At 40.8% G+C, this 288,358-nt stretch overlaps 8 protein-coding genes and 1 long non-coding RNA gene across 15 annotated transcripts; 4 read left to right on the plus strand and 5 right to left on the minus strand.

Moving 5' to 3' along the window:
- Positions 1-16,803: 16,803 nt before the first annotated feature.
- LOC133952241 (uncharacterized) lies at positions 16,804-27,905 on the plus strand. Its single transcript, XR_009920528.1, has 3 exons — positions 16,804-16,905; positions 25,456-25,591; positions 26,458-27,905. It is a non-coding gene; the product is annotated as an uncharacterized LOC133952241 (long non-coding RNA).
- Positions 27,906-32,937: 5,032 nt separating this feature from the next.
- On the minus strand, positions 32,938-45,539 carry abhd15a (abhydrolase domain containing 15a). Its single transcript, XM_062385149.1, has 3 exons — positions 44,648-45,539; positions 36,427-36,779; positions 32,938-35,123 (listed from the first exon to the last, which is right to left on the minus strand). The coding sequence occupies exons 1-3, from the start codon at positions 45,173-45,175 to the stop codon at positions 34,469-34,471; spliced, it is 1,536 nt and encodes a 511-aa protein (XP_062241133.1). The 5' UTR covers positions 45,176-45,539; the 3' UTR covers positions 32,938-34,468.
- A 16,302-nt stretch (positions 45,540-61,841) lies between these two features.
- On the plus strand, positions 61,842-74,152 carry LOC133952087 (NLR family CARD domain-containing protein 3-like). Of its 6 annotated transcripts, none has more exons than XM_062386370.1 (11): positions 61,842-62,243; positions 64,599-64,692; positions 65,806-65,928; positions 66,117-66,224; positions 66,873-66,922; positions 67,101-68,934; positions 69,764-69,937; positions 70,483-70,656; positions 72,675-72,848; positions 73,130-73,303; positions 73,602-74,152. In XM_062386370.1, the coding sequence occupies exons 4-11, from the start codon at positions 66,124-66,126 to the stop codon at positions 73,612-73,614; spliced, it is 2,694 nt and encodes an 897-aa protein (XP_062242354.1). In that variant the 5' UTR covers positions 61,842-62,243; positions 64,599-64,692; positions 65,806-65,928; positions 66,117-66,123; the 3' UTR covers positions 73,615-74,152. The 6 variants fall into 6 exon arrangements, with proteins under 6 accessions (XP_062242354.1, XP_062242353.1, XP_062242356.1 ...); XM_062386369.1 differs by having other exon boundaries at positions 61,842-62,235; XM_062386372.1 differs by lacking the exon at positions 65,806-65,928 and having other exon boundaries at positions 61,842-62,235.
- A 19,950-nt stretch (positions 74,153-94,102) lies between these two features.
- Positions 94,103-140,664, plus strand: LOC133951801 (cGMP-inhibited 3',5'-cyclic phosphodiesterase 3A-like). 2 transcript variants are annotated; one of them, XM_062385977.1, is made up of 15 exons: positions 94,103-95,045; positions 121,484-121,729; positions 125,076-125,221; positions 125,308-125,423; positions 125,527-125,770; positions 125,974-126,050; positions 126,602-126,798; positions 127,175-127,312; positions 127,948-128,059; positions 128,562-128,669; positions 129,626-129,825; positions 130,917-131,120; positions 131,260-131,421; positions 133,388-133,655; positions 135,050-140,664. In XM_062385977.1, exons 1-15 carry the CDS (start codon positions 94,116-94,118, stop codon positions 135,358-135,360), a joined length of 3,459 nt encoding a protein of 1,152 aa, XP_062241961.1. In that variant the 5' UTR covers positions 94,103-94,115; the 3' UTR covers positions 135,361-140,664. The 2 variants fall into 2 exon arrangements, with proteins under 2 accessions (XP_062241961.1, XP_062241962.1); XM_062385978.1 differs by having other exon boundaries at positions 94,260-95,045; positions 125,971-126,050.
- A 13,722-nt stretch (positions 140,665-154,386) lies between these two features.
- LOC133951399 (solute carrier organic anion transporter family member 1C1-like) lies at positions 154,387-180,827 on the plus strand. Its single transcript, XM_062385326.1, has 14 exons — positions 154,387-154,536; positions 162,740-162,881; positions 166,420-166,552; positions 167,261-167,382; positions 168,010-168,156; positions 168,701-168,799; positions 169,779-170,027; positions 172,091-172,255; positions 173,053-173,248; positions 174,849-175,014; positions 175,500-175,672; positions 179,334-179,398; positions 179,647-179,764; positions 180,470-180,827. The coding sequence occupies exons 1-14, from the start codon at positions 154,441-154,443 to the stop codon at positions 180,705-180,707; spliced, it is 2,109 nt and encodes a 702-aa protein (XP_062241310.1). The 5' UTR covers positions 154,387-154,440; the 3' UTR covers positions 180,708-180,827.
- A 1,545-nt stretch (positions 180,828-182,372) lies between these two features.
- On the minus strand, positions 182,373-186,219 carry bcap29 (B cell receptor associated protein 29). Its single transcript, XM_062385329.1, has 8 exons — positions 186,092-186,219; positions 185,374-185,480; positions 185,166-185,266; positions 184,543-184,690; positions 184,299-184,434; positions 184,062-184,164; positions 183,854-183,954; positions 182,373-183,602 (listed from the first exon to the last, which is right to left on the minus strand). The coding sequence occupies exons 2-8, from the start codon at positions 185,463-185,465 to the stop codon at positions 183,567-183,569; spliced, it is 717 nt and encodes a 238-aa protein (XP_062241313.1). The 5' UTR covers positions 185,466-185,480; positions 186,092-186,219; the 3' UTR covers positions 182,373-183,566.
- A 638-nt stretch (positions 186,220-186,857) lies between these two features.
- dus4l (dihydrouridine synthase 4-like (S. cerevisiae)) lies at positions 186,858-189,795 on the minus strand. The gene is made up of 6 exons (XM_062385328.1): positions 189,484-189,795; positions 188,933-189,054; positions 188,175-188,292; positions 187,792-187,914; positions 187,310-187,536; positions 186,858-187,194 (listed from the first exon to the last, which is right to left on the minus strand). Exons 1-6 carry the CDS (start codon positions 189,573-189,575, stop codon positions 186,920-186,922), a joined length of 957 nt encoding a protein of 318 aa, XP_062241312.1. The 5' UTR covers positions 189,576-189,795; the 3' UTR covers positions 186,858-186,919.
- A 1,721-nt stretch (positions 189,796-191,516) lies between these two features.
- Positions 191,517-194,994, minus strand: rflnb (refilin B). Its single transcript, XM_062386819.1, has 3 exons — positions 194,315-194,994; positions 193,739-193,833; positions 191,517-193,309 (listed from the first exon to the last, which is right to left on the minus strand). Exons 1-3 carry the CDS (start codon positions 194,645-194,647, stop codon positions 192,991-192,993), a joined length of 747 nt encoding a protein of 248 aa, XP_062242803.1. The 5' UTR covers positions 194,648-194,994; the 3' UTR covers positions 191,517-192,990.
- Positions 194,995-196,093: 1,099 nt separating this feature from the next.
- On the minus strand, positions 196,094-221,262 carry vps53 (VPS53 subunit of GARP complex). The gene is made up of 22 exons (XM_062385330.1): positions 221,138-221,262; positions 220,668-220,748; positions 219,649-219,698; positions 219,488-219,554; positions 213,919-214,005; positions 213,418-213,533; positions 212,448-212,567; positions 210,820-210,898; positions 210,554-210,697; positions 210,294-210,436; positions 209,642-209,783; positions 208,462-208,542; positions 208,119-208,213; positions 206,801-207,043; positions 204,742-204,889; positions 204,399-204,481; positions 204,236-204,314; positions 203,796-203,944; positions 203,624-203,693; positions 203,386-203,523; positions 198,495-198,599; positions 196,094-197,608 (listed from the first exon to the last, which is right to left on the minus strand). Exons 1-22 carry the CDS (start codon positions 221,222-221,224, stop codon positions 197,438-197,440), a joined length of 2,478 nt encoding a protein of 825 aa, XP_062241314.1. The 5' UTR covers positions 221,225-221,262; the 3' UTR covers positions 196,094-197,437.
- Positions 221,263-288,358: the final 67,096 nt, after the last annotated feature.

Below are 288,358 nucleotides of genomic sequence, written 5' to 3' on the forward strand. Positions count from 1 at the left end.
GCCTACTGTTTTAGCATTCCTTCTGCTTAAACCCTAATTGAATACAGAAGTCTTTGCTTTCTAGATAGCTTGGCCTCTGGTTACAGCCTGGAACTCCTGATAGAAAACAGCTCTTGTCCTGTGGGTTAGTTCAGTTTACAGCCGCCGCATGGGCAAGAATGAAGGAGTTTTCCTTCCAGTTTAGACACTTCCACTCCATTGGGTGTGTGACAGCTTCACAAACATGTCCAGTATTTTGTCATTTCATCTTTAGAAAATCTCTCAAATTTCCATCCTGATGAGTGTCAGTTTAAGAACGTTGGTAGAAGGATTAAAGATTTAAGAGCAAGGATTCAGGGACAATTTAGATCGTCATCTTTGTCAGAATAAAAGTGACAAGAAGTGGCCACCGTTTCAGGTGGCCACTGTGTAATACTCATGAGTAGCTCAGGATTTGTCTTGCCTGGATTCCGTTCAGCTGGACTGACTTCAACTATTGCAGTCAGTCGGTTTGAAAAGCCATTCCCTCGCAGCATTTTCTTTCACAGTTCAAGGACAGGACTTTGGGCAACTAGCTCTCAGCAGCAGTGCGAACCCAGCAACCCCTACAAACTCAACGAACCCCACGCTGCTCTGAGCAACAGCGGAAAGCTCTGGGCTGCAGACACACAGACAAACAAGCACATGCACACACTGAATCCACTGAGACTAGTTTGAGAATAAATTCTGAATGGGTTGTGGGCCTTGAACTTGTTCTGAATCCAGGAGGATTCATTGTGGGTGTGTAATATTCGACATGAGATCCAGGGCAAAGGCTTCACTTTTGTTTTCATTGAGCAAATTTGTAAAGAGGCACCTGATAGCTCCACTGGCCTTTTGTTAACAGAAGATTAGTTTCCTCTGCTGTACGACGGAACGTATTTAAACTGGCAAGTAGATTTGCAGAAGGATGGAAAGATAGGTAAACAGATGAAAAGGAAAAGGATAAAGAGAGAAAAGGGATAACAAGAAGAGAAGCAAACACCGACAAGGTCAGAGATTAGCATTGCTACATGAAAGCAAGCTGGTGTCCATGTTATAGCTCTTATACGACATAGGAGGAAAGAAAAATGCTAGTTCTGGCTTAACACAAGAATCCATACCTGTCGTATTAGCTGGAAAGACAGCGTGCAACGAAAGAAGGGCTTAAATCCTAAAGCATGCTCACCATTGCTTGCAGAATTATTCTAAAATCTGAGTTAAGTGTAAATATTAAGAAAATCGTCCCATAGTTTTGACAGAGATACACATTCAAACCTTACATTGTAGTGAGCATGAAAAGAACGAAACCATTATCATAAACGTATCACAATAAATTACTAACTTGTTTTATTACCTACTACACAATTTGTTTCCATTTCACAATAACATTTGGAGTTTTTTGGGGCTTCATGTGACTGTTAGGCATGTTAACCGCTAGTTATTCAGTCATTTCTAAACATTACTTTAGGTTCCTGTTGTTTTAGCTTCCTCTGCTACATCCAATCAATCATTATGAATTAGAAATAAATCTTTGCTTTCTATACTCTCAGGTCATGTAAGTCTGGAGAGGAAATTGAAAATTACACATGAATGAGTAATAAAAGGTAAAGCACAAAAACAAAAAAGGAACTTTATGACAAAGTTAGCCTCTGGCAAAATAATAAAATTCTGTTTTGACAGCTGCAGTTTTTTTTTTTTTCCCGTAAATGTAATTGTCAATCCCTATTATTCCTTAGCAATGTTCCTTCTCTGCTCACAATATGTTAAGCTTGCAAACAACACGCACACAGTGGCCATCCCAGGGTGGAGAACACAGTGTACCAGAGGAGTGATTTATTACACAGAGCTGACGATTCCCAGGACAATTACAGCCAAAGTAACTGAAAATGGCTGCTCACGGTGTCTATGCACAAACACATAAGGAGGTAACACTGCATACTCTGTGAGTTGTTCAAATGCTGTTGACGGTGCTAACTTGCGTCATGGAGAACAAGGCCTCCAGTCCCCAAATTGAGTCGATACTGGTTAACAGTTAAAAAATTAAATGTTGAATTTCAAGTGTTTTCTCTTTTTCCTGGGCAGCTCATAGATCACAGATGGCTTGTCTGTTATCTGCAAATATCTTAAACACATTACATGTATGTAAAAACAAGGCCAAAGAGTGTATTTGAAGTTTAAGAGGTGACTTTAACTTAGCAGGACAGCCAGTTGTCAACAAACCTTAGACCTGACCCTTAGCGCATTTCCCTGCAGAGAAAGGGAAACACCCTTATTAATTTCCGGTGCAGACTTAACAAATTTTGGGGCCTGACTATGGATTCAATTTGAGCTGTAATGGTCTTCGTCTGTTAATTTGACTGATATGTAATTGCTAAAGAAAAAAGAAAAAAAATACTGAGGATGGAGAATGGATTCAATTTATGAATGTTTGCCAATATCAACATTTTTCAGAGGGTGTGCAGGGAAAGACTTGGCAAGCACAAAAGACTTGGCAGCCTCAAGAAACATGCGAATAATTGTTGTTTCTTATCCAAATTCAAATGCAACAAAAGAATTCTGTACAGTCTCATTTGTACAGTTTTGGTGTCAGGTGAAAAGTGGAATTGAAACTCAAAAGTTTCTCCTTCAAAGTGACAAAACCCTAACATGGATATTTCGAAGCTTCTCAACACAAAGATCTGATGAAGATTTCATGCTGTTTGTAAACAGTTTTCCATTTTTGTTTAGCAGGATTAGCTCACATATGTGCTTGCTATATGAGGATGAGAGAGGCTTTGCAACAGACTCTGGGAAGTCTCTTATCTCTCCTCCAAAGGCATTGCCAATATCCATCTCACAAGCAGCATCACCAGGCCCTCATCCTTTCTGGTAAAGCAGAAATATCTAAAATATTCCCCTTTCAAAAGCTGCAAGCTTGGCAGAACAGCTAATGTTGGATATGTCACACCCCAGGGTAATTAAATCAATACTCACATAAAAATCACAAATGTCCACGTCCAGTTTGTCACATATAAAACACATGTCCATTATATAACGACCAAAAAGCCCTTAACAAAACTATTATTACATTAAAGAAACTTATGCAGGGATCCCATTTTGGAGAGAAAACAGATGCCATTTTCCCTTGCTGATACAGATTCTAATACCTGGTTATTGCCTATCGGCTGATACTTAGTACCGAGCTGTATGTTACTAACCCTGATTGGAAGTGAAGATTGTATGGCCTGGCTACGGTCAAAGACTTTGAAACAAATATATATGCAGACAATTAATGCCATAACTTAAAATGTGCACAAATAAACCTACGAATACACAACAACAATTACAATTCTTTGAATAGCCCGAAACGAAAGTCTTTAGATAAGGTGTACACACAAAGGGGGCCACCGCCCCAATTCTGACTGACCTGCACTCGATCATCTGTGCACCCCGACCTCCATAATCATTTCCCAAAGGCAATGACAAATTGCTTCGAGAGCGGATCAATATACTGTATTTGCCAGTGCTTTCCTCCTACAGCCTTGAATTTGATTAGATAGTAGAAAGGGAATGAATTTCAGGAGACATATATAGACACACAAACGCACACAAGCAAACATTGCTGAGGTGTAAGTCTGATGAGGGGCATTCGAAGAATTGCACTCTGTCACTGTGGTTCATCATTCCCACTGCAGGCGTCATGATGACCAAAGTAGGAGAGCATAGCTGGGAGTGAGTGGGACTGATCATTGTGTGTGTGTATGTGAGTGTGTGTACGGATCATGTGTATGCATGAGGCATGTGAGCGAGCAAATTAATGCATGCATGTGCGGAGAGGGGGGGTGGGGGTTAGTCCACGCCCTGTTTTAAAGAAACGCAACCAGCTCGTTCTCTCAGCACACGGCATGTGAATTATCAAATGCCACTTGACACAGCAGACAGAAAATGTGTGTACGTGTATGAGCGTACATGCATGTTATTGGATAACCTTTACATGTGGCCACCGCTGTTAATCTTAATATGAATTAATGATTAAAAAAATCTAACAGGAAACATGCATGAGGGATTCTTTAAAACGTGGACTGAGGCCCCATAAAAAAGGCTAAAAATGTCTTCCTCATAAGAGGTTTTGTCTGGTACAGCTGTTTCCCTGGCAGGAAACATCCAGTCCCAAAGTGCCGTAATAAGAAGGTTTCTTCTAATTTGGGGGCTGAAGATGGAGGGTTGGGGGGGGGATGCGGTAAAGACAGCAGTCGGGGTGGGGCACTTGGAACACGGCATTAACAAGTGACTCAGCGACATGTGTGCACAAATGTATCTCAACTAGGCAAAATACATGTCCAACAACAACAAGCTGATAGCAATTATGCTATACGGTCATTATCCACACAGACGTGAAATTCTGCAGCCCCCTTTGATCCAGAGAACAGCTCGTTAATGTTCTGATTTCCTTCAAGTGCACAGTGCTATTTGCTTAAGGAAGAAGTGATGTGAGCTCAGCAGGTGGGGACGAGGAAGAGGAAATGGCCCTTCCACTAAAGTCTTGCAGAGTGTCCAATAGGATTTTACACCAAGCATCTGTGGGCAGGAATGCATGGGAACAGCATAGAGTGTGTGCGTGTCAGAAGAAAGGGAGTTGAGATGATATCTGACACAGTGATGTCATAACGTGAGAAGCTGACAACCTGGTCTCCGTTTTCCCACCGATGCACATATGAGACAATGACGCAGCATGAATTGGAATCCGCATATATGTGTGTGTGCTCATGTTCCTGATGCAAGTTTCCTGCGAAGGACACATGCACGCTCACACACAGAGAGAAAGGATCATATCATCTTTGGAAAATATTATTTAACAAGAGGGAGAGAAAATCCTCTTGAGACAGGCAGACACAGAAACAGAGGGGTGGAAGTAGGGGTTGTGAATAGAACACTGGGTAAAGGGGCCCAGCATAAAGACAAGATTTGTGTGCTTCCTCTGGCTGTCATCTCTTCCTACCACTCGGAAGACGAGTGTCAAAGAGAACATTGTGTCTCTCTATGCATCTGTTTGTGTCCATCCTTTGCTCTGAGTAAATGTCGCTGTAGTCGCCGTGAATTCACCCGTACTCTCGCTCTCTTTTTTTCTGTGTAGAATATGTATACACATATAAATATACATCCTTTGTCACCCTCCCCCTCTAACTAGAATATAGTTCACATGCTAAAATACAGGAAATGCCTGTAGGGCAGATGAATGTGAAGCGGTAGCTGCCCATGCGTGGTGCAAATCCATAGAATCTTCCACATGTCGTCCCTTCACCCCGCCCATCCGCCCCCAAAACTAAAAGACACAGTGTGAAGAAACATGTCATGGATCATCTCCCCAGTGATTTGAATCATTTTATATTACTTTTAAAAACCCACTTATTGGACAACATACCAAAGTAGTCAAACAGCTAAAAAAAAAAGGATCTCTATACACCCACTGTACCCTACTTGCCTGGCGCCGAGCAGCACACAGACACTGATAGTGACTAACTGGTGAACACAGTGGAGCATTTAGCAGCTGCAGAGCCAGATATTTCCCTCAGGAGTTGGTGGAGACCAAAAACAGAGCTAAAAGGAGAGTGAATATTGGACTTGCATTCATCAGGTGGCCAGAGAGACTACTTCAAATGAATCATAATGTTGTTCTATATTAGATTTCCAATATTGGATTTCCATAATAACTGGAAGATGATAATACATATTTCCCCAGTCGGAAATCAGTTATCGCTGGTTTAACTTTAAGGGGGGAAAGAATAGCCACTATTTTACAGATTAAATGCTTAAAGACAGATGGAGGATGGAGGACTTATCGTGTATTCTTTTATTTGTTTAATGGTGGATCACTAATGTTTGGTGTTCTTGTGATGTTTTATTACGAGATATTAGGTGGTGGTTGTTTCAGGTAAGTTTAAAGTGTACTTGAAGAAGTGTTGAAGAGGGACTGGTTGGACAACTTTCATCAATAAAATCTATTTCTGTAATCGCCAAATGGCTCAGTCAGTCATGACACTCCACGGAACAGGGTGAGTACAGGGAGCATAGCAAGGGTTAAAAAAAAAAAGGAAGAATGTTTGCATAAGTGTGTGTATCTGTGTGTGAGTGTGTTTCCTGCTGTTTGGGCCCCAGCTGTACCCCGATGGCCTGAGAGAACAGAGTGCTAAACTAACAGAGACGAGAAGGAGACATTCGCCTGAGTTAGTGAGGTGGAAGAACACTGTGGTCTGACACCTCACAAAGAACGACAGCACCTCGACAACCTTTACCTCATGAAGCAAATTTCTGGATGCACATGCGCTTTGATCCACGTAAGACGCAGGCTATTAAATATCCTCTATAGCATTGTGGCTGTGTACTGAATACATTAGATATGACATGAAGTTAGCATCCAACAGTTTACAGGATTGAATGAAGCCTGTACTAATTGTTACTCAATGACTACCCTGTACTGACACATTTACTTAGCAGCTCAACACTAAATTGTTTTTATTTTAAGTTACTTGCAGACATATTTCCCCCTGCATTTTCAGCAACCTGTTTGCCTGGTAAATATTTTGGATTTCACATCTATCATTTCAAAGATAACTTCTTTCAAATGATATAATGACTTAAGAAAATACTTTAATGTTCAGAGTTTTTGCCAATTCATATTCTGTCAATTGACCAGTTGTTTCTGCTCTTGCTGAATTTAACTCCTCTTCAGAATACTGCATATGGTAAGACATGATGGAAAGTAGAACAACAGTAAAATATAGCAATAGAAAAGTGTAGTTACAATTATAACACCAGTCAAGTTAAATGTACAATTATGGAATATGTATCTACTTGTCTTTATGACTTTCCAGCTTTTAAACTTGTCCATTTCCCTTTTCTATGACATCTCCACCCTCCCATCTTCCCCACACTCATTTCCCATGCACTTTGTTGAGCCCTCTTGATATACCATCCGCGCTTTCATTTCCCTCCATCCCTCCATGATCTCTTTTCGTCCTTGCTCTGCCTTCAATTTCATCCCTTTTCCTCCTCCCTATCTGTGTCCTTAGGTTGGTCAGTTCAGCGAGGCCGAGTTACATTCTTGGGATGCCTGCTACATATGGTCCACATTCCTGCCGGTCTGCCGAGAGGCCCACCGCTCCTCACCGCCAGCCCTGCAGAGACCAGCCACAGCTAAGTGTGCTACAGCGCTGCTCCAGCCTAAAATTATCTTAAAGCAATTTAAGAGCAGCTCACCCTGTTCCTACATGAGGCTAGGCCTTATTTAGCTCACCAATCAAAACTCTGGAATTAACACCCTAACTGAGCCTAAAATTACTTTTTTTTGCTATCGTTGCATACAAACTGATATAGTTTCTTTCTGTGTTTCTGCATCCTCAGGCTACTAGCTTGGTCGCTTTCTGTGTGTGTGTTCAATTTGTACAAGCCACACTACACCCTGGCCTTTAATTAGGTCAACAACAGAAAACTGTTGTTACACTTGTATTTAACAGAGGTACATTCATTTGAGATTCGTTTTTTGATGCAAGAGAAAACTTTTCCAGTGGACAAGCACACATGGTCAAACATGTGCAGTCCATATTTGTATGTAGCTGGTCTAGTAAACCACACAGATCCCTGCTGAGGTGTGGTGACAGTGTCTCTCCATATGAAGCAGTTAGCATATAGTGTGGGACACACTTTGAATACCATTCGGCCGGCATCACCGACTATCATATCCCAGATTTCCCAATGCAGCACACACCCTCTTGTTCTCGTCCATTGCATGTGTGCACATGCAATTTACAGTATGTGCACATCAGTCTCTCCATCAAAGGACAATCTATATACACACACACACACACATCTACGCACAGCATGATAACTGCCAAGGAGCTTTGGGTTTTCCTAACCAGACACAGGCACACACCCTTTCAACCCACTCGCAAATTCCTACAACTGCATATGGATATCAGAGGTGACATTTAAATATCCAACAAACATCCTTAAGCATGTAAAATATTAGCTTATGCTAGTCGAAGTTAGACCTAGCCACACTCGCTGTATGGGTGTGGCCATGAAAATGTGCAACCTCACTGCAGCTACTGCAGTTCCACCGCAGATCCTCCCCTCTGTGATTGGCCGTCAATATCAGTCAATGTTCAGTCGTGCTCGGTCACAGCAAGTCACTTGATGATCTAGCAATTCATGAGCTTAAGTTAGTAGAGGAGTGACTCATAAGATCGTACATTTTTATACTCTATGGTTCTGATCAATGGTAGAAACACTGAGGTAAAATGGTCCCTTCTGTTGGTATTCTAGAAAATAAAGTAAAAAAAAAAAAAAATCTGGCCAAACCCTTCCCAATATGCTGACCCAGCAATGAACAAACATCTTCATAAAATATAACAAATACAAAAGCATTGATATGCACTTAAATAATGAATTTCAGAGTATGACAATTGACTCTAGATAACAGGACACAGGGACACAAAATTACTAGCAATAGATTCCAATCTTTCTCCCGTCGTACATGCCCTTTCTCTGTGTATAGTGTGGGTGTGTGTGTGTGTGTGTGTCTGGGGAGTGGGGAGTGGCGCAATGGACGTCACTGCTGGACGGCTGTGTTAATCACATCTAGCCATGCAGATATAACAACTGTGCCGGCAAACCACAAACACAAACAGGTTAATCCAATGTGGCTCAATAATCACAGCCCAGACAAAGCAAACACTCAAAAAAGATGGCAAAGGGGAGAAGTGAAGAAAGAGGGCGAAAAGAGTTTGTGAGTAATTCACTTCTTATTAGTCTGAAGAGTTTAACTATTGTGTGCAGTACATAAAAGCTGATTGTCTCTATTGATGAATAAGGATGCTACCATCCTTCAATTGATGATTCATTAAAGTCATTTGATTCTTCATAAATGGACAATAAATAGCCTTGAATCAGAAGAATATGTCTACTGACACTGCAGGTTCACTTCCTTTTTCTTTCTTTTTTTACATAAAAAAAATATGACATTGATTTGCACTTCTAACCCGGAGCACATTTCATTCTGTTACAATTCTACTCAATGACACTTCTAACAATCACCCAATTTTCACATCCTTTTTGTGTCCCAGTCTCTCAACACACACAATGTGCCATTGTAACCAAAGTCAATGACTTCTTGTAAATACGTTATCACACTCCATACGAGAAACTAGTTCCAACACAGCACTTCGTGCATGGAATGTGGGTGGGGCATGAGCTAAGACTCCACTGAGGATTATTCTCATTAAAAAAAAGGGACAAGGGCATGGACATTCAAATGGTGGCACCCAGATAATCCAGATGTGTCCAGTGGCCCGGATTCTGAGTGGCCTGCAGCATCATGTATAATAAAGTATTCAAGGCCAAAGAGGGGATAATTACAGCAGGCTGGGCACTCTTGAGGAAGGGTCTAGGCCGCGGGGGAAGCCGATGTGAATGCTGTGAAACTAAAAAACATCATCCTGAGCATCTCCAGCTGGAGACGTGCATCGTCAATCGGACATAATGTCAAAATGAGGAGGAATAAAAAGGTGGGGAAAATAGGACGTTGGTACTTTTGCAGTTTTACCCAGTCAGCTTTTTAAAAACCTCTAATGAATCCTCCAGGAATAATAATCTGGGAGGATCGGCAGCTATCCATCAGAAGCCGTTATGGCTTGCAGAGATCAGCCAAGACGCAGGTGAAAAAAAAGCCACTGGTTGCTACACAGCTCGGCAGCCGCATCCTCGCTGAATCCCAACCAGACTCTGAGTGGTTTTCTACCAAAAAGGAATTTGAACTTTGGAACCTTCACGGTGATAAGTTTGTCATTTGTTAACCCACAGCCTTCCTTAATGTGGAAATCTTTCAACTTGGATTGCATAAGCACTGAACACTGCCTCTAAAAAGATTACATAAGTACTGCCCAGTAGAATTAATAGAAAACGGGGAGGTGGGAAAGGAGGGGTGGCAGGGTACACCGAATGCTAAACTTGCAACAGGTTGATGAGCACATTGTATAACCAGGATAAAAAATTGGATACAGGAAATCAAAGCAGGTAAAAATTCAAAGTTTCAAAAGGTATAACCTTTCCTCAATATGTCACACGGACAAAAGATAGCTGTAAGAACTCCACAGGTTGACTCTTACCTCTGATAATTAACACCTCTGCAGACTCTGGGTAGGAACAGTAGATCCTGCTGATGAGACCTGATGTTGATCAAAAGAAAATAAGATCAACTGTGGAAACCTGGAGATACTAAAGAGGTAATAATATAGTTATAAGATACGAGTTAAAGGGGAAATTAACGACGTGGAGGAGGAGGAGGAGGAGGAAGGAGAGGAGGAGGAGGAGGGGAGGAACCCCTTGACATCCATGTTGCAGCTACAAAGGGTGGGGCCTTGAGGAATTCAAGCTATCTCTCTATACTTAAAGCTTCTGTTAATTAAGCTGCCCGGGGTCAGTCTGCCTGTGCACCCAATTATGATTGAGTTAAATGCGTCGCATCGCCACAGGATGACTCCTCCATGTTGTTGGACAGGAAGAAATCAGACAGCTAATAGAGATCTCTAACTCTGTCTGCCCTCCTCCGCTTCCCCTGTTGGATTTCTAGGTCCATGGAAAAAAGACACACCCTCCCTCATCACGCTACAGAAAAAGACAGAGAAGTGACCCAGGCCCATCGCCACAGACAGAACATTCTGTGAATTCCCTTTCGCACCTGCTGCTTCGTAGTCACGGTACAGTACTCTGAAGAAAATAGCCGTAGCACACCTTGTTCCTGGGTCCTACATGTCACCTCCGCTGGAAAAAAAAAAAGTTTCAAAACGCAATTGACACTCGCACTTACTTTGATCCACGTCAATCCACAACGAGGCTCTCGTCACATACGATAATATTGCGTAATTTTTTTGATGAGGATCATCAGCCTGTGTCCGGACTCTTCTCCCCCCCCCCCCCACGCCCAGTTTTGCGCCGGTGGCCTTCAGCAGCAGAGGGTCGGCGGCGGCGAAGTTGCCACGTCCGTTACATTTCGCAGAAACGGAGGAAAGCAAAGAAAACACGGGACTATCTTCTCAAACTGTGGAACAGTCCAGTTGATCTATTGCTGCTGGTGCAGAGGACGGACGCCGAGAGACACGCGCGTCGAGAGGCAAATACGTTAGTTATGTAATGTGTTCCTTAATGGAAATGAGTGTGGAGGCTGTTTGGAGCCGCTTGGTAGATGTTCGAGACCGTGTGTGTGTCCGCTCATGTTTCAGAGCCTGACACACACACACACACACACACACACAGTGAGAGAGAGAGAGAGAGAGAGAGAGAGAGAGAGAGAGAGAGAGAGACAGACTCAGCCACACCTTAACTCGGTTTTCTGACACTTCCAGAGGTGACGACGACACCCGAAGTTTCACCTTCCCCACGGCGCGGCCCCGTGTCCCCTGCACTCCGAGCACTAGCGTTTAAATATCTAAAGATACGAGCTTTCAAACGCTCCTGTGTCAGTATCCGGTTGTCCGGTCCCCTCCCCGCGCTGCTGGCCGCTCCTCGGGGCTCCCTCCTCGGTCTCCCTCTCTCTCCCTCTCCGGTCTAACTCCTCTGCTCGAACCGGCTTCTCACTTCGATCAGCTGGCAGGGCCCTGACGTCAGAGCGCGCCACCGGCCAATCACAATGCGACCCGGAAGAGCCCCGCCGCTGACGCCCGCGATGATGATCGGGCGCGTAGGCCAATGACAGCGCAGAGGTCTGTGAGAAGCGACGCGGGCTCCAGGAAAGGGAGGCCAATGGGATTGCAGCCGCCCATGGGAGGCGGCTCATCCTCTGACCTATGAGTTGTGAGGAAGTGTTGAGAAGTTTTAAAGAGCTGCAAACTGAACTGAGATTACAGTTGAGGTAAATTAAAAGTGTTAACCTGGTGCGACTGTGGGTAATGACAAGTCACCAGTCCACCCACAGAGGGTGATCACTGTTATTTTCAGCTTGTGTTTCACAACAAATGTCGATTAACGCCCGCCAGAGCAGATTTAAGATGTCGGAGCGTATACAAATTCAAAGGGACAGACGTGGACATTTTTATTAAAGTTAATCCTGAGAGTGATGTTAAAACCCTAACATCCGCTAACATCAACCGGTGATAAGAATTAATGAGAGGTAGAACATACAAGGGATATTCTCCATCTTCTATGCTCCAAAATGGGACAGCGTCTAGTTAAAAAAGGTACAGAGGAAATTATGTCTGATCTACTGAGCGGGCCACATGGCTTCCATGGAACAACTATTATGTCCATAATTTGGTGCGGATACTAATCAGGGGGCAGATCCAATAATTCGTCATCACTTTCTTTAGCAATTATAACATTTTTGTTGATTGCTTAGGGAATGATTTATGGATATTGACGCAAAATGTTTGGTACATTTAGGGGACTGATATCTATGAGTGTGTGAAATTTTGGGTAGCTTGATTGATTCTAAGGGGACTTTTGGGCCTTGGTGCAGATATGCACTCTTCTGATTCATTCTAGTTAGTCTTTAATCCTGGCAGTTAGTTCACTTTAGAGAAGCTGTGCCTTCTCGAGTTAATGAAGCAGCACAAGAGTTCTTCTCCCCTGAAGTAAAATATATCTGCATACTTGGTATAAGAGCCTTTTCTGATTTGAGATACACTCTAGGCTAGAACACCCCCCCCCCCCCCCCCCCACTCACCTCTACAGTTTGCATAAAAAAAAATGAGCATCGCAGATCAAGGAACCAAAACTCTAGCATTCTTAGTTGTTTTTCAGCATTTAGTTTAGCATCTTTTTAAAGCAAACATAGCATTCCTGTGGTGTAGAGTTGACTATAAATTGGGCTCTACTACCAAATAAGTGATTCTCTTGGATGGAAACCTCAATTGGAGGCTTGCTTGCTGAAGTCACTACAATACCACATTTGGAAAAAGAGAATGGAGTGTGGTGCATTTTCCACCTCAAACCGCAGACAACATGAGACATTTGTGTGCCGGCTGTGGAAATACTCTCTCAAGGTGAAATGAAGATGCACATGATTTCATCATTTACATAATAAGGCCTCTTTTGAGAAGACGAGCCACGCTACTGTTTGGACTAGAGCAACAGCGCTTGAGGAAGAGTTTGTGCATGAAGACATGCACAGCAGATGTATTCCTGAAATGCAGCAGAGCCTTGCATGTTTGATACTGACGGTGCCCAGTGATGCATAATTGATGATACCTGAAGTCCTTTCAAGCCACTGCAGTGCATGCATGAGAAGCACCAATTCTTGAGTGAATTTTCCAATTACTTTTTAATGTAGCTGGCATGTGTGTGCATTTTGTACAAGCATTTTGTCAAATGTTACCATGGGTTGTGAGAGTGAGTATTGTTTATGCTTCTACTTGCTTGTCCTCATGTGGTATTCAAACAATTATTGTTATATTTATGTACAAACTACTGTATGTGTGTCTATTCACATACAGTTCATATAATGCAGTATCAGCCCGTCTTTTAGCTCTGGCGCAGAACACTGAAGTTACGCAGATCAAAAGTGACAACCAGTCACCCACTTTGTTGTAGCATATTTTAACCCGGCAATAACACAATGCCACCTCAGCACGGTGACACAGCTTTTATTCCGTGCCTGAATTTATGTTGATGCATTCACAAAGCTGAGAGGGAATGCGCCACAGACAGACAACGTCCAGGAAACCAATCCTTCCTCCCCTCAGTGTTCTTACATGGTCTCAACCCACATTGTCAGGTGTCTGTTTCTTCACCGAGCAGACGGCAATTGTTTTATTTCCCCCTCTTCTTTGTGTCTGTTGACTTGAACCCATCAGGGCAGGTTGCACCATTAAGTTCATATCTCACGGATGGTGGATTCTCACACATACACGCATGTTTGCTACTGAACTAATGAAACTAGTCCTGGAGTCTTGGGTACATACACATAGAGGGTAGCACAAGCTAGTTCAGTTTACAATGAATGATGACCACAAAGCTGTCTATTCAGAATCTGATGGTAAATTCCACTTGAAAATGAATAAAAACACCATTGAAGACTGGACTGCAATGATTAGTAATGTGAATATTTTACATTTAACAGCCTCTGTGTTGTGTGGCATTAACAACAGTTTCACAGTGTTCTTACTCGATGTGACTTAAATTTGGAGCAACATTTAGTTACAACTAGTTAACTGTGAGCGGTTTTGGCTCATATAGTTAGAAGTAGAATTCTAGTACAATTATATATGTAGTTTTTCATTCATGAATAAATAGGGTTGCTGTTGTTTCCCACATTAAAACAGGACAACATACCTTAACAAAACGCTACCATCCCATCATTGAGCAGTGTAGCAACATGCTAACAGTTGAAAACTCAGCTATTAAGATGCAAGATACACAGTGTTTGCTAATCCTTTTAGAACAGTTTCCTCATCTATACATTATGAAAATATGTTAGAATGTGTGGTTACGGAAAGGGGCAGATTTAGCTTACACTTAATTACTACAAGTGTGACTTCACCACCATCTCAAATCAGCCAAGCATGACCACAAGATGTTTAATGAAAAGAAATGGTGGTGACCCTGAAGCATCCTTTAACTTGTATCGTCATCGTCATCGTCATCGTCATCATCATCATCATCATCATCATCATCATCATCATCATCATCATCATCATCATCATCATCAACATTATCATCATCGTAACAGTAACTGGGTTAAAGAGTATTGGTGAATAAGGGAACAGTTTGATCTTTCAATGCATTTGCGCTAAATTTGAGTAATTATTCTCTAGGGCTTGAGGTGGCATACTTCTAATGTAAATTTTAACAAAATGGTGAACAAATTGGTGTTATTAGACTCATTGATGATAGGAGCATATGTTGCTAACCATCTTTTAGACTCTCATCACAGAGTGAGTGTGATGTGTTTAAATGGAAACATAACGCTTCTTCTTTCTCTGTCTCTCGTAACTACACAGCTCAGAAGTGCAGTTGTACAACCTGTTACTTACGGTCACACATTTTCCATCCCTTTCTCATTCATCCTCTTTTCTCTCTAGCCCTTGCTCTCAGGCAATCCCAATCTTAAATAGATTCCATGAAGCGATCGGCACCTCTGCCAGGTAATGAGTAATCAGGAAACTATTCAAACCAGGTAATGGCTCTCCAAAGCCGCACAGAGGAAACACATTGTATAGTCACACACAACAACAGGTGGAGGACATTCTGCTCAGAGTGAGTGAGGCTGACTCTCGCAGATGAAACCGAGACCCTGAAGCCATGAGCCACAGGGTTCAAACCTGACAGACTGCAGAGGATATTACCAGAACCATTCTGACCACACAGGATCAAGGCATCCGTGAAAGTGCACTTCAATCATGAAGTGGTTTTAGTGAAGAACTTAGGAGGCTCAACTTTCCACCTTTAAGCTGAGTGAAGTAGACTGAAACAAGGAGGGCAACTGTAATAAGAAAGTGTATATTACTATTTGGTTGATTTATTTCTACACTTACATATATATATATTTAATATATATATTAAATTTGGTGAGTAGGTAAATCTCAATAGTGTGAACCTTTTTGAAAATGTTTGTGCAAGTCATGCTAGCAACTCCAAAAGGCCTTGCTTGAAGGCTTGGAGCTAAATGCTCATTAGCTTATTAGCATTCCAATCTTTTTTAAATACTACCATCACAAAGAGCAGCTGCTAGGAATGGCATTAGTTTTACAGGTACTTATGCAAAGGTACAATTTACTATTTATCATGATTGTGACAGTTGAAAACTTACCAATTTGTCAAATGACTGCACAATATTTGGTGGGAGTCCATGAAATAGCTGTTGAGATATTTTAATCCTCAACAAAGTGGGGGACTGACTGTTATTGCGTAATCTGCTGGTGTGGCTAAAAATCAGAATACATACATGTCAGTGTTGGCAGCATGAACATTAGCTGCATTTTCACAGCAACTGAAGCTGCTAGTCATTTGCCCTGGACATTTTCAGGAATGTTTCTAAAATCTCTGAGCAAGCATCATGTGTGACAGTGAAGCGGGACAATATACAGACAATTAACAATGAGAGAGTGGGCAAGCGAAATTGTAGAAATAGAAATATCTCGGATTGAAAACAAATATTGAAAACACACCAATGACGATGTCAGCCTGAGAAGATGTCAGGACTTTTGGGAGTAAAGGCCAACGCCAATGTTGATGTGATGTACCGAATCACGAAATTACATTATGTCCTTCATCCTGCATGCTCTATTACTGAACAATTTCTGATGTCGGGAGCGTACCTGCCCCTGACAATATCCTGCTGCAAATTTCATATGTAAAAGTCATCTTTGGAAAATGTCCAATCTTGACATTTTTTATGTCTGAAAACAGCTTGTCAAAACTGTTTTTATTACAGAACGCTCACCCTTCCCCACCTCTGTCTTTGATATTGCCACCATTATTGTCCATCTCCCACAACCCTTCGCCACCCGTTCTCTCTTTCTTTTTATGGTTGTTTCCTGCACAGCCCCTCTCTTTCTTCAATATGGCAACTCTTATGGGCTTCTTGGGGCTGGTCTTCTCATTCTGTCAGATAGATATCAATCTCAGGGGAGTTAGGGGAGTCCCTCTGTCACTTTAAGAAATGCCTCTGGCAAGAAGAAACTGATTAGTAGTGCTGGCAGCCAACCACGTGGAGTGCTGTGAGGAGTCTGAAGCCAATGAGAAGCTCTCCTGGGTGGAGGTTACAAAAGCAGTCTGAACCCAATGACTCAGCAAAGTTGGGTGCGTGTGAGATGACACTTTGCAGCGATTTAAAGGGCCAGCATGCCAGCTCGCAGCTCTCAGGAGGAAGCTGAAAAATGCATCTCCAAAATCAGGCCAAGTGTCGACTCCCTCCCCCCTGTGCAGATCACAAAGGTATGTGGCCCAGGTTGTTTTGCAGTGTTGCCGGTAAAGGCCGAAAAGAGTACATCACAGGGCTACACCCTCCTTTTTCCCCTAGAGACAGAGCTTGACTATGTTTTGGTCACTGGAACATATGGGTGTTGTTGCAGAATTACCCAGTGCAATCTTTGCTGAGAACCTAATGCTTAAATAAGTGTTGTCACATCACATTTTGTCATCAAAGTTTCTCACAAATTGTATAATTCTGGGTAAGCAGAGGGCTGTTTACTGAGAGATCATAGTATCCAACAACAAATGGAGGATTCTGTCTTTCTTTCTTTTCTCCACACGCGCGATTAGGATCTACTTCAAACTTTGCATGTGTTGGGCTGAGGACGTGCTGTAAAGTATTTGGAGGAAGAAATAGAAAATAGAAAAGCATTAAATTACAATCAATAAACAAGCGGTAGAAGACCTACACAGGATCATCTGAAGTGTGGGAGTATTTGGTCAGCACTGGAGCTCTGCAAATTGGAAAAATACTTGTCACAGCTTAAACTGAAGCGTCCCAGAACTCTTTTTTTATTAAGATAATAAATTCGCAGAACAAGTAAATTATTCACTGCCGTTGTTGCAATGGTAACGTAATGTTACACCGTGCGTCATCTGATATTGTTATATCTTGCATATTTTCTCTTTCCTGAAACAGCAATTTATTTGTGAGAAAATAGCTTGAATTCATTTGAAAGACTTTAACTTTCCCTTGTTGATGCTAAAATTCATGTGCCAGTGATTATTTTACTTCTTTATTACTTCAGTGATAAAATGAATCCATGTCATGGTGATCAAATTTCTATCAGCCATTCAATTAATCTTTACTCAACAGAAATAGAACATTATAACTGTAATGAAGGGGAGGAGTTATGGCATGTCTGTTGTATTGAATTGCATTAATGTTATATTAAGGTCTACAAATAGATTAGCAATTGAGTATATGGGTCCAGAATGTTCTGATCAGGTATCTGTTTCTGTTATTATTGTTATTAATATCATAACGCAACAGTGACATGGACAATAGAAGACCATAATAGGATAATTTAATAAAATCTTGATCTAACAGTGCAGTAGTTTTAAATAGATAAATGGCTGAACCTAATACCTTTAAGTTCAATCTTGAATATTTAATGTCTAACCTACAACACCCACAACAATATATCATCTACAACTGCTGCAAGTTCTGCAACAATGAGACCAATTTAACTGCTAAAATATCCTGCATTGCAGTGTTTCCCCTCAGCACTACAGAAACACTACACCTACACACCAGGTTTTTCTTAGGCAGGCAACCTTGTATGATTCTTCAGTTCCAGGAGCTCAGTTGGAAGCTAAGTTCAGTTTCAAATTGATGGTGGCTATGAATGGAACACCATGTCATGACAGTTGTTAATTTAGTTTTGAACCTGATTCATATTTTAAGTCATTCTCTGGAGAATATCACTCTAAAGATGGGTTTCGTTCCCCACAATCAGAATCTATCTCATCCTCCTCCCTCTATCAGTTTCTTCAAATAAGACCAGCCGAGTCCTGACAGTGGAACAATGATTTGTAGCTGATAATGAGTTTGCCCTGTCAGGTCTGATATAGATTGAATGACCCACATTATGATCTGGTCAGGCACTGTTCCTTCCTCCTCTCGATACTCTAACACTGAGCAGTATTGTGAATAAGTAAGGCCTGAGAGCAGCAGTGAATCTTCCATTAGGCCAAAAGAGAAGTATACTCCTCTTGTACTGAGTATTGTACTGTTCAGGCCTGCAACCGTCAGCATAGCACATCCCACCACTATGACATGACAGGGGCTATATATATACATATATATATATATATATATATATACTATGGTGAGCAGTAATTCAGCAACTGCATCCATCTCCAGCATCCTAGCTAAGACTACATTGAAGGGGCCTCTTAAAGACACAGTTCACAACTTAATTTCATTAAAAGTATAGGTATTCAGAGATATATGTCTAGGTGGTTTCTTGGCTGGTCTCTGCCATTGAAATTGGGTGAGGAGTTCTGACATACGGAGGGACCTAGGAACTGCGGCTGCTTCACATGGAAAGGAGACAGTTAGGGTGGTTAGGATGTCTCCTGGGCGCCTTTCATTTAAGGTTTACCAGGCAAACTCAATCGGGAGAAGACTCCAGGGTATACTCAGAACCTGCTGGATGGACTACATATGCCATCTGGCCCAGGAATGCCTCAGGATCAACCTGGAGGAGCTGAGAAGGTTGGCTTGGAAGAAAAATATAAAGAAAATGCTACCTGGCCGTGCCTTCCTCCATGACATAAGCCCAAATAAACAAAAGACAATGGATGAATGGATGAATGGATTGTTTTTTGCAATTGGATAAATGAAGACTACAGCTACTACTATCAGATCAGTAAAGGTAATTTTTTGCCATTAATAGCTCTACCAAAGAAGGCTATAAGTTGTTTTGGCTTAATGAGCTCTCAGTAGCATCATCATCACTGCCATCTGATCAGATGTGTGACCAAAGAGAAGCATCCAACCATTAGTATGATGTGTCCAGTGATCGTTTCACTTGCCCCTTGATAGACAAAGTAAACCCATCCCTGGTGTAAGTGGTGCATTGGGAGAACTAAGCTGGGGATGTGCGGAAATGACCCCAGCTGTTTTGAAGATAGTAGGCATAGCACATCACTTTTTACCACTTCTTCAGTTAAGAGCCAATAATACTAATTAAGACCAAAGACAGACAGGTGAATCCTTTGGCCAAATATCAGCAGACAGAAACACAGTTTCAGTTTCTGAAAAGTAATAATCCCCTGCTAGCAACATGAGCACTTAAGCTAAAGTGGTGCCATTTCGAACACCGGCAATATGGAGTGTACAGTTTTACTGCTGTAACATGAATTCTTTAAAATAGAATTGTTGAATATCTGTAGATTCTTTTCAGCAAATTCCCCAACAAATATGAGAATGTTTGCTAACTGGGATAAAGGAGACCTTAACGTGACACAGATAAAAAAAAAAAGTTGAGTTGTTCAAACTTGTTAGGCAACCAAAGTAATGTTATGAATGTTAAAATGTTATGAATGTTAAAATCAATATTTACACAAGACTTTTTCTTTATTTATTCATACCCACAGATGACTGGTCACACAATAGTCATTACAGTAATGCTGTTCCCAACGGATTAGACAATGGTCCAATGTACTGTCTTCCCTCGTTGTGCCCGTTGTACTCTTACAGTCAGTGAACTGTAACAGCTGCCCTTGCGCAACGTCACCTGTCTACATTGATGTTTGTTCCAGGTTCCAATATTCACACTTGAACTCTGAACCCTAAAGTCATCATACACTTTTTTCCACAGATGAAGGCAGAGAGAGAATCAGGTGTTCTTTATTGATTCATCTGGTGTTCAGGATTAACTATTTGGAAATGTTTTTAATGCATTGTCACAATGAGCATGAACCTCTGAACTACAGGATGTAAAGTGGTACTTTGGGCCTTGTGTCTCCTGTTGTAACATTCTCCTACTCATTACCCTCTACTCCCATCAGCAAACAGGGAACTATGACCCCTTTGCATTGCATGTGAGGGAGAGGAGTCCACGGCAATGTGCAGTCGTGTCTGAATTTCCAGAGAACAGCATTTACACAAGGTTTATCTTGGTTGCCACATGCAGCACCAAGGCCTTCTTACTGATATGATTGGCCTTGCTGGTGGAAAAGAAACACATTATCCTCTGTCAGTCTGAACCAACCTGCGCTTTTTTTCTAAACAACCTTATTTGTTTGACGCCCATAATGACTAATGATAACAGTAAGTTAAATACAACTCCCTTTCACAACAAAGAAAAAAAAAATGACAGGGTGAGTGTTGCTGAAGCTAATAGGTGGAGACAGGCTGGCAGAACAATGGCTGCTGAAAGTGATGACTTCACTCTGAGAGGGAGACTTTGAGAGAACCCATGTTAGTGGAAAGTGGTGGCTACTGTTTGCTGACAGGACACTCTCGGACACTTTCTTTTGCTCAGGGTCAAACTGGCAGCGCTTGTTTTTTTCCGACTCAAATATAAATTCAACCAAAATATCTTGCTTCATTTCATAATAAAATGTAACTCTCATTGGATTGGTTTGTGTCAGTCAGTTAGCCCCTGCAGTAATACTCTGACATGTCTGCTGTGCATGCTGTGACACCATGTGACAGCACTGCAGCGGGCACACCAGAGAACCGCCTCAGCTGTAACTGTCACTCGGTTTTCCAACATGCACATTTACAGATCAATAACCTCTTACATAACATTATGGTTTGGACTGGAGGCCAGATTCCAGCTGTCTGGAACATGTGACAGGGCTGTGACTGCGTTGACCCACATTTTCCCTTCCTCCCTCCCTACTTCCCTCCCGCTATCCATCTCCTCTTCCCACCATGTGCCTCCATTAGTCCAGACCCCTCTCTCCACACCCTCCCACCCCTCAGGAAAGCAGTCTTGTAAGGCACTCAGATCCAGTGTTGGTCAGGCCTAGCGATATGCTCAGGCATGCAGCCAGACAGAATGGAAAACACACAAGAAGAATAGCTGATGGCTGAGCAGCACAGTGTATAAGGAAAATGTTAGATTTTTGTCTGGTATTCCTGACAGATACAGTGTTGTGGCGTGATGCTGTTGCTGAAACCTCTTATTATCTGCAGTCATGTGTTAGCTCCATTGGGTCAACTTGTTTTCTGTCTTCCTGCGAGTTTGATGAAGGGTTAATATCAATCTCTTCTCTGTGCATTCAGAGGAGCGAGCGCTGTGGGATGTATTAGCTAGTCGCAGTGGGGGTAAGTGTAGGGAGGTGGTTATTCTGCATTCACACAAATTCTCTCAGCTGTGTTTGAAGAATAGAAAATGACTCACATTTTTCCAACTTGGGTGTATACAAGTATTTGGCAGAGGGGTTACCCCTAGTGCCTTATAGCTATATTATCTATAGCTAAGATTGTTTTTTCCTGTTATGTATTTCACAATATATGGTACACACATTGACGATTTGTCTCAACTTCCTCTATTTTATATCAAATATAACTAATTAGTAGCAAACTTAATGGAACATTTTGCACTCTAGCAAATACCAGTGTGATAAGTAGTACATCAAATGACAGAAACCATCTCTGAGAAAAATGTATGTCTTGTCATTCACTTTTGGGGAGCTTCATGTTGTCCATCCTCCTATACAGGCTATGATTTAGAGCAGTTTGTTAACAAGTGAATTATGGGGGCATAAAAACTGTGTAAAGCTCCTTTGACCTGAGTTAGCGTTTAATATATCTTATTAAATGATCCAGCCAGTGATGGTGGCAGACATTTTTTTCAGGTTTTACTGACACAATTTCAAATGGCAGCTGTCAGAAATCCCTTATGTCTCCAACTCAAAATGAAAACTGTGCGGCTGATAAGATGAGGTTATCTGACTGAGTAATACGATCAGAATGACATCCAGTATTAGCTTTTACTAAAGGATGAGAAATATACTGTGCCATCCAATAACAGGAAAGCTGCTTGCTGTCAATGCGGTCAGGCTAACACTATCTGTTTATGGTTAGAATGTACATCCTAAGTGCTAAAGCCTCAATTTCTTCCTGTGCTAATTACAGAATAAAGGATGTGTGGGTGTGACAGGTCCTTGGAGAGGTTTAAGCTGGGCTCAGTAGCAAGAACAAATAACCAGCATTATGGTCCGTTCTACTGCAGATGAATTATATGTCATGCACTAATAAACAGCTAATTACGTTTGCTGCATGCACTTATTACAGTGATGCAATGTTTTTTCTAATTAGAGGTTATTCGATTTATTTAATTGTCCAACAAGAATGAAGTTGTATTAGTGTGATTCTTTATTTGTCTACTGTTTGTCCAGTTTTCAGATTTTGTGTTCATTGTGTTCAAGGTGTAGGGGCTGTAGTGAAAACTCATATTTCAATACACAACATAACCTTATTGTGTCTTCAGCAGAGAGTATCTTTTTGTATCTGTGTTTGGGCAACACACACACACATACACACACACACACACACACACACACACACACACACCCACACACACACACACACACACACACACCCACCCACACACACACACACACACACACGCATATACAAGCAGGCCTGCCCCATGACTTCAGTGGACATTAAATTAATTTGAAGTCCCCATGATGTGACTGTTTATACTGGGTAAATAGGTCTCCACAACATGAATAACACAGCCTAACCCAAACCATTAGCAATTCATGTGTAACCCTAACCTTACCCAGGAGCTCAGAAATGACGGTTAGCCTAACTAGCACCAGGCTTTGGTCCAATGCGGTCCACTGGTCCTGACAAGGTCAGTGTTTATGATGGAAAAGGGTACAAAACAAGTACAGAGACACACACACAGACACACATACAGTATTCTGGACACTCTTTGGCATAATCCATTGCCTTGCCCCTTACGCAAACCTTAGCCTACCCAACACAAGTGCCTACCCATAACCTTTATTCTAACCCTAAGCTAAACCTTATTCTTACCCTAACCCTAAGAGTGAGTCTCAATGTCCGTCCAATGTTATGTGATGTTCCTAACACGAACAATCAGACAGAATTACAGTATGAGACAGAGTTTGGGTGAGGTGAACTCCATCCTGGTTTCCTGCCACATTAACCTGTCTGACTTCGCATTACACTAAGCTGATTAAGTCACCACTCATGTTCTATTTAAGTGTTTCACTCAAACATCCTCTGCCGAAGTGCATGTGTCTGAATCTCCTTCATATATATATCTATGTTTATATCCATATATCTCAGAGGCTGAGTGGTGATTGTTCTCAGAGCTGAGCGATCCTTGTCCATGCTGGGTGTATCAGCGCATAACTAGGCAAACCAGTCGAGGCTTTTCAGCACATAATCATGACTCATCCTGAGAGACACATTCACTCGAACATATCTCAATACTCGACATACAAACACCGAAGCTCTGATTCTCTTCTCTATGAATTTATCTGGTTTCTATGTCATTTGCTAGCTACAGTATGTGGGTAATTAGAAGAATGTGAATTGCAGTGGGCCCGCAGTAAGGTCTTTGGGAAGTAGCTGTGACTCATCAGGCTTGCTTCCTGCTTCTATAAATAGCCAGTTATTCACTAGATTGAACACGATGAACCAATAAGACGACAGAACCATCTCTTTTTTCAATGTTTTCTGGAAACCTAAGGATCTGTCTATGACTTTTTCGTTTCCTATTTAACAGAAAAGAGTGCTTTATAGATCCAGTATAAGAATTGATTAAGAGCCTTTTATTATCCAACCTGAGGCTGCAGTTTGAAAAGGATAGGGACACTTTCTGCAGCAGGAATCTTGATAAAGGATATTGTTGACAAAGATCTTTGGGTTGTTTATATAAAACATTTCTTTAACCTTATATAAGCGTAATTTTACTTAGTTTCCCTCATAGTTTCAAATCCACAGTCAATCACGTTCTCTCATTTGTCTTACCAGCTCCAGCTCTTTCGTTTAATAGGAAATAAAAACATTAAAGCTTCCAGAAGTTATCCAATGTAACTTTTTGCACATGATTGCAAATCAAAAACAGTGACATTCTGAGGCCATGCGACTTTCTTACACTCCCGTGAACGGAAAGCGGAGACCTGGGGGGAGAAGAAGAATGTGAGGAATGAAAGAATGGGGGCAGAGGAGAAGGGCAGGGTGCCACCACCACCGCCACCGCCCCCGCTGCACGCCGAGATGGTTGGTTGGGTGTTAGTAGTGGTGCTGGTTGGTGTGTGGGTGTGCAGAAGGACAGCCAAATGGACTGTGATGAGACGCATAAGTGAAGGAAGCTAAGGAGAGAGGCTGGTATTTTGCTGGAGGTTTGGCTCTCGCACAAAGCACTGCAGCCACACGCTCCTCTCATGTCTCCACATCCAACATCTTGCTCCTATATTTGCATCCAACCTCTTATTTTTTCACTCTCTTCCTTGCCAGTGCTTCCCTCCACTCCCTTTTCCTCTGTCTCCTTCCCCATTCCTCGCTTTCTACTCACCCCTCTGCCTCTCCTCCTCACTCTTTCCACTTTCATTTCCCTTGTTGTCTCCCGATTTCCCTTCTCCGGTTCTCGCTCAGTCCGTCCTCACTCCCGAGCTCCCCTTCAGTCCCCATCTGTGGCCTTCGTCAGAGCCGCCTGTAGCAGAGACAGACACCAAGGGCAAGGAGACATTGCCCAGGGACGCCCTGCTATCGCCCACTGATATGATGGTTTTAGACTGAAAAATCGAAGAAGGAATCTTTTATTTCCTGGCTGAGCATCTTAAGACAGCTTCAGTTTCATGTGTGTGTCTTTATCCGTGATTGTTTGTAGAAAAGAATGCATCCTGGATTCCATTTTGAAAGCAGCTGCTCTCAGGCTGTTTGCTTATGTAAGCCTGTACTGTAAAACGCAGCAGAACAAGAACAAACTGGCTGCCCGGGACAAAGGCCCGTCTGATGTGAGTGTGCGTGTGTGTGTGTGTGTGTGTGTTTGTCTGTTTGCGTTTTAGGAGACACAAAATGAGAGAGGCAGAAGATGAAAATTAGAGTCACCGAGTCCTCCGGAGATTAGAGCGCTGTATGGGTCACACTGTACACGGCCGGTGCGCTGCGGATGAGGGGAGAGATGAGCCCCACTGTGCCCTGGTAGGTCACCTGCTGCTCTCCGGCCTTCAACTACTACTGGCCTCTCACACATCACACTCACTTGCACAAGACTCCACGGGTTGCACAAGCAGAGGCAAAGAGACGGAGGGAAAACAAGATAGCATTACAGGCAGAGAGAACAGGAATACAAATGAGTGGAAATCAGAGAGTTTGATGTACCTCTCCAAACGGAGCCCTTTAAACATGCGCAGTTTCCTGTGACTGTGTATCTTTTACAGTCACAATCTCCTTCCGCCACAGACTTGGTTCACGAACCACGTTTCCTAATTTTACAGTAAAATCCTAATTTTCGTTCCAAGTGGAGGGTGCTGATCTGCAGATCGCTCATTCTTGTGACACATACACAGTCATAACATTGTTCGTTTTTTTTTTTGAGTGGAAAAGCAGAAATAACTCGACACGGTTTAAGTGGTCGCACGTGACAATCATTTCAAAGATGAAACGCGTTACAAAAGGCAACATTTTATTCCGCTGATTTGTTTGAAGGGCTTCTTTATTAAAGCAGCTGGCAGGTGACTATTGTCCTATTCTCTTATCTAGAAAGATGCTTTGCTTTCTATTTGCCAGGGAGGTTTGGAATGTGTGCAGAGACAGTTGGGCAGACCAGGCTAACTGCCGTGTTGCATTAGATCTTTCAGTGTTAGCTGACTCCAATTTAGCCTGAAGGAGAGGTGGTTACCTACCAGCAGCCGCAGATTATACATAGAAGAAGGACATGCATACACACGCAACATGTGCAGACCCGGACACACGCACTCACATGCTAACAAGCAACATGAATGTCTTTGTCCCCTCTCATGTCCCTCACTCATGTCTCCATTGTCCCCTCTCTCGCCCTTTTTCAGGCCTCAAACAACAAAACGACACCACCACACATCCTCCTACTGGTGGCTACGCCGAGCCGAGCGGCCCTGCTCCTCGCCAGCGTATAGCCACACCCAGTGTAACCCTTGTTGTAATGTGACAGCTGAGGAATTTGCCGCAGGTTAGCCACAAATACTTGCAGCCTGAGTCCGGGATGCTCGCACGTCACCGGTGGTGTAAATGACAGGAAAATTGCTGGGAGTCCGGCCTGCTGCAGCTTTTTGGACAGTTGCAGATGCTCAAATAAACATTTTTGAGATACTTGCATTAGTAAACAGATTCTCTGAAACTCAAAGATTTTGCATAATTTGACTGTGAGATAGTTAGGACTGGTTTTCATTTGAATGCTTTTAGAGGAATATTTACTGTAGCATGTTGTCACTTGTATCAGGAAATATGAGTTGTTGTTGCCTGAGGTGGTTCAGATACAAATTCTGTAAAGAAAACTGAAAACATATTTACTTAACAAGAACAAATTCATGTTCAATGTGTGAATAGAACAGCACTTCGACACATTGGAAGCCACATGACCATAAGGTCTGTGAACCGATGTTGTGCAGTTGAGTCTGGAAAGTTTGAGCTTCATGCATTTTAAAGTTGCTTGATTTTACACTTCCTCCATTTTCTTCAGGTTAACTCAAAACGACTTGTACATGTACTGCGTGTTAAACCTAAAACATTGTTTGAGAACATGTCTCCTCATACTTTCTGATGACCTTGGCATTAACCAGTTGATCAGCTCAGATTTACACCAGCATTTAATCTACTAAATCTACTAAAGCTGAAAGCTCAACAATCTGCCCTTGTGGAAACCTGGCACACACAGAACAGAAAAGAAGTTTCGGGATGTATTGCATTTTAACTCCACTGCATTCAATATTATTGAAATGTATTTTAACTCTACAGGTGCAGCATACTTATTTGATATGAGTTCAAAGAAGGTATATGAATTGTTCTGTGTTATAATTGTTCTGCTTCTCTTCAATTAATTCTCTCTTCTCATGTCCTGAATTGGAAATTGGGTTATGTTGCTGAATGTAAGACATCATTTCTCTCTTCATTGGATTTTCATTTTTGTCTTGTCGTGCTTTCAAGGTTCTTATTGACCTCCTCTTGCATTGTGCATTTTCCGATTCTGCAGAATGTCAGTCCTGCGAGCTCTGACACGCCACATGTGGCTCACTGTCCATTATCAGGCCATCAATATCTATTGAGTGATGGGCTAAAAGCAGACACAAACTGATGAATCTCTGTCAAACCTTTTTCAGATACTATTTGATGTGCTTTTTTTGTGATCAACAATTGCACAAACATACAATGCTTTTCCAGGGCTGTTTAATTAGATTTTACTGCAAATAAGTGTCAACATTAAATAAACACTAAAGTGGGTATAATATCATGATCAGAAAGGTCACAATAGGTGAGCATTTAAACTGAGGCTCAACCACACAGCAGGCTAACATGCGAATGAGCTGCAAGGTAAACTGTCAAATAAGATGATGTGACACAAATGCTGACACACTTCAAACAAAGGCTTCAATACCACAAGATAAGAGACAAACTACAAATACAGGACACCATCCCATACTGAGAAATATAAGAATAAAAAAAACTGATCATAAAATCCAATTATGAGGAACTAGCAACAATCCCCTTATGAAAAATACTTAGTGACTAAATCATAACCTCCTCGTTGGAGATGATTCTCAAAAGATTGAAAAGATCTCATTTTTCTCAAAAGATAATTTGAATTCAACTAAAAGTTTTTCTTGCTCAGACACAAAAGCTCCTTAATGACACATTAGTCTGTTCACACGGCACATTTACACATAAAGGTGCTGTCTTTGTGCTCCTCATGTCTCCTCTGTCAATATCAGCAACAGACATGCACATGAAACTATATCTCCCTTCAATCAATTTCATTATTTGGCTTGTTATGCAACAGTTTGAACTAATCAGTTGGCGCTAAACAGCTTAGTTTGTTCCTCTTTCTTCACTGTGGAGTCACGTGACTCAAAGTAACCTTTGTAACACATTTCATGAATGCACAATATACCCGGAACATGACTCCGCACAACTAAGGATCCATTTTGGATACGCAGCAAATTAAAAGCTCAGTCAGAAAGTTTTAACTTCTTCCCATCCGTCTGCACAGTAGTCTTTATGGACATACAGTATGTGTGAGCTGAGTCAAATTTCAATGACTTGGCAGATATCTATTTTAACTGCCAGCTAAATTTATTCCCCATGTGCTGAGCTCTAATTTTAAGCGAGGTGCTAAATATACAGACAGTTTCCAAGCCAAAAGCAGAGATAGCTGCGTCATTGTGTCTGTGAGAGCAGAGTCAACCCCTGGAGGAGTCGGAGCGTGGAACACGCCACAGAGAAACCTTTGTTGATGCTGCCATCTATGGGCCAACATCAGAAGAGGAAGAGGATGAAGAGGAGACGGAGGAGGAGGAGGAGGTCTCCATGGCGACGTTGGATGAGATGCTTAGATAATTTGGATGAGCAAGTAGGTCAAGTGGTCTTGATAAGGCATCATAGAAAAGGCAGACAGACCTATTTAAAGGGTTATGAATGTAAAGAAGTGTTAAATAACGATGTGACTCAGAGGTCTGCAGTGATTAAATGTATTATCTTCATTATTTATCTTCCAAAGCTTCTTTATAATGTCAGGGGCTAAACAATGTTCCGACTAACTTTTAAATCAAATTAACATTATAACGGCTTAATAAACCAACTATCTATGCCATTATATATCATATTACAATCCATGTAGTTTCTATTTGTCCCCATCATGCCATAATCTTACAATACTTACTAATACTGTACATAATCAACTAAAATAAGTGAAAGTATATATTAAATTCATAAATACATAATGATGCTTAAAGTCTCCTTTTTTAAGAAGCATCAATGAATGGGTCGTAACATGCTATAACATACTAGCAAGCAGATAGGATTTTTAACAACTCCCATAGATGGAGGCTGTTATATAAGATAATGAGGACGTTATAATATAGGAAATACAACATTAAATGTTATTATTATTATTGTTGTTGTTGTTGTTGTTGTTCCTGAAAATGCCCCTGTAGCTGCTTACAACCTCAATATATTAAATACATGTTTGTTTATTCACAGAGGGACTTGAAGTAAAGTGATCCACAAGATGGCGCCCATGATCAAAGTAGCTTTCAACTGTATCTCTCCGGCTGTACTGAGAGTGGGTATTTAAATGATTTAATTTCATACGCCGGTCTCTTAAGAGAACAACATTTTAAAACAGGAACAAGATAATTGATCCTGACGTCATCCAGAAACGATACCAGATTAAAACACAAAAGGAAGAAATTGTTTATTACATCAGCAGGAATTGACTCAAACCCTCACTCACGTAACAGTCCAGGACTGACATACATTTCTCTCATTGTTATCTCATCAGAAGGTGAAAGGTTAAACAACTAGAAGAAGGTTGTGGTAAAACACTTTCGAATCTATAGGACGATAACGATTTCAGATGTGAAACCGGCCTCTGTCCGACACTTGCCTATATAATCCCCCCCAACACCGATTAAAGTAATTATTGTGGCGGATCTGATAAAAATTTAACAAGGCTGATTTTCTCTGATACAGTTGACTGGACTATCTCACACAAGACTGTAACCTTATTGAAATAAACACGATGTGGCAAAATCAGTTTATAATCCCTCTGAACTGTGTTGTGGGAAATACTCCATCAGAAATACAGCAGGGTTTCCAACTCAAATTATAATGAAAAGACTATTTGTTTTATAAAAAGTAAATATCCCACTAAACGTATATGTTAATGAGGGTTTATTCAGTTTTTTTCATGTGCTAAAAACTGATGCCCACATTCAACTCAACTCTGTATGTCAAGGATAATAATCAAGTTTTCATGCTGAGCATTGGAGCTGCAGAGCCAACATGTCACACAGAATTAACATCAGCCAAAATGGATATACCACAGAGGAGCGACCTTTTCATAATAAACAGAAAACTGAGAGTCACATAACAAAAAGGAACTATCTCTGGTGTTTTATCTAAGTTATACGAGGATGTAAGCACCAGATATACCAAAAGTCCTCCACTATAAACACCACCACTGCTCAGTATATCTCTTACAGAGGAGCAGGGCCAACAACGAAACATGAACACTCCTATTCCTCGCTGGCTGATTATCATCCAGACTATAGTACAATTTAACTGTCAGTGACCCAAAGCTGGACATCTGGTTCGTATTATTGTTGGCCCGCTGGTTGCTATGATCTCTCTGATTACTTTTAGTTGTGTTGGCTCCAAGGAGACATCTGACAACGTAACACTTTTTAGCAAAAATGTCTCTAACGTGACTGTACTAACTCTCTGGCAGTCCAGCTATTTTCTGTTAAATCAAAGCAAAAACACGAACACTCCAGCAAAAATATACGGTAGATTTTCTTGACGAACTCTAGTTTAAGAGTTGGATCCTTTACAATTGACACTTTCAGGATTGATCTACTATGCTGAGCAGTTTCGAGGGTTTTGTTGCTCTTGATCCTCAATGAATTTAGGTTAGATTTTGGGGAGAGTGGTTTCGAGCTTCAAAGACAGCCAGTGAAAATGCAATAAAGGGATACTTCACCCAAAAGTGAAAATTATCTCATTAACTACTCACCACTATGCAGATGGAGGGGTGGGTTAATTGTTTGAGTCCATAAAACACTTTTGGAGTTTCAGGAGTAAACAGCATTGCAGCCAAATCCAATACAATTGAAGTAGGCACTTCTTCAAGTGTAAAACAACAGAATAAAACAGAAAACGCCTCCATACTGCAAAAGTGATCTCAACCAGGTGCCTGTAAGATTTAAAGACAAGTTAAATTTGACTTGAAACTGCATCATCTACACCATGTTTTCAGCCTAAATGTTCTCTGATATTGTTCTGCGTAAGTGAGCCTGTTTAGCGTGAGCTGAAGTGGAAATATTGGCAACTGTGAGATTAATGCTGAAAGAGCTGCTGTGTATCAAAGCACAAGAAGAGGACAACCATGAAGCAAACACAACTGACTCAGGTTCATGTATTTTAAGTTTGTTTGCTAGGTATCAGCTACAGCATGCAACTTCGCCACTAGATTTCACTGAATTTCACACACTGAACCAACGTATGCATTTCAAAATCGCAGAGACAGTTTCATCCCCCAGGCCATAAGACTTTTAAACTCCTCTGAACTGCAATAACTCCACCAAACTAGCACTGTGACATATTTGCATATTTGCACCATTGCACTATTGTTGTTTTATTTTCTCTTCAGCTGTTTTTATATATATTTAGATATATGTGCTTTATTTTCTATTTTAAATTTTGATGTTCTATTTTATTCTATTTTATACTATTACTATTTTATTTTTTAGGTTATAATTACTAGAGCATTGCTAGAAGAGAGGCTGTGACTCAAGCATTTCACTGCCAGCGACTGCTTAATGTTATTGTTGTGCATTTGATAATAAAAAAAAAATAATCTTGAAAAACTCTTTATTCCTGCTGAGATTCTAATGCAACAATCACTGTGAACGTACAGGAGGAAACACACATCAACAAATCCCCAATTAAGCTTGTACCTCAATTTAGTCAAACCCTTGATTAAGTATAATCAAAGTGATGGAAATGTCAGTGTCTCCGTTGATTGAATATCCTTCATTTTAATTAAATCAGTCGCCGAACATTGAGGCACTGAATTGAATAAGCAAATAAGCAAAAGGGCAATTCAATCCTAATGGATTAATTTGCTTGGGGCCAATGAAACAGTTTCTACTTTTGGACATAAATTATGAAACGTAATGTCAACAACAAAACAGGACAGGTTGTGCGAAGCCTTTTTTTTCAGTGTCCCCCTGAAACCCCCCCCTTTCTCAGCATGTGCTGTCCACAAGTATTTAGAGGTGTAAGGCACAGATGCTAGTCTTTGGTGCATGCTTGCAGTCTACCTATGTTCTCTATATGCATACTCTAGGACTAATGGTCCTGCTCCTAACAAATAACAATGTGTGCAACATCTGGAGTGTGTGTGGTTTGTGAGTCTTGTATTGTCTTTGTGAAGTCTTTATTATGAATCCAACCTAATACTTACAAAAAAAGAGTTTAAAACAAAGAAGAACAAAGTTTGATCAAGACTGAAAAATTGACAGTGAAGAGGATAAAATACATCTGCACTCCCCTGTCCCCTTGTGGATTGTTATGTCATTACAGTCTTCAGGCTTGAAAGGTCTACATTATTTAACAATGCCAACAAAGTCAGTAGAATGTGTACTAGAAAATGTATAGGAAATGAGATAAAAGGTTTTTATGTTTCAAGCTCCAATTTTTGAAAATCAGATTTTCAAAAATACTCCATATTTCAGTTGAGTTTAGAATGAGCCATATCTTTTTTATCTTAGTATCCCTCTTTCCCTCTTAGGTTACTCTTACATAATGGCCCTGCCTACAATACGAACGATGTCATTAACATGCAATTGTCACGTATCTGTGTCAGTGGGTGTGTGTCACAGGACAGTGAAGGCTTCTGTGGATAACGAGATAAAAATATCCTCCATCTATGTGACAGCTTCATTACTGTTGTGTGTCTTAAGTCTGTATTGTGTGGGGTCCTGATCCGTTTGTGTGTGATGGCAAAGATGTGGGTTGAGAGTGTGTCTGCCAGCACATTTTCTGGGTCTGTCTTTGTGTACACTGCTGTGCTCCAGCTGTCTGAGTGTATAAGGCACAGTGGGTGGACAAACACTGAAGTGACTTTCACACACACACAGACACACACAGCGGTGAATGGCTCTGGGGCCTTTGCTATAATTGGGAGGGAATGTGAGTGTTGACTATGCAGGAGTGTGAGAAGAAAACAGATTACAACATTAGTGCAAAGTGCTTTTAACATGAACATTGATTATAAAGATAATGGTAATCCAGAACAAGATAAATACAAATGCCATTTAACCCAAGTGTTTGATTGTCTGTCTGTTAGTCTGCAGAATGATGCTGCAGGACAGATTACAATGAAACGTGGTGTGGTATGGGTCAGAAAAGAACCCAATCAATTTTGATGCGGATCCGGATCAGTGGGACGATGGAAAATTTCCCCCCAACTATTTTAACATTGCAAAAAATAAGAAAATCTGCCATTCGGCGGTTTCACCATCATCAGATCTGAACAGAAAACCAGAGAAACCTCGGAGCACAGAGTTGAAGTGATGAGATGGGAAAGCTCACAAAACTCTCATTAACAGATCCTAATCTCATGACACAGACTTTCCTCTAAAAGCTGCAACAAGTTTCTCTATTCTGGGAATCACGGCCATTTCCCAATAAAGAAGAGAACATGGTGATGATTAACACAGTCAACGTTCTTTAATGTTTTCATTACAATAACACTAACACAGTCCTTCAGACTCATTTGACATTTTGCTCAAATTTATTTGAAATCTTCACGCGATTTTTTCCCTTCTACTTTCTAGGCACAGGACTTTTCTCCCGAATAATATCCCTTCAGAAATTCAAACATAAACAGTTAGATATAACACAGAGTCTCCAGGTTTCACATATCCAAAAGATGGCTGAAAATGTAGCAAACTGTGTAAAATGTGAGGCAGATGAACTGATGAATCAAAAACTGTAGAAATAAAACTGAATCTTTTCATTCTAACAGCTGGCAGTGAGGAGACCTGAATCAGTGCATAGAAAAATATACAGCCGCTCATCTTGAGGGTTTAGTATCAACTGCAGAGCAGCTGAACATAACAACTGCATGCCAACTTGTGGCCTGTCTGCTTTCTAAGTCCGAGTGTTTTACGGCTCAGGTTAAAGTACTCCATCACCTCAGCACTTTACAATCGCTGCCACTTTCTGGTTTTGTAATCATAAGACTTTGTCTCTGAGTGTCACACAGGCCCACCGTCACATCCCAGTGCATCAGTGCACTCCATTAACTTCCATTAAGCTCCCTCATCGTGTGTAGGACCTCTGCCAGTTGTAAATGGCGTGGATATTATGGGAACACGCTGGCACCTTTTTACATGTACTGACGCTGCGGTGCCGGAAAAGCCTGCCCCCTGCCCCCCCACCCAGCCCCCTCCTCCTGGCGGCGAGCTGCTTTGCTCTCTCCTCAGCGGCAAAGAAGTCTGTGGTCGCCCTGAAGAATTCCAGCAGAGCTCTGTGGCTCCAACTGGTCCCACGGCTCGGCACGGCTGGAGAGCCGGCTGCACTTAATGCACCAGCACCACTCCCCTCAGACTGGGTGGAGAAACCACAGTGACCTCCACGGTCCGTTAGGAGGAGAAAAAAATGTGGGTTGGTCTCAAAGAGCTCCAAGGGTATGGTGGTGTGGGTGTCCCCGCGGACCGGGTCATCCCGAGCGCACACGCTCAGAACAGGAATGGCCACCTCGTCCACGTCTCTCAAGGGCTCGTTATGTTCCCAGTAAACCTCCCAGGTACCGGATGTATTGGTGCTACCACTGCTTCCTGTAGCTGCTGCTGCTGCTGATGGTGCAGGGCCTGCATGTCCAGTCTGACAGAACATCGCCTCCTCCAGGCTCCGCAAGGAACAGCTAGAAAACAGGGTGTCTGTCTGTATAGTCTCTCCCAGCACCGTCCTGTACCTATGCACACACACGCACACACACACGCACACACACACACACACACACACACACACACACACACACACACACACAGGTAAACAGAGTCAACAAGACAAAAATACCAGTTAATCAATTCTGAGGAGCTGCACTGGTGTCACGTTCCCTATTGACATTGATTCAAGAAACTTCACCCGGGTCACGGTGTTTCTCAGAATCAATGACCTGCCCAGCTACAGAAACTTGATTGTTTCCTTATTTGTCTCTGCCTGTCCAATAAATGGTTAGTTAGGTTCTGCTTTCATTACAATCTCCTTTGAGCTGGTTTCAGAATTTAGACCATCCTGTTCATATCACATCCTTTGTGATTTCCTCCCGGAGTGAAGTGAAAGAAGAGAAGGAACCGTTTATCTCTTCCTTTGGTCCAAGACTCTTTATGCTCTCTTCTACTAATGCACCATTTTCCAAGAGAATAGGATTTGCATGTGTTATATATCAGCAGCCCCTTTTCATATTACCAATTTAATCATATTAAAACCAATATTTATAATTCATTAATTAATTTTCATGATAATTTCATTGTTCTGCCCTATATTGGTGAGTACTCTAGCCAACCGCTGATGTCTGGTTATGAGACAACATCACCGCAAAGATGTCTGACCTCTTCATGATTGGCTGACAACATGTATCAATGGGACCTTGCTACCAGGGCTACTTCACTTGATCAGTACTGTGCAGACACTGGTGAGTATTATGTTATTGTAACATTACAAAATGTAATAGAATTGATGGCCAAATCAATTCAATAAAATCCAAGCAGTAATGATCTAGATCTACTCTTTAAAGGTCTAGTTTGTAAGATTTAGGTGAAAGGAATCTATTGACAGAAATTTAATATAAAATATATCCAGTGATGTTTTCAAGAGTGTGTTTCATCTAAAACAATTTTATTTATTTATATTAGAATGGGCCTTTTATATTGAAATACTTTATATTTACATCAGGGGTGTCCTCTCAATGGAGGCCGCCATGTTTCTTGTAGTAGCCCAGACTGGACAAACTAAACACCCATTGAGTTTTTATGAAAACTATAGGTTACTACAGGTTCTCTTTCATGTTTGGAAGGGGAGGCTGAGGTAAGGGGTATTCATCTGCCACATGCAACTTCACCACTTTATGTGACTAAATTCTACCCACTGCAACTTTAATAGAAAACAAAGTAGATCAATCTTACATACACACTTTACTCCGAGCTTTTAGGACCATGTTTTCTACCCATTTCTCATTATCTTACTGATTAACAGCATCATCTTTATCTCAATACCTGCTGAGAGAAATCTTCTGGTAGAGCACCAGTGCCCACTGCAGGGGCCAGCACAGCCCGTTCTCAAACCAGCTCTGGCAGCGGAACATGGGCGACAGGCAGACGGCTGCCGTCAGATAACTGGACGATCCGCACTCCCCCAGGTACGAGAGGAGGAGGCCCGACCCGCTGCTCTCGCTCACTGCGTACAGTCTCCCCGCCGGCTGCCTGTGGCGAATGTAGCGCACGGCCTCGCGCAGGTCCGCCGGGTCTCCAAACTGCTGCAGCTTGAGGGTGGTGAGCGGGGTGCTGTTGTGGCTGCGGCGGTTGAAGATGGCAGGCAGGTAGCCGTGGGACAGTGCCGCTTCACACAACTGGAGAGAGGGGATAGAAAAATGGATAAAAGGATGAACATGTGTCTCCAAAAATGTGTCAGCTCAACGATGCCTTCCTTCAACATCAGGATTTATATTGGGGGAATATAAGACTGAAATGGTCGACTCTCCAAACACAAAAAGTCCAAAGTAATCTTGGATACATATCTTCCTGTGATATAATTTGTCTCCAAATGGTTAAATCCTGCTCCTTGTGTGTCCTGGAGCAAGTCCCCTTCACATGTTACAATATGTGATCTACTTCAACATTTCACTGGTTCAAAAATCAGGAAGGACATTTTGCTCAATAACGACTTAAGAAAGCTCTAACTGGTCTTTTGCCGCATTGCAAATTTTTGTTGGTAACTGTCTTCACTCTCATATTTTTCATGACAACAACCTCCAATGGGGAGGCCAACCAGTTTACTTCCTTAGTACCTGTCAGCCTCCAAGCAATTCACGATATCCAGAAACATTTGAATCTACCTGGCACACCTTTATTTTTCTATCTCCAGCTCTGCACAGCAATGCAAACTAATGTGCCTTGGAACAAATGGCTCTCCACACATCCATCTCAGACAGCTCCGACCAGCCCCAGTGGACTGGTCTTAACAATTTATTCTATTACATCCACATACTTTATTTATGATTTATCAACTTGCAAGATTGATCACGTGTGTAAAATGTGTCGCGGAGTGGAAGGACCTGCTGGGGAGCTTACTCTTTAAAAAAAACTAATTTAAATCCTGTTACATCTTACATACATCTCTTATACCAAAATTAGCACATATATGCAGATTTTTAAACACGGGTAAATGAAAGAGGAATTGGTTTTCTGATTCTTCATGTTGGATGTCTCAAATGCATCAAAAACTGAGACGCTCTCTCACCTCGCTTTCTGGCCATCCATCACTGTTTGTGTCCATTCCCATTGCAGACAAAAGCCAGATGTTAGATTGTGTTAGTTGGTTTTCCGACTGTAGAAGAGGGTGTTATTTGTTCCCTTTTTTTGCCCAATGGTTGATTTTATGTGTCCTAGTCATGTAACGTTGTTATATCTCCGAATTCAACAATGCTTCCTTTTGGAAGTCAGTCTTCCATTTTGCTCCCTGAAATGTCTTAGCTGCCTGCACATGCATGGTAGTGCTTTTTATTGCATGGGAAAATAAATAACCATTTGCTGGCAGGGTTAAGTGTTGCTCCCTTTCACTGAGTTGTTTACCCATGCTTGAGGTGTACACAGTCATTCAACATGAACTGGATACAGTGCAATCACTTTACTGACACAGTAAACATGTTTGGCATACATAACATGGAACCCACTGTTGTTAAACATATATAAACATGTACATATATACATGTATATATATAGACTCATCTCCATCAATAAATCAGGGTGGTGCCATGCACTAGGCAAGGCTAAGATGTACAGGCATTATAGAGGCAATTTTCAAACACAGTGGGGGAATTATGAAAGCTATTATGAACAATGTCATTTGCTTGGATGATGCCCATTCAGCCCACAGTCGAGAAAAGCCTCAACCTGCACGGTGCAGCGTTCCCTGAAAAGGACTTTGAGCTGTGTTGGCAGCAGGAGAGCAGAAAGGACTCGAGTGTGGAAACCTGTGATCTCATTTCTCTGGCAGTAAGAATTCACTTTCACCGGCGAGAAATATCACTACTCACTGTTTCTGCTGCATGAATGTGACAACATGAGATATCTGGGCTGTATAAAGTCATTGGGGCCGGACAAAAATCTGAATTCTTTACAACTGAATCAATACCAATTAAAATGTGTGCACAAATGTGGAATTGATGCAACATTCTTTCTATCGTTCTATTCAGCGAATAAATAAAAGTTTTACGATGGTTGAAATCTTTGGAGGCTGTAGGAGAATGATGTATCCTCAGAGGAAACAGCAGAGCCTCAGAGGCTCCATGAAACATGATGGTCAGGTTTCATGGAGCCTCTTGTCACATTGGGTTGCAACTTAGCTTACTCTACGTCATTCACTAAATTCTTGATCTTGATAAAGACAGTGTTTTTAAGTGTTAGTAACATAAATCCGCTCTGGAGGTACAGCGGCTTGTACTTTGCAGAGGTCGGCGGTTCAATCCCTATCTCCTCCAGTCCACTTGTCCCTGAGCAAGAGGCTCAACCCCATCTTGCTGTCTTTGAATAGTGTTTGATTGAAAAAGTCCAGCACATAGTAGCACTGTATGAATGTGTGTATGAACGGGTAAATGGTCGACTCGGGTGTAATGAGCCTTGAGCAGACGATAAGACTAGATACGGTGCTTTATAAATACAGTTCATTTACCAATAATACAAATATCTTTATAAGACTACAGCTTAAAACTGCACGAGCTGGGAGAAATAAATCTAGCAGAGCTTCAACGTTTTGATTTGAGCAGAAATTACATCCCCCATGTTTAAATTGAGACGCTCTCCCTGCAGAGAAGAATTGATGATTATTCCAGACGAGCCTCAGAAATGTACCTTTGGAATACATATTTCACGGCAGTGTCTGGTAACTAATGCAGGCAACTTGTCTCTCCTGTAAATGAGCAGCGTCAATCTGCTTCATCTCACCACAGAGAAAAGTAACCCTAACCCTTCTTCTTTTTCTCAGAGGTTTGGTGCACATAAAATGTCAGATTTGAACTGAGTTTAATTTTTGCTTTAGATTTACAGAAACCACAGAATACTTCAGGTGCAGCTGCAGAATCACGGCATTAAATATTTAACAGCTCAGAGACACTGCAGTCGCATTTTTGCCCCTTTCTATATAAAAAGAGGATTTACTCAGCCAGATACAGGCAGCGTGAGTAAGATCTAAAACACTGGAACCTCATTCATTCACCAGCCTCTTCCAAAGATAACATTAGATCACTGAGATTCAAGAGGAACATGTGAGGGGGAGTGGAGAGCAGCTCTAAATGAGTCTGAATCACTTCAGTTCACTTTCCTTCCCAAAGGTATTGAGAGATTTAACATTTCAAATGAGCTGCAGCCGAGTGACGAATGTTGTGTCTTAGATTGCATCAGGTGAAGTTACGTTGCCCCGGTTATGTCTGCATGCTCCAGTATTAGTAAGCTACAGCTGCACGGTGTAAACCACCATCCCACAGTGTGGTGATGCACTGTGTGACTCACCCAGGCTCACTGAGCGATGAGGAGGTACTGCACTGCGTTAACTACTAAACACAGAGCAGATCGAACACAAGAGGAAAGTGATCGGGGAGAAGTGACCACATCCAAGGATATTCCAACGGCTAAATCTGTTATATTGTGTGTCACTGAAAGTTTTTTGCTGGAGGTGAGGCAATGACTCATGACCAAGGAGGACTCATTTTTAAGATTTGATTAACTGTGAAGGCAGTGGTTATGGCACTGTCGCCTCACAGCAAGACCAACCTGCTTCTTTCAGTGTCGTGTTTGCATCTCTGTGTCTGCGTGGATTTTCTAAAGCCCCTTTTCTACTGCTCCAAAAACCCACTAACATCTGGCTTTGGTCTGCAGTGGGACTGGATACAATCAGCGCTCACTCCCAGCTCTAATGACTCTGCAGTAGAAAAGGGGTTTTAATCGCTGTCAATCGCCTGCTTTGAGCTGGTTTACCTGCGTATGAAAAATCTGCGTATACCCACTATATTTGTTGTAAAATAGGTGTAAGATCGGACTTATCTCTGCGATGGGAATGAAAACAATCACCATTAACTCCCTGCTCTGATGGCTCTGCAGTAGATGTCGGATTTAACGTGACACCAGGATTAACGCTTTAATTTCTTTTGCTGCGTGTCGTTATGATGTCCACTGCACTTTCGGACATTGTTGCATAAACAGCCACAAACATTTGTGTATTTATTGTATTTTACGTCTTGGTAACAACGTGCAACAATGTTTTTTGTACCATGCAAGATGAAAGGTTTCTGACGTGTTGGTTTCTGGCATATTCGTGACGTTATTACTCCCACGGGGAAATAAAAGGCAAACTCCTCAACTGGCAATGAAAGGAGTTAATCACAATTATTTGTCTGGTTTATTCATGTTTAATATACTTGTGTGTAAAAGAGGTATACAATGGCCCTGTGATATGATGGTGAACTGTTCAGGATGTACCTGATGTCAGCTGGGATTGGCTCCAGTCCACCGTGACTTTCAATGTTGGAGAATAGAAGGATGGATCAATTATAAAACTGATGTTTTCATACAACCTGTGATGTGCACATGACACATGCTGCTAAACACTCGTTACCGATCATGAAATGTTGTTTTAAAAGTTGTGTACATTACTGAAAAAAGAGCAACTTCAGCTTTGCTCTAAACTCAGATTTGCAGACAGAAGGTTTCAGGCCATGTGTCATTTTGAGCTGTGCATTTAGTTTTGTTGAGCTGATAAACTGTGCAGTGTCAGTGCAGTGATAAATTCCTTCAGTAGGGACTCCAGACGCTGCACAACATGCCAGGGCTGTCCCTCCCTCACACACACACACACAAACACACACACACACACACACACGGAGCACCGCATTTCTTTCTCTTATCCCCTTCCACTGAAACAATGACAAACATAAATAAAAGAGGGCCCCTGAAAAGTTCAACAATATTCCTCTCAGATCTGTTTCTGTGAGACCACCACTTCTGTCAAACTAACTTTGGCACAAATCAAGTTGATTTAAGGATGTTATTTGATTAAAAGCAACACAGTATCTCACTACAGTGCTCCATCTTCTATCCAGGTCAATAGTTTGCCTAAATACTCTTCAACAGGCCTGTGACAAGGGCCAGACATGGATTTACTGCAATGAGTTCAGAACAGGGCAATCAGTGCAGACATTTGAGAGGAATTATGGCGATCTTTGCTGAAAATCTATTTTGTTGAATATTTGTTTTGCTCTAAGAAACTCTCAGAAACTTCATACTGTATAGGCACTATACAGTATGAAGATGAAAAGTATCACAGACACACATTCGAAGTGGAGAGGAGCTATGAATAATTGAAGACAACATCACCACAATTAAAAACACCAAGGAGCACCAAACATGTTCAAGGTAGCTCCTGTTATACCAGCCTCCATAAAACTGTATTTTGTCACAGACGGTTTGCTGAATTAGTGTTTTCCAAGATGAATACGAATATAGTGGTTGGTAAAATGTCAATACCTTTTCTTTCTAGCTGAAAAAAAAAGCAAAAACATATCCAATAAGTCATTGACAGAATTGCTGCCAAAACCCGATGTAGGGCCAGACACTGATGTAGGAAAAAGTGGGGAGACAAATTTGCATTTTGCTGAGCGTGTGGGGAAAATGTCTTCAGTGTCCCCCGTGTCCACTGGACAAGCTCCCAGCTATTGTTGAATAGTACAAGAGGGCACCTATGGCAGATAGCTTCCACAGTGTTCACCAAAGATGTGTGTAAACAGCTTCAGACTAAATTCAGCTTTGTGCTTATTGATCACTGTCATCACTGAGTAAGTATCGCTGCTCTTAATGAACAGATTAGCCTCAGTGCAACGACACCAAGCTGTCAAATTCCGTAAGAGATGAGAAGAAGACATTGCACTGATCTAATCCCTGTTTCTTTGCCCGGGTTAAACTCTGACATGAACAGACGCTTGATAACCTGAGACATTCAGGCCTTGTCTGAAATGGATCACCTGTCTTTTGTCCTTGGTGATATTTACGCAATAAAGATATTTCCCAAACTAGGTTTGATGATGTATTACTTCCCTCGCTGATCCATTCCAGGCTGTAAATGTAAAAACTTTTACTGCACACTTCTGAAGCTATTATCACTTCCCACATGGAATTTTGGGAATTCCAAAACTCTTCCCTCAGAACTCATGAAGTGCTCCTTCCTACCTGCTCTTTCAGGAAACTACGATGGCCGTAACGCACAACATCTGACACAGCTGGATTTCTGCTTATGTGAACATATATGACTTTTCAGCATGTTGCTCTAAACGACACTAAAGTAGGATTAAACAAATAAGATCATTACCTAACATTTCCCTTGATGAGTTTTAGAGCTGTGGCTAGATGGAGGTTTGTGTTACCTACGGATTTAGCCAGGCGAGCTGTTTCCCTCTGTTTCCAGTCTTTATGCTAAGCTAAGCAAGGCAGCTGCTGGTTGTAGCTTCATATCTACCACAAAGATATGCTCGTGATATATCAATCTTCTCGTCTAACCCTCAGCAAGAAAGCATAAGACCAATTTTGGCTTAATGTTCAGTGACCACTTTAAGAAATGTAAAAAAAAAAGGGTTAGTGTTAGGGATATATAATGATGAAGGACAGAGATGGAGCAGAAGAAACTAGACAGAGAGACCAGTGTAAATTCAATGTAAAGTATCGTCTTTGCACATTTCAAACTGTCCAACGTGCACCGCAGTAGACTAAATAAGAAGCAAACGACAAACCAAGTGTAAAAATATGAATGATTTAAGAGGAAATGCTTAATTTATAAATGACATCAGTTCCTGCAGAGTGCTGTGAAAAGGAGACATTTCCTCTTCTGTCTCCTCTCTGTGTCACAGATAGAGACTCGTGTGTGTATGCCCATGCAAACATGACCTCTTTTTTATCTCTGTCTGCCACGCACACGCTGACTGCTTTATGCAGTGAAAATCCCCAGTGACAGAAGAAAATCTTAATTGGTGAACATCCCTTGTGGTGCCTCTGCTTCCTGTCCTCCGAAGCGTAACTGGATGTCTCCATCACAAATGCTCTCTACCTTGATGATGGCCCAAAAAAGAGGCACAAATCCGTCTGAACGTGAGCTACTCATCATCTCTTTATCATTTTCCTGGGTGCATATTTAAGTGACCACATGTTTACATTGTCATAATACTGTTATTTTTGCCTCATCACGTTTCCTCATCTTTCCTGCCTTCCCCTATTAATATAAGATGTAATTAACTCCAGGCTTTTATCAAACTCATTATGTTGTGTTGGGACAATCCAGTTGTTGCCCACTTGTTAGTTCTGACACGGAGCTGACAGGAAGCCGATGACTAATTTGCACACAGAGTTTACAGTTCCAGATGAAATGAGCTAGCTAGCGCGACGCCAGGTGCCCAGAGTGATGTGAGAGCCAACAGGCACTCATGTGGAGCAGCACTGCACTCCCACTGGCCCCTCGAGTCAAGGGATGCTTTGTAATCCCTCACTCGATTACCTCAGTCAGGGCATTCAAAGACCAGTTGAAAGACTCGTAATGCTTCTGCTTCTCTTTTCTTTCTTTTTTTTACCACTCTGCCCTTTTTCTTCAGACTGAGTGTACCATTGCTAAAAGTCAGGTGATTTCCTTTGACCCATGGCCATTGTTGATTTGCACAAGCATCTTCCCAATACTTCTTTAAATGATTCTTACATCTCTTTTGATTGGTTTCCTTCTTAAAATACGTGTGTATCATGTATTTCATGGTTTCTATATTTATTCACTTGAAATCAGTTTGCTCTTTTATCAGGGATCAGGTAATTTTTTTTATCTCTTTCTTTAACAGTGTGAGATTTTATTCTTCTAAGTTTTCAATTATTTCTCGGAGACTAATTCATGGACCTTGATTAAAAAAAAAAAAAAAACAGCCATCAATGTTAATCTTGTTGATGTCATAATAGATTCAAGACACATGAGCAGCTACTAAGTCATCTAGTGAGGGGATCTTGATTTTTATCAATGACGTGGACACAAATGGCTTTTTGTTAGCAGCATCATGACGCTAGAGTCTGCAGATGGATGAGATACCAGTTTGAAGATGAATAAGGTGCCCAATTTGATTAGCTCTGGTTATTTCTGGTAGTAAGTTCATCTCTGTAATAAAGTAAATGCAGTGGAGTCCATGAGTGAGACGCATGGATTTACCTTCAACACGTTTCTAGTGATTTTCCCAAAGGAGTTCGGGATGATGAGGAGAATCGGACTGGTGGAGTGGCTGGAAGTTCTGCGTCGCTTCTGGTAGGATGGCACAGCCCAGTCCAGGGCCACCAGCCCGTCATCGCTCAGCTGCAGGTTGTCCCGCACGAACTGGACCGGACAGTCGTAGGGCCAGCACGCCTCGTACGCGCTCTGGAGGAAGGCGCTGGCCCGCCACGTCCAGCCGACGCACGGCGAGTAATGGCTGAAAGTCCTGCAGTGTTTCAAGAGGTAGTTGGCCAGCGCGGACGGTTTGCAGACCAGTGCCACGGTGCGCGCGTTCTCATCGGCCCGGGCGCCGTCCCTCTCCTCCCGCTCCGAGACGCACCTCCCGGTCTTGTCCCTCGCCTCCTGCAGTGGAACCCCCAGTCCTTGGAGCAGATCATCCGGGGGGCTCTCGGTGCCAAAATATTTGGAGCCCGGCCATATCAGGACCACCAGGACCACAATGCACAGAGCCACGAGCCATCCCAGCATTTGCACGGTTAAAGGGGGTGATGAGCGCAACACGCACGTTTCCCACACTTCAGAGCACAATGTAATCAAAGATTTGCACGAGAGGAAACAGTCAGTGGGGAAATGCTCAGTCTTGCAGAGAAGGTGCTTCTTTTTATATATCTAAATTGATCAGCTCCTTACTGAAGTTTGGTGCCTCCGGAGCCAAAGACGCACCAGTTCCTCGTCGTCACCGGCGTGCGTTCTACTCTGCGTTTCCAGGTCGCTCCGTATTCGACGTCATTGTTCCATCTTTCTTAAAATAAAGGATGCGAGTCTCTCATAGTTTAGCTTAGTTCCCGACTGTGTGTGTGTGTGTGTGCGCTCCACCGCTGCTTCCACACCAACAGCTGGGAGCGCAAGAAATGAGTAGGAGCGACCCACGGCCGTGACTGGAGCCGCCTCCCACCCCGTCCACCCCCCCGTGAGAGAGCAGGTGCCGCGTGCAAGAGAGAATCCCTGCTGTTAATAACCCTTTTAAAAAGAGTAAATACTTCCAATATGAACCATGCAAGAAGGCAACTTCATCTGGTGTGTTTTTATGCGGGGACTCCCTCTCCATTCATTATTTCACTTCAAGTGTCTCTCTCTCTCTCTCTCTCTCTCTCTCTCTCTCTCTCTCTCTCTCTCTCTCTCTCTCTATCTCTCTCTCTCTCTCTCTCTCTCTCTCATTCAACATTGTGGTTCACAGCAGAATAAACAGAGAAGATGGTCTTTCACCTGATTTTTGGTCTTTATCTGATGAATTAATGACACAAAAAAATGGTTGCAACACTTTCTGTACGCTTTTCAAAATAAAAGCACTGTTGATGGAATCCATTCCCTTGTTTAAAAAGGGTTTATTGTTGTGAAATATTCGCAGGAGCAGGAGATGCACGGCTTCATACTGTGTAGTGCTGGTATTTATTTGGGTTTATTAAAGCCTATATGTAAAAACATTGTGCTGCAGTAGCAGCTCCTCTTCACAACATGTTGTGGCACTTACAAGCTACATATTTTGCATTGTAAATATTAATTTGTATTAGTTTGAATATTGTGCATTGAATGGAAACATTTGCAACTGCCCTTCTTTGTGTATATTTATTTGTTGTCCATTCAGTCTTTAACCGAAATTAGAAGAAATAGTAAGTATGAAGTGTTTTTTTGTGGAAGATATCAACAACAACACAACTGTTTGCTGTCCTGGCTCCTAAATGGTGGAATGAGCTCCCCAAGGACATCAGGACAGCAGAAAGTCTACACATAGTCCACCGCAAACCAATAACAAACCTCTTTCGACTATACCTTGAATAAAAGTTTAAACTAACAATTTAGTAGCACTTAAATGGCACATACTTATAGCAATTTGTAGTTTGGCTTTCTTGGAGAAATTGTTCTTTCTTGATTCTTGTTGTTCTGGGCTAAATCAGCTAAATGAAATGTAGATCTCGGCTTAAGTTTGGATTTAAAAAGTGGTCTTGGACTATGGTAATCTGTAACAGAACACAAAGTGGCACATGTAGCAATTGGTGATTATGGCCCAAATTGCACAAAACAAAGTCAGTCCACCTCTGGCAACTTTGGCCGGATCTGCGCCTAATGTGGCTCAGATCTTGCAAACAAGAGCCAGTTGCTTCAGACCCTCAAACAGCCCAGCATCCATATGTAGGCTCTGACGGGGGTTTACAAGTATTTGCTCATCACTCACATCATCTTTGTAATCGTATCTGGGGGGAGATAAAGTGATTAAGTCGGAGTCAAGATGCCAAACACTCACCTGTTCTACTTTTGCAATAAACCAGAGATTTCTGTATTATCGTGAACGCCCCTGAGTGGAGAATCTCCTGCTGCATTGTTTATGTTCGAAAGGCAACTTCCAGAGAATGTCGGGACCCCATGGTGCGGATATTCTCTGGAGTTCATGTCTGAAACGGGCTTGTGTGTAGGGCCTTTGAGCAACAGGTTAAAATAACATTTCCTATGACTTAGTCGCATTATTGTAAGTTTCACATTTTGATTAAACCCCATAGCTGTTATTGTGCATGACTCAAGGACGCAGCGATTTTCCGCCACCATCTCAGTCAGTCACAAACAGACTTTAGTGGTACTGCTATAGTAAGGTTGATGAATTCATGGAAAGTGAGCTTTATCATCTGCATGTCAGGAGCATGTTGTCTTGGACTCTGACAGCAAAGCAAAGCGCAGCATCACGCCGAGTGTAAATTGATGGCAGTGTGCACCGGTGGTGAGCAAGAGAGAGGAAACAAACCCTAATGGAAAAATAACAAGACAGTACATCATCATCTGTTTGCTCCAGTTTTCGATGCCACTCTGCTCCAGTGGATTAGCCAGTAGAAATTGTAAACAAGTGGGAGATGCCAAGAGCGAGCAGAGAATGGAGACAAACGAGTGGCTGAAGGACGTTAGCGTCACCTCAGAGAGGCAGCAGAGCAGTTTACAGAGCCACTGGGGAGAAGATGTGTTTTGTTAATTTAACCAGTGTACAGGGCACAGGGAAAGATAATCTCTCACTGTGTAATCAAAGAGGTTCTGCGGTGGTCTTTAACACAGTTTGATCATTAACGTTAATGAGAAATGTTTAATTCCTAGAAATGTTATTTGAATAACACAAATGTAATGCTCTTCAAGCTTCCAGGAAACAATAAAATGTTTTGCCCAAAGTAGAACAATGTAAAATGTACCTGACGGAGACATGTGGTGTTAAAAAGAGGAAAAGATGAGCAAGAACAAATCACGAGGCTTCTCTTCCAGGATAGACAGACGTTTTCAGAGGCTACAGTTTGTCTGAGAACTGCGGGAGCTGGATTTTCTTTTCTTTAATTGTCATATAGACCTTGACATAATGCAATTATAGCCAAAGCCAGAGTTAAATGACTGAGAGCCACCAGGTGACCAAGGAGAGACATATCCTGCTGGAAGTCTTCGACAAAATCATCTCATATGTGGGTGTAAAACATACTTATGGTTGTATATTCTTTGGGAAATAAATAAGTAAATATAGAATAAAGCTTTTTTTATGCAAAAATGACAAGTCTGTCGAGTAGCTAATCATATAAATTACTTATATCATCATGCTATATGTGTCCGCCAACCAGTGCAGTTTCAGACGACGCAACCTCTTTTACAGCCTCATTTGATGTCACTGTGACCTTTGACCTTTAACCACTGAACACAGTGAATTTGATCTTTGAGTACCGAAATCTAATCAGTTAATATGTTGGTTTAAGTGAATAAATGCTTCCAAATTTGAAAGGATTCTAACAAGAGTTTGCTGACCTCGCCCTTTGACCTCCAATTTCTAATCAGGTCATCTTTGAGTCTAAGTGAATGTTTGTGCAAAATGTGAATAAATTCCCTTTGCTGGTTGTCCCTGATATATCACATTCCTGAGAACATAAGGTCAATGTGACATTGATCTTTGACCTTTGAGGTAAAGTTACAGAGAATTTTCTCAAGAATTGATCCGAAACATCATCATGTCTAACCTGTGTTATGATTCGGTGGCATACTGTATATTTTGATGTAGCCTAGTAGATGTTTCAATGTATAAATGAAGTAAAAAACTGACTCACTAAAATAAAGAAAGACTGACCATATCAACTCGATTGTATTTCAACAATGTTTATCATAGATTTTCACATTGAAATGAAGAGGAATTTAATAATAAAATTATAATAAAATAAATGCTTTTTTCTCGCTTCAAGTAAATTAAGGTTTGCATTTAAAAACAAAATAAAGAGCTTTTGAAAAAGGCATCTTGAAATAAAGAAGAAAAATTAAGCTGTAGTTTGAGTTTCCCTTTTCCCTTACTCAACTAAAAACCTTTAACACTCCTTTTTTTCTCTTTCTCCCCACTTTTTCTTGTTCACTGAGAGAAGTACACTGTGCTGCCAGGATTCACTACCGTAAAGAAAAAAAAGAAGCTGCGTAGGTTAAAATAAGAAACACTTGCTTAAGCTTGCTCTGAAAAGGCCAGGCCAACTTCCATATGACGAGTCAAGGCACGCTATGCAGATCAACGTATTGATCGCCCCAGCCCTATAACCTTTGATATCACATTCTGTATCATATGTTCTGACGTGAATGCAAGGTTGTGGGGCTCCACACTGACTGCAGTCAAATGTCCTGTTACTGATCTAATTTGTGATGACTTGTTTTCAATCCCTCCTATAAAGATTCCATTTCTTGCTTTCCCTCATCTTTGTGCCAAAGTCAAAAGCCAAAGTAAGAGGCATGTTATTCTCAATGTTATTCTCGGCATTTCCCTGGAAAGAAAACATATTTGATGTTTAATCCTGGAAAACTGTTCAAGTTGCTCACATGCAGTCTCTGTTCAAACCATATATGATTTCAAAAAGGCAACAGGAGATCGAGAAACGTGAGAAACAATACCATGTTTTGCACTGACAGGAAGAGACGAAGAGGAAGAAAAAAAAGGTCACTAAATCAACATTAACTTTTGGACCAGATAGCAGAGCAGTCAGAGATCCTTGTCAGAGTGAAAGGCCACAGGGAAATGTCACACATGATTTCTCAAAACAAACAGTCACTGCTGTCCTGTGTTTGAAAACCCTGACCCTCATCCTTCTATTTATTGACAACTGAGAAGGGAAACAAAGAGTTGGATGGGACGAGATAGATGGTGGAGACAACACAGGCTGAATTTGACTCAATTACCTTGAGGCAGGTTAATTTATATTTAATTATCACTTGTCTGTGTTCAATTAATGCAAGCAGATGCAAAAGACTATTCCATTCGTGGCAGTAAGATAAGAAAGACTGAACCCAGTTACTTCAGGAGTTCAATAACCCCAGATAACAAAGGCACACACTCAGACACACACACACACACACACACACACACACACACACACACACACACACACACACACACAAACACACACACACACACACACACACACACACACAAAGCTACTCTGCGCACATTTTCCAAAATGTCGTGTGTCATTGCCTGATTTATTGTGTTTTTTGAGAATGATAGCAACAGTAGAATTTCAGCCTCTAACCTGGTGACCTGTAACTCAGTGAACGTTTGACATCTTTAAAGAAAACTTAAGCATGTCCGTCATCACATGAAAATGACAATCTAAGACAATTCAAGTTACTAAGAGCACAGCAGTGAGCAGGAGAGAAGAGGAGTGAAACAGGGACGTCATCAAGGAGGAGAGGAGAGAGACAGCATTCGATGCAGCCTTATGATCCTACCTCGCCCCTGTCCCCCCCCCCTCCTCTGTGGGCTCCTCTCGTCCTGTCACCATGGCACAGCCACAACCTCTAACATCGAAACAAACAGAATCTGCCTTACAGCTCCCCACAGATTACTGTTATTCAGTTGGCACAGACCTGGTTTAGCTTTTCTCAGGACTGATGTTTGATTGTTTTACGGCCAAGCTTATCGTAAATGAAAACTACAACGTCTCACCTATGGGTGAATTAAACAGCTGGTCCCCTCCCTTTCTCTAAGTGCAACCATGAGCAGAATCCATGTTTAAGTTGGCGTCAAAACATCAAACTTTATTTATGTTACAGTACATGTCCTCCCTTTGAACCTGGACTGTGACGTAGGCCCAGAGTTGAAAGAGTCTGAACCATGATCAAACAGATGTGTCCACTTCAGTCTTCTGGACAAATAGAGACAAGTCCAAACACACGTCTCCGGTTTCACTAACTTGCTTCAGTAATATAAATCATATATGAATACAGTGCATAAACATTGTCCTCCTGAAGTGTCCTGCAGAGAAAAATACAGTATATCAACTTAGCTGCAGCTTTCCAAATTCACGAGCAGCCACATCCAGCCGCAACGTTTTATCCCCGGCCTCTGACACAGATCAGTACATGACCACATCCTCAGGGGTGGCCTTCCTGCACCATTTACACTTCCTGCGACATAAAAATTAGCATTTCATGCAGAGGCATAAAAAGCCTGCTACTTATAACCTAATGGTGTGTGGAGGGACATGGCAGGCTGAGCCATCAAGGTTAAGATTGAACTGTAAATCAGATCTTGTAGAAGCCACTCAGGGATAGAAAACTGCAAATCGAAATTTTAATCTTTAACTTTCCTTTATGGCATAAGTCATGAAATAAAGTCGGTGGTCAACACATTTTTAATCATTTATTCTGTGACTCAAAATACAGCAGTTAATACACCACTCGTGATTTGTTCAAGTTTGTATGTATTACTAACTAGTGGCTTAAGGGGCTTTAGTCATGATACTTAACACAAACAACATGAACTCACTGTGTTTGTCTTCTTACAGACTGCTACTATCTTTACAGGAAAAAAGGCTTTTGCAAAAAAGATAATGATGTTATGTGGAGGATGAAACAGAGTTGTATTTTTTTTTTTTATAAGGTATACTTTAAATTAAGATGTCAGGTCCACAAAAGATAGGTCAAAGCGGCATTATCACCACCTGGTGGCTGGCTGCAGTACTAGTATAAACCTTTCCTCCTCCATATTAGTGGATGGGACGTGGATCAAACAAGAGTTAACATTGTCAAATCATTTTTTCTCAAAGATGGTTTCTGTCATCTTCGGTAATTATGTAAAATTTTATGATTTTAAGTTTGATTTTAAGTCCTTACTTGATGCTACAAAACAGGGTGACACATCATGATTGACAGCTGAGACTGACTCATGATTGGTTGAGTGCGTGCATCGGCTGGATCTAGAAGACTCTGGCTCACACATCCACGATATTATTTCTGTGTAGTGGGATATACAGCCTCTTGTTTAAAACATGAGCTTTTTACTTCAGTTTCACAAATCACAAAAGTGGTGTTCATTTGTGAGGATTATCTTATTGTAAAAAATATGTGAGTATAATAAATGTGTGTTTGTTACTGAGATTATTTCCTGCAATAGTTCCAAAGCCATTGTAAAAAATGAAAAAAGCTTTTTGTCAAGGGATTTAAATCCATGTAGCATTGTCAAGAAGATAAAATGAAAAATGGAAAAAATAGATACTGAAAGAGAAGGAAAGAATATAAAAATAGTTGCTGAGGCATTACTAATGACAGGGTCAAAAATATCAGAGAATTATGCAGATGTGCTTTTTAGGGCCTCTTGACCTTCTGTGCTGAGCTGAATGAGTTGCCGCTTGGAAAACAGATTAGATGGAGATTAGCGAGTCTCGGTGTAAGTACAACAGGTCATTTCTCCTGGTCTCTTTCTCCCAGCTAAACCATCGGGAGGGCATTTCAGGTCACATACTGAGTGCATATGACAAAGTGTTCTCAGGCATTAAATGTAGACGCACAAGTTAATCCCAATGGTACACTGAGGGAGTGAAGCTTTACATACCTTTCTGAAAAGGTTATCAGCTCATATTCTCAGTCAGCTCCTATTGAGTGATGATTGAAAAACATAACCTTCTGTATAGTTTTGGAGTTCAACAGTTTTGCTTATTTTCTTTTAATTAAGTATGTGTTTTGTCTTGGCTCTTGTCTTCTTGGTTTGAGCTTTGAAAAAAGTGATATCACACATTTCATTTCATCACTGAGCATCATTTGAATCAATCAGAAACAGAGTGATTTTGACCCCAAAATAAAAGTAACGTATGTGAAATTAGTACTGATAACAGGTTGATATTGTGAAGTGGGTTAGTATGGTAAGTATTGTAGTAAGTATTTCTGATTAAACTCATTGTTAAATTGATGGTGTTGTTCATTTAGTATCATCAACTCCAGGGCCTTTAAATCCTATGTGCATAAAAACCAATGATTACCTTTCCTCCATATTTAGCTTTAACTGTTACCTCCACCCAGGAGGTTATGTGTCCATCCCTGCATTTTTTTTCTTGTCGGTTGGTTTGTCAGCAGTATTAAGCAAAAACTAAACAGATTTTCACTTAGGCTGGAGGAGGGACAGGACACGGACCAAAAAATAACCCATTCGACTTTGGTGGAGATCTGGACGAGGACAAAAAACACAGCAAATGGTCACAGTTGGATCTCTGGCTTAATCCTCTATGGTCGCATTGGTTCGTCATGCGGGTGAATGAGGCATCAATAGCTTATGAGACTGTCCTCACGTAAAAGATCCATGAGCGAGTTAGTGACTTACTGATGGGAGGTTTTGATTCAGGCAACAGAAACGCATAGGAAACACAGAAGGATAATTCAACACAAGGATAATTCAACATAAATTTCATAATATTTCAAGGTAGTTTGATGCATGAGAGAAAGGCAGAATCAAAGATCATTGGACAGAAGCTGTCACAGCGTATTTCGGCCTGAATGATTATCTGGCTCACTGCCTCATTACGTCTCACCTGAGCTGACATGGGATTGTGCATCATCCGCTTCACTGACGGCTCTTTTCCAGGTGTTCAAACAATTTCTTCTAGACTTTGAATTCTGAACTGACGGCATCCTCAGGTCAATGAGAAAACACAAAACCCTGAGCCGGCTGTTCTCCAACTCTACTGTAAGAACGGTTTTAAAACACGTGAGAAATCCAGTGGGTCACAGCGCACTGGCCATCATTTGTAAACGATCATAATGCAGATGCGAAAGAAAGTGGTGAACTAAAAGTTAAAATAACCATAATGGAGCTGAATTTAAGTCAGTGAGTTATGTGAACTAATGAGTCAGTAACAATGTTCTCCCTCCTCAGAACACATTGTTTATTGTTGCTATTAATCCACCACCTGTTTGCAATTAAGAACCATCTTATCAGTTTAGCAAGCTGGGTAGAAATACATTTATCCAATAATTATCAATCGATCAACATTTGTGAGAAAACTCGGTTCTGCTGCAAGATGGAGCTTGACATGTTTTGACTTGTTCTCTTTTTACAAAAATAAAACTTAGCCACAAAAACATTAAGTGTTAGATTTTCTTCCCCTGTTGTGGGACTAATAATATTAAAAAGAAAATTTAGATCATATCAAAAAGGAATTTTTATAATAAAGCTCCAAATCAATTTTGAGCTTCCGTTGAAATACAAGAGTTCAAATGTTTAATGAAAATGTCATGTTTTTGTTCAAGTTGATTTTAAGCGATTCATATCAGATACAGTTTAAATCCCAAAATATTTAGATTAAATATGAATGATTACATTTACTATTAAAGGAACTTGCCGACACTAACATGTTAGTAAATGGGGCGCGGATTTTGCACAGCATGTGGGTGTTTACTGACTTTTATAGCGTTAATAGATGTTTTATAGATACAATAGAGTCATGACACTGACACTGTATAAATATTCAGATTTCTGCCTCAACAGTCCAGCAGGCATGCACCATCTGTTACTTCCTCTCTGCACTTCTTCTTAGTGTTTGTCTCATACTGTCACATTTTCTGGTCTCCTCATGAGATCGGTTCCATTAAAGGTTATTTTAAGACCACGTGATCCTCTGGAAAGGCCATTTTTACATGGTGCTGTTTAATGAGGGGGCATTTGGATTTGACATGCAGATCTCAATGTGCAGGTTACCATGGCGATGTACCACATACCCTACACTGGAAAGCCATGTTAAAAATGCAGCTCCTGCACTAATCCCACAGTGAAGCATTGTAGTAGACCATACCTCTCGACTTCTTAAAAAAAATAATGATTTATGATTTCAGGTCTATAGGTTATCAATGTCATGATCCATATGCAACTAACAAGATGAAAGCCAATCCTATATCTTTATACTGGATCTCATCCAATTACAGCTGAGGCGCTTCGGTAAATCTGTGCTGCTCTGTTTATCTGCTCCATGGATGGTCAGTCTCTCTGAGCCGCATAACTGAGCAGCTTCTACTTGCGGGTTCTGTGTGTGTGTGTGTGTGTGTGTGTACATGGCCCCTCAGCCCCACTGCTGTGACTGAAGAAGCCCCACATTGAAGAATGTCTGAATTTTCTGATGTATCCTGCGGACAAAATAAATCACAACTAGAATGACACTACGTAGAGCACTTACCTCCAGCAAGGCCTAACAGTCCACTTAAATTCAATCAAGCTGTACCAGATGGTACACACTAATAGATATCAGTTCCCTAATTGTGTCGAATTTTTTGAAAATTTAGAAAATGCCCTATATCGCAATCTCAGTAAAGTAATAAAAGAGATCCTGGATCCACACCACCATGTAATTAGTGCTTCCCCAACCCAGAACTCCGTCATCAGCTCAGTAGGTTTATGCCAATTCTTGTTTATTAAAAGAAAAAAAGAGAAACTTTAACTACCTCACATTAGAATACGAAACTTGTCCTGTGACTTTCACCAATTAATCATTTAATTGTTATCATGTTATGATTTGATCACAGTTGCCTGTGCAGACATGGTGCCCCGATAACAGAATGTTGGCAGAATCTGATGGTGACTAAAGGGCATGATAAGAGCTCAGGTAGCTTTCTAGCAAACCTTTACATAACCTGATGTTTGCCTATAATTTTGAACAACAAAGAGGTTTCAGAGATGCTATTGTGCTCAGATATATTTCAGGTCACCTGTTAATTCTCAGTTTTCCAAAAGCTGGAGGAAAAGTTGGTGATGTTTTTGTTTCACATTATTGTGAATACTGTATTTAGAGTGGCATGTGGATTGTGGCTCATTGTTTTCTTCTTCTTCCCGCAGATTTCACTTTGCTTTATCTAATATCTGCACACACCCGCCTCAGTTTCAACCCTCCCATGCACATCACCAAACATTAGTTTTTTTCACAACAGTTTCGTGATGTGCTCTTGAAATAGCTCCAGTGACATCGTCACTGAATGGCAGGAAGGAAGTCTCAGCACGAAGGCATCTTTGAATGTAGAAAATGGCCTTTAACAGAGCCTCGGACAACAATGGAGCCACACAAGCCCATCACATGGCACCGCCATTGCATGCAGGAAAACAACAATAAAAGCCCTGCAGGGCCACTTTACAGCCAATGGAAGAGAACCCACCAAACTCCAGAGCTGACCTGATTCACTGTGGAGATTTAAGAAACAAGAAGAAAAAAAACCTTTTAAAGGACCTTTATGTTCAGTTGGTGGTTTCATTTGATCTCACTGGACAAATACAATCCTCTGAGATGTTCCCTCATAACCCTGACATGCCACGAAGAGTGTGAGAACATAACTACTGGACATAAGGTCACTGATTTCCCCCATAATTTTATTACATTTTAAGATAAAACAAAACCTCTAACCTCTTGGACATTACTTTCTAGCTTTTATGAGATTAGTTTTCTTTCTATTTGCAGTTAACACAGTCAAACTTCCCAAAAGGGCCTGACTTCAAGTTTATGGATTTTCAAACAAGATTCAACAAAACAAATCATTCAGTTACAAGTGAGGCAGTCTGCTTTCTGTTTTCTTTTTCATATCATCTAAAAATACAGCACTGAGTCTCTGTGTAGTTGTGGATACGAAACACAAACACACACCAACTCCACTGCAACAGATACGAAGGTTGACACGGCCATTGTTGGCATGATGCCTCAGTAAACTATATATCCCGGTAACTCTACAATGCTCTCTCTCTCACTTACACACACACACACACACACACACACACTGATGCAGTGTTTATATTATTTAGCACCTATCTTAACTTTAGCCTGTTGTAATCTGAGCATAAACACACAGATCACATGAATCTGCACCAACTCAGAGTGGGAATAAAGAGCTCCTCTTGATAATGAGATGGTTTGTTTTTTTCCAGAGGGATAAATACTGCTCAAGTGCAGATATGAGCCCCATGTAATGCAGCTCTCTATGTAACAGACCACACACACAGTCTTACAATGAGAGGATAATCATATTGTGTGTGCTATATTATATTTACATTACATTGCACAACCTAACATTACATCACACTACAGTACATTATATTATGGTTCAAACTATTTGCAAACTATGGGCTATAACAATGTTAATACTACCGTCCACTTTTCTGTATTTCTTTTATTTAGCTTGGTTGGAAAAAAGGACATATCCAGGTTTTACAAAAAATTAGGTCAGCTACAGCAGATGGACACATAGATGGACACAGTGTGCCCGTTTCACAGAGATGCTCAGGCTGAAAAGAAAAAAAGAAAGAAGAAGAACTGTGTTTGTGATACAATGTCAGGTCAATGTTTTACTCACAATTACAAGGTTAAGTTGTCTGACCTCGAGGGTGAAACAGAGAAACAGGGAATCACAATGCAGGATTATGCTGCTGCTCAGCTGCCATTGTTCTGCTGAGGGAGGCTGCACTATATATCCCCCATGAGACTACTATGAATAATGAACCTCTGGAAACAACTGTCACATGTGGAACCTGATGTTTAATTCAGTGCTCTGAGAGAAGCCCCAAAAGATATTACAAAAATATGTATCTGCTTCAAAATACAGGATTTATTATTTATAATCGGTTGATTTATTTAGCAGGGACAAATAAGATGAAAACAATTTACGTGAATGTGCAAGAGTTAGCCAGGAGTTTACTTTTTGTCATTTTTAGTTGAACATGTGACACAGTTAAGAGGAAAACTGGTTCATTCACATCGTTTAACATTAGGTTAACATAAACCTGAGGTTTGGATGAACCTCAGTGAAAAATAATTGAAGAGATCACTCGGAGCACTCAAGTACTCAAAATTCAGAAAATCTTTAAAGTGATCCTATTTTAAAAGAAGTGATCTTTCCTTTTCTATATTAGCTACTGTTATGAAATTATCTTTTTATCTGTAAGATGATGTAAGAACACTACATGGTCTCGATTTGATGCAATAGTGTGCAGCCCTCTTTTTCAGTATGCTCCATAATGAAGGATATTGAAGGACTTCTACATCAGACTAATGCATTTTATACAATCTTAGAGAGACTGAGCTGGGGCTGACAAGATCAGCTTTCCCAAAATAGAAAATGGACTCAGCTGCAGTGTGTGTGTGTGTGTGTGTGTGTGTGTAAGTGTGTGTGTAAGTTTGAGAGACAGAGTGAAAAATATAGACTCTGAGCTCATGAGCGACAGACAGAACATTTACCCACATTAAAAGTCATGGACACTGGATACCTTATTCACCACAACCTGATGAATAAAAAAAGAATATTCATGCTCTGCTGTTCCCAATGTTTGGATGTGATGCAGAAACAGGTGTTCATTAGATCACAACATACACACACACACATTTATTAGACTGTAAATTATAAGACGCAGGACTAAACTATGAAATATAAGCTTTTTTCCAAATATTTTTTGGACTCTTACAGTTTTTCTCTTGCTGCCAGAAAGCTAACTGCTGTTGCCAGTTCTCTCTCTCTGCCTATGGGAATTAATCAAGGAAAGATTTTTTGGCCCAGTGACAGCGTCACTGGAGCAGCTCGAGATTCATGTTCAACCAAAATCATTTGAGATATTACCTGTGAGATATTATAGATTTCAGAAGTTTCATTGCCACATCGTGGGGTTAGCTCATATACTATACTCTTGTTAAAAGAACTGTTCGAAAATCATAATATGGGAAGGTAGGTGTCTTCACACAAAGTGTGGTGCAGAAAAAACACATTCATGGCTACAAACACACAATTTTTTTTTTATTAGTTAAAAGCAGCCGATCATCATTACTTGCTGTTGTTAACATCTTTATCTGAGGCACAATTTTTTGTATCCCTATATCTTTCTAACTTAACCCCATCATACCTAAAGGTGGGTCTGGTTTAGTGTTTTGTGGAATTAGCTTTGACCAGAGGGCTGATGGGAGAGGGTGAGGTGTATCAGTGTAGTTTTTTCAAAGCCCAGCCTGCTCTCGTTTCCAGGATCACCAACCGTAGCTTTAATGCGAAAAGTCAGTTCCGGTGCATTGAAATCCAACTCTGCATTATTTTCGTTTTATTTATTCACATTGCTGTTGATTTACATCGGAGAAGGTGTTTTTGTCATAATGGAAACACCATAAACCCACATCAATTATATTACAATCTTTATCTACGATGTTTTCTTTCTCTTTGTAAAAGCTGAGAGACAGAGATGTAATTGAGAATGGCATGTGGGTATGAAGGCTATAATCTTTGTTCGAGATAATAATATCTCTTCTGAAAGTGGTTAGTGGTAGCTAGTGGTATTAATTCAGTATTTTGTTTATCTCCATCTCACACAGTCAATACTATGTTGCTTATATCAATGAAAAGGTCTCAGTATGATTCTTTCACAGTCTTCCTCTCTGGGCTAATGCTGCTGACTCAAACCTGTTGTTGGTTTGAGCTGCAGAGGTCATGGTAATGAACTGGAATGAGACCATGGTTCACTTAGAGCTCTGTTCAGGGTGGTCAATGGCCCAGACATCCTCTCTCCTGCAGCGTATCCAAACAGCAAGATAAGGGCTCCGTAATTAGGAAGACAGATAGTCACAGTATGGGTTATAGATTGTAAAAACGAATGGACTCACATCACTGATGTCCATTAACAGGCTTTCTGAGGGTGGCTGTTTTTTTACAGTATAGGAAAAACACACTCTCCTGTCTTTATATAGGTCGCCGTGTTTACATGAACAACACTGACATTGAGTCCGAATATTGAACCTGTTATTTGAGACGTCAAAATTATCCGTAACAAGTTCAATAAATAAATGGCTGTAAATATGTGATTTAGTGGTTCGACTGTTTCACCTGAAGAATTGATATCCAAGAGCTGTAGACTATATGCTTTCAATGTTATAGACCAGTGATTCTCAAATGGGGGTACACGTACCCCTGGGGGTACTTGAGATTTTTTTTTGATATATTTAAAATTAGCATCCATTCAAACATCTTTGAAAAATTGCAATTTAACAAATATTCAATAAAATATTTGTTAGTGTAAGTTCATGAACTAAATTTTATATTCAGTAGGCTTTTCAATTTAATTATCCTAAAAAAACAGAGTCTCCCCCATACCGATGGTTTGACCCAACCTGGCACACGCCACCTGTCATCACCTGTCATCACCTGCCTTGAAAACTTCAACAATGGAGTCGAGTTGAAGTGCAGCAGCAATGCTGCTGAAACACGGAGGGACAAGTACCAAAGAAGGCGAAACCAGAGCAGAGAGCCTTCCCTAAACAACACCGTGAGAGCTTGTGCCTCTTCGGAGGGGCGCTAAAATGGAAAAGTTTTCTGTTGTGAAGTTAATGATTCATAACAAGAAGTCCGTGTCTCTACCGGTACCCTTTCAAAATAAAAGCATGTAATACAAAAGCGGAAATGAAATTGTATGACCTTAAAGCGAGCAAATATGTCACAATAAAATAACAGAAAGACACCAATAATATTAACAATAACATAGATTGAGTTATTTACACTTTATGTTTTTTCTGTGGGGAGAGATTAGCCAGCAGTGGCATTAAGCCACCACATCTTCAGCGGTATCTCCAGACAAAACATGAAAGTCATGTTGGTAAGCCACCTGAGTTTTTTAAGAGGAAACTTTCTGAATTCAGGTCATCTCAAGACACGATGCGAAAAGCCTCCCCAAAGCAAACGGAAACAAGCTACCTGTCAGTATTCTTTTCGATTCTTAAAGAAGATATTTTGAGATGATGAATATTAAAAAAAATGTTTTGAGGTAATCTTTTATTTAAAACTAAGTTAATGATTTATTTTTTGGGAAGAAGTGTTTAGCTATAATAAAGTTCATGAGTTCAGTTTGACAACATATCTTTATTATGATCCCAAAAGAGGTCACTTTAAGTTGATAATTATTTTGAGGTGCACAAATCTTTATTTATATTGAGATAATAATAAAAGTCTTTATTATAAGTTATTTTTATATCTTTTTATTTCGAAATAGTTCAAGAGAGACCACTACAAATGAGCAATGTTATGGACATTGATGGAGTTTTAAATTTGAATGTGTCTAGTTACAAGGCTTAATAAATCACATCACATCTTTCTTTCAACCAAAAATGCTTTGCGCTGGTTAGGGGGTACTCTGCAGAATTTTTTCTTCGAAGGGGGTACGTCACTGAAAAAAGGTTGAGAACAACTGTTATAGACCATTAAGAAACTGGGGCTAATCTGAATACTATACCTCCTGGTAATTTCTAGACATGGTAGGAATATTAAATTTGAGTCTAATATCCAAGGTTGCATGTTTCAACTGAACTGCAGATATTTTAAGTGCATTTTCAATTTTAATAAGAATTTATTTTATATCTAAAGACATTTAAACAATGCTACACTTACATGTATTTTTATGACCAAATGAAAGCAAATACAAATATAAAATACACATCATGGTTACGATATACATTATAATTTGCCCCCCTGCTCTATTTCATACTATTTGGATTTAAATGACTACTGTATATAAGCAGCCTTCAGTCACAATTGGTCAGGGAACTGATCAGTACATAAAGTTACTCAGAGTTTGTTTGATTCACTCCAGAGTTTATGAGGCTGCATTTAGACATCATGAAAAATGACCTGCCAACATTTTATTGCTCCTTACAACACTCGGCGCACAAAGTCTGGACTCGGTGTTGAAGTGAGCAGAGGATCTGGATTCATGATCCGACACCATTGATTAATAATTAAATACATGATCATAAGTTTATTATCTATCGTCATCCCAATAAAAAATGAAATGTCAACGAAAACTAGTTCCTTATAATTTATATGAACTGAACTTTGAACCTGTTCTTTTCAAGTGTTAACTGGCTCAACACTGACGAGTAAAATGAGAAAAGGGAAGTGTCAGGCTCAATTTTCACTTGGATGAGCAGACGGAAGAAAAGGGAGAAGGTGAGTTTTAACACACATTTATGAAAGTTTTACTGTCACACTCTCACACCTTGTGTTAACATCCGTCAACTTGACCGGATCACCAGGGGCAGATGTGAACACCTGGTGTGGAAGAAAGTTCCTTCAAATGACTAATTAACAGAGGTAACTCACAATTTTGTTTTTTATCTTCGTCACATCTGTTAATCAAGTGTTTGAAAAAAACGACAGGTGTTTTCAGACTCAAACATTACAGCAGTGGTCACCAACTCGTCGACAGCGTTCACTGTCGATCCCCGTAAAGCTCTGGACTCACTGGCTGAGGTTGTGTGAGAAACATCAATCTGCAGAGCCAGGTACATAGGTAGATATATATCATGATTACTATTATTAATTAATACTATTTTAATGTCGGAGAATCTGAGTCAGTTTTTCAACACGTTTATTTCCGTTTTACTTAACTTTATTTAATTTGGGAGATAACATTTTCCCAGGGAATAATTCATGGCTCTTTATTGGAGAAAAAAACTGCATATTAAGAGGACTATATACACTCCTGATCAAAATCTTAAAACAAGTTAAAAATTGCATGAATTTGCATTTTGCACTGTTGGATCTTAGTGATTACTTGACAGGAAATGACATGGAATCCAACTTTTTGCACAGATTTTGGCTTTTAAAGGCTGTGGTCTTAAACTGTTGATCAGCTGATGAACAGCCTACTTCAGTTAAATTGTTGTTTTCAATACATTGCCTACTCACAACTTTTGGGCTCTCGTTCCCATTTCTTCTTCTTGCATTTTGAAACTCTACTTAGAACCTTCCTAAGATTCAACAGTGCAAAATGCAAATTCATGCAATTTTTTAACTGATTTTGATCAGGAGTGTATCTATGAATATCTAGTAAGAACAGCTGTGTTGGACAGTGCTCTCCTATAGCTGACAACCAAGTGATTATCATACGAGGTGTAATGCCCCTAATGCAAGAAAGGTGAAGTAGTCAGCAGTGCCAGAAATAATTCCAACATCCCTCTTTGTGCACTGGGTAATGAATATAGTCAATATGTCCGCAGAATATATATCGGCTGAGAACATTTCCTATGCTGGAATCTGCTGTTGTATAAATGGACATTCGATCTTGTTCCCTTAACTCACTCAAACAGTATCTGAGGTGTCTGCGGTTAACTAATGTCATATGGTTTTAAAGAAACTCTTGCCTTACTGATACACCATTTAGAAGGAGGTGAGGAAATCAAGCAGCCCCTACACCGACTAGTATAATAGATGCATGGAATAAGAGAAGGGAACAGAGGAACTACATGATCTATGAAAAAATGCATTGGACAGAAAGAGCTTTGTTCATGAGTTGTGGACAAACACAGCAGCTGTTAATCTGCTGGCTGATGTGAAGCGACAGATTGTTTAGTGTGGCGTAGGAGGGCAAAGGGAAGGCACTGCGGAGAACTCTGACCTGCCATCAGGGCGATAGCGGGAGCTTTTAAAAGCCTGAATGAGGGGTGGCGTAACTTCATTGGAGACCCTGGGCCGCAGTGAGAGCAGGTGGAGAGAACTGAGTGACTCGAGGGAGGAGGGAAGATCCCATCTGCAGCCAAACAGGCAATAAGATAACACAGAGTCTCCGCCACTGCCTCTGCCACAAACAACAATATGTGGATGAAGACTGCTGTGTAATTAAGAAGTCTAATCAGAGCCATCTATCTATCTAGGACTGTGTGTATGTGTGTGTGTGTGTGTGTGTGTGTGTGTGTGTGTGTGTGTGTGTGTGTGTGTGTATGTGTGTGTGTGTGTGGGTGTGGGTGTGTGTGGGTGTGTGTGTGTGTGCTCCCAGACTTCTCACACTGAGAGCGAGAAGGAGTTTACACACACACAGGCCCCGCCCTCACTCACTCACACAGTGACTCACATATTGAGACAAGATAAGAGGAGCACAGTCTGTTTCAGTTTTTCTCCCATCCACAGCTGCTCAATGATTATAATGCTGGTTTGTACCGAGCTGGAGTTTCTGTTTCCTCCTCCGCTCTGCTCTCACATTAACTAATAAACGCTCATCACGAGTTATCAGGACCTGATCAGTACATGAAGGCACTGTCAACAGTCCGCTCCATGGCAGGGGGGCGTGGCGGCGTGAGTGGCCCAGACCTTCGTATTTTTTTCTGTATTCGCCCTCGGGATAAAAAGTTTGGACACCCCTGCTATAGAGGTTTTAACAATGCTACACTTATATAGGTTTTTGTATGACCAAATGAAAGTAAATACTTACAAATATAAAATAAACATCATGATTACGATATATATTATAATTTGCCCCCTGCTCTATTTCATACTATTTGGATTTAAATGACTACTGTACATAGAAAGCAGCCTTCAGTCACAAGTGGTCGGGGACCTGATCAGTACATGTAGTTACTCAGAGTTTGTTTGATTCACTCCAGAGTTTATGAGGCTGCATTTAGACATCATGAAGAATGACCTGCCAACATTTTATTGCTCCTTACAACACGTGGCGCACACAGTCAGGCCTCAGTGTTGAAGTGAGCAGAGGATCTGGATTCATGATCCGACACCATCGATTAATAATTAAATATATGATCATAAAATTATCATCTATCATAATCTTGCCAATAAACAAATGAGCTGTCAACAGAAATTAGTTCCTTATCATTTATATGAACTGAACTTTGAACCTGTTCTTTTCAAGTGTGAACTGGCTCAACACTGACAAGTAACATGAGAACAGGGAAGTGTCAGACTCCATTTTCACTTGGATGAGCAGACGGAAGAAAAGTGAGAGGGTGAGTGTTAACACACATTTATGAAAGTTTTACTGTGACCCTCTTACACCTGGTATTAACATCTGTCTGTGGTTCACACGGCTCTAAGTTTGTCAGTTCACACCTGGTGACAGACATAGTTTCAACTTGACCGGCTCACCAGGGACAGATGTGAACACCAGGGGCCTCATGTACTAAGACTTACGTGGATTTAATACCGAAACTTTGCGTACGCCAAAACCCAGAAACTGTCTTACGCACAAATAAATTCAGATGTATCAAAGTGTGCGAACGCATGGATCCAGGCCTGTTCAACAGCATTGTATGGGAATTTGATGTACCTGGATGACATTCGGATGATTCCGTCCCACACAGCTGGCATGGCTCGGCTCAGGGTGGACTGGCACACTCCTGACCGATCGGCCAGCTCCCGCTGGGAGGCCCCTGTTGCCAGGAACCCCAGCGTGGTCAGCACCTGTGTGGGCACGGACAACCCCTGGCTCCTGGCTGTGTGGTGCTCTAGGGCTGGCCGCAGCTCTGCGCACAGCTCCAGTAATACTGGCCTGGGGAAGCGAAATCGGCTCATGAGCCAATCGTCATAATTTGCGAGTAAGTCCTCGCGTTCCCTAAATATACGTTCCCTTCGGATGTGACCATTTGCGATGTCCTCTAACAACGCTAACACAGCCATTGTTAAAACAATTTTCTTCATCCATTGCACATGCTTTTATAGCCACCCATATAATTGCAAGGTGTGTTAATTGTTCATTAGTGTGTCTCTGATTTTCAAATCACTCTGATGAGTCATTGTTTTCACCTTTTTTCCCAGTTTCCCAGCGTCACCTCTTAGTGTCGCCAAAGGAACAATAGCTGTAGAAACGTGAGTACGACAGCTCTGGAGCTGGCGTGGGGACCGCACATTTTTACGGTCATTTCACATTTTGTACATCTGAACGTGAGCGTGGAAAAGGACGTACGCCACGTTTTTCTGCGTACGCAACCTTAGTACATGAGGCCCCAGGTGTGGAAGAAAGTGCCTTCAAATGACTAATTAACAGAGTTAACTCACAATTTCATTTTTTATCGTGGTTACATCTGTTAATCAAGTGTTTAAAAACAGAATGCTGTTTTCAGAATCCAACATTACAGCAGTGGTCACCAATTCGTCAACAGCGTTCACTATCGATCGCCATAAAGCTCTGGACTCACTGGCTGAGGTTGTGTGAGAAACATCGACCTGCAGTGCCAAGTACATAGGTAGATTTATACTGTATATTAACATTAATATTATTTTACTGTCGGAGTCTCTGAGTCAGTTTTTCTACAAGTGAACTGTCGGGAGGACAAGATCAAGGATGAACTTCTGTCAATCACACTGAATTTAGGTACCTGGTTACATAGTGTGTGTATGAGCTAACAGTCAGTTTCATTGTTTTTCCTCTCAGACTGAAGATGAGTGGTTATGAAGAGAGAGTGGAGTACAGCGCGGAGAGTAACACCTCCAAAGGAGCATTCGTAGACTTCAGAAATGAACCTGGACCCTCACACGCAGAGTAAGAAATTGTTTTTACTGTGAACTGATAGGAAGAGGATTTAGTTTCCTTTAGTGTGGCCCCTGCATTAGGACACAGCTTCATTGAAATTGAGCTCAACGCACAGCAACTTAAGAACCATTCCAACATATTATCGTGGATGAGCTTGACAGGCAAATGTTGAAATAAACTGCACTGTTTAAAAAATAAATAATAACATTGACCTTTGCTCATGGTATACAATGTAATTCATTATAGCACACCTACTTACATAAATTAAATCTATATAAGCTACAAATTCAGATTTTTTATATTTTTTTTAAGCCCGGTGTACTCACGGCAGATATTTTAGTTGATGCCTTAGTTAGTACCTTTTAGAAAAAGGAGTTACCTCTGCACCCCTGAGTTAAACCATTATGATTTGCATTTGTAAAGCTCACAGCATTGTCCTCTACATGTGACAGCCTCACCTAGGCCTAGGAGCAGGGATGTCACCTGCCAATATTCTCAGGCTTGTAAAACTGCCAGAAACTGGAACCCTGCATCACTTCCCGGCAGTTCCTGGCAGTTTTCTGTGCTGCCTGCAGACTGCTGTGAACAGCCGTTAACCTGAAATTTCCCCGAAATTTGCAGCGATACTAACTGACACAAATTCTCCTTTTCATGCAGTGCCAACTGTGGACAAAGACCAAGAAAAGGACCTGGACTCCAGACAGCCGGTCAGAGCAGCATCTGTCTGCGGCACATATTGTTCTATGTGGTTCCCTCATACAGCATTAACATTTAACATCTTAATAAAACCACAAAGTTAAAAAGCTTTTATTTTCTGTAGTTTCTCTGTATCTGAGGAATTTCCGATTCTCTGTCTTTAGTCTGACATTGTTTCTTGTCTTTCAGAAGATCTGCAGAAGGTTTTAAATGAACATAAGATCAGTCTGAAGAGGACATGTACACATGTGACTGAAGGAACTGATGAAAAAGAAAGTAGAACCCTCCTAAACAGGATCTACACTGAGCTCTACATCACAGAGGGACAGAGTGAAGAGATTAATACTCAACACGAAGTGAGGCAGCTTGAGACGACTTCCAAGAGGAAGTCTATCCACGACACTCCGATCAAGTGCCATGACATCTTTAAAGCCGTAACTGACCAGCAGAGCAGCATCAGAGTCGTCCTGACCAACGGCGTCGCTGGCATTGGAAAAAGCTTCTCGGTGCAGAAGTTCACTCTGGACTGGGCTGAGGGTTTAGAAAACCAAGATGTCAGCCTGCTGATAGTGCTTTCGTTCAGAGAGCTGAACCTGGTGAAAGACCAGCAGCACAGTCTTCTCACGCTGATCCGTGTTTTCCATCCAACATTACAGAAGATCACGGCAGAGATGCTCGCTCTCTGTAAACTTTTGTTCATCTTTGACGGACTTGATGAAAGCAGACTTTCTCTGGACTTCAACCACAGGAAGGTTGTTACTGATGTCACACAGAGGTCATCAGTCAACACACTGCTGACAAGCCTCATCCTGGGGAATCTGCTTTCCTCTGCTCTTGTCTGGATGACCTCCAGACCTGCGGCAGCCAATCAGATCCCTTCTACATGTGTTGACAGGGTCACAGAAGTACGAGGCTTCACTGACGCACAGAAGGACAAATACTTCAGGAACAGGTTCAGTAATGACGAGCTGTGCAGCAGAATAATCTCACACATCAAGATGTGCAGAAGTCTCCACATCATGTGTCAAATCCCGGTCTTCTGCTGGATCAGTGCTACAGTTCTGGAGCAGATGTTGACCAAAGACCAGAGTGGAGAGCTGCCCAAGACCATGACTGACTTGTACTCACACTTTCTGATGGTTCAGACAAAGAGGAAGAAAAATAAGTACAATGAGGGACATGAGACGACTCCTGACAGGGACAGGGACTTTCTTCTGAAGCTGGGGAAGCTGGCGCTTAAACATCTGAGGGAAGGAATCATCATGTTCTATCAAGAAGACCTGGAGTGGTGTGGTCTTAATGTCAAAGAGGCCTCAGTGTACTCTGGAGTTTGTACTGAGATCTTCACAGAGTGTGTGATCTTCCAGAAATCCGTCTACTGCTTTGTTCATCTGAGCGTTCAGGAGTTTCTGGCTGCAGTCTACATGTTCCACTGTTACACCAAGAGGAACACAGAAGAACTCAAAAACTTCTTGGGAACATATGGGAACACACAAGATACCTTCTCTCTGGATGACCTCCTGAAGAGAACCATTGAGAAATCCCTTACCAGTGAAAATGGTCATCTGGACCTATTTGTTCGCTTCCTTCACGGCCTCAGTCTAAAGTCTAACCAGAAACTCTTAGGAGGCCTGCTAGGTTGGAAAGAGAACAATCCAAAGATCATCCAGAGAGCCTTAGGAGGCCGGCTGAGTTGGACAGGGAACTATCCAAAATTCATCCAGAGAGTCATCAACAACCTGAAGGAGATGCAGAGTGATGACATTTCTCCTGACAGAAGCATCAACATCTTTCACTGTCTGACTGAGATGAATGACCACTCAGTAAATCAGGAGATGACACAGTTAATGACGTTAAAGAACAAATCAAAGGAGAAACTCTCTGAGATCCACTGCTCAGCTCTGGCCTACATGCTGCAGATGTCAGAGGATGTTATTGATGAGTTGGACCTGAAGAAGTTCAACACATCAGACCAGGGTCGACAGAGACTGATCCCAGCTGTGAGGAACTGCAGGAAAGCTCTGTGAGTTCAGAAAATATCAATAACACATTTGATCAGTGTAGTTTAGTCGTTTGTCAAATACCCACTGCATTAAATTGTTCTAATTTTTTGGGCAGCATGGTTTTGCAGTGGTCAACACTGTTAGTGCAGCCTTTCTATGAGGGTGGAACGTTTTTTTCTGACTTAGCACACTTAGAACACTTATCACAGTTTGAAGAGACAATCCCTGAAGAAACAGGACTGGAAATATCATTTATTCCAGACCTGGAATAACTAGAATTATTACCCTGCGTTGGTACACCACTGCAAACTAGTTCAGTGTCAGTCATTCCAGGTCCCTGACATATTGCATTCACAATAAGATGAGGTCACTGTAACCTTTGACCTTTGACCACCTGAATCTCATGAGTTCTTCTGTTAATCTAAAAGAATGCTTGCACCAAATTTGAAAGGATTATCTTAAGGTGTTTTTAAGATAACATGTTCATGAGGCAAAAAGGGGATATACCAGTGGTTATCAACCTTTTTTCAGTGATGTACCCCCTTTGGGTCAAGCCATCGGTATGGGGGAGACTCTGGGCTTTTAGGATAATGAAATAGAATAGCCTACTGAATATAAAATTCATTTCATGAACTTAAACTTATATTTTATTTAATATTTATTAAATTACAAATTTTAAAGGATGTTTGAATGGATGCTAATTTGAAATATATAAAAAAAAAACTCACTTACGCGTACCCCCATTTGAGAACCACTGGGATATACCATGTGGAGGCTCAATCATGTTATGTATGAATGTTGTGTTTTCAGATTTTATTCACAAAGGTTTTACATTTTCTCTAATTACAGACTCGTTAATTGTGAACTCTCAGAGACTCACTGTGAAGTCGTGGCCTCAGCTCTGAAGTCAAACCCCTCACATCTGAAAGAACTGAATCTGAGTGGAAACAGCCTGCAGGATTCAGGAGGGAAGCTGTTGTTTGCTGGACTGGAGAGTCCAAACTGTCGACTGGAGACTCTGAGGTCAGGTTCTTGAAACCTTGAATGTTCATTTTTCAAACTTTTTTCTTATTTCGTCATTATTTCTGCTCCAGTCTGCTCACTGTCCTGCAGTCATATGTCACTCACTCAGCCTGTCAGTCACGTCCACCTCATCAGCCCAACTCCATTCACCTGCACACACCTTCTCCTGATCAGTAATAAAGTATCAGTAAATAATGTGGACTGAGGCCGAGCAGTCGTTCTCCTCAAGTTTCCAAAAATAAGACACATTCATATTAAAACACGTTGGACAGTTGATAAATATAGAAACAAACAGGAAGTGACTGTCAGGAGCCATTCCTACTTTAAACAGTGTTTAATTCAGAAAACCTACTCAGTGACCAATCACATATAGAAGAAGGTCATGTCATGTGATAAAATAGATAATGGTCAAACTTGTTGATTTGATATTTATCTTCAGGTCAGAGACTTGACTGAGGTCAGCAGCATGTTGAGAGTCTGTGTTGACATTCTGACAATTCACAATAACAGGAGGACAATTCAAATATTCATATTTCTTTATCCAGGTTGAAGGGCTGTTATCTATCAACGATCAGCTGTTCTTCTCTGGCTTCAGCTCTAAGGTCAAACCCCTCTCATCTGAGAGAACTGGATCTAAGCTACAACGACCTGAAGGACTCAGGAGTGAAGGAGCTTTGTGGTTTTCTAGAGAGTCCAACCTGTGAACTGGAGATTCTGAGGTCAGCCATCTTGTGTTAATGTTAAAGGTTCAGTGTGTACACTTTAGTGACAACTTGTTGCAGCTGAATACCCATCACCTCACCCTCCCCTTCCAAACATGAAAGAGAACAGTGGTAGCTTCAGTCATCATAGAAACTCAAAAGTTTAGTTTAGTAAACTAAATTTTGCTTTATCTGTATATACAAACATTTGTACAATTTAGATAAAGCAATTAAAACATCACTACTATTTTATATTTAATTTCTCAAAATAGATCTTTTCACCTAAAACTTACAAACTAGAGGTTTAAGTTCATAGTGCAGAACATCTGTTCCTCACAGTGAACACTGGTACTGAGCTGAGAGATTGTAGAATGAGCGTTGAGGGCCGAGTAAAATGTGACTGAAGTTTTACAGAGGGATACAAAATCCAATGCTGGACAATGTGTACATGTAATGTTTCTTTGTAAGCTAACTAAGATTTGTCCTGGTGGTCCTGTGGACTGACAGGATATAAGATGATAGTGGGCTGCGTTCGTGTTCTCGGACTTGGCTCATTTCCAACATGAAATCCTTCCTGTGGACTTACACAGGGTCGTCCATTCCTTTTATCTTTTCAACACTAGAAACTGCTGCTTAGATCATCGCCCCTTCAAGAAACCATGATCATGGAGAGGCGGTGGTCTAGTGGCAGAAACTTGGACTATGGGCAGAGAAGGTCCCTGGTTCGTCTCTGTTTCGACTCCACGGAGAGACAACAAAAAGACGAACCTGGGTTGATCTGTCCAAAAATCCAAGAGTCTCCCTACCCTGTCTAGTGCCCCTGAGCAAGGCACCTTACTCCCCAAACATCTGCCCCTTTTCAAATATAAACCGTGGAAAATGCTCAGAAAATTGGGTGCAGATCATTTCTGAAGTTGAAGAAGCAGCAAGATATTGACTGGATCAAACTTGTTCACAGCAACAGGAAAATGTGGGATCATTCAGACGAGGGGTTGAGCCAAAACACATATCTCCATGATAATCTGTGTTACATTGAGTTATCTTATGTTACAGATTCACTGTGAAAGATTTACTGACATCACCAGGTGTAGTACATGTGAACAAAGTCCACTTGTTCACATCTAGACTCCTGAAGATGTCCAGCAATATATTTAGAGACATCTAGTGTTGAAGTTACATATTATCACTACAACAACTGAACACTTACAGTTTGAAGCTGTTTTCAGTCATGAACTCTGTAAAATAGTGTCTGGATATTTTCTGGAGTTTGACTTTCACATATGGAGAACATGTCGAGTAGCAGGAGGCCGGACTTGGCGTATAAATTGGAATGGAAAGATCAGTGTTTTTGTTTGCAGCCCATCCACACCAGCATTGGCCCTTATCAACAGAGTTAAGTTTAATCCTTCATACTTTATACTATTCTTCTCTAGACTGTACTACTGTAACTCAATCCTCTCGGGCATCATCCAAAAGTCCCACCTCCAACTAGTTCAGAACAGAGCAGCTCGGCTTCTCACTGGTATTAAATGGCAACATCACATCACCCCGATCCTTGCTTCTCTCCGTTGGCTCCTTGTCTGTATAAGGATTGATTTTAATATTTTTCTGATCACTTTTTAAGATTCTGGCCCAAAGCTACATTACAGAATTATTGACCCCCTATGTGCCTGCATCAGCCAGTAGGATCCTCATGCGGATCCTACTGGCTGTTCCAAAGTCGAGGTTGAAAACTGAACCGACTGTGCTTTTACCGTCAGGGCCTACCTGAGGAGAAAAGGCAGAGTCAGTTACTTCTTTTATACCACTTCTTAAAACCAATTTTATAGCTTTTATGTGATGTTGTGTGTTTACTCTTTTTTTATAATTTTCAACTTTCATTTTCTTGTTCATTTATCTCTACTGTCATATTACTGCTTTTATGTATTCAAGTTTTTATTTACTTTTCTTGCTTGCTGTCAAAGCCTTTTCTAAACTCTGTTTTTAAAAAGTACTATATACATAATTTTACATTATTATCACCATCCTTTATTCAGGTTGGAGGGCTGCGGTCTGTCAGAGATCAGCGGTTCTTATCTGGCTTCAGCTCTGAGGTCAAACCCCTCTCATCTGAGAAAACTGAATCTGAATAGAAACAACCTACAGGACTCAGGAGTGAAGGAGCTCTGTGGTTTTGTAGAGAGTCCAACCTGTCGCCTGGAGAGTCTGAGGTCAGTTCACCGACCGAATTTTGTAGATCTCATATCTTTAACACAGCATTTACACCCAATTTATCCATTTCAATTCTAAATTGTCAGCTACTTGTTAAAACACATATGTGTTTAGTTTTGGATTTCCTAAACTGATCGCAGGACAGAGACCGGGTCCAAATAATGTATTTTTACTGAATCAGCACTCGTTTTAATCCTGATTCCATATTTACCTTCCATTTTATGAGTCGGTACTGACATGAATATTCTTACGATATTTTAACAAATAAACATTTATCCAGGTTGAAGGGCGCCAGTCTGTCAGAGATAAGCCGTTCTTCTCTGGCTTCAGCTCTGAGGTCAAACCCCTCTCATCTGAGAGAACTGGATCTAAGACTTAACGACCTGCAGGACTCAGGAGTGAAAGAGCTGCTTAATCTAAAGCAGCCTTCAGACAGTTCACTGGAGACTGTGAGGTGAGTCAGGCCACACCACTTTCATCTGTTTTTTAATATACACGGTCAGTTTCACAGTAAAGATTCAGGGTCTGTACTACGGAACAGGATTTGTGGTTATCAGGTTAACTTCAGGTTTAGTCTCAATCTCACCAGACTCATCCAGTCACCAAAATACCAAATGCACTCAGGGTCCTGAAGTGCATCCTCTGAACAGGACTGAAGTCCCTACTGCTCTTTATACTGGATGTGCTGCATTACTGACTTACAGCTGATGAAGTGAGTCTCTGTAAAAACTGATGTGTTCTTCTATCAACAGATTGAAGAAGTGATCATTGTAGAAGTGAGTGTGAAGAGGACAGTGTATGTGGATGGAGGCTGAGCTGTGTCCTGAAACATCTACATAGGCAGAAGCAGCTGCAGCTTGTGCATAGAGAGGCTCTGACTGGGCCTCCCAGGCAGAGTGGAGACAGAGCTCCAGAGGAATCAGAGGAGGTTAGCTGCTCTGAGATCAGGTCCACTGTCACACAGTGTCCAGTCCACCATCATTCCTGTGTGCCTCTGTTGATGTGACACAGCACCATCAGTGTATCTGCTCTGCTCTGCTGCTGCGCTGCCTTTTGACACAGAAAAGTCAAAGCCCTAAGTATTTCAAAATTATGTGCAGAAAAATGTGCCAATTAAATGCAAATTTTACTTTCAAATCTAAAAAGTGACATTATATTTACTGGCAGGGACGCGAAACTGTGGGCAGTCAGTGTTATGGATATCTGCTGAGTGCAGCATGTTAGCATGCTGTGTAGAAAACTAAAGGAAACACGTGAAAACCATGAGCACTGCAGGTAATCAGAAAGTGTAAGGTCATGTTTTTGAACATTACATTACATTACATGTCATTTAGCAGACGCTTTTATCCAAAGCGACTTACATTTTTAGAACACTCATCATTTTATGAGGGGCCATCTAGGGGTTCAGTATCTTGCCAAGGACACTTAGGCATGCAGATGGGATAGAGTGGGATTCGAACCGGCAACCTTCTTGTTGCAGAGCACCCGCTCTATCCCCTAGGCCACGCTCTCCCGGTGCAATGTTTTTCAGTAATCCGACAATTTGCATTTCAGTCCAAACCAGGCGCTTGGCTTGATTTGAATGTTTAACTATTAGTATTTTCAAAATATCTTTAGAAAAGTGTGAAATGCTTGGTTTGTGTAGAGGCACCGCTCATTGTGTGCTTTGCCCTGTAGCATCATCTAGTGGCTCACTGTAGTTCTGTTCCTAAAGTAAAGTATTAGATATTAAATCATTTAAATCACACAGATATGTATGATAGTGCCCAGAAACATGATAGAAATCTTAAAACAAAAACAAGACTCAAACAGGTTTATGGCACTATTTTTGCTCAATGTTAACAGTCTTCATCTTGTACTGCATATATGCAAACAGGTAATTTGTCCAGTTTTTGTGAAAAGGTCTAAAGGTTTATTAATAATAATTCAGTAAACACAAGCCATTTAGGCTGACAGGACACTGTGATTGGTCATTAACTGCATTAGAGCTTTTCTATGTGAATTGATTGTGTGTTTTGACGAGAGTGACAGATTAATGCAGTGACATTTTGGTGAACTCTGACCCAAGAAAATATCACAGAATACCTGAGTGACTGTAGCACAGAAATAAAAAAAGATCAACTGAGAGGGAAGAGTCAAAGATTGACTCACACACACACACACACACACACACACACACACACACACACACACACACACACTGTCTTAATTATTTTTGAGGATTCTTTCTTTTTGAAAACTAATTGTAGGCTACTATGTTTTCAGTATTTATATGCTAATACTATTAGTGACCAATTCTCGACTACAGTAGATTGAAAATATTTGCTTTTTGTTTCATTTTGCCATTAGAGGGAACCATACTACATCATACTATCCCCCCCTCTCCAGCAGTGAGTTGCCCCGAGGCGCCTCATTACTGTGTCTGAGGCAGCTCCTAGATGTTCATGTGAAAAACAAACAAATTAGAGTAACAAGGAATGGATAGACATAAGAATGCTTACCTCTGCATGAAGGAGATCTATTGTAACACATTGTGTATTTACGTGTGCACACAGGGTTCTCTCCTCTTATTCTTCAAGCAGCGTACTGCTTGTATATCCACATTTAACCATGTGTTGTGGTTTCTAAACATATACCTTTTTAATGTAGTTTTATCAACAAAAAAAAAATCGGAAATAAAGAAATTATGACTCACAAATGTTAGACAGGGACACCAATGGTGCCATCATGTGGACAGTTATAGAGGTTTTCCAATGTGCTGCTCCATGGGAGCATTCTCCATGTGATGGGATCTGACCAATTACATTTATTCCGTTACAGTAGATAAGAATACTTTCATTAATGTATACTTAACAACAAATACAATAAATGTCATTGTATTATTAATTTAATTTAGTAAAATTCAACCAAGTTTTTACCAAGTTACGCAGTAAATTCCGTTGAATTCAATTAATTTCTTTAGTGAATTCACTTATATTGAGTGACTGTTTTCACAAATTTGAGGGTTCTCACTGACCCCCTTCATGTAATTCCGGATAGTGAAAGCCGATTCAATTTATTTTCCAAAATATGGGCCCTTTAAAAAAAATAAGTTATTAATTGATATCACAATGCAAGTGTTAACAGTCACACTTTCGTCTATCTTCTTTACTAATATGACAAGAGTATGTACTCTTCTATTGTTAATCAAAATATACTGAATGCACAGTAATGATGTGGAACATTGCATTATGGTTAGGGCAAATGCTTTACTTTTGGTACTTTAATAGCAAGTACTCACTTTTACTCTCTAGGTATTCATAATTTTACTTTAACTTGGGTATATTTAAGTATAATTATTTTTCTTTTAATTAAGTAAGATATTTGAGTACTTCCTCCACCACTGAATCTCCACCACCTTCATGGAGTTATCCCTTTGCATTCGTTATAACCAATGAAGTTTGTACTGTATGAAATATAAACCAAAGTTACCAGGATGTTACCTGATTCTACGAATACATACATGATACTTTACTTAGATGCACAGCTGCCTTCATTTATTCCTGGTTCACTGATGTTCAGTCTGTTTAAATACATGATGATAGAAATTGCATTACATAAAGGTAACCTCCACCTATATTTACTCTCTAGTATCTGCCCTCTGAAATAACTAGACCTGTTTGAGAAACAGCACACAATCCCTGATAAGCATGCGCAGCAATACATAAGCGAGCTTGAGCTTCCTCATGCGTGCCCTCATCTTTTGCCATGCAAACATTTATTCACATATGCATGACTGCTAAAACAGACCAACATGCCATGGACCTCTCGTGTAAGTATTCAACGTTCCCACGCACACAAATGCACCAGCTTCATGTCCGCTGAAGCAAAATAATGTGCTCTTCCTCATCACCATTCGAAAGGAAATAGGACACTGAGTCAGACCATATGATAGGAATACATGTAACCAGGATAATATTAACCTATGAAATTAGAAGCTGGGTACAAACCATCTTACAAATACCTAATCCCCACCATCGACTGAAGATGCATCTACAGATTAATGGAGACAAGCGGCGATACATTTGATTGGCGTTGACGTTGTCCTGTAGCATTGAGGATTCAGACGCTCACACGGTCCGTCTGTCATGATCAATATTTTGCTTCCTGCGGGCCTCTTGTTAATCTCCTGTCAGCTGGATGATTGGCCATTTCTGAGACATAAGGGAAAAGTGAACTGCAGTTCCTGAAGTGGCACTAAAACCCCTGGCAGCAACCACGACAGTCCACATCCCATTCAAAGAAGCCACTAAATGCTTATTTTATTGTCCAGTTTAACTGTGCACAACTACAATCTATTTCAACCCTGTCTATACATGTAAATGGTAAATCTGTCTGTATTTATATAGAGCTTTACTAGTCTTGATGACCACTAAAAGCGCTTTCTAGAACAGTTCATTGCCATTAACACACATATTCATACTATATATCTATGGGCAGCTTTATTCTATGAGGGACAATTCAGGGTTCAGTGTCTTGCCCAAGGACACTTCGGCATGCTGGTGGAGAATTCTGGGATGTACCGCCATGTTCAGTTCAGAGGACAACTCCCCTTAGCTACAGCTGTGTAAAAAAAAGTGTTTAATAGAACATGATTATTTTATAAATGGAATCAAACATTTTCATTGACAAATATGTTAAACTTAAGACACACGTTGTCAATGACTCCCTGTGAAAGAGATTCTGCTCTGAATGTTTTAAAGGAGAGGATGAAAGATCAGCCGGTTTTCCAACTGTACACTAACTTCACTTGTTGGATCCAATATGGTAAATGGAGTCTATTTATTATATGTAAAGGGCTTTACAGTAAAAGTCTCATTCACGCGTACTTTGTTCTAATGCTCCTATATGTGGGGTTCAGTGTCTTGCCCAAGGACAATTCAGAATACAGACTTCCAACCTTCTGGTTAGTGGACGACCCACTCTTGCACCTGAGCCACAGCCTACACTACGAGACAATATGAATATATGCACTGTAGACTTGATTTAAGGTCCCTTTGAACCCACATACTGTACATTATGTATTATATGATTGTACTGTATAACTGCTAATATATCTGTTAAGAGATTTGTACCAATATTCCGACCGATGCATTTGACTTGGAAGCATCTTTTAAGATTGCAAAACGTCTTTCTCTGAGCGTGGTCTCAGGTAGCCTCCCATTTTCAACATTCAGTCATGTAATTCTATCTTTGTTTTTATTTCTTTGTTTGAATCATATTAGATCGGTCTAGTGGTTACATTTAGTAGGATTTTAGTTATCATATTCAATTGATTAAATGACATGACTATTAATTGAACTGCTTAGAGATTTTACAGAGACAAACTCCGGTACATGCACCACAATTGGACAGATTGTTTTCATAAAACGCGTTGTTTTTCCGCTAATGTTGCCTCACACAGTTAGAATATTCAAAAAAATAAGAAGTAATGAACTATAGACAACCATGAAGATCTTCTCAACCTTTGCAGTAAAATAATAAATATGAGATTGATCTGGTGGATGTAGAAGCAGAAATAGAAGAGTGAAGCAAGAATGTATCATTGTGGTGTATGATATATATGCTTCACACATACTATAAAGTACTGTATATTAAACAATACTACATACACACATGCACACATATATACACACGTGGGTTCAGCTGTGTAGAGGTCTATTCCTGTTTCTGACGGCTACACGCATCACTGGCCAGGTTTTCTCTGAGCCAATCAGCAACTGGCTCACTGGGTGTTTCCTTTTACTGCAGCGTGAGGGCAGAAGAAGAAGGGGGCAGACTAGAAAGGAAAAAAAGAGATGCTGAAAGGTGTGTGTGTGGGAGCGAGAGAGATCAGACCACTTACTACAGTGACGTGAATTTGTTAACTGTACGTCAAACAGGAGAGCTGTGTCACACCGGATGGGCCAATGAGAGGAGGAGAAATGGGGCCACTCGTGACATCATCGCTGGCATGGCATGAGAGTTGCCTGCATGAGGGAGCTCTCCAATGAGTAGACAGACGGCGTGAGCTGCAGACACTGATACTTCAATTATCAGCAATACAAAAACACAACCCATCATCTGCTCGCTGCTTTCTAATCCATGTTCGGTGCCTTCTTCTTTTTTCATTCACACACGTGCATGCAGCTGTTTTGCATATGAAAGATTGAATGTAGAATTGAGGATAATTACAAAGGGTTGTCCTTTTATATGTAACACATGGAACGCTCATATTGTGCAAATGTTGTTACCCATTTGGATACTTCATACTACACTTGAAATGTGCTATCCAAATAAACTTGCTGTGCCTATAATGTTCAATATAGTAAAAAGCAAAAGCATGTACATTTTTCTCAAGTATTTTTGTGACAGTCTCACACTCCTGCATTATTTTTATGTTATTATTTATTATTGATAGGCTATTATTTCATTAATACAAATTAATTGAAACTTGAATTTTATTTTAAAGCATTTCCTTACATTTTAATATTTAGGTATCTGCTTCTCCTGTTGAAATGCAGTACTCAAAATGTGTAACAAAATTAAATAAAATAAGATAAGAAAAACTTTCTACATCGTTCACTAACACATCACTATGCTAATTCCCAGTTAACTGTCAACATGAGAAAATACAGATTTCCTGATTTATTCTGACATTTGAAATCTCACTCTAGCGGAGGGGGAACATACATGTCTATAGGGAGGGTTCCACCCCCCTTAATGACCCCTGAGCTCCAGGTATGTATGCATGTATGTTTGCAATGCAAATCTGAAAGCATGAATGTGTGCACATACATCATTCATGAATATCAAAGGACGTGAACACACACACTTCTGTGGTAGGGGAATCAATAGCTTCAACAATGGTGATGGTAAAACTGTATTGATCCCAGAGAGAGGAGCGTAGGGAGACATGCTCCCATTTACTTTATACACACACACACACACACACACGCACACAATCATACTGTTACACATGCACACCTTTTTGATTGACCTTCACGTTTAAATAGATGGAAATCAATGACAACTTGTAATGACTTTTAAATCGTACCTATTATGCAGAGAGCAGCAGCATTAATCCCTGGAGTACTGGCAGTGGCTAAACTCAAGCATAGATGCTTTACTGTATGAACAGACACAATACACACATCCATCACTGGACTCACACGTATTTGTGGTGGACACGTCAAACCGGAACTCTATTCATTCAATCATCGGATGGGGTGACGTCATGCGTTGCCAAACTGCAGTGTGGCTCCATTGCTTCAGTTTTCATGCACTACTTTTTATATGGAAATGGAAGCACGAGCCAATCAAACCATGTGCAGACAGACACTCAGGCACTTGACAATCAAATTACATTGATGTGAAAGAGGAGGCAGAGGCACAAGCGTCCGGCACTCCCACCATCAAGCATTCACAGAATGCACTAAGTGTGAGTCCAGTGTTATGGTGGTCACACATACGCGAGTGTATCTGAGCTTTCCCTTCCTGTGGCGAGGTAAATCGCAGGGTGGCTTCGCTTAGAATTCAACTTTGGAGAACTTTGAACTGCGATATGCGCTCAACATTTGCATATTTGTTACCAGGCCTTAACACTTCTGGGGCTTGTCGGAGGCACATTGGAGGTTTTTAGCGCTAGATTTAAGAAACATTTATTGATCTGCCTAGTGAGGTGAGTTGACAGCTGTTTATGATTTAAATACCATATCAACTTTAACACCGACATGTTTAAAACTGCAACTTTGACTTATCCAAAGTGATTCCGATCCCAGTCCCATCATGCAACCTGTAAACACACCCTAAATTAGCATGAGGCGTTCCACAGAAATGTTGCCTGACACTTGAGTCATAAAAAGCCACACGTGTGAATTCTGCTAATGCATTTCTTTCTTCGGGCTCACTCCACAACTAACTTCAACAAGAAGACATCAGAAATGTTTTTCCATTATTGGCAAAGATTGTCTAAAAAGCTGCACCACTGAATAGACTGAATACGTTCAATCAATTATCAGATTTGTCCACAATAATAAAGCTAATAATCGTCATTATTACTTCTTAGTGTTCATGGCTCGACAACAACACAACTGCAGGCTCAGTGTGACTCAACAGTGAGAGAATCTCAAAAACTTAGTTGAGCACCACCTCTGGGAACTGTGGGAAATTGATGACGTCACGGTTGACTGCTGCGAACCGGCCATTTGTCTCTTAGGACACTTAGAGAATGAGGCCGGGAAGTGGCTGATCGGAGGAGCCTGCCAACTCGCCCAGTTTGTTCCCACATTGTTGAAGTGATAAACAATTCTTTTTCTGCAATTTTTCTTTGGAAAGATATGAGACAAAAAAAAGCTCTGTAACATATGAAACAACTTATGAAGACCACCACTGTCCGTGTACACTGTGAACAACAACAATATGAAGAAAAGGCCTCAGCATATAAAGGAGGAAAATGTTTTTTAATAGGTTTGAAAACATGAATCTGAAGTGTTGGGGACCAATAACACATCTGTCTGCACTTGCACTGCTAAAAACACAATGTGCATTAGGTTCACACCAACCAGAATAATAATGTGAATTTTCCATGGTCACTTATTTACATTGCTATGTTTATGGCAGGGAAATACCCTCTCTATGGAGGAGACCCCTGGGATTTTACTGTACATTAATCTACATTTCCATCTACTTTCTTTCTTTCTCACCATCACTCCCACCGTCTGCTGCTGAGAGCCCACAGCTCCTATGGGAAGGTGTTGGGACGATAAGAAACACACAGTCTGGAAAGCAGGGAGAGGCAGGAAAGGAGAGGGGGGGGGGGGGTTGGGGGGGTGCTGCAGAACGGTGGGGGGGCCTTTACAGCTGTGACTGGTGCTTTATTCTCTTTCCATTTTGGATTCCCTGATGTTTGTCAGGCAAATCTTAGTTTGGAGGAAGTCCACATGCATGTGAATACGCACAGTTACACAAAGCACAAATAAGTAAATTGTTAAATACACCGAGGGGAATGTAGCATCTAGCTTCTGAGAGCCAGAACACCAGGTGGGAACTTTGGTATGGTGTTCTGCCGAGAGACTGAATGCAAATTCTAAAGAAACAACATTAAAGAGACCATTGAGTCAGTGCCATCGTAGCAGAGGGAACTTTTTGTTCATTGACTTTCTCCTCTGTATATTTCGGCTGCTGTTCTGAAGATTCAAGGCCGCAACTTTCTGGAAAAGAGCAGCCCTGTGTGTGAGTTTGTGTGTGTGTGTGTGTTTGTGTGTGTGTGTGTGTAAGAGAGAGAGGGAGTTGGATGTTTTCTTACGTCTTACTTCATTCTGTCTTTTATTAAAAAAGACACATATGTTAGAGACCGGGCTTAGCTCCAAACTGTGGCGTACAGAAAACGTATCCGTGTTTGTGTCGCAATTTTTCCAAATGACTTCTTTAATGATGGTGAACTGTGGTTTTTGTCTGTATCATTGTGCTGTATGTGCCCTCCTTCCATTACATCTTGGTAGAGGATGAAACATCTAAACTCAAAATCACTTTCCAGGGCCTCTCTCCTCATCTCTCTGGGTGCACACTGCTGGGTTTATGGCTTCACAGATAAAGCCAATTACACGTGCTTCCGGGAACGCCTGCTCTCTGGGAGCCGGTGTGACACTGGTACAATGGGCCAATAATGGCTCTCTTGCTGTGCAATAAGCCCATAAGGATGATGACTTAATGGAGCGGGCTATTCCCTCATGACTCTCCTCCACTTTCTTGCTTTTTCTGTCTTTATAGTGCATCAATTTATATGTGCAGAGATTGGGCAAATCCAAGTTGGGGGGGGGGCTTCAAACATCCTTTGAAGGCCATGGTAAATTATCGGACACATTATATTAATGTCTCTTAAAAGAAAGCTGGAACTGCTTCTCTTTGGCAAGTGTGATGTTCGACGGTAGAGGTGATGACACGTGAGGCTGGTGTTTCAGGTGTGGGTCAGTAGGTCCAGAGGGGTATCTGGTCTTGGCACGAGTTTTCAAAAGGGCTGCAAACACCATGAGATTTTATCAAAGAGGGATGCATTCCCAACAAAATCAGGATACAGAACTCGGGCAGAGGGAAGTTGTCAGTGGCATTGTGATCGATGAGGCTTTGTATTTTTGTGTTGTAGGTTTTCAGACTCATCAGCTAAACAAATATGCTCAGTTCCTGTTGTTGACTTTTCATGTCCCGAAGCGTCTCACCAAAAGTCCTTTGGGAGGTTTGCATATTCAGACGTTACGTTCTTGCAGAGCAGGAAAAAGCAGTGTTTGCACAAAATGTGCAAGTTTACTTTGCCAGGTGCAAGCTGCTCCACAACTGTAACAAAGCACACTTTCACAAATTGTCCTTTTAAATGAGGTCTCAGCCTCTTGGCTATTAGCTCAATCGCCGCGACACTCGTGCTAAGACACGTTCACAACAATATCAGTGAAGCGCCTGAGCTGCACTGCTATCACAGCCAGTGTGACCATGCACATTCACCGCTGATCAATGTTTACTGTAGTTGCATAGGGAAGAACTCCTGAACATTTCTGTCCAAGCTTAGCGACACCCATGAGTCTAGACAACATGTGCAACATGTAAGGAGGCCGGTCACACATCTGAACCTCTGTATTTACAGAGAAACTGTCTGCATCAAGGAGTGTAGCCATTTAACCATTGTTGTGTTGTGAATTAACAGTCATTATCATTGTTTGTTTTTTTTAGCATTTTTTACCCTGTGTGGGTGTGTGTGTGTGTGTGTCTGTAAGTTAGTGTGTGTGTATGTGTGTGTGTGTGTGTGGTGCAATAGAGCAACAATATGGTAGTCTGGTAACAATATGTAAAAAACGATGCTGAACTTAGTAAGGCAAAGGACCTAAAAAGGTCATCAAGGTTCAGCATAATAACGATGGACAGGAGGATTTGGTCTCTGCTCTGATCTCAGTTCAACCAGGGACAGCAGCAAAAAGGGAGGGCACAATGTGAGGTTGATGGGAGGACTGTGCGAAATGGACTGGCTCCGTCAGTAATGGTCAGATCAGCAGGGATGTGAGGTCTGGGCCTTTTGAGCGAGGATGAATGTTGCATGAAAATATAATCCCCACCCACCCGACTTGAGTACATTTACACAAAATAATACACACATGCCGTCACTCCCTGTAAGGATAATTGTTACAGAAAGTCAGACGTTTAGCATCTACGCCCTCGGCTGATTCTGATCCTGGAGCAGGAGCTGTTTGTATTAATTCTGCATCTCCAGTTTCCGCTGAGTGTGTGCACGCGTTTGTGTGTGTTGTTGCTGGCTGTATGTTTTTTTTGATCTGGCGTTTCTGTACGAGCAGGTGCACCCATGCATACATGTGTCATGTACAAGTGTCTTTGCATGTCTTTCCAAGTACATCTTCATTTCAGCACTTGGTCTTTGCGCGGTGAGGATGCGGCTGCATGCTGTGTTTTCGTCATGTTATTTTCAGTAGACACCTTATTTACAAGATGGGGGAACAATTCATTTGGAGAATCTACTGTATTGCTCTTCATGACTGAACAAGTCAGCCATTGGTAATTAGAATATATTACCATCCACTTGCCCCACTTCAAGACTGGATGAATATTGTATTTAAGATGAGGTGATCAGTGGTAGTAATTATCACTGTGCGTATGAGTATATATGTGTCAGTGCTTGAGCTCTGTGTAAGGGAGGCTGTCAGGGATAGAGAGCTGGTTTGACGATTATCAAGCTTGGCACGATTACATTACCTTCACTGGCCCCACAGGCTCTCTCTCCTTCTTTGAATGTCTTGCACCTGCTTCCTTCCACCTTCTCTGTCAACCAGCTCGACGCTCATGGGTCAAATGTTTACACGGCTCTTTGGGCTTCCGTGCAATATAATGACACTGTATCGAGTCGTAAGAAAACCCCTTAAAATGTAATAATGAAAAACAAAAAACAGATGAAAGGATAATTTCAATAAGGCAACTGGAATGAAGCTGGTACAGCCAGTTCTGCAATGAGAACAAAAAGCTGCTCACTGATACTATCAAGGATGTCTTTAGCATCTGGAATGCAAGGTTTGATATTGAGGTGCCTGGTAACCTGCTAACATAGTATGCACACCTATATATCCAATGCAGTAGCTGCAGAGGAACCATTATATCCCGAACACATGAAGGTAAATGAGTAGTCAGGATGGACACTCCGTCTGTAGTGAGCAAAGATTCTAGGTTAGATCCTGATTATTATTATTATTAGTTCCGCTCTCTCCTCTACTTGAAACCCCCCCACATTTTGTCAATGAGAAAAAGTCGCACACACAAAAATGTAAGATACAATGGGTATTAGCTATTAGTCAAGCTAGCTTAATTAAAAAATGCCCTGCTGTCCCAACGAGTGGACAGTAAATTAGAAATATTGGTTCCACTTGAGTTTTCTCTGGCTACTCTGGCTTCCACCCACAGTTCAAAGGCGTGCAGATGGAGATAAGGGTAAATGTAGACTTTGAATTGAGTGTAGGTGTGTCCAGGGTGTGCCTCCCCATGTCCCTCAACATGTACGTGGTACAGATATAGAAAGGATGGATTTGAACACGCAAAATCAGATCCTTTATGGGACAGAACTCCTGAGACCAGATGTAAGGAGAGATTTAATTTCCAAGTAGGTATGATCGTATTGATGAATATTTCAGCTTTAACAATTCATGCGTTGCTTCACTGGTTTGATTTGACCTATAGCCGTACTCTATGTAGTTGTACCAAACCCTAGTCACAACCATTTTATGACCTATTTTTGACTTGTGTTGTCAGGACATTGACTTGTTTCAATCAGCTTGTCCTTGGGAACTTTTACCTCTATAATAACTGCAAAGACTCTATGTTTCCTAATGTTACTGTGACGCACAAAGTACGTTGAAACTACAGATTAGGTAAGTACTGACAATAATCATCTGCCCACACACAGTGACATGTGTTGTAGTGAGACAAACAACAAACAAAACATTATTGTGAATAGCAGAAAGGTATAAATAGAGTATTAGCATAAGGTTCAAAAGCAAAGAACGACTCACACTGGATGGGACACTTGTCTGAAGGACAACAAGAGGCTCTTGGAGTTGCACACATAAATACACACAAACACAAATGGCCTGTGAATACTGTCCCTCCTCCTCCTCCTCTCTTCCTCTCTCCTTCCTGTCTCGTCTCCATCCAAGCACACATTAACCAAAATTGAGATTTTTTATATTGGGCTCGAACACACAAATGCAAAAGTATCCAATTAACATATTAATGGAGGCAATGCAATGTATTGCTCATATCTGATTTTGTAATAATAATGAATTATGTAGGGATGCGCGGCTGACTGCTCTTTGTTATGACGTCAATTCCAGGTGTGTGTGAGTGTATGCGTGTGTGTAAGCAGGATTAGCACATAAGTGGCTTTGACATATGCTTACATGCTTGCATGGCCATACATTTAATTTATATGAAGTACTTGTGGTACAAGCAGGCGCTCTGGTGCTGCCCTGTTCTGTCTGATCAAATCATGAAAGAAATGTATCATCCTGCCCACTATGAGGTGGACTCATAAACAGCTGTGTGTGTCTACGGATGAACACACAAAGCATGTACATGTACAGAACCCATGCACACCAGCAGCTCTGCTCTCATGATACCAAACTTCAGTGAAATAAAAACCCATGTCACTCAAAGGCATCTTAAAAATACGTTTTCTTGCAAAAGGAGACAATGTCTTTCCTCATACTGTTCATTTCCGCAGCTCCTCTTTTCAGTACAGCACTTTTATCCCCTGTCTCTTTAAGCCCTTCCTTCCGATAAAGCCCAGTTTGCTCTGATTGGCTCGCTGACGCACTCTGTTGTGATTGGTTAACTGCTTCTAGAGCACGTAGGAATTGTCAGCCTTCGCTCTCACTTTAGCTGCATGGCTTAGAGCACGTGCAAGGCTGTGCTTGTGCAATTATGGGACATTTTGATGTCACTTTTGCAGACCTTTACACACAGAAAAAACCTTTATACAACATTAATGAGAGAAGGAAATCTGAAAACGCTAAATATAGCTACTCTAATTTTACATGCAATGCAACAACTACATTAAGGCTCAAAAGCTTTTCTAGCTGGATAGACAATTAAGAGTATTTGTCATTTTAACATCAACTACTTACTTGGATCTGACTTTAATCTGACTTCAAAACATCTTAAATTCATGTGTTTTACAGATTCAAGTAAGACTCTGCTCATAACCCACTACAACATTCATTTAGTAAACTAATTCAAATATCAACAAATTTTAAACAGTCTGCTACTCCCACACAAAACGACTGACTCCTCAGCAGCCTCATCAACTGTCTTGCACTTTACATATTAGCTGGCAGACAATATCAAATATTCATAAAATCAGGCCTTTCTATATAATGTACTGGTATTTTTCCGTAGACAGCACCTTGTATCTCTTCATATAAAACCACTGAAGCAGTTACACCAGGTTAGGCCTAATCTTTGCTCTGTTTGTTGTGGGATTCGTGAAGCACAGAAGAATGCGTAGCCACTTCTTTGCTTTCATGAGTGGTTTGCAGATGGTTGGACACACATACAGCGAGAGGGTCATTCAGAGGTGTCAGATGTGAAATGGGGGACGCACAAGGACGGAGAAAACGCGTGCAAATAAATTGGACTCAGGCCGGTGGTGAAGCACAGGTGCACAACTTTCTTATTTTCTGTCCCTGTGAGGTCTCATGGTATTATACAAGTAAAGGAGCCGGTTATTACTCATACTGTAACCACATCCTTTATATCCTATTTATATATTACACATGTGCGTATAACACTGCATAAAACATGCTATATACCTACAGGCACACATAGCTACTATAATTTACAATGGCAAACATGGAAGTGCACAACATTTTTCACAGGCTGGCCCTTTCCTGTTCCCAGGCCTTTTGACTACCTGAGTTAAAGTGACACACACACGCATGCGCACGCGCACACGCACACACACACACACGCAGGCCGCTATCTCAGCTCCTGATTAGCAGGATTTTTATCCATAGATTCCTCAAGGGTTAGCAGACAGCTTATCATGCTGCTGACGTAAAGCCATCCTGGTTCCAAGTAAAGAGACTCTTTCAAGTTCGACCAACATGGACTGACTTTGGTTTGGTTGAATTTCCTGATCTGCTCTGATGAAATCTAGGACCCACACTTGTATCAGACTGGACGCCTCTTTCAGTTTGAAAGAAGTGATTGAGCAGACGATGCTGCAGCTTTTCTACTCATGTCACAGATTTTATGCCAAGAGTTTTTCCTCCTTGTAAAACTGGGGAGCAGGATACAGGAACATTTAAGTGCATATTTTACGATCACAATATAATTTTGTTCTTCCCATCTATCATACACACACACGCACGCACGCGCGCACACACACACACACACACACACACACACACACACACACACACACACACACACACACACACACACACACACACACACACACACACACACACACACACACACACACACACACAAATAAAGATAAGAGTATTTGAGCTATATGATCCATATCATTGTACTGATAAGTGGATGTTGAAGATTTAACCTAGATGGGTAGAAACAAACAGGATCTGGTGCAGTCTTTGCCAGCCATCATATGAGAGACACGGTTAAAAAAGGTGTTTTGTAATAATTATATTTTCTTGTTTAGCTAAGCATGTCCATCAGATTAAATGTTGATGGGTTGGTTAGTGAATTGGTGGGTGGGTGTGTTGGTCGGTCGGTGGGTCGGTCGGTCTGTCGGCTGGTTGGTTGGTTGGTCGGTCGCTGGGTCGGTTGGTTGGCTGGAAAATGAAAGGGACGAGATGTTTAAGTGAAAAACATTTATTTCCAATATGGTCCTAGGGTTATGGCTGGAAATGAAAATATTAAGATTTATACGACATGACCTCTGGTGGACATAACAATGTGCATACAGTATCTGAATATCTAAAATATAATATTTATGTAAATAAATGTAACTTTTCCCTCTTGATGTCCCTCTGAAATTATTTATCGCCATTTACTCTTGTAGACATGTTATGTATCAATGAATTTTGCTTTTGTGTAACAGATCTCAGGTAATACTAATGAGCTAACTCTGAGGCATTCCAATGGTTCCCACATAATTTGCAAATCAGTCAATGTAAGTAACTCATTAATAATAATAAACAACTTGTTAAATCAAATTTCTTAAAATTATCTCACTGCCAGATTACTTTTTATCGTCAATCCTCTGAAATTACTTTGGGGGTTTATTTAGAATGTCGTTAAGATTCAGTGATAATTTCATTTTCCTGCTTTAAAACATAAATTGGTAAGAGTTTAATGTAATGACGATTGCAACCATAATATTATTGCATCATTGTGGCTGACTGTAAAAATCCTTGACTTTTACCCTTGTCATCACACATGCTACTGTTTATCAATTATATATTCATGATCTTGATTTTGGGCTCTCTCTGCCAGAGATGCTTCAAGAAATGGATCTTTGGGGGTATTGGAGATTCTATGCTCCACACACACAAAAACAAATACTGAACACTCATACTTTTTTTTCCTCTTGGAAGGTTTTACAAGCCTTCTGAGCCCTTCATTTGATCAAATTTAGCTGTTTATGTGACATCCACGGACATCACTAATTCGGTATGCATTGTTTCGAGCGGTGAGTCATTTGTCCTTGGAGTACAGGCTCTCCTCAGTGTGAATATGCTGCTGCAACTAAAACAGGAGAAAGCTACGGGAGAACGTAAAGAGTTTCCCCCCTCTGAGCTGGAGCACCTTCAAATAACATTTCTGGTGTTTGGCAAAAAACACGGAGCGGCAGAGGGAAGAACAGTCACCTCGCTGCTCCACAGTCCTTCCTCTCTCCTCACATTCACACACTGTGGCACCGATATACATACAGAGTGTGTGCGTGCGCAAACACACACAGGGCAGCAGCCTGTGTTCTCCTTTAATAGGCACAAGCACGGGCAGTCTGTTGTCTCTGGCTGCCAAACAACGAGGCAATGACGTCTCTCGGTGTGTCAGAACATGATGGATAGTTGAAATTGCCATTATCCAAAAAGGTTATGACAACAGAAACACATCCCATGATGTCTGAAAAGCAGAAGTTTACTCAAGAACACTTAGAGCAGGATGAGGGTGCAAACTGTACTCTTGTGTGCGACTTGGCAATGAACCAAAAGCGTTGACATGCTCTGTTTACATTTTCACCTACAAGAAATAAAACACTGAGAGGTGTCAGTGGAGTGTATGACAATAAATCCTACATGGGTATGTTCGAGTGTGTAAGTGTGAGAGACAGCTGGTAATTTCTGACTCATTGAAAACGGATGTTTGCTTGAATTGACATGATTTGTCCTTTACAACTTTTTACTGTTCCTCATAAATTTAAATGGCGGAGATGAGAGGAGAATGAGGAAGAGGAGAAAGAAAGGAGATGAGAGGAGAGGAGGAGACCTCTGTGCTGTGGATGTTATTTTTCAGGTCTTAAATCGTGCTTCGTCTCTCGCACCTCTCTGTGCGTGCTGAACCTTCAGAGCCCTGAGGTCTTAGTAAACCACGACAAAGCTAATTAGTCCTCCACAACAAAAACAAAAAAAGCCATTATCATGAGTCACCCCTGGCAGTGTTTTGAAAATACTGGCTGTTTTATAATGTTTTGTGCTCTTCATTGTACCTATTGTAATTGTAATACACAAACACTAACTGTGAGATGAAGACTTAATTAAAACCAGGCATAAAATAAATGTTTACAACCAAAGACCTGTGTGATGATCCCGTGAAGCAGCATGGAATCATGGGAGTTGTTGTCTTCACCACCATTAGCTGATGAAAAGCTACCTGACACGACTCAGGCACAAATCAGGTTCACTGATGTGTTCATGTATTCAAATTGTGCCACATTATGCAGCAAATGGGCAATGAGTCACACTGATCCATAATGAGTGACTGATACATACAGAGGAAGGGGAGAACTGCTGACTAGCTAACTGGCTAACAGTGTGTTTTCCTTCATTATACATCTTTTGCCTTGGAAGTTACAGCAGAAAGGGACAGGTTAACCAGTGGATATACTGACATTGCGCAGAGAAAATGAAAAATGAAACAAATTTGGAATTTGAACATTGTTGGAAACACCTTGGACACAAGTTAACAAAATAACCTAGGTCTCAGTGTTTTTAGACATTTGAATGAAGACTTGCAACAAAATATAAATTGTCATATCTTTTTTATTTTCAGTTGCTGTTAAGTTGTTCTCTACCTGCTCAGATCTTCCTCTCTTTGGTCCAAACACACAGTGCTGCCTCTACAGTAAAATATATGGTTTATTTATATGCATCTAAACTACTTCAGAGGAAGAGAAAATACTAAAATATGTGATTTCTGACAAATATTAACCATGATAAATGAACAATTGACTCAGAGGCACAGGATTAGTACTCGGTATAAAGTGATATGGGTTGAATGGCTTTCGACATTTATTCATAACAATTTGTACATGAACAAAACAGCATCAGATTACACAGCATTACAGTATGATCTGTAATATGCGACAGACGTGACACAGGCCTATACAGGAACACGTTGTGAAGAAGGCCCGTCGTCCCCCCCGACACGTCAGAACATAAAGCAGAACGACAGTATATGTATACAGTCAGGATGTTCAAGAGTGGTTGTGTAAGCAGCCTCTAACAGATAACCTGATGAGAGCCAACCGTGACACACACACAAACATCCAGTTCTCTTCAACAACTTCACAATGATAGATGACACTGTTACAACACTTCCTCATAACAACTGGAGGAGTGTGCCTGGACAACGTCTCCAAGGGCAAAGGGCAAAGAATGCTATTATCACGGCTACCTTTGCCAGATGTGATTTATAGGGTGTTTATAGGGTGATGTACAGCCATGACAGGACTGAACCCTGCTGGCCACAGACTGAAGCCGTTCCCTTATAGTGCGCCTGCGGGTCGCCATATTGGACCACATCACAGCCAAGTGATAGATGTACAGTTGGTCATTGACTCTATTCTATTATTGTATCTATTTACTTGACTACATAGGAAGTAATCAAATAACATGAAGTAAAAGCGATGTCCACCGTCAGCCCCTCTGACATCCAAACGGCAGATTAAATATAAATGTAGAAATCATTTACTGGCACATTTCCACTGTCCATTTTGATGGGATGACTGAAATATGAGATTTACGCCCTGATTGCACTACCCATGTTGGGTAACACCACTGTAATAAAACACAGCTCTTATGTTATATCATAACTCAAATTGATAATGGGGGGAGAGAAGACACCTCATAAAAGTCTGATGCATATAAACGAAACAAACTGTGGCTGATCTATTGGACAGATGTTTAGACAGATTGTTTTCAGATTCAGACAGAGCAAAGCTCTTGAATACTTTGCTTCTTTTCAGAGAACCAATTTATATAATTTAGTTGAATTAGATGAAGGACTTGAAATGGCTTTATGTGACCGAGTCGCGTCCTTTTTGAAATCCTCTCATAAAATCTAGGGCAAGCAGGTGAAGGCTGCTAACTGGTCCTCGACCGTGCAATCTGCCACATGGGTGGAAGAGGATGATGTGATTTAAGGATTTTAATCCAGGAAATAAAAAAATTATGAGTAGCGAGATGATTATTGCCAGAGCTAAATTCAGCTTTTTGTTGTTTGTTCGTTTCTGCCTTTGTTTGTTTTGGAAGGGCATATTAAAAATTCATGATCAAAAATGTTATCCTCACGATCCTGCTGCTACTGTACAAGTCTGATGCGGCTGCTCTTTGCACAAAATAAGTGCTGTTGTTTTTTGAATATATAAATGATAATTTGTGTATATATGAATATTTGAATATATTATATTAGGAAGCAAGGGTAATCATTTGACTGTATGACGCGACACCTGTTTATGTGCATATGACAATGAAGAATCTTGAGTGCACTGCAAAGGCGCAGTGTGTAAGATTTAGGTAATAAGGATCTATTGACATTGATTATATAATAATCCCAGTGATGTTTTCACTAGTGGGTTTCTTCCAAATTGTACGCATTTTTGCTTTCTTTACCCTAGAATGGGCCCTTTATATTTAAATACTTTATATTTACATCAGATGCTGGTTCTTTCTATGGAGGCTGCCATGTTTTTTTACAGAAGCCCAAACTGGAAAAACTGAACACCTTTTGAGTTTTTATGAGAACTGAAGGCTGCCACAGGTTATTTTTCATGTTTGGAAGGGGAGGGTGAGGTGAGGGGTATTCAGCTGCAATGTGCAACTTCGCCACTAGATGTCTCTAAATTCTACACACTGAAGCTTTAAAGTGAATTGGTTATATTTACACAAATATTAGCTATAACTTGAAAAAACTGATTTGTGTGTTATACCAACTTATTTTTTGTTTCTCCAACAATTTTCTTTTTTTCTATGCAGGCAGGAAAGTGACTGAAGTCTCCTAACCTCACCTTGGCATTGAATATGTTATGCACGGGCCTAAATAAAAAATCCATTCATGTCCCCTTAACGTGTCCTTAACATGTGCACTCAAGACTGATAAATGATATTGTTTAAAAGTTGTTTGACAGGTTATTCCATTTTAAGCCCATGGTAATATTTACACAGAGCTGTGTATGACAGGATTACTGCAGTTAATAAGGCTGCTCTGTCTTCCAGCACAAGCCAGGAAAGGTTCATATAAACATGGGCATCCATCCACCGAGAACTGAGTCACATCCAGGCTTCGAATGAACACAGAGACACGGGGAAGAGCTGAAACGTGAGGGAGGAAGGAACCATGGTGTCTATGGTGGGAGGGGAGAGAGAGTGAGAGAGTGAGAGAGGGTGAGAGAGAGTGCAGGCAGTGGCCTAGATGTTTGAAACGCCAGGGGTTGTTTTTTTTTTGGTTCACTGGTTGACTTTTTCAATCTCTGACCGAATGTGATGGAGAAGTTCTGAGAAACAGAACTTCAAGAAAAGTTGTGAACCACCTCATTTAGCAGTGTTAACACTTCTTCAGGTCGTGTTCTGCAGGCTGAGCATCACTTGGGGGGTATTTTTGTGCAAGTGGCGCACGGACACACGCACCAACATGGGAAAATACAGGTGGAACAGGTAGACATCCACTCAGAAACTGTAGCCCATTGTTTCCCCGGGACGGTCAGCGCTAAGTTCCACCTGAGTGACACAGCCATGGCCTTGGAGGCGGACGGCCACAGAGGTTCATCAAGGAGCGCACATGAAAAATATCCCCGGGCGGCGTTGGAGCGCAACGGCTACGTGAGGACATGTGTCACCTCGCTGCAGCAGGACGCAGGGAGCCAGTCGTGGCTGAGACTCGCCGTGGCATGGACTTGCAGAAGAAGATTGTCGTCTGCGGCGTGCGTCGCCTCAGTCTCCGTTATTCTCGCTCTGCTGCTCACATTGGTCGACTGGGATGCAGGCAGCAGCAGCAGCAGCAGCAGCAGCAGCAGAGGAAATAGCAGCGGCTCCGGCTCCGGTCTTCACTCCGCGGCGGGCTGCGCACTGGAGCTGCTGTTGACTGTGTGTCACTGCGTCTCCCCGGTTTTCAGCCTCGTATGTGCCTTTTTCTGGGTCGGACTGTGTCTGATCCGCTGCGGCGTGCTGGTCCGCACCGCGCTCTTCTTGTTAGCGCTGTGCCACTTGGGCGAAGCAGCGGCGCAGTCGCTCCTGCGCGGCGCCGAAGAGAAGCTGCTGTCCCTCCCCGCGACCCTGGTAGTCCTCGGCTGCCTGGGCAGCGGGGCTCTGCTGGTCGTCCGGCTGGGTCAGGGAGTGTCGATCCTCGTCTTCGTCAGCGTCATCCGGGCCGTGTCCCTCGTCTCTCTGAGCAGGGTCCGGGCCAGCTGGAGACCCTACCTGGCCTACCTGCTGGGGCTGCTGGGGTTTTTGCTTGCGCGGTATGCTGACCGGCTTCTGCCGGCCCCAGGGACCAGCGGGACGGGGTGCTGTGGCTCTGTGACCGGGGCGAAGGAGGAGGACATCCCTGTCTTCAAAAGGAGACGGAGGTCCAGCTCCATAGCGGCCTCGGAAATGATTGCTCATGGTCACAACAACAGCAAGTCCCACCGCAGGACTTCGCTGCCATGCATTCCGCGGGACCAGGTAAGATATGTCCAAGTTTGCACATCTGGACACGGGGAAGGTTCCGTTACAGCTGTGATTGTGACCTTTCTACACACTGCGGGCCTCTGGGTTCCTCCGTGTCTGATGGCATGTGTGGCAGCTTTACGCGCGTCGACTCCTGATGTTCTAATAGAGCTGGTAGCCATCACGCTTTATTGTGATGATGGTAATGGTTTGTTTGCGCTACAGGCCCACTTCTACAGCCTCTTGGACCCAGCACTGGTCCAGTATTGCAACATGCGCTCCGTGCAAACACTGCTGTTGGTTTGGTCATCACCACCGTGCCGTGCGCTGTGTTTGTGCTGCTGATAAGCAAATGGAAGGTGCACTTAGCATGCCAAGTTACAGTGTGTCCCGTGATCGCCTAAGTGTGTGTGTGTGTGTGTGTGTCTGCAACGGTGTGAGGTCAGATCTAAATATTTTGAAAGCCTCTGTGTTTATCAGGGTGCTGGCCAGTGGCGTGGCGCACGTGTTCCCAAACTTACATATAATGGAGCCACATTATATTCAACTGTGACCGTATTTATAATAACCTCATGGCGTGTTGAGCTTAAAGATCACTGCAGTGGAAAGAGGGGGTGTGAATAATTATGTTGCATATATCTCTCTGTTGTTGCTCTACTGTGGAAATGTATATATATATATTTAGACACCATAGAATGAGAGGACTTTTAGCTGGATGTGACCCTACATGTGTGCATGAGGTGGATGGTGTTCCTCGTTTATGGGTTGAATGGGTCCTTTTGGAGCTTGAGGCACATCTTTGCTTTTTAACAGACTTCAGATGTTCACATCCCAATATAATCCAAACTATACTGGATTATCGGGGCTAATGCAGACTCCAGCCTTAGAATCCAATGTCAAAACATCAATTCTTTATAAATAAATAAAGGGTATGTTTACTCTTGCTGGCTATATTGATCCATTTGTAGCGGAGATGGTAGTTTATGCCCCTAACAAATGTAAATTTGATTTAGTCACCAAATTTGTTACAAAGCATCTTTTCTCTTCTGTTTGAGCTCAATGTATTATGTAATTTCACAATTTAAAAATTATCCTAAGCATCTTTATATATATACATATATATATATATTTAAAAAAAGTTTCATATTTGCGTTTATATACAGATACCCATGGCTATGCCAATATCGGTTGTTGATATTGGCCAAACAATATATTGGTGGGACTTTACGAAATAGGTACTGATTTCAGCCTTTTAACACACTATTACACACTTTAAACATTACACTGTTCAGGATTATTTCGGAATCTACATTATTTCCTTCATGTTCTGACTCAAAAATGTAACTGTGAGAGTGTGCATATTAAAGCATCCACCTGTCAAATGCTTTTCACTGTGTTTCATTCGTGATCGTTTAACGGCACGCCAAACATATATCGGTTTGTTTAATGAATAGTGTTCAATAAACATTTTTTTATTATATGCACAACAAATGCAGAATCAAGAACACGTTATAATGCATCAGATGAAGCCGGAAAAGAAACAAAGAAGATAACGTTAATAATCTTGTTATTATCACAGAGAGTGGAATGTGTGTTTTTCGCATGTATTGAATTACACAACTACTAATGATGGTTATCAGTATCATCACAATATTGTTATTGATAGATGCTGTAAAAATTATGATTATTATTTTACATCCACTCATTGCATTTGTGTGGATTAAATCACCTCATGTACAACTCGCAGACACACAAAGAGTGATAACACAGTGGAGCACATGCACAAATATTTCAACAACTGTCAGATTTAAATAAACAAAACATGTTGTTTGGTTGACTGAACTATGTGACGTGTGCAATAGGCAACTACAGCAGCACAACGTGTTGTGTTTTAACATGAGCTAACACTGTTAGCTTTAGTTTATAGTTTATTATTTTACTATGAGCTATTAGGAAGTTAGACATATAAATCATAATGTTTTCTCCAAACCTGAATCAATGGGGCACCGTGCGTTGAGCTTTTTTATTTATGCCCGTAAGTGTTACCCCCTTTCGCAGTAATTCTCTGTCTGTATGTGCTGTAGACAGGGTGACATTGGTCCAGTTTCCCTGAGCTGTCTTATAAATCCAAAATACGACCACACTTCAGACTAAACTCTGTTTAGAAGGACTGAAAAATCTCTGGAACACGGTCGCTGTCTTCTGCCATGTTTTCATTGAAGCAAACAAAAGCTATGTTGCACGCTGCTCCTGTAGTGGGAGACTGTTGCTAACTTGGGTTAATGCTGTATAGTAATGCTCAATAGTATTAACCAAAATGCAGTTACTTAAAGTTTTATTTGGTAATTCAAATTATAAATGATATGAACCAACCACTGGGATTTTTTCCAGGGCAGGTTTCTTTTCTCTCTCTCACTGCGGTCCTGGCAGCTAGCATGTCATTATCAACATATTTTTTCAGAAATGATTTAAGGTCTGAGTTTTGACGGTTGAAACTCATCCCTTCATGTCCATGGACGTCTCCTCTGCTGAAGGTTGTTCTCTTGCCCCAAACTCTGCTCATGCCCTCTAGCGACAGCCGGAGATAAAACCACGAGACGTTGGGGGAGTTATAGAAAAGCTGCTGATGTTACTGCCACATGAGAGCCAATGTTTGGGGATGTATACATATGTATGTGCAGTGGAGATTAATGGTAATCATAGTGGGTGAGTCATGGTCATGTACAATATGTCTTAGCTGGAACGCTAACGTGGGGAGAGCGTGGCCTAGGGGATAGAGCGGGTGCTTTGCAACAAGAAGGTTGCCGGTTCGAATCCCACTCTATCCCATCTGCATGCCTAAGTGTCCTTGGCAAGATACTGAACCCCTAGATGGCCCCTCATAAAAATGATGAGTGTTCTAAAAAAAAATGTATGTAAGTTAAAAGATAAAAGTGTCAGCTAAATGACATGTAATAATAAAAACGCCAACCCTGGAAAACAGAAAAAAGAAAACCTGAATAGCAGTAATTAAATGGCTCATAACTTCTCTCCTTGTGATTTGTGGAGTAACTGTAGTTGACAGGAAAAACACTCAGAGGTACAGACACCTCACACAACCTTGTGTACTTGCACACTAGCCTTCACACAAAGCAATTTATTGTTCCTAAAATGTTTTACTTAAGATTTAATTTATGTTTTTGTAATTTTTTATTTTTCGGGGTGTAGAGCAGATACCTTCACCAAGGCCCAACAGATCCCTTATAAAATAAAACTTTATTCACTAGATCCAGATTAGTATTTGGCTCAACACTACCAAAACTACCAAACTCATGTAGTGCAGCTTAGAAAAAGATGTGATTTAAATATATTTTTTGTGTTGTAACATAAATGTGTCCCCTTCCACTTAACTCTTTAAATAAAGTCACTCTTAGAATGATTCTATTTAAGGTATAATCATTCTCATTGATTATACCAATAGCCATTCCCATCGATTCTGCTCTGTAAGCCTGAAATGAGTGTTCCCATTAGAACCACAGTTTACCTGAGATTGTTCTGACTCTGAGCCAGCGAGGGCCCCATCAAGTGCCCCGATGTGGAACCACACATTTTGTCCCGTCTCACAAATTTAAGTCCCTCATTTGGAAACTCAAGCCGAACCCACATCCAACCCTCCATGCCTGGTTGGTCATTGCTAACTGGTATCTAGGGAACGCTGAGTTAGTGGGTGAACTGAACTGTTAGAATGGCTCCATTAGCCATTCCACCCTGTCATGTGTGGAACAGCAGTGATGAGAAATTTAACATTAAAAGAATCTCACAGTTGACCAGATGCTGAGGACAGCGTGTCCTCCTGTGGCGTTGCTGTGTGATCTCTGGGACCAGTAGGAGGGAAGTAGAAATACAAACAAATGGATTTTACTTTTGGAGCCAAAAAAGTGCTACTATAACATAAACAAACACTACAACTTCTACCCAATTTATAGATGTCCTTCTATTATTGAGTGTAGTTATAAGTATAAAGACGTTCATAGTATATACATTAACAAAGTGTGCTGATATGCAAAATAATGGGTGATCGTAGTTTTTTGCCGTAAGTTCTGTCCTTTCATTTCCTGTCGGTGCATCATAATATACTGTACTTTGTCAGAGCCTGTGTGTTGAAAGCTGTTGCCTGCTGCAGCTGCACAGAGTTGACAACAGTGGTGGGCAGGAGCCAAAACAATAAAAGTCTGAAAGGACACAAGAAGAAGCAAACATTAAAATGATGCTAAAAAGCTGTTCAGAGATAAATCTCTGTTTGGAAATGGATGCGTGCAACATTTTCACTTTTTCAGTTCTTTTTTATTTGTATTGTGCCAAATCACGACGTACATATCTCGGTCTAGACCTTATAATAGGGTTGAGGGAGAGACGAGAGAAATGGGGAGAGATAAAGGAGAGTAACCGCAGACACAGTTGGGATACTGATAAGCAAAGTCTGACTGGTTGTTATACCTACCATAGTAATTCTGATCATGATAACAGTAATGCAAATAATAAACAATGGAGTCTAATAATTATATTAGTAACTAGAATGGCACTCACTGGTCAGAGCTCTGCCAAAGTCCTGCACATGATTGTCACAAAAAGAAGTCCTCCTGGATCGTGATGAAAATAATCAGGGGACTGGAATGTGTGTGTGAGCGATGTGGAGTGTTGGGCCCTGGCAGAGGTATGCCCTCTACTGAGTGCTACTCTAGTTCACTACGTATTGCTATTAGGAAATTGCATAATTGAATGTGTACATTACTTTGGCCCATGCATTTCTTTGCTTTTACTTATTGTGGGAAATAAAGTTATAAAACACTTCACCTGCTTGTCAGTGACAAACTGGGACACAGCCCCAGTCTGCATTGATCAGGTGCTCAAAGTCAATAAATCCAGTATGAAATGATATATTGAACATTTTCCTTGTTCCTCCTACTACGGCTGCAGAGTCTACCTTTGAATGAACACACACTCACTCTTTTTCAGCGGAGTCCGAAACTGTAATATACTATTTTGGAACCTGACCTTTCTCTATTCTCATTAGGTACCACAGCGCAGACATTTCAAGGCATTTAACAAATTAGTCAAATCAATTACTCACATTGTCTCTCTCTCTCTCTGTCCCTCCTTCACCTCGTCTCTCTCGCAAAGTGTCTCCCTGACACAAACATGGACACTTTGTACAGGTACTGTTGATCCATACTGTCGATAAAGACGCTCTCCAGAGTGCAGTTGTACCTGAGAGGAGTGGGGGGTTTTCATCAGGCGTCAGTGTGTGCAGTATTTATGAAGCAGGCTGGTGCAGCCTCCAGTGCCAGAGGCAAGACAGGCACTCTGCTGAACTGTAAGCTGGAACATATCACTGGCTTCTCTGCATGCTTTTATTTTGTTCCTTCTCTTTCTGAAGGTGAATGGGAATTAGTGTTTTGCTGCTGTGATATTGTGTAGAACAAATGAGCTGTTGTTGAATTAACAAAAGTTTCCTCACTAACATATTGTCTTGAGTGTTAATATTCAAGGATTTGGACCTGAATTTCACTTGCTTGGCCTGACTCCACACAGAGGCCTTGTGTTGTGACAGAAGTTGTTTGTCTTTCAGCCGGGGTCTTTGAGGGATGGAGAGTTTGGGGGGGGAGGCCTCTGCTCATGTTTTGTTTTTTTCGGGGTCACATGCAATTGAAAAGCACTCGCTCCGAGATAACGACGTCCATAAATAGAACGTCTAAAAAAAAAATCGGAAAGCGATTTGTTGTAGGACGTTACACCATGCAGCTTTCTCTTCCACCCTAACACACAGTGCAAATCGTTCAAGACACAACTGCCACTACAAGACCGACAAAATAGATAGTGTGCACTACATCGCACCACGTTGACGCACCAGCCTGAGTGATGTGACACAAGTTTGTTTCCTCTTCTCGTTTGGAAAATGGAGGTCAGACCTTGAACACCGTGTTGCGTAACCTCTACCACCTCATCATCATATACAGTATCTGTGTCAGGCGGGAGGTGAGAAGGAGGGAGCGAGGCCGGTTTTAAAGCAGAAACATGTGCTCTGGAATCTATTTGAGGGAAGGCCCACATTCTTCCATTGACGCACATTCATTCCCTGGGAGACACACAACCTGTTCCCTGTGCCAGAGTTACAGGATCTGACTCCGAGCGGCCTCCAGGGTTATTATACCTGCACGGAGATGATGGAGAATATTGTTAATATGTTTGGAAAATAGATAATAATATCAGGTTTTTACAACGTTTTACCAGAAAGGTTTGTGATATACTGGATGGCGCAAACCCGCATATACTCGACAACTAAATATAAATCTATCAGTGCAAGTAAAGTACGGTTATGTTAGACAAATCAGTTAGACAGAGAAGTTAACATTATTTATAATATTGTATTGCATATATATATATATATTTTACCATCAAACACTAGATTAGATAATTTCTGTATTTTCTTAAATCATGTAATTTAACAATTTTCTGCAGTGTCAGAGGTATTTCTGATTCAGTATCGGTATGTAAACATCTCTAGTTCAAAGTAGGCATAAGGAACTAAACTTAACCAAATATATAACAAATAGCAGGTAAGTATAATGTACTGCACATTATATATACACTCCACTCAGAGAAGTAAGGACTTAAAGGGATTATAAGTTCATTCAATGTAAATGTAAATACATTGAATGCAAATTCAATCATAGGGCAAAAGCAGCAGAGCTTAATCGGATCAAATATCAGTTGTCCTGCTCTCAGGGAGTCTTGATTGTTTATAGCTTGAGAAAGATAATAAAATGATTAATATTTAGAAATAGATAAAGTGACGGGTAATGTGGAGCACAGAAAAAGGAGAACGAGGTTGGAATTTGGATGTGCGTCACCACATGTGCAGCTGTAGCCTTTTATGAATGGATCGTTTCATCCAGAGGGAGAAGGAGAAGAAACAGCAAAGGTAGAAGACGGAGTGACAGACGCTGAGATGAGGAAAGATGGGTCTTTAAAAAGTTATTGAAAGAAAAGAACACACTGACATTAGCACAGGCTGCATCCAGTCCCAAAGCTGCAGTCAGATAGCCAAATGCTTGTGTGTGAGAGAAGGAGAGAAGGGGGGGGGGGGGGGGGGCTATGTAGCTCGAGGGGACCTATTGCAGTAGCTACTGCATGAAAGAGAGGGAGGGAGAGAGAGGAGGAGGGGGATAAGAGAGTGCTGAACGATTTGTTGGGGAGGGTGAGGAAGAGACGGGGAGTTAGAGGAGGTTTGCTGCCAAGCACAGCAGAAGTGTTGATGGTGAAAGGACAACTATCTGCTCCCTGTGTTCAGCCTCCAACTAACCATCGCTCCCAGCTCACACATGGACCCGCACACTGTGGAAGCAAGTGTGTGTCGATCGCATATGGTTTGTGCGACAGAAAGTGTGTGTGTGTTTGTGTATTTGTGTGTGTTGGTGTCCTCATAATGTGAATATGGCTTTTTGCCATATGCTCCCACAGAGAGAGTAGAGAGGCCCGGGGAAAGGAAAAAAAGGAAGTGTGTGTGAGAGTAATCGTCATGGCTGCTGCTGAAAGGCAACAGCAAATCCTTTGAACCTGGACTGGGCCACTACTGTATACACGTGCTCATATACTCACACACACCAACAGTCATGTTTCCATGACTTGAGAGGACATTACATTGACTGGAATTCATTTCCTTGAGGCATATGCATCTAAACCTTTCCTCACAATCATCTCACCCTAACCTTAAAACATCTTCACCTTATCCCCATGAAGAAGACAAGTCCCCATAATGTGACTATGTGGACAGATTTAAGTCCCCCACAACACAAGGAATACCTGGACACTCACGCCGACACACACACAGTGGCGTCTCTGCGAGCTGTCCACATGAGGTTTGGTGGCCTTGGACAAGGAACGCCTTGTTACTGGAGTCAATGGCGTGTTTTAGCTCCAAAATATGCCTGGTGAGAAGCGGGAGGGGAGAGGGGCCGGTTGGGCTGGGCAAGGGGCAGCATGGACGAGCAGAATCTGGATGTGTCCATAGGTCTGTCTGTCTGCTCCTCTCTCACCACAGTAAACACTCTCACCAATGTGATGGACTATCAGCACAGGAGAGTTATAAACGGTGCTGCTCGGACTGCCTTTATTTGTGAATTCAAGGTTTTATGGGAAATTGAAAATAGGGATTCCCCAACTTTGCTGTCGTCTGTTGTGGAGCATGTGCTGTTTGGAATAAGAGGAAATATTTTTAAACTGTATTTTATGCAGGAGTGACCTGGCATTCCCCAGCTGTGTCTGTAGACTTAGTTCCTACCCACTGACCTGACATACCTGAGAGCTGCTCCACAGTGTCGCAGTGTGATCCTCTGACCGTTACTGTTCTTATTAATTCTGAATTTAGCTCTTGAGTTCTGTTTCAATCATTTTTCCACACATCCTCCGAATAGATAAGTGATGTTATTGATTCACAACACATGAAAATCACAATGTGCCCAAGTAGAGTACACAGCTGCAATTATTTGAAAAATATCAAATATTTCACAACATGCCAATATAAACAGAGTGGTGAAACAGAGATTATTTAAAGATGCTGGTTTGGTATTGATGTTAGAGGCAAAAAAAAAATAGGATGTCGTTATCAAACCCATATGACAAATACATGTAATTGAGGTTTGATATTTTATAGGTTAATTCTAAAGGTATCACATAAATACAACCATATATATAGACCATGAATTAAGAAAATACAAGTTTTCATATCAGCAAACATTAACAGATACTGATATGTCTGTGGTAGGCTCATATCGCCCAATTTTATCAGCCAACCGATGGTCAGGCTGTTAGTAAAATATGATTATTTTTATTATTGCAGAATCTGTCACAATGTTATTTTTTGAATATCATTCACCTCGGCTCAGTGAAGTGAGAATTGTAAGTGTCATTAAGCTGCAAAGCTGAGACAAATGACTTGGATTCAAAGGGGCTATTTGCTAAAATGGACTGTCAAAATAAGAGCAATATATGACAGTATATTTAGTTTGGGAGTGCAGCTATAAACACTTCCCACCAAACAGTACATCTGATATGACCCACAGCTGTCAGTATTTCATAAAAATATTCACACCCAGCTCATTTTACAAGTCTCATGTGATCATAGATAAATGTGTAAAAGCATCAAAAGTTTATTTTAAGATAATTTGATGTCTTTTCAAAGAGAATTAAAAAAGATATTTAACTTCTACTCTGCTGTGCTCGTCATAAATAGGGATTTTCAACTGATCTTCAATTTTATTTATTTTTATTTACCAATTCTTTGCCTCAAATGTCTCTCTGGTGAGATTAATACTGAGCCACTTCCCTTTTCTTTACTCATTGATGTGAGGACACACACACACACAAACAGACACACTCATACACACACACATGCACGCACATGCACACACACCGTGAGCCTGACCTTGGAGAATCTCCCAGACGAGCTGTGTCCCCATAAAGTGGAACCTCTATTCAGATCGTGTTGGGATGTCATTGTGGATTAGATCACTGCCCCAATCAAGCATCATTGTTCTCACACATTCACACACATAATTTAATACATTATATAATATTTATTTGAGTACATGTCCGGAAAAAATAAATAATTGTGATGAGTTCAAATAACTGCTGGTCTTCTCACAGAATTTCTGTTTGATGTTCGCTATATCTATGCATCGTTGAGCAAACTCAAATACAGCAGTGTGTGTGTGTGTCTGTGTGTCTGTGTGTCCTAGTTAGTGGTTTACACTCGGTCAACAGTCTGCCGACAGTGTGTTTGTCTTGGACGCTTCCAGCCTGCCTGTAGATTACCCAATCAGATAATCAAGGGTATAATTGCATCACATGCATCTGGGAGTGTTTTTCCCTTCCATTATCCCTCATAATGCACACATACACGTCACACACACACACACACACACACACACACACGTGCTGCAGACACACATTGATGACGTACATGGAGCGGCTAATTGCCAGGGGGTCGCCTGTGTTTAGAGACAATAAATTCACTCATGGTCTCATCTGGATATAAAAATATAAAAAGTGTCTTTACCTGCTGTTATCTGTTGAGAATCACTGGGAGCAGAAACTATTTCACCAGAGAGACTGTGGTGAACCTGTTCCTCTGAAACTGGGTCTGAAGACGTTATAATGATGAGGGAGTGGACGATGAAATGATGGATAAGATAACAAAATGTTACTTTGCTTCTGATGGGTTTAATGAAATGAAACCTCTTTTCCAAAACAGGCAAATTTTCTTACTTTGTTCTAATTCACCAGTTTTTACCAATTTTTCCATATAATTCAATTAGCTTCGAAGTATATTAGACTGATACAACTTTAAAAAAGGTATTCTCATCTCATATAAAGAGTAAAGGCACAGGAGTGTGCATATCTCCTCTTAGGCCAAACTCTCGCCTTATTAAATTATTAAATCCACCTGATCTGGATTTTTATCTCCACTAAATTGCACACACACACATACATTTCAATGCTTCAAACTTTTTTTACATCCAGATCCATCCTGTGCTATAACTCTGAAATTGAATCTAAGATTCAAATGAAAAATGTAATGCCGAACAAAGTGAAATAATACTCCTGGATATGCCCCAACATTTTAGGGGTTTCCTTTTTACCCATGTCCAATCCTCTAATCAAATATCGTGGGAATTCGTTCTGCAATGTTTGAACAATTCTTGTTTATGTAAGATTTCTTATTGACTTGAAACCGATCATGAGTTTGATCAAACATAGTGTATATGATATTTGCTATGGGTATATACCATTTAGACACAATGTAGCTGTTAACTACGCCTACAAAAGATGGCTCGTATGCATATCCTTCATCTGTTTGGTGCATAGGTTGTGCATGTCCTCAGAAATTAAGGCGATGCATACACAAGGTTCAATTCCCACATAATAGGTCAGGGCAGTAGCAAGAAGCAGCAGAGAATTTTTAAGACAAGATGTGTGACCAGGATGAAATGACCCACATTTGTATCATTGTCGTCTTGGTAGTAACATTAGCCGAATGTTGATCTCCTCGAGTGTGCTCATCTTTGTTTATGTTTACCACACGCAAACTCAGACAGATTGGTCTGAGTCAGTCTTTAGTTGTGGGGTGTGCCCTCTACTGCTACACGTGCATTGCCTTATTGCAAATATGTGAACAATAATCGCGCAGTCGGTTCCCCACGCGTACTGTATGTGTGGTCAAAAAGTATTTACACACAGGCCTGATGCCTGATCGTTGAATCTTCTGGATAAGAATATACTCGCCTCAGATGTTACTTAGTTTGTATCCGAGCAGAACTTGCTTTAATCTTTGATGGTGCATGAAATACAGTCATGTAAAAACTGCTTTGGTGCATCAGAGCCATATACCACATACTGAGGGGGGAGATTTAGCTTCTCTTGATAAGACAGAAAACTGGGAAGACATGGAAATGACTGCAGCTTTAACCTCGGGTAATATTTTCCCTCGAGGCATTTTGCCTCAGGCTCATGGGTATCTGTAGTCAAAAAAGAAAAGAAAAAACGTTCTTTGTATCCGTTTCCATCAGTCGTTCTCTGCCACTTTCTCTCTCTCTCTCTCTCGCTATGTCTCTCTCTCTCTCTTGCTTTTTTGTCAATTTTTCTGCCTGGCTGTCCTTCTCTGTTGTCTTTCCCACTCACCCGATTTCCTCTCCGTCCAACATTCACATGACAAATGCCAAAGGCTGTATTATTGTGTCCTCAGCTGCCATCACTCACTGTGTTATGTAAGACACTACTGATGCATGCACGCATGTGTGTGTGGATATGTTTGTGTGTGTGTGTATGTGCCTGGCTCCAGTCATGATATGCCTTCTCTGAATTCTCAATCATCCCAGCGTATCCAAGCTGAGGCCAGACCGGTTACCACTCCAGATGTGGGATCTGTTTCAAACTTGACCTCTTCAGCTACGGCCACACTGCGTTTTAAATCTATGATCTATAGAATAATAAGGAGCGGGACCATGACGAGAGTACAGAGAATCTGGTGCTTATTTGGCAAAAGACTATGCAGGGCTGTTACTTTATTCTGAAAATGTAAACATTCATCCATTATTCACAAGTTAATATCCAGCCTAGAATTGATTGGTAAAAAAGACGATATTCTCTTGCAGATCAATGCAAAAATTCCCGAGCTGTCATCAAGCAATGTAAAAACTGTCATCACAACTCTGTGATTTCAGATCCCATGAAAGGTGCATGAAGTGACAATGGAGTGCATAGAGTAACAAGTTCTCAATATTGTAGTTATTGATGTGTCGCAACTGTCATCGTGTAACTCCATACAATTATAACAATTAAATAGATCTCAGGTTAATTTCTCTAATTTGTTTTGCTCAAGAATTTGAGCCTGATTTCAGGATACTTGAAATCAGGCAAAAATGTTCGACTTTTTTTTTCCGCTCTTCCGAAACTTGAGGGAGACACAATTTTTTTTGGTCTTTGTCTCAAAACACAAAATAAAACTGACTACCGATATACAACCAAATTGTTATCGTCACCCTGCAGGTAGAATGTGCATGGGAACCGTAGACAAAAGTGATGCCAAAGTGTCTTGATGGCCACCTGGAGGCTGCCTGCAATATAGTACATAAATCCAACCTCGTCCACGTTAGTGAATGTGACAAGGACCAAATTCAAAATACACATGAAATAGGTTGTTCTCAAAGATCTCAGAGAGTAGCGATTAGTCGAGCATGTTTATTGGCGTGACCTCACAACCATTCTCAAATCACTACCATGCGGGCTCCATCTCTTTCAAATATGGCAGTGTCCATATCCAGGATATTTTCGGCTTCATTTCTGGATAGTGGGAGGAAGTGGAGATTTCTTTATTGACAGGCTATGGCTGTAATGTGATGTACCTACATCATCAACCATATCTGTCTTTCTCCCAGTGGATTGCTCCCTCTCAGGACTTTCAGACTAGATATGGGGGACAGGTTTACTTCAGGTCAAGTTTTCAGATATTCAGAAATAATTGGATCCATTCTAAAAATGGCACCCTGTTTTCTCTGATCTGTGCTAAAGCATCACAAAGCGAGCACTTGGTTCTCATCTGAGGAGCAGATGAAGGAGTCGGGAGCCTTGGGCTGTGATGTGTGTACAGGATGGTACACACACAACACACACCACACACAATCTCTCCCTCTCTGCCCGTCTCGATGGCTCACTCATGATCCACCACACATACATACAAACACAGACGTACATGTGTGTGCGGCCTGCGGTTTCTTCAGGCTTGACATTAGCACAAGCTGCATCTTGTGCTAATGTCAACGTGTTCTATTCTTTCATTGAGCTTATTTTCTCTCATCGTCTATCACTGCCTTTATTCTCCTCCCACTTTTTTCATTCCCTCTCTCTCTCTCCGATCTCTTTCAACAAGGAATTCAATGAGTAGACCCTTATTGGATGAAGCTGAGTATCTTTGGCTTAGCCTGAAGACAAGGTTACCCAGAAGAGACACTTCTTTCTTGTTCTTCTTCAAATTTACAACTTGGTGTCTTCCTGTCTGTTGTTGATCCCTCAGACCAGTGTGTTACCTTTACTGTGTACACACAACACATACACACACATTGTCACGTATCATAGGTTTTATTCAACCTCTTCAGTAGAGTCTGTATGTATCCCAGGCTGAGACAGACAGAAATGATGTAGCTAAATAATCATGTCAAATGTAATTTAGTGTACATTTTGTATTGGCAGGCTTCTAATCCAAGGTCTGTGTTTATGTTTCCCTGGAGAAATCGTTCAGATAAACAACCATAAAGAGGATTTTGTCTGTGGGTTTTACAAATGGCAATGTAGCCTAAGAGTCTAAAAGTAGTTGTGTTTTTGTTGTTGCATAGGATTCTAGTTTATATAGTTTTAATATTGACGTCAGCTCACAGTATAGCTCACATAATCCATTCACAACTCTTAGGTCTGCCCAAACAATTTAAGACTATTCAAGTTTATAATGAAGAATATTGATATTGATTAAGTATAAAGATATAAAGGAGACATAAAGAAATTAGAAGTAATGCGTCCACCTCTGCCTAGGCCCAACAGTCCCACATATAAGCCTGATGTCTTAAATCAAGATCCATGAAATACAACCAGGGAAATTGGTGAAGATGTCGCATAATACCCTCTAATTTAAGACATTTCTGGATTTGCCCTTTTATTTGAATCCAAGCCAAAATAGATTGGAGTCCTTTTTGGACCATGTCTCATCCATCCACCAAATTTTATGGATATCCATTCAGCAGGTTTTGGGTGATCCTGCTGAAATTCAAGCAAAATGACCAACCAACAAAAAGATAGGGGTAAAAACATAACCTTCACGCCAGAGGTAACTAAAATCTCTTCTATTATAAATCAATCATCTGTGTAACATGAACTGCCATCCTTCACTGTCTCAAATCAAGGAGAAAATGTAAAAACTCATTCAATCAGGCAGCGTTACAATGCCTCTGTCTTACATAGATGCTTGACAATTATCATAACCTTTAATTACAAGATAATTTGTATGAGATATTAAGTCATGGTTTCCAGACGGGAGCTCTATTTGTTTCTTATTAAATGCAATGGGATCTCATAGAACTATTTGCACCACAAGTCTAAATGTGAAGTGTGGCAGAAAGTGTTTTGCTCCGGTAGAGATGTCTGATATCAGTTATCCTCTTTAAAAAAGTGTCATCTGGAAGATTTCAAAAGGGAAAACATTAAAGAGCAAAACTGCAAGAGGCACAGACACAAAATGGGATGCAAGTCATTAGGCATGCATCTCCAAATGGAAGACCGGTGTCTGGACGATCACGTTGTTCCTGTGGGAATACTAACGCCCGGCAACGTCAGTGTCAATCAGCCAAAGCAGGAAGCTGACAGAGAGATGTGGTGAGGCTGGCGTCAGTGGCCTAACATGGGTACAACAACACGAGGGAAAAGCACTCAACTTAGCCATGGAGCCTTGGAGGGAGGAGGAGAGTGGGATGAAATGATGTGTGTGTGTGAGTCTTGTGCATGCATGAGAACCCGTTCGCATGTGATGCAGCTTCTTCAGTGAAGTAGGGATAACAAGTAGATACGTTCTTAATGAAGGAGTTACATTTTGTCATTTTTACCCTTATCTCTTCATTGTTGTATTTGTGGTTATTCATTCATGATTCATGCATACCTTCACTCACTCCTTCATGTTTTGCTAAATAGTGGTATGAATAGCTTTCTTTTCAGGTGCCCACAGTGGTCACACCTAAGCACACCATGAACAACACAATTCATGAATTTGTATTGAATGTGGTGAATTTAGTGTAAGGATGTGTATGACTATCAAAACAACTTTTCCCCACTTGAATAGATGGATGATCGTTTACATTTTGGGGGGAAAGTAACAGCCCTGCAAAGTAGGCATCTAGTACATGGAAACTCAGACTACTGATGAGACACAGTATCTGCTGTCACACACAATTTGCCTTTAAGATGATGGATTATAGTATTTTCCAGGCAGCAAAGCACCTTGCTGTCAATATTTAAATCTTAAAAGCATAATGTAGCTTTTCAGTGAATCTGTTGTGCAGTGAATACTGTTGTATATGCATCCACCAGCTCTGTCGCTGCCACCACACATCCCTTCAACATTATACAGTAATAAATCACACAGCTGTCTTTTGTGACATTTTCTTTGCAGGGAACGAGCCATTTTAATGTCCCGTGCTGTAGAGCATGTTGTCTCACATGAGTCAGGCTGCAGTCATATTAAGCATTAAATACATCAATGTGCCGAGGGCATCATGCTACAGGACAGATGATCACATGCTACAGTTCATGCGTCAAACATGAAAAGGAGAATGTGAAGATGAGATGGAATGATCTAAAGTTGAAGACAGATGCATGCATGCGTTTGCGTGACAGTACATGCAACTCCACTGTGAAACACACACACACACACACACACACACATACACTTGCCTGAGTCTGTGTTACTGGGTGTCATCAGCACGATCATTTCACATGGGATACAACATTGCAGAGATACAAAAAATGAAATGATAAAAGAATTACGATCTTTTACTACAATTCAAATCCTAATTCTTCCATATTCTCACTCAGCATTAGTTCTTTTTTTTCTCACATACATGTATTTACTACTCATTACATTTTAGTAGCTGCAGAGATCAGATGGATGTGTCAGTCAGTACATCACACGCACAAACGCTTTGCTTGACGGAGTGACGTGAGCGTGTAATGAGATCAATAAGCAATCACTAGTGTGGTCTGGTTTCACTGGGCATCGACAGGAGCCCTGATACGCTGCTTGGGAACAATTAGCATCAGTGAGCAGCGCTAACGTGATTTTGAGTGATGTTGATGATGAGTGCATGTCTAAATACACGTGTGTGTGTGTGTTTGTGTGTGTGTGTGTGTGTGTGTGTGTGTGTGTGGGTGGATGAGTCACCGTCATCATCCTGCCCAGGAGTCCCATCTCTGGCACGCACACACACACATGCTCACACACACACACACACACACAAATCCAAGCTTTGCCCAATCTGCACTCGCTGTGTTGTGTGAGTAAACAGTGACTCTTGCAGTCAATATGAATCAGTTTGTTTGTAAAACCGTATGTGCTGCACCATTCCCTCAGATCCTCAGATTATCTTATTACTGGGCAATAACTAAATTAGCAAATTGACTGTGATATAATTAGACATTTTTAATTCTGTAGTCCAGATGAATGATTGTTAGCAAATCTTTCTAATGCAATTGAATTATTCTGAATATAAAAAAAGAGGAAGAGGAAGAGATGAAGAAATTAGATGCATCCGCTGATACATTATATGCTACTACAAAGATAGTAATTTCTGTTCTTTTACAGTAGATTCTAGTTTTTTAAATTCATGGTATTTTTTTCTCTGTCTCTCCCCATATATTTCACATGTCTCTCCCGTCTCCCCGCTCTTCATTTTTCTGTCTTAACTCGAATCCAGTAAGAGCAGTCACGGCCCAGTGGGGGTTTGGGTCTGGACAGCTGGGTGGCTTGTCTGAATCGTGCCACTGTGTGAGTGTTTGTGTGTTATTGCATTTGTATACGTGTGTGCTTGTGTCTTTGCGTGTGTGCAGGTGTAAAGACAGACCCACACACATTCAACCAGCCTTTAGTCCCTTTAGTCCTTACATGACTTTAGGATGTCATAACACTCAAAGCTACACACACACTGCTAACTGGTCACACGGTGTGAACAGGGTGGTACCTGTTATGAACTCAGATGGGATTTCTCTCCAATAGCGCATTGGTATTAGATATTATATATATATATATATATATATATATATATATATATATATATAAATAAAATAGAGCATATATGATATATGATATATATATATATATATACATATATGTATATATATACACATATATATATATATATGAGATAAATTTGAGACAATTGTTATTGTATGAAATTAAGCTTATGTGGTGTTGTTTGGCTCTGAGTTATTATGTTACTGCTAATTTGTTTGCTTTAACACACAGAGCACAGTGCTCCCCCTGCAGTGTGCAGTGTGTATTCATGTGTTGGCTATTCCACCCATATAGCTGTGTGTGCTAGATGAAACATACTTGTACAGGATAAACGATAAAACATATTCACGGTGAGACACTAAAGGGAAAAACAATTCTCCATCACTGGTGAATTTAGAGATTTGGGGCTATTTTGCCTTCACTCAGTATGTCTAACATTCACCAAACTTTGCAGTTTTATTCCTGTCAATGTTCTGAAAAGGATTTTGCTCAGGGGTTTGTTCATTTATGATTCATAGCTTTTAGAGAACTTTTTATTCCAAAGACCTGGTGAAAATTGATTATTTTTAAGGCTAAGGACAGGGTTTTCTGACTTATGGAGGGATACCCCAAATCCCCTCAGTAAGACCATAACCAACCTCTAAAAACATCTAGTAAATCAACAAATAGAACAAAAATGTTGAACCTGGTGTCTGGAAAATGTAGGGAAAAAAGATAATGTCTCATTTGCACAATATAAACACTAAAGACGGGTCCTGGTGATATCTACAAGTTAAAATTGTATCATTCACCTTTAGAGCTTTGTGTTGCAGTTGCACGAGTGAAATAAGAAGCAGTCTACTTGCCACTGAAGGAGGGAGCCATCAAAGATTATGTGGTTCAGGACTGCATTAGGTCTGTGCGATTTCTCAGCCTCCTATACACTTGATGTGCGAACTGCATTTGAACCGTAATGGACGCCATCAAGGGACGGCAGAGCACAGAGGAGCATAGAGGAGCATAGAAACAAAAGAAGCTGAAATGTGTGTGTAGACTGTGATAGAGCGTCTCATTAGTTTCTTCTCTAGTCTGACTCCTATATACAGTATATACTTTACATGATCTGCAGGAGCTCAGTGCGATTCAGCATTGCAGACAAACAACTCTTCCATCCTCCCTCTCATCCTGAGGGGCTCACATAAAACATGAATCCGCTGTATTAGTCAGATTATTTCATCTGTCATTCAAACTGCAAAGTCATCTCTTGTTGGGTTGTGAGGTCATCTCGTTTTATGACATCAGCCTACAAACTATGACAGCTAGGGCAGTCCACAGACGCTACACACGGACATGCAAACTAGTCCTGGGACGAATAATCAAATATTTATCATTAGATCTATTGATAATTAGCATTAGCTATCGTTACAATGTTTGTTTTTTGCACTAAAAACATTCTGAACAACGAGTTGGAGAAGGCCCAACATGTCTAAGCATTAACAGTTAATGGGTCAAGCTTACCTTCACATAAATTACATTTTGTTTGTTCAAAAATACTTTTAGTGTGTTTGTAACCAAATTCCATGTAAGTGAAGAGGGCAGTCTTTACTTGTATGTCCGGAAATGACAGCCGAAGCTAACTAGCCTATTCCTGATGGTCCAAGTTACTTTGCTGTTCTCTGGTGAATTTAGAGAAGCTAGTCAAACTCTTATTTGATATTATAAATGAGAATTGTGTATTTTGCTTTTCAAAGGACAAGCCAAACCTAAACCCAAACCCTGTCTACATGTTACAAGTAGTTTGATTGTCAATAGGAGGTTATAATGCGATCAAGACATCTACCGGTGAAAATGTAATAATGCAACTAAGTATAAAATAGTTGGTCTATCACCGTTGTGCTCCCTGTACAAAATCGTTCAGATGTTGTTTACCTGCAAAAAAATCCGCTGTTTATAAATGACACTATACATCAAATGCGCAAGAAATGCGCAACCTCCTCAGACAGAGTAGTATCTCTCTTTAGTCTAAACTTGACTCTCCATCCTCACTTCACCAGCTGTTGGTAACATTAAAGTAGGTCAGAGGAGTGCACTATTTATTCATTATCATTTATTTCAGTCCTCAAATGTCTGAATTCAAATAGAATTCTTACTGCCACTTGAGTTTACTAGTTTTTTATTGCAACTTTAAATAAACCCTTCACTATTGTGGTGAATGCAAGAGGTGCTGACCATCTTGTCAGTCAAGATTATCAGTTTTATCTTTGTGTGTCCAGTGCACATGTTGTGTTTGGACTGTGTTGTGTTCAGTTTCTGCTCAACAAAGAGACTGGCACTGTTAAATGTGCCATCCATCGACTTCAAAGCTGCCACACTTAGGGAAACTCATCGCACGTCTATGAAATTAAATGACACTTTTCTCACATTGAAGAAATCTGAAAAATCAGTGCAGCGAGAGGAGAGCCATGGTGGTGGGTGAGGGGTAGAGCCATATGTAGATCAGCCCTCCAGCATTTAGCGTGATGCGTGTTTTACTCTCTTTCTTTTTTTTTTCTCTCATCACCAGCACCTGCTCTTGTTTCATTTTTAGACGGGATGACGAAGAGAGGGACGTAGGGAGGGGTGAGTGAAGGAGGGACAGTAGAAGACGTTCTGTCCTCAGACAGCACTCGGTCGTGTCTCGGAGCGGGCAGGCTTTCTGACATTTAGCCTAAATTCTCCAGCTCTTGATTATGTGCCAACCAGAATGGGACAACAAGAGAGTTCTGAGCAGATCCCAGGTCAGTGCAGCCAGGAGAGAGAGAGAAGGAGAGGAGTAAGGATGAGCGTGATGTGTGTGAGATTATCGTCTTACTCAGCTTGAATTAGAATAGCTCTTACTTAAAAAGTTTTATTAATTCTATTTAGTTTTTGAGATAATGAGTTGAGACGCATTACAGAAAATATTGACTTATCTAATGAATTTAGATTAATAAAATACACAATTTGTAACAATTCTATATTAAAATGTCTAAAATTGATATGATTTATTTGTGTTCTTACATTATCCAAAATGTTTTCAATGATGTTCTAACCCGGAGATACATCTCAATTTTATTGAAGGTGAAGGGATGTTTTATTTTGGTCGCCTTTTAAGTGCATCACATGCTTTACCCTTGGCTTTGCCCGTCTCTGCTATAACTTCCGGGGAGAATGATTTTCGTATACATGACCTCAGCAACTAATTTGATTTACCCCTGATTCTCGTCAGGTTGATCCTCAGTAATGATGGTGTAGACAACAACTCCCATGATGGCACGCTGCTTAACGACGTCATTAAACCACGTCTTTTATTATTATTGTTTTGATTGAGAGACCCCTAGGGGCAGAGGCTACTATTACCATTGTGCGTTTAATCCAAAAGGATGCATTTTACTACGTAGATTAACTATACAATCACTGAGGATTTATTCAGACAGAAGAATGACCTGTTAATTTACGACATGGACTGAAAAGAAAATCAAAAACAGGTGATGCTCCTTAGGGCCACATCAGGACTAGGTTTCACTGTCACTAATACAAGGAAAGCCTGGTGTCTCAGAAACATTTTTCATTTCCACAAAACTAACTCAAACCATCCAGCTCATCTCCATGTCAGTAAAAACATTATATTTCCACAGGGGGAATGTCAGCAATGTTTTAAGAACCACTTGCCCTTTTAGACAATCATCATATAGTATTGTTTCCTCACTGGTCATCCAGATTTCATCCAACAACACACCTATCGTTTTGAAATTGACTTTTATTAATCAATGTGCGCCTCAGTTTCCTGATGCAGAAAGCCTCCGTTGTGATAATGCACAACTCTCGCGGCTCGGTTGTCATGCATCACCTGCTGTCACAGGAAACGCCAGATGAGTAGTGGGCGTAGTGTAACTGGGACCAATTGAGCCCCGAACAACTATTTTATGGTCGCGGACAAGTCACTTTGATCTTTGTCCTGACGTAACCTAGCAACCAGGTATTTTCAATACAACCGATTTCTATGTACCGCAGGTCTCCTCCTTATCACAGGGCCGTCTGTGAACATTTGCAATTGGCAGAGAAGCGCAGGCAGGGGCGGGTGAGAGGAACGGAGGGAGTTTCATGAAACAGCAGAGAGGAGAAGAGCCGAGGCGAGGAAGAGAGTGTGAGGAAGTGTCTGTGGGCTACATTACTGAAATGTCAGTTGCTCTGGATTGAGACTCTGAAGGACACTTGTACTACGGTTGAAAGAGATACTGAGCACGAACGATGCAGAGGAGACACTCGGCAACTATCATGGGACGCCATCAAGACAATACACATCCTCCTAAACAGGTTCAGTATTGGTTTAATTGGAGTTTCTTTGGTGTGTGCATTCATGTATGTGTGTGTGTATATGTGTGTGTGTGTGTGCGTGTGTGCATTTGTGTGTGTGTGTGTGTGTGTGTGTGTGTGTGCGTGCATGTATGTGCAGAAAAAGGAAACCCATTTAATCAGTAATGATGAGATGGTTTAAATAGGACAACTTGAAGCAATGTCTAAATTAAGCTTCTTGATACAGTCGAGTTTTCAGGTCAGTTACACATGTGAGAGGAGGCTGCTGCTCCCAGAGTGAAGCCCCTGCTGAGGGATTTACTGTCACTATTGTTCTTATACTAGGTACTGTGTGTTGTTGTTGTGTTAGGATGGATGTGGCTGCCTTGTAGTATCACAAGACACTGTTTTTTCCCATCTAAAACTTTAGCATCAGAATCTATTGAATTTTGCATCAGTTAAACACATTAAGAATATTGAGGAAAAGGTAAATGTATTGCAAACCGACAGTTACAAACATATGCATCATCATTAACAAATCTATAGAGTTTGTTAAGGATTAATAGCCTTGCAACTTTGAGGCAACGCTGCTCTGCAATCCTGCAACTGTTTACAATTCTGCTTCCACCCTCCTCTATCCAGAACATGAAGTTGGCCCCTGTGGCTCTGAGCTCGTGCTCGGCTGCATCCTCCTGCTAAGCCTATAGGAGTGGTGTGGAGGTATTCTGTATGTTTGACAGTGTCTCTGTACTGTTGGTGTAGTGGTCAGTTCCCTCGCTGTAGTGCTGTATTTACAGTTGTTGTAGAGTAAGACCGCAGAGGAGCTCAGCTGGCCTGACACATTGAGCTCTGCTCTTTCTTACTTGACTGGCCATGGCCTGCCTGTGGACTCAGCTCCTCTTTTGCACTGTGTCCATCACTCTTTTTCTCTTTATCTCACTCCCCCTCTCTTTTCACCATCTGCCTTTCTGCCTGATCTGCCTACATATCTCCCGACTCGCTCTCAGGAGGGGGGTGGGGGATGGGGGTCCAGTGGGAAATAGCAGCGATGCTACAGGAGGGAAAAGGGGAAAGAAGATGACATTTCTGTGGCATTAGCTTTGAAATTGAGTTTGGTGATAGTGTACACTCCCATAAGGGAATAGTCACACAGTGTGTACGGTGTAGATTATGTAGCTGACATCAAAAGCAGTTTAAATGCATGCTACAAAAACATCTGTCCAGAAATTACTTATTCAAGCTCCTTACCCTTAAAAAAAACAAACTTAATTCATTCAAATGCTTAAAAACAACTTTACGTATGTGATATGTGCACTTACATAATCCCACATGCTTCAGACAATGTATCGAACTTAGAGAAATCTATCCTCCTTAGCTGTGACTTTGCCCGTCTCTTCTATAATAACAGCTTAGGATGAAGGAAAAACACACTGCTAGCCAGTTAGCTGATTCTTCCTTCCACTGTTTGTATCGGTCACTCATAACAGATCACGATTATTCACTGCCGATTGCAAGGGGTCATGAATAGAAGTTTAATAGATGACGTCTGCAACGATGGTAAAGACAACAACTCCCATGATCCCACGCTGCTTCAAAATGTCATCAAACTAGGTCATTTGTTGTTATTTTGACTGAGAGACCCCTGATGGATGAAGTTACATAAGCTGCCCACAGACATGCACTGGGACTCCGTAGTCCCTCCGTCTTTTTCCGCATGTGTGAACGCAAAGGTCCGAGCGAGCCGCTCCGCAGCTTCTGCAGACTTTATCTACCTGGCCTCCTGGTATAAAGTCTTGTAAAATATATATATATCTTGCAGTGAAAAAAGCAGTGACATACATTTAGAAGACACAGACGAAGATGTCAAGACAATTTTGTGGTGATAAGAGCTGATGATGGTGTCGGGCTGTAAACAAAATCACGTGATCTTAGGAGGTCAGCTAATACGTCAATTCCTGCGTCTGCTGCACTAGGCTGCTCCACCTGTGAATGTGGTGGATTAGATGCTGTTGTCAACGTTTCGTTGCCGAGAACCTACACTGTGTTGTGCACGTGTGAAAAACAACCTCTTGGTACACGACGCTAATTCTACAGATTTTAGCCGGAGGTCACGTCTGACAACAGCTATATTGCCCATTTAAATAATAGAATATAAACTAAATTGAAACAAAATAAAGGGAATTCCCTTTAGTTTAGGTTTCTTGGCCACTAAAACAATATCAAGTTTTCTAATTCAATAAATCACAATCAATCCCCTCACACAAAGCCGCTCTGGTATTTCAACAGAACAGTATGATCATTCTGAATGTACTGTGGATCTGAAATGTTGAAGTTGGTTACCAAGTAAATGTCCTTTCTCTGAATGAATTTCCGTTTACCTTTTAACATGGATGATAATGTGGCCTGGATACTGATCCTATCAGTGGTTCTATTCTTAGGAGCTTGATGAATCTGATTTTACTTATCTGTGCACATCATCACAGACAACAGTTTAATAATGTCTTCTGTTACAGTGCATTGCATTTGTTATGGGAATATGACTCTGTGTTCTCTGTGCAGCGTGTACTGTATTATCCTGAAAGCCTCACAGACTGATCCCAAGGGGCGATGCTGCTACATGCATGCATGCATGCCGGTGTGTGTGTGTGCATGTATGTGTGTGAACACATATCTGCGTGTGCCCGCTGTTGATTCACTCATTGACCATCGCTCACCCTTCCGTCTCCTTTGGGCCTTTATGCTGGGAGGAATCGATAACCTTCTCCCTCGCCTTGCCTCTCCGCTGTGTCTCCACTAGAGCAGCACTGTGGAGCACTTTATCAGCTGAAATGCTTATGCACGTTGCACTGAGCGCACTTGCAAATGCACACACGTACTGCAGGTTGTTTTAAAGTAAAATGCTAAATCTGCAAAGTATTCTTACAGAGAAAATTGACATAAAAACTACTGCAACACACAAAATCTCTCTCACACACACACGCTCCCTTTATCTCAGTCTCTCCCTGACATTAGCTGAACAGAGTCCATTACTGCCAGGTAATGGGTAAATGTCACAATAGCAGGATGTCATAAAGCTCTGGAGTGGTCTAATGGGTTTTGTTCAGGTTGAGGTGACACATGCACACTCGTACGTGCACACTTCCAGGAAGCTGTCGTCCAATGCGCTTGATGCATTTACTCATCACATCACAGCCGTGAGCCCCGACATGTTTGAAGAGCTAATACAATCTGTTAAGGGGAGAATATCATGAGAGTCATCTGTCACTTTGTTTGGATAGTGTGTGTGAGTGTGTGTGTGTGTGTGTGGGGGGGGGGGTTGGATATGGAACTGTAAGCTGTTCCACAAGTTTGGGGCGGCGACTGCAAAGGCTCAATCTGGTAATGAACCTAGTTTCAGGCAGATCTAGGAGCAGCTGAGTGGCTTACCTTTAGCTCTCTAGCTGGAGTGTGAGCATGAAGAAGTTCAGCTACAGGTGGTGCCAGTCAATTGAGAGATTGACACTGAAAGGAAGCCATTGGAGAGAGCACAACACATGTGTTATATGGTCCCTCGCCTAAGGTCTTGCTCCAGGGTTAGGGTTAGTGAGTGAGATTTAGTGAGTTTTATATTAATACTTTTTAGCAGTTTATACAACGTTCACTGGAGAACTCTTTCACCATTTCCACAGACTTTGCTGCAGAGAAGTGGAAATTGTGTAAATGTATTAATTCAGCCAGTTTAGTCCCACATGAGTATTTTTTGGGGATTTTGGGGGTTTGTCCACACCCTAAATCATTGTTACTATAGCAACATAGTTAGACACTAGTGTGTAGTTCACTGAATCCAGCTTTACTCCGTTCTCTTTGTAGTTACAGTGATATTCTGGTCTGCTCTCAGCTTCATGTGTTGAACCACAGTGGGTCAGTCTGTGACCATTCATGACATTTCCACATTACTGACATTTTAAAATAGAGCTAAAGTCAACTGTCAACTCAACCAAGGTTTTCTGTATACAGAAAACCTTGGTCGACTGGAAATGAACCTCGAGCAAATTGATCGATCGATCAGGAGGGATCTTCATGTTATCTCTAGATTAAATAAGCCACAGTGCACTGAGTAAACTCTACCTGGGGGTCTTATTAGCCGTAATTCATTCTAACATAAAAGGTAATATTCGCAATATATATTAGAGTTTAAATAAATTATTAGAGTGAACATTTTGAGCAATTCTGATATGTTCACAATCAAATCTTCCTAACATACACAACTTATAGATGATCTGCAAAGATGATCCGCACAATGTGATATGCAAACTGTTTTTAACGTTTATTTAACTAAATGTAGCCCAGCTGATGATTAAACGTTCATTGTGTGTTCGTGTCCATGTGTGTGTGTGTTTGTGTGTATAGTATTTGATGATTGCATTGGAGGCGGGTACATGTTTCTCACAGAGTGTTGTAATTGATAAGAAGCTTAAGGAGCTGATGATAAGCACATGTTGACATTAACATCAACATCAACCAAACAGCGTTGACCTTTGACGTGGACAGGCCTCTGGAATTCACAGTCGATATGATGGATCTTTGACAATTTTCTTATATGATATAGTAGCATATATATGAGCAATGTTTAATATATATATAACACTTTCACTACTCCTTATTCAACACACACACGCACACACAAACGTCTCCAGTACAACGTCCTCTTGCTCATTCACGTGTGCGTGGTAGTGTGAGGTAGGTTTACTGCGTCATCATCGCAAGACATCATATAAAATTAACTCAGTGTCCTTCTCTTCCCCCCCATCCCTAGTCGTCGGGCACCAGTGTGGTAGTGGACATCGCCGTGATGGGGGAGGCCCACGGTTTGATCTCAGACCTGCTGGCCGACCCCTCACTGCCCCCCAACACCTGCATCTCTCTGAAGGCCGTCAGCAACCTCCTTAGCACCCAGATCAGCCTCCAGCCGCTGCACCAGCCTCGCATCCCTGGCGACACACAAGGCTGCTCCGACTCGGAGGAGGGGCCCGACAAAGCAGAGAGACTGGCCATCCCAAAGGTAAATATTTGTTTTTTACCATTTCTTTTATAGGTTTGAAATACTTTACATGTGCTGAACAACAATTTCAAATTCCAAAGACAAAGGATGTAAACTATAAGTTCATTCACCAGCTAACAGGAAGCATTTATTTACAGAAAGAGTGGCTGCTTTCTGCCTTCATAAATCCTGGTGCCTACATTACCCAGAGTGCAACTTGATCACTGAGAGTCAGAGATATGGATGTGTTATGCTAGATGCGGCTACGACCTGTCGCGCAGATAGTCTGAAACAGAGATGAGGAGTTACATTGCTAAACTCGCTTCTCTGTAAAACTCTCCTTATTTTTCATTTCAAACTTGTAGCGTAACCAGTGCAATTCATCTCACTTCACACAGCTCCCCCTAGAGTCCCAAAAGCTTTAGTCAACCTTTTGTTTCACATATGCAGTTGTATTCCCCAAGTCCTGTAAAACATTTTTGTCTTTAATCTTTAATCCGTAAAATTAACTTCTTCCTGCTGCACAAAAACAAAGCTAAAAGATATCCAGGACACAGGCACGGCAATTTTGTGCTTCTGATGCCATGTGGAGCCAGAGACTCAACTAATCTCTGGTCAGTCTCAGTTGTCAATCATGATGTTTACACCCCGTTTTATTTATAGCATGAAATAAATGATTAAAACCAAACTTTACAGAAAACCTGAACAAACAGCAACTGAAACTTTTTTAATGTATACATTGACTTTTTGGTTTGATCAATGTTCCATCCACTCACATAGAGGAGGCAAGGTTGTAGACCCATACTGCAGCCAACCACCAGGGGGCGATCAAGATGATTTAGCTTCACTTTTGGGAGCTGACATGTCGTTCATGTCTATATAGAGTCAATGGAGTGGCCCTTTAAAGTTAAAGAATGATTCCAGGTAGGAAGTTCTATTTTACTTAAACAGTAATTGAAAATATTCTGAATAAATGACGTAATATAACGTTAGGTTTTAGTTTTGTTGTATAATTCAATATATGCCCAAACACACACACAAACCTACACAGGTATACCTCTTCCTGCATACACACAGCTAACTTCGTGTGTGGCTCTAACGTAGCTAACAATGACGCACTGGCTTCCAGAGGGCTTTGAATGTTTAACAAGGCTGCTGCTTCAAAATGTATGCAGGCACTTAAGGCAGCAAGGAAACTAAATAAAGCGTGTGATGCAATGCAGGATAGTCTACCAGGAAAAGTGACTAGCAGCTTTAACGCTGCCTGAACGCTCGGCCCATGTAGTGGAACTCGATGAGACGCTGCCGAATTTCAGAAATAGCAGATGTCAATTGAGCTTTGCAGGACAGCAAAGCATTTCATTTCATTTCTTGATAAAAGATACCAGAGAACACTTTCTGTGGCTTGTAGTTCCTGTCAGCAGTATCATTTGGCTTTCACGTGTCTTTTCCCATCATTTTTTACATTTGTCCGATATAAAATTTTAACGATACAGGGACTTTTTTCTATGCTTTTATCTCATATTACAGGCCTAAATAGAAAAAGAAGAGCTTTTTGAAAGAAGAGTTTAGAGGCCCTGAAACACCTTGCCTGAGGAAATACGACAGTAGCTTCCTATGAATCAAAGCATAAACATACTATGTCATACGTCACTTTCTGATGTTAACCAATTATAAATTGTATTATTGGAATGGGAGTCTAGCTTGAATTTCCATCACATGTTGCAGGTTTTATTATTTTTTATCTTGTTTTTTTGTGTTTTTACTTATGTGTATTTGATTTGTGAAGCACTAGGTAACTTGTTATAGTTAATAGATTTTAATATCATCATGTATTTGTTCTAAACTTAAGTCGATTTATTTTCAGGTACTTTTCACTTTCCCTCCGATATATCAGCAAATATCTGTACTCTCTCCTTTACATTCTTACAAGGCTTTCTGTCACATTATTTCTTTATATCCCTGTAAGAAATCAATAATGAGGGGAATTGGTGCATTAGAGGGCAGGTATCATTAGACCCCGCCTCCTTTTACTTTTAGTCAGGCAGAAGTGAATGTGGTACTTTTACTAAAATGTATCTATTTTTACTAAATTTGATTTCCAGTTTATTTGTACTTTTTCTTAATGTAAAGTGTAAAATGTTTCAGTACTTCCTCCACCACTGCTGTCTATTTCTCTAGTTCATATACATTTACATTGCATTACATTACATTTAGCTGAGGTGGCAACCAACATGCGACCACCCTCTGCTGCACAGGCTTATATTATTTCATATAACTGCCACAAATTCTCCACAAATGTCATAAGATATTCATTTCATCATATTAAGGGAATAAAGCAGCTGAGATTAACATGCAGCCATCCATCATAGTGAACATCAGGGCTGCTTTTATTTTTGTCAGCTACTTTATTGTTGCATAATGATGCAGTGCAGTGGTTTAGATCTGCACTTTAAAGTGCATTAGCGCACCATAATTGAATTCAGAATGGCAGAAGATGTTCACAGTGATTGATCACCACCATGTGCCCTGCCAGTCTCTCCCTCTCTCTCCCTCTCTCTCTCCCTCTCCCTCTCTCCTGTCATTCTTACATTCACTATTAGAGACGTTTGATTTGATTTGCTTCACTGCACGAGCAAAGCCCATGTGGGGTCACGTGTGTATGTACGCTCAAAAAGTAAATAGAGAAAGAACGATGGCGCAATCATTTTTCATTCTGCAGTGTGTGATATTTAATCCTCTGCTGCCCTCTACATTCTACTCTCTCCCTGTGATGTGTATGGGGGTGTGTGTGTGTGTCTTTCCCTTTTAGAAAATTCAACCGACGTTATATGCTCATTTTTTATTTTTAATCACATGCTATTAGTATGAAGACATGCAAACAGTGTGCCTGGTATTGGTTGGATTTAGAAGAAGAACATTTGCAAAAACTGAGACAGGGTCCTATATTTGAAGTTTCTCAACTGTCTTGAAAAATATGAAATAAGTGTCGCACAGATGTCAACAGCTTTACAGTCATAATCATTTCCTCCTCCACAAGTGTTTAGATATTTGTGAAACAAATTCTAAACTATAACTTAACAAGATGTTCCATATTTCTCATTTGAACACAGGCTTCTGATATTCCCCATCTAACAGGACACGTAGACTAAAATGATGACTTTTTTTTGTAAAGTCGGGTGTATTTGCCCTTTCAGTGGCCATAATACTCTGTCGCACAACGGTTTGTCACTTTGTATCAAAAATGTCCTGAAGTCTAGGATTCTGTCGAGTGCCGATGCACAGTCATAGTGGTCCTCTTGCCGCGTCTATGTCTGAGACACTTGTGAATGTGTATACACATGTTCTTTGTGCATCTGCATTCCAGCGTCTCAGGCGGAGTCTGCCCCCAGGCTTGCTAAGGAGAATCTCATCAACGTGGACCACAACCACCTCAGCCACAGGGCTGCCCACCATCGAGCCGGGCCCTGTACGCCGAGACCGCTCAGCCAGCATCAAACACACCACAGACAGGTAACGACACAGACTGACTGATACACACACATTTACTGCAACAAGACCAATGCAATCACCTTTATTTATCTTTTACATCCAACCAGTGAATCATGGAACAACTCAGTGATGATGACCATCTCAAAGAGCCGCTCCATGTCGGCCTCCTGTGCTGCCTCCGTCACCTCCAACCACCTTTTCAGCAAATCAATGGGAAGACCCGGTGTGTGTGCATACCTAATTCACACACTAAGTAAAAGTGGGTATTGAGTAAGGTATAAGGATTATTACATTTTTATTTTGTAAATTGGAAACTCTTTTTTCAGGTTTCCCTCCCTCCAACGTATCACCTCTGGGCTCTCCATGCCCGTCTCCTCCCGTCCAGGGCACGCCCGTCTCCAGTCCTACGATAAAGACATGTTCAGTGCAGCTTCCTGAGCTGGCTGGCCCGCTAACTGAGTGCCCCCCTGGCCCTGTGGCCCCCAAGAGCCATCACAGAGCCTTAACTCACAGCCAGAGCGCCCCAGACTCCACCACACCTCACTGGCGGCCTCCATCACTCTGCGGCAGGTAACGTACTACATGAAGTCACACTAGAACATCTTCAATATTAAATTCACTAGCATGGCTTTTAAAGCATCCGTTTGTACATGTGTGAGTCACTTCAGTGTCTGGTTTGTGAGGACAGGAGCTGTTTGAATTGTCAGATTAGAGAAATTGGTCAGAATTTGAAGTCTGAATGTGTCAGTGATTCTCTGCTCTGTTTCCAGCAGCTGTGGCAGGCCGTTCAACAATCGCTTAAACCACAGGGTCGATTCAGTCGACAAAGGGGACAGAATACCTCATCCAGGTAAACAGCAGAGGGCAACCTGCAAGCTCAATGCGTATAGTCATTATTACACATTTGATGATTTCAGCTGCAAAATGTAATGATAACTTCAGTAGAGTTCATACATCCACCAAGGCCCAACAGTTCCACTATTAAACTATATCTAAATTCACTAAATCTGGATTTTTATTTGGATCTCACCAAATTACACACACTCATAAATATCAGTAATCTAAACATGGCAAATTTTTTTCCAATGTGAAATCAGTGAAATGTCAAAAAGCACCCATTCTAATCTGATAGAGGGATAGTTCAGCCAAACAGTAACATTCACTCTTTATCTACTCGCCACTATATCAATGGAGGGGTGAGTGAAGTGTATAAGTCCACAAATCCCTTTTAGAGCTTCAGGGGTAAACAGTGTTGGACATTTTTTTTAGAATATCCCAATCTTTTAGTTTGATCATGTTATAGTTGGATTCACTCATCTTGATCCTCGTAGTGATTTTGCATGATCACAAATACAGTTACATTAAATTGCAAATGTCCAACACGTGTAACGTTTTCCCCAGATGAGCGTGCAGTAGCGTCATCCGACTACGACAGCACCTATGACAGCACCTACGAGACCAACCACAGTGACAGCAGCGACTTTGCACAGAACGAAGAGGAGGGAGAAGGAAGGAAGAAGCTGCCAGAAGCAAGGGAAGGATGCAGAGAGTATCCAGCAGAGGGCGTAGTTCTCCATCCACTCCTGCCGTCACCAGGGGTAGACAATGATACAAACGGGCTTAATTCGGTTCAGAGAATTGAAGTCTTTGTTTTCTATTATGAGCTTTAATTTGCTGCAAGTCCCTCCATAGATCCACAAAGAGATTTCGCAGAAAGAAGTGTTTCCTTCTCAATAGGAGTGAATTAGGACATTTTACAGTGATGTTTACTATATATCTTATGTTATATTTCTTTGGATAATCAATTAAAACATTATTGCTGTGCTTTTCCTTACTGTTAGAGACCAAGGATTAAAGTGCATTTGCGGTGACTGAAAATCATGATTTTAGTTAAGTTTCTCTTATTGCACCTGCAGATAATATCCTGTACCTCTCTGACCTCTCTCCTCTACACCTCCTGCCTTTACTGGACAGGACAAGCCCATCCTGGCACTGGAGACTCTGGTGATGCCGGGTCTTGAGTCTCTGAATAGTCAACTCAACAACTGGAACTTTCCAATTTTCAGTCTGGTGGAGAAGACGCACGGCAAGACAGGCTGCATCCTCAGTCAGGTAGAGGACATTTAGGGATGTCACAACCCCAATGACCTCTCTTTAATGGAAACATATCAATACAGAGTCAATACAGAAAAAACAACACTTACACAAATCTGTCTCATCCGCGTATTTAGCGGTTTAAGGTTGCAGAGATACAACCCATCAATGCAGGCAGTAGAGAGAGTTGCAACAGCCCCAGAGAATAGAAAAAGAGATAGTGATCACTACCCTCTGAAGCCATAAAAACTGCAATAGGGACTGAGTGTCGAGAAATCCACAGACAGGCCCTGCTCAAGACCATAAAGAAAAGTCATAAATATTAGCAGACTGAGCTGTCATACATGTACTGGGCTACGGAGCAGTCATACATGTACTGGACTTCTGAGCAGTCATGCGAGTACTGCTCAGTACTCCAATAACACTACATATAAAAATGGATTTTGACCCTCTGTAAATTTTGCATGTTTCAATCTGGTTTATTCAACAGACCTTAATCCGTTATTGAAACCTACATGTTTCTTAACTTAATGTTGAATCACTTATAATCACATATGTATCTGAATTAAGGTAAATATAGTTTGTGCAACTACTTAAATAAATTGGTGTTTTTTTACTCTCAGTAGTGATGACGGTTCTCTCTTATGTCTCAGGTTTCCTATCGGCTGTTTGAGGACACAGGTCTGTTTGAGACCTTCAGGATCCCTATAAAAGAGTTCATGAACTACTTCCACGCTCTGGAGAACGGCTACAGGGACATCCCCTGTGAGTAGAGGAGCCACCGGCTTGTCCGATGTTCAAGTGAAATATTGATGCACTGCATTATCCTCACCTGCCACAAGGTGGACGTGTTGCTTCGTCAATGAAATAAAGCAGCACGAACTGGAATAAGCCTTACAACAGCTTGACAGGGATGTAAAGTATCCTGATGGTTAAATGTTAAATGCAGCTTTTACATCATGCAAAACCTTGTTTCATATTAAAGTCACTTTGTATAACAATAATAATTTTTTTCCCCCATACTGTAGCTGTTATAGCCAGTTTTATAGTATTGACCATTTTGGGAAAGCAACTATATTCCTGAAACAATTTTTTTCTTCATGTTTATTTTTACCAGTCTCCTGTACTAAGAATCCTATAGTTAGATTCTGTTTACTACTTTCACTCAGAGCTTTTACAACTTCATCAGTGGTGGCATTATATATTTCATCTCAGTGGTCTTATGGTCTCTAGTGCTTTAAATGAACATGTATTTTACCCTCCCCAGATCACAACAGGATTCATGCCACTGATGTGCTGCATGCTGTTTGGTACCTCACCACTCAGGCTGTGCCGGGCCTGCCCACCCTGCTCACTGAGAATGGGATCCACACTGGTGAGGATTTTATCCACCCTGAGGCTGTTCATGACTAATCATCCAAGTTGATCCCTCGTTTACATTTTTTTTCTTCCATTCTGTTAGATTCTAGCACAGCATTTCATTAATTGTAGTTTTGTAAGACCATGAATCAGTTTGTTTTGTAATCACGGTTTCCTGCCGTAACAAACGCAACCTCAGTGCACCCCAGTGGACTAGGGGTAAAGATGCCAACCGTGGACCACAAAAGGTCAGATTTAGCAAGGAACCTTTATTTATTATCCCCTTTAACGTTTCCTGTCATGCTTCTCTTGTTTCAATTTCGAAATATAGTCAAAAGACGTCCCAAAAGAAAAAAGTATAAAAACAAATCAAAGCTCATGTTTGAAGTTGATTTGTCAAATGACTGTCGTTTTCTGGTCTTTTTTCGTACTAAATTCATGGAGTGCGGAAGTTCAGTTGCGAGATAATACAAGTGCTGGAAAAAACATATAGTAGAGCATAGTATAATCATATCATATTTCAACAGTGTCACAAAAACAAGGTGGAGAAAATAGTAAATAAACGTGAGTAGTAGAAGAGATCACACAATGGTCCCCAACAGTTGAATTGTTAAAGGTTACATTTAGTCGTCCTCTTGGTTCCTGGCCCAGAACCTTGTCAATGTTTCTAATTTATATGTATTTTACCAGTGTAACAGCAAACTGTCCTGCTAAACACACTCTTACATCATAACTGCAGAAATGTTCGGTCCTGTTGCCATTCAATATTATGGTGACACATTTTACAGACAATAAACTAGTGATGAAAAACTTCTGACCAGGTGAAACAAGTGAAAGTGCTGACCGGTCCTTCCTGAATAAAATAGACTAGTGGCACTTTTACTCTAGTTTGTAAATAACAAAGTGGCAGCGTCTACGCAGAGAGCCCCATTCATGACTCAGGATTGGTTTGTGTTGTCTCTCTGTCCCAAGACTCAGACAACGGCCTTAGACCTGGGAGCACAGGCTTCCTGGTGTCCAAGATGAACCCTCAGCCGGAGGAAGGCTGCGGCTCCCTGTCGGGCCTCATCCCCGGCCTGGAGCTCATGGCCCTGTATGTAGCTGCTGCCATGCACGACTACGACCATCCTGGGAGAACCAACGCTTTTCTAGTTGCTACCAGTGCACCACAGGTAAATAAACATAAAACAGTGCAGTCTGACTGATGAACTGAATGAAAAATCCATTACATTTTATGTCAAGTTTAATTAACCGGCTGCAACTTCAGTCAATAGACAATAAATCTGTGTATCGCGTGAATTAAGTGAACGTATAGCCACTTTGCACAATCTCAGACATGAACTAGAATTGCACTTAGTAGAGCAAATATCTTAAGGCCCCACAGTCTCCTTAAATCAAAACAAGCCTTATAGCAGAGCACACATTACATAACCGTTTACACATGGGTGGTGGTTTAAGGTTTCTTGCTCTGTTAGTTACTGTACAGCGGCTGAAAAGGATCCTAGGACCCTGTAAAACCACATTTGCAGCCATTAGATCCAGTTTTTTGTGATCAGCATGAATTTATACCGACTTGGTCAAGATCCATAACGGACTTTAATGGGTTCCCCCCTGACCCATAACACACAGTTCCACAAAGTGTCATACTAATCCGTCCATTAGGTTTTGAGTAATCCTGGATATAAACTTCCACCAACGAGTGACTCAAACCCAATAAACACGCCAACCTGACTTGATTGCAGAAAATATTTATCTTATGTAATGGGTGCATTAAATAGATACATCCAAACTCTGCCTGATATGCATCAGCAGACAGAGACATCAAGCTTCAGCTCTGCATCAAATAAATATTCATTTAAACAGGTTAAGCTCTTGAAAAATACAATTTCTGTTATTAAATGTCCGGTTGCATTGCTAAGCAACAGACCTCCTTTGTTCCCTGATTCGAGCTATGTGCGTGTCTGTACCTGTGAGTCGCAGAAGGATAAGTGGAACACATTGTAATTATTTTCTAAATATATATCACACGTATGGGCACAGGTGAATGAGGCAGAGTTGTATCATGTGCAAAGGCCAAATTAAGGCAGCATACAATTATACAGCCTTATGGTCAGGGTAAGAGAACCATTCCACACACAATCAGAGCAGCAGGAGAGTCGTTTAAAGCTTCCACACTGTGGTTTAAATCTTTTTTTTCCCTCCTCTTTCATGTGAAATCACACTTCCAACATAAAAGAATGGTAATTTCTCCTCTCTCCTGCAGGCTCTTCTATACAACGACCGATCGGTCTTGGAAAACCATCATGCAGCTTCAGCTTGGAACCTGTTCATGTCTCGACCCGAGTACAACTTCCTCATCAACCTCGAACACGTGGAGTTCAAGCGCTTCCGCTTCCTCGTCATTGAAGCCATCCTGGCCACTGACCTCAAAAAGCATTTTGACTTCCTCGCAGAGTTCAATGCTAAGGTACTGATTCAAATATATCCATCCATCATCCCACTTTCGTAGTTTCATTTGATATCGCAGCCTGTTTTCCTGTGTAATATTTAGAGGAAAGAAACAACCAATTTTGTATTTATTTTTTTACACATACGTGCACCATCAGGTGGGTGATGAAGGCGTGTCTTGCATCGACTGGACCAACGAGAACGATCGATTGCTGGTGTGCCAGATGTGCATCAAGCTGGCTGATGTGAATGGACCACTGAAGTGTAAGGACCTGCACCTGCAGTGGACAGAGGGGATCGTCAACGAGTTCTACGAACAAGTAAGTCATAAAAATAACAGTAATTTCATATAAAATAATAGTTTATGGGTGTAATAAATCATCACATTTAAACTTTGGAACATGTAGACAGACAGAACATAATGAATAGTTTAGAGTTCGTTGGACTTAACACTTTAGAAATTAGATACATTCACAGCAGAAGATTGTGATAATTTGAAAGTTTATTGGATACAGTTCAAACAAATGCAGTCTAATACAACAGTCCGATGAGGATAGATAAAGAGACAGAGAGATAGATAGAAGACAAATGCCTTCCTCCTTCTACAGGGGTCATAGGCTACAGTAACCTGGATGGCAGCATGGCTGCAAAATGGCCATTCATTTCTTGACCAAGGACCAATCAGTCGGGTGTTATGCAGGAAGAGAATGGTCAAAACACTTAGCTAAGGGTTCATTAGTTTGTTAAAAACTATCGCAGACCGATGCCTGGCAACAAATCCTGCTCCGAACTAACAATGCCTCTGACTGGTCAGCTCATTCAGTCGATAAAGATAAGATCTGATTCGGCACAGAGATATGATTACTCGCCTAGCAACCACATGTTAAATGATGAATAGCACTAATTTGAGACTTTTCAGCCATAATTGAAACCCATACGTATTTCTTTTTTCCTCATTGTTATTCAATCTTTAAAGTTGTATTTGTGCATAGATGTAAGGACTGCAGCATAAGTTACTTAGCATTCTACTCAGCATAATAGCTTTGAGAAGTATGTACAGTCTATCCTATGAGCAGGAGTGAAGGAGGGAGGGAGGCGTGAAAGATTGCATGTATATGTTGGCCTCTTCAGAGGGAAAGTGGCTGACCTAAATAGGTCGTCCGAGACAGCGTTCATTCACAGTCACACAGAGGGAAATCACAAAGATGTTACTGGGGATTGTCAGTATACACAGGCACACACGCTGCCCCGAAATTCAGGCTTAAATAAATGTTCCCAGGTTTTAGCATGTAGAATAAACCCAAAGATAAGGTTCCAATAATCTTGGCGGTTTTAAAATGTGCTCATCATAGCTTTAGCTTTAAATAGAAAACAAGGCTAAAAGAATGAATCACAAATAACCCAATTCTATTTTTGCCTCCATTACAAACCTCAGATATATTGTGGTGGGTCTGTTACGTGGTGGTAAAAGACAATTAATCAGAATGTGCCCCTGCGTTTTTTAGTGGTGACCTTTTGGTTGCAGATAATGAGATTCATATCAAGACACAGTAACAAATCTCTGCAGACAGTCTGAATTATGTGATGGATATCTGCAGTTATTTTCTATTTGTAGTCGTCCTGACCTACTTTCAGGAGGAGGCTGCGCTCAGAAACAGAGGATGTTGGACTTTCTGTGCCTGCCAGAGCAGTTGTAACATGGGACAAACTGTATATCTGCATTAAAACTACTTGAGTGTACACATGTATTTGTCATATTGTTCATGAAAGATTTAAAAGTTCCATTATCAGGAAAAACAAATAAAAGTAATTGAAAAAAATCATACAAGATCCAATGGGATTTAGGTTTCTTGCAGTGCCCTTTAACTGGGTTGAAACAGAAGGCTAAAAAAGATGGGTTGCGCGAAATAATACAAATAATCACAGTGTTGCCTTTCAAAGCCAGGGTTACAAGATGATTCACACGAAAAAAGAGATGAGTGCAGATAGCAAATCAGAGAAAAGCCAGATCATAGTCAATGATTTAATGAAGAAAACAGATAAAAGAACAACATTAAAATTATTAAGGAACCAAGGGCAGAACCAGGGCTGGGGCCAGGGGGGCACTGGTTATCTGCTTTCCCCCCGAAGTGCCTCCAAACCATCAGTGGTCTAAGTAGTCATTCACTAGTAATACATGTGATCATTTTTATTTTCTAATCTTTATTTGAAATACACAATCTGCTTGAACAAGGAACAATTTTTCAATTCATACTGAATGACATTTTTCATGTTGTACAATTCTAGGGTGATGAAGAAGCGAGCTTGGGTCTTCCCATCAGCCCATTCATGGACCATTCGGCTCCGCAGCTCGCTAAACTACAGGAGTCCTTCATCACTCACATAGTTGGACCTCTGTGCTCTTCCTACCACTCTGCTGCTCTCATGCCGGGACGTTGGGTCGACCCACCTGAGGGACCGGAGGAGGAGGAGGAGGAGGTGAAGGAAGAACAAGATACAGAGGAAGACGAGGAAGATACGGCAGACGAGGACGCATCAGGATTGGACATATCCCGTATGTCACCCTCTTAAGTTTACACGTTGCAGAAAATATTTAACTGACTATGTTGAGTTGCATGTGCAATAAGTGAGAATTTATTTAGACTACATCACTGTTGTTTGATGAGACCTAGGTAGATTTGAGCAGACCTGGAGAGTTTTTGTTTTCGTTGTCTTTTGGGGTAAAATTAATGTCAATTAATGGCTCAAAATCACCATTGTTGTTGACTCTCTTTCTTAGGTTTCTTAGGGTCCCTGTCCCTGTAGAGCCATTTCCAGGAATTGCCCCGTTTGACCTCTGCTTTATTCACCATGAGAACCACAATTAATTTCTAAATGGAACATAAGGGTGTTTTGTTACTTATTGAATATGAAAAGGTGGTTTCAAAGCATACATGTGCAGGAGAGAGCCGATATCCACACAATCATTATTCATGATGCAGTACATTGTGTATCGCTCTAACTGGTTCATCATCCGAGGCCAGCTGCCGAAGTCACAATGTTCAGCTGCGTTACATTTGGAAAAGCTACCGACATAGATGCATTGATCGTTAAGTTGCTCAGATACAGAGGGGCCTATTTAAAGATGACGTTTGTCATTTCATTATCAATCATTTTCTTCCTGAGAGTTGAACGAGATGAATGATTCCACTCTCATATCAATCTGTGGTACACAAGTATCTGTATATGAAGATTGAAGACATGTTTCCACATCCTCCCTCTATCCAGAAATGAGGCCAAAATATCCAAGATAAGCTGCCATCTTGCACTGTTGACATCATTTGGACCAGACTTTACGCAGTTGGTGGTTGGCAATACGGAAAAATTCATATCATGATAAAAAAAATTCTCATCAGTCGATATGTATCACGAAATCGTTTCATACCTGCTTCAAATGGTAAAACAGATTAGTGGGTTAGGGTTAGGGTTAGCTGTCTTTGTAGGAACATGCTTTCGATACAATTCGCAGGGCCCTGCTTCTTGTCAGACTTAATAGCCAAAATACTGACTTGACTGTGCCATCATGTCGTCCATCTTTATACTATCTACAGTCCACACATTGTGGAGCTGTAACTACAAGACAGTTAGCTTAGCACAAAGAGTGAAAACTGAGGGGAAACAGTTCCTGTTTTTTGAGGGTTTTGCAAAAAATTCAAGCTTAATGCAAAAACAGCAACCTCCAATTCTTGCAATATTTCAGCAGTCATGTCACTGGCCCAGCCAATGAATAGCATATAACCTACACCACCACAATTTTAACCTTTTTATGCTTTTGCGTAATTTATAGACTAGCTATTTCCTGTTGGCGAAATAAGTTAATGTACAGACAGAGTGGTATAATTTTATCGAACTGTAATAAAGCAAACAAGATCGTTCTTTGTATAATGCTGTTGGTTTTGTTTTCAACAGAGCAACAAGAAAACAAAAAGATGAAGAGGAGGAATGTGTTTTGCCAGATCACACAGCATCTTTTGGAAAACCACGAAATGTGGAAGAAGGTGATTTCTGCAGAGGCCCAGGAGGAGGCACAGAAAGAGGACCCAAACCGCTGCCCCGCCGTTCCAATCACAGCCATTCATGAGGAAGAGGAAGAGCAAGCAAGCAAAGAGGAGGAGTCAACAGACAGCCTTGATGAAAGGGAAGAGGTCCAGGCTTTGGACGAAGAGGAAATCCTTCAGCAATCAAAGACTTCAGGGGAAAAAGAGGAAGAACCGGAGTGATATTACAGACTTAGACCTCCTCTTAAACCAGGAATCTGAACATTGTCTAAAAAAAAATGTTTCTTACGTAACTAAACTCTTGATATGGTAGCCAGCACATCACTTTGACACAACACTGTAGAAGATGTTTTGGGTAATATGTGCCTAACAAACACAGGGTTCAAGGATATGATTGAGAGGCAAATAAGTTGAAAAAGAAAAAAAGAGAATGATTGGGACTGTATTCACATTTGTTGTCGTGTTTGTTTTAGTCTGGATCTGGTGCCCTGCCCTCGCCCAGGCTGCCCATCCTGCACTATGAGCCAACCATGCTGATTCACTCCTTCACTCCACCAGTTAGTACAACACTGTCACCAAGCTGCACCCCCCTCCCACTCGCCAATCCCACCCTTCTTGTTGCTCTCCCGCTATCAGCACACTGTGTAGCCCATGTCTAATGCCATCTAGATGAGGATGTGTAACAAGCCCCTTCTCCTTGAGGACAATGGGATGAAAGCCAGAGGAAAAAAGCTTCAGAGGCAGACGGGAAAAAGAAGAGGCGGCTGTAGTGCATTGTGTACGCAGACATACACCCACACGAGTTTCACAGACACACACAATGCTGCACTAGTAACACAATCCACACACAGAACCGATGGGAAGCTTAACAAAGAACCCTATTGCTCTAAAAGCTTTATTTTCGCTCAAGGGAAAACATTGAAAACAATGTTTTGTTCATGTCCAGCAATGTTTGTTCTCGGTTGCATGTTTTCTCTCTGTGTTAATCAAAGTCGGTCGAGTACACCTACATGTTTCCAGGACACACAACTCAGGAAGGAAGAGACCTGTAGAGAAAAAAAACAAAAAACAAAGGGGGACTTATAGCGTCCTCCTCATTTACTTGTGACTGCTTTAAGATTTTCTTTCTGTGCAGTTTGAAGCGCAATCCATTTTACCGATGTCCCTAAATAGATTACACTTTAAAATATGTATTTCATATTTTCCACAAACTATAACAGGGCAGCTTATGCTGTTAATCACACTAAAATATACAATAAATAATTGTAGGTACATTAGAGTAATGTTTTTTTTTGTTTTATGTCACTTTACAAGTTTGCTTAAACTAATGTCCGCACTGCTGGAGAAGAATTCTTTATAATTTCTAATCTGGTATTTAGGCCAAATGCTTCAAAAAGTGAGTAATCCAGTAAGCCATAGTGGGCCAGGCCAGCGCTGACTCACAGCTCAAAATTACTCGAGAGGATTTACATCAAGACAAAAAAACTCAACATCTAGCCGTCACACCAGGAACGACGATTGTCAACATGTTGACACTTATGACCCATAACTTCTCAGTGTTTATTACTCAGCAGTTATGTGACCTCACTGCCCATGAATTGGACAACACTGATCTTGGAACTTGGCCTTCTGTTTGAACATAACTACACACCTGATAGTGTCTTCCATAGTTGTGACACTTTTTCTGAATCCGTCCACAGACAGACCGACATATAAATACGTGCCAAAGTGCTCAAACCCACCTCTGTGGTAGCTCCTGCTACTTATCGGTCTCCAGGACCACATTTTGCCATGATGACACACCCACAGGCACATATAAACCATTTGCGGTCATTATCTCTGGAAAATGTCCACATAGTTGAGAGTTTGCCTTCTACATATTAAGAACAAGGCAACAGGTACTTCAGCAACATTCAGGCTAGAGTTGGCACCGGAGTAAAGCAATCAAATCCAAATAATTCAATCTTTCAGTTGTTAGTTGCACAAAAAGTCAAATGAAAAGAGTTAGGTAACAAAGGCAGAAACAGAGAATTGAGAATTGCACAATTGACAATGACGTCTGCACTGTACACCTGTGGACGTTTCTCTGCCTCACTGATGACACGGCTTAACAGGTGGTGTCACCCTCCGCTATGATGTGTTCAGATATTCCGATTGGTGGTGATGGAGGAGAAGTGTAAACCAGGAGAGCAGCCTGTCAAATGAGGCTTAGCAACATAAGAGGAGGAGAGGAAGAAGAGGCCTTTTAGCTTGATGTGTAGCTGCTTATGAGAAGTCAGAGGGTTCTTATATCTTTTCAGCAGATTCCTCGAGGTGTGACTCTTTGAAGACGAGCCAGTTTAGTCGGATTCAGTATCATGCGATGATCTTTGTTACCAAGTTGGAGAAAATGTATTACAGGGACCTGCAGCGCTGTATATTTGATTTGACAACTTTGAGCAACAGTGGCACTTTATGGATGTAGAGCCAAAGATTTCCGGATTCTTTTTATCAAAACCACAAAGCGAACAAAGACACGTGTTAATACAATTGAAAGAGTTTCTTGGACAGCGTGTACCAGAGAGGCTGCCAAAGTCTCACAGAAGAGCTGAGGTGGATGAGTAAAGCAGAAAGGGTGGTTGAATCCGCAGGAGTACCAGTTGTCAGAGGCATTTAAGTAGCTGTGATCAGTCAAAAAGTAAAAGCAGACTAAGCAATCTATTAAGCAGGTGATTGCAGAGACTGTTTATACTGGCTGAACTGTTCCTGCTGTGACCCAATTTCTTAACTCAATTAGAGTTTTGCTAACGTTAATACTGTCTAAATCCTCAGCTGTATCCATTGCACTGTTATCAAAATGCCCATTGTGCAAAAGGAGGGTTAAACTGTGCAACATAATGCCCTTGACTGCTTATTCCCTGGAAAGGGGCAGTGGTTCAGCATGTTTTTACTGCTAGGAAAAAGAAAACCAGTGCTGACCAAATCCTGAGCTGTTTCAGTCTCGTGTTGAGACCTCTTAATAGGTGTTGAGAGTCGGTTTATTGGTTCATTTTAATTAAAGGCGCTATTGCAGACGACAAAGGAAACTGTAATCCAGCATAATACACAATTAAAAGTAAAAGGACCTCCAGTGTTGATGTGAATCAGACAGCAAGGCCTTGTTGAAAGTTGCTTGGTAACAAAAGAAAGGGAATCCAAAAGTGATGTATGACTCCTGAGACAAAGCGTATCTTACCTGCCGATAAAACATTTGCATTTGTTGCGTATGCAATAATTCACACTTGGATCTACAACTCCCCTCGTTGACCGGATGTCTTCCAGTAGCTTCCCCTTGCGTTGGCCTGTCATGACAAGTGCACATGTAGCAGTAAACATCAGCCGAGACGCGACAGAACCACATGGCTCCGGGTCATGTAGGACATTTTACCTGAGCATTTTTTAAGCTCTTTTAAGCAACACAGCTTTTAAAATTCAGTAACTCAAAAAAAAAATCTTTCTAAACCTCCTGCCTCTAAAAGGCATCTGAGCTGACGTGAAAGAGCCTGAGCTCCATGAACTGTAAATACAGTATATCGTTGCCTCACTCAGTGTGCATACTTATGCAATGGATTTTCTTTCTCACGTCTAACACATGAACTGTCACATGCTCCACCTCTTTGTTTGGACATTTGTTCTCAGACTCCCCTCAGCTCTCTTGCATGAGTTCTGTGATCAGAGAAAATAAAGCTCACAGGGGATCAAGTCTGAAGAAAAAACGCTTCCTGCCTCTGATCTCCACTCAGAGCCCTGCCTCGATAGGTTTCTACACTACAGTGCAGCAGTCAAAGAGACTTAATCAAAGCTGTGATAGAATTTCGAAGTGGCTTTTTTTTGTCATAATCGATGGAAAATATTGGAGGTTTCGTGCGAAGTCATTTAGAGAGATTTAAGTAAATTGTAGGGGAGTGGTAAACGGATACTTTCAATCCATAAGGAACAGGTTTCAGGTTATTACCCTTGCAGTGCTTTGCAGTTTTGGGCTTCATAACTACATATACTGTAGGTTTTACATAATTGCTGGCCATTTTTAAATGCAGGCTGATCTGCTTTAGATGTTAAAGCCATCCATTGGTTTTGTAAGATATCTGTACAGTGTGGAAAGTTATTAGCATTCCCACAAAAGGTTTGTTGGTTCAGTCAGTAAAATGATGCAGACCCGCTGTTTACTGTAACACGTCTAACCACGTGTCTAAACACGTGGTTAGACGTGTTACAGTAAACAGCAACTGATTTGTAATAAATGAGCTGAGACCCATAAAATATTTTTTTTAAATCCAAATAATGTAGATTAGATCGAGACTCAAAATTGCATAAAAACTCACATCATATGTTGGCTTTTTTGGTCTTTGTCGCCTCAAGTACACTGGCTTATGTTTAGTTTTTTTTATGAATCATAAGCAACTTTCTCTTGCTTTATGAAACCCGGCCTGAAAGTCCAGCCTTCACAACTTCCGCTCTGATTAAAGCCAGTATCAATGCTTTCAAGTAAAGATCGAGAAGAAGGGGATTGCTGCACACTGGATTAACTTGTGCAAACCAAAGAAACATTTTGAGCTCTGTGTTTTTTTTGTGATTTGCACAAAACGAGCCCTAATAAAAGGAGCATGTTTCATGCAACTTTCTTTTTGTTTTCAGTGTCATCCAGAATCTGGTGAGGGTCTGTATATGAATACACTTTGTTCTCGTGCAAAGACAAAGCAACACAAGATTCATGTTAAGGTTCATCTAACAGACCGGAGCTCATGGGTTGTCCACGTCTTCACTGTGTGTTGTTTTAATGCCGTGTCAATAGGCGGCAGTAGCACTACAATGGGACTGACCAAACGGTCCGTTCTCAGACTGGAGCCCTTGTACTTTCTTTTTGATGATTTGAACCCAAAACATTTCTTTTTTGTATTGTTTGTTGTTCCATCCATTTGAAAAGGGAGGTATGCATCTGTGCCATAACATTTCCACATATATGTATGTACCTATACATTGTTTGAATGAGATATACATCAGCTTTTCTTGTTTGTCACAATGGAAACCAAAACAAAAAAATGTTCACCACCTTTAAGGCTGAGACAAATAAGGCTGGTATGTTTTTATCTACTATAGCAGGCGCTTCACACACTCAATTATTTTCTTCTCTTCAATATCTTGCACTTAACACATGTAGCAATACTTACAGGATGGGGAAATTGTGTGTTTCACCAGTATTTGTTTAAGTGGAATATATGACATTTTGTTTCTAGATATTGTTTGACTTTGTATAAAACAACAATATAAGCTGTACAGATTCAAAAAAGTATATTATAACAAAAAACTTTTAGAAAATATTTATTTTTACCGTTTTGTAATTTAGACACAAAACTGTAGCTCCTCTATTGCCAGACTTACTGGAAGTGCCTCTCGACAATGTATTACAACGTAACTATACAATATATTGGGAATATTAGAACCTGTCACTAGCAGAGCAGTGTTGATGTTGTAATGTGAATATTGTTGAATAATAAGATTTATAAATGCCCCATGTGTCCGTCTACTTCTTCAGATATCTCTCCACATGGGAGGCTTTACAGATAGATTTGACACTGGATAGTACCACAAGTAAAATAGTAGAGTGAACGACATGCGACACACCATTTTCAAGCTATCATCTGACTGTCAAATAGATAATAAAATAAGGTCCATGTCATTCATTCTCTGTATATATTTGTGTTTCAAAGGATATTGGTCGACTAGCAAACACCAGGTATCGGAACCAGTATCCCATCCACTAACATAGTGGAGGTAGGGTTTATTACCTATACTGCAGTCAGCCACCAGAGGGCAATCAAGGCGCTTTGGCTTCACTTTGGCATCATATTGTCCATCTCTTTTAAATCTCTATGGCACCAATTGTTCCAATCACACTGATGCATATTGTCAGCTGGTAATGAGTCGCATGCACTCTCTATACTTGCTTTCCTTAAGTATCTCTTCCAGTCTCATGGGTACACTTGAAAAATAAAGTCAATCCTAAGCTACAGACCGGCTCTATGCCATTAGTCACACTTATTGTGGTTCGGACCATATGTGCTGATGGCTTTGCAATAATATAATAATACTATTCCTTGTATTTTCTGCCTGCCTGAATCCTGTAGTTACATATAACCTTCACACAATACTTGTTGCCAAAAAAAATGAAGTAACACCATTCTACATACTGTTAAGAGAGTGTTGGGTGCCAAACAAAACAGACCACGTACCACTTTCTACTCACAGTCACGGAAGGAGCAGACATATGAATGAACATTGAGAATTTATCATCTCATCCAGAAAACTAGCATTTCAAAGGAAAACCACAACATAGAGAGAATAAATAAACTTGCCACAGACAGAACCATCTATGAACCTGCTGCTGCCACCACTGAGCCTTTGTGACTTCAAGAGCAAATGTGTTTTTACAGGTTTAGTTAGGAAAGACAGATGGGAGCGCAAAAACTGTACGTCTTATTTTAGGTGCAGTGATGGATAAATTACTTTTTATTACACGATTAGACTTAAAAACAGATTGTGTTGATCTACAATTACATTTTCTTTGGTTCTTTGTCACGCACCATATGTTACACGTTTGCACCATAGGTTATATATACACATGACATGAAAGCTCCCTAAAAGTGAAGCCATAGTGTCTCAATCGCCCACTAGTGGCAGCCTGCAGTGCAGGTCATAAACCCTGCCTCTTTAATGTTAGTTGGGGATGGGACATGGGTCAAATTTAAATCTCAAAAGGCACACCAAACCAAATTTTCTAAAAGATAGTTTCTGGAGATGGGGTAGTTCTTATCACAGGTTATTTGATGCTATAAAAAAAGAGTGAAACAACATTTTTGACTGTGTAGACTGACTTAGGTTTGTTTGAGGGCATATAATGGCAGGACCTTTATGCTCGGCCTCATCCCCCGATTGTTACTTTAAAGACGCTGTCTCCAAATGATGTCATTGCTATTAAGGATGAGGTGGACATACATCCATCTTTACATCCAGTCTATTATATACGAACATTAAAGAAATATTGCAAATTGTAGCAAGAATGCCTTAAATGTTTTATGTTAACTAAATTATATCATTACATGTCTCCTGCTTCTCTTTGCTTTTCATCCTGAGCCAGGTATAGGGTGAGTATTAATGTTTACAAAGATTGTCCGCTGGAGGTGTGAGTCTTTATTGATAATATTTTTACACTCAGAAATACAACATCTAGTTAAAAATTTGAGATTTTTGAAGTATTTTGTCCTCAATAATTCATCTGCAGAGGATTTAACTGACTGACTTTGTTCTACATAGATTGAGAGTAATCCTCTGCTAATCTTGTTTCATTGAAGCTGCCTTTTCTTTGAAGCTCTCCTTGTCTGATCTGTTTTGCCACAGCATTTGGATTTTACCATGTGGGTGTGTTGAATACCAGAAGACGTCATTTTTCCTCCAACCCCTGGGGGAAGTACAGGATAAGTGGGTGCTGGATTCATACACTGATATCTACATATTGCCCTAGAGTGGAGATATGATATCTATTATTATATCATCCATGTTGTCACATGTTTATGCTTATTTTGTGCTCTCTGTCATGATCTTTTCAACTTTCTCAGCTCTTCACCTCTTCAACTTCTCCCTCACTCCTCTTTCTCTCTCAATCTGTATCAATCTTAGGTCCAACATGAGAAGTATGTGGAATATGAGCATGCATTAGAATAAAGCCTAGTCAGACATGACAAGCGATCGGCACTCACCACCGGAACCATCAGCACATAGATCCACACGACCTATTCCCTTCCATTTTTCTAAGCAGGTGTAAATCAAAAAAAATATCGCTCTCCTAGATTCTTCATGAAAATAAGGGAAGAGAGTAAGGGTCCTATCACCAAATCCTAAAACTCAACACCCAATTTTGTTATTTACCAGAGGATAGGTAGACAAACAAATTAGATTTTTTCTGTTTCTGTTTTTAAAGATCTCAGTTGAAAGAAGTCTACAAAGACTGCTTGGAAATATCAATTTGACATCCAAGTAATTAACTCCACTATGCATGTTGTATTGTATGTGCAGGATTATGATAAAACTACTCGTTTGATTTGCTCAAGACTTGAATGGATAGGTCATATGTCACGGCAAAACCATTTTATTTACTTGTTGATCGGGTTAATAGGGGCAGATTCAGGAATTCTTAAATCACTTCACTAAATCAAATCCCTAACATTACAAGAATGGTTTGACCCTTTGGTCAGTTTCTCAGGATTTAATGTTAATCAGATGTATTAAGGATTATTTAGCCCCTGTGGATGTATGGGCTCCACTGAGTGCCAGTATAGTTTTCACATTTACATAGTAAATGGTATTTTCAGCTTTAGCAACCACAGTTTGACCATGACCTAATTACCCCCAGTTCTGTAATCCCTAAATTCTCACCAGGGAATGAAAGAAGGAAGTTAGCCATTTCAAGCCAGAGCCCTCTGACCTCCCACAGGTCTGACCACACACCGATCATTTGAAGTCCAGAAGTAAAGATGGAGGAGAGATGCAGTGAATTGTAGACATGGGTCTCCACTTCATCCCACTATCAGAAAATGAGGCCAAAATATCCAAGAGACGAACACTGGCATCTTGTGTTGTGCAGGGTTTATAACCTGTACTGCAGCCAGCCACCAGGGGGTTTTCAAAACACTTGCAGGGAGCTGTAATGTCGTCCATCTCTGATTGACATCTAGGGGTGCTAATATCAGCCCACCAACAGGTCTCTAGTAAATTAATTTTTCCATTTTGTAGGTGAGAGATAAATATTTTACCGTATGGGGAAAAAATTTGACGTGCTGGTGTTGCAGATAGAAAAGTGAAGAGATAACAACAGAGTTCTTTCAGTCGAGAGCAAAGTGGTGAATGAACTGACCAACCAAACATCATTGTCTTCCATTGAGCTGCTGCTGCTAACACGGCTTGATACAAAGCCAGAGATTTGGTTTGATGGAGATCCCTTAAGCCCTTTTATAACACCTTTATAACTAAATTTGAGGCTGTCAACACTTACAAGATGTTGAATTATCAAGCATCAAGTGGTTCATTCGTAAGTGACAGAGGATCAAATAGTTAACAAGTTGCATGAAGAGTATAATTCAATTATTCCACAATAGCGACAAGGCCAAGAACTGAGAAATAAACACAGGGAAGTCGATACATGCTCGCTACATTAACACATAAACAACACCAAATATGGAAACAAATTCACACAAGTATATACAGGACTAGTTTGCTGTGATACAGGATTCTTGACTTGCTAAGACAGACATAACATGGTTGTGTTTGGTGGATATGTTTCATATCAGTTGTTCAGCATATGATCAATGGGCTGTTCACTCCTCAGGCTGTGAAGACACTTGAACTATCCGGTGTGTGACTACATGACTACACACATGTGTGTAAACCAGTCTGTTTGTCATATATCACAAATTAGTTTCAATCTGTATCTAATCACATGACATTGTTACTTACAGGTCAAAGCCATGGTCACTCAACAGAATTCCTCAGAAGAATTGCAACAGCAGTTCAGGCATAATCGCCTTGATCTTTTCTCAGTCACTGACAGCCACATACGACACAGGCCAGGTTTCAGACAAAAAGTCAATCAATAAAAACAATAAAGCTGTTCAACAACAGTCACACACATACAATCTGTAACATTCACAGACTTACACTATTTCACACACTATTTAGGTGTGATATGAAGAGGTGATAAGATATATAACATCTCTATTCTCATTGTTAATTTGCCACTAATTATAGCTTACTATTCACTGTGAACATAACTGTTTACAATGCAGATCACATTGATGAAATACTATTCTTTTTTTTCTTTGTCAGTTCTCATTTTTGATGCTGAAATCAGCATCAGTTAACAGACGAGGAGGATGCATTTGCACAACACTGTACAACTCTGATATCAAAATATATCATGTGACCAACTCTTGCCTGGTATTCGTGTTTTTATCTCTTATTAAAAGGAAAACTCCAGGAAACTATTAGTTTTATCGCTCTGATTAAGCACAAATAATCCGCCCAACAAGATCTTCTTTTTGCTTTGATAGATCACGAAAAAACAGTCTACCAACATGTTGAGTAGAGCTCTGACTGGGTCTTCCTGTATTATTTTTTTTTTTACAGTTTTTACCTGTCAGTAATTTACTTCTCCTCTCTGTGTCTCTATCATTCGCGCTGCGCTCTGCCAACCGTAATGAGCCAGAATGAGCAAAACCCACCATTTACTCCAGCTCTCCACACATTGTCTAAGTTTAGAAATTTTGTTGCTGTTACCCAGTCTGAGGATACACATGTGTCTGATGACACCGTTTGTGGGTGTGAGTGCTTGTGCCTGCAAGAGAGAGGAAGAGAGCGAGCAGAGTCAGGACGACCTGAATGAATGAATGAATGAATGCGCGCAGCTATGAATAAAGATTTTACTCATTTAAGAAAAGTATTGATCATAACGTGGTGATCAGTGTTGATTTGTGGCCTCATTTCAAACAAATCAACGTTAAAACTCTAGCGGGTCAGCTGAGTCGGTGTTGATAAGAGAGACATAGAGAGAGAAGTGAGGGAGTTATCAATTTGGCCCGGACAAACGTGATCACTATAATCGGATTCCACTCTACTAACTTAACAATAATTAAAAACAAAACAACTTGAAAACTACTGGTAAAGAGTATATAGCACCGACTGTAAATAAAAATGGACAAGGCATGTCCACTTCCTGCAACTATCACTAAATGAAGCCAAAATATCCCTACTGTATGACTGCGTCTTCCCACTCTCTGAACTGAAACACAGCAGAACGGTGGATATTACCCATGATCCCAACTGCCTGAACAAGAGGAGCTGACGCTGTAACAAATGCACCAAACTCTGAGTTTGTACTCACTCACCAAAGTGACAAAGAGCAAGAACAGGCGCTCAGGGGGACGAGCGTGAATGAAAGAGGCCCATTTCAAGTAAGGGAACCATCACACTCATTTTGAAGCTACTATTTGAAGCATAAAAAGTTCCATCGTGTTGATTTAACTTTATCAATAGTAACCCATTTGGATCTGACAAAATGAATGAACTCACACTTGATGCCACTAATTAGTGGCATCAAGTAGGATCTCCGTTTGTTGAAATCCTCAAGAGCCTTAAAGCAGCAGACTAACTTCAAAGTTATCCAAGCTTCCTCGTTGAAGTTAGACCAGGAGGAATTGTCTGCAGCCTGAGACTGCTCATCTTCGCCAAGTGAATAAATTCAAAACAGTCGAGTTTCGACCAAGAAGAGGTCAGCATCCACTAGAGTCTATATAAGATTGCTTAAAACATAAAACAGTATTTTCTTCCTCTTCTTCTTTAATCTTTATATGTTTGGAGTGGCAAGTCAGGCAGGATCAAAGGATTACAGCTTGGGGTGTGTGCATTCTGGGATGGGGTAGAAATGACTGCTAGGCAAAGACAAAAGGTGAAGGTACAGAAAATTAGCTCCCTCCTCGAGTTCATGTTTTGAGAGAGGGTCTCGTCACCTCCCAAATTTCTGAAGTACGCCCCCTGCTTGGCCACCCTGTATTACTGTATTGAAACAAAGCAGGACTAGTGTCCCACATTAGATCCCCTAAATCACCTTCCTCTGGAAGTATAAATATATAAAGATGTGAAAATAGATATGCCTCCTCCATGTTAGTGGATGGGAAAAGTACATTCTCAAAGCTCTTCTCACATTCCAGTACGTTATACATTTTAATTAGTTATTTGATATTATAAAAATGAATGAGAGCTGAGAATGACTACTGATTGGTCGAGTGCTTGTGTCGACAGGACCTCGCTACCGTGGTGGGAGGAAGTGGAGATGAGTCATCTGTCCTTATGTACAGTCTATGTTCATTAGGTGATGTCTTATCATGTCAATCTATGTAAAATACTTGTGTATGTATGTAATGTTTTAAATCAAACTTTAGAGAGATACAAAACAGGGTCGACATTCTCATAGCTTCATTGAACTGCATGTTATAAAAAACTACTTGAATCAGCAGGTTCTATGTGAAACCTTTAGAAAATTGAAGGACCCGAGTATGTCTATATAGCTACAGTATGCTATTTATATATCTGACAGCTGGGACTGCCAGTAGAATCTGATACAGCATGGCAGGACAGGTGGAAGTATGTTACCAGTCACCTTCTGCTACCACATGCTTACCTAATATTGATCTGACCTCCAGCTGCAATCTGATCTACAGGAAGACGTTAAGGTCTGCACTGCTGCCTCAGATTAACTGAGCGGTGAGCAAACCTGAGCACCTAACAGGGAAAAGTGGTGGTACATAGCTGTGCTACAAAATATTTTGCAAGTTCCCAAAAAGCCAAAATAATGTCGGAAATATCGCGGCCCTGAGTGCCTCAATGCAAAGACTGAGAAAGCCACAGCAGACATAACAGGAGGCTCCTATATCCCATAATAAAAATAAAAAAAAAAGATCACACTGTAGAGGGGTCAGGAGAAAAACTAAAACAACTAAATTAGGAAATCCCCTAAACTTAAACCCCCTTCAAAATCCAGTTGAAAGCCAGGGATCTCGACCAACAGTTGTGCAGCACAGACGACACCAGAAAATAACCCGAGAGCCCCCAAATTATACTGTAGGTATGTTGGAAAGTCCTATAAGATGTCCTAAATCAGCAGACTTAACTGAATACCTTGGAACGGGTGTTTTTCAGAGCTTTCTGCCAGAATCGTTGAAACCAAAAAACTTTTTATTAGAAAAATGTTGTTCATCCCTCCAGTCAATTTCCATAGACACATATGGAAGCTGGTCCTCAGGGCGTTATTAAGATGAACAAAGCAGACAAAACAACATCATTCGTCAGCCAGTACAACATCTACATAATACTAGCTCATATTATCCTAGGTTAATTTAGTTCTAATACAATATTTAGTTGCAGTTGAAAACAAACCTCAGCCAAATACTGTTCAAATTAGAATTTCATGACGAGTCATTTGTTTTCTTAATATTCACTCAACTGAACACCATGCTGCACCATGGGGATAAAGTGAGTTATGACTAAACCCTTCCTAGTTGCTGACATCATTGATGATGCCTTGGGTTAAACCATTAATGAGTTGGCTGTCTTTTGTATAATATGTTAATATGATTAGGGTTAGATTATGATACTTATTTACAAAATGAAATAAGTTTCCTTGAGGCGAAGTTTTGCTTTCGTTGCATTTTTTGACCTGGCGACACAATAAAGATTTGTCTGTTTTAGTTTAGAGAGTCACACACCCCTGAGAGATATGGTTCTTCCTGAATTGAGGGTCCATTGATTGGAGGGACTATGTAAAGGGGGAGTTTAGGATGAAAACCATCTTTCTTTCTATGACCTTTCGTGTCATCTGGCAGATAAGGTTATGTTTAAGTAAAGTCAAGTTTTGTTGTCATTTTAACATTTAAGGACCATGTTGGAAATCAGTGTTTAAACTCCCCTTGCATATTTGTGTCTGATAATCCGATTATTATTTCAGTTCTTGGTTTGTTGGCACTGTTAACAAAGCTGTAACCAATCAAACACCAACCTAGTTTATAGGGTTAATTTTCAATCTAGAGTAAACAAGAATTACAAAAAACTGGAACATCCTTGTGTAATGCAGAACGTCATGATATAACACCACCATGTGCTTGTTCTAAATTTGGCATGTGTGGACATTTTATTACAGAAAGTTGCAGGGAAGGACTTCAATGTGAGACTTTGCTGTCATGAAAGAAGAGCCCAGATTAAGACGTGGATACACAGCAGAAGATCCGTTATCAAAACAAACCAAGCATGGGAACAGATATCTGATGAAAGTTGCTTTCACAGTTTTGATGTTACATCCTTGTTTCCTGATCTTGCAGGAGAATGAATCCCCTCTGTAAAGCTGATCAGTGACAACACAGCAGCCATTATGAACGCATGGCTGTATGTATGATCCATATTAAGCTCATTTGAATAGTAAAAATTGGAGGGAGGAGGAGAGAGGGAGGTATAGAGGGGCTGGGGAGAGAGAGAGAGGGAGAGAGAGAGAGAGCGAGAGGGAGGGAGGCTGGGAGACAGAGGTTGAGGAGACAGACAGAGAGACAAGCAGAGTGAAGACGAGCTTCTCTCTCCCTCGCTTTCTGTGCTTCAGTGTTTTACTGAAGTCTGTCCATCTGCGGAGTGTTTGCGCGGCGGCTGCGGAGAGGTGTCTTTACGCACACACCCCCCACCCCCCGACATGCTGTCTCGGGAGATCCCGGTGTGATCCGCTCCGGACCGCCTCGGGGTGACGCGTGGAGTGCGCTGGAAATGAACTCTGAAGCTGCAAGTCGCTGTCAGAGCATTCGCGTTAAGACACGGCGCTTCTCCTCCTCTTCCATCCGCGTCAGAGGCTTGACCGCGGCCAGCTGACCGGAGGTTCCACCTGCTTTTCCCGATTGGCTGTCCCCCCCCCCCGGACTTTCCAGTAATCGCGGTGGATGTTAGACGGGACAGTGAGGTAAGTTGGGTTGTTCAATTACCAGCCACACATCCTGGTGGGTAATTACTCCAGCTCTATGACTCAGCGATTCAAGCAGTCCGCTGTTCCTGGATCACTATTGTTGCATTTATTTTTGGTTTAGTTGATAAGATAGTCCTCTTTCAAAAGGCCGTTTTTTCTGTGTTCCAATGAATGTCACCAGTGCAGTTCCATGAAGTGTGAAACTCCTTGTTTATTGGAGAGATTATACGATGTCGGAGGGAATTTGTTGCGCCTGTTCTTAAACCTTCACGACATGGTTTTATATTTGCCATCAAATTCTGGCCCGTAGAAGTGCCAAGAAAGGTCTTATTAAATAACCATCAACCACTCTTTGTTTTCCATCTGTTCCCACAAAATGCACATACAGGGATATTTGCCAGTTCCCACCTTGAACACTTTGGTCTTGACACCTTCATGGTCAGTGTTGACAAAACCAGACCTCAATAGTTAGTCATTGCAAAGTCTGGCTGCTTTTGCCTGGAAGCTTTTATGTCCACTAGTCCATCTAGGAGAGGCGGTGGTCTAGTGGCAGAAACTTGGACTATGGGCAGAAAAGGTCTCTGGTTCGTCTCTGGTTCGACTCCACAGAGAAACAACAAAAGACGAACCTGGATTGATCTGTCCAAAAATCCAAGAGGATTCTTCCTACCTTGTCTAGTGCCCCTGAGCAAGGCACCTTACTCCCCCAACATCTGCTCCCCGGACGCCGAACATGGTCGCACCAGATGGGTCAAAAGCAGAGGTTAAATTTCCCTACCTGCATGAGTGTGCCTGTGCATGTCTGTGCATGTGTTTGGGACTAATAAATGCATCTTAATCTTAATCAATGCTGTGAATCTATATTGTTGCTGTGTTATTAAGTTGTCTGTTCAATGGGACCTTAGACTAATTTGTGAAGGTGATCGGTCAATGAGAGGGAACTGAAGTTCCTCTTCAAAAAACAATAAAACTAAGTATCAAATTAACTAACTAACTCATAGTGTAATAGTCACTATATGTCAGACTAAAGGATTGATCTCTTATGCTTGACTCACGCCTATGCGTCGCATTGACACTTGATGGCTGGTGTGCCCAACGCTTGGTGCTGGAACAATCGTTGGAACGACAACAATCACAGTTTCATCCTTTGGACACACAACATAGCCTTAAAGCTAATGTGCCATGCTAGCTATCAATGTTGTGCTTAGGAGAAGTCCACAGGAAATAAAATCCACAACCAAATGAACACACACCAGATTCGCTACCTGCCTCTTTTGTTTTAACACAGCTTGGTTGGCGAGGAGCTTGGTTGTTTGATTGGCAGGTGCCTCCAGTGAAGCATGACAAGTTTTAAAGCAGACCTCAGCTGTACCTCAACCAACAGCAGCACTGAGATATCACTGATGTGGTGTTCCAACCATAGCCAAGCTGGTGGAGCTTATGTAACCAAACTTAAGGCTAAAATGTTTTCTCTGGTTTGCACCTCTTATTTCTCATTAAATCCAATTGGCAACACTCAAGATCATGAACATGTACAGCTTCTTCTTGCCATCCTACAGATTCAGCAGGGAGTAATATCCACAGCTCCAAATGCATACACTACAGCAATCTACAGACAATATACAATGTAGCGTGATTGATAATAGTATAGAAAGAGAGAACAACTATATTTTATGTATATTCATTTTATAAGCATGAGAAAGGAGGCTGGGCTGGTGAAGTACAAACACTTAGCTCATCAATCACTTGAATCTCTGAGGGATTTAAGGTCTGGAAATACTTGATATGATGATGCTGATTTTAAAATAGTATCTAATGCTATTTCCCGTCTTTCTTTATAGAGAAAAGAGATTAATATGGTGGCAATATCCGGCACCTTTCTCTAATATGCAAATATGTTTACAAGTGGCCTTTAAGGCTGCTGCCCCTTAAAGCTGAGTCTTTTTTTCTGAGTTAATTTTTCAATAATCATAACAAACTTGCTCTGTGTTAGTATAGTTTCTGTAGGGTCTTAAAAAGTCAAAAAAACGTCAATATTCCATCGATAGAATTTAAGTCCTTGAAAAGTCTTAAATACATCAAAATATTATGTGGGAAATTATTCTGCCCTTTTTCATCACGCTTCAATTGGCATGCATAGTCTCCATATGTTGTAGCTCCTTCTCCACATATTTGATATTAGCATAATGTGATAAATCTACAAATAAGACCTTTGGTTTGTAAGGTGGCCTATATACTTGTGGCTTTTTGTTTTGTTGATATATACTATATATTGAGAAAACCAGTGTTGGACTGATAACTGATAACAACTCTGGACTCAACTGAATTTATATCAGCACAGCTAAGATAAATTGTGGGAAAGACTTTAGATAACTACAGTCTCTGCCTGTGAGATAACATACTATTGCTGGGATTATTTTCTACTAGGCTCATTCACCTCATCTTCAATTACGATGAAGTATTTCTGGGACACTGAAGTTTCGTCTTACTTGACATAGATATTCAATTTCATTCATTATGATCTTAAAAAGTGTGCAATTTGGGTCGGATTCGCAGAAGCTTTCGTCATCTTCAGACAGTAACTTACTAAGACCTGCTTTATCGCAATTCTTAAAATGATGATTTCATAATAATGAAGGGAGCAAAGATAAGTGAATGCTTGTGATCAGCTATTTATTCTTTGGAAACAATTTAACCATGAAGGGAGGACTGATGTGTCATATTTTAAAACCTGCTGCCTCTGTACACTACTGCTTTATATTGGTCTTCTTAGAGCTGCTATCTGTCAAATTCCTGGAATGTAGGTCGAACCTGTTCCTGCTCTGGTCCTGAACTCAGAAAATCATGCAAGCAAAATGATTGCAAACACGTTTGTTAACATTACAGTGGCATTTTCACTGTTAGATATGGTGACGGTATTCTGACAGTGTTCTTTGCTGCGAAGCAAACAATAAGTGGCTCCCCTGGAGCAATTACATTCACTGTTTCACATGACCGCTGGAAATGGACCAAGGGGGGAGGAGAGGGCAGTACGTGAAATAAGCAAGACAAATGTGTGGACCTATAAAGACAGGGAAAGAACAGGGTCATTATGGAAGAAAAAAATTGACGAGATGGAAGAAAACGTAATAAGGAGGTCAAATCTGCTGGTATAAGAATTTTTTTTTCCCTGCTTTATCTACAATTGACCGGACCAATACTGATCATGCACAATGTAGGAGTTCAAACAGTTCTTTCCATACAAAAATGTCAAAATCTAAATTTACCACGACTGCAAATGATCAGCCGTCAGTGGCAGACAGCAGGGACTAACTAAAACCTCCCTGCAGCTTTTCTGGTGGATATTAAATTGTAATCAGTTATACTCCAAGATTTGTGTCACAGCAATTTACATTTGATTTTTTTTACACCTTTCTAATGAGTAAACCACGTGGATTTAATGCGTATATATATATATATATATATATAAAAAAACTATTCACTAGATGTGTTGCTTGTGCATCATCCATCAAGATAAGCAGCAACAAAAGGAATCAGATAAGAAACCTCCCAGGCTTCTTTTTCCTACGATGAATTCAAACAGCAACAGCTCAAACTTTACACAGGAGCTATAAAACCAGTGAATGGTTGGCATATGTGAGTTGTTCATGCAGCCATTCTTTTCTTTGTTCAATCCACTCAGTTGACCAAGATGCCAAGAGAGCTCAGCCGAGGGTGGTACAGCCATGCTTGGGGCTTGCTCACAAGCACCGCACGGATACGGCATAGTTTGGCTCAGGAATGTGCTGCTGCCAATGCATGTTTGATCAGTTTTGCACAAAACTGAAGTGAAGATGTATATAACGATGGACAACGCGTCTCCTCTTCCTCTAGTTGTCGTTGGCTTCATTTTTGGGGAGCAGTCACGTCATCTATCTTTATACACAGTCTACGGTACATGCACTTCCCTCCCATCAACCCTCTCATCAAAGTTACAAACCCAGAACACATGAACGTGCACTGCTTGACAGCAGCTAGAAGCCATCGCTTCTGTAAATCGCTAGCTAACTTCTGACTTTCGTCTCTGCCTGAGCGGTGTATGTCTTCCCTGCTGAAGTCTCAAGTCATGTGCAGTGAGAGCTCGGGCTGGGTGCGAGCAGGCTGGTTGCTTCGTTACAGACAGGTACACCAGCCAGTCATTTTATTTTGGTCCAAATTAAATGATTGGTCTTTGTTTCATACAACGTTTCCTACACTGACCAAGAGTAGCAATGAGAGTTCAGTGGTTCATGTATATGAATAAATATACAGCATTGAGGTTCAAAAGCTTAAGGGTGTACAACGCTTCACATCCACAGTTTATGCCTTATTCAATTTGGTCACATGATGCCAGTTACTGGCTGAACAATGTAGTGCTGATAAGTAGGAATGTTTAGTTTATGACACTGGTTTTTAAATGGTTAACTGAAAACAACCATCTGTTGTTCTGAAAAAAGAGCAAAAATAGCATGCGTCACTTCCATGTTGACTGTTTAGTTGTGACTTGAGATTAAAGATCTCCAGAACAAATACAGGGACACATTGTTTGTGTGTTTTTGTCTCTCCTCTTCCGACTGCTGTAGACATGTTTCTGTTTTTGTGCCGAAGATGAGAAGTGAGTCACATGCTTGAATTATCCACTTGCAGGGTTGCATGCATCAGCGCCAAGAAATTACATTACGTGGGAGACTTCTGTTAAGGAGACACAGAGACATTTCTGGAGGATGGAGGAGAGAGCTGAGCAAGGGCACACGCAGGAGAATGGACGCGGTGACGGGGCGGCCAGAGAACCCCGTTCCTCTGCCTGCAACAGCCTGAAGGTACACACTCCAACATGTTGTGACAGTTTCGACTCTGTATATTTTACTTTTGTTTATTTTTGTTGTTCAAGTACTTTTTTTTTCATATAATAAACATGTTCAGCAAAAGATGAATCCATGCAAAGTGTATCAGACACACAAGTCTTATAGCAACATTTTCAAACATTTCCCCATAAAACAAACCTTGTCTAAAGAGCCTCATATTAAACATTGAATTGAAATTGATAAGACAAACAACAGCTGCTGTGATGTTCTGAAAACGCATCACTTTCCTCAGACTGTCCACTGCTGCAGCTCCTCTTTTCAGCCTCTGCCTGAAATGCTTGGTTTTAGCTCCTGTCTCTTTAAGGCCCCTCTCCAACCAAAGCCCAGTCCGCTCTGATTGGCCAGATGGCCCATTTTGTTGTGACTGGTCAACCACTACCAGCATGTGTAGGAAATCTCGACCTCCAGAGTCTGTCATACTCTTACTTTACTGTCCGTTGTTAGGCGATGTGTCAGATAAGTGTAGAATAGTGTGAATTACGCAAATGAATTATGCAGGGACTGTTCTGTGCTTTGTGGATCATCTCTGTCCTAGAGATCAAACTGATGATCTGCTAGTTAGCCAACAAGACAATCAGTTTAAGCAGACAGGGACATTCTGTATTTTTTGCCATTAACTCTTGTCTTACAACTGCAGATCATATGCTTCTTCTTTTTTGTTTATCTTTGTGTTGGTTCAGGGAGTCACTCAATGCATATTTCCCCCATTTAGAGACCTTAAATGCTGTCCCACATTATCAATCTTGATTAAAGTTAACAACAACTAAATAAATCTTTCGAAAAAAACAACTCACGGCAAATTTAGTTGCTTGAACACATAACAACAACTAGGAACATTGTGTTATTTATGACTGATAAAAAAGTAGTGAGCAAGCACTGCTAAGCAGGTAACTCCCGGGGAGTCATATACCAAATAAGTTTGTCTGCTGAAGTGAAAATAGATGTGTGTGTATAGATCAGAACTAACTAAATAACAAGATTACAGCAACAGCCCTGCAAGTCAACAATTGGACTGTGTTTGTGTCTATGAGGGACAGTGTACTTCTTATACCCATGACCTCTTGGTCTTAATGTAAAGCCATTAGTCCATAGCCAGACTAACTGAATCCTGCTTCTGTACTTCTATTTATCCCATCAATTAAACTTCACATGGCAGTTATGTCAGCTCCTTTAGTTCATGAGTTCAGGACAGGATATATCAGGTAGCCAGTCTACACACACTCATCATCATAAAAGGGTACTGCTTTTAAGTATAAGCCTCACCTTTTCCTGGAATTTGTCAGTTCGCACGGTGCTAACGCTTCCTTCCTTCCTTTTGGTCACAAACAAAACACAGCTGATCAAGACCCCATGTTGTTCGCTGACAAAGTCAATAAAATCTGATTTCAAAGTTCATATTGATTTCAAGAAATGCCTGTAGACAACTCAATCTTACCTCAAAGTGAGCAATAGTTGCTGTCAGGGGCGTCACATGATCTTACAAGGCAGAGGGAGTTTATTTACAAGTCAATGAAATTTAAGGTAGTTGCATGGCTGCTCTGCAGCTCTCTATCATGTAACATGTGTATAATTATTACTGAAATTATTATTATCACTTTAAATTTGCACAGCTCTTCCTGGTCTCTCCCTCTCTTCTCCTCACCCATTTTTGTCAACCTGATTTCCCTAGGTCCCTTCAGATTAAAAGACATGAAGCGTGAAACCCATACAGGAAGTGATGCGAAGGTGTCATTAGTAATTTGGATGTAAATCACAGCAGTAAGAGAACATAGCAGAATACACCACAATTAGGCTCCAGGATTGAAATGACAGAACAAGAAGGACTACAATGAGCATTTAGAGATACATTAGCAATATAATTTGTCAATTTTTTTGGCAAGAATTTACTAACTCTAACCCATGTAACACTATTCACTGAACTCTAACAGCTTGAATTTCACTTAAACAAGATAACAATGAGTTGTTCTAAACTTTTGTCCAGTTATGTACATGTTTCAGCTCAAACGGTGCAAAACTAACTCATCCAACTAAATTGTTTGATACATTTATCGAATCATTAACTGATTGATAGGAGCACCTTTCTAAAGTGATAGCTTTAGGCAGCTGCTAGAGAATGTGGTACCGGAACATGTGACGCAAGTGACCTCTGGCATCTTGCAAGCCTAATCACGGTTGTGACTCAACATTGGACGTGAGAGTAAACCAGCTGCAACCATTTCCTCTGCCAAAAACATAAAAGTTTGCAAAGCCCTAAATGAGATCAGACACCATTGTTGCCTTTGTCCACATGAAAGTGACATTAGACAATGGTGCTTAAGCAGCTTATCATAATACAGACTGCAGTGGCAGGTCAGACTTTTCTTTCTTCTCAGAATTATTTGGTTCCCTGACCGGCTGGGTGGGCCTTGACACAGCCTGTTTCAACTCTTATCCGTTGCTTTATGTTAATTCCGTCAATAAGACTAGAACTTGGGTGCAACAATGATCATTCATTTCTTATTAAAGTATTATGTATTGTACCTTTTCTTCTACTGTTTTGGAGATAGACAAATCGGAGAGTGGACATTTCGGTCAGTTTGAGATTGTTTAAAGGGGAAATATTCTGAAAATTTCAGTTTTGTCGTGCTTCTACACGTTAATTTGGGTATCTGGCATGTCTACCGTCCCAAAAAACTCTGGAAATAAACAACTCCCGCGATTTGTTGTGGTTCCTCTATGTCAGAAACGATACGCTAGATGGGGTAGAATTGGATTACGCCAGAAAAATATGTCATAGTCTCGCTACATGGCCTTGGACCACCCCCCACCATCATCTCACCGGCTAGCGTTAGCTCGCCCTCTCACCGGGGAGACGCCGGAGGGAGGGGCGGTAACACGGTGCGACCCGGGCTGACCGAGGCGCCGACGTAAGCTGATCCCAGCCGTTATGTCATCGCATCAGCAGATACGCCACTACCTCGGACGTCTCAGTATCGCACGTGTCACCGCCGCTTCCCCGTCACTTTTGCAGCGTGTTAACTCGCTGCTAACCTTGAGCCGGCTACACCACAGGGAAGTCTCCAATGCTCCCAGTGAGCTGCGAGGGGCTGCTCACTGGGAGCGGGGCACTCAAAACAAGTCAATCTGAGGAGGGTTGTTTTAGACAGGGTAAAAAGGGTGCTGTTTTAAATGATCCTTGTGTTATTTTGACAAAATATGTTACAGACATTTCATTAAGACCCCAAGGAACCATATCAACTGTGGTAAAATGGGCTTACAATGGGTCCTTTAATGGTTGGTGCTCGGGTTAGATTAGGTTTAATTTAGGATAAGGTTAAAGGGGTAAGGATTAGGTGTATTACTATGATTGTGTGTGTGTGTGTGTGTGTGTGTGTGTGTGTGTGTGTGTGTGTGTTTGTGTGTGTGTCTGTGTGTGGCTGTGTGTGTGTGTGTGTGGCACATATTCAGTGTGTACAGTAGTTCCAGTCCTTTACAAAAGTCATTGAATGAGATAATTTATTTATTGTACCAGTGTCCATTGTCTCTTTTATTTGTAACAGAACAAGGTTTTAATAGAGGGGTGGTGTCTGACAGATTATATTCTGATTTCGCTGCTGGCATGTGACAATGACCTTGACATGTTTTACGGGGATAATCTTACCTTTGCATGACGCTGCAACTCCAGCTTGTCCTGGACAATTTGTAATTTAAAACAGGGGTTTGACATTTAGGAAAACACAGGTTTGTTTCTCGCAGAGAGTAAGATGAGAGGCTTGAATCCACTCTCACATGTGTTTGCTAAACATGAAACTAAAGCCAGCTGCGGGTTAACTTATCGTAGCACAAACACTAGAAACACAGCTAGTCTGGCTCTGTTCAAAGGTAACAAAATCCCCCCCTACTCACAGAAGTACGTTCTGAGCGCAGGCGGAAACCAGGCAAAATAATTTTCCTTGGGAGTTCCTAATTGCCCAGGTTTTGACTCTAGATACCGGAGTGTAGGCGTGATGAAATTGTATACACAGTGCAATTAAAGCAATTTTCACTGGGATAGTGTCTGCATTGTAATTATAGAATATTAAATAATAGTACATTATATTGCCGCATAAATCTTCTTCCGTCTTCCACTAAGACTAAGCTCTCAAAGACCATCAACAAAAGAGTGACTTTACTTAGATATAATGGGATTAGTCGTTTCAGTAGTGCAGCTGGTATTGTTCTAAAAGCCTTTAATTGTTCGAGAAAATGATTTCGGTCCACTCTTACAAAAATTGGCTTCTACAACACTTTAATCAGATTTCTTTGCTTCAGTTCAGTTTCCATGGTCTGAGTGAAATAGTTTCCCTGCTTAACGTACATATCACCGCACGTGTCTAGATAACATTATACTTACAAACTTATAATTGCTTTTTATCAGGTTAAAGGTTTCTGAGGTCAGGACGTGCAGCAAAGGTTTGAAAACAATTCTGTGTAAAGGGAGGAAGACGACAAAATGATTGAAGCACCTGTCGTCTGCCCGAGAGGTGGGGAGACAATAGGTTTGTAGCAGAAGTGTTTTCCTGTATTAAGCACTGAAACTATTGTTTCGTTTTGAATTAGTGTAGTCGGGTTAGGTTTGAACAATTTTGTTATTTTGTGATATCAATTTGTTACGATTTCTGTACAGAAATGAACATTAATAATGTAATATTATTAATGTTATTATTATTATATAATAATATGTATAGGTAGTAAAAGGATTTAAAAAAAAAAAAAAAAAGTCCAGTTCTGGCACTGTTAAGGCATCAGTACAATTTCAAAAGTATCAATCTAACACCAGTATTGTATAAAAAAAAAACAGTACAAAACCCTAGAGAGCAAATACCAATACCCGTAAATCCGAATTGTGGTTGTGCTACGGGCAAACATGCTTCAGCCTTTTTAATCAGTTTCTAGTTCCCTTCTTCTTAAAAAGCAATACATTTAAGGATTTTCCTATATGAGAACACAGACAGACATGCCTGTATTCCACTCAGCAAACCCATTCTGGTACAAACCATGTGTTTGTGAGCAACTAAATAACTGAAGTGGCACAAATGGAACCAATCTGCCACTAATCTACTTATGACCACCAAAACTGACTCTGGTGAAAAAGCTTGAGTTAGCTCGAGCACAAAAGAAAAAGGAAAAATGCTACACTGATGTTGACTCAATTATTATTGCTGCTGCACACAATGAGGATAACTTCAATTATTAACAAGTTTCACATCAAGACCACCTTGAGTATCCCAGATCCCACTGCTAGAATGAATGAGGATAGCCTGGAGTTGTAGTTATGAAAGCCTTGTCCTTGCTTTGGAGGGAAATATACATGTATGCAGGCTTGCGTGCGAGTGAAGCTCCCCTCCCCAGGAAATGCACATGTGATGAACTTTTGATAAATGCCCTGCAGCATGTCATAGTGGTCAGCATGATCTCAAAAGAAGTCTGTTTGCATTGACAGCCGCTCACACATCACAAATGGAGGTTTCTGAACGAGGAGAGGAGCAGGGAACTGTTTCTCAAACTCCTGATTATCACACTATTGTTTTTGTACATGCTGAAAATAGTTGTACAGACTTCCTCTCTAACTCTCTTAACGTGGTTTCACCAGTACCGGTGGTACAGTCAGCTGCTTCTTATTACGCTGCCACGAAATGGTCCAAAGGTCAAACTGTGTCCTCGATGCTAATTTCTATCTACAGGATATACCCTGTTTGTTTAGTGTGCACGTTAAAGATGTTTTGTTCTTTCTATGAGATTAGAAGTGAATATGGAGGAAGGATGACGAGAAAAATAAAGACACCCAATAGGAAAAAGAGAGATTTAAGAAGACGTGGTGTTCTTAAATGGGGTTTTCTTGCACACATACATACACACACACTCACACACACACACACACACACACACACACACACACACACACACACACACACACACACACACACAAACACACAAACACACATAGCTAGACTAACTAGAAACAGTTCCCTAAACAACTGTTATGTTGCTTTATCAAGATCCAGGAATTATGCTGTTTAAGATCAGTGATAATGTGGAAATTCGTCCTACCTCACAATGTGCAAGAGAGTTAAAAAAAAAAAGAATCCTGGATCCACTCCCTCATCTGGATACACACCGTCAATTAATGAGTGCTTTCTTGGTTCAGGCCACACACAGAATTTCATGGAAATCGCTTATGGAATTGTTTGCGTGATCCTGCTGACTAAGGAAAAAACACAGACCTTACAGCAAAATCGGCATATCCACAATAACTCAGAGTTGACTCTTTCAAAGGATCCACACCACAAAGTATTCATTTTAACGCTTTTTGAAGAGTTAGTACCATGACACTTATCAAGTGTAATTATTGAAATTGAATCTTTCCTTCACCCATGATCTAAAGTTAGCGCATTTATATTTTGCTTGACAGGGAGATATTTCTGAAAACCGTGGATAAAAAATGTGTACAATAATTTGTCAGGTTTTATTAGAAAGTTACAGATAATAATGCATGCTTTATTCCTAGAATGATCTCTACTAAATATACAATCAGAAATCAGCAACACATTTCTTGTTGAAATACTGTGTAGTGGAATCAGACAGAGAGGACCTCGTTCTGTAGAGATTTATTTTCATGCTTCAGACGTCACAGGTGAAATAGTCAGAGGGAGAGAGAGAATCCAAACCATATGGGAGGTTTTGCTTTCATATGCAAACATGTGACAGTAGATAAGATTAAAACGGTCGACCATGCTGAACGCCAATTTCTTTTCATTTCTAACAGGAAGCCTGGTTTAACACAGCGAGTGGCAGGTTTCACCATCATTTGTCACTTCATACAAAAATCTGAATATCCCAAAGTGAAAAAATGCAACATTAACTCATAAAATTCTGAAGGTAGGAGATATTTAATTCTTTATCACATTTGGCATGTGGAGTAGTGAAAATGTCAAGTCAGTTGCTTCAGACATTTTCTGTATATTTCCTGCCAGCTCGCCAGTTAAATGTCCGGAACATGTCTGAGTGGGTCCATGTGAGAATGCACCAGGAAAATATCCTAAACAATTCACAGCGGGTGACGACATTTTTAACCCATGGTGGATGTAAAACTAGCAGAATAAAAATATCTCATGATGAAAGAGAGGTGCTATTCACTTAGAAGATTAAAATAATATATGATATAAGCAGAGTATCTATATGTCATCATGTCCTTACTTCATTCTCTACCTGGGAACATTTTTCTGTTGTGATTGTGAACACTTTCTGTCCCGGTTCCGGAAAATATCCTGCTGCGCTCTTCATACGGGAAAGGTAAAAATCCAGAGGACCTCTTGACTAAATTTTCGCCAAACCACAGTTTATATATGAAAATGGCTTTGCTCTGATGATGTGGAGATATTTCTGTCCTGCTTGTGTTGGAAGTGGTGAGGAAGGTGCAAGTAATGCAGACTGTTAATTGAGTCAATTTTTTAATGTAAAAACCTCTACAGATCGTATTCAACCCCTTATTGTGCTTTGAGCAGGTTTAAGGCCCGTTTTGATGTTGATAATGACATTTTGAGTGGATGTGTTTATTAGATGGCATTTAGTCATGACTGTGGGAGTTGACCTCAGTTTTCTGCTGTCTCATTATAAAGCAAATTAAAACAATCAACATGATAATACACAGGGGATTCCTTTCTTTATCTTAGCTATAGTTATCACCATCTATTTATAGGTATATATAATTTATAATTTTTATTATGGCTATCGCATGTGGAATACTTTGCCTCTTTTATCAGTAAATTCATTTGTCCGCAGTCGCTCTCAGTTCACACTCTCCAACCCACACTGTGTTCATCTCCGTCTCTCTCCGCCCACTCTGAAGCCCTTTCCTTCATCTGAACCTCATTATTGCTACGACGCTGACTTTTCTTAGTGACTGGATGTTGGACCTCTGGAAGAAGGTTAATGAAGGGAGTTCATGCACAGGGGCGACCGCAGCGAAATCACACAAGTGCTTCCTCATCTCTCTGCTCTTTGAGGATAAAAACACATCCCACAATCAAGTGGATAAGTGATAATGGCATACAAACAATGTGTGTGTTGTTTTAACGCTGCTGTGCATATTAACCCTTTTTTTGTTTTGTTCTTTTTTTTCATCTCGCTCTTTTCCAAGATGTTTCTGGTGGCTCTGTCCTTTGCCTATTTTGCAAAGGCCCTGTCGGGGAGCTACATGAAGAGCACAATAACTCAGCTGGAGAGACGCTTTGACATCCCCAGTTACCTAATAGGTGTCATTGATGGGAGCTTCGAGATAGGTGAGTCGGCCTGCCAGTCACTGCTCTTATTCTCTTGTTTCTGTTTACCGCCTGTGTGTCATAGGCTCCCCTCCCTCCTCCCTTTCTGTCTTTGGGACAGAAATATGAATGGGTCACTGAGATATTCACGCTGTGGATAAAGGATTCATCAGGATACAGAGAAGAGGACAGGTGTGTGTGTGAGGGTGTACGTGTGTGTGTGTGTGCGTGTATGTGTGTGTGTGTGTGTGTGTGTGCGTGTGTGTGCGTGCGTGTGTTTGGTGAGTCATAGTGTCAACCAGGGACACAAAAAAGGCTCCAAGCTGTCCCTTTGCTGTATAGAGTTAGAATTCTGAAGACATTGTGATGCTATTATAGTTTCTCTATACTGTTTCATTTAATCTATGTTTTTTAGCGATAAACATGAGAATTATTGGCAATTTACAAGCTTTTATCTGACATGTGAATCAGTTACGAGAAGATGGTCCCTGCAGGAATGTTTGAAATCATTTGTTGTGTAATCCAGACACAAACTCCCTATTTCTGTGTTGACATTTATCAAATATCACACAAAACCTTTGCTTGCATTGAATGAGCAATACTGCTTTTCCCACTGGTAATGTGTTATATCTTAAGGACACTTCATTGTTTAAATAGAAGGTTTAAAAAGGCCCCAAAAAGCTGTTTCCCTTACTGTTATCACTCTTTATTATCATCTTTGTATCTAAAAGTAGAGAAAGATTTAATCCAGTCATCAATTTTGTTTTAAGTCACTAATCCTATACGTTATTGTCGGGTTCTCGAGCCAATCCCTGCTCACATGATCACATTGGACAAGAGGTGATGGTGACAGCCTGTGAAGATGCCCAATCCACCGCAGGGTCCAAGTTTCAGAGGTCAGACATTTTGTGGATGCTTTTCATTCTCATAAAACGTTGCCTCACGTAAACAGAGCAGCACTGGTTAAATCAATATAAGCAGAGAAAAGAGGGGCTATTGTGCATAAAGCAGGTAGTCAGATGATTTCATTGAATAAATTCTTGATCCAACCACAGATTTAATTTGTGAAAATGTGCAGCTAGATAGTAGATCTGGCTTACTGCTGCAGTACAGACCAATCAGTGGCAGCGTCTTGTGTATAAACTCCTCCTCTCGGTGTAACTGTTAGAACCACCAGATGACCCCAGTCTCAGCATGAATCTCTCCATGTCTCTGACACATAAGCTGCTTACCAACATGCACTGAGCTGTGGAGGTCCTCTGCAGTTTCTCCACAGGATGTGCATGTGTGAACGACTTTCTGCAGCCTCTTCCCTCCTGGCCCCTGAGAGTCTGCAAGCCCACAGGAGCCAATGTGAGAACACGGCAGGAAATCCTCTGCTGGATTCACTGCGACCGAGTGAAAAATATGCCCAAATTAAAAAGATAACAAATATCTCCTGATGAAAAAACAGAGCCTTACACGTAGAAGACAGCGACAAAGATGTCGAGAGTTTTTGGTGAACACTGTTGCTAATGTGCCGTTAACAAAATCATGTGATCTGCAAAGCGGAATTAGTACATTACATCGTGCCTCTGCCGGCTGGACCACTGATGCTGGAATGAGCAGGGAAGTGCTATCGGAGCAGGGGCGTCCCTCTCTATCTACACCTCTTGCAGATTCATCTCTTCTGAGAGCACCTCCTCTCCACAAATGCCTCGCTAGCACTTCTACTGTGCATTTGCAGGGGACCCCCCGACCTGATCTCCTTTACCTCCTCTCCTAATGAACAGATGTAGCATTTTTGCTTAGTTCAAGCTCTTCTATTTTACTGGAGCTTTTTGTCATCCCTCGGTTGTCAATCACTTTGCCTAAGGGCAGCCTCCACATGACAAACAGGAAGTTCAGGTTATATAGGTAACAGAGCGAAAGACCCACAGGGATTCTCATACCACCTTGCTCCTTAACTGTCAGGCAGGTTGTTTGAGCCCACATTGACATCATAGGATTAACAACGAATAATTCACATTTTCCTTCATAACAAACGTGTGTGTGACCTGCCGATGCTCTGATTAAGGTTATGTGTATCTGCCAGAGGAGACATGAGGTGATGACGACACCTCTCACACAGCCAGGGTCTGAACACCCTGGATACCTCTCCATTTCTCCGTCTCCCGTGGAGAACATGTGGCTAGGCAACAGGCTTTTTCTATAAGATCGTTGCCCCGGCAACAAAGAGGCAGAGCAGGGCACCGTGAAGAGGAAAGAAAAATGGAGGGGAAGTGCGAAAGAGAACAGAGTGGAGGGAAAACAAAGGGGCAGAGGAGGAATGGGAAGGAAACAATAGAGTAATAATGATAATAATGGGGAGAATGAAATGTAGAACCCATTAGAAACTTGACCTCTGTAGGACCCTGCTGACGTTCATGCAGAGTTATACAAATGCTGCGTGAATAATTCTTGGTATGTTCCAGATTTTTACAGTTACATGTTCCAACTCCTTCACTGTACACAGCTCCAATGTACAAGAGTCACTGTAATTACCATGTACACAAGGGAAGACTTAATGACGTCTAAGAATTTCTTCTTCACTTAAAGGTTCCACACGTCCTTCTACTGTGATTACATGACACTTGATGGTCTCTTTCTCTCTCTTTCTCTCTCTCTCTCTCTCTCTATCTCTCTCTCTCTCTCTCTCTCTCTCACACACACACACACAGTTCCATTGTGACAGCAGCTGAAGGATCGTTCAAGAGATTGACGTCATCTCCTCAAACCAATCTTTACAGTTATAAAAGGGTCGTGGCAATACGACATGAGTTTTTCGTGTCACTGGTCACACTGGCACTTAAATGTGACAATAGAGTGTTAATGTCCAAATGTGTATAGCACAAGGTTTTCCATGTGATACCTTTCTCAGGACAATTCAATGCAGAAGTCAAAGTACATCCAGGGGCAGGAATTATTAAATATTTGAGTATAGTGTGAAATTTAAGAGATGGTTCTTTAGACTTTAGTTTTGCTTTTCCATTGTATTTTTTGTTGCATATAAATTGACTTATTGAATTTGGTATATGTCAGGGAAAAACCCATTCAATTTAGTTGCAGATCCGGATCAGGGGGCAGATCCAGGAATTTGTTTCACTTTCTTTAATACGGTGAAATATGGCCTCTTTCAACATTTTCCTTTATTTCTTATAGAATATTTCCTGGAATGTGATGATGTTTATGAGTGTGTGCCAAATCTTGATCTAGAGAATTTGAGTGTTGTTATACATAAGGAGACTGGTCGGCCTTGACAGAGGTTTGAACCCTACCGAGTGCCATTCTGTTGAGTTCATTTGATTATTTCAAATCTTGAAGCAAGAGCTCCACCACTTCACTTATTGTGAAATCTGATGATGTAATTGTGCACAGATATAAGTGAGGAGCACTCGGCCAGTGAACTGTACAGAGACTCATCCAGCTCTGTACCGTATACGTATCATACTGCTTAACTCCTGCTGCATCTTCAGCATTAGGGGTAAACAACAGTAATTTCAATTCCAAATTACTTCTGCCCTCGACTCCTTCCTATCAGGTAACCTGCTGGTGATAGCCTTCGTCAGCTACTTTGGGGCAAAGCTCCATCGGCCAAAGATCATTGCAGTGGGATGTGTGCTGATGTCCATCGGCACCTTCATCATCGCTCTGCCTCACTTCATCATCGGACGGTGAGTAAGAGGAGCCAAATCTATAACTGTGCTATCTAACTTATTTTTCAATGCATTTAAGAAAACATTTGAATGCACTGAGAAACAAAACAATTTATACTTCCTGTTGCATTGTATCAGTAACAGCTGCACAGGACATGTGCAGCACAAAATGTGTGTCTGTTTAATGGAAGCAGAGATTAAAAATAAAATAAAAAAAAACGCTTTGGGCAAGACAGATTGTCAAGACAGACAAATTGTTGTTTACATGTGCATCTCATTCCTTTGACAAGCTGTGGCAAACAATAATGGGTCTGTTATCCAAGCATTTCAACACATTTTTTTACACACTGTATCATCAATCATTTAAGTAAAGTTTCAAAAAGAAAACATTCGCATTGAAGACCAAAGTCAGATTCTGTGACAGGATGTTTGAATCAATACCGCAGGAAATCTCATCTCTTAACTTATTTTACTTTTTACCATCCACGTATATAGTCTGAGATAACACACACAAATCATGTCTTACTGTACGTGGTTTAGAACTGTAACTAGGTCAACCTACAGCACTCCAACCACTTTGATGCTTCACTGAGTCTTGACTGAAGCTGCTTCTGGAGGATTTTCACTTTTCCCAAAAGGAATTCTCCCTTGTTGCTTGTAACTTATTAAATCTACTGGCAGTATTTTTTGTATTTCACGTCAGTTCCCTCTGTGTTTTGTGTTCAGCTATGAGTTTGAAACCTCGGTGCGGTGGGTAACAAACTCAACACTTAATCCATCTCCATGTCCGGTGGGTGCAGCAGCTGACCTGACCCGAGATGGTAAACTGCCGGAAGTGCCAGCCAAGGGTGAGTGTTTACACTACAGACTGTATATAAAGACGAATGACACGTCTTTACATTATCTATTCGGTTATATAAGAAGATGTCCAAAATATTGGACCTTATAAATTAAGGCAAAATATCCCGGGTACCAACACAATAATTTTTCCTCGATGACGTCATTAGGAGCCAGAGCTTTAAATGTATCTGTCTCTGAAGCAAATAGAGACATGACTTAAAGAAATCCGTCAAACTCCATATTCTTCCTCCTCCCCCTTAAACATGTCTTTTGCTGACTGAACCTTGGTCAGTGGTTCAACAGACACATGATGTGACACACATTGTCAGCCATTGTCTCAGGTGCTACCTCAAAAACTTGTTTGCAGGCAATGAGTACTAACAAACAATTAAACTACATTTCCTACCATGCATTTTGCCAATCCCGCGATGGTTCAGCTGTGAATGAGACATACACAGTCGCATCCCATCTTAAAGGTATATACAACCCTATGTCGAATCGGGGGGACAATGAAGATGCTTTGGCTTCACTTTTGCGGATTTGTCATTTCGCCCATCTTAAATACAGTCATACAATCGTTCTCATGCGTACACACACACTAAGTGAAGATGTGTGATCACACTGCGTTTTTCCAGGTTGTGAAAGTGAGTCCAACCTGTCAATGTGGATCTATGTGCTCCTGGGAAATGTCCTGCGAGGGATCGGAGAGACGCCGGTTCAGCCTCTGGGGATCTCTTACATAGATGATTTTGCTACCGAGGAGAATGCTGCTCTATATGTGGGTAAGAAAAGCACCGCCCAGAGGTAGAGATACACTTCAATACAAGAGCATCAGTGCTCCTCTCAACTTAACAGTCAAAATGGACACACACAGTAACTTCCTCAAGGCACTGATGTTAATAGCTGCACCATAGGCAAGCAGTACACAGACAGGGGTCCTCTACAGACGTCAGTTGAACACTTACATGAACAGAATAATTCAGTGTACATACGATTATCTGTTCAGTTATATAAAACGATGACCAAGATATTTTACCACAAAGCTTTTTTGTACTGATCTGATAGTTAAAACTGTTCAGGAGATATAACAGGTGAAGTCTCAACAAATACAGTCACATCAACACAATCAAAGCCCCCAAAAGAAGCAACAAACAAAATGAAACCAGATTTGTTGACGATCCACAGCGTTGTTTGGCTCAAAAACAACCAAGGCAGTAAGTTCTAAGCAAATGATAAGATGATAAAACCGATGTAATTTGTCTGTGTAGTGCTCTGCAGGATCTCAATTCTTAACTAACCAGTTTGTTTTGTTCATCATCATCCCAGGCTGTGTGCAGACCATTTCGGTGGTTGGACCAGTGTTTGGATACCTGTTAGGCTCCCTGTGTGCCAAAATCTATGTGGACATTGGATTTGTAAAAATGGGTGAGTATAAACACAAGCACACTTTTTGTTTTAAATTAGGACCCTTATGTAAATATGCAAAGCTGCTATCATTGACCCTTCATTCTATAGACAATAAAATAAAAGATATTCTGTTCAGTCTACTTTAAGAGCCAAATCATGACATAATAAGGTGGAGACCTTAAGCTTGTAGAGAAAACCCAACAGCTCCTGAATACAACAAGGCCATTGTCAATGTGATGAGTAACACTATTACTTTCGATGTCATTACAGGTCAAAATGCTCTTCTCTGAAAAAACTCTTGTCATTCATAAAACTGAAGCATGATGTTATCAGATACAACAACACAGGAACACTGGCCGTGTGCGTGTGCGTGTGCGTGTGCGTGTGTGTGTGTGTGTGTGTGTGTGTGTGTGTGTGTGTGTGTGTGTGTGTGTTTCACAATGACTACGAGATTAGCATCAATACCTAATGAACGAGGCCAGGTGAGGGAGAGGAAATACAAATCCCTCTAAATTACTCTACTGCAGAGTGAGGGAGGGAAAGACTGAGTAAAGACCGAGGGAGAAATAGAAATAGGGAGAGCAAAAAAATGAATATATATATATATATTAGATATGTGAGTGGATTTCGAGGGTGCCGCCAGGTTTGCTTTTGACACCTTCGATTTGCTTGTTTTTCCCTAATTTAAAGTGAGCTCCAAATGTGTGAGACACAATGAATGACGGGGAAGTAATTAACTGAGTATTTCTGACATGCACTGAAGTCCGGACATTTTCCTGAAATGATTCAGGGGAGCTGCATGTGAGATTTTCCGCCTCCTTGTAAAATGTTTTTAAAATATCAGAAGGAGCCCAAATGAGAATCCAGCTGGAAAACGTCCAGAAACTATTCTCCCCCGACTATGACGTCAGGGGAGAATATTTGCATCCTATTTCAAGAAAGCTTGAGCATTATTTGACCATTGATTACCTCTTACCCTCTGTTTCCCCCAAAACAGAAACTATCACCATCACCCCTGCAGATGCCCGCTGGGTGGGGGCCTGGTGGCTGGGCTACCTCATAGCAGGGGTCATCACCCTGCTCTCTGCTATTCCATTCTGGTTTCTCCCCCGCTCTCTGCACATGTCTGGGCCCCGGGGACCAGAGAAGTGCACATCAGAGCAGACGAGCTTCATCAAAACCCCACCCCCAATGAACCACAAGTATCCAGCAGATGAACATACCAGTTTTATAGAGATGGCCAAAGGTGAGGATGGAGGTGGTTGTTGGTGATATATATACATTTTAATGTGTATTAGTATAAAGTTTACTGACTTTATGCTGTGTGTAGAAAATGTTCGGGCTATAAAATGCATTGGTGTCAATTTTGTTTAACTTTCATGAGGCCTCTGCATCTATGATATTATTAAACTTTATTACAGGCTCAAGGCCCGCAGTATAAAAAAAAAAACATACAAACAATACATTACACAGAAATATACAAGGAAAGAAGGGCTAAAAAAGGCACTCATGCCAGTGTTCCCAGACAGGGTCTGTCATCAGATCAATTATAGAATTTGTTGAGCGGTCCAACCGACTCATACACTTTAAAATGAGGTTCCTCAGCAAGGCCATGAAGGTGGTTAGACCCATATTACAGAACAGCGCACTGGCTCTAGTACTCCTGGCAGGGCCGGCCCTAGCACATTTGGCGCTCTAGGCAAGCTTCACTACTGGCGCCCCCCCCACACACGAAAACTTATTATAAAATTATTTATTTCTTCGTTGAAGTTGCTTGGACACACACACTCTAACCATAAGCCTCAATGTGCTAGCATGCTCTGACAACACCAAGGAGGTTCGTACCTCAATTTTTGCCTCATTTTACGCTAATGTTAGATAAAAAATGTTAATGTCAAGTATTGGTTGGAGATGTATGTTATGGGTCCAAAAATTGATACCACAGCAACAAAGTATATCTGTAGAATACAGCATGAATGCAGCAGCAGTAACGACACGGAGCATTCAGTTCCACATCCAGACTGCATCTTATTCAAATTAAACACAATTTCAACTACAAGCATTTCTTTGAGTGTAACTGCATTTTAAATTGCATAAAACACACGTTCAATTATTATGGTGTCTCTTTCCTCCAAACCTCTTAATATACATCATCACTCATAAAGAAATATAAACATTTACAATATAGACCTAATGAACGACACGCAGCATTCAGTTCCTCATCCAGACTGCACCTGACAGTACGGGGTGCAACTGCTCCGGTGCCAAACGTTCCACTTGAGTGCTGCTGTCATTTACTGATTTTCCAATGAACCTACTTAAATTACTGTCAGAGTAATTAAATACAATAGTTTTGGCCATACCACATAGAGAAGGGGGCGCAAAAAACTCTGCCTAGCAAAAAAAAAAAAATATTTTATTTTATTTTCATTTTTGCTCGGCACAGTTTTTGGCGCCCCCCTCGGAGTGGCGCCCTAGGCAAACGCCTATGTCGCTTGTAGGAAAGACCGGCCCTGACTCCTGGGTTTATGCAGGAGTAATCTAAGACAGTCATTATAGGCTACTTTAAGCTTACGCAAGCTCTCCTTCTTGTAATTCCCCAAGAGTGGAGCTGTATAGAGAGGGGTGCAGTAGGCTCTAAACAAATTAATCTTTACATCAACTGTACAGTGGTGGAATTTTCTAAACAACATGTTAGCTTGGACACAGAGCAATCTCCTCTGTCTAAACATGTCGGCATCATCCTCTAACCTGTCTGTAATAATGTGCCCTAAGTATTTGGTACTATTGGACACCCCCAGAGTTTGCCCAGAGAGATGAAAGGCAGGAAACTTAATATCCATGTCATCCTTAGTCCTACAGACCATTACCTGGCTCTTCTTGGCATTATATCTGCCGGAAACTTAATGCATCCGCTTGGACTAAAAAAAAGTTACTGATTTACTGATCTCAGTGGTCAAAGGTCAAGTTGACCTCATATTATTATGAATGTAATATGTTGAGAACATCTTAGAGGTTCAGTGTGTGGAATTTAGTGACATCTAGTGGTGAAGTTGCATGTTGTAGCTAAACACCCCTTACCTCACCCTCCCCTTCCAAACATGAAAGAGAACCTGTGGTAGCCTTCAGTTTTCATAAAAACTCAAAAGGTGTTTCATTTGTCCCATAGAGAGGACCCACTCCAGATGTAAATATGAAGTATTTAGTACATGTAAAACTGAAAATGTCATTCTAATATCTTAATATTTAACTTTTGCAGGCAGGTGTTTGTTCCAGCTCACAATTATTTATTTGTTTTTCCCTCTACAGACTTTATTCCATCCCTGCGCACACTGCTGGGACACCCGGTGTATCTGATCTACCTGTGTGTGACAGTCATCCAGCTGAACTCGCTCATCGGCATGGTCACCTACAAGCCCAAGTTCATCGAGCAGCACTTCAGGCAGTCTGCCTCAAAGGCCAACTTCCTGATGGGTGTGCTAAGCTCTCCATCAATACTGCATGCACCACATGAATTATTCGTGGGTTACATACAACCTGGAAAAAAGGGGGGAGGTGTATCTGCTTGGTTTGCGTTGTGTGGCAGAACGAGCTCATGGTCCAGTTTACTCAAGTTAAGTCTTGTGTCAGAGCGCACATTACTAAACTAAACAATGTTTACAATTCCAAATGCAGAGTTTCTATACATAAACTAGTCAACTGTTTTTTTCTGTTAATTTATGTTATTTTTGCATTTGCTGAATGCTTCACAAACAAATAGAGGGAGGATTTCATCAAAGACAGGGAGGACTGTGCTCCCACTATTTATCCCAATAACCACCACGGCTGCAGAGATGCTGGATTTGTGATAATTAACTAAAATATGAGTGTGATAATATAGGATGAAAGTAAGAGGTTCACATGGTCTAATCAGACGAGATGCCTGCGCTGAGCAGACTGGCTGCCTATCGAAGAGAATGCAATGTTAGTGACCAGAGTTAAGGACATGGGTGTAGATAAAAGTCTTCACCCTGAGGGTAAATGACGGTATAAGAGAAGACATTAAAAGCAGGGATCTGTTTTTCATCAAGAAGACTTGAAGGTTGTGAAGCTTTATTCTTCTTCTGGAAGGGGCTCAGCCGTTAACTTTCATGTGTTATCAGTAAGGGTCAGGGAAGTGATAGACAAGGAGAGTATGAAATCCTGTCTTTGTCCATTTTTCAATTCCATAAAGATCCTTCAGTGCAACAAGTAATAACAGTATGTATTGATCTGGCTTCTCTTAATCCAAGGTGTGATAAATATCCCCGCGGTGGCACTGGGGATGTTTTCAGGAGGTCTGCTGATGAAGAGGCTCAAGCTTAATCTCATGGGAGCAGCCAGGTTCGCATTCGGCACATCTCTGATTGGCTACTTCCTTTCGTTGTTCTTCTTTGCGATGAGCTGTGAGAACGCCAAGATAGCCGGAGTGACGCTTTCGTACGACAGGTGGGTCAGGAGTAATCACTGAGCATGTTGGTGTAGGTGTTTGTTATTTAGGATTCGATGAAAACACAGGAACACACTGTCCATAAACATGATTGTTTGTCTCTATGACCCCATTCAGACCTGGTATTAGCATCTGTCCTGTGTGATCCAGTCACAGGTACACAAAGTACAGGTGTGAATGGCAACAACTATGTGCCCAACGTTCACTGGGACCTGATCACTATATTCGGAGGTGATCTAAGACACATGTGAAGGGCTTCCTCTGACCTCTCTCGCTAACACACACCAAATATACACGCACACAACATTGTCATCAGATATTGTGACAGGCTCCCTTTCAAATGTATATAGCTGGTTTCAGACATGCACTGAACTCCAGAGCTTCTCCGCAGTTTCTCCGGAGGAGGTGCATGCATGATTGCAAATGTCCAAGTTAGAGCCTCCAGAGTTTCTACATATATGATATATATAAATAAAATGCAAACCGTTAACGTTGAATGACAATTTTCCAATTGAACACCCAACACAAAATATGTGAAAATGCAAGATATTAAGAACTACCTATACTAATTTGAGAAACATCTATTTGTCCATCTCTATGTGGTACACATGTCTCGTGAACCGTTGCCGTCTTTGGTGCGATTTAGATAAGCAAGATGAATAAGAGCAGAATAAACAGGCGACCAGCCCTCTGCAGCAGTCAGTGGGTTTGTTTGCCTTTAGCCTGTGAATTGAGTTGAACATCTCTTCTTCTATGTCCTCACATAAACTACAGCAACAGCTGCTAACTTGCAGCCCGAGGAAAATAACATGACCTGCAAGATCATTTTGATAATCACATTATTTTGTATTCACCATATTGGACTGACAGATGTTTACGAGTGAAAGCACAACGTTTGTAACTGTGCTGTAAAGCTTCACACCGAGCAGAATGACCAACTTGGGTCTGAAGATTGTGTCGATGCTTAACAGACCTCAGTGATTTTATTTTTTTTGTTACTTACAGACTTTATCAAAATTACGAAAGGGGGATATTTAGGCAAAAATCCAAACCAAAACAACGTGCAGTAAATTCCTGCGCCGAAACCCAGATTTGTCACAGTAGCTGTGGTCGAGTTGGACTCGGTCTGACTGTATCTGGCCTGATTTGCCGATGTGATCTGCCAGTGGCTGCAGAGATGCAGCAATACAAACACAACCGTTACAAAAGTCTGACACTTTTTTCTTCTCGTAGCTTCAGTGAGCGACAACCGTTCTCAAAGCTTTTCACATCTCATCAAAGAACTGTTTCACTAAACATACAGGGTTCAGGGATATGAGGGAAAACACATACATGTTATGAAAAGGCTGTTGCCAATGTGCTGACACAATACTACTCATTGTGCTTATATACAGTGTATATATACCTATATATACTTATAGTCAATCCCCTAATGCTCATTAACTCTCTATTTACTCTCACAGATGGGTGAGCGGCAATCTGTTCATTCATCCATGAATTCCATCATCCTAACAACCCGCCAGCAACCATGTTGATTGTTTAAGTAATTGTTTAATAATAACATGTATTTATAAGGTTACTCTTGCTCTCTTCTTCCAGCATGGACAGGATATCTTATGATAAACATCCAGTGGTCACAGCCTGTAACTCAGACTGCTTGTGTTCAGCGAGCGACTGGGACCCGGTCTGTGGTGAGAACGGCATCACATATGTTTCTCCCTGCCTCGCTGGCTGCTCCACTTCTGCTGGCTCAGGGAGAAACACTGTAAGTTGACAAGGTACTCATACTATAAAAAAGACACATGGAAAATTCATTAACGTGGTAAATACCTTGCTAATGTGTAGGCAGCGGCTGAACTTCAACAGTCTCAAAACTTTGTCTCAAGGTCTAGCTGTATATAACAGTCTCCCAGTCTCCAAGTCAAATCCCCCTTTCCAGCTGCTGAGCTCCACCCACAAATTCACCAGTTCAAACCCTGGGTGTTTGAACTGGCAGTCGTTTTATTTTTTTAAATAGGAAATTCATACTTTTATCATATTAAAGGGACAATGGGGTTTTGTTTGAAAAAAATATTTTCACCAGAGTGGGTCCTTAAACACTGAAAACACCTTTTCAACCATTTCTGCTTATATGTTTGTATGTAAGTATATATTACTGTATATATATGTATATATAAATATATATATAATATATATGTCTGTGTCCTGCTATACATTGTCACTCGTGTGCGACTATGCGTGTCTCTCCAGGTCTTCTCTAACTGTAGCTGTATCGGTGTGGCTGGTAACTTTACGGCCACTACAGGTCAGTGCCTAGACAAGGACGACTGCGACGGGATGTTCCCGTACTTCCTGGCTCTCTCTGTCATCACTTCCTTCATCATCTCCCTTGGTGGGACACCAGGCTACATGATTCTCATCAGGTCAGACTTAAGTAAAAAATATATAAAAAAAACTAGAAGGCATTAGACCTTTCTGATAATCTGATTATGTTTATTTCACAGACACGCACCACAGGTGCTAATCTCACTCCTGTTTGGAAATTTGTCTTTGAAGTAAAAGCACACGATCCGTTTTGTTGTTGCTTTATTTCAAGCTGAGTTACAAAGTTTTTATTTTGAAAAGTCAAGAGTTATAGTCTGAAGATTGTGTCGACTGCTTAACAGATCTCTGAAATATCTGTCATGCAATGTTAATTGAGTTAAGTCAATTGTTAAAATGTATATGAGCCACAAACATGAACAGTAATGAAGCAAATTCTGTTTCATTTTATGATAAACATTGACTTTAAAATCTTCACTGCAGATTTAAACTGTGGACACAACGTCCAGAGGACAAGCAATAGAAAACAGTTTGAGGAGGAATCTCAAATGACAAGGGATAATTCTCCAGAGATTTATCAAAGGCCAAACAAACAGTTAATTTCAAATAGGCAGGTTTAAATCAAGCACTGCACTATTTCTCTGAGATACCATTGAAAACTTTGTAAAAACGCCTCATATCAGGATATTGAAGAACTGGATCTGCCCCCTGATCCAGATCCGTACGAAGATTTATTGGGCTCTTCCCTGATGTATACCACTAACTAACATACAGACCAACAAACACAGACGAAAACGTAACCTATTTTGGGGAAGTAATAATGTGATTTCAACATTTCATTGACATCGGGATATCAAATTTGATTGATACTTTCGTTTCTGAAAGACTCCGACATTCTACAAAATATGAGTGAAGTCAATCTCTACCTCTTCCCGATGTCTATTGAGCCACTGTCCCTCAGTGAGATTCAATTACATTTTTCATGTAATCATGCTACTTTCATTTAACTATTTGGAAAACAATGTTTTACAAAAGTTAGCACTGGATTGTTAACATACCTCCTGCCTGACCTGCAGGAGTCATAGGAGGTGTTTATTTTCATTTAGCTTTTTATGGTTCAAAGAGTCCAGAGACAATGATTTGGGTTATTTCTGTTACTGGCCTTGGCTCCATGTTTTGTTAGTGTGTCTTTGTGTCTCTGTTTGTAAACAAGTGGCTTTGTCAAACAACCGCGTTAAAAATAGTCCATTCGTCTTTGATTTCTTCAGGTTTAAATCCCTCAGTGTGATGGTCGGTTGAGAGTCAATCCAAATCCTGAGGGCTAGTATCTGATCTCTCACTCACAGATGAGCTCAGCTCAGCTTTATAATAATAATACATTTTATTTATAGGCGCCTTTCACAGCACTCAAGGTCACCTTACAAGGCACAGACAGAAACTGAAAGGCAAAAATGTATCAAAAAGATCAATCGATGAACAGTGAATAAAACATTATTAGTTTGGCAAAATAGAAAACAATCAAACTGAATATGGCAGTTTAAAAAGATGGGTTTTGAGACGGGATTTGAAAATGGAGAGAGAGTCAATGTTGCGGATGTCTGGTGTGAGGGAGTTCAAGAGGCGGGGAGCGGAGCGGCTAAAGGCTCTAGATCCCACGGTGGTCAAGCGGGCAGGTGGTACAGTGAGGTGGATAGTAGAAGAAGACCTGAGGGAGGGTGTGTAGATGTGCAGGAGTTCAGAAAGGTATAGAGGAGTGAGGTTATCGATGGCCTTAAAGCTGAGGAGCAGAATCTTAACAACAATGCGCTTATGCTTTCTGTGATTCGAGCTAGTTCCATGTCGGTAGGGACAGACATTTGAGCGTAAGTTAAGGGATCAAAGGATGGGTCGTAGGTTTGTCAAATTAAACAACTTGCGGCTGACTAGGACTCATGTGAGCTGATTCAGATGTTTAAAAGAACATGCAAACTCCACACAGAAAGACCCCGGCCCAACTTGTTTGCTTAAGCTAACCGATGCACCACCATGCCTCTATTTGTAGATGTTTTCAAACTTATAAATCCTGAAGCTGTGAGAAGCTGCTGCAGAATAAGCTACATTTGTCTAAACTGATTCAAACATCGTCTTAAGAGGGACTGATGGCTGATGTCAACAGTCAAGGTATCCTTTTTTAAATTTACTGTGATGACCATCTCTGATACAGAAAAGAATGGGACATGACAGCCTGTGCTGCATCCCTCCTACTCTAGTGTTTCAGGGAGATTGTGCGGTCTCAATGCAACTGCACTGCTGAGGGGCCAAGTGAAAGAAAGATTAGTATGACAGGGATGCAGCGTTTTTGCGCGCAGTATTTGTGATATGTTGTATGTGGGTCAGCGCCCATGCATCAAACGCTCTGAGATATGGATAATCAACAGCTGCGATGAATAAACATTTGGGTCGGAGAGCATAGACTGGCTGCTCTGTGTCGGTGTGATTATAATTCAATTGTGTTATCTCTGTACTCATCAATGACGTTATTTGCTCAAAGGGAACATTGTCCGACCGAGCAGTAAATAAATGTTTAATGATCCATGTGACTGAAGTTTGAAGAGACACTATTTTGTTAATTCACTCACGGGAAGGTTTCAGTAAGGAGATTAAAATGTGGACATTTTGAGAGTGTGTGTGTATGGTCAATGTATTACTGATGGTGTGGGAATCTAAATGACGGGGACAAAAAGCAAGTACCCATAATGTTAAACGTTTAATTGTAGCGTTAGGATACGACTAAGTTCAAGTTTAGGTTAAGGTGTGTGTGTGTCTTTTTATTTTATGAACCAGCAATAGATTCTTCTGCACAGCAGCGTCCTCTGCTGGCGGACACTACGCTAAACATCTTTAATCACACTAACATTCCTTGCTTTTTTTCTGCCTATGTAAAGGTAAAAAGGAAAAATAAAAAGAGACAGACTTGGGTTCACATCAAGCCTTACCAGCCGATCCTGTTTACATGCAATGACCTTGCAGTAATGAAATTACTTTCTGTAATCTGATGTTCTCGTACTTTTTAATTTTTATGTCAGCATAAGTGTTTCTTCTTTCCTCGGATTTTCAGCGATGTTAGTCCTGAGATCAGAAATGCTGTGACCATGCACTTTGAACTTGTAGAAAGGAAGTATTTCAGTGCATTTGAAGTCACCACGGAAAATGTTTGAGGAATTGTAAAACTAAAAGAAACTTCTGCTCTCACATTTTTTTTGCTACGATTGCTGCAAAACACGTTCACACCCCTGTTACAAAGAATGTGAAGTCGTGGACAAAGTGTGCACATCACTTCATAGAATGACAGTTGAACAAACTTCTCTTTTTCTCACAAACAAGAGTACACACAACTTCCACTGCTTGAGTCTGCCGCTATGAGACTCAGACGCAGTTTTGTTGTTCCTCTTCTCTCTCACTTTTGCACCAAATATCTAAGGAGCGCTTGTGGCAGGTTTTGCTCCGTGATCATAGAACCTCATTGGTCAATAAATCCAGTTCTTCCTCTTCCTTGGGCTTTATTGGTGTAAATTAAGTCAGTTGAGAAAAGCTGTTTGTGGAAATTATGACTGGACAGAAAGTGTTCTACGTGCTGCCCAAGTTTCCTGTTTCCATGTTTCCATAGGTTCTAACAAAGAGATTTCTACCTGACCTTGACTTTGTTTTCTCTTTTTTGTGGCTGAGAGTTTCCAACCAGCTTCTGATTTATCCTGAAAATCTACATTTCTTTTCTTTCTGCAGGTGCATAAAACCACAGCTGAAGTCTCTGGCCTTGGGTTTCCACGCTCTGGCAACACGTACCCTCGGTAAATCTCCTTGAAAAAGAATTAGATTATCATCCACTATTCAAACATGAGTGGCTCAGGGCTAAAAAGGCAACCATGAAAATGTCATTCTGGTTCGGATCTAATCATCGATACACTCTCCAACATAATATTTAATGTTTGAGGCTTATTATGAGTGTGAGTTTATTTGAATTAGTGTGGACAGTGTTGGCATACTCTGCTGTTTCCACCAGGATGTGATAATAAAGAAATACATTTGTGATCCACAGCGGGGATCCCAGCACCCATCTACTTCGGGGCGATCATTGACACCACATGTCTAAAGTGGGGTCAGAAGAGGTGTGGGGGCATAGGAGCCTGTAGAATCTACAACACCACCGCATACAGGTACTCCCTTCATGTTAGGGATCGTATCTCCTTTTATTCAGTTAAGATTTTAACTGAATTTTAGGGTCGCTACATATTTGATGCTTCTCTGTTATATTTGGTATGTTTTATTAGGAATACTTCATTATTTGGCATTTGAGCTAATATGAGATTTGAAATGAATATAGAGAATAGGCTCTCAATAAACATTTTAAACCATTTTCACCTGATTACTGCAATGTCCTTGAAAGCCACTCTTTCCAATCTGAACCCACATGACACACATATGTTGGAATTCAGTCATTGTGGGGTCCATCCATCCATTCATTCATTATCTGGACTACTGATCCTGTAAGGGTCATAGGAGGGTCAGGCATACTGCAGGGCAAACATACAAACATTCACAGCTACGGTCAATTTATTTCCAAGTGAAAGTCAACACAGAAACGGGGAGAACATGGAAATTACCCGCAGAAAGATCCCTGGCCAAACTGGGATTCAAACTCGTAACCCTCTTGCTGCTAGGCAACAAGTGCTCACCACCGCACTATGTGAAGTCTTTCATTGCAAATAAACATCCAGAAATCTGTCTAGAAACCACAGACAAAAAAAGTTATTTCTCACAAGTGATAGATACATCTATACAAACAGCAACCGCTTGGAGGTAATTCAGCATACTTTAAGGTCAAATAAAGATAGAATTTATTTTATGCCCCCCCTCCTCAGGATTGCGTACCTGGGCCTGACAATGAGCCTGCGGACCGCCTCCTTCCTCATCTGCATCCCAGGCTTCATTCTGCTCAGTCGACAGCTGAAGAGGGAGGAGAGAAACGCCGTCAACGCAGCTCTGGCCAATGGCAGCACGGAGCTGGAGGCGCTCAGGAAGGAGGAGCTCACCATTTCTAATTCTGACCAGTTACAGCAATTGTCAGATAACAGCACAGACAGGGAGACACGGCTGTGACCGACCCCACAGAAGTTACTCCTTTGTCCCCTTCACACACACTAATACACACACACACATACCACAGATGAACAAATACAACCAACCACACATACATATTTATATATATATATATATATATATATATACACACATATATATATATATATATATACCTATCCACAGTGATACTGTACACGCACACACACAAACACACTTGCACATTGAGATTTGCAGGGAATTACACCTTTTAACCATTTATCTCATATAGAGCAAAATTCTATATTTGTACTACTGGACCTTTGGAGGTTTTCTGAATTTGACAGAAATTTGATATAAATGAAATATTTCTTGAATGTACATGCTGTTATTTTTAGTCCTTTGTAATTATAATATTTCGAAACACTGGCAGCACAAGAGATTAGATGAGGAATGTGATTCGTGCATTCATTCCGAACACCAGCATTTACTAAGTAGCCTTTTGGATTTTTGTTTCCTTTCAGATGAATGAAGTCAGAAAAGAAGTGGCCTTAAAAAACCGAGGCAGACTCTAATTGTGATCATGAATTCATACAATTCATTATGGAAAAAAAAGGCCTTCGTAAAGACAGGTGGGGAGGAAATTTTTTTTTTACTTTTAAAAGAGCAGGGTGTTGTAGAAATATGTGTCGGAACATGTATATCAGGAACTCAGACGGCTCGGCTGTTATTTGGACGTCTGTGTCTCATTCACTCGACAATTTACCTCGGAATCCTTCTTGCTGATTGTAGAGAGCAGCAATTTTCTGTCACATCTGAAAATGTTATTTTACTAACTAATCCAAATTTTAATTTAAACTGTTTTTGCACTCGTTTAGGAAAGTTTCAGTTCTGATCCAAAACTTTTGTCTTGTACTTTTGAGACAAAAGTCTTGTGCAGTTTTGTGCTGTGCAATTTCGGGATTTGACTTTGTTTCTTTGTACACGCTGAAAATGGTAATGGGGACCAGTTTGGGGACCAGTCTGATTTCACTATCGAAGGCTGCCACAAGGAGGCAGTACCATAACTTTCTGTGAATGGTTGTAATAAGGAAACAATTTTAGAAAACACAATCTGCTTAAAGTCGGCCTTTGTGTTGCTAATTTGTTTAAGCTTGGCTTCTGCGTCTCCAGCCGCAGCTGGATATGTTTCACTGGTCAGTGTTTTTACTTTACATTGGTTTATTTTATTTTTTTTTGGGGGGGGGGGGGGGGGGGTGCCAAATTTCCCAAATAGAAACATCAGTTTATTCTCAGGTGTTATTTCAACAGCTTCATCCCCGAGTCGGAACCCATCCCAATGATAATAATTTCCTCAACAAATTATTTTGCTTCTGTAAATGTATAACATCCCCACTCTGCAAGAATTTGTCCATTTTGTCAAGTTTGTAGTGACTGTATTGTTCTTTGAATTCAGGTTCAGTTTTTAGGCACAAGTTTTAGCCACACGTGCAGACTCGGAGGAGTAGTGAGAGCTATAGAGGAAGAAAAGTCATTATCTCAGTGATGTGAGACATCTCCTTGCATTTAATCAGAATGTACATAATTTCATTTGATTATATTTTGTAAAATTTCAAATAATATCTTAAATGTAACACTAAAAACTATTCATATACAATCAAAGATGTTTGTGTTATTTTTTCAAGCTGCCTTATAAAACACAGAGGATAAAGAAACAGATCTTTATTTAACACAATGTATTGCATCCACCTGCAAGGCACTTCATTCCAATTCATGTCTTCAACAAATATACCAGAACATCACTTCCAGATGCATGTTTGCAGTTTCACAAGTGGAAAAGTAAACGTGAAAAACCTCAATAATCGCTTTAGCATGAAAAACGTGGGAAACATGGACACAGCCTGTGATAACCATCTCAGATCCTTCTTCACAGTCACATGACACTGTATGGATAACGGAAATACAAGGAAAACCATACATGGCGACTCTCGGTACAACTGGTGCCCTTAACTGAAACATAAACACTTGAAACACAGTGCAGCAATTATACGTCTCTGGACCCCCTAGAGCCCAGAAACATGAATATATTTGGTTTGAGACTAAAATGAGATCACAAATGGTTAAATCTAAATTCAAATTACTTTGTGCTCCTGCAGAAATCATGTTTCATGTACATCTGCAGGTGACTCACACAAAATTATCCTCAACACCCAAAGTAAAATGAACGAAGAATCCGAAACAGACCAGACCCCACATGTTAAAAAAAGCACACATAAACATGTCATGTTGCTCTTACTAAACCCACCTCTGCATTCAAATTACATTTGCACAGCAACAGACAGAACTTACTGTGTTTAAGCTCAAAGTGGATGCAGGAGGACTCTACACACAGAAATAAGGAAGCAAATTCTAAGTATCAAAATACAATCATAGTGGTTTACCAGTAATATTTTTACCAGTAAGAATATAAAGCTACTGACAGATCTTGCACTCTGCACTGTGTACTGGCCTGACACAAACAACACAAGCCTTGAAACGAAACTTACCCTAGGTAAAACACACCAGTGATCATCAGACCTGGGTCAGTTACTCACTTGATTCTTTCCAATTACCTTGCCTTATTATTTTGAGTGCGAAGGTGACAAGAAGCAATTCTCTTAGTCACACAGGAAGCCATTCAATATTACTAATCAACTTTGAAGCCAGCCTGGTGCCCTAAAAAGCATTTGCTTTCATGCTTTAAAACCATTACTGATATCTGCCAAGCGTCCGTACTTACAAGGAGCAAAACCTGTTTCTGTGATGTGCATTGTGACACAATGTGTTGTATGAATGTAAAGCATGTGCTGCAGGGGATCACTCGTGTCTCAGCTAAAGTGATGCTTAAACCTTGAAAAAGAACTAGTCATCCTTCTTGTTTCCACTATCTTGAAGATTCTGAAAGAACAAAGAAATGAAAAGTAAATATCAGAAAATGTTTTAGAACAGCACAGAAGAAGAAATGATTTTTGGTTGAGTAGCCTTAGCCAGAGCTGTTATCGGATGCCTTCTCTGCTTCCAGGTATTGAAATCAGGAAGTTAAAAAGAATTATATCGAAATATCTGTACTTTTGTAGTAGACTAACTGTGTCTTAATAGTGAATGATACAACAAGTAATTATTGTGATGTGTTTAAAGCTAAGCTTTACCTGGAGCTCCTGATGTTCCTTCAACAGTCGCTCGTACTCCCTGGCCAGCCCGTCCGTTTGTTTCTTCATTACCTCAGACTCTGACTGGGACTTATTCAGAGCTGGAGAGGAAACAATCACACATTAAGAAACGGGATCCAAATAAGAATACATACATGGTATTGGCACATGCATAAACAAACATATCTAAGAGAACATGAATACTTACCATCTCCTGTGGTCTTCAATTCCTCTTTCAGTTTCTCAAGCTCCTTTTTCAACAGCTCCACGCCCGCTGAACTAGCCTCATCACTCTTTCCTTCCATCAGAGTCTAAAATAAGTAAAAGTAATGCAAAGAACAAGAAATAAATGTCTATCTATAATTGTAACTCTAAAGCATTAGTCTCGTGTTCTCGTCTAGAGTTATCCAAGAGATATCTTCAACCCAAGCAGTGTGGAGCCTACCTTCTTTAGCAGCTCATTGTCCTCCGTGTATTTCTTGGCAGCCCGGTTAGCGTTGTCGGCCTGCGCCTGAAGAGCAGCCGTCGCCCCAGACACTGTTGCCAGCTGGTTAATCAGGGTGATCACTCGCTTCATAACCCTGCAAAAATAACCGGTTCAAGGTAAAGACTTGAGGCAGCAAGAATTTTCATTTTAGATTAATATGTAATTTGTCAATTGTGTATTACTTTAAAAAGGAGAGACTCACAGCCAGAGCAAGACAGCGAAGCCGGAGATGTAGAGGTTCCTCTGGGCTCTGAAAAGCTTCATGTGCAGGTGGTCATACATGTTTGGTTGCAGCTTGGCATCTGTGCCATGTTCTTTAGATGAATACTTTCTCACTTCACGGACAGCATCTGAAGAAAAAGAAGCCCGTCACAAGTTAAATCTTAGAATCGTCTTCTGTTCCAACACTTTCAGTTGTAAACGATGTAACTCCTGTAACATGGTTTACAGTAGCTTCAAATTTTAATTGTTTATTACACAATTGCCATTACAGTACCCTGATAGCATGGTGTGTGCTGGGAGGAAGCTGTCAGGAAGTACGTTCCTGTTTCATTCATACTAAAATGATGGTCCACATCGGTTTCGCACAACGCATGCTTATCCTACATTCCATTTCAGTGGGTGGATATATTGTAATTGAAGCAAGAGTATTTGATGCTTACAGTAACAAAAGGTTGCAGCCGCATGGGGCTCAATTGATGCCACAAGGATCATAGCGGACCCAAGCAGAATGGCGGACGCGGAAACAACGAATTTGCTCTTTCGAGTCGTGACCCATCTACAGATCTGTATTAAAAACATTGACAAAGTTGATGTTACACTTACCGAGGAAGAGAACGATAAGTATTATGATCATCGTGATAAAAACTCTGTACCAGAACCTTTTCATGAAGCCCCAGATCCTCAGCTGGAAAATACTCTGCCACCTGCAAACACACACAGGCACAAGCATTTACATACAGGGCAGGATGTAACAGGTTAATACATAGGCAGCGCTGGTGGTTATACAAACCTAACACACTTCATTACTCACCTCCTGGCAGAGATGAATGGTATAGAGAGGAGGACAAGGACTCCAATCTCCACATAGAGAAAGAGGGCCACAACTGTCCATTGCAACGTCATCTCTGGTCAGGGACCCTGAATAAGAGAGGGTAACTCAGGATGAGATAACAATTCCTACAATTGAGATGATCACTGATTAACCAGTGAAAACAACCCTGGGATTATTTCATGTTCAGTTTGTGCCAATAGATCCCTTTCACCTAAATCTTACACACAGGACCTCTAAAGTACAGTGAGCTGAATGAGTGTAGTTGGGAGATTAAGCTAGTAAGTTATCGTGTACAGGTTTTTTCTTCCACTTGTTCAACAATAGAGCTTCTGTTAAGAAGAAATGATACGTTAAGCTTCTTATCCACATAACTTAAAGTAAACTAGCAGAGAGGTTTAGTGTATTTACTGTAGTTACAGTGCTAACACAAGTAATGAGACCTAACGCAGTGACTATGTGCTTATTAAAGACTCAAAATACACATCAACACTTGGGCTTTTGGAAATATTTTCTCTTGTATCTACTGTCATTGTTTGAAACAATAAACCCATAAAACCTAAGCTACTGCCTGAACCACAAGCTAGCGTTAGCCTAATGTAGCCGCCTTCAACAACGAGCCAGTGAAACATTTAAGAAGACCAAAAGGAAAGTGACTGAGTTCATATCACAACTCAGGAAGTAAATAAACACAACTTACCAACAAACTGTGGAAACGAGAATGAGAAACAACTTTTCTTCACTTGAGAGATCAAGCACAGCAAAGTTTGCTCGACTGCTCCACTTCCTGTTCCTGACAGCTCCTCAGTCAGAACTCACTTCCGCACTAATTTTTCAAAGTAATACATTAACGTGTTGATGTAAGGCATACATATGGATGGGAAACGCACCATTGTCAGTTTAATAGTTGATTATCAACATTTAAAACATCACTGTCTATTTATTTTACATTTGATTAGACACTTTTTCCTTTCTATATAGATTGAGGACAGACATTCTGAGTTTATTCTGAAGACCAAACCCCTGTAATTCCCTTGTTTCACCTGAAGATGTTTATTTTCATGAAGAGTGGATTTATTTCAGGATTGTTGCATCAGTTTTCTAATGAACTGACACGTGAGTGTATATTCATGCAGCAAAACTGTGACAAACAGCAAATTCATCATCATCAATAAAGCTATACTAATTATTTTCCAAACAGCAAGACGTCCAGGAAATGCATGATTGTAACAGCATCATATTAAAGGCTTCTCATTTTCCTGTTGTTTCCCAACTATATGGAAATTACTGTCAATATCCTTCAGATCAAACCGTGACTGAGCGCATTCTAAATAATCCTCGAGTAGCGAAATAATCTCCCTGAATAAGACAGGCATTGACAACAACTAATAATTATCTTAAATAATCGATATGGTTACTGTGTAGTTAAGGCTTGAGTAAGAAGACGGACATCATTTATGCAACTATAGCTTTGACATTTTATTTGGCATTAAAAAAGGAAAACATTTAAAATCAAATATATCACATATCAATGAACTGATGTTGCCATGTCTTGTACTGACCCATATGTGTTCTGGAGGTAATCTATTACAGCTGAGGTACTGGATAGAGAATTGAACACTTTTCTCTCAGGCTGGGAGCTAACCCTCTCCAGCATGTAGGTTAGATGGTGGTGGAAGCAGGTGAAGGGAGTGCCCTGCTCGATAGCGATGTCCACCCAGTCCCATATACACTCCAAAGGAGTATCCTCATAGCCAGCGAACATGGCAGGGTTAGTGAGCAGCCCCCGTGCAGCCATCACACCTAATAACGACATTCAAACACAAAAGGTTGAGAAATTACAGAGAAATGTCATTTACGTATCCGTCATTATAACTGTAGGTTTTCACGAGTGCACTTTGGCTGAAAACAAACCTACCATCGACACCAGTGAGCTGGTGAGTGGACTCCACATCACGGAGGTACTTTATGTCTCCATTGGCAATGACTGGTACAGATATGCTGTCTTTGATTGTCTTTATTGCATCATAATGAACAGCCTGGTGGCGTTCTTCAGCTGTACGTCCGTGGACTGTTATCCACGACACACCAGCTGATTCTGCCTTTTGGCAAAGATCCACTGTCCGCCTCAGGTCCTTGTGAATTCTGAGGATGTGAATTATTATTGTTTCACCTAGTCAAAAATTAAGCAATTAAAAAGATAATGTTTTAATAAGAATACACAGAGGACATTCTAATCGTGTCACTTCTTTCTGGAACAAAAACTGTGTAATGGTGTCTCTAAATGACCTAAAACCTAGTGTTATGATTCCCAACTGTTTAGTGCCATCTTGATTATCGGCTGACAAATATTGATATCTCTAAAATAGTCTATTATTAAACTGGTCTAGGTTTTCATACCTTATTTTGATTGATGTGGTATAGTTTGGATTCTCCACCTGGTTTCGGACATGTCTGACCATGTCTTTCACGAGCTCAGGCTTGTTGATGAGACACGCACCATACCCAGCTGACATAGCCCACCTGAAAACACAACAACAGAGCTAATCAAACAACATGAATTTAAAATTCTGTCTATGCTGGATGAATGAATCGTAACATGAATGAAAACATAACAACCAGAATCAACCAGTCAAACAAACTGTGAGCTTCTGATCTTTTGTAATATCAAAACAATTCTATGAGAGAAAGTCACTGAAAGAGACTAATATGATTTCAATTGCAGAGCGATAAAAAAGGAGTGGAGGCCAAAATGTCTCAGGGCCTGTGGTCAGTAGCTGCACCTCTGAGGACAGCCACAGTTGAGGTCAACTCCATCTGAGAAAGGTGCAACTACACAGGCTGCGTCAGTCAGAGTCTGAGCGTCGTGGGCAGCAAACTGAACGATCAGGGGCCGGTCACCTGAGGACGACAGGGAGAAACAAACAATGATGATAAACACCCTGGTGATATTAAAACATGTGGAAAGATGGAAATCTTTGTATTTAGATACAGTGCATTAAAAGTACATTATTACTTTGGCACTGAGGAGAATGGTTTCAAACCCATTCCATATATTTGTTGGTTAGTTTGTTTCTACTGGACAGATTGTCATGAAACTTTGTGGAAGGATGTGTCTGAGTCAGGGAAGGACAGGGGAAGGATCAAGAATAATTTTATTCCACTTCTTCTAATATTGCCAGATTAAGCATTTTTATTTGTTTTCATTTTCACTATATGTAATTCAAGGATTTTGATGACATAAGGCATACTTAAGAGGTGGGTATCTATGGCTTTGGATAATTTGTTGCAGCTCAGACTAAAAATCCAAATAAAAGTGACTTAATATATTTATTAACGATTTAAATATTACATTATTACTAAAAAAATAACAATTACACTTCTAATTGTGCCTGATAAAACATGAAAGTGTCAGTAAACACAGGTCTTACTGATGAATTAAGGCTCTGTACCTAAATAGAGCACAACCTACTTGCCCACTAATTCATGTCAAAATGGCTGCTGTGAAGAAGGTCTATAAAATTATAACGTTACTACTCACGCTCGTTGGTGGTGAATTCACTGTCTCTGGCTTTGACAGATCGTATGAAGTCAGCAGCTACGATCATCGGAGTGAAGCAGATGTCACAGTCGTATTTCCTCACCAACGATCTGAACGCAAGCCTGTGGAAACAAATGACTTCACTGATCATAACAACAACAACAATTATAATTATAATATTAATAAATTGTAGTGTGCAACAGACAAGATTGATGGATAGACAGATATATATATATATATATATGGATAGATAGATAGATAGATAGATAGATAGATAGATAGATAGATAGATAGATAGATAGATAGATAGATAGGTGGAGATGAATAGATAGATGGATCGATAGATCAACTGTATTATCCACATCAGTAAAAATTCTCCTACATACAGCAAAAGTGAATACATGACACAAGTGCAAAGGACCGCAAGTAACAGGTATAAATAAATACATACATACAAAATACAAGGGAGAGAATCTTACAGTAACTGTCCCTGATGCAGTTTAACAGTGTTTAGAGTTTGTTTCGGGACACACGTTTGAAGTGGGACTTACTTTGAGTATCGAACCATGGGCGCACAGATCTTCAGGACCTTTCCCTTTTCGAACATGTCCATGATGCTGCTGTTTCCATTACAAGTCTTCATTCTCTCTCCAGCGGCACCGTTAGCGGGCTAACGCTACAAGCTAACTGGCTAAATACTGAAGAACAGAGTCTTAGATATATTTCATGGTCGGGCTAGAAAACAAACAGGCTACACAAACTACGAGGGTGCCCAGAAACAACAGAGTTTACCCCGGAACCGATTCAACTACAGAGTTTACCGTAGGAACCATTAAACTACAGGTTTCCTCCTCCATGCGGAAACTGACCTCTGAACTCATGACGTCAGAAGACCCAACGTGTGCTTGTGTATTTTTTTATTCTGATCTTTTTTTTTATAACACTATGTAACATACTGATTCCAGTCGGATCGCTCTACGTTTGAGATGGAATCGTTTATTTCAAATTCTATATTTATATATTATAAAAGGTTCGATGTCACAGTGATTGTTACGTCACCGCCGTTCCAGGAAATGCTGCGTTCACGTTCTATAGGCAAAGACAGCTCTCGAACTTTAGCGTCACTAAAACCATGTGGTTCTCAAAGTTAAAAGTTTCCAGATTAATGAGTATTCTACGGAGCCCCTGATGCCCCAAGATAAAAGATAAACAAGATAAAAAAATAAATCTTTTGAGACTCCAGCAGCGGCTCTGTAGTATGCTGTGTTTACATGATGACACTATTTTAATATATGTCTTATATACAAGACATTTTCTCTATTCCAAGGGACATAGAGGAATGGGCCCCTGGAAAAGTGGGTTGTTTGCTGAGATTTTTTTTATAAAATAACTACATTCAGTTTGTGGAATTATAATAACTTGCTGAAAAGTCTCACAAACAGACACATTTAGGATTGCTTTCATTGTCCTCAAAAAAAGAGCTGCTGGTTGGAAGTAAATAACACACATTAGTAAATAAACATATTATAACAAGGTATTTATGTATGCTAACTATAAGTTACTAAGAGATGGTGAGATGAAGAGAGAAAGAAAAGAAAATCGGTGCAAAACTTAACTGTTTATTTTATCTCATCAGTTTGACACTGACAAGCTGTGAAAAGTTACTCCCCCGGTGCGACTACAGTCAGGGCTGCAAAGACCTGGGTCAGATTATGTGTAATGAAAAGACAAAAGGTGAGAGATGTTAATGAAATCCTCAGATTTCTCTGCTTGAATCAGGTCCAGACTGACGGTGGTGGAAGCATCTTTGGAAGAAATCTGTATCACATAAACACTCCAGAAACATTGAATTAATGGAAGGGGCCCTGATGCTAAACTCACTTTTTACATTCTCTGTTGTAAGTTCATTGAGCAACTTGTAATTTGTGGAATAATTTAAAAAGCAAATGTACAAACTTCATGCCCATGTTTTCTTTGCCAGTTCGTCACTTTAGTAAATGACAAATATCACCCACTCTACTATGTAATGATTACATATTGCATAATTTTTAAACTAACAAGAGTTGCATGTTATCTAAGCTATCACTGTCATTCAGCTTCTCCACTGTGCAAACGTCAAGTCTAAACATTTTTTTTTATATAAATTAAAATTAAGATCTATCTTAAGATCTATTATGTTGGAATTTGATTTAAAACAGGATCAATCTTGATCATCTGAAATCAAACATAGGCAGTACTTATCTCCTTGCGCCACAAGAGGGCAGTGGAGCAGCAGAGTTTTCTGAAGACACCTCAACGTGTGGAGTCTTAAAGGGACAGTTCAACCTAAATATAAGCATCTTTTCCCACATCAACATGTGGATCGTAAAGACATGTAGGCAGGATGCTTCAGTGGGATTAGCTGAGGGTTATAGAGCGTTTTTGTTCAGAGTGCCTGCCTCTGTCTGAGTGAGGGAGACAATCAAGTCTCTATCAGCCATTTTAAGGATTTATACATTCATGTGCTTGAGGTTTGTTATTGCGTTTATTACTTCAGATACTGCCATCATCTTTTCAAAAGGACCAAAAATACCAACTCAGACAATTGATGACCTAATGAACACTTTATTTCAAACTGGCACTGAGCAAGTGACGAATATCAAAAAGAAGCGTCGACACACAGTCCCGTTAATCAGCTGAAAACAATCGCAGATCCTAGAACAGAATAAATACAATTTCAATCCAAGTCGAGCCCAAACGAAAGTGATAGCAGTGGAATGCAGCTTGTTAGTCTCAATAGTGACGTTGAGCGATATCAAAAATATGATCCACGATCCATCTATAATACGTTCTTAATCAATTTTAGCTTGCACGTCACAATATGAACAGATAAATTCCCTTTGATCGAGCAACTTTTACATCCTACATTAAAATCTCAGTCATAAACAGTGGCTGGAGAAAAGGCTTGGGAAGAGCTCAGCTTGTGCTCCTTTGTGCAGAAAACACTCCCCCCCACACACACACACGATACCCTGTGAGGAAACACAACACACGTGTGTAAAGTTAATTTCACCACATCCTCTGTACATTGTGGATAAGTTAGTGATTTCTGAGCATGCATCCAAACTCCAGCAACACATTTGTTCACTTTCTCTCTGCTGTACACAATAGTCGCTTGCTGAGTTAAAAAATATACTCTTTTCTCTTAGATTCCTTTAAACAGATTCTATGAAGTGAAACAGGCTTCGGAGTTCCCATTTAAAACCAATCACTCTTCATGAAAAGGGATTTTCGGAGGTCAAGTCAGCGACCTCTGTACTCCGCCCATTTAAAGCTGCTTCCAGACCTGCACTGAACTTCAGAGAACTCCCAGACTTTCTCAGGAGGGGCTGTATGTTTGAGATTGTCAAGCCAGCCCCCTAGTAAAAGGAGCCGCTGTGAGAAAACCGCAGGAGATCCTCCACAGGATGCTCAGCGAGCAAGTGGGTGTGTCGGTGACATTTCTAACAGGCAACAAAAATAAAAAACACACAAAGAACACAAATATCTAGGGATGAAACAGTGGTGCCACACACACAGAGGACACAGACGAACATGCCAAACAAAAACCCTGCAGCAGAATGAATAGGCTACTTCCGGCCTCTGCCTGCTGCACCCCCCCTCACCCGGGCGCTCTGGAGATGTTTGCGTTGTTGTGAACTGAGCGGAGAATCTCCTGCTGAGAGGCAAACTCTCCTCCGGAGCTCACGTCTGAAAACAGCTCAGGTCACTTCTACAGCCAATAAATCGAAAACGTTGATGCGACTGGAAGCTGTCACAAGTTAAAAACTGAAGCGCTTGTTGCCTATGAGAAGGCTCTTTCACCGGCAGTGATATACACATATCATACATACAACACTTCTGCTATCTGTAACAGCACAGATGCTTCCTGTCCACAGCTTGGCATAGCTACTTAAAAAAGATAACAAGCTCCACATCTTTAAAAAAACACAACACAGCAGGTCAGCCCGCCTCAGGGGAACCACGGAACAGCGGCCCATGGGAAGGACCACATTTGTGTCCCCGGCCACCCCTCCACCTCACTGAGGTATCATCCTGTGGACGCCCGCCTCCAGCTCCACGCTGGACAGGAAGCGCCTGGACAGCCGGTGGCAGTCGTAGCTCAGCTCCGTGGTGAAAACAGCGCTGGTTTTCTTGGGGTAGATGATGGTGGTGCTCCTGACGCGCTGCAGCCGGTGGCGAGGCTGGAACTCCAGCTGCGTTTTGTAGTGGCGCCAGGTGCTGTGGGGAACCGCCATGATAGTCTGCACGCAGTGTTCAAGGCCCTGGCCCGACGGCTGCAGGGCCACGTCCTGGATGAAGTGACGGTCCGAGTTGTAGTGCAGGGAGGAGACGTATCTGTGGAGGAGGAGAGGGAGAGTGTCTTGGTTGGAATGGGTAAGGATACAAAAGCACACGCATCCAAACCCAACACTAAGTGGGAGAAATGTCCGCACACAAGGTGATGCTCCCACAAACTCAGGGGTCGTAACCTCCTGGTTTCATCTGAAGAAAACGTTTCCTGCGTGGAAGGTAACATAACAGTTTGCTGGAGCGTCCACTGATGTGTGGACATTTCTCATCTTCTGGTTTTATTTGGTGTGAAATAAAAAAGTGTAAACCGGTCTGTGCCAGCTATCCCACCATGATGCAAGTCCTGTTGCTCACATTGAGACTTGACAGTCTCCAGCCACTTTGGTCCATTACATATCAAACTCTGCACTGACATCTGCACACCTCCACCAGGTGTAATCCCGCACAGAACAGGTCACATAAACATTAACCCACCTTATTTCCTTTGCCGGTAACGGGTCGAGGGCTATGCCTTCTCCAAAAGACAGCGGATGTAGCTGTGGGAAAGAGCCAGTTGGTTCAACTGGAACCTGCAATGCAAAGGAGAACAAATCAACCACACACTTCACACATGCAAAGGCAATCCTGCAGGTTCTCACTGACTCATTCAGTGACCCACTTTTCTTAAGTTAGCCAGAACATGCAGCAAATTCAACTGTTCAGTCTTATTTACAAAGAACATTCTGATATATTGTGTATAGTCAACTAAAACAGTCTCCTAGTCAGGAAGTTTCAAATTGCATTGGTGGCAAAGTTGCAGACAGGAAGAAGTGTGTGCAACGTGTAAGCTAATGCAATTTATTAGAGGAACGGCACTAACACATGTTTACTCATCGTGCACCTGTGGAAACTAAGCCTGCAACAAGAGTTTTCCAAATCAAGTTACATATTATAAAATGTATTAAAAGCATCGATCTGCAGCAGATTGTGGTAGTATGCTTAGTTTACTCGATTAGAGTATAATGTGGTGTGAAGGTTGGGGTGTGTGTGTGGAGGGGGGTTGCTACCTACCAGAGAGCCCCGTCCCTCGTCCTCCGACACCGGGCTCACTCCCCCGGCTTTCTCCGCGCACACAGGCAGCAGCCAGGCTCCGGGGCTCGGGCTCGGGGGCAGACCCGAGTCCGGGCTGTCGAGTCCTCTCTCCGCCCTGCAGCTCATGTCCAGCGGCTCGGCCTCGCACACATGGGGCAAGTTCAACCTGCCGACCATCTCCGGGACACGGTTACTAAACTCCAGCGGGTGACGACAATCTAAGTTTCCAAATTTGACTTCCTTTTGGTCGATTTGTTCCGTTTGTTTTTTTTCCACCGAGTCGTTTTCTGCTAACTTTTGCCCGGGCAGCATGCACGGTTTCCCGCATGAGACACCATCAAGAGACCGCTGCGTCCCAAGGAAACCTCCAAACCTCTTAAAAACAAGAAACTTAAAAAGGAGAATTCACTCTGGCTTTAAAACGTAATGAACACACGCTCCAGCTCCAGGTGATCGTGCGTGAAAAAGTTGAAATCTTGCGTATTAGAGGGTCCAGAGAGGGGACGTGTGTGTGTGTGAATGAGTCGGTCTGCCCGCGGCTCCTCTTCAAACCTCGGCTGCAGCCAGACACACACACTCACATCTGCTCACACACGCTCACACACATCTACATGCAACACGCAGCAGAGGAAACAACTTCCCAAACTTTCTCTGGATCCTGATTGGATGCCAGACTGAGCGGCAACCAGAGACGAGGCCAGTCATTGGAACACTTCAAAGATGAAACTCTGTTTAAAACAAAGAGAAGCAGGTTGATGTGTTTTTCTGCCATTGTGCAAAACCATGCGAATTAAAGCAGCGTGCATGCACTGCGGTCAAGCCAGCCGACACTCGCGTCTCTTTGGTCAAATCAGCCGACATAGAAATTCTACTGCGCGCATCTACTGACATTTAAGGTAAACGCATTCAAAGCGTTTTTTTCAAAATAAACTGTTGACATGGAGCATCATTTAAAAGGAAATGGATTGGATCAGACTTGGGCAAAGTACGGCCCGCCAAAACTTTGAAATATCCAGAAGGGAACTGATATGATTGTACACATGTTGGATTTTAGTTTGAAAAATCTCCAAATCTATACAGTAAAAATGTTTGATATTCATTATGTAGGTAGTCAGAGAGGTCCCGAACACAGGCACATCAGTCTCACTCTCAACTTATTGAGCAAAGTGTGTTAATAGAACTTTGAAATATCAAGAAATGAACTGATTTTATCGTACATATGTTGGATTTTACTTTGAAAAATCTCCAAATCTATACAGTAAAAATGTTTGATATTCATTATGTAGGTAGTCAGAGAGGTCCCGAACATAGGCATATCACTCTGAACTTATTGAGCAAAGTGTTTTTACAGTACTTTAAAGTATCCAGAAATTACCTACTTCAAGCTAAAAATGTGATTTTATTCTGTAAAATCTCAATTTATATTGTCAAAATGCTATTCATAAAAATGACACAGGTAAGACAATATATACTTCTTGTGAATTTATCCCAGAAATTATTTTTCCACTATGCACTTTGTGGCTCCATGTCAACAGCTTATTTTGAAAACCGGACGTAGGCCCACGTGTTCTTCTTCTAACTTCGAGTACTCCGTTGCCGTCCCTCTTCTTGGCGCTTTGGATGCGTTTACCATAAGTGTCAGTATATGAATGCAGTATAATTTCTGTGTCGGTTGATTTTACCACAGAGATTCAAAGTGTCGGCTGGCTTGACGGCAGTGTGCATACGTGAGTGTCGCCCGTGTAGCACACCGGTCGGTAGATTTATAATAACTTTATTTATAGAGCAAATTTCTACACACAGTGCTACTAAACAAGAGAACAAATGGTTAGAAAACACAGAGGAGCACATAAATATATTTAAAAAGAGAGATTTGTGTCCGGCAACTTATGGAAATTCAGGAATATGCCTTATGGAGAAAGTCCATTTGAAGTCGACACTGTCTCAGACAGCCCTATTTCCTCCGGGAATCACTTCACAGCCCTGATGGCAAACACGCTGCCATCACCATGAGCCGATGGGAAGTTATCAATCTTAAAATATATCCTAATGGGGAGCCAATTTAAAATCAAATGTTTAAAATATGCACTTACATGACATATATATGGCTTTATATATATATAAAGCCTTGAGACACTGAGAGGCCCTGGCATCAAAATCAGCTACCATGGAAACCAGACTGCAGAGAAGTTTGGATTTTCCTCCACAGGCCGTGACATCACATGAGGCTTCAGAGACTCAGAGTACTGTACATGGCAAAAGTGCAGAGACAAATCCAGCTTGTTTTGTATCTTTTATGACAAAAATAATATTTTCCAAACCTTAAGTAATTTGGCCTGAAAGTACAGTGCAGCCGAATGGAAGAATAAATAGACTCCTGCTTAAACAAACATGAGCTTTTATGTCAATGCAAAAAGAGACAGAGGATTAAATTATTAAAGTTGTTTGGACTTTAAAAGCGCAGCTGCGACCGCACACGTGTACTTAATGTTTACATAGACAGTATATACCCCATTAATTGCCCCCCCCATTCCAGGCAAAGGCCCAAGCCAAGTCTTCAGTTAGATGGTTTCCAAATCAACCACGAGAGATTTTAAATGCCAAGACAAAGATGGCTCAGCGACAACACAGGAAATTCAAAGATCCTCTTTGTTCCACACTCAGGGATTTGTTTTAGGTCGCCGCTCACACAAACAATCCCGACACCTATGACGCACACACACTTTAAATTAAAAATGATTGAGGAAAGCCATAGTTATCCTTGAAGAACATTATATTCAGAAAACATCAACTTTAATTATGATCAGCCTGCTGGTGATCATCAGGGATTAGACGTGTACCAGAGAGGCAGCCAGCGGCTCTCTGAGCTGACAATGTGCGGATGTTACAAAGCTCAGGCATTAGTGTCATGAGAAGAAAGAGGAAGTTACAGAAGCAACATGACAGATGTAGCAACAGGTAGCAGTTTCTTCATTATCCAGCGTAAGAAAATTCAGTCCGATCTTTGCTTTTTCTTTGATTCTCCTTGATGATTAAAGTTTGTGAGAAGAGTGAGGGCAAGAAGTCTCATCCTGCCGCCTCTTTTACCATCAATGTGTCTGATCACAGTCTCTTCTTGATGAGTTTCTCCAGTTTACGGATGCGGGACGACTCCTGCTCAGGGGTGGCGGCACTGAAGGACAGGGTGGGGCCTCCGTCAGCCCCGGAGGGTGGAGTGGGTAACCTCTGCCTGAACAGCTCCAGCATGCTGCTTTGCTCACTGCGCTTCAGACCCTACACACACACACACACACACACACACACACACACACACACACACACACACACACACACACACACACACACACACACACACACACACACACACACACACACACACACACACACACACACACACACACACACACACACACACACACACACACACACACACACACACACACACACACACACACTACTTCAATCCTAGTCAGATTAAGACATGTGTATTCTCATTATGTAGACAGGTAAACTTCTTGATTGCAATATAACCCCCTGTTGGAGTTTGCACAGCATTTTGAAACATCAACATATGTTAACCAGCTGCTTGATGAAGAACGGATGCTAAATATTGAAAGAAAACACTAAAATGCTCATTTGTTCGTTTGACCTTTTTCAGGTAAAGGTCGTCAGATAATGCTGTTTACATTACAGTATATCACTCAGACCATCAGCTTACTCAGGTTAATCTTAGAATAACATGGAGGTCCATGTAAATGTGTCTCTTTTTCTGCTTCACTAGAACAGGTTAAATAACACATTGGAAATTATGGGAAAACATGATGGGAGATGCAAAGCTACGATGGTGGGAAGTACATGTTTGTTTTCTTGCATGAGAAGATTAATACCACCCTTACATCTCTATGTTCAGTATGAAGCTGGAGCCAGCTGCATCTTTGCTTGACTTAAAGACTGGAATCTGAGGGGAACAGACACCCTCTGTCCAAAGGTAACAAAATCTACGAAGCAGAACCTATAAAGTCACTAAACCATACAAAAATAAGTGTTTATGTAGAAGATGTAGATATAAGAGGTTTCTTCTCATGCAAGCCTCAGCAGGACAGAAAATGAGCACATCTCCTTAAATTCTGAACTATTACTTCTGGTCCAACCCACTCACCTTCATGTCCAGAATCTTCTGGAAGGTCTCTGGGTTGCCGTCAGCCAGGAGCTTGATGTAGTTGTCAACGAACACCACTGGTGGTTCATGTGGGGCCATCACCACCTGCAGGAAAGAGGCGAGTTTAGTGTTGCATTCACCCCCTCCCCTCTTTTCCTGTGCACCATCACAGGATGACCCGGGAGGTCTTTAAATGATCCCACATGGGGCGGCTGTGGCCCAGAGTGAGGGGGAAGGGGGGTTATGGTGGTGGTGGGGGGGGGCTATAACTGACAGAGACAAAGTTGTTCTGGCTGCAAACAAAGTTGAGACTATGGTGCTATATTTAGAAGCCCACTCTTTTACACACCAATTACTCCACGCATGAGTGGGCAAGAATTAGCTCCAGCAGTAATTCTTTTTTTTTTTTTTGGGGGGGGGGGTTATAATGAGTCTGGGCCAAAATCTGCATTTGTCAAAGGCAGACAGAAAAAAAGTTCAACGGAGATAAAGTCTCTCTGGATCGGATTCTCTCTGTTGTTGCCCCCTCCCAACAAACGAGAATGTGTGGAGAAACGAGGATCAGATAGCGTTTCTTAAAGCCGAGGCCAAGCAGGCGGACCAACACATGGCGGACAGACCCCCGTCTCCTATCTCAAGAATATGCGTGGGCACAGGGACCCTCGCGCTAAACGTTTATCCTCTCCTTCACTTCAAAAAGAGCCAATCTGCGCTTAAAGCTACACTGCTCTCTTTTTTTCCCCAAGCAAAGGTAAAGTAGACGAGAAGGTGAGCTGCACAGATAAGGGGAGAGAGGAGAGATGAGAAGCAGGGGAGAAAGAGAGGGGAAGTGCAGGCATGACAGACTAGAGATTGTGTGGAATTCTTTACTTTCCTTACTCGCCCTGCTGACTGAGTGATTTACTTAGCAACTGTCTTGGAGCCGGGCCAAGGCAAAGGCCTGCAGCGACCTTATAAAAAAGGGGGGGGGATTTAGAATGAAAACTGGCATTTAAAGAGAGAGAGAGAGAAAGAAAGTGAAGAAGGAGAGGAAGGGGCATTCAGGCTGAACAAGGTAGGGGATGGGGGGGGGAGCTGGAGCTGTGGTGGTGGGTAGGGATGGAAGAGCGTGGAAAACAACCACGTCTCAAAGGCATCGCAGCAGCCAGGAGACGCCGAGACAGACGGACATAAAGAATCCTACGTGCTTTGAACACAACTCAGCACTGTCCAACATAATGGGCGACTCAACTGCATTCATCTCTACTGAAGATAATCTGACAAGATCTTGATACGTGGAAACCTGAAAAATAAACTGACTATTCAAAACGACAGACCAAGAGACTATGTGTAAAGTTAAATTACTCACAAAGTGACAAACGCACCCCATGGCGCAGTTTCCCAAACCTTACAGACCATTCAAGCTTATTTAGCTTCTTGTTTTGTTAAACGTTAGAATATTAGGTTTAATGTTACAGCTTTTTTGGATAATAAACCCAGCGTTCACTTCCTGTCAAGCACTCAACAGCAGAGAGACAACAAGCACCAAGTTGTAGAACACTGGAGCATTGAGCAGCGGAAGTGAAGACTTTTCCTTCAGGATTCAACATGGAAAACTCTAAATTAAAGCTAATGTTAGCACTAGATGTATGTATCGCTACCATGATCTTTGTTCTGTCCATACAGTATTCTTACTCTATTAGTAGCTTGGGCAAGGGTTTGTTAGTTACAGGATTACACAAAAAGTACTTGTTTGATTCCCATGAAATTTTGCGTAGGGCTGTGGCAAGACTTAAAGAAGAACCAATTAGATTCTGTTGCAGCTCTGGATAACAATATTTATGGATCTTGATGAAAAAAAAAAAAGATTGTATATCTTTATTTATTAATTACTTGATACCCTACCCATTGTTAACTAATGGACGTTTCCTGTAAAAAATGTCACTTGTTTGTATTTAAAAAAAAAGTTACAATAATCATCCTGAATCCTGAATCTAGGCAAATGTTCGCTCATAAGATGATATGTGAATATTGTGTTAACATATTTGTTTGGCTCATGAGTAGCACACAACACATTGTAACTAAATAAATGAAGTCTGAGTTACATCACATCTGTTTGAAACACTAACAGGTAAGTTTCCATTTGTGTGAGATTGGTAACACAATAAGTAAATCATGCAGCTTTTAACATGGTTAACAATCTGTCTTTCTCAGTTCATCTGTCTGGACTATTATTAAAATCTTAAGAGTACAAATACATACTTATATCCCCAAAAAATTGATGTCCATACTTTGAAATGTTCAGGGATCCAACAGTGGTCTGTGTGTTTAAATCTCAAAGCGAGCTTTGAAGGTTTAAAGTGCTCCTTCATTTGTCCTAAAGAACTGCAGCAGCTTCTTGAAGCGGCGGAGCTAGATCTAATCTGAAGTCGCATCATCACTGAGTGTAATTTAAGACTATTGTTGAGACTTGGCAGAGGAATTCCTGTATTGACCTTCATTCGCTGGGTTTGTCTTTCAGCTGCTTCAGTCTCAGCCCAAGGTGGAAGCAATTACCTGCAAGTAACCTCCATGTTGCACAAAGTCCAAGGCTAAATCGCTGGCTGCAGTATAAAAGCTTCTCTCCACTCGTGTGGGCTTTTCATCAACAGTGGCCAATGACATTCAGAGATATATATGGCTCATTCGAAGTAGTTTTTCTGAAAGAGGGATAAAAAGTATTTGCTGCTACAAGGTGAACATTTTTATATTTCTCTTGTCGTGTGCAGCACTTTTGCTCCCGTTAAATTTAGCTTGAACCGTAATATCTGTCTTTTTAAACGTCACTTACAATTTTCCTTCTGTTGATAATCAGGCTTTTTATTTTGATATTACTTCTAGTATAAGATTACCAGTCCTTACAATGATGCTTATGTCCTCCATTGTCACAGTAATGCACGTGAATCACTCAAAGGCCTTCTTGCATTAGTCTAAACCTTATAGATCACATTCCAGCTGAAGGGCCCCAGCTGGCAGTCAGATTCAGAAAAAAGCAGACAGTCGAGGGCTGATGTGAACGCATTCTATAATTCTATAATGTGAAACCCGCTTTAATGTTTGGCAGATGAGTGGAAATGTATGTGTATACATTCAGGGCATTTTTCCATCGGAACAAAGACACGCCTTATACAGGCTGTGTGTGTGAGACAGTGCATCCCAGCAGTAAGTAATAAGAAAAGGTGAAAAGGTTTTGTCTGACGCAAAATGTTTTACACAGCTTTTCAGACAAAGACTGTAGAACCTGATCTAAGGCTACATCCACATTCCTACATTTTCATTTGAACACGAACCAAACCGGCTATGGTTACGCCAGGCATACACACTACTACTAGAGTTGCTAAAACAGAGAAGTTTGAAAACTCCGGAGCCCGTTAAAGTCTGGAACGTGCAGAAAATTTGAAACAATGATGAGACACTCATCACTTTTTTTTGATTGGGTCTTTACATCACAACGTATTCTTCACTGATTCATTGGGCTTCTATCACCTGGCCCCGTTACGGAAGAAACCAATCCACTACCAGTGCAGAAAGCAACAGGAACAATGAATTACAAGCGTTACTGACCCTGTTGTCTTTGCCAACAGCTGTTGTGCAGCTAAATTCAACACTTCTCTTTTTGCCATTGCTGTTTCTCGTTTGCAATCTAGCATGCCTTCCTGTTTACACCAGCAGCAGACACCCAGTGAACGTGAGAGGTCACGAGATATACATTTTCAGGTGTGTGGGTATGGACATGGATTAAAACTGATACGGAGCCAAAACACTTGTGTGGACAGAGATCCTTTTAGTTTGAAAACAGTTTTTCTTTAGTATGGATGTAGTGTGGTAACGTATTCAATTACATTCATCCAAAGTATTTTACTCTCTGCCAATGATGCACTGTTTTTCAGATTATAGGCAGGAAAGGCTCCAAGAATAAAGGTCAAACTGACAGCTGTAAACATCAAGACAGTCCAAACCGGTGTAACTACAGGAAGGAAACAAGTCCTCCCAGGATCCTACGGGAAATCAAGGGACAGGCAGGCATGTGTGCATTTCTCTTCACTCCTGGGACAGTTAATAAGCGTGGGGTTAATACATGGCATCCACATACCAGTGTCCCCCAGCATCGTGTGAGATAATTCTGAGGTTACTGGCTGAATCCTGTGTTTTCCCTCTGCACCGAACACAACATCCAAAATACAACATGATTGTGTACGTTGTGTTTACTCATTAAACCAGTTGTGGTCTGTGAGCTCTATTCCCATTGCGACCTCATGTGAGGTGGGTTATTTTGTGGAAACAAGCTCATAAAGTGCTATTCCGAGAGGGGGCTGAAGAGGCAATTAAAGGGTTATTCTGCCTACAAATAAAATCGAGGTAGATAATCTGCTTGAATGAGTCAAGGCAAAGAATTTACAACCAGCCACAAACACTGGAGGAAAAATGTTGCTGCGTCTTACTGTGGAGCCTTAATCAGTGGAAAAAGCAGGTAGCCGCAGATTGCACCACATTATTCTTTGTGAAGCGTTAGCATCAACAGCAGAGCTCAAGTTTTACTGCATATGTCAGAGTTTATACATCCAATCTGTTAATGGCAAAAAAGAGATAAAGGAAACTCTCTCACACAAAAGGGTTTATTTAAAACTCCGATCCTTTAAAGGTCAGAGAATGAAACACTGGTTGTAAAAATGGCCCAAGTTAAGTGTCATCAAATCTGAAGTGCCCCGTAAAGATGGAGTGGTTCTGATAATGTGTTTAAGTTGAACTAGTTTGTATTTACACTTGAACTTACTTTCTCTTTAAAATCCCTCAGTTTAAGATGCAAGTTCCTTCAGTGTTTATACTGTAAAAGGTAAACGGTTTGAAATAGTCTCTGCTGTCCTCCTCTCACCTTCAGTATCATCTCTGCTCTGGTCATTCCTTTCACCACTATCTTGGTGTAGCTGGCGGGTGCCTTGCGGAGCACCTGGGAGCCTATGGAGGGAAGATCCAACAGAACAGTCTTCAGGGAGTGGGTGTCGAGGAGGAGCTGGTGGTGCGGGGAACAAAATTCAAGATTTTAACATGCATAGCAATGCACGTATCAAATGGAATGCATGGATTTTCTGCTTGAGCTAAATTCAACTTACTTGCTCAGCTCCCACCATGCTGATAGGCTTACATCTAAACAGGTGGTTGATGAATTTGGGAATGAAAGAACTAAAGAGAGGAATAAGTGACACATATCAAATTCAGGAACCTTTTAAATACAGTTTTCAAGAGTATGCCAGTATAAAAAGTGTGTATATAAATGTGTAGTACTTTGTGAACTTGATGCAGAACTGTGTGAAGTATTTGCGGGTGGAGGCCAGATTGTCTCTGATGATTGGCACATTTTGTTTAATGTGCATGATGATTGACGTCACATAAGGACTCTGGTCACCCACGTGCTCCACACTCTGCCACGGCATCTGAGCGGAGAGATGAAGGACAGCAAAGCTTTAGCACCAGAGATAACATGCTATTGTTTATCATCAGGCTTATGTGTCAATCCATTAAAAACAAAGACATGTTTGATGTGGAAATTCTCAGGTTTCTTAACGATGACTGACAGAAAAGCAGCGTTATGACATCTTCTTGGTGGTTTCCAGCCCTTCTGACTTTTGAGTATAGTTTGAACCAAAAACATGTTGCCTCAGGCCCAGCCTTAGATTCCAACATCTTAAGAACGTGAAGAAGAAGAGTGTGTGACTGTGTCTCACCTTGCTCATAGCAGTGAGAGCAGGGTCACAGGCAGAGTCCAAATCTTGAACTATCAGCTGAATACTGTTTGAGATCACACTGAAAAACATACCTGACACAATTACCACATACTCTTGACATAATAGAGGGAGAAAAAAGTAGCTGTCTGTAAGTGTCACTCACGTGCTGAATGTATCCATCTCTCCAGTCAAGTTAATTCTCTCCACCAGGACTTTATCTACCTTTTCCTTTAGCTTCTCTTCCAACTGGAAAACAAACAAACATATATGAATTATTTTGTACAAGTGTTGATCCATTTTCAAAACACTGACTTAAAATTGTAATTGTACTTGTCACAGTTAATTCCTTAAAACACTGAAACATAAGTCAGAAGTCTATTACTGCTATCATGATATTACCTCTTACATTCCCAAACGTATATTGTCACTGCCATTAGAATAAATTATAGACCAAAATTTACGATCTGTGTGTGTGCGTGTGCGTGTGTGTGAGTATGTGTACATGCCTGTTGTGTGGTAGCCAAACAGTACTCTGCAGTGCTGAGGATGCTACAGATGAGACAGAGCTCATCTACGGTGAACTTTGAAGCATCTGAGAATTCTTTCTCCTTCAGCAGACTGCTGATAGTGAGACCCCCACTGCTACTGCTGGACCTGGAGCAACAAGAGAATGAGAACATGAGCTGTGGTTAAGTGAAAGAAACATGTTCCATAAACAGAAAGAAAAAAAGGTCAGATGCTGCAGCTGCTGCAGAAGGGCTCAAGTTCAGTTCCAACCCAGCCTTTTGCTGTGTAATAAATAAATTATACGAACAGATCTGTAAATTATGCCAACATATTTTACATGGATATTAAAACAAACAAATGTATGTATCTCGATACATAAATGTGTCTCTATATGTATCTGACTTGATCAAAAAGGAAATAATCAGAGTCTGCTATCTTAAGGGGGCATTTTGTATTCTTCTTCAGTTAGACAAATGTCCTGATGTATTGTCATATAACTGCAATTATATAGATTATCAGAGAATTGCTGTATTGAGATATTATTGTTATTGTGGGCAGTGCATTGTAAGTAGAATGGTATCATTACCCTGCAATCACCACCCTCAGCTGAGATCAATTACACAATGTTGTGTTGTTATTCCCAAGACTGGCTGATGTGGACCCCCTTTGTTGTAAGCATTAACAAAATTCATTAAACCACAGATGAGGAAAAACATTTTAGAAAGCGATACACCAGCGAATGCGAGTATCAGGGTGCTGAACCGTTTAGGTTTCAGTGACGACCCAGTCATTAATTAAACATCATAACAGAGACGTGGTTAAACCAAAAGCTGCTTCTAGGGGCCTCTTTCAAAACCTCACACACCCAGGTCACAAGCGCTCAACATTGAATAAGCAGGTTCACATGCGTTTGTAAGTGTAAGTAGTTGCAATGTATTGCACTAAATCTTCGACTGAGTGTCTGTTTACATCTCAAAATGTGGTATACATTAGTCAGTGAACGCAAGTGTGTCATTAGCATGCATGCATATCTGACACAGAAACAGAGCACGCCTCTGTCTCACAGCCAGTGATGAGTTCTAATGTGGCCAATGAGCCAGAGATATTTTTGCTGGTAGCCTATTAGGCTTGGCCACAACATAACCAGCTCCAGATCCCTCGTTTCGTGCCATCCCAATCCATCAAACCCAGCAGCACTAAAGACATTATGTCTCAAACGAAACTCCTCAACAGCCCCATTACCAGAGCAGGGGAAAGAACAAATAAGGGTGTGACATGCTTGTTTTTGAAAAGTTGGTCTTAAATAAATCTGTGTTTGTGTTACCGGAAAATCTAATGATTCACTCTGATGGGAAATATCAAAAAACTAGAAATTCTAGCAGGTGAATGCTAGGGAGAATTTGTTTCAGCTGCACAATCTTTATTGGACTGATTCAATACTTTACAGGAAGAAATGGAGGTCTATGGCATCAGGAAATACTAGTGTTGGAAGAGTCGATTTATTATACATTTTTTAGCTTTATCACAGTATCGGTTGAAAATTTGAACTTCGACTCCACACTGGTTTAACATAGCTAACATAGCAGCATTGGAAGCAATTATGGGAGTGGGTAAATACTGATGCAGCACCTTGTAGCACTGTCATGCTAATGCTTACCTTATATTCCCTCCGCCAAGGAAGTTATGTTCTCGCCCCTGTCCATTTTTTTTTTTTGTTTTTTTTTTTGTGAGTTAGCAGGATGATGCAAAAACTACGAGACAGATTTGCAAGAAACTTGGTCGATGGATGGGAAATGGGCCAAGAAAGAACCCATTTCAGTTTGGCACAGATATGGACAAAGGGAAATGTTTCTCACTTTCTCTAACATTGCAAGAGTGAGTGTGTGCAAATTGGAGCAGCTTGACTGAGTTGAAGGGGACTGTTGGATTGAAGAACTAAAAATAAGTAAAAACCATTGTTTTCCCCTAGTTCCCCGACATTAAGAGTACAACTTCCCTTACATGAGAATTCTATTACAATTCTTTTTGTATAAATAACCAATCCCGAATTGGTCTTACTTTGGAAGGTTTCCAGAGAGGATCTTCCAGGCGTACTCCCTCAGGAATTTCTGGAAGATTGTTGTGAGGGCGATCATTGGTTCTCCTGTGCTCAGCTGTGAGCACTGCACCATGCACTTCTTGTAATAGACAAAGAGGTCAGCACAGCTGGGCAGGACCGCTCCGCCTTCCTCCGTGCCCACCTTGGGTGGGCCTTGTGCTCGGAAGTCGGCCACAAACCGGTCGATCAGCTCGCCTAGGTTCCTGCAGATGCCCGTAAAATGTACAGCCAAACCCACACAGGTTCACACGCACATGCACACACACGGATGGTTGGATCAGGGGCACATGAATGAAATCAAAACATTTAAACATTAAAAACACATGATTGCTGTGTAATCCCAATAAATACATGAAAGGATAAAATAACACACAGGCAGACACTGAACCAGATGGATAAACAGGAGGAACTATTTCAAGCATATCAAAATCCTCAGTACTACATTCAACAGGTCCATGGTTAGTTTGTGTGGTCCGAGCCAACTCAATATTGCAACTGAAGCCAAACACAAAACAAGCAGGCCACTGTTCTCTCCTGCTAGATCCCACTAGGGACGAGCTGATCTGGCCTTGCCTGTTTCAGGCCTTTGGACAGAACTGAAATGACGTTGTAGCTGTAGAATAGGTCAATCCTGTTCACTTGGACGAACAAACAGTGTTCTACGCACCAGCGAGCCAAGAGCTGGGCTGGGGGGGGATGCATGCAAGCACAGCAGAGAGCAGAACCAGGACTGGGTACAGTTTCAGGAATGATCAACATGACTGTAGGAGGGGAGGGACTGATGGAGGGGAGGCGAAGGAAGGTGGTTGAAGATGAGAGGATGAAGAAGTGAAAGATTAGGCAGGAAGAAAATGGAAAAAGAGGGAGGAAAAGATTGGAGATGGAGAGGAGGAACGAAACAAATATTTTACTGTAAGAAAGAGACCAAAGAGGGATACAAAAAAAAAGAATTCAGGAGGTGAGAATGAAGGAAGGCAGATCTGCAACGGCAGACCTTAATCTTTATCCTTCCCCTCTCTCTCTCAGTGTCTGTGGTCGTACAGCTAATGGGAAACATTTCTGCCACAGTGGAGACAGAGGCATGTGCAGGAACAAGAGATGGAAAGACAGCGGAGGCAGTGAAGTAGAATCAGAGGAGGAGGATCTGATTGATGAGCAGGAAATGGAAAAGGAAAAGGAATGTATGTGCCAGGTTAACGCACAACCTGCTCCTGATTCTGTGTCTGTGTGCGACAACCCTACTCGGGACTAGTTTGGTTGTATGAGTTTGTTGCTCACTTGTCCTGGGACTCTATGTAGACATATAGATGAGGTTCGAAACACTTGGAGACAATGCCGTGGAAAGGGTTGTCAGGGGCTTTGGGCTTCCTGGGCTGAGAGAGCAGAAAAAAATGGGCTGTTAGTGAAAACAACAGGGTCTAGTTGTAGCTGATGAGTTTAAATCATTAACAGTGGGTTAATGTTTTGCTTTCTATTCTGTGAGCAAAAGGTCAACATCAAGACAAAGCAGTGTGGGAGACACGTTGCTTTAAATTTAAACTGCCCTTAAGAAAGTGCCAACAAGGACTGATGGTCTCTATACTGCAAAAAGGTCAGGTTGGTTCAGTCCAGATCATCTTACCTTGGCTAGATCCACATCCTCACCTGGCTCCTCCTCCAGGAAGGGGTTGGTAGGTTCGAGAGGGCTTTCTGATCTCTTTTTCTGTAAAAAAATACAACACAGAAATGCTCAATTGAAATGAGCCAAACTGCAATTTAGAAATCCCATGGTAACAATACTCCTGATTGTGACTAAGAATTTTTCTAACATTATCAACAATGTTCAACATCGATTCATCTCCATCTTTCCATGTTTTTGTAGACCATTTCATGATCACCTTGGATGAACCTGCTACTCCAGTTATAAAATTCCACTCAACCAAATCCCTGATTGAATTACAGAGGCCAGCAGGCATGGGTGTAAACTGAACTCAACACAAAAGAGCCTCTGTCTGGCCAAAATATTATAATTTCCAAACATGATTGGCCTAGAATGTGCCTCAACAAAACGGATCATCTGTCCATCCTGTGGGAATCGCTTCCACCTACACATGCCAAAATGATTGGGATGGAAAGGTTTCTTCAGGCTATGACACCAGAGTAGCCTGTGTGAGCGTCACTTACAAATCAGCAGTTTTGTGTAAGTGTCATTGTAGTACAATTAAAAGCACAAAGCAAAACTGAATGTAATTTGATGAGGAAAGGAAGATGTAGATTATACACTCACAAAAACCTACTTTAACTTTAACCATATGACAGGATTTTTGGGGGGGGAGGGGGCTGTAACTCCAGCTGGCAGGGAAGTTACAATATGTAAGTTAGGCTACAGATCTCTCAATCAAAACGATAATTTAAGACCTAGTTTGACTATGTCCTGAAGCAGAGCGGGGGAGTTGAGTTGCAGTCTTCTCCATCTTTGACGATGAAAATCTACCTGCAGCAAATCATGTTCACGGATGAGGTAACATGTTAAAGTTTTATTCATGTTAAATTCAGCAAACGAACAAAGAATAATCATGATCCATTACGATGACCATTCGATACAAACAGTAGAAGGAAAAAACAGCGGACTGGCTACCAGGGTGTGTTTCCCTTGTAACATGTTAACTATCCCCATAGTTATAGTAGGGATGGACAAAGCCACGGGTAAAGCAAATATGACACAAATAAAAAGCAACCAAAATGAATCATCCGGATACCCTGAACAAAAATTGGGGAGTAAATAGATCTATTGTTGTTTTGTGTGTGTGTGCATTTCTCACTCCAGGTACGTCAGTCAAGGTGGATCCTGGGAAGCGTTTGGCCAGTAAACCCTCGAAGTTGGTGGTTCTCTGAATGGCAAAAAGAAGCAGTTTCACCTCAATCTCCTTTGCTCGGGTTCGCATCACTTTGGCTAGCTCCACCCTTAAGAACACACAAACACACACATAAATATGGACAGTTTGACCTTATCACATTTCAATTTTTACCCTTTCTCATCCAACTTGTCCACATAATTATAAATAGTATAGTTTTCTTTAGGCAAAAACATGTCTTGTCAGACTGGCTCCAAGTGCAGAACAATCGACTGGATGTTTTTCCTTGATAGTTGCTGCCTGGAGAATTATGCAAATGCAAATCTACTTTCTTTTCTCATGAAGCTGCGGGAAAAGGATTGAGAAATGTGGACACTAGGTCACTGCTCCTGTAGCCCACCTACGTTAATTACACAGAAAGTGGCACCAAATCACTGAGTCATGCCAATCACCTCATATTTTACCAGTGTGGTTTACTTCAGGATTCAGAAAAGACCAATTTCTCAGATCCTGTCTGTTTAATTTAATTTCAGAAATAACCTTACAATATTCATTAAAAAAGATAAATCATCTAGCATATTATTCAAAGCCTAAACCTATATGTTGTAGATGTGTTTACCTGGTGATGTGGCAGAACTCCACAGCAATCCTCTCAGTCATGCACCATTCTTCAGGAAACATGCGTCCATATTTCTCCTCATAGTCCACCAGCTGCCGTTTGATCCAGGCATAGCGGCGATCGATCTTGTCCAGCCAAGCAACCTGAGCAACCAATGATCCATTATCATAAATATCTAGATACCTCCTTTTCAAATTAAACTTTTTATTTACTGCAACTAATATCCTCTCCTAATTTATGGATTTAAATTTCTAACTCACATCTTGGTTTTCCTGGAAGAGCACCAGGTACTCTGAGAGGTGCTGCCGGATGAACTTTTTGATGATCTCTTGTTTGATACGTGGGTCCAGCACGTTGGCCACCAGGCAGGCGTCTCTCAGCACGTTACTGGGACCACCTGTTCTCTGGATGGATGTGATTGGGATTTAAAGTTGAAAGATAAACAGGACAAAGGAAAGAATTTGTCAAGAAAACAAATACAAAAAATTTAAGAAAATCTAGATTTTTATTCAACACATTTATGTACCTTGGAGCCCTGAGAGGGGAAGGCTTCTTCAAAATCTGCCAGGATCTGAGTCCCCAACTCACTCTGTGCTGCTTTCACTCTGAAAAGGGACAAAGATAAAAACTCTGAACTTAAAATTGTTTCCTATTTATTGCTAGCTAGGCCCTGTGACTTTTGTCGGGCGATATTTTGGCAGCCAACGATTTGGGGTCACATGTTGCGATCACCGTGGACGTTGAGCGGGCAACAGCCGTGTTTGATTTGGGAGAACTACTATAAGGATTCATGCAACACCAGTGAGCTCAAAGTGTTCATAGTGTTCAACATGTAAGTGAATGACAGTGAATCCAGTCCTCAGATAGTTTGTTCACTCTCAGGCGTGTGGGATGGGTTAAACACACACAACACCAAAAGTCCTTCCAGTCGTCCAGAATAAACAGGCGAGGGTGGAGGAATAGTATCACTGATGGATACCACCTGAGCTTAGAGCAGTCATTACAAACACTCACTGTGGACTAAATACCCAACTATCCACTTCTCACTGTGAACTACTGGATATGCATATCTTATCCCACATCCCCAGCCCTGCAGCTCCTGTTTTTCCAGCTCATTCATATCCATTATTGTGTGATCTAGTGCTCGTCTTTGCATTTGTCTCATCTGATCATATGTGTCTTACTCTGATGAGTCAGGTCAGTCCAGGTCTCTCACAGAGAAGTAGTTCGTTTTTTCTATTAACGGTTTGTGTCCAGCTGTCTGCCCTGCCTTCATATCTTTCCCTTCCCCGTGTCACTCCTATCATCTGTTTCTCCAGCAGAGTCACTTCTTCCATGCAGCTGTTATTTGGTATGAACTCTGTCTGCCACACCTCAGTCAAAACAGAACAGAGGGTCGATCCCTTCTTGCTTTAGATGACCAACACCACTTTGAACTTGAAGAGCAAGTTGACCAACAAGCCCCAAACCGATTTTGGTGGTCTTGGAGAATAAAAAAGACTAGAATTAATATAAAATAATGTACATTGTTGTTTGTGTGTGTTACCTAAATATACTGTTTATATATATCGACCATTTATCATGCACAGCAATCTCAAGTGCATAGGTTAATAAAAGCATCTTCCATATGCACCAGTAGAAGCACAAACACTGAGATGCAGACACACCCTCAGAAACTATGCCTCTAATCTCTGCCTATGGAAGAAACGCTGGCATAACACAACCCTATTCAGTGTGTTTCCTTCCTTTGTGTTCCTGTATGTGTGGGACTGTGCGTGCATGCGTGTGAGTATCTGCATAAACAGGATGTAATACGCAAAATACCTCCAGCAAAATACTGTAACCACTTCTCAACAGTTCAGCTGAAGAGTTGTGGAATATTACAGCTGTATGGGGAGTTCCAGAACTGAACTGGCTACTGAGAACGAGCTCCTATTAGTCAGCTTGAGCAAGGCACTAAACCCAAGAATAGCTGTAATGCAACTGATATGCGCAAAGGAAGTATAGTGGAGGAAAAAATGAGAAGGAATAACCTTGTGAGCACATCAATCACTGGTGTGTGTGTGTGTGTGTGTGTGTGTGTGTGTGTGTGTGTGTGTGTGTGTGTGTGTGTGTGTGTGTGTGTGTGTGTGTGCGCGCACGTGTGTGTGTTACCTCTCAGAAAGCTGTCTGATCTGGGTAATGCCCATGTACTTGTGGAAATGTTCCAGCACATTGACCACTCCCTGCAGCAAGTTGGCAACTTCACCATACTGCCTCTTTCTGGTCATGGCTCTGGGACAAAACACACATGTCAATTAAATCCATTTTTTTTATAAAAGAAAAAGCAGTGATACTCATATTCTCTGGACATTTACCCCCCAAACACATATTATACTCCTAACATATTACATTGTTTTTTAATCTATACTATTGTTGCTTTACTTTGGCTCAACTCCTGTTTTTATTTTGCTATATAAATGAATCTGACTGGACTGGACGGTCTAATATCCATCTAACTGTATCTTCCTAAATCTAAAACTGGCCTCATATAAAAATGTACAGAAGAACATGAATCCGAGATAACAAGATGCTTAAGGCCCTTGTGGGATCTGCACAAGTTCTGTTTCTCTCCATCTACACAAGATATTCTCCTGCAGCTTTTATCGGTAGGCCACTGATTCTATCAACATCACTGAAAATGATCAGACATAGACTTTGTATAAAGATTGACAACTTGTCCTCAATCCTCCCACTGTCAAGAAATGAAACAAAATATTATGGATAGTAATGTTGCCATCTTCCATCTATGACGTACTTTGGAGCCATATGACCTCTACTGCAGCTAGCCATTGAGACTCTTGGGCTTCGCTTCTAGGCAGCCGTGATGTTGTCTGTCTTTATGAACAGTCTGCGATAAGACTACATAACATACAAATCACCAGCTTAATTATGAGGATGAGTTTTATTGTAAAGGTTTGATTCATTTCAGTTTTTATTTGGATAGTCCCAAATCACAACAGAAATTATCTCAAGGCACTTTACATACTAAAACAAGATCTGTCTTGTACTGGCAGCAACTAAAACTTAAACCTAAAAAAAAAAAAAAAAAGAGTCTTTTGGTGCAAAATGTGATTATACCCACTCTAAAGAGTCCACACCCCCCGCTAACATGTGCAGGTGGTTGAGGGTGGTGATGGATGTAGTTAGGTGGCGCTTGGCATGGTCCAACTGCTTTATGTCCCTCGTAATCTCCTTAACCTGTGCAGGGAGAGGAACAAGTCAGACAAACAGAGAGAAACACGAAGAAGGAGAAACAAGCATGGGGGGGGGGGCAGCGATAATAGTATAAATTTGGTGAAGAAATAAACAATCAGAGCAGGTTAAATAATAACAGGGAAAGTTCCTCACTCAGCCCAACGGCCTGACTCTCACTAACACACACACATAGTCTCACATGGAAGGTGCATTACCTTAACTTTAAATAACTCTCCTTACTGTCCTATATTGTAGCACCAGGAGGATCCAGGTTGTATCTCCAATACATGATACATTGTATCTCCAATGTCTCATGTCCCTGATAAGCCTCAACAAGCCACTGTGTGTGTGTGTGTGTGTGTGTGTGTGTGTTTGTGTGTGTACATACCATTTGTTCAGACTTCTCTGCCTTGTCCTTGATGTCTTTGATTTTGCCAAACAATTGTTGGATGGCAATCTGGGCCTCCTCCAAAGCCTGCACAAAGCAAACAGAGCAATAAAAATAAATAAAACAAAAGTACAAAGAGGACACATTTTAACTACTGTGTATGAACCACCAATAATGTTTTGTGTGTGTGCGTGTGTGTGTGTGTGTGTGTGTGTGTGTGTGTGTGTAACACTACAAAACAGTGGTCTTGCTTAGCACATCCATGTTAGATGCCAAAATACCAATAAAAGCAGAAACAGCAACAGGAAGTGGTGAAGGAGTATAAAAAAGCCAAAGCCTTGATTTTAACAGAGAGATGATGAAGTTTACATACTGAGTGGACATCTAGTCAAAAGAGATATGATGGGTCCAACTGTATCGCTGTGAATAAACAAGATCTTCTCTGCTGTTTGGCATATAGCAACATCGAGGGGGGAATGTTTACACTGATCTGTTTGTTTGTCTGTGATCAAGATTACATAAAAACTACTAAATGGATTACGACGAAACTTGGTGGAAGGATGCCATATGGAAAAGGAAAGGAAAGAAAATTGTAGTCGCAGATCAGGGGCGGATCCTGAATATTTTTCCCTTGCTTAACATTGGTAATTCAGGCATTTTTCAACATTGTCTTTGATTTCTCAGAAAATAAGTTATGGATTTGCATATTTGAGTGTTTGCACTTGGTGCGGCTTAATTGAATTTAATGGGACTATTGGGCCACATGAGATGCAACACAGAAGTTTGTTTCATAATATTGTCATCTTCCACCTCCATCCCTCACCCGGAACTGTCTCCTTGTACCTCTATGCACTGAGCTGACAAACTCTAGTGTCCTGTGTATTAATTGTGAATGACTCAGTCTATAAAATGCACATTAAGCTGCCTTGTGGTATCTGTGGAAAAACCAAAAAAATGAAACACGTGGTACAATAGTCTTGATTTTTTTTTATGCACAAATTCTTGGGCAGAGAATTTTGAAACCCTGTCAGCAGTTAACATACCCAAATAATTCCTGATTAAGCTTTTAATAAATCCATCACCCAATGTATATATATATATTAAAACAACTGTCAATGTCAATTTACTTGCCGACCACACTTAGCCTATAATAATGTGAGAATCAGGGCAGAGTGAACATCTGTGTGTCAGTTGTGGTGTGCCAGTCTTTGTCAAATTTCCAAGGGATATTTTTTTCCACCACTGGCTTTGGTCCATGGGAAAATGTTGAGTCCAGTCCAGGCTCTACAATGGGACCGAAGTCAAACAGACTAATTGGACTAATTGACAAGCTATCGAGATACCTGACATAGATAGATGGGTTTTAAACTGGCATACAGGACATACGGCTAAGCTCTGCATAAAGGCTGTCTCTTTAAAAGGCTAAAGAGGTCATTAGCAGTTTTAAGAGCCTATAAAGCCAGACCGAGTTGGACAACATTTGACACATACAACTGTACGACGGCTGAGATGCTATTCTACTATTTCCCCATCGTCTGACATGGCAGCTGCCCTTTGATGGTCCTAAACAGAGATTTCGCTCCGACATCTGATGCCAAGGTAATTGGCTTCACTTGGCCCGGTGCTGTGGCGGCACTGCAGACACAACTTCAGACTCACACACACACACACACGAGGAATGCTAACAGCCGGCACCAGCTGTGCAAGGAATTTACTACTTTTACAAGCACCTCTCGGAGACAAGTGAGCAGCGAGTGAGCAAAGGGAAAAACAGTGTACGTGCATTCAAACAATCTCGCTCACACACCCACAAACACACACACGCACGAACGCACGCATGCACAAACGCATGCAGGAACACACACGCAGACACACAAACCTTGCAGTGACAGCAGTGGATTTATTTTCCATCCTGTGTCATGTCACAGAATAATATCCAGTGACAGTGTGTTGGAGTCAAAGTTAAGACGACCCCATATATAACCAGGTCACAACAAATCCATTCTGCCATTTAATCCTATAAAGGAAATAAACCTGACAGATCTTTTGCAGCATTTTCAAACTAAAACAATCTCTGTGCATTTTGGATCTTTATCAGGTTTAATCCCTGTCCTAAAAATGCATATGTATAAAAGTTTGTCTGCAACGCATGTAAACAGTTGTAACGTGGCAGAATTTAACTGCGCAACAGATGTTAGCAAAGACAAAAGGGTCAACAACTACTGCTGGTTGCTTTAGTCCGGAAGAGGGTCCTGTGATAGGAGTGGCCCGAAAGGCCCAATTAGCGAGCAATTGGGAGGATCCATCTCATTGTTTCTAAACAGTCTCAACCTGTCTAGACTCAAATGAGCAAAGAGTCAAGACACTCTAGAATATTTTTCAAACTTCTCACTGTGAGCAGCTCTAAAAGCAGCGTTGATGTGTTTTAAAAATGAAAAATAGTCGTGGGGATGTAGCATTGAAACAAACGAGGTGGTCTTTCTATTCTCCAGTTAAGATGATCACAAGCTGCCTTCAGGTTGAATGTAACTCTTTCTTTTCATGCCTCATAAAACCCTTTGGTTGTTTGGTGATTGAAAAAATAAATAGGCAGGTTATGTGATTATTCTTTGATCTGAGAGTGAGGAGGAAGGGAGTGGCACTAAATCTTTGAAGAGCTTTCTTAGAGCAAACTGCACGCAAAAGAGACCAGAACCTCCAAGGCTACAATTGTCACTCATGCACACTCGGTTCAGTCAATCTGGCTCGCTTCCTAGCGCTCATTTCCTGTATTTAGCCTTGAGGAAAGCGGAGAGAAAGACCACTGCCCAGCAGGCGCCTCCGTGCCCAAGATGTTATCTGCTCCCACACGAACATGCACATATGCACACCAGTGTATCTCTAACATGCAATAAGGAGCATGTGTTCCGTGGCACACATTACGTGGTATTATAGAGTTAGAAAGAAGGAAAGGGGAGCTTCTTTCCTACCTAAACAGGAGCGAAACACACTGCAATCATTCCTCAGACAGACATCAGTTTGACTTTCTAAAGTAGAGGGTATACTACATGGTACATCCGACCACCCCATTTAACAGTTGGACCACTGCCTGGGTGCAACACTTCATGTAAACATTTTTAATGTTTTACCTGACAGGGATGAGAAAAGCTAAGAAAAGGATTTAAATGATCTCTTCTGGGTTTTGTTAAAAACAGCTACTGTTGTTTCACTGACTTAAAAAAGTTGAGGAACAAACTGAGTTTTACAACTGAAGAAGACAGACAACCGAAACACTTCAAAACTGTAAATTAGAGAGAGACCAAGACCGCAGCAGTTTAGAGTAATAAAGTACAGTGAAGTGGTATTAGACAGAGCTCTGAGGAGTTAAAAGGATGTTAACTAAATAAATTAAGCTGTGTACAGCCTTTTCTGGATCAACATTAAACATTTACATTTAAGTCTATTCTATAGGACGACCACCCAGAACTGTATCTTTAAATGCAGCTTCCTTGATACCACAATAGACTTATAGAAAGAACGCATGTTAAAAATTAACGCACAGAAAGATGCCAAGGATTTTAGAACAACCACAACTATCCAGATTTTATTTGCAGTAAATAACTTTAAATTGCAGTTCCATAGATCTTTCGCAGGAATTAATTAGGTGGATTAATAACAGTTTCCTGCCGCAACAGATGTAAATGGAGCCTTGAAACGTCATGAAAACTATGTCTACAGGTGCACCAACTTTTGTTGATGACTTACAAGCCCTTTGTCTATAAAAAAATGTTGCACCTAACTTTGTTACTGCACACTAAATATGAGAAAAAGGTCAGTGCCAAGGGAGATTGGGCTGGTTGGTCAGGGGTTCATCTTATACAACAAAACAATAACCAAAACATTTAAGGTAATATAAGGTAAGGACAAGACAGTGAGTTCAAATGATAGAAGGATAATGATGAAAAATAAGCAGATTAAGATGAACTGGTGGGACGGTACTATTGAGCTGGCATGTTCTTCCTGTACTGATTAGGCTTCCTCCCACATGTTAGCTGTATTGGCAACTCTAAACCACCTGTAGGTGTGAAAGCAAGCAAGGTTGTTTATTACTATATGTTAATGATTTTTCCACGGTGTGCCCCCATCTGTCCCCCAGTCAGCTGGGATTGGCTGACGCCCTCCCAACTCCTCAAAGGAAGAGTAGTACAGCTAAAAAACAAATGAATCAACAAGTGCAACATATTTGTGGGAACTTTGGCACAAAGAGAGCATCGTACAATGGCAGCTGTGTGTAGCAGTAAACTCAGCTGGCATATACAAGTGTCTTATGAAAAAGGGCCCAATTCACCATACCATCATTTGTCACCTCACTGTATCAATTCATTTATAGATTTCAAATAACACGGTGGGTTCTGTCCCTCAACAGAGATTTTTTACATCACCAGCTGCTACGACACATTCAAGGTTCATGTGCAATAAATCCAATAGAATGTGAACAGGAAAAAAAACATGGGAAGTGTTAAACAGCCACTGACACACTAAATACCAGATCTATTAGCTGCCAGGGACAGTCTCATTTCCACACTCTCATTAAATTGACCAACTCTTGACATAAAAAAACACAAGGAAAATCATTCCCCTGACCTCCTCTAGTTTATTATCTCCTTTTATCTTTGCTCTCTACCTCCTTCACTACAAATGGTACCATCTTGGGTTTCAAAACTGGGGATCGCAATGAGCTCAGTGAATGAGTTCAGTAAATAGGAAAAAAGATTAAACTGCTGATCCTGTTGCTTTTATTCTATTGCTGCCTTTATGCCTCCATCACCATCTTGAAATGAACACCTCTCCGCCTTTCCATCTGCAGAACAAATTTTCCCTCTGGAAATGTTGGAATGGCTCTGTGGGGCTGGAAAAATAAACTCAAATTATTGTGTGTGACTGTATAATGTTATTGGTCTGGATGGGATTTAGAGCGTTTCTGCTACTGCAACGGTAGCTGACTGGGAAAGACAGGGCCACCGAGCCAGACACCCTGACGACAACGCACACCTAATCATGTCAGTTGGTCAGAACATACGCGGGTTGCCTGTCAGGTGTCACGTTCCTCTTTAGCCACAACTCCTTGACAGAGCGAGGACCTGGATTAAATCAGAAGGGGCTGCTCTTTTCCATCATGCTCCCACAAGAAAAGGCAAGGACTCAAAAAGCCTGGGTTTAAAAGAAATCTAAGTATTTACATATGGGAATCCATTTCCCAGACATGTTTTCCGTAAAGAGAGGTAGTTTAAGCAGCGGGAATGGATCTGAGTCATCTTGCCCTTTTCCATGGAAGCAGTGTGGAGAAAGAAAAGCTCAGGAGAGGGGGAGGAACATGTTTGTCTGGGTTGAGAGCAACCGATGGCAACATCTAACTTTAGGGGGGACACTATTTAAAAAAAACATGTGATGAACAGGCACAGTGTTGAGAGTTTAAAATATGCAGATGTGATTTTTTTATCTCCCCCTACATGGTCATCCTGCTGTGTTATTACAGTGCTAAAAATTCAAAGTTGATTTATGTTTCCTCGTGACTTTCAGCTCAACTCACCTGTCTGCCATCCTGGCCAACGTTGGTCTGTCCTCTCACCACCGTTCGTATGTTGTCGTCCAGATGCCTGGGAAATGCAATGCAAAATGTCAGTCAACAAAGATGAAAATAATAAATCAAAAAAGATGACACGCATCATTATATAAATTGCATTAACTCACCGAATCTTGAGACGAATCTTGTTAACCACATCATCAATGTTGGCCAGGGACTGAGAGAGAACATTAAGACAAGAAGTCAGAAAAACAAAGAAATATTTTACCATGTTTTCTATGGCTAATAACCCTTATTATACCACTTTAGTACCTAATCTTATTTGAGTCGTGCTGCTGCTCTTACACAAGAACCATCTCTAAACAGAAGTACCAATCATCTAGCATGCATGTGTACAAACTATCATAACAATATTTATATCTGGTCTATAATATTGACAACTTGTATTTAGTAACATTCCTTGTTGAATACAAACAAAACAAGTAGGTGAAAATATATCCAGCTTTACACAGTATATAAGTACAAACTATAGGATTACAGTGACCCCTCATGGAGAGACAGTATAGATACACATATGTGTATTGTTTATTGATACTGCATAGTGCATTGTTTCTCTGAGATAAAGTGCAACAATCTATTTAATACAAATAGGATATATAAAGTGAGATATGGATGAATTACATTTGTATTCATGCCTAGAGAAAGTTCCAATTTATGAATGAATGGGCCTATAACAATATGGATGTTAAAATATTTCACAGAGGAAAAGTTTAAATTAGCTGCTTCAGCCTCTGGGTCTTTTTTGTGCATGTTGGTAGGGATTGTAAATAAAACAGTATCAATCATTGCAATATAACATAATCCAAAACAATGGGTGTAATACTTATGCATATTATCAGCACAGTGAGGAATCATAACACATAATTGATCGGCATCAGATTTGTAAACGTATGTGTTGCTTATCAAATGTTGTAATAATGTAAATACAAAAATAATACCACAGTTATTATGATAATTATGTCTATCAACTTATATTAACGTATGCTGTGTTAAAGACCCATTATTTGAATAAGAAAGACAAATTGTTCTCAACTAAACAAAGACAAAAAACTGTCGGTCTCATGTTAGAAACAATGATCAGTGTTAGTGTGTAGCTGCAGTTGTGTGTGCGACAGTGGACAATCACCTGCTCAGTGGGGAACAGTGTGTTGATGTACTCCACAGCATTGAAGTCTGCTCTGTCCAGAGGGTCCTGACTGGGAAAAACCTTGAAAACAAAGACACACAAAACACTTTAGTTAGAAAGTCATGGCTGTCTGTCTCACTATATATCTGAGGATGACTTCAATGTGCATTAAGGTGAAGCCTTGTAAGGTGATTCTCAGATGTACTGATAGAGTGACAACCTATTAGATGAGTAAACCAGTGAGATTCCAGATGCTGTGTTATCAGATATCTTATTATTCCCAGCTAACGTTACCATAAAACTGTTCTCTCTATATATATATATATATATTATAGCTGATGGTCGTAATAACACCGTAACACCCAGAGAGCAGCAGCAGGGTGTGATAGCTTGCTAACAGCTGTGTGTGTGTGTGTTACAAAGACCAGCAGCGATGTTTAAGAACACCAGTAAGTGAATGTAACACCTACCTGCTCAATGGCGAGCTGCACCTCCGGGGTGAGATGCAGAATCGACTCCAAATCCTCCGCCAACTCAAATTCTTCCTCCTCCATCATCGTCACAACAAAGCTGCATAAGACGTCCCCGGCAAAACACTTCCTGGTGCAGAGGATTCTGGGAAACTGTCAAACGGTGCTTTCAGGGCTGTCGGACACCAGAGTAGAAAACACGCACACATACGCGCACACACACAAACACAGACGGAGAGTTGAGTCGTTCTTTTTGGTTCAATAAATACAGGTGAAAACAGTCATAGGTTCAACAATAAATAGATACATATATAAACCATTAAAGTCTATCATGATGTATATATATATACACATCATGATAGACTGATATATATATATATATTAAAACTATATTTATAGCTTTTTCCAATTTTTTCTCCAGCCCAAACTCTGGTATCAATCAAGACACTAATGTATAATAATGATATTTTTGGAGGATAATGGGTGAACATTCTGCCCAGTATGACGAGCATGGTCGTAATGTGCATGGTAACCAGGGAGATAGAGCATATCAAGGGTAGCCTCTCTTATACTTTCAAACGAAACTGGTGCAATTCCCAAACACAACACAGACCTTATTGTATCCTGAATCTGGTTTGGTCTCCACAACATGGCCCGTGGGTAATAGTTGGACCTCACACACACACACACACACACACACACACACACACACACACACACACACACACACACACACACACACACACACACACACACACACACACACACACACACACACACATACACATACAAACAAACAAAACACAAACGCATGGTCTTTACAGATTTCCTGTAATTGCAATTTACCTGAGATAGGAATATTTCTGTTGTTGCTTTCAGATGATGGATTTTCCTTGTGAACTTGCAGCATCCTGAACAGTCAGTTAACAGTAGGAAGTCACAAGGAGATAAGGATCAAAATATGTCATCGTTTCTCCTGACTTTATGAACAGATCTTTACATGCATCTTCTTAATTATTACAGTAATCATATTTATCACATATATACAGTATATAGATAAGGTGCACCTAAACTCAAACACGCTCTTTTTCGTATTCTATTCCACTCCTATCCCTTAAAGCCCTGTGTGAAGTGAGCTGATGAAAATCCCTATATTGTCCCTACATTTTAATTAAATTTTACACAGACTTACAGCTGCTCCCATATTCGCTGCTTTCCTCGTGTCCTTAAATCTCCTCACAGCTGCTGTTCTGATTTGAATACATCCTGGTCTTTTTTAACCTGTAAAATGATTAAATTGACATCCTGCTGCAATCTCAAAAAGACCTCTAATACACAACTGTATAAAAAAACAGACCCCTATTGATTCATGAATTACTGTCATTATGGTCTGACATTTGAGGAACAGCAGTGCCCCCTGCTGTTAGCCACCTATCTACATTTAAAGAACTGGACTGAAGGAGTAAAAAGGTGGCATGGAGAAAAGGCAGATATAACAGAATGTTGAGGGACTGGAGGGGAAAACGCATTAAGACTAGAGGAAGGTTTAAGGTGAAATAATAAGGAAGTGAAGAGGACACAGGGTGATCAGTCTTCATAATACCTCTCTAGGATTTAATAGTGTTAGTGGAGTCTAAGAAAAGTCACATAACTGGAGTAGATTTAATTTACAATTTACAGAACAATGTTGCAAGGGCTTTTGATAAAATGCATAAGTGAGAGCTGCCTGATATTTTTGAAGAATGCATGAATGTGGTGAAAGGGAGGATGAAAGAAAAACCACGGAGAGAAAGTCGACAGGAAGAGCTGAGGAGACGTCTGCATTGTTTTGTGTCAGGTAGGGACAGAGCAGCTGTTGGACACATCAGGGGTCACAATGAAGGCTGCAGACCAGCAGTGTTTGTGTGTGTCCATGCAAGTGTGAGCATGGGCGTGCATTTTATGATAATCGTGAAATGAAAATGAGATGAAACGTTGGTTCATGGTTTGGCTGAGAAGATAGGACAGGCCTGGCAGTTGTAACAAAAGAAAATGGCTGTGTAATCCATCTGTTAGACAGATGCAAAAAAAAAAAAAAGCCTACATCACAAAAGTGATGGGAATACAATTTATGAAACTCTCTTGACTTGAAGTAGTAATGCAAAAACGTTAAAAAAAAATTTGTTATAAGCGAGGATGAGAAAAATGTAAAGTTCAACTCCACCCCCATATCTGTAGATTCTGGATTAAGCGAGAGCGAGTAGCAGGTTATGTTTAAACTCATAAATTAATTTGTGATAGGAAATAATCCTGATTTGGATTATTTTTCATAATGGTTATTGTAATAAACATGTGTTTAAGGCAATAAACAAGAATAAGAGTTACGAATAAAATAAACTGATGATTTGTTTGAAACATATAAACTAGATGAAGACTGGCAGCATCTCCAAATCCTCCTAATTTCAGGAAAATGGGGCTAAAACATCCCGGAGGCAGGTGCCACCCCCTTGATATTTTGTCGTCATTCGGAGCCAGAGTCTGCGCAGTGGATATTTTGGAGTGTGGACGTCCAGCTGATACACACAGTTGCCCAATCACAAGTCAGTCTCAACTGTCATCATGACATCATGACATTTTGCCCTGTTTTTTTTTACCATCAAATAACCAATTCAAACTGAATTTAAGAAACACTTGAAGAACCATAAGTGTAATAAGAAGTACCTTAAACAACAGAAACCATCTTAGAGAACAGAACATATATCTTACATAATAATTTGATCCATGCCACATCCACTAAAATTGAGGAGGTGTTTATATCCTATTCTGCAATTAGCCACCAGGGGGCCAATCAAGACGATCTGGCTTCACCTTTGGGGAGTTGTCATGAAATCCTTCTTTTTTTACCGTCTATGGTTTGAAACAGGAAACGAAGAGCAGCTTCTTGTAACAGGTCATTTGTATTGTTGACATAACCACCATATAATACCCTTTGAATAAAGTGTAATAAAGCTGCTTGCCATATGGTGTTTTATCAGGTGAGGACAGTTTTTATGGTATAATCTTACTGGCAAAGTAACAAATACCTTACCATAGATATAAATGTAGAGGAGTTAAAAATTCAAATGTCTCTCTCTGGGTTGTAGTGGAGGTATAATCGTCAGTACTTGACTAAATGTCCTCTCCACCGCTGGTATAAACACATTCAGAGTCAGATTGAAAAAGGCTGAATAGACAGATAACCACAGTTAATTAGCTATAAGGTTTCCGATAGCTTGTAGAAAGCCATTTGCTGCTCGAGCCTGAGCTGACTGTGCTGAACTTTTTTCACCAGCAGTTGTTTTTCTCCTTCTTGTGTTTGTTTCTTGCATTCAAGAGTCTTCAGGTCAAGCAAAAGCAAATGGTTCAGCAAAGCAAAGCAACACGAGTCTCTGGAGAGGAAAGAGATGGCAGATAATATTAAGAGCTGCCAGGGGGAAGTCATCACCAGGTCTTGAACTCATTTGTGGCAAAGGACGTGGCATATTTCTGGGGTTGTGAAGAGGTCGAGATGTTTAGCACTTGCGATAACATTTGTTTCAAAGTCCAGAAAAGAAACTACCATGTCGAGGGTGGGCCACAAACAGGACACTTGTCTTTTACCTGAGAGTCCACATCCGTCATAGGAAACCTTATTTGGACACGTACCAGAGAAAAGCCTCAGCCAAACTGGTGAAAGCCTTTGTCCCATCTTGTTTGGGCACCACTGGCATTGATTTTGGAGACGCACTGAAGATTTGCAGAGTGGATGCATGTAGCAGTCGGTGTTTGGAGTGTATTCCAAGGATTTGAGCTATTCCCGGAAGAATAGAGAGGGACCTGTCAAAGACGTAAGCAGAACCGAAATTTCCCTCAACATCCGATCCAAGATGTTCTGTATTACAGGATTTCCAAAGACTGTTTCATGTGTCGAACATCAGTGTCTTGTGTACCGAATGTTTTGTTGAATAAAAAAAAAAAAGATTATTGTTTGCGGATTCATCTTCGACTGCACTTTATGTCAGACAAAATGAATATAATTTATTTAAAAGAAACAAAAGGTAACGTGCATCTCAGTCCTTGAGAACACGCGTCAAGCTAAAAGTCTCACAGCATTTTCCTTGACTCAATATGGGCTCATAGACGAGCCATGCTGAATCTTCATAAGTCTAACCAAGCTAATCCCCTAAAACCAGTCACTAAGATTAAGCTGCCGAATGTTGGCAAGTCTTTAGCTACATTATTTTTGCTGCATTATCCTCCCCTAACCAGAACAAGCCCTCAGTCTGATGATAGTCAGCATCCTTCTGTTCTTTCCAAACATCGTCGTCAGATCTCTTGGATATTTTCAATCGAGAAATCCCGCAATTCCTCCAACTAGGATTCGGGGGAGGCTTCTGCTGAAAGTCAGCTGAGACGCCCGCAGCTGTCGGGATCCAAGCAGCTTTTCTAGCCTCTTCAAAATGATCCCAATGCTTACAGTTCATCACCATCCATGACGGAGGAAAAGAGACAAAACAGCATGAAACAAAAAATCCACCAGCGACATTACTGTAGGGGAAAAACTGCTGCTGAGGAGAGACGCGGTTGCGAGGCTCGGATCCAAGGCTGGCAGAAAGAAAGGCTTTGCACTCCGGCCAGTTTCTGAGTCGCAGCCAGACAGCTTTCTGATCAAGCTTGAAAACTGATCAAGTGAAGATCTTCCCTTTCTGTATTTTCCCACTTCCAGCACTCATCTACATATCTACGTAATTTTTGATGAAATAGTATCAGATCTGTGGTAAAGAAAAGTTTGGGGGGAAATAAAGAATGTATTAGGAAAAACATGATGATCTGTGTTGCATGTGTGTTGCAATGAGGAACAAAGGATATAAAAGATGCATTTATTACATAATTACATCTGATGTGATAATCAAAGTGAACTTTAAATAACAAGGTGGCACTGATAGGCATCAAGCTTTAACCTGATTCATTTAACTGTTGATTGTGGTTTTTAATTAGAACATTCAGCTATAGCTCTTTGTCAGGTCAAGTCAGTTTATGTCATAGACTGAAAATTAAGATGGATGATGCATCCCCACCTCCTCCCACTCTACAAAAATGAAGCCCAAATATCCTTGGTATGGGTGCTGCCATCTTACCCTGATGATTTCATGTGGAGACAGAGGCTGGGCAGAATTGATCACGGTGTGAGGCTGTGGTATCGAGGTCTTACAAACAGACGCACTTGACCAATCACAAGTTAGTGTCACTGAACTAATTAACTAATTAAAGCCAAACCTACCAGGGAACTCTGAACTTGAACAAACATGAATGTGATGTGATCTACCTATAATGAAACTATATTCAATAAAAATGTATTTAACGTCTACTTTGACTTTTTAGTTTGGCCATCTGCTAACATGGAGGAGGCAGGGTTTCTGACCTACATTGCAGAAAGCAAATTAATATACTTGATTGTCTTTGGTTTTTAATGTGGTATACGGAATGGAGGGCAGTGATTGGTCAGCAGTTACTGAGGCGGCAGCTCAGAGATATTTACTGGTGGCAGTCCATGTAATGTTTTAAAAAGAAAGACTCTGTAAACTAGTGAAACGAGGCCAGCCCAGAGGTGATGTAACAGTCAGGAGTCTCACTGCTGCGTTTGAAACCAGATTCAGGCGAGATCTGAGTGACTAAGTCCTACATGGAAATAATAATAGGGCATAAAGGTCCCAATCATAGGTTAAATATAACATGCAGATTTAAACGAAGGCTGACTTTAATCTTCTTATTTTGCAAAGATTATCTCCTGAATTGCCTTGAAGCTGATGAAAAGAAGGAAGCAGAATAATTTTAACTCTGAAATTAATTCAGCCTCAGGGATTTTAGTGGTGTAATTATCTGGCAGGTTAATTCAACATGATTGCATTGATGTATTAACAGATATTTCGAGAGGGAGAATGACTCCATCTGTGATTCTTAGGACTGTCTGATTCTTTATTACTCATGTATATTGTTCATTTAACAGAAACACGTGGATGTCAACGTTGACAATTATTGTTACTTTAACAGAGTGGAATAAAGTGGTTAAACCATGCTAACTACAGCCTGGACATGAATAGAAAGCCTTCTCATGGAGAGTTAGCATGCTAGCTTAATTAGCTCCAAAGAGATCCCCTAATCCTGCCTTTTTTAGCTATAGTGTTTACTCCTACACTCTTATGTACCATTCACATATTATCATTAGAGCATTCTGTCCATCAGTGTTGCAAGGAACAGCTAACTTGACAAACAGTAGCCCATCATAGGATGACTCTCATGCAACATGCAACTGCATAAACACTGAGTAATAAATCGTTTTTTTCCTGCAATGCACATACGTTTGCGTGTACTGGGCAAAGTGCAGCATCATATATGTTTGGATCAGGTGTGTCATACTGTAAGACTGAATCTCTATGCATTTGTGTTGCATGTGTTCTACATGCATGTCCATATTAACTTCTGCAGGAGGGAGGGAAAAAAGAAATACACAGAACCCTGAAGAACCCAATGAATAACTTCCTGATGTGGTTCTTTGAATCTCTATGCACTTATGTTGCATGTGTTCTACATGCATGTCCATATTAACTTCTGCAGAAGGGAGGGAAAAAAGAAATACACAGAACCCTGAAGAACCCAATGAATAACTTCCTGATGTGGTTCTTTGTGCACTAATTTGTCTGCGTGTCCATATCATGATGTGCATTTGTTTTCGGGCCCATGGACATGTCAGCACACACATGCTCCTTTATGCATATGTTACGTGTGAGCGTGCCAGGAGGTGTGTGTGTGTGTGTGTGCGTGTGTGTGTGGGTGTGTCGTGACAGATGGTCCGTTTAATAACCTTGCAGATGACCGTGGGGTTGGGATGCCCGAGATGTGGGGAGCGACCTTGTTTTTTATGACCACACAGACAGTGACCTGTTACAATTGGGAGTATTGGTTGTATGCATGTGTGTGTTTGTGTGTGTGTACAGTCCAAGATTAAAGGGAATGTATTATTTTATTATATTCACGTTCATAGTTTTAATTTGGGTTATTACTTACAACAAACTGTTCAGTGCTGCATCTCCTCTTTAAAGTCAGAAACACTTTTAAGCCAAGTTTGCTCGGACTGACCAAGTGGCCTGCTCTTTTGTTACTGGTTGACGACTTTCAGTGTAGGTAGGAAATGTCAATCTCCGCTCTCGCTTAACCTGGATGGTGGAGGGTAGCCACACGTCATGCATTATGTGAGTATGGGGTAAATATGTAAATATGTCACATGACATCACAACGATGCTAACGTTTTGGCATGCCAAGTATTGTGTTACCTATACTGTGAACGTGGGGCTTTCTAACTTTGTAGAATCTTCACATAGACAAAAAATGTATTTACAGACATGTTAAACATAATCAGAATGGTAACTATTGAATATATATATTTTTGGACACAGGCTTCTTCCCTTACTTGTCTCGCGCTAGAAATAGGTACAACTCTTATATCTGTTTATTCAAGCTGCAGCTCCTTTTTATTTTCAGAGTTTATTCTAAAAGCTACTGCTATCAGTATATCTAAACATATTTTCCAAAGTGCACAACTTATCATTTGAATAACCCAAATAAATGCAAAACATTTGCTCTGAAACATAGCTCACTGTGTCTTTAAAATATTCTTTAAAATGTTAAAAAGAAAAAATGACTAGCTCTATCAAACCCACACTCAAAGGTCATAAACCAACAAATGTAGCACTTAAATATCACTACATCATCGTTTGCAAGAATACAGAGAATATGATGTGAGAGAAGGACTTTCCACATCTTGGTCTGAAAGAGTTGGGTGAGAATAAAATCAGATACATGGAATGTTGCATGGAGACAGAGTATCAGGATAACAGAAGAAGATGAATCATTAGAATATATTACAGGAAAGACAAACATCCTCATTCTGCGGATATGAGAAAAACAATATCTGTAAAACCTTTCAGGGTTTTTGTTCCTCTTCAGTCTCCCTCCTCCATCTGAAAGGATTCCTCTGCCAATGTATTCATTTCATTCTTGTTGTTTGTTTCATTTCCCCTATATATATGTTCTACCTAATTGCCTTCTTTGAGTGCCAAATGGCTGAGCCAAAAATGTTTACGACAAAACCAGAGAATTACTGTGTGTGGGAGGATTCTTGTGCATTCGTGCAGGTGTGGGTGCATATGACCGTGAAGGGGCGTGTGTATGATAGAGGTTGGGTTGCATGCGCTCTTGTTCCCGGGAATCAGGATCTGTGCTCAAGAGCGCCTGTGTGTGTGAAGGACTAATCAGACCACGGAAGATCCTATCGTGGCAGAACACAGGACGTTTGAGTACAGTAATGACTTTCCATGTCAAGTCTCTTTTTCTTCCTCTCGCTGTCTGAGTTACAATGTCCGTACGCCAAATCAACAGGATAAGTACATGCGTGATTCTGTTTGCTCTTTTTCCTTCTGTCTCTCCGGGCTATGCTGTCTGTTCCATCTCAATTTTCGGTCTTACTTTTAAAGCTGTGCAATTAGACTGGACTCATCTATTTCTATTGGCAGACCAATCTGCCCCCAAGCTGTTGTGCTGACACCGGGGAACATGGACTCACAGGCCATCACACACTTCAGACTGGATTTGAGGAATCTTGAAGAAAATCAACATGTGGAATGAACAGCTAATGAGCAGTATGGGAGTCCTGATGAGTGTAGAGCCAATTTGGTTTCCTATTACTACTTGCCAAATTTACTGTCCCCTGCAATGTACAAGATCCTGTTTGATACCACGATTATTCTCCTACATACATAAACTAATTACACTGTTTTCTCCGTCTTTATTCAAAATGATTCTGTGCTGAGACCAATACTTTTGCCATTAAATGTGCATCCTTTTGGCAAGATAATCACAAAGCACCACAAAATGCTCTTTATTATGCTGATGACACCCAGCTGAATATATCTATGAAGGCAGATGGAGTTAATCAGGTAAAATTTCAGGAATGTCTAAAAATAAATACAGGCCTGTGTGGGTGAGTGCATGAAATCAAACTCATCTCCAGTTGTTAATGTTTTATATTGAAAAATATCCCTTTAGGGAGGTATTGCCTAATTTCATTGTCTTTTTTGTGAGCATATGCAAATTGTTGCTGGGTGTGATCTAATTATTTGATTCCCAATGTTGTCCAAATGTTGTTACTGTTTGCATGCCCTGTTGTCACATTGAATAAGGAGGCAAAATGTAATTCAGCTCCACATTGAGTCAAAATATTTTTTAATCAAACCTGAGAAATTATATCGAAAAAAGAACTTGAGAAAAATAAATAGAGGCAGCTGTCCTTCAAAATAAAAGTCTGGGGTTGTGAGCAGTTATGGCTGCTTCTGTAAATTTAAGGAGAGTTAAACTAAACAAATAGATCAATAGTCTTAATAACGAATATATTAACTGTTGTATTTCTGACTGTTTTCGCCCAACTTAATGTGCTGCAGAGGAATTATACTTCATGCACCGACCTTGACTATATATTAAAAAAAAAATCAGCTGATGGGCCGTACAGCTGCTGGGATCTGATTGCAGGGTTGTCTCTTCTTTAACCTGATGTCTCGAATGGATAGGAATGATTGGAACTGGAAGGCAGCGATTCACGACTTAAGGTGTGGGTCAATGATCTAAATTAGCAAGCAACTTTCAACTTCTTTCTCTCCTATCCCCATATTTTCGCCATCTTTTCGCTAACTGCAAGCGTAACTGAGCATTCTCGGAATGTCCCATTTCCAGAGTTGTGAAGTCGGAATGTGAAAAAACATGGACCCTGTAAAGAACATGTGTTGTATTTATGTGTTCAGAGCGTTTAAACAGCATCGTCTGTCCAATATTTTAATAATGAAAAAACAAGGATCAGTTGTGACAGTTCTCATTAGAAGCTACAATTTACAGATGATTGTAAAATTAGGTTTATTGTCCACAACTCAGCAACTTTGTGTACCAAAATGTGTGCAGACCTTCTGAGATGTTGTTCCGACTTGGAACAGAGTTTATGCTAAATTTCTCAGTTGCTGATGATTTTTCCAATTATTCCAGCATGACTGCACAATAATGCCAACATTCGTGACTGCATGTTGCAAAATTGTGGCGCTGTGACAAAATCTGTCTGCAGACAACTATTGCGGTTTATGTTTTGGAAGAGAAAAGTGTAGATAAATTGAACATGTTAAAGTTTTTATAAAATGTAAACTTTAACTTTGTGAGACATCTGTTCTCAATCACTGATTCTATCAATTTTTCTTTTACAGGCAACTCGTTCTTTATTATACTATAATATAAACTGTACTTTCAAAATAATGTAAAGCAAACAAAGAGAGACACTATTGTTTTGTTGTGTTATTGCAGCTTTGGAGGGCATGTATCTCCTGCTAGTTGGTGTTAATCTTGTCTTCATAAAACGTGTTAATGCCCAGTGTTAATCAGGGCTTCTACTGAATGTGCCTGTGCGAACAACAGGCTGCTAAATGTCAACTCTTACTGGATTATCTGCTGCCTGGAACCCCGTGATAATGATATATGGAGTATGCGCCTCTGTGTGGGTGCTTCTAGAACTGCGCATGCGTCTGTGTGTGTGTGATTGCGAGTGTGCATGCAGTGATTAAGACAGGCTCTTTCTATTTCCCTGGCTCCCAGAATGATTCCCCTTTGAGTGTAAACCCTTTATTCTGCCGCTCTTATTAAATCAGACGGAAACAGAGAAATCACGACAGAGGAGGAAGAAAGATATGGAGAAAAACAGAGAGCGAGAAGGAGAAAAGAGTTTTAGAGGGATCCCTAATCCCTATAGTATGTGTTGTCATTCCTGCAGGGTGGTAGAATTTGAACACTGCATAAAACCCTTGCAGTGTTCACCATAAGGGCCCTGGTCATTGTTCCAGGAACCTGGCAACACAACCAAGAAAAACGCATGAAATGAGAAGCTGCGACACAATTGATCAGACACTGAACTGGATAACCGGCACAATCGCCTCTACTGAAACTCAGCATGTAACAATACTTATGTAGATACACAGCGGCATGCATATGGATAATATGCGTGTCTCATTAAGTCAGGTTAGAGTGAACTAAGATTTTCTTGTAGATATTGAAGCCATTTTAACTTTCTCTTCCTTCATTTTTAACCTCCCCTTGATATGTGTTCCTTCTATTCCTCATTTCCAATGCCTCCGAGTCCCTCAGCCCTCGTCCTGTCTTCGTTCTTACATTCTTATCATCTTCCTCTTCTTCCACTCGACCCTGCTCCAATCCGTCCGTCTGCACCAACTTTGCTTTTTTATTTCTTGCCCTCTCTGTCTCTTTTGCATTTTTAATGCGTTCCTTTCTTCCACATCTTTTTAAAGGTATTTTTTGGACTCTGTTCCCTTAAATTGTGTTTGTAGAGTTTCCATGTTTGTATGGGAGGCAATGGTAGATGTGTAACCTTGGTGCAGGTGGGATCTCTTTTGGTTCAGTTCATCGAGTCACTGGTTATTTAATGCATTGCACCACACTGGATGTAGCATACACTACTGAAACCATCTGTTGTATTCACCAGATAAATTCCTCCATGTATGCTATATTTAGAGGAAAATGGAAATTTAGGTAATGGGACATTTTAAAATGGAGTAAATTAAATTGTTACCTATCAACTCATCTATTAAAAAACGTTGCTTTCATCCAACATATGATACAGACTACAGGCTTGTGAAGGGAACATACAACACAGTTCTAATATACAACGCATACACACTAATTTCGCAAGAAAAACAATATTACTGTTTATCAAGCAGTAAACTGTTCTCACTTATCTTCAAAAGTAGGACACTAACGTAGGAAAGCAACAGATTGTTCACTTGTGTATTAGAAAGGAAGGAGCTAACAGTAACACCAATAGACACCACAAACACACAGGGAAAAGGACCCGAACTCATTCGTAGAGACATTGGACTTAAAAGGGTCAGAGACTGTAAATAAAGATGGACAAAATGTCTCAGCTTCCTCCCACTACACAGACACGACGGAGAAGCTCGATCAATCGAGAGTCAGTCTCAGCTGTCAATCATTATTTTTTTATGGCATCAAATAACTAACTGAACCAAACTTACAGGAAAAAAGAAGACTTTAACAAACATCGGTTTGAAAAGAACTACCTTAAATGACAGAAGCTATCTGTGCTGAAATTTTACTTAATACGCGTTTGACTTATTTGTTCTATGTCCCATCCAATTTCATGGAAGAGGTCGGATTTATGACCTATACTGCAGCCAGCCACCAGGGGGGTCATAGGGGTGCGTTGGCTTCACTGTTTGGGGGCTATCGTGTCATCCATCTTTATTAGAGTATATTGTCAAAACCAGAGGGATAATTCCAGAAAGGCAAATGAGTCTAATAGGGAAGCACAGAGACATACAAAATTAAACAAATGGTCAAAAAATCCAACACAATGAATGCAGGTAATAATTCAATATAAAGTTCTGGCAACTGAAAGGGGAAAACAAGGCTATAATAATAATACAGGTGACAAACAATAAGGTTGTTGATTCCACAATAACACAGGGAATGTTGAATGCTGCTGATGGATCAGTTATACTAATACTGAGGAGTACTTCTTCCCTTAAAGAAGAGAAAGCCGAGGCCCTGAAGGATTCTCGATGCATAAGTTGTTTTTGCTCCACTCTGATAGTACGTAATAGACAGATGGTTCCTCCAATCACCTGCCAAGTATATTCTTGAGAGCGCCTGCCCCTCTCCATCGCAGCCTTCCCAGATGGTTCTGTGTAACAAACCATCTGGCGTGTCAGGTTAAGAGGTCACCAAATGTGTTTGGATTTCAAAGCCTATTTCACCTGCAGAAATATTTCCAGGAACCCACAGACTATTTTAGAAACTTGACTTGCTTGATGACTTGAATAAGCAGGGTACACATTCAGAACTTCCTCTAACACAGTGCAAACAAGTTCATCAAATTAAAGCCAAAGAAAACACATTGGATTTTCTGATTTGATTTTGAATTTTTTCTGTTCTTCCATAACTGTCACTAATCACAGCTGGAAACTAAATAAGCTGTATGAGGTAACACTTAGGTCAATTCAGGTTAGGTCATCAGTTGATGGAGACTAAATATCAGAAATGTTACCTTGTGTGCTCAAGTTCTCCACCCTTGAAATTTGCACAAAAGTGGCCAACTTTTTCTTTGAGTAACCACTGTGACAAAGAACTGTGCCTGCAACTGGCTGAACAGGAACACTAGGAAACTAAAAGGTTTAGTTAAATGATATACAATTTAATATTTTATGGAGAAAGCAGAAGACAAGGTGTGAGTCCCCACAGTGGTTTATGGGAAATGTTAAAGAGCACAGTGCCGTTACTACACACTATCAAAAAACCCGGGGGTCTTTTGATAGTGACTGCAGGTAGCCTCGGTTAGTCACCTCTGAGAATCCAGATTGACCTTTTAGAAAGTAGTCTCTAAGTTATAGATGGCTTTGAATCATTTTCCATATTTATTACAGCATTATAAAGTTGATAGATCTATGAAGAGCAGCAATTAGTACCAAGCTTTTTACACAGTGAGTTCAATTCAGGTCTTCAAAAGTGCCTGCCAACCATTGTTTTAAATATGTTTTTATGCCATACTAATGTTTTTTTATACGATCATCAATTTGTGACTTTATCTAATGTACATTTCACATTATCTTGCTATTACATGTATGAAACTGTCTAACCCCTATTCATGTATTTCCTTTCAAAGTTTCATGTTCACAAATTCTTGACGTTGTCGTATCTTAAAAATCAACTTTCTTCTTGCGATCAACGAATTAATCAAGCTGGTGGATGTTGAACTTTAAATGTCATTGCGGAATCTGTCACTCTTGTCTTTTAGGCCGAGGGCCGCACGGCTCAACACGTCCCCGATCCCCGCCGCGATACGCTCTTTGTATCATCCCCCGAGAGTCGCCCAAGAGTTTCCATCACTGTCTGAACCGTCTTTTCAGCACCGCCGCTTTCTCAGGTCTTAGGTCACATTCTAGTCTTTTTCTTTCCCCTGCAGTTTTCACCGGCATGGGTTGTAGTCCGACATTTTAAAAGAGTGTAATCCCATGGTAATATGTCTCTCATTAAATAGATCTTTGCAACTTGAAATCTCTCAAAATCAAAGATGCTGGATTATGAAGTAAACTTATTCAAATGACACAAGGTGTACCTTCTATTGAAGCTCTTGAAATGTCACAATTATTAATACATTTGCTCAAAGCTTAACTCAAGGTTATTTTGAGTGTGCTGAGAGAGTTGTGCTCTAAATCTTTGTAAACCAGATAACTACTTTCTCTCAGTAAGTGCAGAGTGCATATGCATAAAAAAATAATGTTGTCAAAGCCTTTAATAGCAGAAATATGTTTACAGTAAACTTAATGCATGCATATGTGTGAAAAAAAGAAAGTGGAATGTTGCAATTTGCAGAATTTAAGTGATTTTGGACCCAAACAAGGGAATAGAACTGTTTATTACTGAGTTATACTGCTTCAATTGAGGGCATATTTCTTAATCTGTCTCTTGTAAATGTTCCCAAATTGACTTAATAGCTTAATAGATAAATGTGTTTGGAATCCTGTTACAGATGAACAGATTTCCAGAACAAGTTGCTAGTTGTAGAAATTGATCCACAGATATATAGGGAGCAGGCTGTTTCTATTACGTGTCCACGGGGAACGTCCTTTCACTATTTGAAGTCCCTAATCAGCATTAAGTCAAGCACGGATGAAGCTCTGCTGGCTGCAGTTGTTACTCAGGGAAAACGGACGACGCTTGGAATTGAATTCTCAATGACTGTATACCTCTGTGAAAGTCAGCATCAGAGGACTTATTGTGTTAAACTCAGTGTTGTTCCAATAAATAGAAGTAACAGAATCGATATGGTGACTAATTTAGATTAAATGTTCACACAGAAATCTCTAAAGAAACAGTTTCGTACAACAGACAATAAAGCCATGAAATCAGAGAGAAAGAGAGAGCGAGGGAGGGGTCAAATCTGGAAAGGAAAGAGACAAATAAAGAGAATGACAGAGGGTAAATGAGGAGAAGGAGGGCGGAGGAGAGATGACAAAGAGATGAATGAGGTAAGCGGATAGAATATAAACCACAAGGTAAAGCATAGTATTAAAAACAGTGCAGGAATGAAGAGCAGAAAAATGCTATTTTAGTCTTCCTGTAAATGCCATGTTCATGTCCAGATACTAAAGATGCGATGACTGACTTCTCAAATCATCTGCTCTAGTTACCACCGGGTATATGGAGGGGCTCAGTAGTATGAGGCTCACAGATCTATACCCAAACTATAGAAAACCCCCACCTTTTGGAGCGTCTCTGGGCTCTTCTTTGTAAATGTAACCTTTTTATTAAAATATGCGTTGCAATAACATCATCACACCACTAACAGGAGAAGATTTTTTCAGTCATATGCTGAGAAAAATTCCCATTTAGGGTTTGGGAGGGGAGATTATGACCGAAGGCAGACAATTAGAGAAGGCTGGTTATTGCTGTACCATTCACGTTTTCTTTCGCCACAGTGAAATCACACATTGTCCCAAATGACAAAACAAAAGGGAAGATCTGCTTGTTCATGACCTCTCTTCTCATGTCTGAGCAAATCATCCCGTAGACCTTTAGAAATATTGATGAGGTTTAGTGTTGCATGGTCTTGAAGAAACATGATGTTACAAGTCTGTTAAAGTTTTAGTGGTTGTGTGTTAATGATGACAACAGGTTAGTTGGGTTTAACCTTTGGGGCCTGTGTGTGTCAGTCTGGGTTAAAGTGCACCACATTTTGTGAGATGAGAATGTGCTTAAAGTTTTACCCAATTGGGGATTAAGATGCGCAAAGTGTGTCAAACCAGATTACCAGTGTTTACAGTTTTGCCAACTAGGTGATTGATTGGATAACGTTTTGCCGGTTAACAGTTTTAGTTTAGAGAATGGAGTTTAGTGTTTAGGCAACTCAGAAAACAATATCACTCTCTTCACCTCTCCTTATTCTCATTTGGACATTGACTAGTCTGAAGACTTTTCTATCTGCCTGAGTGTCTCTGCAAAACTTCCCAGTGAACCCAGTTTAATCTGCTGGCTTTAATTAGTCGACACTTCCAAAGAGTAAATAAATTCCAAGGCAGCAGAAAGCATCTTTACTGTAAAAAAAGGGCCGGAGTTGTCTGTCAAGCACCCAAGAAATATTGGGTCACGGAAATGTCTTGCTGATGGAATGAATAAACATAGCTGAAGACAGAATATGTTTTTTCTTCTGTGGTCCTGAAATGACCCACGTCTGAGAGCTTGACAGGAGAGTGTGCGACTATATAACAAGAGAACACACTAAAGAAACCTGTCATCCGTGGAAATGCACAAGTCCCAGTATCTCTCTTCTAGTGCCTTAATCTGTTGACTTAATCTGTCCAAAATCTATTGGCATAACCACGACCAGCCCAAAACTTCAAGGATCCAGGATTTGATTTTGAGGCTTCAATGACCTAAATACCACCAACATTGTTGAATATTACCGATGCTATCATACCCATTTTTATTAGTTACGGCTGTTGCTCTGCAGTGGGATTGATTATAGCAGTAGCATTAGTCAGCTCATTATGTTTGATCACATAACAAGTCGGCTATACAGTTTTTTTTTTATGATAATAAGTGACATAATATATCAGAAATCCACTTTAAGCTCTCTCAAGAGAGATTTTGAAGACTCCTGGGGACCCTCTAGTGGTGTTAAGGGCCCTTAGCAGGCTCTCAGTGTTCCCATGCATAGAGCCGCCTCTGCACTTAACTGTCTTGAAGTGATTGGGGTGAGTCTCTAATGCTTAAGGCTTAAAGTTTTCTTGAAGTTTTCATGGTGTCAAATGAGGATAGGAGGGACGAGTAAAATTAAACTTTGAGGACATCAGTATGAATCATCGTCAGACCAACGTGGTTATAGGTTTGTTGCATTGACCACAGATAGTCAAGAAATGACAGATAAGATCCAACGAGGAATGTGGATGTTTGCATTGGGGCCAACCGTCTCAGCTTCTGTCCAATACATCTCAGGATTCCCGAACACGAACAGGGTCAGAAGTCTTTCCAAAAGTCTCCATGTTAGGGGCTCCAAAACCTCAAGGTTGGATGCCAGGTAAAAAGGTGCAAAAGTGATTAAAAAAAACTCTATATTTCAGCTGAAAGTGTGAATATTTGGTGCTAAAGCTCTGAATCTTGTGATTTAATTTTGCAACCAAGCAAAGTTCATGAATCAGGTCTCACAGCTCTGATCATGTTTCATCCCGAAAACAGGTCATAGTAGTGCCATGTAATTAGATACACATTTATTCTTTACATGTTAGTGAATTTGTTTGTTATAGCTGAGATGAGGAGTGCTTGCATGTCTGTGTCTGCATGTTCTTCTTTACATGTGTCTATCAACCGGTTTGTCTGTCTCCAGAGAGAGAGAGAGAGAGAGAGAGAGAGAGAGAGAGAGAGAGAGAGAGAGAGAGAGAGAGAGAGAGAGAGAGAGAGAGAGAGAGAGAGAGAGAGAGAGAGAGAGAGAGAGAGAGTGTATCAGTGTGTCTGTGCATTAGCGTAGAGAGTGTTTGAGTGAAGGCCAAGTAACTGAAGGTCACTGTGCAGATAAATGAGCTGGAGACCACAACAAGCTTATTACTGTAGAGTGTGTGCGTACACACACACAGTAACACCCGGGTTTACACACACTGCTACACACTGCAGAGACTTATTACACCTACCTTAGTGACAGGTATTGCTCCTCCACTGATTTGCTCTCCCTGACTCTCTCTAAATCTCACTGATAACCTCAGGTGCTGAGACATAAAGCCACTGACACATATACAATAGTAGGAACATCTCTATGGTGTAATGCAATCAAGGTCAGAAGACCTGCAAAAAGAATTGTGACAATCTCAATGATTTATGAGATTCAAGTCTGGGTCCACATTGGATGGCATGCGGGTCTGGATCGATACTGCGGCCCACCTGTTAGTAACCTCTGCTATTGACTGTCTTCCCCTCTTATTGTCAATTATCAGTAAGCACTTCTTTATTGTTGTAATTCAATTTTGTAAAATAGTCACTTCACTGGAACAAGAACTTTATACTAGAATTTTGAATTTTAACCATTAATCAAGCCCTGCTTGAATGATACTATGATTTGTGTCAAGATTCCAACTAAAGTTAGCCAGCTAACTGTGCCGTCCATTCTCTTCAGGTGGTTGGGATTAGAACTGTTAACTGCTGGCAAGAGAAACGTTTGGTTTTTGAACATTCTCCAATCACTTTTTTGGCCTATTTCTTGCTGGCATACAGTTGCTTAAGGCTTAATGGGACCAGATAGAAATGGCTCCACATGACACAAGATTGTCAGCACATACAAAAGCACCCTCCCTCTGCTCGATGCCAATAATCAGCATTTATTTTGTCCTTAGCCAAATCGTGTCTATTCTGTTCTATAATGAAGAACAGACTTCAAACGCAACAATGAGCAATTTTCAAAACACCTTTCTCTACAGCTTGTGGAAATCCTTTCTCCAAATTTGACAGACTACTGCCCTACAAATATGTGAGGGGCCTCTGAGGTCAATTTTGACAGTTTTAAAGCAAGAGCAAGGATGACGTCTCCATTAGGTTGTGAGTTCAATAAAGGAGACACACAGTGAGTGACAAGACAAAAAGCGAGTGTCTGGAATTTGAGAGTTAGCTGTCGGGCCCAGTTGAAGTTCCCCCCACTGGTTTCACACTTGCGATTCACAGAGTGTTGGCTGAGCTGGACAGAAGAAACAACTCGCATAAAAAATCGTGAGGAGTGGTTTAGTCGTCCTTCAGCTTACAGCACCTGTCACCTCCACTTCAGCTCGATCCACCCAAACATTGGCACAGGTTGCAGAGGAGAAACTCACACTAAAGTAAAACATTTAATTAGGGAAGTTAATGCTCAAGGGTAAAATACATGCAACCATCTGTTTGAACTAATGAGAGGACAGCTGATATTGACAATATTGACAATGTTCTATAATGGCCTTCTGTGATTTTGATGTGGTGGAGCTTCACTCGCCATGAATCCTGATGTTCAGAAGTAAATTAAGTGCAGAGGTTACAGTGAATTCTCTGAATTTAAGGATGTGATGACCCTGTCAGCCTGTTACATCCTTTGTGTGACTGCTTACGTTGGAGGACCTGGAAGTGGGTGTGGCGGAGTGACGTCTGTGGCCCACCTGAGACATAGCTCTGCAAACCAAGGACACTGGTTTGTCAGATTAACTTCAGGACTAACTTTGTGGCATCAGGTGTAACTTCCCAATTAACCCATAGAACGAAAGACGGATGTTACTTTATCTCACTTAACAGCTGGATAGACTTTGCAAGGTCCCTGCGCATTACCGTAAAAAAAAAAAAAAAAGGGTTTATATAATAGCAGCACAAAAATTCCCAAGAAAAGGTCTAACAATTGCAGATTCTCCATTTCACATTATAAATGTTTAGGTATTTGATGATAATGTAGTCAAATGAAAGTTCTATTTATTATATATTATGTATATTCAGGGCAATAAAGGATACATTAGAACAACCTAAACTCCTCTGTCATGTGTCCACTATTTAATGGTGACCAACCTAAGAGCGAGGTCTACTGTGTTGACCCAAGGGTTGAGCCGAGTTCAGAGAAAAACTTGGGTCATGTTGGCTTGACTGTCTTTGTTTATCAGGTGCGGTAAGTCTACTCTCTCTAGCTGTACCATGACTGACACATTTTTCAGGAACAGCAAAGTGACACCCAGCAGCCTATTCCACACATCATGCTGTGTTGTGACGATCTGTCTATCATGTAAAGGGCATTTTGATGGCCTGGTGCTTGGAGATAGTGGATAGACATGTCTGCAGTACCTGATGACCCCTTATGTTGACCCTTGAACAAAAGAATAAAGAAAATACAAAGGCTCAAAAGTTGCACATTTTTGCTTGTCAGTTCAAGTCAAGGCCAGAAATGGGCAAACCTATGAATCATAATAATATTTAGGAACGGCAGATACTAATATGTATTAATTTAACCGTGCTGTGAATGCGTCAGCGCAGAGAACCTGCCTCTGTGTGATACTTTCCGGAGTCCGGAAATTGGTTCTGGTCTCCGCAGGTGATGTCTGTAAACGACTTTACAGAGTTAAAAATGTGAGACAGCAGCAGAGAGAAAAAGAACAAATACCAAACTCACTTTAGAATTCCAAATCTCTCCAACAGGATTTGAAAAGAGCATGAAGATCTCGATTCTCTTGTCCTTTCGTTCAGACTCATTGTGTCATGATCAGGCTTTCACATCTCCCCACCTGGCCGAGTCCCAACTACAAGATTATGGAAAAGATTAAGCAATTCTAATGAAATCTGATAAGGGGATACGTTATGCTTATTTTCTGTTCTGTGCTTTTTTTAGGAAATGGGAACAGAAATATAAACAAAAAAAAGTTTTTTAAGGCGACGATGATGCTCTAAATGAAGATAAAAATGTAAAGTCTTTTTATATTGACTGTTAATCTGTGCTGTTTATACAGTACATACAGTTTGTATTTAAATAGACAGCCTGCAGTGGGAGTTAATTCAATTCATTTTCGGAAGTGACAAAAAATGGATGATGTGTGTTTACCTCTGTGGCTGTGTCATAAAACGAGTAAATACACGGTAGCCAGACATGCGTCACCCCTTCCTGACAGCCTGGAGGGCAGATTAGAAATAACAGACTGGTTAGTGTGGAAGGGTTCTCTCACTTTTCCTGTCTTTTCTCCTATCACATGTTTTCTTTATGACTGTCTCTGTCTTTCTTTTTGACCACTGGCCCTCCTCTCACTTCCTCCCACTTGCATTTAAGACAGAAAGCATCTTAAGGCAAGCTGTCGGTCTTTTCAGACCCATAATCCCTTGTCTATTCATCTTCTTTTCTCCCATCCTCTCACTTTCACCAAACACTGAAAATGTCAAACACATGATTATCTGCTTTGCCCTGCCTTATCCCTCCCAGCTGCCCTTCTCTTCCCCGTCTTGTTCGCTCTCTGGTTAATACGCTCGGGTGGTTTCTTAATTAAACCTTTCTAATGTCAACATTGTCTGCAAGTTTACACGTATTAAGAAGTGTTGATTTCTGACTTAACAAGCATTACATGGGGTTTGTTCATTAACACACCACATGTAGTTTTAAGGTGGTTGGTGGAAACTAGGTCGGAAAAATATCAAACTGGAATTTGATTGATGTAGTACCTAAGCGGTCTGACTAGTAATGAACTCCCTCACAGCCCTTGAGGTGTTTTTCCTAATCTCAAATTGATCGTTCAGTAATACTGATATGGAAGGGCTCGAGTTTGATTGCTTTAGACTCATTCTAAAATACCAGAAGATTTGCAACCCAGGAGACCTCTACTCTGGATTTATGACTGACCCAAGGAGATACCAAAAGGCGAGGTTTGGATTTACAGACTTCACCCTGACACCATCATCGCAGTAGATGGGTTAATCACTGTGCGTCAGTTAGGATCTCCACAGTAAATGGGTTTACCTCATTTTATTGTTATAAAGCCAAAGTGGGCTTACACATACATATATTACTGGTGACTAAGTAAAAACTTCATTTGTATAATTAAGTTTCAAAGTTAGTTTTTCTCTCTGCTCTGGTTTCTAGATACTTCCATCTGCTTTGACAGCTTATTGGTGATTGGCTCAAGGCGAGCCTGCCATGCTGTGATTGGATGACTAGAGTGAAAAGAGAATGAGCTGGTGGAGCTTAGAGATATCGGGAACTGTGCATGCGACTTAAGAGGCATGCACATGAAGACAGTGTTCCTGACTGAACTTCCGCTTAGCTTCATTTAGATGACCAGTCTGCGCTCGATACTCGGGAGCAACAAGACCTCTCTCTTGGATTAATGATTCTGGCTTGCAGCCTTTTTATAGCAACAGAGAAGCAGCAGCTCACTCCTCAAGATAAATGAAGCCCTCATGTCTCTCTGTGTCCCTGCCAGTGACATATTTTGGTGAGCCAGCGCGGGGCTCGCACAGACTGAAAAAGTCACAACTGACAGAATCCTGGTCCCATTCATTTTCCTCAAATCACCACTACTTACGACTCTACCACACACTGGAATCAGATGAAGAGATCTCCAGATATCCGAATGCAGAGAGAGGACAACGCCATCATTAACGTGACAGTTCAAGAGCAGTTGTCCTTCACAGAATGCACAGCAATGGGAAGCTGTTTGGGAGCGAAACAAGAACAAATATACATAATACAGATGAAAGTATTCGGCTGAGCTGCCGCAGCCCCGCAGACCTTTAGAGGAGGAGATCTAAGCTCTTGAGTGACAGACTGAATGATTCAGATTCTTCCACAGTAAATCCCACCAAGGACCTTTCCCCAGTAAAGAGGCCTGAAGTGAATAATCTGAGGAAGTTCTATGTCTGTGGTCGTAGCTTAAAGAGGACAATGTGACAAGACCTCTTGCTCCAACCTGATGCAACAGATAGAACTGTCTCTGAAAAGGCCACATTGAGTGTTACGTCCCCCAAGCTGTCTAGGGAGAGGGACGAACAATTAGAAAAATAAAACCGGGAACTAAACAACTAAGCCAATAAGTTAATAAGTAAATAAGGATTTATTGGATAACCGCGTTAACACCCTTCCTCCACAGGAAGGGGAAAACTAAGAACCAAACAACAACCAATACTATATTACAGTACACAGCAAATAGCACACAGCAACAAGCACACAGCACAACAGTGTAGCCCATGTCCTCTCCATGTCTGATCCCGCACGGCCGCCTCGCTCACTGACACAGCTCACCAACCCACTGGCTCCTGAACTCCTGCCTCTCCCTGTCTCTCTCTGACACAGCTGAGGGTCTTTATCTGCCACACCCTGATGACAGAGTGGCCTCAGCTGTGCCAGTGGAGGTGCTTCTGAGGCTCCCACCTAGAGGAGATATGAGAGGGCAAGAGAGAGAAAATATGTGAGAACACAAATGTCTGAGTCAGCTGCTCCGTGCAATGTCTGTCCTTTCCCTGCCAGTGTGTGCCCGCATGTGAGAATACGGCACAAACATTTCCTAAAAAATTCACAGTGAGGGAGTGAGTGGGCAGGTTGATGACGTTTCTAACACGCAACAGAAGCGAAACCGGAGAAATACATATATGTACCTCAGGATGACAAAGAGGTGCCATACATGTATCCATGTCAATGAAGATGTTAGCTTGGAAAACCATTGAGATTCGAGAGCTTTTGATAAGGGCTAACACAGTCTCTTGTAGCTGACTTCACATGTGAAAGGCTAAAAACGGCTTAAGAGTCAGCTGCCCACGTCAGTGTATCTTGTCTTTTTCACAATATCAACCGGGATTGGCTCCAGTCCCCCTGTGACCCTCAGAGGATAGCCGGTATAGCTAATGGATGGATGGATTCAATCCCGGAACTGAGGTCAGCTAAAGCTTTTGATAATGAGACAGCCTGCGAATACTACAGATACCTTACCTTGCTCCTTATTTTGCAAAGCTATGCAGAATCTGCCCACACACAGTATAAACCGACAGCTGTGCAGTTAAAAGCTAGATGGGTTATGGGTTAGTTAAATGTCAGACAGGCGAGGCAAAAGTAAACAGCTTATTACGAATATCAGTGTGACCTATATATTAGTGACTCAACGGTCTCCTCACCTTAACTCAATCTCACAGTGCATCTCTAACAGACTTTAAGAATCCATTATTTATATTAAAAAAATCTAGTTGACCTAGTTTTTAGAATATATTGATTACGTAGTGGTTTCAAACGAAGATTCCTGATAAGCATCTTTATTTGATTTATACTAAACAGGGGACACGTCTGTAAAGCATCCACTTGTGAATTCCCGGAACACGGATAAACAAAGGGTAAGCTCGCCACAGTTCAGCCTCTTTTCAAAGACGAGATGCAGGCAGCACAACAAAGACGTCCTGTGACCTGTACAATTTTTGACTACTGAATGAGAAATAAGAGACCTGCTGCACACACAGTGAAAGGGGAGAGAGGTGGTGGTGAGGAAGCTGACCACGCACAGAGTGAGGAGCACAAAAGAGCCACGCACAGGGAGAATCAAACCAAATGATGGTGTGTTCTGTTCTAAATCAGCTGTATACACGTGGGCAACAGCCAGGTCATTCAAGTTGATTAGGGACCATTGACCGCAAATGCAAAAGAGAGATGCATCATTTTCTTTTAACAAAATGTGTGCAAATATCTTATGTACTGAAAGAAAACAGGCAGACAAGTCCCATCAGATGGCAAATAAGAAACCACTCAACCATTCCACCTGGTCTCACTTGACTTTGTGCGTGTTAGAGGATGCAATGTGCATGAGACGACATAGATGTAAGTGTGCTATCATGTACTTTGAGTCACTTGAGATGTGACTGAGTATTCTTAAGTGGCCACGGGTCTTAGACCTGCCAGTATCACTTTCAAGGGAGAGGTTTAATGGAGTTGTTCTCGTAATGTTAAGAACACTTACTGATGAGTGGAAATGGGATTTGAAAACTCCCCCCGGTGCCCCCAAAGGTCACGTGTGCCAATAATCGCTCAGCTAATGAGGCCACAAGCTACTCCCCATGCCTCTTACTTGGAAGACCACGCACACTCCTAACACAACTTCTGGTGGGGGATTAGGTAGAAGATTCAGAGAGAGATGGAGAAAGAAGAAACTGACAGAATGATGTCAGAGGCTGTGGTGCTGCTGAGTTAGTGCACAGTGATGTTGCTGAAATAGTAAGAGGAAGGCTAATTCCAGTCCTGCTGGGAGGACATCTGCATCATCAAGGGGCAAACAGGTGAACCGTAAGCTATGATGGAGCTGGGCAGTGAAAGTAGGACAAGAGCACAGAAATATGCTGTTAACCTCGGACTACTATTCACTAAAAGAATGAAACAACTTTCCTGTACACTGTCAAGGCAAAAGTTATGAGATAATTTATACAGGAAGCAAGAACTTGTGGGTGTATTTTGGTTAAGTGCATGTACTATCAGATGTTTTTGTTTGCAGTGTGAAAACATGTTTTTTGAATTGAAGAAAAATAAGTGGAAGCCTTACTGGTCTCTACAGGAACCGAGTTGCACAGGCTCCCAGGAATCCTGCAGTCTTTGCCTCAAACAATATGATGTTTGATTGACGAGAATGTTCATTTAGTAATATTGTAATGATATTACAGAAAAAACAAAAACGAATTGAACAACTTTTTTCTGTGTATTTTTATTCACCTTTTCACATTCTTCCATGTAGACTGCCAGCTTGAGCGTGAAGAAAACCATCAAAAGAAGTCATATCTCGAAAAGCTGCACTTCATCTTTTATCATAATCAGACCACATGTATTTTTCCTGTTTTCTTTTCCCAAGAAGCCACTCTGGTTAAGTTCAATAAAAATCATTTTTTTTTAAAAAGGTCTTAGGCACAATATCAATTCATTATCCTTTAAGGATCAAATAAATAAATCAATCAAATTTTGTTTGCACTGAACTCCATATCCTGCTAACCACTGCACCACCATAGCACAACAACTTCCCCAATATAACTTCTTTTAACGAAAAGCTTGATACAATTTTTTGTTCAAGAGAAAAACCAGGATATCTGGTCTAACATTAAAGAAGCTTGGTGCCGGTGCCAAAGTAATACTGGCTTGAGCGAATTCTCAGCCAATACAAACCCTTGTGGTCTATTATCTTGCAAAGAGATTGCAAAGCCAACCCCCCCCTTTCTCAACGCCACTCTTTGGCAGTGACTAATAGAGGGCATTCGAAGTACGCATGAGAAATAGTTCCAGCATGCTGAAAATAAAGATTGCAGAAAGTGATTCATGGCACACGCATGAACCCACGATACTAAGCCATGTGCAAGCACCGTTTCCCTAAAATCAAACTAATGATGAAACGCATGCACTGTCTTATTATTAAGGAGTTTTATGAGAGACCACAGGGACTGATGTTAGGTTCAGGTCTCTATGTAGGACTCTCAGACGGTTAACTTAAGCCTGCTGTCAGCTTTTTGATAAGTAATAGTACCCTGAGTTATTTTTTAGCCTCTCTCCGTCTCCCTCTCCCTCTGTCCTATGCCAGACACAAATTTCCCCTCCGCAGCTTTGATGTTTCCCTCTTCTACTCTTCCCTTCTATCCTTTATTTGAATCCACTTAGTCTCCCCAGTCCAGCTCTCTTTCCTCCCCGTCTCTCTTCAATCCGTTGCTCCCTGTTTCAGGTGAAACGTCCACACTTGTTTTCCAGCTCCTATCTGTCGATCATCCTTTGCACCAATGCTTGCTGATTAGCAGCTGCTCGTCTTCTCCACCTTTTTCCTTTCATTTCCCCTCTGCTGCAGTGTGAAAAATCATCCTGTTAAGTAACAGCTGACCTGGGAGCTGGCAAGGGACAGGAAACTGTCAGTAATTAACTGACAGAGGTAGAGCAGAGGAACAGATGGGAAAAAAAAAAAAATCAAGCTGTGCAGATGCTGAGAAGGAAGTTGACTAGTAAACTGACCGGATTTCGAGGATCAACAAAAGTGGGTGCAGACAAGGTGTCAGTGAAAGTAAGACTGAGACGGCTACAGGTCAGTAACGCAATAAGCAGTTATATAGACGGTATGGGCACAGATTTACATTTACAGTTTTGCATTTAAGATATTGATTTCTCTCAGTTTCAGATATGCTGGATATTCTTCAGACACATTCACAGCAACAGGAAAATGTCTGGAGCATTCAGGTGTGTGTGTTGGGGGGGGGGGGCACCTGGGTAGAGGCGTGATAAACAATCGTTTTTTGTCTAGAGCAAACCAACACCGCTGACAGCTCTTATAACCGAAAGCCCCCTAGAATCTCATTTTTTTGTAGATGTCTTGATGTCCTGTTACTTGTATTCATACTTGTTGTATTCTCTCATGGACTTAATCTGACATTCTCCAGCCTTTTTTCTAAGGAGCCGGCAAGAAAACCTCTGGAGAATGTCTAGAGCATCTGACTCTGACATTTGTTTCTCACATACAGCCTCTTTGGTATTTCAGTGCATGTCTAAAAACAGTTTCAGAGGATGGAAGTAGATACAGAAACACAACAGACAAAGATACATCACATACAGGATGCAGGACAGAACAATTTAAGAGAACCCTTTTTAATATATATTTTACATTTTAGGGACATAGCTGAGACACTCAGAATTACTGTGACTGCATTAAAAGCCTTAACTGGGGGACGCATTTCCAAGATAAAGTGTTTAAATGTACAAATTGATAGGAAGGCGTAAAGGTGAAAGACATGTGGACAGCTGCCATACTGTATTCAAATTGGCAATAAAGTAAGCAGATGCTCAAGAAGACAGATAGCAAGTTTTTGGGAGAGGGACAGGAATGGAAAACAGTATAGAGAAGTTTGAGGTTTGCAAACCTCAAACTTCTCTAGCAAATATAGGCTTCTGGGTGGGCACACAAACAAATAGACAGACAAGTAAACTCTGAAATGAAAAGGCAGATATGCAGACAGGTAAAGTGAGCAAACAGGCGCAATTATTCCTTCAGCATCTTGTGGTGATGGTGGTATAGCTTTAGTTCTCTCTGTCTTCACAAACACACACACATGCGGGCACAAACGCACTCACAGCCAAGCAATCTAGTGCTTACCCAGTGGCCAGTGCCATCAGGAGCTTGGGGGAAGCGGCATACAGCTTCTGAGTGCTTACATGCCAGCACACACACACACACACAATTACACTTAAAAACAGTGAGATAGCACTGGCATCTGCTTTGCCCCAAGTGGCCAAAAATCTGTTAATGCAGCTTTAATGCACAATCTCTGATGTATCAATCTAATATCAAAATGTCCCTTATTTTTTTAACTTGCTGGATTTAAACGTATTCAAATAAAGCGACAGGATGGGTCGTCTTACTCATACCCAAGGTCTCATGAATTTCTCATGTTGTTGCTCAACCCTGCATTTTATAAAAAATGTAACAACACTCCTGAGCACTGTCGCCTGTATGTTGTATTGCTAGAGCTCTTATAGACAATGCTGTATATTTGATTTTTGTTGCTTCTGCAATGACTAAACTTCCCTCGTGGATCATTAAAGATTTATGTTGAAACATAGAGCTAAATTTAGGGAATGCTTAGAATAGAAAAATAGCAAGTGGTTAAGCTGCAGCTGTCCCTGTGCTCAATGTTCCAGCACGTATCATAAACACATTTAAAAAACTTAGTCACAAATGTGCTGGACTATGTATGAACCTCTATCCTAGTTTCCTGTTTGTTAGGTACGGCTTCAGCATTGTCTCTGAAGAGATAAGGGGGCGGCTGTGAGGCTTCTTACTGGAGTCATGCCTTCTTCTCTAATGTGGCTCACTTACAGCGTAGAATCTCTCTCCCTCTCTCATCCCCCTCTCCCCGTTCCCCCTGTAATTTAGGTGTGAACTCCCACATTTACAGCCGCTCTGTTCTGCCTCGCCTTCTCCTTTCATGCCCGTCTCCCTCCGTCCTCCTCTTCTCCCTCTGGCAGGGAAAATGATCCAACTTAAAATGAAAGTGTGACATTTAAATGAGGAAGATGAAGAGCAAACAGAAGGATTAAAGGATGGGTGAAGGAGGCAGAGAAGGTGGATAAGACTGGGAGAGAAAGCATGGGAAGAGGAATGGAGAGGAAATACGGTTTAAGACAGAAAATGAAAAAAAAGTATACTCAAGTAAAGAATATTGAGGAGCTCAGACATTCCTTAGGAGCGGAATCGCAAGTAAACCCTTGTCATTACAACAGTTGCTTATATGGGGATATTTAAATGTGAATGGTAAAAAGAAGATCCAACGCAAAGTTGGTGGAGAAATAGTAAATGTGCAGTGCATTAGGCTACCATGGGTTTCAGTAGTTTAACACATCCAGTTATAAGCTTTTTGTTTGAAAGTAAACTTTGTGGACGTACAAGCAAAGGACTCTGTAGTTTCTTTCCTTTAGAGAGGGAACCAGGAATAATGCTGGAATAAAATCTAATGTCGCCCTGAAAATGTAAATAAACATTTAAACTAGAGGGGCTGTCAGAGAGCACACATATCCGCCAAAGCTGACATCCTATTATGCCCACCCCTCCACAACATTTCATGGAAATAGGTTTGGTAGATTGTGTGTAATCCTGCAGACAAAAGAACAAACAAGCTCAGATGAAAACATAACCTCCTTAGTGGAGGTGAAAAAACAATCCAATTAAGGGAGTGTAAAATGGAGAGGGGCCCCATACACAACAGGAGTTCAGTGCATATGGAAATGGGCTGTATTTATATAGTGTTTTTCTAGTCTTATGTACCAGTCGAAGCACTCTGGAATACAAGCCACATTCACACATTCATACAGTATAGCGCGACTATCTGCTGCACTTTTCCACTTCTATCACACATTCTCACAGCTGTTAAGGGTAATCTAGGGTCCAGTATCTTGCGGAGGTGCAGGGGATTGGACCATCGCTTTATCTTTCTATCTATGACTACAACCAAAATTCTGATGCAAATGCAGAATAACAAAAAAATGCTGTACAGTTGGGATATATCCAATTTTCTAAATCTTTTAATCACCTGCATCCCGTAAACAATACACAACAAATATGATACAAGGTGCTTTCCAGAATATATTTCTCAAAGTGTTTGAAATATAATGATGGGAAAACTGGTTAGTAAAGGTTTTGGTTGTATTTAGTTGATAATGTGGCTTCAATAGATTATTATTGATACAGAATAGGAAATGTATCTGAGCAAGCAAGTAAGCCACTTCCGTGAAAGCCAAACTCCACCTGACGAAGGACCACAGGATGTGGTTGACGGCTCGGAGGAATAAAAAATGAACCCTGATTAAAAATTGTTTCTTCAAAACAGTTTGACACATTTGAGAAACTACATTTTATGTAAAACAATATCCACCGCAAAAATCAAATAACTGATTCCGTACTGAAGAAAATGAAAATGACTGGAGCATGCATAGTCGGAGGGCCGTACTTTCTATTATCCAATGCTCTTTTCTTTGGGCTCAGCAAAGTTGAAAGAGCACACTCATAGTCAGAGCTCTCTTTAAATAATTTCTCACTTTCCTTGTTATATATCACACAGTGCAGTAAAACATGTTGAACTGTCTGAGGTCTACCACATTCACATCACACCTGTGGATGTTACTTCTGATTTCCACTTAAGCCTACGTGTGGTTATCTTGACAGTATCCTGTCTTTCATCTGCAGTTAAGATATCTTTACTTCTCACTGGCTGACCCAGCTTCATTTTCAGTCACGTCACTGAGTCGTGTCACTGGGACGTTTGAGCCATTTGCAGAGATAAATTGCACATACATGGAATTGGCAAATGGGATAGAAGATCTTAAAAGAGCTTTTTGGAATAATATCAAAGGTCTCTGAAGAATTACACTCAATATTTATAGAATCCATCCAATAGTTTGTCTTTGTTGTGCCCTGTGTCACTAAAGGAGCAAACAGTTCCTGACAAATACTGGCAGCCTTAGGTCTCCATTCAACAGAGTACTCTTGTTTATATTGCTCTTTGTATTGTATTTTACACCCATGAGTAGTGGCATTATATTGTCGACAACACACGTAAACAAACTAGTTTCCAAGAACCTTATCAATTGTTATCCTATAATTGCTGTCCCCATTATCCATGACTACATGTGTGTGCTTCTTGGTTTGTTCTGTGGTCCTGTCTCCAGTGCCAGTTCACGTGCACTGCCGACCTTCATCCTGCAATCTCCCTTGTATGTACACTAAACTTTACACAATGAAAGTACCCATGACAAGTTATATTTTTTGTATTACATGTTTCTTTGAAAAGGAATTTCATTATGCAAATGAGCTATACACACATTGAATATTCCCAAAATGCACTAAAATAGGCTTAATTTTTTCCTTTGCTCGTACCACAATAAAACTTTACATGGTAAAAGTATCCATGAAAAGTAACTTTTTTTGTATTACAAGTTTCTTTTGAAATAAATTTTAATATGCACATGAGCTACACACTTATTGAATATGTCCTAATTTGCATGGGTAGAAACACCATTCATATGTTTGACAAATAATCTTCATCCAAGTGTCCTACTGCCAATGGGTGATGTCAAAGCTGCTTTTAGACTGGCCTCTAACCTGAAAACTGCCTGGCTTGGTAGTACCTGCCAGGGGTATAACCCCCGCCGGTATAGTCTTCAGGGTCACGGAGGCACACAAGCCTCCCCACCACGAAAGGTTGAGGAAAATTTAACATATTTCCTCAATGAGGATTTCTTAGGACTTTTGGTATGTTTTTCTGGACACCTCATAGAAATGATCTATGCTGAATTTCTTTTTTTTTTACAATAAGTCGGTTGTTAAATGCTACTTTGGAGGCAAAAATATAAGTAATTGTAAAAAGAAAAAATTTATGAAAATGAAAAATAGATCATTGCTATGTGGTGTCCTGAACCTTGTGGACATCCTATGACGGTGTGTGTGAAATGTCTGTCAGATATGTCACAAAGAAATATGGTAGGGCTACTGTCATAGTCTTTGATGGCTACAAAGAAGAACCAACAATAAAAGACGCCACTCAACAACTGCGTCGAACAGGTGTTACTCCCGTATGACTGTACACTTCTCTCGTGACATGATCATCCAATCCAAAAAGGACCACTTCCTAAACAATAAGAAAAACAAACAACAGTTCTTGGTTTATCTCAGTGATAAACTTGAGAGGTCTGAGTGTATCACAGACCATGCAAAGCACAATGCAGATGTGCTCATTGTCCAAACTGCCATTGCCTCTGCCAGAACAAAAGACACAGTCTTAGTAAGTGATGACATAGACTTGTTAGTACTCTTGCTGCATCATGCTGATCTGAATGCAGTGGGAGCTGTTTCTGGCACCAGAATCAAAGAAAGCACCAAAAACAAGAAGGATATGGGGCATAAAGCAGACTAAGGAGTTACTTGGTCCCAAGGTGTGTGACAATATCCTCTTTATCCATGCTAATAGGCTGTGATTCTATGTCTCGTCTATCTGGCATAGGAATGGGAATGGCACTGAAAGAAGTAAAGAATGACACTAGCTTTCTCGAACAAGCTAAGGTGTTCAGCCAGTCACAGGAAAATGTGAGAAAAGGCATCATCATTTCAGCAGGTGAAAAAGCTGTAGTATCACCGTATGGGGACAAAAAAGATGAATCACTGGATATGCTGAGATACAGGCGATTCTTTGCTAAAGTAATTCAGAAATCATCTCCAGTGGAACCTTAAACTCTCCCTCCAACGACAGCAGCTGCAAAGTCCAATAGTCTTCGGGTCTTTTACCAAATGATGCAGTGGAAAGGGGGAAGTGAATGTTTGGACCCAAAAGACTGAGTGGCATGTTTTTGGATGGGAGATTTATGCCAATAATGACCGATTAGCCTGCGGCACCACCAGAAATATTAGATGTAGTCTGCTGTAGTTGCAAGAAAGATGGCAGCACAAAGAAATGCACATGCAAAAAACATGGACTCCCTTGGACTGCCATTTGCGGAGAATGTCGTGGTACTAGCTGCACAAACTCACAGTTGCCTGATTTGTCAGATGAATATGACCCAGAGGGGAAGAACTAAGCAAAGAACAAACCAGGAACTGATATAGGGGGTGTCCAGAAAAACATACTAAAAGTCCTAAGAAATCCTCATTGAGGAAATATGTTAAATTTTCCTCAAACTTTCGTGGTGGGGAGGCTTCCGTGACCCTGAAGACTATACCGGGTTATATAAGGGTTATACCCCTGGCAGGTACTACCAAGCCAGGCAGTTTTCAGGTTAGAGGCCAGTCTAAAAGCAACTTTGACATCACCCATTGGCAGTAGGATGATTGGATGAAGATTATTTGTCATACATATGAATGGTGTTTCTACCCATGCAAATTAGGACATATTCAATAAGTGTGTAGCTCATGTGCATATTCAAATTCATTTCAAAATTAAATTGTAATACAAAAAAAGTTACTTTTCATGTATACTTTTACCAATTAAAGTTTTATTGTGGTACGAGCAAAGGAAAAAATTAAGCCTATTTGAATGTATTTTGGGCATATTCAATGTGTGTATGGCTGATTTGAATATTCTAATACAATTTCAAAGAAACTTGTAATACACAAATTTGTACTTGTCATGGGTACTTTCATTGTGTAAAGTTTCATTTTGATAGGAGTAAAGGAAAAAAATAGCCCCATTGGGATGTATTGTTGCATCGCCTTATTGGCACACATTCCGGATTGATGGGAATTAAACATATTTCCTCAACTAGGATTTCTTCGGGCTTTTAGTATGTTGTTCTCGACACCTCATAGAAATTATTTATGCTGAAAATTTTTTTTACAATTAGTCTGTCGTAAAACGCTACTTTGCCTGGACTATATGATAAAAAGATTGGGACAGAATCGTATACAAAGTGCTATTTAAATAATTCCGTTATAGTGTTCAATTAGTCAGCCTACAGTGTTCATTTAGGGTGTTTTCATACATGTTTAGACCGGAAAAGGTTATTTTTTACAGGTTTTTCCCGTCTCTATCATGAGTGCAGCGCACTGCCAACTGAATTGAGCCAACCTGAATGCGACCCTGCGCCATACATTGTTAAATAAAAAGTGTTGTATTTATCTGAGTTTACAGACGTGTACAATGACACTGTATATGTGTGTGAGTGGGTCAGCGTGAGACGAGCTGAATGTCCGCAGCTATAAAGATTTTACTCATTTAAGAAAAGTATCAATCATGTAATGATCAGTGTTGATATTGTGAAATCATTTAAAACAAATCAACATTTAAACTGTAACAGGTCAGAGACGTCTGCTAATAAGTGTGTCAATGTGTGTGTGTGTGTGTTCGCAAGTCAGCACAAGAAAGAGAGTGAGAGAGAGATAAGTAAGCAGCAGAGTCAAAGTGTGTGAGTGAATACGCGAGTGTTCAAGGTGATATCGTTGTTATCTCAAAAACCCTGTTACCTTTCCCTTAAGTTTCGGGACCATAGAAGCGATGCGATTCGGTTATCGTAGTCAATTATTTTAGGTGATGGACTCAGCCTGTACAAACGTGATGAGTATAAGTGGGGTCCATAAGCACCAGCTCATACACCATCTCCTTTGCTAACACGTCAGGCATGTTGCTGCACTTTGCCTTTGTCCAACCTCTGCTCTTGATAACCTGTGACTTTTAACATTGATTTTATGCCTATGCCCCAACCCTTTCTTGTTTGCTGCAGGATCACCCGCACCCTATATATTTTACCACCACGCTGAGCCACCTCCCCAACAGTACAAGCCCAAAATTAACTAACTAAGGCCTTAACACTGTGGCTGCTGCACGCAACCTGTGTCCGTTTGGTAGACTAGTAATGTTCATCCACAGAAATTAATGCCATGCCCCTGCAAGATACAATATGCACATTAACAGTAGGGGCAGTGTGGGGGAGCTTATTTAAAGAATGCAAGGGGGGGGGGGGCTCTCAATTGGAATACTGAATTAATGTTTAGTGTAAACATAATACAAAACAAGTAAATTAACAATTTCAATCATGATGAATCTGGTTGTCCTTGTGAACTATTGGCTAAACTGTATTTTATCTCCGGCTCTGATCCTTGAAATCACTTCCCTGCACTTGAAATTATTCGTACAGGACATATTTGACAATCCGTTTCTCAAACCTTATTGTGATTTTATTCCACGTCACTGCTTCGGTTTTCTTTTTTCTGTCTCTTATTCAAATTGTTTATGAAACTCATTGACTCATGCTTCTGCCTGTATTATTGGATTATACGTGGCTGGAGAAATGTCAAAATCTACAAGTGCTGTTTGAGCCAATAATGTTATATTTATATTGTTTAGAGTACGAAGTGTGTTTTTGCATTAAGTGTCATTGGTTGATATAAACCATAAAAGCAAATTTCATGGGGCTTCTTAGTAGCTTAGTAAATGCTGCATACATGTGCCTCGATGTGGGCGTTATTCTATTGCTCTATCTCACGTACCTTTCTGAGAACAAGCTGCTGTTTAAAAACAGCAATATATGCTGTATAATATGATCTTAACCTACTTTGGTGCCTGATAGAATGAAGGTTGCTTGAATGTTCGGGGAGTTTTAATCCAGTGTGTGGTAACTGGCCATCCCCCCCCCCAGCGACAATAGATTTGTAACTTTATGTCTAAAATAACATTTCTTCCCTTTTCATTGGCAAAGATGGTTTGACGAATTAGTCCATTTTCAAGGTTTAGATGACTAATAAATAAATTACGAATCTTTACATGCTTATTAACCTCAATACAGAATCACGACACATTTGTTTATGCTTACTTCAAGCCAAGCACATGATTAAGACACGGTTAGTGGGTCTTAATCGTTCAAGCTGCATTTATAAAAGATATTTAAAGGCCTATGAGTGCAGTTAAGATTTAAACTCAAACATGTAAATATCAATCCTTCAGGCAGATCACAAGAGTTCACACAGATTGTTAGGCTATCTCAGAGCAAGGACTCAATCGCAGACCAAGATGCCAGAAAATACAAAAATAGAAAAAACAAGGATCCAAAAAGGCAAAAAACAGAGTCCAATTCAAAAACAGAATTAGGCAAAAAACTCAAATGCAAAAAACAGAGTCCAATTCAAAAACAGAATTCCAAAAGGAAAAAACACAGAGGATCAAAAATCAGAGTCTAATACCATCCCAGGTAAAACAGGGCTCAAAAACTGAATAATCTTTACGTAGCTTCTCACAAACAAACAATAACAATCCGACAGGGGACAACTACTTGGCTTATATAGCAGGGGGAACAAAGACAAGACACAGGTGAACTAATCAGGCAAACACTCAGGGTGACGATAGGGAACAGGTGAGGGAGAAAAAGAGTGGGAAGCAGCAGAGGGCGGAGTCTCCGGACAATAACAGAATACACATGGTCTGACAACATAAATAAACAGGGGGAAACATATGACATAACAAAACACAAGCAGGAGGCACAAGGGAAAATGTCTTAGATTGCCCGGGATCTTAACACAGATGTCCTTATTTCTGAAATGTAACACTGTTCAAACACAAGATAAGTGGTGTCCCTTCCATTTAAGGCACATACTTAAACACTGAGGAGTACACTTGATTAAGTGCCTACCATTGTCCCACGTATTGTACATCTCTAACCACAAGTGTGGGCCAATTGAAGGCATTTAGCTATAATGATAAGTTCCTACAAGTGTCCCAATAATTGCAGATCCCTAACCACAAGAGTGAGACATTTCTAGGCATTTTGCCTCAATGATAAGTGCCTAGAAGTGTCCGGCTCATTCTGATTGGTCAGGACATTTCTAGGCATTTGCTGGACATTCTGAAATAAGTGTCCCAAGTATTTCAGAATCACAAGTGTGGGACATTTCTAGGCATTTTTGCCTCAGTGATATGTGTCTAGAAGTGTCCGGCTCATTCTGATTGGTTGGGACAATTCTAGACATTTTGCTATAATGTAAAGTGCCTAGAAGTGTCCCAAGTATTGCACTTCCGTTACTACTAGTATGGGACATTTCGAGTTACTTTTCTTTATTGTAAAGTGCCTACAAATGTCCCACGGATTGTATTTCCCTAACACCAAGAGTGAGACATTTCAATTAAATTTACCTCAATAATAAGTGCCTAGAAGTGTTCTGCTCATTCTGATTGGTCGGATATTTCTAGGCATTTTTGCTATAAGGTTAAACTGGAGTTTCAGACTCTCATGCCAACAAGTTGTTCACTGTCAGTAGCCAGCTGCACATCATATCAGAGACAGGAAGTGGCGATTAGACGTCCATCCTATCTTGTTGCAATATCTCGAAACAAAGATTTCCGTGACTTTAAATGGTACAGAACTCAGCTTCCACCACTCTTGTTAAGCTAAGTGGCTAATACTGAACTAAAGGCAAAGCTCTATTTTACCTGCAAACTCAAAATAGTAGGTCTTCAAGTAGGTCAGACAATCACACAACTGCTGATGCTACACCCCCCCCCCCCCCCCGAACTTAATTGAAGTACTTTTGGTGACATTTATCACTACATTCCTCCATCAGTCTGTACTTTTTAAAAAATAGAGAAAAAATTTATTAAATTATTATCACTTTTTAAAACAATGATAAAGCTCAACCAAAAATAACACATACATGTGACTGGAATGTAATGTTTCTAAGTGTCTTCTTAATTTGTTGGGTCTGATACTGTCAGCTGCCAGAGTTTTCAGACCTAAATTTCACAGTAGTCTCTCCTCATGTCCTCCTTCATTCACTGTGAACCCAAGAGCAAGAAAGGCTTCATTGTGACTCCCTCCGAAGCACATACAGACAGCAAATGGTTTCCTCCACGGGTTTTTAATGAAGTCTTGTTCTCCACATCAAACCGTGAAAACTAAGTTAAACACGGTAACAAAGACATAACATATAACGTTAGCTAGTTAGCAAACACAGTATCAATAGTTACAATCAAAGTTAAAGTACATAACAAACAGACAAAATACCTCGTTGGCTGCATGCTCTGAAAAGGAATCCTCTCTGTGTTTCTTCTTTCATGTTTCTTCTCAAACAAGAAGCTCAGCGGAGGCTTCAAAATAAAAGTCTTAACTCTAATTACACAGTGATGCTATATACAAATACAAAATATACATTTGGAAACCTTTACAACATATTACAGTAATATAGTGGCAACAATTACATTCATCGTACTTTCTTTTCAACTTGGTTTTTGAACACTGTGTCTTGTTTGACTGGCGGCTACACTCGGCTGAAACGAGTATCCGGTACGGATAAAGCACTTTTGCAGAGCACGAGTATTATACGAGTAATACAAGTCATTATCTGTGCTCGGACTGAATGAAAATCCTCACACAGCGTCACATCGCTCCTCCCCTTCACACACCGCTCTGCTCACTCACTCACAGAACAGCTCTCTGTCTCTCAGTCACTCAGGTTTGCGGGTCTTTTCTGTTAACGTTAAGGGTTTCTTCAGCTTGAAATCAGTTTTTATTTCAGTTTGTACTTACTTATTAACCAGTAGAGTTCTGTTAAACATGGGTTCGTTCAGACGTGGTGCTGGTAGAAAGCGACTCGCGTTTTTTTTTTTAAACAGTTTTTTTTTTTACTTCACGCATTGAGTGTCTGACTACTCTCTAGCGTCTGGCTACTCTCTCTCACTCTCTCTCTCTCTCTGTCTCTCTCTCTCTCCCTCTCTCTGCCGGTCATTGGATTTTTTTTTTTTTTTTTAAACGGTCAGTTGGCTCTAACCAGTTTTATTTTACTTCACGCACTGAGTGTCTGACACATTCTGGGTAGTAGTGGTATAAAAATTATTACAAATTAAGCTACACACACACACACACACTCCCCCTCTCTCTCTCTGTCTCTCTTACTCACTCAAACACACACTCCCGGGGTAAACCACACCCACTTCCGGGTTAGGCCCCGCTCACTCCGAGTACGGATACAGATAATTCATATGGTTAACAGATACAGATACAGATAAAGCTGTACTCGCTCATCCCTAGTATCCAAATGCTCAGGAGAAAATAAACAAGTTGCTTTAAAGAAGATGCATAATGAAAATAAGACATCGTGCACATTTCCATACACTACATCTTACATGATAATAAGCAACTGGCTCATCAAGATGAACAGCTGTATGAGGTAGCTCTTGAGTTAAATGCCATTAAAATCATAACAGAAAAAGATGATGTAATTAAGAGAGCCACTTGAACCTCAATGGTCAAATGAAATGTAAAAAAAAATTAAGTTTGTTCATTTATAACCACATACTTCGGATGTTTTGGTGTGCTGTTTTCATATTTCTCTTCAGTCGAGGAGAAGCTTAAGTGGATATTTGTGTGGCTCCCTCATGAACCAGTGCCGCTTCTGGTTTACTTTGTCATATTTCTCTTCCATTGATGCACCTCAAAGGTTTTTACCTCAGCCAAGCATAAAATCTTTTCATGACCTTTCGAATTTACCGCATTACCAGTCAAGTGCTCAAATTCAAAATAAACATTGATATCAAGGCGAGTGCAAACCCAATAACCTCCCATTAGTTTTGGGCATCATCTTTCATTTCCTTTCTTGTTGTGATAATTGTAATATTCCCTGCCTCTCCTAGTCCTGCGGTTCCCATTTAATTTGCAAGTGCACACCTTTCCTCTGATAGTTTCCGGTCTTTATTTGTTTTTGGTCTCCAGTGTGTTCTCTGCATCCGAGTCTGAATATTCTGCTATTATCAGAGAAACCCTACTTGCAGTGTAAAACCAACAATTAATTACGTTGCAATGTAAAGTACATTTTAGCCATTTGAGAACTGAAAGGATGACAAATTGGTGGAGCTAATAAGATGGTCAATTAAATATGTAGTTGAACAAACCTCGTGGTTAGATCTGCGCTCGAACAATGTGTGTAAGATTGTACTCAAGTTGTGAAATATACAGCCAACTCTGACTCATGCTGCAGGGTATAGTACATACAACACATACACTGACATAAAGTGTGTGTCATTTTGAGGTGAGTAGGCTGGTTTGGCAAGTGCATAGAGGAAATCCTTGAGCTTGAAGTCTTGAGCATAATCCAGGGGAGTTTTCTTTATATGAATTTAGGGTATGCCTCTGACATGCATGTTCCTCATACTCACAATTGAGGGGCACTTAATGTGAATATCAGCCTTCAGAGCAGACAGTGAATACACAGAGGTTTGTACCAAAATTAAACATCCACCTAAATGCTGGTTGTAAGACAATTATATATATGCAATGCGAGCAAAAATAACACAAATGGTAATTATTTTCACCTAAATACAGGGATTTGTGATAAGTGAGTCCATCTGCAATGCTCATTTTATGATTTGAGAAAAAGCGTGCATTGAGAAAAAGTCTCTGGTGAGAGTTATAGAGGTGTTCACAGACTTGATGGGATGTAATCCCTCCAGCGACGATTGGGTCTTCCCTAAGGTCTAACTCTATTTGGGCATGCCAGGTAAACCTCTAATGGAAGGCACCCAGGAGGCATCCTGACTTGAAGCCCGAACCACCTCATCTGTCCCTTTTCAACATGAGGGACCAGTGGTTCTACTCAAAGCTCCCTCCGGGGATCCTCACCCTAACCCTAAATCTAAACCCAGCCACCCGACAGCACATTAATGCAAGGTGGGGCAGCAGTCAGGCTAAACAATAGAGAATAAAATCATTCATCATCACAACATCTATGGATAATCATCATGAAACCAAACACGGAAGTGAAACCTAGCTCTGTACATTTTCAGAAGAGGTCAAATATGGTAACAACCAGGTGTAAAAGTTAAGCGAAAGCTATGGTCCCGAGGGTAGCACATTACGTTAGTCCAAAGAAACAATAATTTTGTGTGAACATCTTTAAATTCTATAATCAGCTAAGTTCAGGACACTGCAACGACAACACGGATGGATACCTGCTAATGAGTCCTCATGCCAAATAGATCCTGCAAAAACAATAAGAAGAGACAATCTGACAGCTAAAAGGAAAACGAGTTCAGCAGTTAAATACAAAGCTATAGCCAGCAGCCAATTAGCCTAGCTTAGCATAAAGACAGGGGGTCAAAGCGAAGGCAGCTTCAGGCAGAAGCCTCATATTTATCCAATATATAAATATATTGGATAAAGACTAGAATGTCTACATTTGTATGTATGATGTGTCAGGAATGGGTTTTTGTCTTTGTACTTAAACTTATTAACATTGCTATTATTTAAATTAGTTTCAATTCAGTTAAATGTAGGGCTTTCTAGTTCCCATTTTGCCTTGGGCCTCCAAAGTTCCTTGAAACCCTCCTGAGAAACACCAATGGTGCACAAACAATGTCTGCTTACTCCTGCTTACCTCAGCAGCATTTGAACCACAGTAGATTAGTGCAGTGATTTTCAACCAGTGTGCCGCGGCACACTAGTGTGCCGTGAGTGATCGTCAGGTGTGCCGTGGGAAATTATCTAATATCTAGTGTTGCACCGAAGTATTGGCCGAACATTGGTAGCAGCCGATATTCGCCTCGTTTACGACATCTGCACATCGGTAATAAACTTGACTTTCACCGATATCATTGGTATTTGTGGTTAAACCGCTGGGCACGTGCCGTGGCTGGGGAAGCAGTCACCCCGTAACCCTCCTCTCCACGCCGCCGGAGACCTGGCGTGCGGCACGCCTCTACGTTTTTTTTTGGGGGGAGGTCCTCTTCTGCGGTGCGTCACAGCGTCAGTGGCGACTCTGGACGCGTGTCGGCCCTTCTCGCGGATCAACTCAGCTAAGGCGCCCGCTGGGGGAACCCTCCGTTCGCGCGTGGGGGGGCTCCGCCTAGCAGCTGACTTAGAACTGGTGCGGACCAGGAGAATCCGACTGTTTAATTAAAACAAAGCATCGTGAAGGCCCACGGTGGGTGTTTACGCGATGTGATTTCTGCCCAGTGCTCTGAATGTCAAAGTAAGAAATTCAATGAAGCGGGGGTAAACGGCGGGAGTAACTATTGGCACTCAAAACAGGTCACACTGTTTTAGACAGGGTTAAAAGGTCATGTTTTAAATTATCCTTGTGGTATTTTGACCAAAATATGTTACAGATATTTCATTAAGACCCCAAGGAACCATATCAACTGTGATAAACTGGGTATAATATGTCTCCGTTAAATAAAGTTTAGTTAAATCAAAGATTGTTTCATAAATCTGATGCAATTTGTGCTCATTAAAAGATAAGAGTAATAAAGGGCTGAAATAATTTTAAATAGTGCTTTTTAATACATTAAGAAACTATATTACTAACCATATATATTATATGTGCTGTGTTAGGCCATAGAGTGTCATTTTGTGTCATTTTGGTTGGTGGTGTGCCCCAGGATTTTCCAAATGTAAAAAATGTGCCGCGGCTCAAAAACGGTTGAAAATCACTGGATTAGTGAGCAGAGAAGACTGAATGTAGCTTCTCCTCCAACAGAGATGTATGTTTTATTGCCAGCTTCAATGCTACACACTCCCCATGAGTCTGAAATCTTAAGATCTGTCTGTTTGAGAGGCAGACTACTGCATTAATCTGAGCAGGAAACATTTTACTGAAAACATTAGCAATCACAGGATAAAATGGATGAGGTTAATACAATAAAGTTCACTGCAGAGATAACCCCCCCCAGTGACCCACATTCAGATTCTAGTGGTCTAGCCTCTCTTCAGAAGAGATAAGAAAGAAGATGGATTTTTTTCATCATATACATATAGATGATTGCCTTGGCCTATGGCTAATGCTGAGTGGAGCTCAACATCCTCTCTGGTATTGCTCCCACTGAGAAAACATGCATGTTTTTGTTCTGGGTGTGACAGTTGAGCTTGCTAGAGCTTGTTGAAACAGAGCAAGATAACCTTTGACAGAACTAAGATAGTATTTTGCTTAGGATCAGCCTTCAAATCCCGTTGCAGTAATATCAATTTTACTGTCTTGTTCCAGATGCGGACCAAGTACAGGCTATGTGCCGGACAGAGAGGGCAGTGTAATTGCTGGTGTAATGGTTTTTACAAACGACAAAAAAATAAAGGGGATTGCATTGGACTTTACGCAGTTGGCATCGGCTAAGGCCCATTTTATATTATCATATGAGGCTCTGAGCCAGATCTGAGCCGCATGATTTTTTATGGACACAAACAAACTAATACTGCAGCAGTCTGTTACATTAAATAGACTAGCACCATTCCTTGCGACTGTTCCATTTTCATGTTTTCTATTCTATAAATTGATATCTGCAAATGCAAATACAAAATCAGAGAAGTTAGGAATATCCTCTCATTACAGACGGTGGCAGGCATCAGAAACAGAGGCATCGTAATTTCAATCATTTCAGTGGTTCCCTGTGATCCTGGCAAGGCCCTTGTTTCAAATGATATTATGGAAAAGCAAAGCAAGCAGTGCTTGATCAGTCAAGGCTACATACTGATATTTTCTGTTTGCACTCCTCCTGTACTGCCCACTTGTGATGGCACCAGGCTTTTCCCTCTGGAAGCTAACCAAACAAGCTGTCTCTGTTCAACATATATGAATCTTCTTGTCTGATAATCAAGGTGTAGGTTTTCAATGGATATGATCTGCAGTCAGTGGAAGAGGTTCGAGACGGCCTATTGTGATCATTGTTATTTACCTGTACTTATATTGAAGATAGGCGCAGAAGTTATTTTGGATGTTGTTCCTGTATGTGGCAGATTGAACATTTTACTGTCATCTCAAAGGAATTAACTGAACACCACAGGAATTTTGAGTCACAAATGCAAGATTGGTCTGGTTAATCATAGGTCCCGAGCCACTGTTCAACAACTTTTCAAGAAGTCATTTGGATAGTCAGACCTCTTTCTGTCTGAAAGCTCATGGATACCAATGAAACATAAAAAACAGATAAGTACCGACAATTTGTGGGGGGCAGTGTGACCAAAAAATAAAGCAAGACAACTATAGGATACAAGGAAGACATTTCAAGAAGGTTTTTGGAAAAATCTTTGGTAAGAAACTACAGGCGTCTACATGAAGTTACTTTGCCTAGGACGCTTTGACCTCTCTCTTACCATTAAATTAAGCGGACACTTTTGACCAAAGCCACTCACAATTAGTGCATTCAGCCATTCTTAAGAATACATTGTCACAACTACCTCCACCATCCAGCTAGATGTGTTGTCTAACAACCATGCCAACGTCAGAGATGCATGGAAGTTCGTGGGCAGTGATGGTTACATCGTTCGAAGCAGAAGTATCTCTTTTCGTACGTAAAGGCAGCATAAATTAGCCTCTACTAATGCCTCTCCTTCATTAAGCTAATCACATTCTGCTCAATAGTTTAGCAAAGTTTATTTTGTTTGCTTTGTAAAGACCCACAATCAGCAGCAGCCAGCTGAGGAAAACCAACACACTCTTTCTACATGGTTTTATCCTCTTTCCACTTAATGCCCCAGCAATTGTCTTAACAATGTCTTTCATTTATATCTGTGTTATCTCCTCGGTTCAACAAGTCTCAAGGAAGAGCACTCAGCTCCTCTAACACAATCAATCAACTCTTTAACTATTTAGTTAGGTTCCCTAGATCAATGTGAAAAGCTTTGGAGCTCTTAGTCAGCAGGTTTGCACATTCCCACCTCCCCTCTGCATCAACTTGCTCTCACTGACAGATGGATGCGTCCAGACCACACAGCTGCAGCTGCTGCCCGCCGAGCCACTTTTGGATGATGCCCTTGCATCATGCAGGCTTTCACGCTGATGAAAAACCATGCTGTTCAAATCTGTACTGTATTGAATATGTTGCAATATGCAGTAACATACTGTATCACAACAAAAGAGGCAGTAATTACTATCTTCTCTGTCTTAAGCAGATAAATCCAGAGTCTACTATCGACAGTATATACAAACATCCTGTTCCTAACAATGACATTTCTCAAGTTGTACTTCACAGATTATTGGCTTTGTAAGCATGCCATTGTTGTGAAGTGCAGATCTGGCACAACAGAGAAAGTGTTTCCACTGACTGATGAGGTTCAGAAGTTGAACAAAGCTTAGATTTCTTGCGGAGATGTGGCAGGTGTAGGGAGTAAAGAAAATGCAGTAAATAGTTTTAGATTTTTTTCATTTTGCAGGCATCTCAGTTTTTTATCATCACTATCCAATACCATATCTGCTCCTGTACTAGGTTACCATGAGTATGCTACCACAGCGACTTATAAGAAAGGTTTTATAAAGAAAAATATCTCCCTCTCAGCCATCGGTTTGCTATTTGTGGCTTTTAGCAGCACGAAATGGCCCAGAGAGCATGAAGTGACTTTTTATTTGTGGGGAAGAGTTTCTGTATAGACAGCTGCTTTGGGAGCCTGTTATCATCCACCGGCCACCAAGCAGTTGGTAGACAGATTAAGAGATGAGATGTCCTTTTTACGAATGGGTTTAAAATTCACCAGTGGACTTGCTGTGTGCAAAGTGTAGTAAAAATGTTAGCCCAGGAGGCCCACTACCATCAGCATTAAGTTTAGATGTGCATGCAGATGTCCCAGGGGAGAGGACTGTGACACATCCATAAACTAATGGCATTGTAGTATTACCACATACATTACATGTCATTTAGCTGACGCTTTTATCCAAAGCGACTTACATTTTTAGAACACTCATCATTTTATGAGGGGCCATCTAGGGGTTCAGTATCTTGCCAAGGACACTTAGGCATGCAGATGGGATAGAGTGGGATTCGAACCGGCGACCTTCTTGTTGCAGAGCACCCGCTCTATCCCCTAGGCCACGCTCTCCCCATACAATTACATACAATTAATTTAGCTAATTTCGGACCTACCCTCTTCTGAAAAGTAAGATGTCACAATGTCATGGAGAAAGTTGCAACGTTGCTGCTGCTGCAATTTCAGCTACTCTGCTTTCCCTTTGGAATCAGATGGCTTTTAGAAGATTTGACCTTATTTAGCTCAAATTAGAGTAACTTAAACACCTTTAGATGTGTGGATTGAACATTACTTGAGGAAAACCATCAGTATTCTTGTCTTCAAAATTTGCTCGGACAGCTACTTTTATGCTGGCGGCTTGTTGAAGGTTCAGTACAAACTCCTGGCATGTTTAACAGTCTAGCTGAATCTTCCTCATACCCTCCACTCCACATGCAACAGAAATAATTTGCAAGCCTCTCTGCACATGAAAACATGTATTATTACCTTGTAATACACCATAAGACTATCAATTTGGATACACATATTTCTGTAATAGTTTGTGGAAAATAGCAGTCCTGATGTAACAACAATAAGGGCATTTTTACATTTCTGAAATTATGATGGGATGACCCGGTGGCCGTAGGACACATTCCACATGGCTGAATCTATCCATTTACTGTGTGTCATTCCCATATCCCATTTTCCCTAACCAGATAGCATATTTGTTTGGCCCACACTGTCAGACTGTTACACTGTCATCTGCCCCTCATACGACATGGAATCACTTGGTGCAGCCTGTTCCTTTTTGCCGGATCTGGGCAACAATTAAGCCCTAGCAATTCATCTGATGCTTACCGCAGGATTGAGCTAATTACCGTCATTACTGCAAATCTCTTTTTATAGGAGGGCATATGGTGTGTGTGTGTGTGTGTTTGTGTCAAACTGTGTGAGCCAACCATGACTCTAACCGCGGTAATATGTTGCTTTATCACCGCGGTGAGAGAAAATCCTCACCGTCACAGACCTAGCAAAACCGCATGTCAACCTCAGGTGCCAAAGGTGGGCTGAATTTGTTTTGTGCTATTTCTGCCATATTCACCATATGGGCCACTTTAGGTAAGTGGGCAGCCTTACGCTCACATTCATTTTGTCTGGGCCACAAGAAAGCAGAAGTGCTGGATTATTGCCTGAAGTGGCCCAAATCCTTTTTTCTGGAATCTCCTTCTCTACAAATCCAATAAAGGCATACAAATGGATACATGACATAAACTGTATTAATTATACCCAACTTCACTAAGTTTTTAGGGCACGAACACTGGCATGGACCCTATTTTTCTAATTCTAATCATTTATTAACTTGAATTGAATTTTATTAATCATTTTTTGTGTTAGCAATTGAAGTATTTTTTAACAGTGGTAAACAAATGTGGACTTCAAAACATCCACAGTTGGACCAGCATGACAGAGTATGGATGCTAAGCTTGAACAGAGGAACATCGGGGTTTAAAGGCAGCCAGTTCGGGACCACAAGCAGCTGGCCTGAATCACAAGTAAGATAAAGAGATCGACAGTGGGTCAATGGCATCATATGTGCTGGTCTGGGAAATCATAAGAAATTCTGCAGGGCGTCCGTCTGGACAGACACTGACTCACCTGTGTGCACTGTAAGATGGTCTCTTATCTGCGAACCAGTTTGGTGGAAAAGTTGAGGGTAAAGTTAAGAAATTGGTTAATTTTAAATGGTGGATTTAATCTATTTATGGCCATTACTGGTCTAAGGGACTTCACTTAAATAAGCACTTAACAGGCAAAGTGCTCAGAAGTAGTCAAGATTCAGAGTGAAAAAACATTAAAGAAAATTGATGGTACATTTAAAAACACGGTTTTCATGCAAATATAAATGCTGAAAAGTCTTTGCAGAGGTCCAACTGTAGAAAATCCAGGCTTGTAAATTAAGGTATATTTACTCTAATTTCCTCTTTAGCCGATATCTTCTCTTTTTATCCTTACAAAAGAAAGAAAAAATGAACCAATTCAATAAAGTGAAATAAATGAAATTACAGAGTGATGAAAGATTTTTTTTTTTGGATTGAATCTTATCTCAGACATTAATGTCCAAGAATTTTTGGCCCCAAAAATTCCAGTTGTTCCTGGACAATTGAAGGACACAATAGGCTTTAGTCTTTTGGGGCTATTTTCATTCCAGGCCATGTTCAGACTATCCAAAAATACATTCAGGAGTTTTTTCTACTTCACTTAGTCTGTTAGATTTCCATTCTGGTATCTTTTAAGGCTGTTTAAAGCCTTAAAAGCTTTTTCTCAAACTCTGAGGTAGAAACCTCCACGACATACACCAAACATCTCCAGTTTTATCCCCAAGGTGTGTGTGAGAGGTTTCTTCATATATCCTTCATAGACTGATTTATAGAACAATTTATTTATAAACATGTTGGTGGAATGGATTTTTTTATGGATGTTTTTCCAGGATTTCCTGATTTATAGAGTGATAAAAAAAAGAGATATTCAAAGTCCCCTGATCCAAAACCTCTCATACACGTCTGCAAAATGTAAGAATTTGGAATCTGGCTCCATCCATTGTTCTAATTTAGAATAACATTTACTTAAATCGCAGCATCATTTATAAGTCATTTATTAAACCTAATTTGCATGTTAAATATAATTGTCTTATTGTAATCACCTTCAAGGAGATGTCTGGAGTTAACAGCGAATATAAAGACAGTATAGGAGGACTGAACAGAGGAATGCATGAACACAGGTGACTGTGACTCTGGTTAGAGCTCCGACAAATCAGGGTGAAAGGATTGAGCCGTGTAGTGGTACTTTGGTAAGAGCAGTGATAGAAAACACTATCCCCCTCTAGAGCTTCTCTGACCTCTATCAACAATGTCCCATTTCTTGTTCTGTCCCCCTGGAAGATGACAGGGAGCCATCTGAATCAAGGCCCTCTGCATTTTATCACATAACTTGTTGTAATCCAGTAAAACTGTTGAACTCGACCACTTGATTTATTTGCGTCCAGAGTGCACTTCACTATTATGGCAATAAGGTAATAAAAAATGAATGACCCTTTCTACTCTAGAGGAGAAATAATTTGGTTACTCATTTTATGTGTTCAGTTTGATGGATGTAAAATTATTTAGTTTACAATATAATTAAAGTGTGACTTCACCATTACGTTTTGGCTGAAGTGCCCTCATTCATAAAAATCCCTGTAGAGGAGGCTGGCTTTTCCCATGCTCACTCACATGTTACAATATTATTGGTCCTGAAAGGTCCATGATCGTTTGAGACACTGGGTGGCATTATGAACTCTGAACTCTGAATTAAACCATAAATTGCCAATACTTGCAATAGTTTACAACACCAAGATTCCCAAACATTTGTGCAAATGTCTCTCCTCTCATCATTGACAAGACACACACACACACACACACCGACAGAACAACAAAACAAAACAAAACAGCTCTCAAGCTTTGAGAGGCGTTGATAATTTGACTTCAAATGAGCTTGTCTTCATTACTGACAGTCACAGCTAAACCATTTATCTCCAAACGCCCAGGTTACTGTGCTACTGTGACTTCTTCTATGCATTTCCCACTAATAGTCGTCTTTAATGTCAGAGAGAGGGCACAGCCCTGGAGGAGAGTGCGTTCCTCCTCGCTTTAATCAAGTTGAAATATACATGATGCTGCATATGAAGAAAAGCCATCAAAATAGTAAAGCGCAGCCACAGACATGCTCCTCAAGTCATCCCCACAACCAATATAAAGAGATGACAGGTGTGAGCTAATTAAAATAATTCAGTCGGCTCGAACGAATCCAAGTAGAAAAGGATACAAATGAAGAGAACAAAGTGAGCTCAGCATGATGTTACATGGCGACTTGGCTGTGCTGACAACGTGAGTGTGTAATCCGAAACTACACAGTTTATGATTTGGAGACTGAACACAGGAAATCCTGGCACCACAGAATTCTAAACATCTGTTCGGACATTTCAAATGAAAGGGGATCAGTGCCTTCCAAATATTTGCTCTGGTATAGAGACTAAAACTTACCTTACTAGTTTTAGAATATGAGTGAGGTGTCTGTTCTAAACATGCCAGCTTGGCCTGTAATAGTGAAAAGCAGTACTTGAAAAAACGTCACTTGCATTGATGAAGCCCAGCCACTCCTGCTACAGAGCACTGCCCCCATACCCTGTGGCCAAGTCATACCAAAGTCAACACTCCCCTTCTTTTCGACCTTAACAATACACATGCCAAGTGTGAATTTGATGAGATGAACGGCTTTTAAGATATGTGAGCCACAGACAGAGATTTCTCGAATTATCTTGATAGATCTTCCTTTTCATATCCTACATACATTAGGTACAATATACTGTAAATGTGCAAGCAATGACCAATTTAGCCTTTCCAACAGCATAACCACACTGTATTAACATACTGTATTAACAACACCACGGAGAGCTAATAGAGGAAACAATAAATTTGTAATAGACAGACAACCCATTAGTGTTGGGTCCTCTTATCTCTGTGGAACAGAGAACAATAACGGGAGTGTGGACAACACACTCAACAACCCACCTGTGGTAAAAGAGCCTCATCCTGGGGAAAAAGGAAGATCATTAAAGTGGTGGAACACTTCCGTAGGTGAAAACCAGAGACAATGCAGCAATGAAGCTGAATGTGGATATTTAAATGAGCCACTACACCTGATCCACAATAATCTGTGCATGTTGCACTGGCTCCGTTGTGCTTTTAGGATAAAGAACCTTCATACGCTGTGTAATATGTATTATCTTATGCCTAAAAATCAAGGCAGCATCAAATATAAAGTAAATGGTTTGGGTACCTCATGTTAAAGACATGAGAATAAGTGATGCACCAATATGCAGGAATGTTGTTAGTCATGTGCAAAATATAAAAATACACCGTTTTTCATGGAAAGGCTTGAAAACAGCATAACACCCCAGTAGGATCCTTCTAAAAAATGTAATTCCAATGGACCTCAGCTCTTCCTTATAGTGAGAGGTAGATTTATCACCTTTAACTGGAGGTTGGATACTCTCCATGGCTGCACTTGTTTCTTGATACTGCTTTTGTGCTCTGTTACCCTTGTTGGATTTGCTAGTGTGCAGTTTGGGCCGAAGACATCGATTTCTGTTAGTATTGTGATTTTGAAATTATTTGATGTAACTTGTAAGGCAAACACAGCAGTGTCAACACTGATAGTTTGTCTGTGAATTGGATTTGTATAATGAACATCAAGAGGTTTTATGCTTGTATTCTTTTCATTGTTGTCACTGGTGCATGTGCACCAATGATCATTGGTTAGTTCAGTAGGAGATTTTGATAACACCCTGTATTAATTTACACTGCATGCATAAAAACCCATGATGCATTTAGTGTGTCCTTATAATTATTTTTAATATCAAGTAAATAGCCCATTCAATTCTGTTTTATGTGTATAATTTTTTTTTTTTAAAGGTAAAGGCCCAAACACTGTGTGCAGCACTCGTATTTTCCCATTCTGCAGTGGCAGGCTGCGACACAGTTTGCTGCTCCCATAGTTCAACTCATAATGTCTTTGTTGAGGCAAGGCTCCAGAGTAAGTCTTGTGACAAATCAAGTAATTTCATTATGTCATAAGGCGGCATGAAGTATTTGTACCGATCCAGCAGTGAGAGTTGCAGCCATTTGTCTCTGGTGAGTTCCAGGTAACGGGCTCCATGAAGTTCTAGTTCAGTGGTTTTTAATTCTGGTTGTCAGGGGCAGTCTACGCACTTTGGTATTCTGTGCTCATCAATTCTGGAGGAGAGTCACACCTGGGACACAAGGTGAATGCAAGTTGCGACCCAACAGGATTGAAGACCAGCAGAAGTCTGATCGAGAAGGATTAGGATGGAGAGAAGCGAGTGTGAGGTCAAGTCAGATGACCGAAGGGAGCTTTTTTTAATGGGTAATTTCCATCATCTGTCCTTTACTCAAAGCTAAGGTTGGCAACCCTGGAAAAACTAGCAAGAGCAGGCTTCACTTTGAAAATATCCACCTGATACATCCAACCCGCTCCCATCGACCCTTTCTTCAAAGCTACGTCCCAAAACACATGAACGTGCACTGCCTGACCACTGCGAGAAGCCGACTTGTCGGTGACTCCCTTTTTAACTTTTGGCTATCAAATCTGCCTCAGCCCTTATTGTTATTTATGACGGCTATGAGGACATGAAGAGGATTTCAACAAATAAGATAAGCATTTCTGAAACATCTAATCGACCATAATTGGAGATGTATCTAGATTTATGCAGGTATTCAATAACCCACTCTTTACAATATTCCCTCTCACACAAATACTTTTGCCAACCGGCAGCAAGTTTTCAGATATGAGCAAAAGCTTTATTCATTCTACAGTCCACACCAAACCAGTGCCCTCTGACTGCACCACGACAGCAGCTATATGCAGTAATAGCAGCGCTCTGTTGAGATCTGCTTCCTCACTTGCCACTTCCCAGTTATTGGACCATGACTCCTGCTCTCACCAGGTGATAGCATGTCAGCTCTAGCACTCTGGTAGCTGTCATGATTAGAGGCAGGAAAACTCACTGTTTAGATGAGAGGACTCACACTAGTGAGTTATTTTAAAAGACATTGGCTGGTGAGGAATCAAGTCATATAGCAAAGCAAATCTGCAGAATCCATGGCAGCATTCCACATTTACATCACATAAAAGGTATATAGTATGTGGTGACCCTGCTGATGTGCCACATTGCGGCGATGCCGGCAGGTGCAAATAGGATTGCGTGATATGCTTGTGCACATTTCAATGCATTCTACAGTAAATTCCATTGAATTTTCTCTAGGTGTACCATTTGTCAGGAATGTCCTATTTTCAAACCCAAACACAGGTAGTGACTGACCCCCAGGTGAACCAAGGAACGCACAAAACGAATAAAACATTAGCCAGCTACAGTATTTCAATAACTTGACACTATGACAACCAGTGTTAACACACAGTAGAATAGAGCTAAAATTGATAAAATGCATTTAGAATGACTGTAAAGCAAATGGTTCAGATGCCACATGGATTTTATGTAAGGTTTTGTTGTGAGTCGCTTTGAATAAAAGCATCAACTAAATGAAATGTAATATAATATCATGTAAATATATGTCTATACATATTTAAGTAGATATGTCATATTTAAGGACATGTACTGAGATCAGGCTAGATTTGTATAGAGCATCTCAACTCTGTGAAAACTTCCCATTTGGCGTGAACGCACCATAACACACTGTACATTTTTTTTGTAATACTCACATTTGAAGTACAAATGAAAAATACAAATACAACAAGTACACATTTATCAACTTATCTTATAAACCAGACATTGTGTCTATTGTTAATTGTATTTGTCATACTAAGCATTACAAATAGACATGATATATTTGTGTGTGTGAAACGCAGATTGTTTTTCCTACAGATCTTCCAGGTGTGTATTGCACCCGGCTGTAAGTAACACAGGCATCAGAGCATATTTTATCGATTGCAAAGCCAATCATTATTTCATTGGATGATTGCATTGTCTAACACCTGCTGGCAGCTAATAGAAGCTGGCGATTAAGGTTTGTGACCACCCTGGAATGCACGTGCACAGAAGCATCCATCAAATCGAATAAATTATTCACAGTTTCAACTTCATCACACACACACAGCGACGGATCGCCATGAGGAGAAATCGTTACTTGTTTTCAGCCCATTGGCTTTGCATCATGTCACTCACTTTGTATTGAAATGCAGATGCTTAAGCAGCAAACCTGAAAATAAGCAATTAGCACCATCAACAACCCGACTCTCTCAGCAGGACCGCTTTCTTCAAGTGTTTTCTGCCATCGATTCTGGAATTGTCCTTGTTGGTGTTCCCTGTCTGTCATCCCCAGAGAGTCTCCGATTCATTCCATGTCTGAGCTGCTGTTTCCTCTTTGCTGCTTTTCTCTGAATTACACTTCCTTTTTTATACTACAAAAATTCTTTATTTCTCCTCTTTTTCATCATTAGAGTCTGCACTTGCAGGCGTAGGCACTTGTTCAGTAGTCACTGCACATCCCACCTCTCCATTACCTTGTCAGCACCAGTAGACAAGCCCCTGCCTACAGATGAGGGCAAACAGTGCAAGGCAGTGTGAGATGAGAAGGGAGGCAGAAGTTCAACTGCTGTGGTTTAGAGATACGGGTCAGAGGGGGACATTGCAAGACACAAGAAGATAAGCAGCACATTAGCATAGACACACAGTATGCTGTTGACATGTCAACACGCATGGGCACACACACTAATATTTACCTTTCATGGTTTGTTAAAAATTCACACACAACACAAAGAAATAAAAAATAAGAAAAGCATCTTACCTGTCATTTTACATCCCACCAACAGATGATGTAGATTTTATCTGTGAAGACATTTTCTTGTCGTCTTTGTCCCAAATTGTGGATAAGCTGGAGGCTCAGTTGGTTCAAGGTTTGAGTAAATGCAACAGCTCTTATTTTTAAACTTCAAACAGTTTTTTCTTTCAAAGTTCATCTGGTCTGGCTCAAATAAAGCCTGATTCTCTATTGGTAACAATGAAATCAATAGAATTTTTGTAATCATCGGTTGAAGAGCTATTGAAGATTTTATAATCTTATGTATTTGTTTTGTCAGTGAAAGGCAGGATTTTGATTAATTTGTGTTACCAGTGGAATTGTAAAGTAAAATCAACATTCTTTAAAGTAAAGTAAAGTCATAGTCTAATGAATAACCTACAAATGACTCACTTCACATGTTGGCTTTACTACCTCTGCTTTCCGATGAACTCATGGTTCTCACCATTTTGTACTGCTTTATAGGTATATTATACATGACTGGCCAACAAAACTTCTTGTGAACATTATTAGTGTCTGACAAATTACAGTGCATCCTCAATTTCGATTTATACTGTATGTGACATATCGGAAAAACTCACTTCTTATTTCAGTCCAATTCAACCATCTACCTGTAGAAAAAAACTGACTTTTCCATCTACTAATCACGCCTGTACATGTTAAACCCAATTCCCTTAAATGTATTCCTCTAATAGCACTTTATCAGTCAGGCAAGGAATCAGTTTATTGTGGAAGAGTTCAAAATTAAATACAAAAGGAGCAAAACAAACAGAAGGTCAAAATGATATAAAACTGAAAAGAAAACATTCTATTATGGATATTTCTGTCGAAACATTTCCCAATTTTTTTGTTTCGGGAATCAAATCATCCAACTTCTGTTCCAACAAGTGTTATTATTTAAGAAATGTAAGAGGGCTATCTTAAAACCAATTTTAATCTCTACTAAATGTGCTGCTCTCTCCAGCTCACTAAACAAAGGGTCTGTCTTAAGGGTCACGTTAAGCAGGAGGATTGCAGCTTAATAGACCAATTCTCAAAAGAGGTGATTACACCAAAGTCGCATTTGAGTTTGACTATTTAACAGTAAACCGTTCAACACCCCTTCTTGCTAACTATGCTTCAATTGCACATCTACTGATTTAGTTAATTTGTAGATGTGCAATTGAAGGCGCACACGTACACGTCAAACACTGGTTTGACGTGTGCGCCACTGAGTCCCCCCGCAACTGTTGTGCACTACTCAGACTGTACTGGGAGCCTTTAGGGTTTGATTTTCTGACAATTTAGTTGTGAATGCTGTGCTTTCTGGCAGCCAACACTCACATCTCAGAATGTGGGGCTTCCCAGTAGAACGTGAATAAGTCAGCTGTCAACTGCATTACCAAGAAAGTGAAAGAACGTTTAGAGTCGAGTTTATCTTTTTCCCTTATAGCGTTTCAAATACAGAAATGGAAATGTAGAAAGAGCAGATGTTTGTAAAAAATGTATCACAGAGAATTTTCTTCGTGAACACTTTGTGTACACAGATTTGGGAATCTGACGATAATACAGGGACTACTACACATTTGGTTTTAGGCCACAAGTGAGGCTTCTTTAAGAGGCTCTCAGGCTGCGTTCAGACATGCATTGAACTCCAGACAATCTCCTGACATTCTTCACGGTGGCTGTTAGTGAGAACATAGCAGGTTTCAGGAGATCATGTCCGAAAATGGCTTAAATGACAGAGAGGATAATACCACTTGTCTTTAAAATAAAGGGTACTGACAACTAAGTTGATATAACTAGCCAATGTCAAAAGTGGGAAAAGTTAAAGGCTTAGGACCCAATCAACAATGTTAAAAAAGAATCACTGCACACGCACAGATATTTAAATCATTACACCATGGTTGAACAGTACCCATCACCATTACTGCACATTGCCCCTTTAACAAAGTACAAAATAAAATAAAAACATAGAAACCAGAAAAAAACAAATTCTAAACAGGAGGCCCAAATTATCTAGACCAAACCTTAATGTGAAAAAAAAAAACCAACAGTGACAGTGAATAATCCTGCCTGAAGCGCCCGTAACACTCTTTCTTACAGGAACGGCAGTGAGGAAGAGGGAGAGAGAGAGAGCTGCTACTGTCTCCCTAAATGATTCCCCCCACTCCCCATGTCCGATTGGCGATTTTTCATCAAACATGACAACGAAACATAACTGGGAAATTAATGAAACATAAAAATATGAAATATAAATTTGAATCATAACCAAACAATGTCTCCCGGCTTTTATTTTGAACATGTTGGCAACCCCACTACACTTGTTTCCTTCCTCCTAGTAATTTGCTCTTTCTTCCCATAACCCTTTCGTTCCCTCGTCTTTCTTTCCTAACACATCTGTCTGTTCTTTTCACCCTGTTTTTCAGTCAGATTGGGAAATGCTTAACCTTTGACCTACTTAAAGATCAGTTAGCTGCCACATCAGTAATCATTTTTTCGAGAACACTCCAGGGTCAATGGAGCTACTCAGCTGAGGCGACTGTGCCAATTCAACCAACAATGGACTATTAAAATAATGGCTTCCAACTGTGGGCAATTACTGGACAAACACTTTACAGTTTACAATACCTGTCGATGAGGTGAGAGAGCCACATCCTCTTTGTGCTCAGCAAGTCCGTACAGTGCCATTGACGTGCACTTTCCCCGTGACGTTAGTATAAACCTGATTTCGAAGAGGTATTTAGAAGCAGGGTCAGTTATTTTCTACAGAGACAGCTAATTTGCTCTATGACCAGAGTAACAGAACATAACTATGACTACAAAGCACTCCATTAGGCGAGTACTTCACTCAGTGTTCAAGATATTGAGAACAAATACAAATTCAAAGATCTTGGAAATTGTGGCTGCCTCATTAAGAAACACAGACTTAAAAAGCAGCACTATAGAGTGGGTTACATTGGGCTTCAATTTTCACTGTTATAGTAACATGAGAGGCTAATTCAATAGAGATTCAGTATTTACACTGAAAGAAATACATCTAATTATTTATCAAAAAAACATTGCTGTAAAAATGTTTTACTTTATTTATCAACTATTTTAATGAAATCATGTACATTCACCACATTAATCATTCAAGGTAAACATATTGTGAGAAAATCCACGTATGTAAAATAACAGCATACAGAATAAATTCAAACAGACACATACATGCATTAAGTTTTTGGATGAATTCAGAAACCAATTGTATTACTACTGTATTTATGGTTTGTATTTTTTATTTCTGCAATAGCCATTCAATGGTTTTCTCAGTTGAGCAATTCAAAACTATATTTAACACCTTGTTCTCTTGCAATCTTTGTTTCCCTCACTACTGACCTTGAACAAAAAGCAAAATGAAGGAAATGCAAAGGAAACGGGGAAATGTGTTTTTTTTTCTCAAAATGGGTTAGGGTTTAATCAAAAGTTTGACATTTGTCCAACAGAAACAGTTTTTATCCCCAATATCCATATAAAATAAAGTAATTAACTCCGATGACTCATAAAGAGTAATCCCACTACAAAATATAAAAATATGACCTGGAAGTATGGCATGACTTAGAGAGGCTCAGCAGGCTTCACAAGTAAATAAGGTACAAGGATGTGGATGGATTGCTGGAAAATGTGAGTGCCCAGAGATTTGTTTGCAGACAAACCTCATCTTGGCCTCTTTCACCCCATCACAGAAGTTAATGGAGCCTGAAATGGTCCGCTCAACGAGCAATTCACCCTGCTGATCACATTTATTGATCACTCTACATCCGTCTTGTTCAGACAGTCGTAGGTCCGGGCAGGATGGACGTGAGTTTTCGTGTGGTGCTGGGACCTGGTTGATCATTTATAGGTTCAATATCATCATTATTTTTCGACAACAGTCATTTTTCATAATTCCTACTTTTTTTTATGGAGAAAACAGCTTTTATGATTCATATTACACTCAAGCTCCCATGATATTGGAAAAAAGAAACAGGATACTTTGTATTAAAAGGGATATTTTACAAAGACTACCCTGAGTTGACTTGCTTAACCACATAGTTATAGCCTGTGGGTTCAGATAAAACTGGTAGATATCCCTAAAATGCATGCTCATTTGAATAAAATCAGAAGTCTTTAACTTGACTCTAGAGTCAAGTTAAAGAAGTTCTAGATAGAAAAAAACAAATCTTTGTGATGAAAAAATGAGCTTCAGTTTCACTGACAATGTTGAAAAAGGGCTTGTGATGTCGCGGTGATAAGATTTCCAGTATTCTTCAGTCCATTTAAATACATATAAGGCATTATATGTATGTATAGGCATGCAGGCATTTAAGACAAGACTTCTAATCTTAAACAAGACATAAAGACATAACCCCATGATCAAGATGTCTTGGTTTAATCCTGGATGGATCTCATAAGCGAAGAAAATATGTCTGCTTTTCTTTACACAAAGTTTCACATTGAAAACTTGTTTCCTACACAGTGGTTAGATGAGAGAGAACAGGTGGAATACCAATGTGTGCAGACCTGTGAACCGGTATCCCTACTAACCACTACCACACTGTGTGGGAGGTGAGGCTGGGAACCTGAAGGCTTAGATCACACGTGGAGATATATTTGTATCATGTAGGGATTCCTACAGTCTAGTGTCTGACATTTCTGCATTTCTGAAGATGTTGCCTGGCCAACTACTTGTCCTTGAATAACCTGATGTTGTGATGTCTCTGCTGCTGAGCAGGACCAGATCCAGAGTGGATTATGCTCATTATGCAGTATTTGCTCAAGTTTATGGTTCTGTTGGGTCTATAAATATTTATTCTACTCATCTCTTGAACATTTGGTAAATAGAGCGATTTTTTAAATATAACTTTGTGAAAAATGTAAAAAATAAATAAATATGATGATTACTCTTTATATCTTAATGTTGTTTTCATGGATGACCCAACATCCTGGACTTGTGGCTTTCAACATTTATCTTGAAAAACAGTTTTGACTTTCAATGACCCATGAACTCCAATTGGCTGGAGTTTAAAATTATTGTATTGTTTCAATGCTCAACAGTAAGACTTAATAAGGCACACAAAACCAGACCATCACTGTTAGAGAAATTGAGAATAGAATATTAAACACTAGAAAAATACCGGCAGCGTACACTACTGCTAGGGAATAAGCCGGTAGATGCATTAGGTACATGTGGTATGTCCAGGTCAAGCAAAAAGCATGTTATAAATTTGATCATATTACAGAAAATGAATGATCCTTGACATTAATATAGAAATGATTAACTATAAACTTACTCATAATTCCATTCACTGGTCTGGAAACCAAAGGATGGCTGAGGATAAAATTGCTTCTGAAAGCAAGTGATCCCTCTGCTGATTTTCTGTTGAATAGCAGGGGCTTCCTGTCTGAGACCCCTTCTTCTAGCCTACAATTATCCAAACAACGTATAATACCAGAAACAGCCACTAGGTACTTGTAAATAGTAAATAATTACTGGGTTAATATTTTATTAACCCAGTAATTTTCAACCTTTTTTGAGCCACGGCAGATTTTAATATAGTTTCTAAATGTATTAAAAAGCACTATTTTAAATTATTTCAGCCCTTTATTATTCTTATCTTTTAATGAGCACAAATTGATCAGATTTCTGAAACAATCAAGCAACGCCGTGAGGTGCTTCGGAAAAGGACCTTCCCCCCCAAAAAACCTCAAGGCGTGCCGCACACCGAGCCTCCGGCGGCATGGAGAGGGGGCCGACTGCTCCCCCAGCCGCGGCACGTACCCAGCGGTTTAACCACAAATACCAATGAACATCGGCCAATGATATCGTGAAAGTCAAGATTATTACCGATGTGGCGATGTCAGTAAACGATGCGAATATCGGCTACCGATGTTCGGCCGATACTTCGGTGCAACACTAGATATTAGATAATTTCCCACGGCACACCTGACGCACACTAGTGTGCAGCGGCACACTGGTTGAAAATCATTGGTTTAACCTTATTACCCTTTGTACCATACTGACCAATGGAGAAGGACAAATTAGTATCACTTAGGCCATTTTATGAGATGGAATTAACATCCATCTTGAGAGATAGGATCACAAGAGGACAACTGTAAGTAAGTCAGTTCTCACTGCCATTAGAATTCATAATTGTTTTAGTCCAGCCGAGTTCCTGCAGATGGGTCTCCATTGCTCCCTTATTGCGTCTTCAGTGCGTCAGCCTCTGTACTTAGAGCTGTCTGCTTGAGATCTGAACATGGATGTGGGTGTTAATATTAGGTCTGAACTTGGCCTGAAATGCCACCACACACTCAAGACACAGCGACCAGAGCTGAGCCAACAGTACTACATTTACATGCAAATAACAGGATGTAAATAGTTCTGTATTATAACAGAGCCCCAACAATGTATCATCCAGCAAATTTGGCCCAAGAGCTGTCTGTCACTTACTGACTGGATCGTGTTTCTGCTAATGGGTCAGAGACGGTGATGGAATAATTCCTCAACTTCGTCTGCATGGAACCTTCTTTTTATGCTTCAACTAACATGAATGGGAATGAGTTTGAATCGTTTTCTCCAATCACTTATAGCACATTTTTGAAAGGTGGTGTTTTTTGTTATCATTGTTTTGGAAATGATGCATTGTTACTGCATTAGCGATGACATAATCAAAAAGATCTGATATGGTACAGGAAGCTTCACAGTAAAGTCTATATATATCGTGTCTATTTTGCAGCATCCAAGAATTTACACTTATAGCTTGTGATGAATATTTTGTGACAGAAGTTTACTGGGATCTGGTAAAAGGAGAACTCAGGCAGCAGAAGCTGATGTCTTATGCAGAAGAGTTTAATGTAGACTTGATGCATCAAGGAGACCAGAAGGTGTAACAATATACAAACGCCAACAGAGTAACATGAGTAATTGTCAGCCCCAAGTCTGAAGATGTCTCACGAAGCATCCCAGTACATCTCTCTCACCCTTCTTCACCCATTCCAAAAGCACATCTAAGGCTATAATTCCTGTCACTCTCTATATTACATGTAGTTGTTCGCATCCTATTGGATATTTAAGCATAAAGCGTGCATATCAGAATTAAATGTAAATGTAGACACTACAATGTACTGCATCTTTATGACCTTTTTTAATGATAAAATTCAAACTATTAGAAATAAAATCAACCATCTCCTGCCCTCAATTGGCACTAATACCCTCCCAACAACAGAGATCTCAGAAACGGCTGAGAATCCTACCCATTACTTAGACAGCTTCTCTCTGATCACCCGTGATCAGTTTACCAAATTAATCTCAGGTTCTAAACCAACAACCTGTATCTTAGATCCCATTCCTACCAACTTACTTAAAGACATTCTGCCCCTAATTGATAGTTCGTTACTTAACATTATCAATCTGTCATTATCATCAGGTTATGTACCACAGTCTTTTAAAATAGCTGTCATCAAACCCCTACTCAAAAAACCCACCCTAGACCCAGAGGTTTTAGCCAATTACAGACCAATATCTAACCTCTCCTTCATTTCTAAAATCTTAGAAAAAGTGGTAGCCAATCAGCTGTGTGAGTTTCTCCAGGAAAATAATATATATGAAGACTTTCAATCGGGGTTTAGAGCCAATCACAGTACAGAGACAGCCTTGGCAAAAGTCACTAATGACCTTTTAATAGCCTCAGATCAGGGACTTGTGTCTGTCCTCGTTCTGTTAGATCTCAGTGCAGCATTCGACACAATTGACCATCAAATTTTATTACAAAGACTAAAACAGTTAATTAACATTAATGGAACCGCCCTTAACTGGTTTAAATCGTATTTTTCTGATCGCTCCCAATTTGTGCAAATTAATGATGAGTCATCTGTGCGCACCAAAGTTAATCATGGTGTTCCACAGGGCTCTGTGCTCGGCCCAATTTTATTCTCATTATATATGCTTCCACTAGGAAACATTATCAGGACACACTCGGTAAATTTCCACTGCTATGCGGATGACACCCAGTTATATTTGTCAATAAAACCTGAACAAAGTAATCAATTAACTAAACTTCGAACATGTCTCAAGGACATAAAAACCTGGATGACCCGCAATTTTCTCTTATTAAACTCAGACAAAACAGAGGTTATAATACTTGGCCCCAAACACCTTAGAGATGCATTATCTAATGATATAGCTGCGCTAGACGACATTGCCCTTGCTTCCAATGAAACAGTCAGGAACTTGGGAGTGATCTTCGATCCTGATTTATCCTTTAATAGTCACTTAAAACAAATTTCTAGGACCGCTTTTTTCCACCTGGTAATATTTCAAAAATTAGACATGTCCTTTCACAAAAAGATGCAGAAAAACTAGTCCACGCCTTTGTTACATCGAGACTGGACTATTGTAATTCATTATTATCAGGCTCCAGCAGGAAGTCGTTAAAGACTCTACAGCTTGTCCAAAATGCTGCAGCACGTGTCCTGACGAGAACAAAGAGAAGAGAGCACATTTCTCCAATATTAGCATCGCTACACTGGCTTCCAGTTAAATCTAGAATAGAATTTAAAATTCTCCTCCTCACCTTCAAGGCCCTTAATAATATAGCGCCTTTATACCTTAAAGAGCTGTTAATACCTTATAAACCCACTAGAGCACTCCGCTCCCAGAATTCAAGCCTACTTGTCGTCCCTAAATTCTCTAAAAGTAGAGTAGGAGCCAGAGCTTTTAGCCATCAAGCCCCTCGGCTGTGGAATAATCTACCACTTTCAGTTCGGGAGGCAGTCACCATCTGTTCGTTTAAAAGTAGGCTCAAAACCTTCCTTTTTGATAAAGCTTATAGTTAGAGCTAATTAGTGCGCCAGAACGTTACTTGTTCTATTTTATGACACATGACACACGGAGCTTCTCTTTCCAGCTTCTCCTTCCTCTTCTCCATCCCTATCCCCCTTCCCCGGAATCCCTTTGCTTTATCACCCGCAGATCCAGGGCCTCTGTGGCCGCACCATGGATTACGGTTTGTGGATCGCGCACCGGGGGTCGCGGTGTTGGATCCAGTGTGGCGGATTCTGAGTCATGTGAGCTGATCGTGGTGCTGGTGGCGGACCCTGTGTCGCGTTGGCATTGGGCACGGGTGGTGGACCAGGACCGCAGTGGTGGCTTGTGATGGGTCCTCCTGGTGGGCGGCGGTGGACGGTGACTGAGGACTGAAGTGGCGTCTGGTCTGGATGGTGGATCGTGGTCTAGATGGTTGCTGAGCATGGACTGTGCTTCATCAATGCTGCTAGAGACTTTGATTATTGATGATGTTCTCCTGCACGTGGCATCTATTGCACTTCTGTCCGTCCTGGGAGAGGGATCCCTCACATGTGGCTCTCTCTGAGGTTTCTACATATTTTTACCCTGTTAAAAGTGTTTTTTGTAGTTTTTCCTTACTCTTGCTGAGGGTTAAGGACAGAGGATGTCACACCCTGTTAAAGCCCTATGAGATGAATTGTAATTTGTGAATATGGGCTATACAAATAAAATTTGATTGATTGATTGATTGATTGATTGTTAGCTCAAACAGACTCACTAGCTGCAACTGTAAAGAACACAATACATTATAAACTATTATAGCTCACCACGCCAAGGAATTATTTCCTGTCAAATCAGTGAAATCATCAAAAAGTGCTTTGTTAAAAGAAATGCAAAAAAATTCAAGAATCCGCCTTCCCATCCGAACTTACACCAAAATTCTGCTTTCTCATGCTCTCGTGTTGATCTAACGTGAATTGGTAGCAACACGGTTTAAGTCTGCTGCTCTTTTGCAGACCCCACATGTAATGCACTGCTCTGCACCGTGCTGAACTGCAAACGTTGGGGGAGCAGCCACTTGGTGGATCGCGGCGTGATGTTCAGTCTATGTGCAGTTTGTTAGTAAAGCAATTGAAATGGTGCAGACCTCTTTCATGAGCTTGTCTCCCTAGTTTCTCATTAACATTTTACTGGACTGTAATGGTTACATCCAGCCACACACCAGGGTGGTGTGTGGCTGGATGGGCACTGGAGTATAAATCATAGGGTCACTGACATCAATACAATTCTGTCTATTCGGAGCATTAATGGAAATATTGAAATTTATTTAGACAACTGAAAAACTGAAGGGTTGCCCTAATTGTATTGCACGGGGGTAGGTGCAGGGTCACCAAAATCAATATTTGGTTTTCATTGGCTTTTTATCATATTTCAGCCATTTTGTATTGTAAAGGCTGCTCCTTGAAATAGATCTATACCAAATAACCACCAATGAATGTTCAGCTGCTTAATACATGAATTGTTTTTCATAATTTGTAATGGTTGAATAGACTTTAATGAAGATTCCACACAGTCAAACTTAGTTTTTTTGAAAATGCAGATCCGTGAATATAAAACAAGGAATTACCCCACTCGTCTGCCTGTGGGCTCATGAGTCTTTGTACTTGTGAAAGACGACCATTTTATGGTGATTAGTAATAGTTGGATATCACAGTAGCCTCTACTCTGGTTGTCTGGAAGAGTAAGAAAATATATCTTATATATATTAATATATTTCTTGTATGATTTGTAAGGTGGTATGCACCGAACAAACAAGTTCTAACGTGTTGTCCAACCACATTAGAGGCACCAGAATGAATAAGTGTGGCTGTTGCGACTGGCCACACCTGACAATCCTTCCTGGAAGGCATTCATTGTGTTGTTGCACTAGTTGTGTGAAGACTAAAATAGAGAGTTCGAGACAGAGGTTGAAACCCTGTCTGTTTTCTCATCTCCCCACTCTCGACCATCACTCCATGAAGTAGACAGGAATTAGCATTTTCAGAAAGTTACACAAACCCCTATTATTTCTTTCTCAGGAGAGGGTTGGGGTGCTGGATTTCAGATGCAGTTCGGCCACCCTCTTTGGTTGGAGTATACTGATTGATGCCTTTAGGAAGGGCCTTCACCAGTTCAAGTGACCAAAATAGCAGCTGTCTGAGACGTGTACAGTCTGAGCAGCTTGGTTCAAGAAGTCAGTGGATACCTAATGTCAATTTTGACATAAAAATAGCAGAGCACCTTTGGATCTCTCTTAGATGATGCTTATCCTCCTTCACTCTGATGAATCATTCAAAATATGACAGAGCAGCAGGTGAGTGAAGAACCTAGTTCTAGTCTTTAGGAAAATTTAGTTTTTAATAGCGGACAGTAAGTTCTTTGTAAGATCCTGAATTGTTTCTATCACTCCTAATCTTATTTTTCCAGTACCTACATATAAGTAATTGTACGCACTGTAGTGGTACAGCGTTAGTACAAAAACTCACCTTACATTACACCTTAACTCATGAGTTTATGCTCTGGCTTCCAGAACCTTAGTGTCCCTTACTTCTTTCTTAATCAGTCACCACTTTCTTTTCTTTTACCTGTTAACAGCCGATTGTTTTGTTTTAAACTTCACCTGAGACGGTGCGACTTACTGCACGACGCGATTCTCCTTACAATCCGATTGTTTCAGGTGAACCTCCCCTCTTCTCATGCCGCCCTGCTCAAATGTCAACCTGTCTCACCGTGTCAGCCTCTCCGCTGCAGCATTACCCTGTCACACGCCGTGTTTACCCCTGTGATCACATCAACGTCTTTGTTTTTCTCCGTTCTCCTTCACGTCCCTCATGGCAGTTGCCCTTGACTCTGGCTTCTGATATGGATATATATATATATATATATATATATATATATATATATATATATATATATATATATATATATATATAGATATATAGATTGATGCTTCTCAATGTTACAACATATCGTCGTATTAACTTGTTTAGTGACTTGAAGGAAACACTCTGGAGGCAGTTGACCTAAATTGCGCAAAACATCAAGATGTTTTTTTGGTTTCCCCCCCAAATGCAGTTGCAGTTCCCTAATGGAGAGGAGCTTAGCACGTTAAGAAGGGATTTGTCTTAGCTTTCCATCTTCATCTGCTCACTTCCCTCCTTTTCCCCTGTCCCCCTGTCCATGTTGGCGCCCCTCTCCCTCTTTCTCACTTCTCAGTACTTGTTCATCTTCTCTTTTTACGCTTTGGCTCTCCTCTTATTAAGATATATATACTACTGGTAGATATCTATTCTGTCTCAGGTGGAAATCCCTATTTTCCCTCGCTTTAATTTATTCCCTGCTTATGTTTTATTTTGTCAGTTATTCAGGGAACTGGTAAATAATTGCACAGAGGGTCCTGTCGGTTATCAGCCAGTTGGCGTATCATCGCCGTGTGTCAACTAGAGCAGGCCAGTGTGTGTGTGTTTGTGTGGGAAACTGAGTGATTGCATTTCAATGTGTGTGTGTGTGTGTGTGTGTAGGTTTATTGCAGTGGTTTTGGTGCAGGGTCAGGGATGAATTCAAGGTTCCAGAGGGAGAGAGGGAGAGAGGGAGAGAGAGAGGCAAGAGAGAGATTCAGCGGTGGCAGCCGGGTCTCGTATCGATCAGATGTTGTTTTATTGAGCCTTCCAGATAGCAAACAAACCAAGTGAGGGGGGGGGGGGGAATAATTGGAGCAAACAAATACCCTCACCTTTAATAAGAACAATGTTTTAAGCTGACCACGGTGCGGCATACAGAGAAGGGAAAGAGAGAACGTTGAGGGGAATAAATAAGAAAGGAAAAACAGAGGAAGGATTAAGTTGAATTGAATAAACTTGTGTATCGTGTCCCCGCAGGTTGAATTTGTTTGGGAAAGTCATTGTTATGGTCATGGATTGCTGCACAGGAATTTTTTAACTGGCTGCTCCATATAAGTGTAATTGATGTTCTGAGGAAATCGTTTTTTCTAAAGACCCCATTTTGAAATGGCTTTGTGTGATTGACAACAGTGACTTAATAGGAAAGAGACAATACGGCTGTAAATTGACTACTGCATTATACATTCATATCTTAATGGAAAGAGGCATTCGCATTTTTCACAATCTGACACTTTCTGGCGTATGAGCTTGTCTCCATATGTTTATTATGGATCTTCTGTTTTAGTACGCTCCTGTACGTGTTCATCATAATGACCTGCAGTGATTAAGGTAGTGTATTAATTTGTTCTGCATTGTGTGTAATCCCAGGTGGCAACATTAGCAGTTACTGTTTATTTCAAAATGAAGTTAACTCCGGCATAGGGGTAGGAAATTCCAATGCTTTAGATAAATGATCTGTGTATTTGTGTGTGGGTGTGTGTGTATTTTCAGGATTGCTTAAACAGCGCCAGTTATTATTCTCTTTTGATGCACCTCTGAACTCTGTAGTATTGCTTATATTTTGGAGGCATTACAATGCAAATAAACCAGTTTTCCTTCTTTTATGATTAAATTGTTCTTCTAGGTACAGGCGGAATACATCATCATGACAAATGCACCCTAGTATCGTTAAAGCAGAGATAGCGACAAAGAAAACAAATATATTTAATGTTAATGTTTTTAAATCTGTGTGAATGCTAGACAATGGCTGTCGCAGCAAAAAAG

The sequence above is a fragment of the Platichthys flesus genome, chromosome 4, assembly GCF_949316205.1.
Source record: "Platichthys flesus chromosome 4, fPlaFle2.1, whole genome shotgun sequence".
Taxonomy (NCBI): Eukaryota; Metazoa; Chordata; class Actinopteri; order Pleuronectiformes; family Pleuronectidae; genus Platichthys; species Platichthys flesus.

Coding starts and splice junctions, on each gene's coding strand:
- rflnb (XM_062386819.1), bottom strand. CDS start 194,647: ATGCTGCCCGGGCAAAAGTTAGCAGAAAACGACTCGGTGGAAAAAAAA. Junction 193,834..194,314: donor ACGAGGGACGGGGCTCTCTG/GTAGGTAGCAAC, acceptor TTTGCATTGCAG/GTTCCAGTTGAACCAACTGG. Junction 193,310..193,738: donor TTACCGGCAAAGGAAATAAG/GTGGGTTAATGT, acceptor CCTCCTCCACAG/ATACGTCTCCTCCCTGCACT.
- vps53 (XM_062385330.1), bottom strand. CDS start 221,224: ATGATGGAGGAGGAAGAATTTGAGTTGGCGGAGGATTTGGAGTCGATT. Junction 213,534..213,918: donor CAGAGAAGTCTGAACAAATG/GTATGTACACAC, acceptor CTCCCTGCACAG/GTTAAGGAGATTACGAGGGA. Junction 210,899..212,447: donor ATCAGACAGCTTTCTGAGAG/GTAACACACACA, acceptor GTCCCTTTTCAG/AGTGAAAGCAGCACAGAGTG.
- dus4l (XM_062385328.1), bottom strand. CDS start 189,575: ATGAAGACTTGTAATGGAAACAGCAGCATCATGGACATGTTCGAAAAG. Junction 187,537..187,791: donor ACCACATCAATCAAAATAAG/GTATGAAAACCT, acceptor TCACATCCTCAG/AATTCACAAGGACCTGAGGC. Junction 187,195..187,309: donor CCAGCTCACTGGTGTCGATG/GTAGGTTTGTTT, acceptor TGTCGTTATTAG/GTGTGATGGCTGCACGGGGG.
- LOC133952087 (XM_062386370.1), top strand. CDS start 66,124: ATGAGTGGTTATGAAGAGAGAGTGGAGTACAGCGCGGAGAGTAACACC. Junction 66,225..66,872: donor CCTGGACCCTCACACGCAGA/GTAAGAAATTGT, acceptor CTTTTCATGCAG/TGCCAACTGTGGACAAAGAC. Junction 69,938..70,482: donor TGTCGACTGGAGACTCTGAG/GTCAGGTTCTTG, acceptor TTCTTTATCCAG/GTTGAAGGGCTGTTATCTAT.
- LOC133951399 (XM_062385326.1), top strand. CDS start 154,441: ATGGAGGAGAGAGCTGAGCAAGGGCACACGCAGGAGAATGGACGCGGT. Junction 168,800..169,778: donor CATTGGATTTGTAAAAATGG/GTGAGTATAAAC, acceptor CCCCCAAAACAG/AAACTATCACCATCACCCCT. Junction 179,765..180,469: donor TACAACACCACCGCATACAG/GTACTCCCTTCA, acceptor CCCCCTCCTCAG/GATTGCGTACCTGGGCCTGA.
- bcap29 (XM_062385329.1), bottom strand. CDS start 185,465: ATGACGTTGCAATGGACAGTTGTGGCCCTCTTTCTCTATGTGGAGATT. Junction 183,955..184,061: donor ATTGAAGACCACAGGAGATG/GTAAGTATTCAT, acceptor TTTCCTCTCCAG/CTCTGAATAAGTCCCAGTCA. Junction 183,603..183,853: donor AGGAACATCAGGAGCTCCAG/GTAAAGCTTAGC, acceptor TTGTTCTTTCAG/AATCTTCAAGATAGTGGAAA.
- LOC133951801 (XM_062385977.1), top strand. CDS start 94,116: ATGGCCTTGGAGGCGGACGGCCACAGAGGTTCATCAAGGAGCGCACAT. Junction 126,051..126,601: donor GGACAGAATACCTCATCCAG/GTAAACAGCAGA, acceptor CGTTTTCCCCAG/ATGAGCGTGCAGTAGCGTCA. Junction 131,422..133,387: donor TCAACGAGTTCTACGAACAA/GTAAGTCATAAA, acceptor GTACAATTCTAG/GGTGATGAAGAAGCGAGCTT.
- abhd15a (XM_062385149.1), bottom strand. CDS start 45,175: ATGCTGGGATGGCTCGTGGCTCTGTGCATTGTGGTCCTGGTGGTCCTG. Junction 36,780..44,647: donor TCACTAGAAACGTGTTGAAG/GTAAATCCATGC, acceptor CCCTCTCTCCAG/TTGTGTGAAGCGGCACTGTC. Junction 35,124..36,426: donor CAGAAGATTTCTCTCAGCAG/GTATTGAGATAA, acceptor GTGTGTGCATAG/GTACAGGACGGTGCTGGGAG.